Source organism: Entelurus aequoreus, linkage group LG06, assembly GCF_033978785.1.
Source record: "Entelurus aequoreus isolate RoL-2023_Sb linkage group LG06, RoL_Eaeq_v1.1, whole genome shotgun sequence".
NCBI classification, from domain to species: domain Eukaryota; kingdom Metazoa; phylum Chordata; class Actinopteri; order Syngnathiformes; family Syngnathidae; genus Entelurus; species Entelurus aequoreus.
Window position 1 is genome coordinate 60900364 of NC_084736.1, and position 288358 is coordinate 61188721.

Consider the following 288358-nt stretch of genomic DNA (forward strand, 5'->3'; position numbering starts at 1 on the left):
CTGCAATAAACAGAGCAATTGAGAGGAGACACAAAGACGACACAGAACAAACCAAAAGTAGTGAAACAAAAATGAATATTATCAACAACAGTATCAATATTAGTTACAATTTCAACATAGCAGTGATTAAAAATCCCTCATTGACATTATCATTAGACATTTATAAAAATAAAAAATAAAAAAAAAAGAACAATAGTGTCACAGTGGCTTACACTTGCATCGCATCTCATAAGCTTGACAACACACTGTGTCCAATATTTTCACAAAGATAAAAGAAGTCATATTTTTGGTTCATTTAATAGTTAAAACACATTTACATTATTGCAATCAGTTGATAAAACATTGTCCTTTACAATTATAAAAGCTTTTTACAAAAATCTACTACTCTGCTTGCATGTCAGCAGACTGGGGTAGATCCTGCTGAAATCCTATGTATTGAATGAATAGAGAATCGTTTTGAATCGGGAAACAATCGTTTTTGAATCGAGAATCGTGTTGAATTGAATTTTTTTTTATTTTGAATCGAATCGTGACCCCAAGAATTGATATTGAATCGAATCGTGGGACACCTAAAGATTCACAGCCCTAATATATATATATATATATATATATATATATGCATTGCATGCTACTTTCCACAATGCAATGCACTCCACCCATGTTTAAAATCAGTATGAAGGGGTTTTCAATCTGCGGCTGTGAACAAATACTGTATGTCCTCCCTATAACTGATCTGTATTGGTTCTGCTGTGAATCATAGGTGGCCCAAAGCTGTCTTGATAAATAGCTTCTCCAAGCAAGTACGGTGTATGCTCTCTGACACTATAGGTCACATAACCTTGTTGTCGGGACTAAGACTAATGCAATGTGAAGTGTCAAGTTATTATACTGAAACTCGACTGCGGAGTTCAACCTGAGCCGCCGTGGTGATAGTAAGCAGGCGAACAAGCCAAGGTGAATGTAAAAAGGTCATAAAAGGGGGAGATACGGAGCAAATGAGAGGGTATGGACGGAAACTCCTCAGTACTAAGTGGTGCTTGTTGGAGGGGACAAGAAGCGCTGGGGGTCTTGGTGGGCAGCCGCCGTAAGTCATAATTGGCTGCCGGTGCATGCACAGCACAATGCCGACTTCATAGTCACACATCATGCCAGGCAGGCAATGTGTGTGTTTATTTCAGGAAAAACTAAATAATGCAGTAATAATCCTCCTCGCCCCGTCTCCCGGGCAAATGTCTGCGCACCTGTCAGGAATCTGCAGTGTGCTGTCTATTGAGAGAGTCGCAAGAAGAAAACATGGTATTATTACAAATCCCACTAAATTGTCTGCAGATGGCAAAAAGCAGACACAGCTGTTAATACGGTGTGAAACATCAAAATATAAAATATAAATGTTGCAGCCAGGGACAGAGAACAAACTGCATAAGGCCAACGTCTAATGACTCCCCATTACATTAATCTAGCACTGGATGGAGTCTTGCTGAAATGTGTTGTTTTAAAGTATTACAGGTATTATTTCTGTTTTATAGCATATTTTTATATCTGATCAAAAAAAAAAAAATCTTCATTATAGCAATGCCATGATGGAAGTTAGCTTCCTTGCCCCGAAGGATTGAGGTAAGTTTGGCTTGTTTTGAATGTATCAAGGCAGGAGGCAGTTTTGTTTTCATGTTTTCATGTATTGGTATAACTATTTAATGACCTTACATTAGTACACTGCAAAAACTGAAATCTAAGTAAGATTAAATATCTCAAATAAGGGTTGTATTTGGTTAGTTTCTGTCTGATAAGATAATTCTTCTCACTAAGCAGATTTTATGTTAGAGTGTTTTACTTGTTTTAAGGGTTTTGGTCCTAAATTATATCAGTAAGATAGTACAGCTTGTTGCTGAGATTTGATGACCTATATTGAGTAAAACATGCTTGAAACTAGAATATCAACTGTTGCAAAGCTGTGTCATCAACACTCACAAGTATAAAACTACTTTTTTAAAGTAATCATTTCTTATTTCAAGCATGAACAAAAAAAAATCATGATATTGACACAATTGTGTCTCATAATTAAAACAGATGACAGCCAAATGGACTTTGCTGTTTTATTTTCAATGAAACAATAGAACACACGTACTCATATAGTAGTAGTACAGTTGGCACAGTACAGTAAACTGACAGTTAATATTTAAACATTTAACATGTGACATTTCTAACAATTTTGAACAGAAATAGTTCATGCACATTCAGATAAATTCCTCAAAATTACAATTAAAAATGTTTTGTCCGGGGACCGGGCTGTATATATGCGCACTAATTGACTGAAAGAGCATGCACTTGGCGCGATGATGTCATGTTATCGATGGAAAAATGCATTTTTAGACCATATGATTTGCCTGAGCGGCTAGGAGACCCAGAGAGTAACAAGCGATTGCCTTGTTGCCTTTCCATTAAGAACAATAAATTAGTTTTAGTATAAGTTTGCTGGTTTCAAGAAATGTAATGCCAAGCACATATCATTATGTTAAGATAATGGTGCTAGCATTTACTTAATTTAAGAATATTTTTCAACATATTGAGCAAAAAGGTCTCTTTCTTTTCTACCAAGAAAAGTGCACTTGTTATTAGTGAGAATATACTTATTTTAAGGTATTTTTGGGTTCATTGAGGTTAGCTAATTCTACTTGTTTTGGAAAGTCTTGACAAGCCAAATTTTCTTGTTCTATTGGCAGATAATTTTGCTTAGCTCAAATAAAATACCCCTAATTTTTGTAATTTTTGTTCTTGTTTTTGAAAACTGACTTTTTGCAGTGTACTAGTGAACACTAGTATTGGTGAAGTAAGCCACTGTGACTGTTGTTTTTATCAATGGCTGTGATGGTGAAATACATTATAAGTGATAATATTAATAATATTTATAAATATTGTGTTTGTTATTGTGATTTATTTTTGTTTGTTGTTTAATATTTTTAATTAATGTTGTTGTTATTGATACTGTTTTTGCTATTAATCATTTTAAGTCTTGTATTTATGTGTCTTCTCAATTGCTTTGTAAATGTATATATTAAGTTTTTATTAGACATTGGTTGATTTTCGTGAATAAAATGAATGGGGGGGAAAAAGTAGCCAGTTTGGACAAGACTTATGCAAATATATTGTGTGACCCTAACATAAGTAAATGCTGGTTTATTTTCATAACCCAATTAATGAGTTTCGAGTTACATTTTTGAGTTATTTTTTTAAGAAGAACAATCATTTTTTTGAGTTATACGCATATTATTTTAACTCAATTTCTGGGTTTTCAAAACTATGAACCATTTTTTTTTTTTTTTTTCAATGAGTAACGCATTTTTGGGTAAAACGCTATTTTTTTTTTTATTAAAAAGGTACTTTTTTGTTGAAGGGAATTGTATTAAGGATTAATTTCATTAACATTATTTACAACCACGCATCTTATGTACATGAAAATATTCGCGCATGCTGTATAGAACTACTAATGTCATGATCCGTCATGTTTGTTTAGTTTTTGACTCCCTCAGTTCCTGTTTTGAGCACCCCTGGGGTTGTGTTTTAGTTGCCATGACTGCAGATTGTTTTCACCTGCCTCTGATTAGTGTTCGGGACGCTCACCTGCTCCTGGGCACTAATTAGAGAGCTGCTTATTCCCTGCTTTTTGCCACACTCAGTCTGGCTTTCTTATTTGCTTCCATGTTACACTTACGATGGCTACTAATGTGATTCCTGAGCTAAGGCATAACAGTGAAAAAAGTAATAATATACCATATTAAGTAAACAAATATTAAATACAAAAATAAACATGTCTCAATAAAAAAACAAATAATAATAATAATAAAAAAGGGTTTAAGATGTTCATTATAAATCTTGTTACGTGTACTTTGTGAACACTTGTAGTTTGAACAGTCTCTTAAACTGAATCATATTGGTGCTTTGTTTGATTTCTTTGATTAATCCATTCCATAATTAAATTCCACATACTGATATGCTAAGTGTTGTACGAGTATACACATGTTTTAAATTAGATTTTCCATCTAAGGTTATATTTCTCCTTTTTTGTTGAGGATAATTGTTGTAAATTCTTGGGTAGCAGGTTATAGTTTAGACATGTTCTTGCTTGAAAAAGCTCGTTTTAGGCCAACCATGTAGAACATGCTTGAAAAAAAGGAAAAATCTGCAATAAAGTGAAGCCGCAAACTTTGCAGCACAATGTGGTGAAGAATTTAGCTCCAACACTCAAAGACGATGAGCTTTTGCTTAGCCACAATACTTGTTTTAAAGGCTGCAACTAGTAATTGATTAACTCAATTTATTCAAATAGAAAAAAAAAATGATTTACACTCGGTTGCTTCCATTAGTCTAACTAATAAAACATTCTAAAAGCTGTACTGCATGGGGTGCCTGGCATTTTTTTTCCCCATTTGTTATTAATGCATCCATGTTAAAAGTGCAATAGTAATGTTGATGATGTGCTTTTAGCAGAAAAAAAGTTTGAAGGTTATGGCAAGCTAAACAATTGTTTTTAATTATTTAAACTATTCTCACTAAAAAACGCATCAAAACTACACTGCAAAAACTAAAATCTAAGTAAATCTCATATAAGGATCATATTTGCTTATTTTCTGTCTGATAAGATTTTATGTTTGTCATGATCTGTGGTTTGGATCATGGTTTCTGTTTTTTTCTGTTTAAAGACTCCATATTTCCTGGTTGCACTTCCTTGTTTGTTTGTTACCTTGACAACCATTAATGTCACCTGTTTCACGTCTTGGACTCACGCACCTGTTGCTAATTATGTTCACCTGTTTCTGATTAGTGTCCGGCCGCTCACCTGCTACCCGAGCACTAATCAGAGGCATTATTTAAGTTTGCCTATGACAGTTAGTCGGCCTGGCGTCATTATTTGCTTCATGCAACCTGTTACGGAAGTTTTGTTTCATGCCAAAGTTTCGTGAGTATTACTTGTCTCAAGTCCATGCTAAGAGTTAGCTTCTTTGTTTCCTGCGCTAAGTTTTGTGCTTTAGCTCCAAGTGCGATCAGCGCGTTGTGCCTTCGCTTTGTGTTCCTTTTTTGTTTGTACCTCTTTGAGTTTTGGGTAATTAAATCATGTTTTTACCTGCACGCCTTGTCCGATGTAGTCCACTCTGCATCCCCGGAGAACAACCCGTAGTGAGCTGCGACCCCTTGACAATGTTAGTGTTTTACTTGTTTTAAGTGTTTTGGTCCTAAATTATCTCAGTAAGATATTGCAGCTTGTTGCTGAGATTTTATGACCTATATTGAGTAAAACATGCTTGAAACTAGAATATCAACTGTTGCAAAGCTGTCTCATTAACACTCACAAGTATAAAACTGCTTTTTCAAAGTGAGAATTTCTTATTTCAAGCATTAATTTAAAAATCATGGCTTTGACACAGTCATGTCTCATAATTAAAACGGATGACAGCCAAATGGACTTTACTGTTTTATTTTCAATCAAACAATAGAACATACGTACTCCTGTAGTAGTACAGTTGGCACAGTACAGTAAACTGACAGTTAATATTTAAACATTTAACATGTGACATTTCAAACAATTTTGAACAGAGATAGTTCATGCACATTCAGATAAATTCTTCAAAATTACAATTAAAAAAATATAAAAGTATATACTGTATATATATATATATATATATATATATATATATATATATATATATATATATATATATATATATATATATATATATATATTCCTTGCGCACTAATTGACTGAAAGAGCACGCATTTGGCGCGATGATGTCATGTTATCGATGGGAAAATGCAAGAAATGTAATGCCGAGCGCATATTATGTCAAGATAATGGCACTCGCATTTACTTAATTTAAGAATATTGAGAAAAAAGGTCTCATATTTGTTTTTTCTATCAAGAAAAGTGCACTTGTTATTAGTGAGAAAATACTTAATTTAAAGTATTTTGGGGTTCATTGAGGTTAGCTAATTTTACTTGTTTTGGAAAGTCTTGACAAGCCGAATTTTCTTGTTCTATTGGCAGATAATTTTGCTTAGTTCAAATAAAATACCCCTCATTTTTGTATTTTTTTTTCTTGTTTTTGAACACTGACTTTTTGCAGTGAAGTGTGTATTATCTGATTAATTGATTAATCGAACAAACTAATAGATAAATCACTCGATTACCAAAATAATCGATAGCTGCAGCCCTATCTCCGTCAGGTGAAGAGGTGGGGTACATGTACACCATTTCATCACAAGAAACAACCATTCACACCCATGGGTGATTTAGAGACTCCATTAGCCTAAAATGCATGTTTTTGGACTGTGGGTGAAAACGGGCTCCCTGAAGAACATAACACAAGCACAGGCAGAAAATGCAAACTCCTCACACAGCTCAGCCAGAGTCACTGCCAAGTTGCCTTTAACATATATTGAATGTACTGTATGTAAATACAGTAGGCATATAACCTGTATACTTAAAACTGTTACTGTTTGAACCCCTCTTGCAAAGAAAACAATGATATATTTTACATTTTAATATACACAAGCACTCTAATGTAATACATTACAACACGGCTCTGTGAACATTGCACAATGGGCAATAAATCAAATTATGAAAAACTCATGTTATACTGTAATTTAATAAGAACTATTCTTCAACAGTACAAATTATATCTTTCTCTAATTCAATCGGCACTTGTTTGGTGCATATTGCTAATGTAATTCTAAATCTCCATATTTAATGATGCATGCTTTTCATAGTGCATTTTACTTAGAAAATGTCATCTTTAATGAACCTGCAAGAAAATCTCTAATAGGCATAATCTCAGAAAATGTAACTTCTTTATTTAAAAGGTTCTGGGGCCAATTTTGTTGAGTGCAGTACTTAAAATCCAATACTTGGGAGTCTTGAGGAAGTACATAAATATATCTATTTTGCAAAAGCAAATGGTGCTAATAGATTGTAATACAAATGGCAGAGAAGCGCAGTAATGGTGCTTAAACTCATAATACTTTCATAGTGTTTAGTATGTATGTATGCTTTATTAGAAAACAGCATTTGGATTTTACAAGCTTGTTGCTAAATATTACACTACAGTTATATTACATACAAGACGCAAAATATGGAGCTAGGTCAGTCGATGCAGGCAAAGTCCATAAAGGCATTTACGTATATTTTCTCCGGCAATAAGGTCCTAACACTTAAATCTGATTAAAAGACAGCATATTTATGTTTCCTGTGTTTTAAAAGTAATTAACCATATAGCTACGAGTTACTTTTTAAAAATTTGAATAATATTAGGCTACTAACAGAATTACTCCTCAACAGAAATGTTCACGGTTCTTTTCAGATCTTTATCACAGCGGTAGGGAACCCATGGCTCTCGAGCCAGATGTGGCTCTTTTGATGACTGCATCTGGCTCTCAGATCAATCAATCAATCAATCAATGTTTATTTATATAGCCCTAAATCACAAGTGTCTCAAAGGGCTGTACAAGCCACAACGACATCCTCGGTACAGAGCCCACATAAATCTTAGCTGACATTGCTTAACACGATAAGTAATGAATAATTCCGCTGGTAATCACAGTGTTAAAAATAACGTTCAAGAAGTCGCATTAATGGTAAAAAGTATTTTATTTATTATTGGTTAGCTTCAGAATAACAATGTTATTAAAACGAATATGAGACTTATTATACTCAAAAAATGTTGGTCTAACTTAGGAATGCACGCATTTAGTTGTATTCAGTGTTAAAAAATATTATATGGCTCTCACGGAAATACATTTAAAAATATTTAGCTTTCACGGCTCTATCAGCCAAAAAGGTTCTTAGATAAACACGTTTTGTATAAAACGTGTATTTTTGAGTATGCCTGTTGTAAAATAGGAGCTTTAAATGGGTCAAATTATGTGTTTTTTATTGTTTACAGTTAATATATAACATGAAATGGTGGTTCTTTGGTCAACATTTTTCATAGCTAATGTTTTACAGACCATTTTCAAGCCGCTTTCTGACGGTCTCTTCAGGGAGCCTTGTTTTCTGGGCTGTATTAATGATGTGCCCCCACTTTGACTATGTCATCATCATCATCAATTATTGTTATTCCTTTCATGAAAATGCATATATACAAGCAATGTACAGTTGACACTTTCATTGTTTTTTTTTTATTCTTATACATTTCCATGTCTTCTCCCCGCCAACTATTTTGCTATTTTTAGCGCTTCCATATCAATTCTACTGACAGATATAAGAACGATATGCTACTTTTTATTAGAAATGGCAACAACGGAGGATGCATGTGCATGTACGAGCCAGTCTGCCCCACAGCTAGGGGATAGAGAAACGGCAGAAAGCTCTGGGTAAATCTCTACCGTATATAGAGATGATTTCACAATTAGGAAAAACGTCACAAATTAGGCAAATTTAAAAGGCAAGATTGTTGTATAAATATCGACGCCACCCTTCCATAGTTTGATTTCAAATTTTCCGGATTATGTAGATATCAAATGCACAAAAAGAGGTGCTAATAGTTAAGATAAGTTCGTTCAGCATAATAGGTCCCCTTTAAGTAAAAAACAAAAAAACTCCAAGGTCACCGCGACGCACTTGCATGGAGGTTAATAATCCCTGAATACTTTTAATATGGTAATAAACAAATAAATTCCGCGGAAAAGGTGTTCAATGAAGTTCTGCACTGGTTGAGTGGACAAATATGCTCCTTTGGGAAACTATGTACTGTGCCACGCTTGAATTACATTCAAGCTGTTACATCTTACTTGTCTCCTTCCCATCAATCTACACTTGGGCTAAGACCAAAGGAAAAAAAATATGTGTTGCATGAGTGGGACGTGTGTTGATAGCACTGTGCCACAGAATAAGGATCCAGGACGGTCCATGACTGAGGTAGACGAGATTGGATTTGGAATTGTCGATAGAAAATGACAATACTTGGATGTCAGTTTCCATGCGGAATTTGTAACCAGTGATCCATTAACTTGACAGCTGGCATTTCTGTGAATAGCACTGTCAGCTCCATACTGGCTGCAATTCAATCAGGGTACATCATCACCTTCTATATTGAACCATTTATTGTTTAAATGTGCATTATGAATATAATTTATGGAACCATTACAATAAGTACATCAATGTTCAGTTTTTTTTTTTAATATCCAATTATTAGTGGGTATGTGCAGCACTACCCATCCATCCATCCATCCTGCGCGACGTGAAGTTTAATGCGTTGTTTAAAGTTATTCCATATGCCCTTATCAGTGTTGAAGGCCTACTGAAACCCACTACTACCGACCACACAGTCTGATAGTTTATATATCAATGATGAAATCTTAACATTGCAACACATGCCAATACGGCCGGGTTAACTTATAAAGTGCAATTTTAAATTTCCCGGGAATTGTCCGGCTGAAAACGTCTATGTATGATGACGTTTGCGCGTGACGTCACGGGTTGAAGCGGAAGTATTGGCACCATTGTATCCCAATACAAACAGCTCTGTTTTCATCGCAAAATTCCACAGTATTCTGGACATCTGTGTTGGTGAATCTTTTGCAATTTGTTCAATTAACAATGGAGACTGCAAAGAAGAAAGCTGTAGGTGGGATCGGTGTATTAGCGGCTGGCTACAGCAACACAACCAGGAGGACTTTGAGTTGGATAGCAGACGCGCTACCGTGAGTACGCAGCTGCTTCCAAACATTTGATCGCTTGCCCGTACGTGCGTGTCGCTATGCGCATGTCACGTACGTAACTTTGGGGAAATATATGTTTCTTGCCGACTGATGGCGGCCGGGGTGTCGTCGAAAGCTACAACGCCGCCGCGCCACTGTCCTCACCTGTCTGTGTTGACTTCCTCCGTCTCCGGGCTGCCGACCACACCGATCATCATGGTGAAGTCCTTCGTCGCGCCGTCGATCGCTGGAACGCAGGTGAGCATGGGTGTTGATGAGGGCTGGCGTAGGTGGAGAGCTAATGTTTTTAGCATAGCTCTGTCGAGGTCCCGTAGCTAAGTTAGCTTCAATGGCGTCGTTAGCAACAGCATTGTTAGGCTTCGCCAGGCGGTACAGCATTAACCGTGTGGTTACAGGTCCAGTGTTTGGTAGTATTGTTGATCTTCTGTCTATCCTTCCAGTCAGGGGCTTATTTCTTTTGTTTCTATCTGCATTTAAGCACGACGCAATCACGTTAGCTCTGTAGCTAAAGTGCTTCGCCGATGTATTGTCGTGGAGATAAAAGTCACTGTGAATGTCCATTTCGCGTTCACGACTCTCATTTTCAAGAGGATATAGTATCCGAGGTGGTTTAAAATACAAATCCGTGATCCACAATAGAAAAAGGAGAGAGTGCGGAATCCAATGAGCCCTTGTACCTAAGTTACGGTCAGAGCGAAAAAAGATACGTCCTGCACTGCACTCTCAGGTTCCTCATCCACAAATCTTTCATCCTGGCTCAAATTAATGGGGTAATCGTCGCTTTCTCGGTCCAAATCGCTCTCGCTGCTGGTGTAAACAATGTGCAAATGTGAGGAGCCCTTCAACCTGTGACGTCACGCTACTTCCGGTACAGGCAAGGCTTTTTTATCAGCGACCAAAACTTTATCGTCGATGTTCTCTACTTAATCTTTTCAGCAAAAATATGGCAATATCGCGAAATGATCAAGTATGACACATAGAATGGATCTGCTATCCCCGTTTAAATAAGAAAAATTCATTTCAGTAGGCCTTTAATACAGGGTGCTTATTAAGAGAATAACAAGAAACACAAGAGAATAATTTTCTTTCATAAAAATAAAATAAAAAAATCGCCAATCCTTTGATCGCGATTGACTAGTTGATCTTTGAAACCCTAATGGTCGATTGTGAAATTATTATAATTTGTATTTATTTATTAATATGACATCAGTGACACCTCCACCCTAAGGGTGACCAACAGGCTTGCATTTTAACGCCTGACCACGCCCGCACGCCTCTTCAGCCTCACATCCCACTGCTCTCAACACCGCGGCCACACCCCGAGTACACCCTGAGCTGCAACAGTGCATTAAGGCTGATTGTTGCAAGGCATCAGACATTTTCTAACATCCAACATCAAACAACAATTTCCTTAACCACAACCATCATAGCTCACCTGCGACGGAAAAAACTGACAAGCCAGATAATAGTCTGTGAACATTGCTCCAAAGTACGGATTTTGTGTTGGGTGAGGTGGCCAGGTAGCGGTTGCCAGGGCAGGTCGTCAATTTTTTTTTGTGCACCCCTACTGCCTACCATGACCGCATGTCCCTGCTGTAATAGCACTTTAAGTTAAACATTTGTTCACACATAAAAAAAACCCCAGCATACTGTCATGAAAGCAAAAGTTTTATTCATGTTTGTAATCACACAACTACCACAAGGAAGACTGTTTTCAGTCCAGGGTGTAGTTCGGTTAGAAAGCAACACTAAACATGTTTATTACATTAGAATCACTGCCACAAATCATTTGTCATGACTTTTCAGTTTCAGAATCACATACAATAGAAAAAAGAGAAAAGAAGTTTGAACCCTGTTGAACAGAGCTGGAAATATACAGTTCTGAATACTGAAACTTCTATGCATTACAGTTTTAATAGTGATTTTTTTCTTTGTTTTTTGGGTATGATTTAGTAATAAGATGAGCAACATTCAAAATGTTTTTATTCCAGTATTTACAACAGTTTCACTGTTAATTTATCGCAATTTTAATCGCACCTCCTTCATAAAAGCAACAGACCAACAATGCACTCGCTCCGCTACTTTTCACGGTATCAATGTTACCATGTTCAATTAGTTTTTTAAGCTGCGATATAGCAACAGCGTTTTATTAAAAGATTAAAATATACAATACATTACATTGAGGATGAGGAGGTTTACAGTGTTAGAAGATGGCATTAAAAGATGTAAATTAATTAAAAAGAAGTGGGACACAAATTATAAAATACATGTTTAGAGGTAGTATGTGAGCACTCTAAGCTACAGAAATGAAAAAAAAAAATGTTTGGATGAAATGGAATGAGGTAATAAAGCTGTGTATTGATTTATGGGATGTTAATTTTTTTAAGCAATGTTTCGTACAAGTTCATGTGGGCCTTTGCAGGTTATGAGCTATTGTTGGGCATTTGATGATGTCCACAAGCAGTACAAAAATGTAAATATGTACATAGTAAACATCACATTATGAAATGTGGGATGGTGTGAGGTTATGGTAAAGCAATCCTTTTCATTTCTTTATGCTCCATACTTTGGGTGGTCATTGGCTTGCACTAATTTGTACAGCCATAATGCAAAATACTCCTTGGAAGTAACCCCAACAGTCCTGTGTGGCGATGTCGCGTTCTTATAGTCCGGCAAACAGCTGCTTTGATCGCCGTCAAACGGAGACGCGAAGCAATTTTCAAAAAGGAGAGAAAAAAAAACAGAGTAAGTGCACACTTTTGACATTTAAAATGCCACGTAAAATAGATGTCATCCTGCAATTATTAATACAGAGAATACAATGGAAGTCTGACTGACTATCATTGGAGGGCTGTTGAATATTTACTTGACTCCTACAACATACAAGCTGATTTACCAAAAGAAAACACAGAGACAACCAAGAAACGTGGGCTCCTCGTGGCGGAAAATGGCATCCTTATGTGCGGCGTGGTCGTCGGACATTATGTACAGGAAAAGCAACTGTGGCGTGAAAAGGTTTTGTGTGTCCTCTTGTCGTTGGGCAGCTCGTTCGAGTCTATGCCCAGCTTGAGGCTCAAATGCATGAAGAGTTGATCAATTGGAGGTATCGGAGTGCACACTGCCAGGTCCCTCTGTCGGCGATATTACAGAAGACGGCGTTGTTGCATCTTGCCACCCCCCATTAGTCTGAGACACAAACAGGAGAAGGGTTAGATGACCTCTGCGATACGATCGCATGACAATAAGACATGAAAGCAAACTCCTAGCATCTCTGTGAGCCCTTTCATGCCATCTGAATGTTAGAATAATTATGTATATATTATCATCATAACTTTATGCTTAAGGGCCGTTGTTATAAAGTATTGTCAATTGTGTATCTGTGTAAGCTGGTAATCCAAAAGATTGACAGTCTGTTTATCAGTGTTGTGTCCAGACTCGGCCTGCTGACTGCCAAGGCCGAACATCGGGTACCGGGACGCAGACAAAGCAGAGACTGGGCGATAGCACCAGTGTATTATTTGTATTTTTGTATATATATCATATATTGTGTCTAACTGGAGTTGTCGAGATTACCCCCTTCCCTTAGCGACAGTGATGTAATAGGGACCTTCCTAATAAATAGAGGAGACACGCAGGCAGGACTTTTAGAACGTAGTTTGGATCTGTAACTAGAATACAGCCCAAAACACGTGTCTCCTCGAGCTAAATTGAACTCTGTCTCTGCATGATTCCTTGCTTCTTGTCTGATTATTAGATGTCATCAGTGTTTGAACCTGCCACTGACCAGTGATTTTTTTTGCGTAAAAACATAAGGCATTGTCGGACTATTCACTTTGATATTATGATTGCAATACAATAAACTATGAAAAATTGTAAAAAATAATAATGTTTAGTTTATTATAATGGTTGTAGACATAGTTAAAATATGTTATCTAACTTTTTGTAAACTTCAAATGACATAAACAATAGTAAACTTAGTTTGGTGTTGGTTTGGTTGGTGACCCCAAGATGCAGAAACATGCAGGTAATATAATATTTTTTTTAAACAAAACTACAATTAGTACCTTTATCCAAAAATGCATTACTCATTGAAAAACAGCCAAAAAATGGTTCATAGTTTTGAAAACCCAGAAATTGAGTTAAAATAATACCCTTATAACCCAAAAAATGGATTGCTCTTCATAAAAATAACTCCAAAATTCAACCCAACACTCGCAACTCATAAATTGGGTTATCCAAATAACCCAGCATTTTTTAGTGTGTATGCTCAGGTGGCCGGTTCTGAGACAGGATCAATTGCTTCAGTGTTGATTTAATGGAAGTGGGTTTTGTGTTTTAAAGCAGTGAATATCTCTGCACTGAATTCTTTAGCAGAACATTTTCATACACCACATTTTTAAACACATATTTTTTTTTACACTGAATTTTAAAAAAGTGATTTTTTTAAAGGCGCATTTTGCAAAAAACAACAACATTCTATTAAATTGTCAGCATAATTTGATATAAAAAAATTACGTTCACAAAATTCAAAACACAAAAAATTCAGTTACGTGAATTCAGTGTCAACATTTTTTTGTAATAAAGACACAAATTCCCCCCCAAAAAAATTGAAAAAAAGGAAAGCAGAACTATAATGATTTTAAGTACACCTATTCACCATTAATTAGTTGCTTATTAACATGCAAATTAGTAACATATTGGCTCTTAACTAGTCATTATTAAATACTTATTAATGTCTTATTATACAAGCAGTAAGCCATTAACTAAGAGTATTCCCTACACTGCAAAAACTGAAATGTAAGTAATATTGAATATCTCAAATAAGGGTGATGTTTACTTATTTTCTGTCAAATAAGATACTTCTTCTCACTAAGCAGATTTTATGTTCGAGTGTTTTACTTGTTTTAAGGGTTTTGGTCCTAAATTATCTCAGTAAGATATTATAGCTTGTTGCTGAGATTTTATGACCTATATTGAGTAAAACATGCTTGAAACTAGAATATCAACTGTTGCAAAGCTGTGTCATCAACACTCACAAGTATAAAACTGCTTTTTCAAAGTACAAATTTCTTATTTCAAGCATGAAATAAAAAATCATGACTTTGACACAATTGTGTCTCATAATTAAAACCGATGACAGCCAAATGGACTTTGCTGTTTTATTTTCAATGACACAATAGAAAATACATACTCATATAGTAGTACAGTTGGCACAGTACAGCAAACTGACAGTAAATATTTAAACATTTAACATGTGACATTTCAAACAATTTTGAACATAAATAGTTCATGCACATTCAGGTAAATTCTTCAATATTACAATAAAAAAAAAATTTGGTTGGGGGCCGGGCTGTAAATATATATATATATTCCTTGCGCACTAATTGACTGAAGGAGCACGCACTTGGCGCGATTATCTCATGTTATCGATGGGAGATATTTGTAGATATGTCAAGATAATGGCACTAGCATTTACTTAATTTAAGAATATTTTTCAACATATTGAGAAAAAAGGTAGAAAAGTGCACTTGTTATTATTAATAATTACTTATTTTAAGGTATTTTTGGGTTCGTTGAGGTTAGCTAATTTTACTTGTTTTGGAAAGTCTTGACAAGCCAAATGTTCTTGTTCTACTGGCAGATAATTTTGCTTAGTTCAAGTAAAATGCCCCTAACTTTTGTATTTTTTTCCCTTGTTTTTGAACACCAACTTTTTGCAGTGCAACCCTAACCCCAACCCTAACCCTGACCCTAAACCTAACCCTATGAGCAACTAATTAATGGTGAATATGTTCCCCATACTAAAGTGTTACCAAAAAAAAACAAAACAATTGCTCTGTTTTGAATATGAAATGCTTACTATTTTTATTTTACACTGTTAAAATAATAGGTGTATTTATGGTTTATTTATACATTATCATTGCACTTGATTCACTGTTTACCTCAGCAGCCATCCATTCTGAACACAAAAGTCATTCCCCCCCGAAATGCTTCCTCACACGCCGAAAAAAAGGGTTGACATGTTTTTTTGTTCCAGCCTTTGAGCCCCTGGAATCAGCAAAGAGACAAATTTGTCTAGTGTCCCAACCAATGGGAGCGATGCCTCAAATCAGTGTCTAAGCAGATTTCTGCAACGTCCGGCAGCTTGTCGCTACATATTCTCCTGCCAGTCAGGAGGAGGGAGGGCTCGGCCCGGGCTGAGGTGGGGAGAGCTGAGTGGAAGTGACAAGGCAGGGCTTCGCCAAGAGAGCCAGTCTTAGCCAGCCTGACTTTGCCTCGCTCTAGGCGTGACCTAGCCTTTACTGGATCCCGGTCTACGTCACCACCAACAATACTAAAGGTTAGTCTATGCTAATACGTCTATAAAGCACTTTATGAATTGCTGTTATAAACTAGACACGGTGCAACGACGCCTTACTGAAGAATAATATTTCTGTGTGTCTCCATGTCCCCCCCCCGCCCCCAGAGAAGGTGAGGTTGACTCAGTAGTGCCAGTTGCTATTTTAGTCAGGATTGTGCAAAGCTCCACTGAGCCACTAGGCACAGGTCTACAGTGCACGTGGAAGTGAGAAACCTTGTGAGAAAGTGAAAAACACTTGATCTAGCTCGGGGGCTGACATGTCTGAAAAGCTTATAGTAATAAGGCTTCAGCAGAGACGGAATGACACCGAAAGCTGCCGGTGCGGGGCCACATCATTTTCTTGCGTGTATAAACTAGTTTTGTATTGCTGAATACTTTGGTTATACACTAATTTAGTGATTCTCAAACTGTGGTACGTGTACCACTAGAACCTGGATGCATATGCAAAAGTACAAAATATTTACTGTATCTGTACAGTAATCTATTTATTTATATCTACACCTTATTGCTGTTTTTTATCTTGCACTACCATGAGCTAATGCAACAAAATGTCGTTCTTATCTGTACTGTAAAGTTCAAATTTGAATGACAATAAAATAAAAAGGAAGTCTAAGTCTAAGTCTAAGTAGTATGCGGGCTACATCTAGTGGCACTCCAAATTAGGGTTGTACGGTATAAGTTAAAGTTAAAGTTAAAATACCAATGATTGTCACACACACACCGGTATTAGTATAGTACCGCGATACTAATGAATCATTTTCGGTACTATACCGTCTCTGAAACGTACCGGTCCCCCCCCTCCCCTACGTCCGCGTCGAAGTCCGGTAGTGACATTGCTGGTTTACGAGCAGACGAGCATGTTCGGCAGCGCACAATCACAGAGTACTTAAGAGCAAACACAGTGTGTAGACAGAAAAGGGAGAACGGACACATTTTGGCTTAAAAACTAACGATAAAGGTGAAGTTATAACACTGAAACGCCCTCATGAAGAGGTACTTAAGACATGGCTAGCTTGCTAGCGGCTAATGTCCATCCACCGTCGGCAATGTTTTAGCTACCGTATTTTTCGGACTATAAGTCGCAGTTTTTTTGTGCGACTTATACTCTGGAGCGACTTATGTGTGAAATTATTAACACATTACCATAAAATATCAAATAATATTATTTAGCTCATTCACGTAAGAGACTAGACGTATAATATTTCATGGGATTTAGCGATTAGGAGTGACAGATTGTTTGGTAAACGTATAGCATGTTCTATATGTTATAGTTATTTGAATGACTCTTACCATAATATGCTACGTTAACATACCAGGCACGTTCTCAGTTGGTTATTTATGCGTCATATAACGTACACTTATTCAGCCTGTTGTTCACTATTCTTTATTTATTTTAAATTGCCTTTCAAATGTCTATTCTTGGTGTTAGGTTTTATCAAATACATTTCCCCAAAAAATGTGACTTATATATGTTTTTTTTCTTCTTTATTATGCATTTCCGGCCGGTGCGACTTATACTCCGGAGCGACTTGTACTCCGAAAAATACGGTACATCTACATCACTAATCCTCGCCTCCATGGCGACAAATAAAGTAAGTTTCTTACAAGTATCATCCCTGCAGGACGAGGAATAGCTAAACATGTTTCACTACACACCGTAGCTCACCGGCATCAAAATGTAAACAAACGCCTTTAGTGGATCGACACCTGACATCCACTGTAATGATATCAAGTACAGGCACGTATCTAGTCGATACTATTATGATTACGTCAATATTTTTTGGCATCACAACATCTTCTTTCGTTTAAAAAAAATGTATATTATGTTTATAAACTCAGGAAATATGTCCCTGGACACATGAGGACTTTGAATCTTTGTTCAGTTCAGTTTCAGTTTATTTGGGACATGCATACGATACAATGTAATGCATCACACACATCCAGTTGTTTCATTACAGCACGTCCGAAAAGGAGTAGGAAGAAGCAGAGCTTATTTAATCCTACCCTTTTTCATACCATAGCAATTGTATCCGATTTCCTTGTTCTCTGTAACAGAACAGTGAACAAATAAATAATAAATACATAATATACCATAGTAAACAAACAAATATTAAATACATAAATAATCTTTGTCTCAATAAAAAAAAAGGGAAAAAAAAGGTTTTCAAGATGTTCATCATAATTCTTGTTGTGTGTACTTTGTGAACACTTGTAGTTTGAACAGTCTCTTAAACTGAATCATATTGGTGCTTTGTTTGATTTATTTGGTTAATCCATTCAATAATTTAATTCCACATACAGATATGCTAAAGGTTGTAAGTGTTGTACGAGCATACAAATGTTGTAAATTAGATTTTCCTCTAAGGTTATATTTCTCCTCTTTTGTTGAGAAGAATTGTTGTACATTCTTGGGTAGCAGGTTATAGTTTGCTTTATACATCATTTTAGCTGTTTGCAAATGCACCAAATGGTTGAATTTCAATAATTGTGATTTAATAAATAAAGGGTTTGTATGTTCTCTATATTCAACATTATGTATTATTATAATTGATCTTTTTTAGCGAGTGAAGCGCACATTTGTAGTTGTTTCCCCATATTTCTGCACAATAACTCAGATATGGTAACACTAGTGAGCAGTAAATAATATGAAGTGATTTTTGGTCTAGATTAGAAAATGCTTTGCTTAATTCATTATTGACATGTTTCTTGCTACTTTATGTTGTACATTTTTTTACATGAGATTTCCAATTCATTTTTTCATCTACTATTACACCCAATAATGTGTTTTCTTATACCCTTTCAATATTTACTCTGTCTATCTGTATTTTGGTGTTTTTAGTGACTAATTCACTTCATTTCTGCAAACTACTCATTCCTTTTGATTTCAATAACATCAAGAATGAGTATTTGCACGCACACAGCAGGCATAACCATACAAGGTAAGCAAATACAAAATGCTGAAATGACACTGCCTTTATCAATTATATTCATCTTTTACTCTGGAAGCTGCAGAATGAGTGCTGCTTTACTTTAAGGCACAGTATTAAACTTCAGCAGACGGCAGAAGTTCCTGTGTTCGCATGGCTGCGAGCAATAACATGTAAATATTTCATCATAAAGAATATGGAAGTAAGAATATTTTGAAAACAGCCAAAACAGAAACCATGCACTGGAGTTCTATGATTGAACAAAGTATATACTGTATTTGTATGGAAGTGTAATACAATTTTAACCTGAGCCCTCGGCGTAGCAAATAACCGTATATGCAGAAATATTTTTATTCATTGAGGCACAGGGGTGTCAAACTCTTTTTTTTTTTTTTATTGAGGGCCACATCGCAATTATGGCTGCCCGCAGAGGGCCGTCTGTAATATTGAATATATACATGAATATGAACATGTAATAGCCCCGTTATATAATTTGCAGAGGCAACTCTTTTGACTATTGTATTTATTGATAGTAACAGATTGATAGATAACTTGCTTTGAAATTGTAAGTCAAGGTGACAAGCAAATATTTAAAAAAAATAAAACAAAACAATAATAATTGTTTGGAAATTGTTCCACACAGTAGCTCAGTTTCAAAGGATGGAAAGGATAATGCAGGTATTAAGTTACTTAAGTCTACTTAATTTAAGTAGACTAAAACTATACCATAGTAGCAATAAAAAATATATGTAATATTTACATATAATATATACAGTATAAAATATATATTCATATATTATATTCCATCCCCCCATTTTCTACCGCTTGTCCGTATCGGGGTAGCGGGGGGTGCTGGAGCCTATCTCAGCTGCATTCGGGCGGAAGGCGGGGTACACATATTATTATATTATATTATATTGTTATATAATACATACAATATATAACAAATTCAAATGATCATGTACAATATTACAGTATATGTCACAGCTGCAGCAAAACAAAAACAAAAAAAAACTAAAATTAAAAATAAATCTTCTTGCATGATCATATAATATTACTGTTCAGAACAAATGCAATAGGATGCAGTAATTTTTTGTCATTATTAAAAATTGGAAATACATTCACGCAGAAAGCGCTTCATAATTTCCAGCCTTTTTCAGGCCACATAAATGATGTGGCGGGAAAACATAATATAATTAAGTTAAGTACCAATGATTGTCACACAGACGAGGTGTGGCGAAATTATTTTCTGCATTTGACCCGTCACCCTTGATCACCCCCTGGGAGGTGAGGGGAGCAGTGAGCAGAATCATTTTTGGTGCACTGCAAAAAGTCAGTGTGCAAAAACAAGAAAAAAACAAAACAACAATTAAGGGTATTTTATTTGAACTAAGCAAAATGATCTGCCAATAGAACAAGAAAATTCAACTTGTCAAGACTTTCCAAAACAAGTAAAATTAGCTAACCTCAATGAACCCCAAAATACCTTAAAATAAGTATATTCTCACTAATAACAAGTGTACTTTTCTTGGTAGGAAAAAAAAGAGACCTTTTTGCTCAATATGTTGAAAAATATTCTTAAATTAAGTAAATGCTAGTGCCATTATCTTGACATAATGATATGCGCTCGGCATGATTTTTTTTTTTCATGCTTGAAGTAAGAAATTATTACTTTAAACAAGTAGTTTTATACTTGTGAGTGTTAATAACACAGCTTTGCATCAGTTGATATTCTAGTTTCAAGCATGTTTTACTCAATATACTGTAGGTCAAAAAACCTCAGCTACAAGCTGTAATATCATACGTTGATCATTTAGGACCAAAACCCTTAAAACAAGTAAAAGACTCGAACATAAAATCCGCTTAGTGAGAAGAATTATCTTATCAGACAGAAAATAAGCAAATATCACCCTTATTTGAGATATTTAATCTTACTTAGATTTCAGTTTTTGCAGTGTGATTTAACCCCCAATTCCTAATGCTGGGTAACACATAAAATAACGAAGCTGGCCACCTGACTTGACGAGTCGGGCCACACAAAATAATGAAACCGTGTTAAATAATTTAGCAGAACACATAACACTTTTCTGGCTAAATTAAAAGAACAAATACATTTAGCCAGAAAGCGCTTTATTATTTGCAGCCTTTTGCAGACAACTTTAATGACGTGGTGGGCCACATAAAATAAGGCGGCATATTGGTAAACCACATTGTGGGGGGTGGGGCGGGGGGGGGGGGGGGGGGGCTGCGGACCTGCAGCGAAGCGGGGTGTTCCAGGACTGGCTTCGAGATCAGCGACAGGTGCGTAGATGGCCCACCTGGGCCTGTTTATCTAAACACCTGTCGCTCTCTTAAAAGGCAGAAGCCGGGGAGGAGAGGGGAGTTGGGGTTGGAGCACGAGCGAGAGCGAGAAGGACAAGCCCAAAGACAATTGCTGAAAAGCACATGAAAGACAATTTATTGAAAAATAAACCATATTGTAAACCTGGACGCGACTGTCATGTCGGTGCTTGGTGGTCCGAAGAACCCGGAGGAGACATACCTCCACACACATAAAATAATCATGTAAAATGATGTGGCGGGCCACATTAAAAATTGCAGGAGACTACTTGAAATGAGATGGCGGGCCACTTAAAATATTAAGTCTCGGACGCGGTACTCACATTTAAGCTGTGTGGACTGTACATGGTGTTTCGGCCAAGAGCATCACTGTATCCTGCCGTCTGACTGATAACATGGCGCAGGGTATCCACCTGAAGGGACAGACAAGGTAGACAGGCTATTCAGCTTGGTGTGTGGCAGCAGGCCAACACTAACTGAACACATGCTCATGGACAGGCACTAACTACTGTGGCGCAACAACACAACTCCATACACAGAAAATGTGCTAATCGCATTTGCTAATTGGTTGGCGTCTAATGTTATTAGCATGCTATACAATAATTATATTTGCAACAATGCATAGCTAGATATGTGTTTAATGATAAAAAAGAACAACGCATAAACAGTGGTTGTCTTTACTTTTAAATATCCATAATAAAAATAGATTGTTGTAAGTGCACAGTTTGTTTGTTTTTTGCATTAAATGTACATAATGGAAGACAGCAACAACAAACAATACAACACTATGACAAAGGGAGACAAAAGAGGGTACAGGACAATAACAAAGGGGAAACACGGTACCAAAAACCCAATACCAACCCAAGAGGTCAAGTCAAAGCCAAATGCATTTACCAAATCTTAGTAGAAAATGTGAATATATTAATTGCTGTGTGTTATAATCCTGTTTTGCCTAACAGAATAGCAAAACACAGCAAAACAGTCAGAAGACACTCTGAGCGTGCTTTTTTTTTTTTTTGCTTTTTTTTTTTTTTGCTGCTTTTGCTTGCATGTGCTTCAGACGGCACTGTGGATGGCTCAGCACACAGGCAAGACAAGGACAGCTCTCTGCACCCGCAGTGAGGAACTGTCCCTGATTGTTGATCCTACCTGTGACTGTACATTGGCTCCGACTTGTGCCCCTTGGTAAGAATCCCCATTCAGACTCTGCATGCTCAAGAACATGTCCCCAGAGTTTGGGAGGTTAAAAGAACCTGAAGAACCTAGAGAGGGAAGATGTAAGTAGCTGAATAACATGAGCTGGCTTACAAGTAAGGCAGACACACAACTCACATCCACACACACACACACACACATACCATATTTTGCGAACTATAAGGCGCACTTAAATTCCTTCCATTTTTTAAAAAAAATCGACAGTGCGCCTTATAACCCCGTGCGCCTAATGAACGTGTCAATTCTGGTTGTGCTTACAGACCTCGAAGAAATGTGACGCCTGTTCAATAAATGACGTTAGCAAGTACCCGTGAGCAACCAACACCAAAACGTTGATGTTTTATTGAGACTGTAGAACATTACACACGGCGCCCAAAAATATGTCAAAAAGTTTTAGGATAACTTTGGTAAGCTACAAAGCCGCACCGCTTGATGGAACGTGGGGCAGTAGTCAGACGTACTGTGCTTCAACATACGTAATTACGGTGTGTGTGTATAAGGACACCAAAATGGCACCTATTAGGAGACATTATCTGCCGTTTTGTTTTGCGATATTATGCAAAACTTTTCTTACCTATTCCTACCTTTGGCACATCAACTTAATGTGTATTATATTTATCCATGAGAGCATTTTTGTTGTAAATTGTGAGGTGTGTCTGTTAAAATCATGGTTGTCTTTACAAATGATGACAGATGTGAACAAATGCATATTGTCTTTGTGTGATGGTGTAAATGGGGTGTGGTTGTATCGTATATTAAGTATGTGTCCATGAAAGGGCATTTTATGACTTTTCTTAATTTGATTACATGCTATAGTATGATTTTATTGTCATAATTTTATTGCATGATTTTTGTATCCCTTTAATTTAGGTAGCCAGGGACTGCAGATGGAAATTAGCTATTTAGGTATAATCTGTTACAGAACATATCTGTCTTTGAGCTTCATTTTTCTGTGCATTGTCCCTTCAAATAAAGACTACACTAAACTAAACTAAACCTGCTGATGTGTATTTGGGATCTGCATAAGTCCCGAAAATGTGTGTGCGTCCGCCATTGTAGTCAATAAGCTCCTTCTTTTTTTCTATACTCTTGTTGTGGAGCATTCATCCTCCGTTGTTGTCATTTCCAATACAAAGTAGCGTAAAGCTCCATAGTTCATAGTTAGCAATAGTTCTAACGTATTATGTCAGTAGATTCGCTATGGAAGCGCTAAAAACTGCCCGTACGGGGGAGAATATGCTGTCGAATTGGAATTGGAGACACGGAAATAATACAGAAAGAGGCTTGAATGATGGTCTGTAAAACGTAATCTGTGCAACATTTTGACCAAATAATCACCATTACATGTCATGCAGACCAGTGGTCCCCAACCTTTTTGTAGCTGGGGACCGGTCAACGCTTGAAAATGTGTCCCACGGACCGGGTTTTTTTTTTTTTTTTTTTTTTTTTTTTTTTTTCATAAAGAAATACAATCATGTGTGCTTACGGACTGTATCCCTGCAGACTGTATTGATCTATATTGATATACAATGTATGTATTGTGTTTTTTATGTTGATTTAATTTAAAAAATAATAATAATAATAATATATATATATATATATTTTTTTTTTAAATTAAATTTCTTGCGCGGCCCGGTGGTTGGGGACCACTGATGTAGACCACAAGGAAGTGTTTTAAATGTAGAACAAAAAAAACCTCATAATATGGCCCCTCTGATGTGTTTAATAATCCGGTGCGCCTTTTGTATGAAAATTGACCTGAATAGACCTGCTCATCTGCAGTACGCCTTATAATTCGGTGCGCCTTATGGTCCAAAAAAATATGGCATATCTGAATAAATGCAACGCTACTCAGACACATACAAATATAGTGAGGGAAAAAAACGCCCATAAAGCAAGCAACTACCAGAGCGAGGGAGGAATGCACAAGGAGCAAATCAACAAACACATGAGGACGAGATGCAGGAGGACTAAAAATAAAGGATTTGGATATTTTTTTACCGACAAGATGGGCACAGATGAAGTGAGGATCACAAAACACAAGGGGCCAGTCCTACACGTGGTACAGTCTACATGGTCTAATCCCAATCTAACACTGGCAGGAAGGTATCACATGATAAATGACAAGAACAATAAGAAGCTTATGAAAAGACCAGTACCAGTAAACATGTTGGTTAAAAGACTGTTTTTGCTCTCTGCAGAATCCAGCTGAAACTCTTCATCTTTCATCTGGAATCCTGGGTGCAAGAAAAAGGGACCACTTCATGAGCTTACCACATCCTGATGAAGCTCAACCCAGTCCAAATTCAGCACATTCAGGCTACAACAGGCTTTTTTAAAAAAAAATATGTATAACAATGTGACATGACTCTAAAAATGCAAATAATAATGCTATAAGCGTAGTCGGAATGCTCCCAGCTATTATGTTTACACATAATAATACGCAGCCATTCCATGTGACTAGATACCATTACATTTAAAATGACAGCAGGTTGACGGAAAAGTCAAGGGAAAACAAATCCCGTGGCGATATTCTTATTTATTTTTTGTTCTCCTCCAAAAAAAAAAAAATGTGTTCTCAGTTCACAAGTCAGGAACGCTTCCTTTATGCATGAGTTTTCTCCGCACCGAGTGTCTTATAGACAGGAGACACTGTGATCCCCAAGCTGGGAGCCGGGCTTGTCACTCTCGGCTGTGTGAACGGTGCATGAGAGAGTGAGATAGGGAGGGAGGTAGGCAGCAGGTTTAGGCCCGAGGTGCAGGGCAGGTCTTTTTTTTTTTTTTTTGCATCTCGTTTCTTTATTATGCAGGAGTGCCTACCGGAGTTAGGTGTAGTAGGGGAGTTGGCCTGGCTGTTCTGCACGGCGGCGGCTGCGGCGTGCGCCGCGTTTACAGCCGTCTTGGCCGCGTAGAGGTTGGCCTCCTCCTGAAACTTGCCGATGTTTTTCTTGTAGCGGATGCGTTTGTTGCCGAACCAGTTGGATACCTGCGTGGAAGAGCACAGAGGGGAGGAGCAGAGGAGTCAGACGTCGAGCAGCCACAGCAAGAGTGCACTGAGCAGTGAGACTGTTTCAAGATGTCATGTTTGGGTCCATCAAGTATCCAATTCCCAGCCCCTGCAGCAATGTCCACTGGGTACACAAGCTAATTAAGAGATAATAAGGAGCCACTTGTGTCTTCCCATGGATGGGAGCCTGACACGCTCTCAGCTGCGTCTCCTGACAGAACCCAAACACGAGGGGCCCCTGCTGCTTTGACACGTCGTCACGCTATTGTGTGCGGCTGGTTGTTAAGGCGACTCACCTCCCCTCAGTGAAACGCCGAGGTGATCAAGTAACAAAATATATACCGGATGAAAATGCAGATGATCGCAAATGCAATTTATTACGAGCAATCAAATATTTGAAAGCAACACTAATATCCTTGAGAAAACCAGCGTCATCTGCAGTTTTTGATTTTTTTTTTTGGTAGAGTTAAACATTTTGGAGGAAAAAAATAACACAAATGTCCACTCCAGAGGATACTGGTTACACTGCAAAAAGTCAGTGTTCAAAAACAAGAAAAAATAAAAAACTAAGCAAAATTATCTGCCAATAGAACAAAAAAATTTGGCTTGTCAAGACTTTCCAAAACAAGTAAAATTAGCTAACCTCAATGAACCCCAAAATACCTTTAAAATAAGTATATTCTCACTAATAACAACTGTACTACTATATGAGTATGTATTTTCTATTGTTTCAAAGTCCATTTGGCTGTCGTCTGTTTTAATTATGAGACACAATTGTGTCAAAGTCATGATTTTTTTTTTTTACATGCTTTAAATAAGAAATCATTACTTTAAAAAAATGGTTTTATACTTGTGAGTGTTGATGACACAGCTTTGCAACAGTTGATATTCTAGTTCCAAGCATGTTTTACTCAATATAGGTCAAAAAATCTCAGCAACAAGCTGTAATATCTTACTGAGATCATTTAGGACCAAAACCCTTAAAACAAGTAAAACACTCTAACATAAAATGTGCTTAGTGAGAAGAATTATCTTATCAGACAGAAAATAAGCAAATATCACCCTTATTTGAGATATTTAATCTTACTTAGATTTCAGTTTTTGCAGTGTATTAATAATACACACTGCAAAAAGTCAGTGTTCAAAAACAAGAAAAAAAAATACAAAAATGAGGGGTATTTTATTTGAACTAAGCAACATTATCTGCCAATAGAACAAGAAAATTCGGCTTGTCAAGACTTTCCAAAACAAGACAAATTAGCTAACCTCAATGAACCCAAAAATACCTTAAAATAATTCTAATCTCACTAATAACAAGTGCGGCTTTTCTTGGTAGAAAAAAAAAGAGACCTATTTGCTCAATATGTTGAAAAATATTCTTAAATGAAGTAAATGCTAGTGCCATTATCTTGACATAATGATATGCGCTCGGCATCATGATTTTTTTTTAAAGAAATGATTACTTAAAAAAAGTAGTTTTATACTTGTGAGTGTTAATGACGCAGCTTTGCATCAGTTGATATTCTAGTTTCAAGCATGTTTTACTCATTATAGGTCATAAAATCTCAGTTACAAGCTGTAATATCTTACTGAGGTCATTTAGGACCAAAACCCTTAAAACAAGTAAAACACTCTAACATCAAATCTGCTTAGTGAGAAGAATTATCTTATCGGACAGAACATAAGCAAATATCACCCTTATTTGAGATATTTAATCTTAGATTTCAGTTTTTGCAGTGCAGACGGGAACCCAAATGTTGTCAACATGCACTAATTACTTGATAATATTGTATTTTCTTTATACAGTATCCACATACAGTATTCAAATCAAGGCTAAATACACTTATTTAATTTTGCATATGACAACTGAAAGTATTTTATCTACAATATTGGATTTTAATTGAATTAAGTATTGATTGTATTTTTATTGATGATTTTATTTGCTTTTAATTGTATGCATCTTCAAAGCACTTAGAATTAAACTTTCCTTAATTTCTTATTGTTTCCCCCCCCCCCCCCCCATTTAGGAAGCTTTACCACAATTCACTTTTATGAATGGCAAAACTATTGTGATGCAATATTGAAATACTTTTAAAATATATTTTTCGTTTGAATGTCTAGATATGTATTTGATAAATAGTGGACAAATTTAGGGTGAATAGAAAAGGATGCATTCAATATGCCACTTTTTTAGACTCCGCATTTACTTAATTTTCTATGATACAAATAGTTTGTTGTGCACACACTAAAACATATTGGGTTATTTTGATAACCCAATTTATGAGTTGCTAGTGTTGGGTTAAATTTTGTAGTTATTTTTAGGAATAGCAATCCATTTTTTGGGTTGTAAGGGTATTTATTATTTTAACTCCATTTCTGGGTTTTCAAAATTATGAACCATTTTTGGGTTGTTTTTCAACGAGTAACGCATTTTTGGGTATTAAAAAGTTACTTTTTTCTTGAAGGGAATTTAATTATGGATTATTCTCATTAACATTATTTACAACCACCCAACATTGAGTTAACATAACTCAAGTTTTGGGTTAAATTATTCAACCCAATAGTTCGGTGGGGAATAAAACAACATAGCAATCAATTTTTTGGAGTTATGAGGGTATTATTTGAACTAAATTTCCAGGTTTACAAAATTATGAATATTTTTTTGGGTTGTTGTTCAACGAGTAACGTATTTTTGGGTAAAAGGTTTGTTTTATTAAAAAGTCACTTTTTTCTTGAAGGGAATTGTATTATGGATTATTCTCATTAACATTATTTACAATCACCCAACATTGAGTTATCGTAACGCATCTTTTTGGTTAAATAATTCAACACAAAAGTTGGGTTGAAAAAATTAACCCAAAATGTTCAGTTAAAATAACTCAAAAAAGGGCTTTGCAGTTGGGTTAAAATTGGGTTATTTTTTTAACCCAGCATTTTTTTAGTATGCAGAAATAAAGTCAACAGGAAGAGATACATGTTCAGGTGAAAGATGGCTCACTGAAGATTTAGAGCAGTTTGAAATGCTAATTTCATTGAAATGAATGTCTAACATTAGTCAGACACTAAAAAGTTGTATGCATCTTCTGTGTGAATGCTGGCGCTGCGATAAGAGCAGAATAATGATGAGATGATGCCTGCTTTTAATGGTTCTATAAATTAGAGTGTCTCATTGCTGTGCTGCTGCCCCCCTCAAACACCTCGCGTCCCCCCTCCCCGAACCCCATCCTCTCTATCTCTCTGGCCTTGCAGCCCATTGCTGGACCAGCCAAAGAGCAGCTGCCCCTAATGACGCTTTATTTAATTTCCACCCATGCGCTTAAATTTTAATATCCCCAGCAGCCAGCCAATGTTGTGGCATAAAAAGCAACTGGATTTGCAGGACAACAGATCATTTCTATCCCGCACGTCTCAGTGCTCTAAATCTTTAATATCTAAGCAATTAAAATTAATGACCATTCAGGCGAGACCCACTGTCGGCGGCAGGGTTTCCTTGACATCAATTGTTTGATGGCTTTACCTAGAGGTTAAACTAACAAGCAATGTTTAATTGGAAGCAATGAAAGCCCTGGCCATCATCCCTTTTACTTAACCTGCTTATAGTGCATCGTAACGACGTAATCGCCACACGTTTTTAGAAAGGTCAGGAAGTGAACATCACATCATTTGTACACGTCATTATCTTTACCTCATCCAAACATGCACGCCAACAATGTGATGACAACTATACATTTTTAAATAGTGAACCATCAAACGTAAACTTGCACTATTTCTAATTGCAATGAAAGGAATGATGAAGTGTGTACATATAAAGCATGATACAGGTGTGTAACATACAATATGAGCAGATACATAATAACATCACATCTATTTTACTCCTGTCTACCGAGCTCTAGCATTTGTGGTTCTCCGGGTCGTCCTATAGAATCGAGCAATATAAGGTGCGGATCACGACCTAATCTATAGAACTAATTCGCTTCCATCTCGGAGAAGGCCATGCGTCCAGTCGACCGCAAAGTAAGGGCAGAGCTGGGGTGTTAACACCGGAATACCTGACATCAGCAGCCCTAAAGCCAGCGATTGTGTAATGAGCATGTGGACTGTTTGCAAGAACACAACGGAGTTGCTAGACGTCGTGAAAGGTGCGAGCTGTGTTATACTCCCTTTCGATCGATAAAAAACAGTCAATGAAAATGAATGCTTGATTCGCCTATGAGCACAGTTTGGACGGCCTTGAGCTTTCAAAACATTTTAATTTTACTCTGAAAGACAAGCCATCAGTTATGAAGGATCCATAAATAATGAGTGGGCATAAGCCCCCCTCACTGCACTGGGATCTAAGTAGGGAGTTCAGATGAAGGAAGGGATTTATGGGTAATAACTGTTGTAATTAATTTCTTAAAATGTGGTTTTCTGGGGCAGTCATGAACCCTAAAACAACCATGCAAATAAAAATATCAAACATTTCAACCTCGCGAACAATAACGTAGGGGTGTTTCGTCAGCAATAATGTATTGAGCAAAGCTGCCGACTGATATTGGCATACCACTCACGATGGATGGTTTTTACTTGATGAACTGTTTGAGTAATTAACAACAGTTTGAGCTTCTGACAAAATTATTTAGCCGCGGACGGACTGTGACTGTGTAAAGCTGTGGCGGTGTGGGGACCAAATCACAATTGGGTAAACATCAGACTACTTGCTTATTAAAAAGAGTTAAAGCATTAGAAAGAAGTCAATAACAATGTCTGCTTTGGCCTCTGTTTGTCAAGGACTGTGCCACTAATGGGGCCTGCGATGAGTTCAAGTGCATTTTTAAAGGCACTCTAACTCTTGAGAGGAGAACTGCTTGGCGAGGCAGTAGGAAAACTGGGCAACGTTCCATTTGTGCCTGCATCTAAGGGACCTATTATGAATTTTGTCTGTTCTGACTTATAAATGTTGTCACAAAGTTAGATACTCTTGTTAAACAATGCCAAAGCGTCAAATCGTGAGGTCCATGCATTTTTCATGCAGTTTTGGATGCCTCTGTTTGCGGGGTTTAGCATTCTAGCTACGTTGTGACGTCTTTGCAATGTGGAAGTTCTTATTTGGACTTTAAGTCAAACTCTTAGTATGAGGGGGAGGAGCTATAAGTAAACACAAACAAAAGGTAGGATAAAGTAACATGTTTACCTAATCTTGGCATGCCCATACTGTAGTAACACCGACATGCAACATGCAGTGACATAAATGCTGCTAAAAGCATTTTTTCTTTTAAAGTAGAGTCTGAATCGATCGGACAGTGTGCAAGTGTACGTAATGTTGTGACCGGGTGAATCTTTTTTTAGGTTTATGAAGTTCATTTTTGACTGTGCCTGAACAAAAATAGCAGTGATGACCTCTTATATACCTATAAGTCGCAGTTTTTTTCATAGTTTGGCCGGGGGTGCGACTTATACTCAGGAGCGACTTACGTGTGAAATTATTAACACATTACCGTAAAATATCAAATAATATTATTTAGCTCATTCACGTAAGAGACTAGACGTATAAGATTTCATGGGATTTAGCGATTAGGAGTGACAGATTGTTTGGTAAACGTATAGCATGTTCTACATGTTATAGTTATTTGAATGACTCTTACCATAATATGTTACGTTAACATACCAGGCACGTTCTCAGTTGGTTATTTATGCGTCATATAACGTACACTTATTCAGCCTCTTTTTCACTATTCTTTATTTATTTTAAATTGCCTTTCAAATGTCTATTCTTGGTGTTGGGTTGTATCAAATAAATTTCCCCCAAAAATGCGACTTATACTCCAGTGCGACTTATATATGTTATTTTTTTCCTTCTTTATTATGCATTTTCGGCCGGTGCGGCTTATACTCTGGAGCGACTTATTGTCCGAAAAATACAGTATATTTAAACATTGTACATTTTCAAAGGATAGTTGTTATACTTTTGTAGATGGTGACAGAGCTTTCACCGCTGCTGCTCCCAAGCTCTGGAACGACCTACCTCTTAGTGTTAGACAAGCCTCCTCTCTTCCTGTTTTTAAATCTCTCTTAAAAACATACTTTTATTCCATGGCTTTTAACACTCAGTGATATCCATCCTGCAATGGCGCCCCATAATACACCTGCTGTGAACCTGTTTTTATGTTTTTATGTTTTTATGGTTTTATGTTTTATTTATTTTATTTATTTATTTGTTATTGTGTTCTGTTTGTGTTGTGTTGTGTTTGCTCGGTTCTCGTATTATCTTTTAACCTGCTCATTGTACAGCACTTTGGCTACCCCTGTGGTAAATTTTAAATGTGCTTTATAAATAAAGTTGATTTGATTTGGTTTGATGGTGGGGCGTAGTTACGTTTGCTATCTGAGGATGCTTAAAGAAACAGACATATTTCAGACGGACTCAAAAAACGGGTTATAAAACCGATTGTGGAGCAACATTTTTTTGCAAAGTTTATAACAAAGCATATCCAATACATATTATCCAGACCACAAATAGTTTTAAATGTAAATTAAACTCATCACTCTTTAAGCGTAACATGACTGGGCCTTGCCTCGGGGAGTAACTAGAACAAAACTTGACGATTCAAAAAACAACACATAACCTGCTGATGCCAAACAACAAACAAAAAACAATGTGGCAAACAATAGTAAATGTACACACACATATGATGAAAACATTGGTGTGCTTGTATGAGCTGACCAAAATAGTCAATGGAACTGCTGTTTAAAGGTGGGATGTGAATTGGACTCTCTTAAAAATGTCAAGTATAATCAAGCTTATTAATGTTTTTCCTTATAGTAACATTAGCAGTCGATGTAGTTGTGTGGAGGAGGAGGAATAGGAGGAGGAGGGGGAATCTGTGCAGTGAAGTGGCTATTACATACATAAACAAAGGAGGTAACAAAGAAATGAAAACAGTGGATCAGGAGAAGTTATGACATACCTGAGATACTGTGATGGTGCTTCCCACCCCCTGAAGGCAAAAAAGAATGGGCTTTTACAGTATCTGACTCTTCATGACTACACTCAATATATCCCTCAACACTCCCCTCCCCACACAGAACAAAACACTGCAGATGAATCGTTATGGTATAGATTAATGCGTCTGTGATACTGTGCTTCATGAGGACGAGCCTGGAACGATATTACGTTTTAGTGTTGAGTAGTCAGTCGGAAATAGCATGGGAGATAGCTTGGTAGAACTTAAGAGGTTGGGGGCGGGGGAGGGGGGGGCTCAGGTGTGCCTTCAGGTCTATACCCAACAAGTACAGTAGGCTATGTATTAGCAGATTCAAGCAAGGTCATCTTGTTTTGAAGCAATTTTCTTTCCCGAAAATTGATGATTTCTTCACATTTTATGACCTGAGTGAGTGACAGGCTGGAGAGAGAGTGCAGGTGGTGGATGGGAATGAGCGGATGGCAGGGGAGCAGGCGTTGGGGGGGCAGTTAAGGAAGGACAGCGTAGGGCTTTGATTGAGGCCAAGATGATGGTCCTCCCCTCCCTGTGGCCCTGCTCTGACTGACTGGGACCGGCCTTGACTGAAGCATCATTAGGCAGTCACAATGTCAAGGTTAGCTGAGGACGTGGCGTCTTGGTGTTGCAACCCACGGTAACGGTCCCCCTAGGCTTCCCCCTTCTCGACCCTTATTAGCCAGCGGCTACATTTCGATGAGTGCTACCCACCTGGGAAACTGTGATGCTGCACTTCTTGGCCAGCTCCTCTTTCGCCTCCTCGCTTGGGTAGGGGTTGCTGAGGTGCGAGTAGAAATACTCGTTCAAAATTTCCGTCGCCTGTTTGCTGAAGTTTCTCCTTTTCCGCCTGAGTGGGGAGCAAAACGAGAGAAAGGCCGAGAGAGCCTATTAGCGGGACCGGCATTAACTCATCCATTTGGATCACACAAATTGCACAATCAATCTTGCACATAAATGGTGAAAATGATGAGGAATGGGCTCTGAGGCTCTGAGGAGCAGAATACTGTGTCCTGCTTCGAGTCTCGTCAAGACAAAGACGACCGGGCTCAAACTGACACACACAAACAAACACACACAACCTCAAAAACACATAGAATGTTAAATTTGGTCTGCTGGCCTCCAATTTCCAGTCCAAGCGTGTAATGTGCAGAGTTTAGTGCAGCGGATGGGTGGGCTTCGTGATGGAGCGCAAAAGCCCAGTCGGAGTGCATCTCGGTACATTATAGAAATCACGGCATGCACAGTTGAGCATTGTTCCTTAAGTGCCACAGCCCCAGGGATCTCCAGCAGAAACAAGCAAATCCTAACTGGATCAGGGTCCGCGTCCCTCCCAAGGGCACTACTTATCACGTTCTTGAGCATTTGCTTATTTTTTGGCCGTGTTTACTGCGCCCGGCACAGGCAGTGGGCAGAAAATGTGCTTCCGCTCACATAGCCTTACTGTTGGTGGTTAGGGTAACCCTTAACATGTTTTACACATGACATGGTCAGTTTGTTGTTTAGGTGTCATTTTTGACTCTGACCTTAGTTTTATACCGTATACAAAAATATAAGAACAACTAGTTTTTATCATCTTAAGAATGTAGCCAGAGTTCGCCCAATTCTCTCTCAGGGCAACACGTAAACACAATTACGAGTCGTATAGATCAGTGGTTCTCAAATGGGGGTATGCGTACCCCTGGGGGTACTTGAAGGTATGCCAAGGGGTATTTTTTAAAATATTCTAAAAATAGCAACAATTCAAAAATGCTTTATAAATATATTTATTGAATAATACTTCAACCAAATATGAATGTAAGTTCATAAACTCAGTGAAGCACAAGCTCAGGTTTCTCACTAAAATGTCTGTCAAAAATAACTGTGAAAAGAAATGCAACAATGCAATATTCAGTGTTGACAGCTAGATTTTTTGTGGACATGTTCCATAAATATTGATGTTAAAGATTTATTTTTTTGTAAAGAAATGTTTAGAATTAAGTTCATGAATCCAGATGGATCTCTATTACAATCCTCAAAGAGGGCACTTTAAGTTGATGATTACTTCTATGTGTAGAAATCTTTATTTATAATTGAATCACTTGTTTATTTTATTTATTTTTTATTAAGTTTTTAGTTATTTTTATATCTTTTTTTTTCCAAATAGTTCAAGAAAGACCACTACAAAGGAGCAATATTTTGCACTGTTATACAATTTAATAAATAAGAAACTGATGAAATAGTGCTGTATTTTACTTCTTTATCTCTTTTTTTCAACCAAAAATGCTTTGCTCTGATTAGGGGGTACTTGAATTAAAAAAATGTTTACAGGGGGTACACCACTGAAAAAAGGTTGAGAACCACTGGTATAGATTATTGTAACGCCCTGCTTCCTAAAAAGGTTATTTCACCTTTACAACTACTCCAAAATTCATCTGCCCACATTCTGACGAAGACCAGAAAGCGGGCCCTCATTTTAAAATCTCTGCATCTCTGTGTTTAAGGATACATTTTAAGGTTCTTCTTATGGTTTATAAATGTGTTTATGGTATTGGGCCTTCCTATCTTTTAGATTTGCTTTTACAATATGAACCCCCGTGAACCCTGAGATCCTCGGCTCTCATCTCCTAATTATTCAAAAAGTCAGTTCACAAAGTCACGGGAATGGCATCTTTCCACTATTATGGCCCCTGTCTATGGAACAGCTTGTTGGAGGACCACAGGGCTGCAGAGAACGTTCATGTTTTTAGGACCAGGCTTACGCACCCTTTTCAATTCAGTTCAGTTTCAGTTTATTTCGAACATGCATAATGCAATTTAATGCATCACATATTTCCAGTTGTTTCATTACAGCACGTCCGAAAAGGAGTAGGAAGAAGCAGAGCTTTTTTAATCCTACCCCTTTTCATACCATAGCAATTTTATCCAATTGTATCTTTTGATTTGACTTTTACCTAAAACATATTAATTTTATTGAAGTTATACATTCTTTACTTTTAATCTTATTAGATGTGCAATATTGTATTTAGTTCTATTTATTACATATTTACCGTGTATTATTTTTTTTTTTTATCCTCAGATGTTTTATTGTATTTTACCTTTTATTCTCACTCATGTTTTTTTTAAACTATTTTTCATATTTTATTATTTTTACTTTGCAGCGTTCCTCAGAGGGAGCCATCTGCATCAGGGGTTATCGGCCATGACTGTGGGGGGCGCTTTGTGTCAGCGCCCTGGTGGCCGTGGTCTGGTGACCTCCTGGTGCAGATGGCTCCTGAGATAGTGTTAACTCACTTGGTTCCTCCGTACTCAGCCATGCATTCATTTGTTTGTGTGTGTGTGTGTGTGTGTGTGTGTGTGTGTGTGTGTGTGTGTGTGTGTGTGTGTGTGTGTGTGTGTGTGTGTGTGTGTGTGTGTGTGTGTGTGTGTGTGTGTGTGTGTGTGAGATGATGGGGGATGTGGGTCACCGGGGTATTGTTTTCAAGTATATCAAGCACTTTGTTTTGCATTTCTTATATGTATGAAAAGTGCTTTATACATATAGTTTGATTGATTGATTGAGGTGTGAAAAATGCATCATGGTTATCTTAAAGTCAGTCATTGCAGCATTGCTCAGACTGCCAGAAAAAAAAACATTTTGACAAGAATTTAGTTGGAGTTTGGTTAAATGATGCAGCTAAGCCGGACTAAGATCTTTACACTGGACATGTTGAATAACCACTGGATAAAAGTTCAGCAATGACAAAGTGTAATTGTATCCGTGAGGTAATTCAGTCCATCAAAGTAGGACAAACAAACACTTGCAGGACATAGTGATGCTCCGCTATTGAAGTGACCGGTCGCCCTAATCATGTGTTCCCCGCTTAAACAACCACACAGTGTTTATGCCACAGAGTGTTTATATGCTACGGTAAAGTTTGGTAAACTGTGGAAATGATCTACAACAGGCCTGGGCAATTATTTTGACTCGGGGGCCACATTTAGAGAAAAAAATGTGTCTGGGGGCCGGTATATCTATTTTTAGGAACACTAATACAAAACCTCACAATAATGTTTGATTGATTGATTGATTGAAACTTTTATTAGTAGATTGCACAGTACAGTACATATTCTGTACAATTGACCACTAAATGGTAACACCCGAATAAGTTTTTCAACTTGTTTAAGTCGGGGTCCACGTAAATCAATTCATGGTAATGTCTGATTGAATGCTAAAAACGTTATGACAGACCGCCTTAAAAAACGAAATGGAATTTTACATTTTTCTATGAACGATAAAACACTGAATATTGACAAAATATGAATGTCACACCCCCTTTCGATCGACATGAGTGAAAACGCAACAAAAATGCAACAAAGGATGAAATTATGAACGCGAAGGGTACAAAATAAACCCACCTACAATCTGATATATCTGATATTTGCTGAATTTCCCCCAGGGATCAAAGTACTTTATAGTCTATTCTATACTATGTATCAGTGGTTCTCAACCTTTTTTCAGTGATGTACCCACTGTGAAAATTGTTTTAATTCAAGTACCCCCTAATCAGAGCAAAGCATTTTTGGTTGAAAAAAAGAGATAAAGAAGTAAAATACAGCACTATGTCATCAGTTGCTGATTTATTAAATTGTATAGCAGTGCAAAATATTGCTCATTTGTAGTGGTCTTTCTTCAACTATTTGGAAAAAAAGATAGGTTTTTATTTATATTTATAAAGGATTTTTGAATTGTTGCTATTTTTAGAATATTTAAAAAAAATCCCACGTACCCCTTGGCATACCTTCAAATACCCCCAGGGGTATGCGTACCCCTATTTGAGAACCACTGCTATATATCACTAAGCTTTAGAACTTTGTAGTGAAAATGTCCTTCCGCATCTGTGGAAACGCTTCCCACCCACACTGCTTGGTGCCTGGTCTGAGCTGCTGTGACGTAGATCAGTGGTCCCCAACCTTTTTGTAGCTGGGGACCGGTCAACGCTTGAAAATTTGTCCCACGGACCGGGGGGGGGGTGGGATTTTTTTTTTTTTTTTTTTTTTTTTTTCATAAAGAAATATAATCATGTGTGCTTACGGACTGTATCCCTGCAGACTGTATTGATCTATAGTGACATGCACATACACCATATGTATATATTGTGTTTTTTATGTTGATTTAATTTTAAAAAATAATAATAATAATAATAATTTTTTTTTATTTTTTTATTTTTTGCGCGGCCCGGTACCAATCGGTCCGCGGACCGGTACCGGGCCGTGGCCCGGTGGTTGGGGACCACTGACGTAGATTACCATGGTAACTAATCAGATGACCATAGTAACTAATTAGATTACCATAGTAACTGGTATATCATCCATAAAAGCAGATTCCAACCATTGAAAGACTTAGTATAGTTGAAGACTTACGGTCATTAGAAAACCTCACTGCACATCATAATGGGAGCTACACTTTCCATCTTAAACATCTAAAAAAGTTATTTGGGAATGTCCGGCGGGCCAAACTGAAAAGCTCAACGGGCTGCATTGTGGCCCCCGGGCCTTAATTTGCCCAGGTCTGATCTACAATGTAAGAAATGGAGGATATACAGTATATCCCAACCCTAAAACACAGCATTCTCAGTGCAACAAGTCCCCTATTGTTTAAGTTTTTAAAAAAAAACTTAAAGTTTGTGCAGTGATGCAGTGACAACAGAAAACAGTTTACTTTGAAAGTAATGTGAATAACTTTTAGTTGGAGTTTCTAATAAAGTCTCAGGAAAACACATCGGCAAAGATAGAAAACAAAACAAAACCTGCAACATAGTGTAAAAAGGACTTAACCCACTCAGTTTGGCTATATGGGGCACAGAGAATGCCTAAACTTGAAAAACTGACCTGGCATCAAGGAATCTGGAGCGCAGGATCATGACAGCCTCACAGGTGCTCTGTTTCAGTTGCATTTGGATGGAGCTGAACTTACGGTGGATGATTCCCACCATGCGCTCAATCTCTTTGGGAGAGATGGGCCGCGTGCGAGACTGTTCCCGCAGCAGGTTCATCACATGGGTAGTGAATTCGTTACATGCCTGTCGAGTAGAAACAGAGACAAAAGCAGCCAGAGTCAGTTTTGTAAAATGTCACAAGAGCGAGCTCTTCAGAACAGCAGAAAGCCTTTTGACTGTTTCTCCACAATTGCACACATTTTCCATGAAGAAACAAGTTCATTATACGCAAGCTCTTCTTGTTAAAAGCCTCAACTGAGTGCTGTGTTTATATATTACTTTGACATAATAGGTGAAGTCATCTGTGAATATAAATGCCAATTTGCAATTTGGCCTGGCCCTAATGCAGAGGGAATTTAAACAGCTTTCCGTTAAATCAGTAGTTCATACATGATTAATTAGAATAACTCATTTATGTAGTGCACACTTTAGCTCATTACCCTGAGTAAAATTCGTTAGGTATTTACATTTAGATAATTAAAACCTGGAAATACCCCTAAGAAAGATGCATTCACTCTAGGTAAAGTGGTGCATGCCCCTGCAAACCCACCTGCACTCACAGAGAGTAAATTAGTCTAATTTACTTCTCTGGCTCGATGAGGAATTACTGTTACTTTTTTTTTTTTTTTTTTTACCATAATGCCTCTGTGGTTAATGGCAGGTGAGAGCATCATACTTTTACTGGACACCAATCACTTACAGTTACAGAGACATTAATATTATTTTTCTAAAGTGAGCTCCCCTTGCAAAATCTGCTCTTGTGTTGCTTGCTAATACATAGAGCTAAGCATTAATGCAATAGTGAAGCACGGCGCACAAGTGGATAATTGGAAACAAATGTAAATATGGCATACTGTACGTCATGTAAATATATCGTGGGGTGCAATAATATTAGGATATGATACCAACTAGAAGTTACAATGGAACAATTAATATGTAGGTGCTTTAGACAGTTCTGTAAGATGATAAACTGTGTCCAGTCAGCCAGCCATGTATTATTTTTTATCATTTTATTTTAAACCTTTAAATGCATTTAAAAAAATAATGTCACTGTTTTCAATTAGTATAAATTAGCATACCATTAGTTATTTTACTAATCTAAACCTGTAACATTAACTGAATGAAAGGCCTTCAAAATAGTAAAACTTAGGGTAAATCCCCCAAAAATTACATGTTTAACATTTTTCTTTAGAACTAAAGCAAAAAAATTTACAAAATGTTTTTGCACACTTCAAAAACTTAAGCACGTTTTAGTCCTGTTTGGTTTTGAAGATAATTAAAGATTAATTACCCCAAAAGGATTGAACAGTTAATAAATAAACATCGGTGGTTCAGAGGAAATTAAAGATAAATAACAGACTGAAAAACGTGTTCTTAGTAGTGTCGTCCCGATACCAAAATTATTTTGATACTTTTCGGTACTTTTCTAATTAAAGGGGACCACAAAAAATTGCATTGTTGGCTTTATTTTAACAAAAAATCTTAGGGTACATTAAACCTATGTTTCTTATTGCAAGTTTGTCCTTAAATAAAATAGTGAACATACAAGACAACTTGTCTTTTAGTATTAAGTAAGCAAACAAAGGCTCCTAATTTAGCTGCTGACGTACGCAGTAACATATGGTGTCATTTTTATTCTATTATTTTATCAAAATTATTAAGGACAAGTGGTAGAAAATTAATTATTAATCAACTTGTTCATTTATTGTTAATATATGCTAACTTTCTCTCTTAACATGTTCTATCTACACTTCTGTTAAAATGTAACCATCACTTATTCTTCTGCGGTTTGATACTTTACATTAGTTTTGGATGATACCGCGAATTTGGGTATCAGTCCGATACCAAGTAGTTACAGGATCATACATTGGTCATATTCAAAGTCCTCGTGCGTCCAGGGACATATTTACTGAGTTTATAAACATAATATACATTAGAAAAAAACGAAAGAAGATGTTGTGATGCCAAAAAAATATTGACGTAATCATAGTATTATCGACTACATACGCTACTGTACTTGGTATTATTACAGTGGATGTTAGGCGTAGATCCACCAATGGCGTTTGTTTACAATTTGTGGCGGACTGGTACTTTTAGAGGCGGTATAGTACCGAAAATTATTGATTATTATCGCGGCACTACACTACTACCGGTATACCGTACAACCCTAGTCCTTTTCAACGTATAGCAGGATTTGCACTAAACACCATTTTTTGTCTTTAGTATATTCATGAGAACCTGTGTCCTATGCAGTGGACATTTATGTTTTGCAAAACGGAATCATGACAAAAGAGTCACACAGCAAATAAATGTCCCCTGCAGAGGACGCTGGAGTCGAAAGTACAAATCATGTTGGAATGTTCTCGGAATATTATTTTTTTTTTACCCCACACCAACAGATAACATCATCTTGATGCTTAGGGTGATCTGGAACTGGCTACAGCAGAAACCTCTTCTTACCTGTTCGTATTTCTCCAGCTCTGTGTGGTAGATCTGTCTGATCTGCGTGAGCTTAGCTCTGTAGTCGGAATGTTCAATAGAATTGTCAGCCGCCCCGCCTGAGGCGGCGGCTGCAGCTGCGGCGGCCGCGGATCCGCCACCTTTTTCCGGTCCTGCCACGCCCTCTGCCAGCAGCATGTTGTCTAAACGCATGAGCTGGGGGTCTGGTGGGTCCTCCTCCTGGGCACCTCGGATGCTGAGACCTGCAGCAGAAAGGACACAGGAAGGGACTGTCAGACGACTAACACACTTTTCACAGACATTTCTGAGAGGTAACCCACCTAAATGACTAAAACCGAGCATTATTATCTGAACAACATTTTTACAAAATGCAACCTGATTAGACCTGACTGATGTGTTGAGAACAATTAGAAGCAATGAGTCTGCATTGTCTACGATAGTAGGATGTTTTCCCTGCAGGTATGTAGTCAGCGCCTTCTGAGACTGTGCTGTGTTCCTGTCGCCCATGTCTAAGCCTGTTCTTTTATTTACTCACTGCAGTGCACACTGTGTACGGGGAGCTTGACATGACAGCAACATCCATAAACTGACAAATGCTCAATGGTGAAGTGGCACTCCTACTTTGTGAAAAGATCCTAAACAGAGAACTACACCTCCAGTGTCTTTGTTTTTGACATTGAACGCCAGGAACTCTGCAGTGCACCGTCTATTTAACCTCTTGTTCGCGATGAAGATCTGAATGTGCACCTCTGATTTTGCAGCATTTGTTGTCACAATATGCGCCCAATTAATTATTTGTGAAACATTTACCATACTAATTTTTCTCATGACTTCACACCCTGTTTTTTTCTGTCTCACAAGCCAGTCTTTGAGGACAAAGCCGCTCCCAGTCTGTGGAATGCTCTCCCTGACCACCTGAGGGCACCACAGACTGTGGATGCTTTTAAAAAAGGCTTAAAAACCCTTCTTTTTAAAAAAGCCTTTTTTTTAGATATATGCATACTAGTTCCAGCTATTTGGCTGTTGTAGTTTTTTTTTTTATTATTATCTTTTTATTTGTATTTTTTTTAATACACCGTAGCACTTTGAGGTTGTTTACTCAATGTGAAGTGCTTTTTTTTTTTTTTTTTTTACAAATAAAATCTATTATTATTATTATTATTATTATTATTATTATTATTATTATTATTATTATTGTCAGTGAGTTGTAATCACCAAGTAGACACAATTCAGGCACACCAGTGGCAATGCAGCTATGATGTCTGGTTTTATCGTAAACACAAAATCTGGGTCAGTATTAAATCAAACATAAATACACCATCATTTTCGGGCTATAGAGTGCACCTAAATATATATATTTTTTTATACCTACTGGGCACACAGGTGTACACTTTGAAACACGAAATATTTACAGACTGCCGATATTATCGGCCGATAAATGCTTTAAAATGTAGTATCGGAAATTATCGGTATCGATTTCAAAAAGTACAATTTATGGCTTTTTAAAACGCCGCTGTACGGAGTGGTACACGGACGTAGGGTGAGGTACAGAGCAGTTGCGTCTCCCAGTCATACTTGCCAACCCTCCCGATTTTCCCGGGAGACTCCCGAATTTCAGTGCCCCTCCCAAAAATCTCCCGGGGCAACCATTGTCCCGAATTTCCACCGATTTCCACCCAGACAACAATAATGGGGGCGTGCCGGCCCAATCACATAATATCTACGGCTTTTCACACACACAAGTGAGTGCAAGGCATACTTGGTCAACAGCCATACAGGTCACACTGAGGGTGGACGTATAAACAACTCTAACACTGTCACAAATATGCGCCACACTGTGAACCCAAACCAATCAAGAATGACAAACACATTTCGGGAGAACATCCGCACCGTAACACAACATAAACACAACAGAACAAACACCCAGAACCCCTTGCAGCACTAACTCTTCCGGGACGCTACAATATACACCCCCCGCTACCCCCCACACCCCCACACCCCCACCTCGCCCCCTCAACCCCGCCCACCTCAACCTCCTCATGCTCTCTCAGGGAGAGCATGTCCTAAATTCCAAGCTGGTGTTTTGAGGCATGTTAAAAAAAATAATGCACTTTGTGACTTCAATAATAAATATGGCAGTGCCATGTTGGCATTTTTTTTTCGATAACTTGAGTTGATTTATTTTGGAAAACCTTGCCACATTGTTTAATGCATCCAGCGTGGCATCACAACAAAATTAGTCATAATAATGTGTTAATTCCACGACTGTATATATCGGTATTGGTTGATATCGGAATCGGTAATTAAGAGTTGGACCATATCGGAATATCGGATATCGGCAAAAAAGCCATTATCGGACATCTCTATTAATAATAAGTTACATCCCTGGGCGAGGCTGTCAAGACTTGGACTGTGGGGGGTTTGTTTTCCCGAGATGCAAGAGAAATTGGACCGGACATGGCGTGAAGGTAAAGACATGATTTAATTCTAACAAAAAGAGTGAACAAAAAGCGCGCACAAGGCGGAGCTACAAACTTGGCTAATGAAAACAAAAACTATGGACATGAAACAAAAGGACTTACTGTGGCATGGCATGAAGCATGAGGTATGGTAACAGCAGATAGCATGGGTGTCAAGGGTAATGTCGCCAGGCTGACTTCCTGGCAACTATCGGCTTAAATAATAGTGACAGGTGCGTGAGTCCAAGACGTGAAACAGGTGACACTAATGGTTGTCATGATAACAAAACAATGGAGTGAAAACAGGAACCAAAAAGAGTCCAAAAACCAAACAGGACATAACTAAACAAAACATGATCACAGACATGACAGAGGCTAATTTTATGGGCAGCATGACAAACTCATGAACCCGTAAAAATCTATAAATTAACCGCTGTATTCTATAAAGAGCAGGATTCAAAATGTGGGTAAAACGTAACAAATTATAGATCGGAAATTAGGGTATATACCGAATCAAATGTGACTCTATGGGCAGTAAATACTCTGAGTGTCCACTCAAATGTTCTTCCAAACCAGAGTTTTTTTTTTCAATTCAATAATCCCTCTCGCAATTCAGAGATGTTTAACAGCTCATTACAGCGACATTAAGACATGGCTAGCCTCTGGAATCTAAATAAGAAGATTAGTTGCTCTATTGTGTCAGCCAGTAGGCGTGCAACTAGAGACTAAGTTGACCGACTGACTGACCGACCTTGCCCACCACTCAGAGAAGTCAGCACGAGACGGAAACATTTTACATTTTTCTAAGGTAATCAAAAACAGGAGACGTCGTATGTATCCACTCCTCTGATGTATTGCTGAGCTGCAGTGTCAGTGAGAAATTTGCCTCTATTTATGGATTGGCTGGCTTTGAGTCTTTGAGGTGTAATGGTGTGAAAGGAGTGGATGAATGTGGCTATTTGTGTTGGAGACATTGAGATGCTGGACAAGGCTCCATCAGGCTTGCACGGCCAAACCAACCATGTGGACAACATGCCGGCTGCTCCAGTAATCATTGTCCACATCACGCTGCATCTGCACAACTCTCACACCCAAATATCTCATAGTGTGTGGCAGGTATACTGGTATTAGTATAGTCCCGCGATACTAATGAATCAAATTCGGTATGTTATCCCCCAACCCCGTCGTCGTCACGTCGTGCCATTGCTGGTTTAGAGGCAGACAAGCATGTTCGGTAGCGCACAATCACTGAGTACTCACTAGCAGACACAGTGTGTAGACAGGAAAGGGAGAACAGACGCATTTGGCTTAAAAACTAAAGATAAAGGTGAAGTTATAACATTGAAACGCCCTCAGGAAGAGGTACTTTAAGACATGGCTAGCTAGCTAGCGGCTAACGTCTAGCCCCAGTCGGCAGTGTTTTAGCTACTTCTAAATCACTAATCCTCACCTCTATGGCGACAAATAAAGTAAGTTTCTTACAAGTATCATCCCTGCAGGATGAGGAATGGCTAAACATGCTTCACTACACACTGTAGCTCACCGGCGTCAAAATGTAAACAAACGCCATTGGTGGATCTACACCTGACATCCACTGTAATTATATCAAGTACAAGAGCGTATCTAGTCGATACTACTATGATTATGTCTATTTTTTGGCATCACAACATTTCTTTCGTTTTTTTTAATTGGTATTATGTTTATAAACTCAGGAAATATGTTCCATGAAGACTTTGAATGTGACCAATGTATGGTCCTGTAACGTCTTGGTATCGGATTGATACACAAATTTGTGGTATCATCCAAAACTAATGTAAAGTATCAAACAACAGTAGAATAAATGATTATTACATTTTAACAGAAGCGTAGATAGAACATGTTGAAAGAGAAAATAAGCAGATATTAACAGTAGATGAACAAGTAGATTAAAAAATTAATTTTATACCACTTGTCCTTTATAATGTTGACAAAATAATAGAATGGAAAATGACACAATATGTTACGGCATACGTCAGCAGACTAAATTAGGAGCCTTTGTTTGTTTACTTACTAATAAAAGACAAGTTTTCCTATACGTTCACTATTTTATTTAAGGACAAACTTGCAATAAGAAACATATGTACCCTGAGATATTTTGTTAAAATAAAGCCAATAATGCAATTGTTTTGTGGTCCCCTTTATTTAGAAAGGTACCAAAAAAATTGTGGTAACGGTACCAAAATATTGGTATCGGGACAACATTAGTGTGTGGGGGTGTTCCAGGTTGTTCACACACAAAAATGGCGCATACCGTATTTTTCGGACTATAAGTCGCAGTTTTTTTCATAGTTTGTCCGGGGGTGCAACTTATACTCAGGAGCGACGTATGTGTGAAATTATTAACACATTACCGTAAAATATCAAATAATATTATTTAGCTCATTCACGTAAGAGACTAGACGTATACTATTTCATGAGATTTAGCGATTAGGAGTGACAGATTGTTTGGTAAACGTATAGCATGTTCTATATGTTATAGTTATTTGAATGACTCTTACCATAATATGTTACGTTTACATACCAGGCACGTTCTCAGTTGGTTATTTATGCGTCATATAAAGTACACTTATTCAGCCTGTTGTTCACTATTCTTTATTTATTTTAAATTGCCTTTCAAATGTCTATTCTTGGTGTTGGGTTTTAGGAAATAAATTTCCCCAAAAAAGGCGACTTATACTCCAGTGCGACTTATATATGTTTTTTTCCTTCTTTATTATGCATTTTAGGCCGGTGCGTCTTATACTCCGGAGCGACTTATACTCTGAAAAATACGGTACTTCAAATGTTGATGTATTTCGGAATTGCTCTAGTGGCTGGTTATGTGTCTGCCACTAAGGCTCTTAGTTTCCTACATCAGTATTTACTCACTCTTCGATTCAGGTTGTACTTTTCCTCTATACTGCTAAAGGCACGTTTTTCATCTCAGGTACATTAAGTATAACTCTGGTGCGCAGCGTACGTTTCCACACCAAACCCAGTTGTCACTTTTACTCCACTCACTCTGTATCCGAGGAAACTGCATCCGAGGGATCGTACAGGGCTTTTCAACTAAATGGGCATAAATCACTGCTTTTATTCCAACTAAATAATCACCAGGCATAAAGACCTACTTGTCTCTCACCGTATATTGCCGCAAAGTTACCTTGTGTAATAACGCGGCCGTTCACAGCGAGGGGAAACAGAGTGCGCCGTGGATAAGTGACACGTAATCCTTTTAGTCCGCTGACATGCGGAGTGGTCGTGACATTTTTATCATACATGTCCATTTCTATTTGGGAAATCAGCGGGATAAAAAATGATTACTTGGCTACAACGGTTCAGCCGACGGCCCCCGCAAGAGTCCACCGGGGTGTGTTTGAGCCACAAGCAGCTACGGCAGGTCATTCATAACACGCACGTTTGGAGTGGTGAATTGTCTGTCTCCTGCTTGAAAGGTATTGGTGGGGGGAAAAAAACAGCCAAAAAAAAAATACAATAATAACTATCTTAAAATAACAGTGCAATGTGTCTGTGTTGGGGAAGCTTAAGATTGCGGAGTCTCGGCTCAGCATCATCACCCAGCTCTCGCCAAATAGGCTTGAGCCAGATAATATCTTTAATTTACTGTGTGGTTGACAAATCTGTATAGTAACTTGCAAAGCCACAGTCAAATTCTACCTCTGAAATGCTGCTTGCCTGCTCAAATCTTTATCCCCTTTTTTTTTTTTTTTTTTTTGTGTCTGATGATATGGGTATTAAAACAAGTTTGGGCACCCGAGTTAGTATTAATCCACCTCCGCAGTCAAGACGGGATTTATTTCGTGCACCAGCCCGTGTCACCTTGGTGCACCGCGTTCGCCACAGCGACTTGAGAATGAGAAAATCCATATCTGCGCAGGTTACTTCACAGAACTCCAGCGGCGCCCGGCTCACTGAATTACCAGAACTTATTGAATGATGTAAAGGGAAGAAAATCTGAAATCCTCATAACATGTCCCTAATAAGCCTCATTTGTCATTCAAACAATCCAGGTGGCGGTTTTCTCCTCTCTGGATGAAACAAAAAAAAAGAAGAAACTATGAATAATCCATCTCTATCAGTCTGGGGGGGAGGTTGCTCTTGTTTTCATTTTTTTTACAGGTCTGACTGTCTGATATGAACACATTTGCTAGATAAAGACAATGCAGCTTTTAATCCCATACAATAATTTCCGGTTTGTGTCTGTTGTCTCGTCCATCACTCCCTGCTTGAATCCCTGACAGTGATCTGAGCACCGCCTGGGGCCGCTCTCCTTTTTTCTACCGCCTCCTCTTCTTCCCTTGTGCCCTCCTTTTATTCTTTGGGCTTGGATGACCTTTGGCCCACCGCTTGTTTACTCTCATCACTGAAGTGTGAGCAGGAGAGCCATAAAGGCAGAGCCCTGCTGGGTTAATGTGGCCTGCTGAGGAGAGAAGGGCCAGCGTCGGGGTCCTCCACCTCATTCTGCTGCAATGACTGCACCGTCAAACACAACACAATACATGAGGAAATTTACTGCTGCTTGCAAATATAGTTTAGATTTGTTCCTTTATTTTTTATTTTTTTAAATACAGCAGATATTGCTGCAATAAACTAGTCCGACCAGTGTTTGATGGAAGATTCTGCCCACCACAGGACATCCCACTCATTACCAGTAACCCTGACCTCCTGATACTCCTGTGCCTTCTACGGTTCCAGCCACGAAACAGTATCGACACCCTGTTCATCTAATTGCATTGATCCAGAAAGGTCTCCCAAAGCTAACTAATCGAACAGAATTTATTTTCTGTCAATATTTGCAAAGGTCATCTCTCTTAAAGGCGTGCAGTAGACAAGTGTTTTTCAACCACTGGGCTGCAGTGGTTGAAACAGTCTGGTGTGCCGTGGGAGATTATCACAATCCACCTATTTGGGTTAAAAATATTTTTTGCAAACCAGTAATTATAGTATGCAAATTATGTGTTGTTGCTGAGTGTCGGTGCTGTCTAGAGCTTGGCAGAGTAACCGTGTAATACTCTTCCATATCAGTAGGTGGCTACCGCATTTTTCGGACTATAAGTCACAGTTTTTTTCATAATTTGACTCAGGAGTGACTTATGTGTGAAATTATTAACACATTACCGTAAAATATCAAATAATATTATTTAGCTCATTCACGTAAGAGACTAGACGTATAAGATTTCATGGGATTTAGCGATTAGGAGTGACAGATTGTTTGGTAAACGTATAGCATGTTCTATATGTTACAGTTATTTGAATGACTCTTACCATAATATGTTACGTTAACATACCAGGGAAGTTCTCTGTTGGTTATTCATGCTTCATATAACATACACTTATTCAGCCTGTTGTTCACTATTCTTTATTTATTTTAAATTGCCTTTTAAATGTATATTCTTGGTGTTGGGTTTTATCAAATAAATGTCCCCAAAAAAGGCGACTTATACTCCAGTGCGACTTATATATGTTTTTTTCCTCCTTTATTATGCATTTTCGGCCGGTGCGACTTATACTCCGGAACGACTTATACTCCCAAAAATACGGTAATTGCTTTGTAGATGTCGGAAACAGCGGGAGGCAGCGTGCAGGTAAAAAGGTGTCTAATGCTTAAACCAAAAATAAACAAAAGGTGAGTGCCCCTAAGAAAAGGCATTGAAGCTTAAGGAAGGCTATGCAGAACGAAACTAAAACTGAACTGGCTACAAAGTAAACAAAAACAGAATGCTGGACGACAGCAAAGACTTACTGTGGAGCAAAGACGGCGTCCACAAAGTACATCCGTACATGACATGACAATCAACAACAAAATAGGAAACACTACACACAGGAAAACAAATTAATCACGGCGTGATGTGACAGGTCGTGACAGTACACCTACTTCGAGACAAGAGCTATAGTGATGCATGGTTGGTTATGGTTTGAATTTATATCCAACAATTGCGAGAACGAATTTTTACCGTCAATATCGTAAAGTAAACAAAAACAGAATGCTGGACGACAGCAAAGACTTACTGTGGAGCAAAGTCCACAATGTACATCCGAACGTGACATGACAATCAACAATGTCCCCACAAAGAAGGATAAAAATAACTGAAATATTTTCGATTGCTAAAACAAAGTAGATGCGGAAATTATCGCTCAAAGGAAGACATGAAACTGCTACAGGAAAATACCAAAAAAAGAGAAAAAGCCACCAAAATAGGAGCGCAAGACAAGAACTAAAACACTAAACACAAGAAAGCAGCAAAAAACTCAAAATTAGTCACAGCGTGATGTGACAGGTCGTGACAGTACACGTACTTTGAGACAAGAGCTATAGTGATGCATGGTTGGTTATGGTTTGAATTTATATCCAACAATTGCGAGAACGACTTTTTACCGTCAATATCGTAAAGTAAACAAAAACAGAATGCTGGACGACAGCAAAGACTTACTGTGGAGCAAAGTCCACAATGTACATCCGAACGTGACATGACAATCAACAATGTCCCCACAAAGAAGGATAAAAATAACTGAAATATTCTGGATTGCTAAAAAAAGTAGACGCGGAAAATATCGCTCAAAGGAAGACATGAAACTGCTACAGGAAAATACCGAAAAAAGAGAAAAAGCCACCAAAATAGGAGCGCAAGACAAGAACTAAAACACTAAACACAAGAAAACAGCAAAAAACTCAAAATTAGTCACGGTGTGATGTGACAGGTCGTGACAGTACACGTACTTTGAGACAAGAGCTATAGTGATGCATGGTTGGTTATGGTTTGAATTTATATCCAACAATTGCGAGAACGACTTTTTACCGTCAATATCGTAAAGTAAACAAAAACAGAATGCTGGACGACAGCAAAGACTTACTGTGGAGCAAAGACGGCGTCCACAATGTACATCGGAACGTTACATGACAATCAACAATGTCCACACAAAGAAGGATAAAAATAACTGAAATATTCTCGATTGCTAAAACAAAGTAGATGCGGGAAATATCGCTCAAAGGAAGACATGAATCTGCTACAGGATAATACAAAAAAAAGAGAAAAAGCCACCAAAACAGGAGCGCAAGATAAGAACTAAAACACTACACACAGGAAAACACCAAAAAACTCAAAATTAATCACGGCGTGATGTGACAGGTCGTGACAGTACACCTACTTCGAGACAAGAGCCACAGTGATGCATGGTTGGTTATGGTTTGAATTTATATCCAACAATTGCGAGAACGACTTTTTACCGTCAATATCGTAAAGTAAACAAAAACAGAATGCTGGACGACAGCAAAGACTTACTGTGGAGCAGAGTCCACAATGTACATCGGAACGTGACATGACAATCAACAATGTCCCCACAAAGAAGGATAAAAATAACTGAAATATTCTCGATTGCTAAAACAAAGTAGATGCGGGAAATATCGCTCAAAGGAAGACATGAAACTGCTACAGGAAAATACCGAAAAAAGAGAAAAAACCACCAAAATAGGAGCGCAAGACAAGAACTAAAACACTAAACACAAGAAAACAGCAAAAAACTCAAAATTAGTCACGGCGTGATGTGACAGCTTGTGACAGTACACCTACTTTGAGACAAGAGCTATATTGATGCATGGTTGGTTATGGTATTTAAAGTCATATCCAACAATTGCGACCATTTTTAAACAACTCAAACGACTTTTTACTGTCAACTGAGTTTCGTTTTTGTATTATTTCTGCTGGTGGTGTGCCCCCGGATTTTTTCAACGCAAAAAATGTGCCTTGGCTCAAAAAAAGTTGAAACACACTGCAATAGACAGCGTGTGCAGGGAGGTGTCTGGGTAAAAAGGAAGAGTAAGGGGACCGTGGCCCGTAAATGGGGCTCATCCACGGTGAGCTTTAACTTCAGGTTGGCAGTCAGGATCGCAGGCTTCTAATCCACCGTGTTATTAAAACCCGCTGCCAATGCAACACACTAGAGACTACAGAGAGCTTACAGTATTCATTTCACAAAGGAGCCAGTGTCACCACAGCCGTGTTCCACGTCTCCTTTGACTTCACATCATCTCTTTTGTCGTGGCGCCTGGATCAGTGACTTCCAGCTCCAGAAGCTGGGAGCTGGATCAAATTACCACTGAAACATTTTTTGTTCTGACAAATGAAACATAAGGTTCCTCTCTCACTGATGTCCTTAAAGGTTTTTTTTTGGTTTTTTTTTTCTTAAACCCTGGCCTACATGTACATGGCACAAAGAAACTGAGAGACTGCCTGCGGGCTTTCTTTTGCATGTACAGTAATTAACATGCCATTAACACATAATACACATTAACTATTCCCACTGTTAATGGCAGAGTAATTACCATACCTGATACCACACTGTGGGGAGGCAAAGTACATTTGCCACTTTGTATTTCACTATCTCAGTTGAGTGAGCAAAAATGAACACAATTAAATGGCTCATTTTGCATAGAAATGCATGCACCCTTTTGTCGGAGTAATTTCACACCTGTCCACTAGAAGGGAAAGACAGGAATTGAAAGGATTTTAAAGTGTGTTTGTGTCCATTCATCCAGAGGAACATTTGTGAGGTCAGATCGGATCCTGGGCCTGGCACACAATTTTGCTCTTAATGATCCCAAAGCTGTTTTGATGGGGATAAAGTCAGGGCATCCTCATATGACAGGGGTGTCCAAACTTTTTCCACTGAGGGCCGTACACGGAAAAATGTAAGCATGCGGGGGCCATATGGATTTTTTTTTTTGTTTAACCTTTAGGGCTCCCGGGGACTATAAAGGGTCTCAGTCATTAAACTGTTAAAAATAAGTCAAATTATTATTATTTTTTTTTAATTTAACGCTCACAGTAAATCTCTATATCAACTTAAGGTTGATATAAAGTAAAAAAATAAAAGTTTTTCTGTCAAAGACAACTTTGTTTTTTATAGTAAAACTGAAATATGCAGTATTTAGTAATTAGAGCCTTAAAAGATCCATAATGCAGGACACCATTGATTTTAATTATTTAATATTTTTGAGTAATCACAGTGAAAAGTTAAATAAAATCCTACTAAATATATTTGGGATCCAAAAGGTCCCCCACTCATAAAGTGATACATTTTTATTATTATTTTTTTTTACTTTTAACACTTAAATTACGAGATCAACTTCAGATATATCTGTCAATTTTACGTTTGAACTATTATTTTGTTTGTTTTATGCTCTTTTGTTGAATAAAAGTTTGATGTTTGTATATGGCAACCACACAATATATGCAATATTTTTCCCACATAAAACATTTTAAAGTGATATATTTTTTTAACTAATAATTCATTATAACATAGATTTGTAGTCTTTTTTTTTTTTTAGCAATGGCAAAAAAAAGAAAAAGAAAAAAGAAAACAAACAGCCTGCATGGCAGCTTTGTGTCAACATTGCAACTTTTTCTTGTTAGATTTCACCTCATTCCACTTTTTTAAAATGTTTTTTTAAATTTTTGCAATATTATCAATTTTGCAATTTTTGCAGAATGTGTGGCGGGCCGGTAAACAATTAGCTGCGGGCCGCAAATGGCCCCCGGGCCGCACTTTTTACACCCCTGTCATGTGACCTTATGGCCCTTGGTCACTGGTGTACTTTCACTAGAAACAGGAATTCTGTAAATTATTTCTGAAGAACAAAAGTGTCTTGGATGATGGATAATTAAGTGGAAGCAAGTGTTCTTGCTAATCTCTCATTAAGTATTATTAGATGTATCCATCCCATCCATTGTCTACCGCTTGTCCTTTTAGGGAATGCAGGCGGTGCTGGAGCCTATCTCAGCTGCATTTGGGCGGAAGGCGGGGTACACCCTGGACAAGTCGCCACCTCATCACAGGGCCAACACAGATATACAGACAACATTCACACTCACATTCACACACTAGGGCCAATTTAGTGTTACCAATCAACCTATCCCCGGGTGCATGTCTTTGGAGGTGGGAGGAAGCCGGAGTACCAGGAGGGAACCCGTGCAGTCACGGGAAGAACATGCAAACTCCACACAGAAAGATCCCGAGCCCAGGACCTTCGTATTGTGAGGCACACGCACTAACCCCTGTTCCACCATGCTGCCCCATTATTAGATTTAGTATGTCAAAACCTTTGTCGTATTGTCTATAAATTAAGGCTGTCGGATTCTTTAGATTTTGCCCATAGTTTATGATCACTCAAATCCATAGAGTTCTTTTTTTAAGACAAATAAACCGATGATTATATGTAGTAGTGTATACTGACTGCAGCATCACTTGAATGTGCTCGAGCATGTATATGTGAATATTACAAGTTAATTAAATATATTATAAAAGGAATGCAGTCTTTAATTAAAGTGAACCAAACAAAGAGAACCCGAGTTTGTGAAGTTTTCTGCTCTGGCACAGCACCAAGAGGACATCACACTTGACTAAATAGAGGAAGTAAAAGTTGGAACAAAGTTTCCGTATGTATACCAGCAGACACATCTTTACCTTTGCGCTACACCTAAGGGACAAGGCGGCAGGATTCGGCCGTCAAGAGGCGCGCGATGGCACAGTCAGGTCATCACGACCTCCCAACACTATTAGTAAAATATGATCATCTGCAGACCACAAATGATTGGAGGATGCGGGCAGAACTGTGGACACTTTGTGATTTGGATAACATCGGACTCTCTGCCCTGCAGGATGAATTTGAGGACCAGTCATAGACAGTTTAGAGTGAAAAGCACATTTTATTTTCACTCGCATACAAAACATTCTAACTTGGATTGTTTCCCTGGCTTCGAGACTCTCCCGAAGAACAGTGCGGCGAAGACACAACAAACTCCCTTCTTGTCTCTCATGGACACACACCTGTTGTAGTTGACTTTGGACTGACTGACAAGAACACCAAGGCCACGGAACAGAGACACGCGGCAGGCTTACACACACACATGCATCCACAAAAAATATACGCCACACACACATACCCCAACACCCATCCAACACCCTTGACGCAAATCCCTTAGGGGTGATGGACGGCTGGGCAGCGCCTGAAGAGCTGCAGCCTGACACCGTAGACCCCACTCCATCCCCTATGTTGCAAGTCTCGAGTTTTATGTTGTAATATGCATATGTGCTTTGCTATGGAGTTTTTTTCCCACTCCAGACTAGGCCCCCTTAGGAGCCCAGTCTGGATTGAATTTTTTTTACTCATCCTCCCCCAGCGTTGAACTTTTTCCTATCTTTTACGGGGCGCCTTGTGGCTACCCATCAGCGTTCCTGTTCTGTAACCGTTTACCTTCTTTGTTTGTCTAATCTTGAACGGGTTTGTGCTGAAAACAAAGTGTTGTCATACTTGTGCAATGACAATAAACACCTACCTACCTATCTAAATAGATTTTGTATAATTAGAGAGATGAGTGGCCAGAACACAGCCAGCTGTTAACGTGACTTCACACAAGGAAGCAGCAACCGGAAGCAGCAACCTGATTCCGCGACCTTAAGGAACGACCTGGAAGCAGCTATCGGTAACACTTTATTTTAAGGTATTCCTATTCACCATTAATTAGTTGCTTATTAACATGCAAATTAGTAACATATCAGCTCTTAATTTGTCATTATTAAGTACTTAGTAATGCCTTATTCTGCATGGCCTTATCATATAAGCAGTAAGCTATTAACTAAGTATTCCCTAACCCTAACACTAACCTCAACCCCAACCCCAACTCCAACCCTAAACCTAAGTTAATAAGAAACTAATTAATGGTGAATATGTTCCCCATACTAAAGTGTTACCCAGCTTTCAATTGTAGTGGATTGTCTGAAGCTTAAACAGCAACAAAAGTGAATTTAGTACAAAAAGTTGATTTACCCACAGTCAAAAGTGCAAGTCGGATTGAGCTGTCCATGCAGACAGACAAACGTCCTCCGGAGGACACAAGAATCAAGCAAATCTCTCTCATCCCTTGTCACTTGGCCATTGTATCTGTTTCCCCATGCCCCAAGGTCCCGTTGTTTTCGACATGTTTGTTTTGCAACATCCTTGAATCCCTTAGTCATGCTTAGACAATCAAAACATTTTGTAGAATGGTCAGAGCGACTCCATATTCAACTTTGTCCTACATCTGGTCCTTCAATGGTATAGATTAGAAGATAAATTAAATGAGCAGACATTCTTAATAGACACAAAATATAGTTCAAAGGTCAGAAATTCTACTACATAACCTCTTGTGACAGCCGAAATTGAAAGCAGATGTTAATTATCTCTTAGCCTCTAAAAACGTTTTAATTTTACTAATATTTCAACAATATTTAATGTTTTAAGAACACATGATAGACACACTTGATCTATCTTCCAAACACACTTGCTGTACGCTGGGAGCCTCCACAGGTATTACCTCACCTTTTTCGCACGAAGGTGCAGCCTCATCGTGCACAAGGTAAAATGTTGAAAAATAAGAGTCTTCCTCACGAAGGTTGGGCACTTGCATAGTAAAATGATCCGAGGGAAAATTGGACCTAAACTGGGGAATCCCTGTCTAGAACGATGATGCATTTCCTCCCAGCACAGTGAGTGATAAGCTAATCAGCTCTACTGACAGTGAAGTGTTACAGCCCTTCAGTGCCAGAGCTGGGTCAAGCCTTCCCACATCACACACCGACAATACACAGCAAATGCAAGGGTAGTGGTTGGGTGCCACTCGTGACTCACGGGTAAGGATGAAGAGGGACGACAACAAAACCACTTTCTTGAAGACATTTTACCAAGCACACCAAAAAAAATTAATCACTGTCCCGTGGTGGCGCTGACATTTGTGCGAAGTGACACCATACATGACAAACTAGCATGAAGGGTTGGAGGGCTGACAAAACAAGAGCCACTGTCACTCAATACGTGCGCGTATGTGTGTGTGTTTGCGTTTGCTTCCGACTCTCTAAGACTCACTGTGGGCAAATAGCCAAGTGGTGCAATGATGGCTGACCAAGCCTGGTGGTGGCGGCCGCACGCAGCGGTCGGGGAGTCTGGCAAAGTGAGTGGACAGGACCTCTGCCACAGATCAGTAAACTTACTGACCCTACAGGACACATGCGGCATGGGGCTCCAACATGGGGTTTGCATGGTTCACAAGGTCTTCTTTGTCTCGAATAAGCTTCAACCACGGCGACCATTCCACTGCATGAAGTCCCACGCCAGAGACAAAAGTGGAATATATTTAACTTGAAAGTAAAAAATCACTCAAGCCCAGGGGTGTCAATCGTGCGGCCCGAGGGCCGGATCAGGCCCGCGAACCGGTTTTATCCGGCCCGCGGGATGAGTTTGCTTAGTATAAAAATTAACCTGACATTTTTTAATGAAAGAAACAGCTGGATCAGAATCAGAATCAGAATACCTTTATTGTCATTGCATGGAAACAACGAAATTGAACAGCAATCCAACTCAGTGCTTTTAAAACAACCTACGTAAAATACTCTAAGACAGTGGTTCTTAACCTTGTTGGAGGTACCGAACCCCACCAGTTTCATATGCGCATTCAGCGAACCCTTCTTTAGTGAAAAATAAAATGTAGTTTTTTTTCAAATTCAAGACGAAGTTATATGTTTTTGGTAACACTTTAGTATGGGGAACATATTCTAAGTAACAAAGACTTGATTTAGAGTGTTTTGGACACTAGGAGAACATATTCTAAGTAACAAAGACTTAATTTAGAGTTATTTGGTTAGGGTTAGGGATAGAGGGTTAGGCTTATGATAAAAACATGCCAAATAAGGCATTAATAAGTACTTAACAATGACTAGTTAAGAGCCAATATGTTACTAATTTGCATGTTAATAAGCAACTAATTAATGGTGAATATGTTCCCCATACTAAAGTGTTGCCATGTTTTTTTTACTGGTGCACAAAATGAACCGTGCATGAACATCACCTTGTTCAAACAACAAAACCAACACAGTGCATAAACTCACAACAAATTACACACCTGCAAATCAGTGTGACTTATGCTGTTGCTGTATTACCGATACGGCAATAGGGAGAAGTTTTTTTAAAACGATGAGTCGGGTGTGTCTTGACCTCCGCCGAACCCCTGAGGCCGACTCACCAAACCCTTAGGGTTCGATCGAACCCAGGTTAAGAACCACTGCTCTAAGACAACAAACAATAATAACAATTTTAAAAACATAATAAACATTGTAAAAACATATTGCACAGCAGATCTCTATCAGAGTTAAGCAAGTTAATAAAGTGGTGAGTGTTCAGGTAAGTGCAGAGTTTAGGGGTGTGTGTGCAGAAAACATCGCACAGGGCGATGTGATGCGTCTAGTGCAGTAGCCTTGGAGTAGTAGTACCTGTAGTTAGTGCATGCTGCATGCCGCTTTTGCTTGCTATGCTGCATGCTGCTTCTGCCTGATACTCATTGCTTTCAGCTAGTGCCGCCGGCTAGCCCTCTGTCTCAGAGGGCGAAAAGAGGAGCCGAGTGCATAAGCCTCCTCAGCCGGTACATAGCCTCTCCATTGTCAAGACTCGTACATGCCTCCTCGTGGCCACACACGGTAACTGGAACCTCGCGGTTCCAGGCTAAGTTGTACGGGATCTCGGAGCAGCAGGGGGCCCCAGAGACGGGGCATGCAGGCCCACCGGTGTGTGGACATGCCCTGGTGCCCAGTCAACCCCTGTCCCAGCTATGGGTAAATAACCCCAGCTATGGGCGAATAGTGAAAACCGCCTCAACGGTGGACCAGGCGGAAGATGGCGGCAGCGGAATGCACCACAACGGCTGGGAAGGCGGATGAAGGCTGCAGCAAAGACGGGTCCCCAGTCGTCTTGGTCTCCATGCCACTGGACCCTGGCCCGCTCAATGCCAAGGACTGTGTGGTGGCTGACCGTGCACCAGTCTCCCCACATTAAAAGATTCCACGCACAGGCGTCCTCCATATAGGGAATCCAAAATATGTGGATCACGGATTGGCCTACACAGCCATCTACGGATCCACAGATAGACGACCCTACGGAGGACAGTCATACTCGTTTCGAGTGACCGCCGACGACGACGGCAGAGTTTAGGGCAATAACAGCTCTAGGATAGAAACTGTTTTTCAGTCTATTTGTCCTTGTTTTGATGGTATTATAGCGGCTCCCTGAGGCTGTCGCAATTGTTATACAATACAAAATATAATTACCGTATTTTTCGGACTATAAGTCGCAGTTTTTTTCATAGTTTGGCTGGGGGTGCGACTTATACTCAGGAGCGACTTATGTGTGAAATTATTAACACATTACCGTAAAATATCAAATAATATTATTTAGCTCATTTACGTAAGAGACTAGACGTATAAGATTTCATGGGATTTAGCGATTAGGAGTGACAGATTGTTTGGTAAACGTATAGCATGTTCTATATGTTATAGTTATTTGAATGACTCTTACCATAATATGTTACGTTAACATACCAGGCACGTTCTCAGTTGTTTATTTATGCGTCATATAACGTACACTTATTCAGCCTGTTGTTCACTATTCTTTATTTATTTTAAATTGCCTTTCAAATGTCTATTCTTGGTGTTGGGTTTTATCAAATAAATTTCCCCAAAAAAATGCGACTTATACTCCAGTGCGACTTATATATGTTTTCTTCCTTCTTTATTATGCATTTCCGGCCGGTGCGACTTATACTCCGGAGCGACTTATACTCCGAAAAATACGGTACATATATACTATAAATTACAAAATAAACCACATGATCCAACTACATATATAACATACAGTAATTTGATTTTGATATATTTTTTTTTATCTTGATAGATTGAAAATTAACACCAATTGACTGATGGACATTATCACAATGCATTCAGAAAATACAAAATAACGACAAATAAAGATAGAATACTATTAACCGCAATATGTAAGTGTAAAAAACCCCAACAACATTATGATTTGTACATTTTCAGAATGTGCTTGTTCTATTTTTAAACAAAAAAATGTGCAGTGATTTACCAGTTCAGCCCACTTGGGAGTATATTTTTCTCCATGTGGCCCCCGATCTAAAATGATTTTGACACCGCTGATCTAAACAGTTATTGGATCTTGTATGACGACACTGCATTTCATTCTAAAAATGGGATTTATCATATTATATATTTAATATGTTGATGTTTTTCAGCTGCTCACTACAATTCGCCGCTAAGGTGGGCTGCTTTGCTATTCAGACCCCAAGCAAATAATGCAAATGTGGCACTGAAAGCCACTTATGAAATACCCCAAGGCAACTAATCAGTCCTCTTCTCGTTTCAGCCTTTCTGCAGCCTCCCTAATTAGAAGATGGAGATTGCATGAAACCAGGTCACACAGCAGGTCTTGCACACACAGATAACCATGTAAAATATACAAGGCACAACTTTCTCCAGACACCAAGCCAATCATCCATTTTTTTAGACTAAGGTGCATTATATTAATTTTTTTTTTTTCAGTTTTCAATTTTGTTATTATCATGATAAATTATTGAGGCTCCAAGCATTTTGTTACTGTGCTCTATTTTTTGGAAGTGTGTCTGCATGCATATGCTCATGTTAAGGCGTTGTGCGTGCGAATGCGACATGGACGTATAAACAAAGAAACGGCATTGGTAACATACAGCCAAGCATGATTCACTGCCAGAGAGATTATTCTTTGCAGTGGCATTTCTGCAAGAGAGTTGACAGTCCATCATTTAGATTTTGCAGTGTATCCACGAAAAGACTGCATTGCCTGAAGCAGAAGGAGCTGCTCTTTCCCCCAGTGTCTTTTGTAGGAACGAATTCAGCTCTAAATTGTAAAGCCTTTGCTCGGCGTGCGAGCGTGTTAGGGACTCTGCTGTGAGGCAAGTGAGGTTACAACTGAGCTTGATGGGCTGATTCTCAGGGAGAACTGATAAAGCTTACACAAACAAATGTGTGTTGTCTTGGGGCTGCACGCACACCTTCACAACAGCCTTGTTTCTGGAATTATCCAGAGCCTGATGTTGCAGGTTACATCTAGGTCTGCAGAGTGCAGTGCGAGGAGTGGGTGGGCGGATCAGGTCCGGGCCAACAACAGCTTGTGACAGAAGCAGGCCAAAGAGGATGCTGAGACACGCACAGACTTAACAGGCAGCCGGCCTGCCATCCACTCTTTTTCAGCTCGCTTTATACTCAACACATCACTTCATATTCATTGCAAATGTCTCTCGGAGATTGTTGAAATGGAGTTTTGCATTACCATAAAAAAAAGTTGAAACACGATTCAAAGCAAATGATTATTTTGCACTACACAGATGACACAACCTCAAGAGGTCTTTCAACTGCATAATCTAGCGCAGCGTTTTTCCACCTTTTCTGAGCCAAGGCACATTTTTTTCATTGAAAAAATCCACAGGCACACCACCAGCAGAAAACATAAAACAATTAATCTCAGCAGCCGTTATTGATAGTAAAAAGTCGTTCTCGCAATTGTTGGATATGAATTTACACCATAACGAACCATGCATCACTATAGCTCTTGTCTCAAAGTAGGTGTACTGTCACTTAGACTTAGACTTAGACAAACTTTAATGATCCACAAGGGAAATTGTTCCACACAGTAGCTCAGTTACACATGATGGAAAAGCTGGAAATGACAATGCAGGTATAAAATAGACTAAAAGTAATATAAAATATAATATGTATACGTAATATTTACATAATATATGTACAGTATAGGATATATACTGATATATTATATTATATGATTATATCACGACCTGTCACATCACGCCGTGACTTATTTTGAGTTGTTTTGGTCTTTTCCTGTGTGTATTGTTTTAGTTCTTGTCTTGCGCTCCTATTTTGTTGTTAATTGTCATATCATGTATGGATGTACTTTGTGGACGCCGTCTGCTCCACACGCTGTAAGTCTTTGCTGTCGTCCAGCATTCTGTTTTTGTTTACTTTGCAGCCAGTGCAGTTTTAGTTTCGTTCTGCATAGCCATCCCTAAGCTTCAATGCCTTTTCTTAGCGTCACTCCTCTTTTGTTTATTTTTGGTTTAAGCATCAGATACCTTTTTACCTGCACCCTGCCTTCCGCTGTCGTCTGCATATTGTGATCGCGACAAACCGTGTTCCCGACATCTACAAAGCAATTAGCTACCTGCTGCCACCTACTGATATGGAAGAGTATTACACTGTGATTCTGCCGATCTCTTGACAGTACAGACACTCAACAACGCCACATTTGCGGATTAGAACTACTGGTTTGCCAAAATTTTTTTTAACCCAATTAGGTGAGATTACATAATCTCCCACGGCACACCAGACAATATCTCACAGTACACTAGTGGTTGAAAAACACTGATCTAGTGATACACAAAGTTCTGTACCCTGTGTGCTTCTTTAAGACTGTCAAATATTACTGAGTGCACTATAAAAAACAATTTAATGTCTGTCTGTATACCGGGGGTGTGTCCATTAGCTGTGACTTGTTCAAGATAACCCTTGAACTCCCCCCTCACGCCACCCACTCCCCGCCCTGCATCCAATTCCCTGCGCTGAAGCAACACAACAGTTCCCGTAGCGTCACCGCATGCGCTGAAAGATGGGCTGGAGGGGGGTGTTGAGCTGGGAACTCATGCTCATAATTACAATAATTAACAGTTGCAGATTTAATTGGAAGGGAAGGCATTAACAGGAGGAACACTGTGGCCCTGCATGCTGGGGGAACCTCTGCTGCAAGACGCCTTTGTCTTCGCGGGCACCTAATGGCGCTTTGGCTGCGGATGGTGGACTGCTGACACAACACAACACAACCTAGTGAGGGTTCAGACGGCAGGGCTTGTCAGGACTCAGATTGGAGGCAGATAATTAGGTGCCAGGTTAATGAGAATGCAAGCTCTTGATGGCATTTGGTTACTGTATGTCGGCAATTAATGCCTTTGTTTTCGTGTTTTATTGTTTGCTTGAGTGGAAAACAATGCATTATTCTAGTCAAGCTTGAGTACTGTTTGACGGTGAAGAAGTCAGAAACTGAAACGTTTTTTTTGGTTTAGATATGTTGGATGTCTAGCTATCTTTATTGTTCAGAGACAGTACACATGGACCGGGAATGTGTTGCAATGAGACAGGTCCATGATTTATTTTCTCAAGAACTAAAGAAAAACTCTTGACTCCAAACTAACTCAGTTTCTTCTAGAGCAGGGGTCACCAACCTTTTTGAAACCAAGAGCTACTTCTTGGGTACTGATTAATGCGAAGGGCTACCAGTTTGATACACACTTAAATAGATTGCCAGAAATAGCCAATATGCTCAATTTACCTTTAACTCTGTTATTATTAATAATTAATGATATTTACACTTAATTGAACGGTTTAAAAGAGTAGAAAACACAAAAAAAATGACAATTACATTTTGAAACATAGTTTATCTCCAATTTCGACTCTTTAAAATTCAAAATTCAACCGAAAAAAAGAAGAGAAAAACTAGCTAATTCGAATCTTTTTCAAAAAATTAAAAAAAATAATTTATGGAACATCATTAGTCATTTTTCCTGATTAAGATTAATTTTAGAATTTTGATGACATGTTTTAAATAGGTTAAAATCCAATCTGCACTTTGTTTGAATATATAACAAATTGGACTAAGCTATATTTCTAACAAAGAAAAATCATTATTTCTTTTATATTTTCCAGAACAAAAATTTTAAAAGAAATTCAAAAGACTTTGAAATAAGATTTAAATTTGATTCTACAGATTTTCTAGATTTCCCAGAATAATTGTTTTGAATTTTATCATAATAAGTTTGAAGAAATATTTCACAAATATTTTTCGTCGAAAAAACAGAAGCTAAAATGAAGAATTAAATTAAAATGTATTTATTATTCTTTACAATAAAAAAAATAAATTTACTTGAACATTGATTTAAATTGTCAGGAAAGAAGAGGAAGGAATTTAAAAGGTAAAAAGGTATATGTGTTTAAAAATCCTAAAATCATTTTTAAGGTTGTATTTTTTCTCTAAAATTGTCTTTCTGAAAGTTATAAGAAGCAAAGTAAAAAAATTAATGAATTTATTTAAACAAGTGAAGACCAAGTCTTTAAAATATTTTCTTGGATTTTCAAATTCTATTTGAGTTTTGTCTCTCTTAGAATTAAAAATGTCGAGCAAAGCGAGACCAGCTTGCTGGTAAATAAATACAATTTAAAAAATAGAGGCAGCTCACTGGTAAGTGCTGCTATTTGAGCTATTTTTAGAACAGGCCAGCGGGCTACTCATCTGGTCCTTACGGGCTACCTGGTGCCCGCGGGCACCACGTTGGTGACCCCTGTTCTAGAGTATACATTGTGTTTGATCTCACCACCTAACAATCCAAATGTTGTCTTTGCCACAAGCCAATAATTTTCAAAAGTGCACTCTACACATATTACATAATATTAATACAAACTAGTGTTGTCCCGTTACCAATATTTTGGTACCAGTACCAAAATAATTGTGGTACTTTTCAGTATGTTTCGATATTTTTCTAAATAAAGGGGACCACAAAAAAATTGCATTATTGGCTTTATTTTAACAACAAATCTTGGGTACATAAAAACATATGTTTCTTTTTGCAAGTTTGTCCTTAAATAAAATAGTGAACATACAAGACAACTTGTATTTTATTAGTAAGTAAGCAAACAAAGGCTCCTAATTTAGCTGCTGACATATGCAGTAACATATTGTGTCATTTATCATTCTATTATTTTGTCAACATTTTTAAGGATAAGTGGTGGAATATGAATTATTAATCTACTTGTTCATTTACAGGTAATATCTGCTTACGTTCTCTTTTAACATGTTCCATCTACACTTTTGTTAAAATGTAATAATCATTTAAATTTGGGTATCAATACGATACCAAGTCATTACAGGATCATTCATTGGCCATATTCAAAGTCCTCATGTGTCCAGGGACATATTTCCTGAGCTTATGAACATAATATAAATTAAAATAAAACGAAAGAAGATGTTGTGATGCCAAAAAATATCGACCGTATCATAGTAGTATCGACTAGCCTGTACTTTGGTAATATTACAGTGGATGTTGGTGCAGATCCAGTACTTTTCAGAGGCGGTATAGTACCGAATATGACTCATTAGTATTGCGGTACTACACTGCAAAAACTGAAATCTAAGTAAGATTAAATATCTCAAATAAGGGTGATATTTGGTTATTTTCTGTCTGATAAGATAATTCTTCTCACTAAGCAGATTTTATGTTAGTGTTTTACTTGTTTTAAGAGTTTGGGTCCTAAATTGTCTCAGTAAGATTTTACAGCTTGTTGCTAAGATTTTATGACCTATATTGAGTAAAACATGCTTGAAACTAGAATATTAACTGTTGCAAAGCTGTATCATTAACACTCACAAGTATAAAACTACTTTTTTAAAGTAATTATTTCTTACTTCAAGCATACTTAATTTAAGAATATTTTTCAACATATTGAGCAAAAAGGTCTATTTTATTTTTTCTACCAAGAAAAGTGCACTTGTTATTAGTGAGAATATACTTATTTTAAGGTATTTTTGGGTTAATTGAGGTTAGCTAATTTTACTTGTTTTGGAAAGTCTTGACAAGCCGAATTTTCTTGTTCTATTGGCAGATAATTTTGCTTAGTTCAAATAAAATACCCCTAATTTTTGTATTTTTTTTCTTGTTTTTGAACACTGACTTTTTGCCGTGTAAACTAATATCGCTATACCGTACAACCTTAATACATACATACAATAATACATAATAATACATTTCATATTTTAGCCTTAGACTTCTGAATGGGTATTGCCAAGGAACCCCTTAAAAGAAGGGTTAACACAGTATGGAGTTTGCAAAATGTAATCTCAGTTGGCTCACGGTGATCACACTGCATGACCTTTTCAGAGTGTATTGCCTCATGATGTCAGGCTCCAAAGATGTCAAGCTAAAGTGAAGTTGGAGGTCAGGAACAGGACATTGCGGCCATAAGAAAAAAGAAACCAAACCCTATAGCCATAAGTGTTGAAGTAATTCAGTATATTAGGTTTCATAATGTTTTTGCGAAATTCCATACCCCCCAGAAGAATAAAAAGCCATGCTTTCAGTGCGGGAGGATTTATTGGCAACGAACCCGCTGAGGGTTCTTTATATGATCCTGTTTAAATGCAGGTTCTTCTCCTATATGGCCCAACCGTAGAACGGCTCCGGTTTTTGGACTAAGTTGTTCTTTGTCTGTGGTGGCCAATTAAAGTGCGACAAGATAAATGGGCGGCCACAACTTTGATGTCCATCTTTTTAATAAGCTTTGGTTAAGAAGACATCTCAGTGAAAGGGTTCAATATCTTCACAGTGGGAAAGAAAAGAGGTTTACTCAAAAACGAAATAGCATGTAAATGCTGCTGGAGGTTTAGGCCTGGGTGGGGGGATCACAGTGTTGGCTGTGACTTTGGTGTTGCATTCATTATCTCCCACTGCAGTTGTGCAGATTAGTCAGCGAAAGATGATTATTTTTTTTTAGAGCCTCGTGAAATCACAGCTTTAAACTACTGAATCTGCTTGGGCGCAAACAGAGAGAAAAGTGTTCTTTTTTTTTTTTTTGTCATCGTGCTGTAGTCAAATATTATCGGTAACACTTTAGTATGGGGAACATATTCTAAGTCAGTGTTTTTCAACCTTTTTCGAGCCAATGCACATGTTTTTCATTGGAAAAACCCCGAGGCACACCACTAGCGGTAAACATTAAAAAAATTAAACTCAGCAGCCGATATTGACAGTAAAAAGTCGTTCTCGCAATTGTTGGATATAAATTTGAACCATAACCAACCATGCATCACTATAGCTCGTCTCAAAGTAGGTATACATCACGCCGTGACTTATTTTGAGTTTTTTGGTGTTTTCCTGTGTGTAGTGTTTCCTATTTTGTTGTTGATTGTCATGTCATGTACGGATGTACTTTGTGGACGCCGTCTGCTGCTCCACACTCTGTAAGTCTTTGCGGTGGTCCAGCAATCTGTTTTTGTTTACTTTGCAGCCAGTTCAGTTTTAGTTTTGTTTTGCATTGCCATCCCTAAGCTTCAATGCCTTGTTTATTTTTGGTTTAAGCATTAGATACTTTTTTACCTTCACCCTGCCTCCCGCTGTCGTCTGCATATTGTGATCACGACGAACCATGTTCCCGACATCCACAAAGCAATTAGCTACCTGCTGCCACCTACTGATATGGAAGAGTATTACACTGTTACTCTGCAGTGCTCCAGACAGCACAGACACTCAACAACGGCACATTATTTGTGAATCACCGCATTTTTCGGACTATAAGTCGCTCCGGAGTATAAGTCGCACCGGCCGAAAATGCATAATAAAGAAGGAAAACAACATATATAAGTCGCACTAGAGTATAAGTCACATTTTTTGGGGAAATGTATTTGATAAAACCCAACACCAAGAATAGACATTTGAAAGGCAATTTAAAATAAATAAAGAATAGTGAACAACAGGCTGAATAAGTGTACGTTATATGACGCATAAATAACCAACTGAGAACGTGCCTGGTATGTTATCGTAACATATTACGGTAAGAGTCATTCAAATAACTATAACATATAGAACATGCTATACATTTACCAAACAATCTGTCACTCCTAATCGCTAAATCCCATGAAATCTTATACGTCTAGTCTCTTACGTGAATTATCTAAATAATATTATTTGATATTTTACGGTAATGTGTTAATAATGTCACACATAAGTCGCTCCTGAGTATAAGTCGCACCCCCGGCCAAACTATGAAAAAAACTGTGACTTATAGTCCGAAAAATACGGTACTCAAAGTTATGTACAACGCAGGGGTTCAAGCTAGGTTTTCTATTGTTTTTCAATGTGTTTATTTTCATATATTAGCCGCACTGGACTATAAATAAATGAGATATTTACAAAAAATATTTTCTAAATGTTTATTTATATACCTTAATTGTTTCCAAACGGTGCCTGTAACACGGCAGTAAAACGGCTGATCAAACAAAACAGAAAAGTAGTTGATGTCTTTATTTATCCTCTATGAGAGTAATAAGATGTTCTCCTTTTTTGATAAGGCTCAATATATTTATAAATCAATTAATCAATCAAAGTGTATTTATATAACCCTTAATATTATTTGATATTTTACGGTAATGTGTTAATAATTTCACACATAAGTCGCTCCTAAGTATAAGTCGTATAAGAGTATAAGTATATGAAAAAAACTGCGACTTATAGTCCGAAAAATACGGTATAATCACTGGTGTGCAAAAATATTTTTTAAACCCAATTAGGTGAAATGACATAATCTCCCACGGCACACCAGACAATATATCACGGTACCCTAGTGGTTGAAAAACACTGTTCTAAGTAACAAAGACTTAATTTAGAGTTATTTGGACTCTAGGGGAACATGTTAGGGTTGGGGTTAGGGTTACTAATAAGCAATAATTCTGAGGTTATTGAGGGAAGACTCTTAGTTAAGTGGCTTCCTGGTTGTATAATAAGGCCATGCAGAAGAAGGCATTAATAAGTACTTAATAATGACTAATTAAGAGCCAATATGTTACTAATTTGCATGTTGATAAGCAACTAATTAACGGTGTATATGTTCCCCATACTAAAGTGTTACCCTATTCTCAATTCATAAAGCAGCGGAAACAAGCCGCTGTTGTTTATGTTGGAACTTAAATTTGGCAAGCCGTTTAATTAAAACCAAAAATGCTTGAAGGTTGGCCATACGCAGCGGTAACAAGGGTGAAACGTGGTGTAACAATATCTCGACTGGTGCACGGGGCAATAAACTGCATGAGTGTGTATGAACGTAGGAGAGGTAGAAGGAGAGCATATATCTAAGCGGGCCTACGGAAGTGCTCCTTTAAAAGTGTGTGTAACTCAGTCAGGAATAATGTAAATGTCTAGAGAGTCTTAAGAGCAAGCAGACCCGTTTAAAAGCACCCCGTTTCAGCCTAGTAAAACAAGTCAATAAATACAGCGGGGAAGCCGCTGCTGTCTGTTGCTCTTTCCTGAATGAAAACAGAGGTGAACCGCTTATTTTCAGTCTGGCACCAGAGCTCGACAGCGGCGTTAATGTGTGCTCATATGTTGTGACTATCACTCGTCACAAGCTATATATGTCAGCATTACACTCAAGTGCATTTTAGATGCAAAACAAGTGTTCCTCTGGAAGGTGGATTTACGACGTCTTGTGGTCAGCGGGCGACCGCGCTTATGATGTTTATACAAGACTGCTTCCCTTCTCCTTCACTTCATTGGTTTGTCTTTTTGTTGACTCTCACAGGCAGAACAAACACGGATGGATTACACACCAAGCCTCAGTGGGCTGGCAGTTAGCAGCTTCTGTCTGCTCCAAATGGGAAGCCGATGACACAGACTGAGGCTAAATGGAAACACCATTAGGAAGGTAAACACCTCACCGCGATAACTTGTACCTGATTACCATGGGAAAGCAAAGGTTCCCTTTTTTTTCCTTCTTCTTGTACTCAGGGTTCGTACGGGTGCTTAAAAACCTTGAAAATGATTGGATTTTCATGTTGTGTTTTCACACTGCAAAAAGTCAGTGTTCAAAAACAAGAAGAAAAATAAATACATTATTTATTTTTTATTATTATTAGGGCAGGTCTGGGCAATTATTTTGACTCGGGGGCCACATTTAGAGAAAAAAATGTGTCTGGGGGCCGGTATATCTATTTTTAGGAACACTAATATAAAACCTCACAATAATGTCCGATTGAATGCTAAAAACGTTACGACAGACTGCCTTAAAAAAACGTAATGGAGTTTTACGTTTTTCTATGAACGATAAAACCCTGAATATAGACAAATTATGAATGTCACACCCCCTTCCGATCGACATATTTTACAATCAAGTGAAACGCAACAAAAATGCAACAAAGTGAAATATGAACGCAAAGGGTACAAAATAAACCCACCTACAATCTGATACATCTGATACATCTGATATCTTTAGCTGATTTTCCCCCAGGGATCAATAAAGTACTTTCTATTCTATTCTATTCTATATATCTCTAAGCTTTAGGACTTTGTTGTGAAAATCTCCTTCCGCGTCTGTAACGCTTCCCGCCCACACTGCTTGGTGCCTCGTCTGAGCTGCTGTGACGTAGTTGACCATAGTAACTAATTAGATGACCATAGTAACTAATTAGATGACCATAGTAACTAATTAGATGACCATAGTAACCAGTATATCATCCATAAGCGCGGATTCCAACCATTGAAATACTTAGTATAGTTGAAGACTTACGGTCATTGGAAAACCTCACTGCACATCATAATGGCAGCTACACTTTATATCTTAAACATCTAAAAAAAATATTTGGGAATGTCCGGCGGGCCAGATTGAAAAGCTCAACGGGCCACATGTGGCCCCCGGGCCTTAATTTGCCCAGGCCTGCATTAGGGGTATGTTACTTGAACTAAGCAAAATTATCTGCCAATAGAACAAAAAAATTCGGCTTGTCAAGACTTTTCAAAACAAGTAAAATTAGCTAACCTCAATGAACCCAAAAATACCTTAAAATAAGTATATTCTCACTAATAACAAGTGCACTTTTCTTGGTAGAAAAAAAAGAGACCTTTTTGCTCAATATGTTGAAAACTATTCTTAAATTAAATAAATGCCATTATCTTGACATAATGATATGCGCTCGGCATCATGATTGAAATTATTACTTTAAAAAAGTAGTTTTATACTTGTGAGTGTTGATGACACAGCTTTGCAACAGTTGATATTCTAGTTCCAAGCATGTTTTACTCAATATAGGTCATACAATCTCAGCAACAAGCTGTAATATCTTACTGAGATCATTTAGGACCAAAACACTTAAAACAAGTAAAACACTCTAACATAAAATCTGCTTAGTGAGAAGAATTATCTTATCAGACAGAAAATAAGCAAATATCACCCTTATTTGAGATATTGAATCTTACTTAGATTTCAGTTTTTGCAGTGCAAGGTATGAAAAATGCTTGAATTTTGGGTAAAGTGCTTGGAAATGCTTGGAAATGTTCATCATATTTCTCGGCAGTCTGACTCAATAGGCTAATTATAAAATGGAAACAAATAAAATACATTTCCTTAAAAATGAAAGCTACACACTTGATCTTACATTAGCCCTTACATTAGGTTGTTGTCATGCCAAAGTTGTATATAGGGCTCTGTGTCGCCCCCAAGAGGACAGTAGTGCATCGGTTCATCATGCCGAGAGGTTGTCGTTTTAATGAACATTGGATGGAAATTATTAGTCCATTATTGGACTTGTTTGTACTGTGAAGGTCATGTAATGTATAATTTGTAACCTTTTTCACAACTTAGAGCTGAGTTAATATGAATGATTTTGTAGTTTTTACACAACATGGGTTGCATGCATTACTTGCTCTATTATTTTCTTGTTCTACTTAACTTGTCTGGCTACCGCAGTGAAAGTTAATTTGTTCATTTGTTATCATAGCCACAGTTATAAGGCTAGATATGCTTCATGACAGGTGACCGAGGTGTTGTGAAACAAATAAAATATTTTCCTTTAATGTATTATCCTTATATTAATGTGGAACAGTTTTGTTAATAAATGAGAGAAGTTTACAAGCACAAATACGGTGTGAATCAATCTGTGCTGTTTGATGTCTTTGAGTGCTGTAAGTAAGAAAAAGAACAAGAAATTTGAAAAACAACAACAAATGGAGACGCGTTTGCAAACACCAATGACATTGAATAGTCTACAGAAACACTGCTTCATGTTCTATACCAGGCCTGGGCAATTATTTTGACTCTGGGGCCAAATTTAGAGAAAAAAATGTGTATGGGGGCCGGTATATCTATTTTTAGGAACACTAATACAAAAACTCACAATAATGTCTGATCGAATGCTAAAAACGTTATGACAGACCGCCTTAAAAAACGGAATGGAATTTTACTTTTTTTTTTTACTGAATGAGACTCCCAGAATATACATGAAAATAAAGAATGTGGGACTTACAATGTTAACTATGAAGGATAAAACACTGAATATTGACAACATATGAACGTCACTCCCCCTCTTAATGGACATATTTTACAATCAAGCGAAATGCAACAAACATTCAACAAACACAACGAAATATGAACGCGAAGGGTAAAAAATAAACAAACCTACAATCTGATACATCTGATATATCACTAAGCTTTAGAACTTTGTTGTAAAAATGTCCTTCCGCGTCTGTCCCTGACACCCAGGCTGGCCGCTCTGGAAACACTCTGTGGAAACGCTCTGTGGAAACGCTCCCCACCCACACTGCTTGGTGCCTCGTCTGAGCTGTGTGACTTAGATGACCATAGTAACTAGTATATCATGCAAAAGGCCAGATTCCAACCATGAAAATACTTTGTATAGTTCAAGACTTACGGTACTTTGAAAACATCACTGCACATCATAATGGCAGCTACAGTTTCCATCTTAAAGATCTAAAAAAATGATTTGGGAATGTCCGGCGGGCCAGATTGAAAAACGTATTTGCCCAGGTCTGTTCTATAGCCCATTCAGTTAATGATAACTGCTGGTTCAATGTTAGGCTTAGGTTTTAGCAGATTTTCCGTATTTTTTCCTACGGACAGCATTTGGTGACCTGAAACAACAAGGCCATGGATTGATTCACGCTTGTTTTCGCCTTTTGAAGGGTACTGAAAAAAATGGAAAATTGATCTTGAAAGTCCTTAAAAAGTGCTTGAGTTTGACCATGGAAAAGGTGTACGAACCCTGTGTACTGTGCCAACACTTTAGAAAAGCAAATATTTCAGTGACCGGTCTCCCTGCTCTTTAATCTATATGCCGTATTTTGTTTGACACCGCAGACCCTCCGCACGGGCTTTGCGGACTAGGAAGAGCTCCTCGTCTCCAATGAATACACCGAGGTCACACACCCTATCACATCGGGGCCTGCACCAATCCTTTATTAAATTACCTAGCTATCTTATATTCTGTCACCGCATTGATACAAGGGTTATCTTTTTCATTTATGCAGAAGGATTTTCGGGGGATTATGCATTAAAGATTAAGAAGTGTGTACGTCCGACACCTCAGTGCATGAAAATGCAATATGTGAGCAAATACACTGCTGATGTGTGCGAGGAAGGGAGGGCTGGTGGGGGACCAGAAAACAAATTTTCAGCAGCCAGAGCCGGACAGGGTTTATTCTCCTCAGACAATACAAGCTGTGACTACACAGAATGTTTCTCGGCTAAAATACTGTGGTAAGCAATACAAATCCCTCGGACAAAATGAAATGTATTAAACATGTGGATTTCATAAATCTCCCCTTTCCTCGGTCTGGGTCAGAGGTATATTCACTGTAGAGCTCAGCTGGCACTTTTCCCTCAGAATTGTTACTTGGAGTCGCAAATGCTCCGAGTGGCTCCTAAATGAATGTCAGCAAAAGCTGCATGTGTTTGGGTCTTCGCTGCAACGCCATTCGAATCACTTACCCCCGCTACTTTAAAAGAGCATTACAGGAGCGGAGGGATTTAAAGGTCTGCCGTTGAAATATTGCAGCTGGGATACTGAACTAGATATGCGGCAGGATCTAGTAAATTGATATTCTGTACACTTCCAAAGGTTAGCAATTCTTTATACATTACTTTGCTGGGCTCACTGTGTCAAAAATGGGTGGTGAAAAAAAGATGATTTACATGAGGGGACAATGTTTAAAAACACAACTGGGATCCCGTTAACCTTGACTGGTACACAAAAGGTAAAGGCAGCCCGGGGCTATTGGGAGGACCACGACTCACAGTGCCATGATGTCCTACAGGGGAGCATTACGTAGTACTTCACATTAAACAGTTTAGAAATAATTTAAATTAAACAGTTAAATAGCTGGTAGTAAGTGAATGGATTTTCCTTGACCACAAACCTGATCAGCTTATTTAATCGACTATTATACCGTTTTTTTCGGACTACAAGTCACAGTTTTTTTCATAGTTTGGGTGCGACTTATACTCAGGAGCGACTTACGTGTGAAATTATTAACACATTACCGTAAAATATCAAGTAATATTATTTAGCTCATTCACGTAAGAGACTAGACGTATAAGATTTCATGGGATTTAGCGATTAGGAGTGATAGATTGTTTGGTAAACGTATAGCATGTTCTATATCAGGGGTCGGGAACCTTTTTGGCTGAGAGAGCCATGAAAGCCAAATATTTTGAAATGTATATCCGTGAGAGCCATATAATATTTTTTAACACTGAATACAACTAGATGCGTGCATTTTTAAGTAAGACCAACATTTTTTGAGTATAATAAGTCTCTTATTCTTTTTAATAACATTGTTATTCTGAAACTAACCAATAATAAATCAAATACTTCTTACCATTAATGCGACTTCTTGAACAGGTGCGGTAGAAAACGGATGGATGGATTAAAATGCATGAGAATGTTTTATATTTTGAACGTTATTTTTAACACTGTGATTACCAGCTGAATTATTCATTATCGTGTCAAGCAATGTCAGCTAAGATTTATCTGAGAGCCAGATGCAGTCATCAAAAGAGCCACATCTGGCTCTAGAGCCATAGGTTCCCTACCCCCGGACTAGACGTATAAGATTTCATGGGATTTAGCGATTAGGAGTGACATATTGTTTGGTAAACGTATAGCATGTTCTATATGTTATAGTTATTTGAATGAATTAATCTTACCATAATATGTTACGTTAACATACCAGGCACGTTCTCAGTTGGTTATTTATGCGTCATATAACGTACACTTATTCAGCCTGTTGTTCACTATTCTTTATTTATTTTAAATTGCCTTTCAAATGTCTATTCTTGGTGTTGGGTTTTATCAAATACATTTTCCCAAAAAATGCGACTTATACTCCAGTGCGACTTATATAGGTTTTTTTTTCCTTCTTTATTATGCATTTTCGGCCGGTGCGACTTATACTCCGGAGTGACTTATACTCCGAAAAATACGGTACTGGTGGACCAGCCAGGACGATTCTCATGTTGTAGCACTACAAATTCTGTGGCATTAGGGATGTAAATCGAACAACTTACGATTTCATTCAATTTCGATTCTTGGGTTGATTATTCGATTCAGAATCGTTTTTTGAGGTGACTATTCGTTCAGAATCTAATTTTAATTCAACACGATTCCGATTCTTGCAATATATTATTTGGTTTAAAAATGATAGTTAATCCTTTTTAAAACAAACTACAGGTTACAAAAGCTCCTCTTGGCTGCCGACGTGTAACATGTAGTACACTCAGCGAGTTGGCGCGGAGATGGCCCTAAAAAATTTCTTTTTAAATGTCGATTTTTAAAACATTTTTTTTTTCATCAGTTTCCGAAAAAAATAATGATTTAAAATCTAAATACACAAGAAGCACAATTCAGATGAGTATAATTATTTTCCCACCCCTCTATGTGGATTGTGTGCAAACATGGACTTACAATGCAAACGAGTCAGCTTTAAAGCTGATAAAAATGTATTTGCATCACTTTGGTCAACAAATATTGTTTTGCCAGGGTTGTTTTGAAAGTCCATTAGACTCTACAGATTTGGGGCAGCCAAAAAATAATAATAAAACAAAAATATTGTTATGATAATTCATGTTTTTTGTCTTATGTCTAAGTCTAGTATCACTGACATTACAGGACTTACATATGTTCATATCCTTGTGAGAACCAGCGTCCTTTGCAGTGGATTTTTTTTTTTTTTAAAGGTAAGACCTCAAAGGTTTTTTGATTTTATAAAAGTTAATACATGTGACTGAGAATTATTTGATTTTATGAGAGTGAACTATTCTTCTATTTTTCTTGTTGTCCTGGGGTATGCTGTTTTTTAATGGGGAATGACGCTAATGTCTCCTGTATTCATATCAGCATTTAAATGTTACCGCTGTTTATCAATGATACAGTTTATCGTTACATCCCTAAGATAGACCAAAGAAAAATGTCCACTGCAGTGGACACTGGTTGTCAGGAGCATAAAAAACAGTAAAGCGCACAAGAAATAATTGAGATGGACACACAAATACATTCGCTGTGTAGTTTAGATACAACGCAAAACTATTCTAGTATGACTTTTATCAAAGATACATATTTGACTTAGTTTTCGCTTTGTGTGTGTCCTGGGAGAGGAGATGAATAAAGGAGGCAGATAAATTAACATGTGAAAGGAATATTCTTTCTGTGGAGCTCACAGCGGAGCTGAAGCTAAACAAATAATACAGCCTACAACCTCTGAGCCACTTTAGTGGCATTGTATAATTCAATCATTATGGCGACAGCTAACAATTACTTCATCATCACATAAAGACAGATTTAAAAGTTGTCAAATTAAATATTAAAAAAGGGCTGCAGGCTGTGTGGATTTTTTTTTTTTTCCTTTGGAGAAATAACACAGATTGGTGATAAAATGAGGCACCTATATGCATATTTTATGCCATAGGGAACACATGCATATATTATTCCTCTAGGCCACCTACTTTGTAATAAAGAATAGTGAGTATAAAGATGTGGTAATGCAGCCCAATGGAAATGATATGAAAGAGAAATTGGTTTTACATAATGATGTCAAAAGGAATATGGCTCTGCATGGTCATGTGGAACAAAGATAAGATTCTCTTTCTCAGCGACTGAATATTGTGCTAATGGTTTCTTCATTTCCTTAAAGCATGAAGACGCCGGCTTTATGTGAGCCTCGGATGAGCTTCTATTGAATGAAGGTAGCGTTTATCTTTCAATGGCTGACAAGATCTGTTGAAAATGCCCTGTGTGTGGTGCAGCATGCTGGATGTAAAAGCTTTGTCATGTGTTGAAATAAAGGGAAAGTGACAAGTGACAGTAATGTTATCACATTTTCGGCACAATGCAGGTTTGAAGTGGGGAACAAAGGGAACGCAAGAGGGTTAAATCTCTATAAGGAACGGAGTCAGGAAGCTGCATTTCACAACGTCAGCATGCCTTGCAGTAAACAATCGCTGATCAATACCCACATAAAAGGCTCATTCTAGCAAATACTCGCAAGTACATTTCATATATTGAGTCTAACAAACACCAACTGCACTACACGGGATTTTCTTTAGCTCGAGAGCACATTTTTGAGTATTCTAGTACAGTGTTTATCAATGTCTGGTGTGCCATGGGAGATTATCTAATTTCACCTATTTGGGTTAAAAATATTTTTTGCAAACCAGTAATTATAGTCTGCAAATTATGTGTTGTTGTTGAGTGTCGGTGCTGTCTAGAGCTCGGCAGAGTAACCGTGTAATACTCTTCCATATCAGTAGGTGGCAGCCGGTAGCTAATTGCTTTGTAGATGTCGGAAACAGCGGGAGGCAGCGTGGAGGTAAAAAGGTGTCTAATGCTTAAACCAAAAATAAACAAAACGTGAGTGCCCCTAAGCTTAGGGAAGGCTATGCAGAACGAAACTAAAACTGAACTGGCTACAAAGTAAACAAAAACAGAATGCTGGACGGCAGCAAAGACTTACTGTGGAGCAAAGACGGCGTCCACAAAGTACATCTGAACATGACATGACAATCAACAATGTCCACACAAAGAAGGATAAAAACAACTGAAATTATTCTTGATTGCTAAAGCAAAGTAGATGCGGGAAATATCGGTCAAAGGACGATATGAAACCGCTACAGGAAAATACCAAAAAAAGAGAAAAAACCACCAAAATAGGAGCGCAAGACAAGAACTAAAACACTACACAACGGAAAAGAGCAAAATAGTCAAAATAAGTCACGGCGTGATGTGACAGGTCGTGACAGTACACCTACTTTGAGACAAGAGCTATATTGATGCATGCTTGGGTATGGTTTAAAGCAGGGGTCCCCCAAACTTTTTGGGTTAAAACAATGTGGCCGGGGGCCGGGCTGTATATATATATATATATATATATATATATATATATATATATATATATATATATATATATATATATATATATATATATATATATATATATATATATATATATATATATATATATATATATATATATACATATACATACATACATGCATACATATACACTACCGTTCAAAAGTTTGGGGTCACATTGAAATGTCCTTATTTTTGAAAGAAAAGCACTGTACTTTTCAATGAAGATAACTTTAAACTAGTCTTAACTTTAAAGAAATACACTCTATACATTGCTAATGTGGTTAATGACTATTCTAGCTGCAAATGTCTGTTTTTTGCTATCTACATTGGTGTATAGAGGCCCATTTCCAGCAACTATCACTCCAGTGTTCTAATGGTACAATGTGTTTGCTCATTGGCTCAGAAGGCTAATTGATGATTAGAAAACCCTTGTGCAATCATGTTCACACATCTGAAAACAGTTTAGCTCGTTACAGAAGCTACAAAACTGACCTTCCTTTGAGCAGATTGAGTTTCTGGAGCATCACATTTGTGGGGTCAATTAAACGCTCAAAACGGCCAGAAAAAGAGAACTTTCATCTGAAACTCGACAGTCTATTCTTGTTCTTAGAAATGAAGCCTATTCCACAAAATTGTTTGGGTGACCCCAAACTTTTGAACGGTAGTGTATATATATATATATATATATATATATTAGATATATACATATGTATATATATATATATATATATATATATATATATATATATATATATATATATATATATATATATATATATATATATATATATATTAGATATATACGTATGTATATATATATATATATATATATATATATATATATATATATATATATATATATATATATATATATATATATATATATACATATATATATATAGAGCACTTTCCGCGCGCGATGATGTCACGTTATCGATGAGAAAATGCATTTTTAGACAATATGATTTGCCTGAGCGGCTAGGAGACACCGTGAGTAGTAAGTGGTACAAAGTGGATAAGAAAAGACAGAAAACATTTTTTTGTTTTTTTGTTTTTATACTTGGGACTTCCCGCGGGCCTGATTTTGGACGCTGGCGGGCTGTAGTTTGGGGACCCCTGGTTTAAAGTCATATCCAACAATTGCGACAACGACTTTTTACTGTCAACTGAGTTTCGTTTTTTAATTATTTCTGCTGGACTTTTTTCAACGCAAAAAATGTGCCTTGGCTCAAAAAAGGTTGAAAAACACTGTTCTAGTACACGCACACATTCATGTGTCCTTACACACGTCCTCATGCAATAAGCATCATTGTCTCAGAACCGCCCTCTTTAAATGGTTCGGCCTCCACCATCTGCAGGCGTTCTCAGGCACACTTCTTTGAGCCTGCCATAATGATGCATGACTAAGTACAGTTAAAGTGTTGCAGTCTGTTGGCAAAAAGCAGTCAAGCACCTTGCTATAGTGTCACTACAGATAAACCATACTGCTGAAGGTTGACAATGGATAAAAGGCAGTGACAGGCCCGCTGAGGTGTGTTTTTGCGCATTAGTGTGTGTGTGCAAGTGCGAAGTCGCATGTCTAGGTGAGGCTCGAAACCATGGCACAGCAGATTTGGAAGTGCGCTTAACGAGGAAGTGAAATAGGGTTGGGCACGGTGAAATAAAATGCTTTGCTGGAGTCTGCTGAAAGTGGGACACTGTTTCAAAGTTATTTTCTCTGCCAAAGAGCGGCCATTGTGCTGCACTGCCGTGGTTTTAAAAGGCAATCACAAATTGTGTTTGTCGCACACATTTCAGCAAACTGTTGTTAAACAGAGAAGAGGACGTCTTAAGCTGCCGTCCGAGTGCATCCTTGAACAAACACGTCCACCTAGCTGCACATATTCCACTAGAAAGGAAAAAGGTGGACCTCCACCAAGGTTGTACTTGGATTATAGGTATAGGCTGTCTGACTAAAGATGTTCATAGTCGAATCTGATTCGTAAAGACTTTGCCCGTCGTCGACAATCAGTCGAATCTTTGGCGTTTTTTTAAAGATAAATTGTCAGCTGGTTACATGTAGTACTGTATCAATGACATCACATGGACAAAGATAAGACCTTCTGGAGGAAAGTTCTGTGGTCAGATTAAACAAAAATGTAGTTGTTTGGCCACAACACCCATCAATATGTTTGGAGGCGAAAATGTGAGGCCTTTTAACCCAGGAACACCATCCCGACCGTCAAGCATGGTGGTGGTAGTATTATGCTGTGGGCCTGTTTTGCTGCCAATGGGACTGGTGCTTTACAGAGAGTAAATGGGACTGTGGGGGGGCGTGGCCTGCGGACCTGTAGCGAAGCGGGGTGTGTCAGGAGGTTTATCTAATCACCGGTTGCTCTGTTAAAGAGCAGTAGCCGGGAAGGAGAGGGGTTGTTGATGATGGAGAACGAGTACGAGCACGAGCATGAAAGAGAGCGAGGACTGACACGTAACGCAATGACTGAAAAGGAACACAAAGAACATTTATTGAAAAATAAATCATTGTTCAGAACAATGAATAAAGCTGTCATGTCCGTGATTGGTGGTCTGAAGAATCCGGAAGAGCAAGTCTTCCACAGGGACAATGAAAAAGGAGGATTACATCCAAATTCTTCAGGACAACCTAAAATCATCAGCCCGGAGGTTGGGTCTTGGGCGCAGTTGGGTGTTCCAACAGGACAATGACCCCAAACACACGTCAAAAGTGGTAAAGGAATGGCTAAATCAGGCTAGAATTAAGGTTTTAGAATGGCCTTCCCAAAGTCCTGACTTAAACGTGTGGACAATGCTGAAGAAACAAGTCCAAGTCAGAAAACCAACACATTTAGCTGAACTGCACCAATTTTGTCAAGAGGAGTGGTCAACAATTCCAACCAGAAGCTTGCCAGAAGCTTGGGGATGGCTACCAAAAGCGCCTTATTGCAATGAAACTTGCCAAGGGACATGTAAACAAATATTAACATTGCTGTATGTATACTTTTGACCCAGCAGATTTGGTCACATTTTCAGTAGACCCATAATAAATTCATAAAAGAACCAAACTTCATGAATTTTTTTTGTGAAAAACAAGTATGTGCGCCAATCACTCTATCACAAAAAAAAATACATTTGTAGAAATGATTGGAAACTCAAGACAGCCCTGACATTTTGTTCTTTACAAATGTATGTAAACTTTTGACCACGACTGTATATACTTTTTTCAACAGTTTTTATGAGTCGCTACTTTTGATTAGCATTAATTTTGTTTAATCAGCCTGACCTAAGCCTTGATGATAATCTTTGTGATTAACACATGCTTTCATTCTTTGGCAAGGTGTATCCTGTTAAACTCTAAGTACTGTATGTTAGATATAGTTATTGAATATGATTAAAATCTACAGTAAGATTACTAAGTCAGTGTTAAAATTTCAGTCGCATACGGGCTCCGCAGTGGTCAACATATACCTGGATATTCAAAGGCCAATTAAAGGTACTTATAAAAGGAATACGGTCTTTCATTAAAATGTGAATACTGCTTAATACCAGATCCTATGTAGTTATGTTTTGATGAAAAAAATATTTTGTATACAGAAAATATACAGGAAACTAAACAGCAGAGTGACGGGAAAGAAGGGCAAAATGCAGTATTTTCTTTGGGAAATCAGAAGGCTTGGCAGGTATGTCCCAATACAACTTTTTCACTGCCGATATTGGAGACTTGAATATTGGCCAATATCAGCACACATCTTAATATAAAATTGTATAATTTTGTGCAGCGGAATGTTTATGATCAAGTGAAATTACTAAGAGAACAATATTAGAAATACAACACACTAAACTTATGACAGATACTTTTGAAGTGGAGTGATAATTTGTTTTTGGTCACATAGTCACAATAATTCCTTAAATTAAGCGCATGATGCAGTCAGTTGAATGATCCATACACATTAATGAGTAGACACTTTCTAATAAGATTTTGCCCTGGATACTTTGTATATGCAAGTAATGTGCAAATACGGTTATTTGATAATTGTTTATGTTGACAAATGTGTTTTACACTGCCGCATTGTTCAATTAGCGTGTGTGCTATTGTGTGTTTAGCTGCTAGCACTTCCTACAGCCTACCATGTGTAAATACAAAATACTAATAAATTAATACTAAATACTACAAACTTGTGTGTTTTTTGGAGGACATTTAGAGTGTCCTCCTTGATATCGGTAGGTCGTGAGTTCAAACCCCGGCCGAGTAATACCAAAGACTATGAAAATGGGACCCATTATCTCCCTGCTTGGCACTCAGCATCAAGGGTTGGAATTGGGGGTTAAATCACTAAAATGATTGGTGCTCACTGCTCCCCTCACCTCCCAGGGCGTGGTACAAGGGGATGGGTCGAATGCAGAAGGTAATCTCACCACACCTAGTGTGTATGTGACTATCAGTGGTACTTTAACTTTAACTTTATCTTCGCACTGGCTGTCCAGGACTGCTTGTATCAGAGATTTTAGATGCAAGTCGAAATCATTCAATATTGCTTTTTTTTTTGTTGTATATTGGCTCGGGACTCCTGTATTTTACAGGTGTGATATTGCTGAATTATACACCTCCACAGGTACCAACCTTATTCCATAATGTAAACCACTGTAAACAAAAAGCTCCAGACTAAATTTGATATGGAGAAACTTCCCTCGGGACTACTCTCCAGAATGTTTGGAGAACAACTTTTATTTATTTTTTTTACTTTATTACTGCAAAACAACCTCAGAACGAAGTTCATATATATTCCAAAGTTGAGCCTTTTCAGGGCCTGCTTATTTTGCTATTTGCCTCATTTTCTTTGGTGACATTCACAAACCCCCCCCGTTCTCATGTCAAGTGTGGCCCCCAGCACTTTCCCTGGTAGATAATCAGCATACAGTTGAATACAGAGCAGACAAAGGAGTGTTTGCCATACTGTACTCTGTTTTGCAAAGTCTTTAGTGTCAAAACACTCCATAGACTTTGTCGCCGCCTCTGTCGGTTCCACAGCCGCAGCCGCTTTCATATAAATGGTCTTGAATGTTATTTTCTAAAGACTGCATTTTTAAGGGAATCTCTCAAATTCTGCCACTGCATCTTGTCACAAACACTTTTCCTTACCACCGACGCCCCCTCCTATCACCCACTTGGTGCCGTTGCAGCCACAGACTGCATAATTGATGCAAATACTGTCACGTGTGTCAAGAGTGGAGACTCTTCTAGTCTACTTGTGTGTAACACTTTATCGGAGGACATTAAGTGGAGAAAGCAGCCTCATGCCGGGGGTGGAAAATCCTCTTGTCAGTGGTCTCATTCACGCAGCCATCGCTTCAGGATTGTTTCATCAAGGTGATTGACAACAAATAACATAAGAGGAAATTCCAGTTTTTATGTTCCAAATGCGCTCCTAACATTTTTTTTTAATGTTCTTTCATTTATGACTGTATGCATGCATCAACAAAGCCAAAACATAACAAGGGAAAGAATAGTTTTCTAATGTACTTATTAATTCTGGTTGTGTTTAATAACCTCAGAGAAATTTTATTTGGTGCATGGTGTAATGATACGTTTGACCAGTAGGTAGCAGTCACGCATAAGAGATATGTGTGGACTGCAGGTTGACACCCCCTGTTCATTAAATGACTCTAACAAGTACTTGTAAGCAAGCAACACCAACACTTTGATATGACATTGAGAGTATACAACATTACACACAGTGCACAAAAAACTGTCAAAAGGTTTTAGCAAGTCTTTGGTAAGTTACGAAGCCGCATTACGGCTACCTCAGTAAGATTCAACATACAGGTTTTATTATGGTGTGTATATAAGACTTAGACTTAGACAAACTTTATTGATCCACAAGGGAAATTGTTCCACGCAGTAGCTTAGTTACAAAGGATGGAAAGTGTAAGGACGGAAAGGATAATGCAGGTATAAAGTACACTAAAAATATACCATAGTAGCAATATAAAATATAACATATGTGTAATATTTTCATATTATACACTACCGTTCAAAAGTTTAGGGTCACATTGAAATGTCCTTATTTTTGAAGGAAAAGCACTGTACTTTTCAATGAAGATAACTTTAAACTAGTATTAACTTTAAAGAAATACACTCTATACATTGCTAATGTGGTAAATGACTATTCTAGCTGCAAATGTCTGGTTTTTGGTGCAATATCTACATAGGTGTATAGAGGCCCATTTCCAGCAACTATCACTCCAGTGTTCTAATGGTACAATGTGTTTGCTCATTGGCTCAGAAGGCTAATTGATGATTAGAAAACCCTTGTGCAAACATGTTCACACATCTGAAAACAGTTTAGCTTGTTACAGAAGCTACAAAACTGCCCTTCCTTTGAGCAGATTGAGTTTCTGGAGCATCACATTTGTGGGGTCAACTAAACGCTCAAAATGGCCAGAAAAAGAGAACTTTCATCAGAAACTCGACAGTCTATTCTTGTTCTTAGAAATGAAGGCTATTCCACAAAATTGTTTGGGTGACCCCAAACTTTTGAACGGTAGTGTATATACAATATTTAATATATACTGTGTCCTGGGCATGACGTTAAAGTGCATCCGGCAGTGGAGGCTCCTCTATGGGGTCATGGGGCACTAGGAGGTTAACCCCTTTACAACTGTTACCCCAGGTGGCCCTTGGCAAAGGCCTAGTACCTGACTGCCCCCTAGCCAGGGATACGGTGAAGACCTCAACGGCGGAGCAGGCGGAAGACGGTAGATTTAAGAACTACCACAACGGCTGCGATGGCGGAAGAAGGCTGCAGCAGAAAAGGGTCCTTAGTCGTCTTGGACTCCATGCCACTGGACCCTGACCCGATTCTGTCAAAGATCGTGTGGTGACTGTCTGTGCACCAGTCTCCCCACGTAAAACAAAGTCACGCACAGGCATCCTCCATAAAGGGATATACCTCTACCAGGAGGATCGTCATACTCGTTCGAGTGACCGCCGATAATATATACTAATATGTTGTATTATTATAATATATTATAACAAATCCCAATTACCATGTACAATATTACAGTATATATAAAAGCTGCAGCAAAAAAAAAGGGCAGTATAAAATACAGAGTAGATCCAGCAGAATATAGTATAAGGACCCCAAAATGGCACCTATTAGGAGACATATAAGGTGGCGTTTTGTTTCGCAATGTTATGCAAAACCAACTCTGCTTATTTCTTGGAAACTGCCGATGCGTATTTGGGATCTGCATAAGTCCCGAAAATGTGCGCGCGTCTGTCATTGCAGTCTGTGCCGTAGTCAATAAGCTCCTTATTTTTCTCTAACTTCTTGTTGTTGGGCATTCATCCTCCGCTTTTGCCATTTCTAATACAAAGTAGTGTGCAGTTCTAAAATGTTATCTTTCAATAGACTCGCTATGGAAGCGCTAAAAACTAAGATGATGGGGAGAAGGCACTGTCGTAAAAATAAGGCCGCCCCCAAAACGGCGCATCCTGAAGAGACGGTCAGAAAGCGGCCTGAAGATGGTCTGTAAAACATAATGTATGAAATATTTTGACCAAAGAACCACCATTACATGTTATGTAGACCAGTGTTTTTCAACCTTTTTTGAGCCAAGGCACATTTTTTTCATTGAAAAAATCCAGCGGCACACCACTAGCAGAAATCATTAAAAAACGAAACTCAGTTGAAAGTAAAAAGTCGTTGTCGCAATTGTTGGATGTGACTTTAAACCATAACCAACCATGCATCCACCATGCATCACTATAGCTCTTGTCTCAAAGTAGGTGAAGTGTGAAGTGAATTATATTTATATAGCGCTTTTCTCTAGTGACTCAAAGCGCTTTACATAGTGAAACCCAATATCTAAGTTACATTTAAACCAGTGTGGGTGGCACTGGGAACAGGTGGCTAAAGTGTCTTGACCAAGGACACCACGGCAGTGACTAGGATGACGGAAGCGGGAATCGAACCTGGAACCCTCAAGTTGCTGGCACGGCCACTCTACCAACCAAGCTATGGTGTACTGTCACATCACGCTGTGACTTATTTAGAGTTTTTTGCTGTTTTTCGGTGTGTAGTGTTTTAGTTCTTGTCTTGCGCTCCTATTTTGGTGGCATGTTCTCTTTTTTTGGTGTTTTACTTTAGCAGTTTCATGTCTTCCTTTCAGCGATATTTCCCGCATCTACTTGGTTTTAGCAATCAAGACTATTTCAGTTGTTTTTATCCTTCTTTGTGGAGACATTGTTGATTGTCATGTCATGTCCGGATGTACATTGTGGACGTACACTACCGTTCAAAAGTTTGGGGTCACATTAAAATGTCCTTATTTTTCAATGAAGATAACTTTAAACTAGTCTTAACTTTAAAGAAGTACACTCTATACATTGCTAATGTGGTAAATGAATATTCTAGCTGCAAATGTCTGGTTTTTGGTGCAATATCTACATAGGTGTATAGAGGCCCATTTCCAGCAACTATCACTCCAGTGTTCTAATGGTACAATGTGTTTGCTCATTGGCTCAGAAGGCTAATTGATGATTAGAAAACCCTTGTGCAATCATGTTCACACATCTGAAAACAGTTTAGCTCGTTACAGAAGCTACAAAACTGACCTTCCTTTGAGCAGATTGAGTTTCTGGAGCATCACATTTGTGGGGTCAATTAAACGCTCAAAATGGCCAGAAAAAGAGAACTTTCATCTGAAACACAACAGTCTATTCTTGTTCTTAGAAATGAAGGCTATTCCACAAAATTGTTTGGGTGAGCCCAAACTTTTGAACGGTAGTGTAAGTCTTTGCTGTCGTCCAGCATTCTGTTTTTTGTTTACTTTGTAGCCAGTTCAGTTTTAGTTTCGTTCTGCATAGCCTTCCCTAAGCTTCAATGCCTTTTCTTAGGGCACTCATCTTTTGTTTATTTTTGGTTTAAGCATTAGACACCTTTTTTACCCGCTGTTTTCGACATCTACAAAGCAATTAGCTACCGGCTGCCACCTACTGATATGGAAGAGTATTACACGGTTACTCTGCCGAGCTCTAGACAGCACAGACCACTCAACAACAACACATCATTTGCAGACTATAATTACTGTTTTGCAAAAAATTGTTTTAACCCAAATAGGTGAAATTAGATCATCTCCCACGGCACACCAGACTGTGCACAGTGGTTGAAAAACACTGATGTAGACCACAAGGAAGTGTTTTAAATGTAGAACATAAAATCACAATATGACCCATTTAATGCACCTTATAATCCGGTGGACTTTTTGCATGGAAATAGACCTGAATAGACCCGCTCAACGGCAGTGCTCCTTATAATCTGGTGCGCCCTATGGTCTGTAAAAACAAGGTATATGAGTATCATGAGTATTAATGGGACAGCTACTGTATGTAATGAAGACTAGGGGTGCATAAACAGCATTCACCTGAAACAACAATACATGAAAAAGGATGTAGAATTGTAACATTCCATGCCATTTAATGAGCCATTTTCACTAATGTTCAATTTGACGGTGTATGGTGGTAATAAAACACCTGCACTGTTTCTGTCTATTTTGAGCTTTGTGTGAAACAACAGCAGGCATGTCTTAGCCCGGGCATGCAGAGGAGGGACAGCAGTTGTCTGCTTTCCTTCGTCCCCCCCCTCCCTCTTCCTCCATGCGCTCCCTGCCCTCCTCTTTTTTTTTTTTTTAGCTCCGATCTACGCCGCAGATTAAGTGACTTGATCCCGAAAACATCTGAAGAATTCAGCCCCACAAAAGGGTCAAACAAAGGCCAGGGGATAGCCTTGCAGGTCCTCCTCCATTAGCGGATCCAAAGAGGTGTCACCAAGGAGGACTGAGGATAAACAAAGACGCCTGAATTCATGATCGGCATCAAGCCCCGCTGAATTATGTGACGTCTACACTGAATTTCCTTTCCTTTGTCCTGTTTAAATGCATTTATTTGACTATTTTTGGAAGTTTTCGTGAGTGCTGCTACACTTTAAGCCAAGTGCTGACTGTCTTTTTGTTTACATGTCTCTTGATATAGAAGTTGAAAAAAAAAAAAATACTCTGAACTTTGCAGGCGATAGCATTCACAAAGAATCTGGGGGCCGCGAGAACAACATTTCAACTGTAATAAGCCTCCTCCATGAGAGCCTGAAACATTTCAGAGGGTTCCTTTGAAGCTCTCACCATGTTGACTGTTCATTTATGGTCTGTGCTTGGAAAGCTTAAGCGCCACATCGCTGTAACCTCGCAGTGCATGAGCATTAATAATGAATTGCCAGCGCAAGTAAACACCGGGGTAAATATAAAGAATGTTTTCCGATCAACACAAACTACTACCCAATTAAAGCTGCATAAGGTTTTCTATTACAGTGTTATTCAACCACTAGTGTGCCGTGAGATACAGTCTGGTGTGCCGTAGGAGATTATTTAATTTCCCCTATCTGGGTTAAAAATATTTTTTGCAAACCAGTAATTATAGTCTGCAAATGATGTGTTGTTGTAGAGCTCGGCAGAGTAACCGTGTAATACTCTTCCATGTCAGTAGGTGGCAGCCGGTAGCCAATTGCTTTGTAGATGTCGGAAACAGCGTGCAGGTAAAAAAGGTGACTAATGCTTAAACCAAAAATAAACAAAAGGTGAGTGCCCCTAAGAAAAGGCATTGAAGCTTAGGGAAGGCTATGCAGAACAAAACTAAAACTGAACTGGTTACCAAGTAAACAAAAACAGAATGCTGGACGACAGCAAAGACTTACTGTGGAGCAAACATGACATGACAATCAACAATGTCCTCACAAACAAGGATTAAAAATGGAGTTGTCCGATAATGGCTTTTTTGCCGATATCCGATATTCTGATACTGTCCAACTCTTAATTACTGATTCCGATATCAACCGATACCGATATATACAGTCGTGGAATTAACACATTATTATGGCTAATTTTGTTGTGATGCCCCGCTGGATGCATTAAACAATGTAACAAGGTTTTCCAAAATAAATCAAGTTATGGAAAAAAAATGCTAACATGGCACTGCCATATTTGTTATTGAAGTCACAAAGTGCATTTTTTTTTTTAAAACAGCAGCTTGAAATTTGGGACATGCTCTCCCTGAGAGAGCATGAGGAGGTTGAGGTGGGCGTGGTTGGAGGGGGTGGGTTTGATGTGTGGGGTGTGGGGGGTAGCGGGGGGTGTATATTGTAGCATCCCGGAAGAGTTAGTGCTGCAAGGGGTTCTGGGTATTTGTTCTGTTGTGTTTATGTTGTGTTACGGTGCGGATGTTCTCCCGAAATGTGTTTGTCATTCTTGTTTGTTGTGGGTTCACATTATGGCGCATATTTGTAACAGTGTTAAAGTTATTAATACGGCCACGCTCAGTGTGACCTGTATGGCTGTTGACCAAGTATGCCTGGCATTCACTTGTGTGTGTGAAAAGCCGTAGATAATAAGTGATTGGGCCGGCACGCAAAGGCAGTGCCTTTAAGGTTTATTGGCGCTCTGTACTTCTCCCTACGTCCGTGTACCACTCCGTACAGCGGGGTTACAAAAAGTCATACATTTTACTTTTTTAAAACCGATACCGATAATTTCCGATATTACATTTTAAAGCATTTATCGGCCGATAACATCGGCAGTCCGATATTATCGGACATCTCTAATAAAAACAACTGAAATATTCTTGATTGCTAAAACAAAGTAGATACGGGAAATATCGCTGAAAGGAAGAAATTAAACTGCTACAGGAAAATACCAAAAAAAGAGAAAAAGCCACCAAAATAGGAGCACAAGACAAGAACTAAAACACTACACAGGAAAACAGCAAAAAACTCAAAATAAGTCACGGCGTGATGTGACAGGTCGTGACAGTACACCTACTTTGAGACAAGAGCTATATTGATGCATGCTTGGTTATGGTTTAAAGTCATATCCAACAATTGCGACGACAACTTTTTACTGTCAACTGAGTTTCTTTTTTTAATGATTTCTGCTGGTGGTGTGCCTCTGGATTTTTCCAATGAAAAAAATGTGCCTTGGCTCAAAAAAGGTTGAAAAACACTGCTCTATTAAGTTTGTCTTATACCATGTTAATTTAAAGGATGCACAAATATTGTGCATTCAGTTATACTGCTGTTCGAAATGGCATATATGTTTCATGTACAGATGGGGGGCGCCATCCTTCATCCTGCGGACGGCCATGTTTAGTCGAACCTGCTCAAGAAGAGATTTGGAGGTGTTGCTCTTGTGTAGTTACCCTTTAGCTCGCAGGCAACACGCTGTGAGTTTACGACTAACACAAGCTCATTTATATTACTTATGGTGAGGAATGTATTTGCCGGGCCTGTAGAACATGCTGACCTTGTCATTGTAACAGCATCCAGCTCTACTAGTGAGGGGCCTGCTGGTATTCAGCAGCTCCATCCTCATGTTATACATAAAGGGAAGCTAAGGGCCTCTGGATACGACAGCGGAAACATTGCTGAGTTGTATAACATGCCCATTGAGCGCTGATGAAAACAAACACGAGTCCATTAAAAAAGTAAAAACCATTTTTTTCCAGCTTATTTTCAATGAAAAGAACAATGAAAGGCGGTGAATGTGTAATATATACAAACACACTTAAACGCGTAGTTGGGTATGCATCAGCAACATTTTATTTTTTTGGGGTGGAATATGGACTGCTGTTGAGGAGGATAGCATCCCCTTTTCCTACTATAAATCCTCATTATTTCTAATGGCACTTGTGAAGGCTAAAGAGTAGAGCAGAGCATGTTCTCTTTATACTGCAGCCACTAGCAGACATGGCCGAGCACTATGGGTTAATGTAATATCACAGCTGGATGCCTCCTCAACTCACTTACATTCCCTGTTAACCGCGGAGCCATTGCGTGGGGAGGAAGTATGCATTGCATGGGAACGACGATAATATGAAAAAACATTATAAAATACACACACCAACACATTATACATATCCACTAGGGGTGTGGGAAAAAATCGATTCGAATTCGAATCGCGATTCTCACGTTGTGCGATTCAGAATCGATTCTCATTTTTAAAAAAAAAATAAATTATTTATTATTTATTTATTTTTATTTATTTATTTTTTTTTTTTAAATGTTTTTCTATTTTTTTTATTTTTTTTATTTTTATTTTTATTTATTCATTTATTTTTTTAAATTAATCAATCCAACAAAACAATACACAGTAATACCATAACAATGCAATCCAATTCCAAAACCAAACCCGACCCAGCAACACTCAGAACTGCAATAAACAGAGCAATTGATAGGAGACACAAACACGACACAGAACAAACCAAAAGTAGTGAAACAAATATGAATATTATCAACAACAGTATCAATATTAGTTACAATTTCAACATAGCAGTGATTAAAAAGCCCTCATTGACATCATCATTAGACATTTATAAAAAATTTAAAAAAAGAACAATAGTGTCACAGTGGCTTACACTTGCATCGCATCTCATAAGCTTGACAACACACTGTGTCCAATATTTTCACAAAGATAAAATAAGTCATATTTTTAGTTCATTTAAAAGTCAAAACAAATTTACATTATTGCAATCAGTTGATAAAACATTGTCCTTTACAATTATAAAAGCTTTTTACAAAAATCTACTACTCTGCTTGCATGTCAGCAGACTGGGTTAGATCCTGCTGAAATCCTATGTATTGAATGAATAGAGAATTGTTTTGAATCGGGAAAAAAATCGTTTTTGAATCGAGAATCGTGTTGAATTGAAAAAAAATAGATTTTGAATCGAATTGTGACCCCAAGAATCGATATTGAATCGAATCGTGGGACACCCAAAGATTCACAGCCCTAATATCCACCATATTCACGATTCAGCATAGGGGAACCATCTAATTTACATATTTTTGGTCCAATAATTAGTATACATTACTAAATGAATCAGGTATAAATAATTATTTATATATAATTAATTATTTATATTATTTGTATTTTAGATTAGATTAGCTACATTGTTTATTCAGCAACATTCTTTAATAATTGCATCGCTGCCGGATAAATCAAAGCGCTGATCAAAACTAATTAAATTCATGCAATTTTGTGTCATATAATGCATTTTTCTAATGACGTTAATTTTTTCAGATAGAATACAAATTACTAACATATGTCCTATATGATAAAAACTTCTTAAAGTATGCATTTGTTGGGTCTTGAGCACATAAACGGAAGCTATGGCTTTCTTTTTGCATTGTTTCAGTTTCACAAAATCCTCAGTAAATTCACCAAAATGTCACTGTGGCGTTGTCAGATCTGTTTAGCTGATTAGAGAGCTAAAGTTTGATCATATTACACCTATACTGACTCACCTGCACTGCTTCCTGTGCAATTAAGATGTGACTTTAAGGTTTTACGACTTACGTATAAAATACTAAACGGTCTAACTCCATCCTATCTAGCTGATCTGCGTTCTAAGAACTCCGGCTTATTAGTGATTCCCAGTTTTCTATTTGGGCTCCAGTACTCTGGAATGCCCTCGCGGTAACAGTTAGAGATGCTACCTCAGTAGAAGCATTTAAGTCCCATCTTAAAACTCATTTGTATACTCTAGCCTTTAAATAGACCCCCCTTTTTGACCAGTTGATCTGCCGTCTCTTTTTTGCTCTGCCCTCTCTCACCACAAAATGATGCGGTAGCTGTTCAAAGTCGGGGCCCGGGGTGGACCACTCATCTGACATCTCTGTGCTGCTGACTTGTCTCCACTCAAGAAGATCCTCTCCTGGCTCGACTATGGACTGGACTCTCACACTATTAACTAGATCCACTGGACGTCCATTGCACTGGCCGCCCACATATGCGGTCTCCTCCAAGGTTTTTCATTGTTTCTCAAGGTTTCTTGCCCTGATGTGGGATCTGAACCGAGGATGTCGTTGTGGCTTGTGCAGCCCTTTGAGACACTTGTGATTAAGGGCTATATAAATACACTTTGATTGATTGATTGAGAGCTAGCTTCCGCAGATAGTGGTCCATGACAATTACTTTTCTGTTCTGTTTGATCAGCCATTTTACTGACGTGTTACAAGCACAATTTGGAAACATCTAAAGTATGTAAATCAACATTTACAATCTCTTTCTGTGTATGTATCTGTCACGGTGTGGTTGCGGCTTACTGCGCGGTTCGTTTTCCCGGGATGCAAACGGACGACTCCGGACAGGACTTGCAGGTAGGAACATGATTTAATTCTCAAAAGAACACTCAAAGAGGTACAAAAACAGAAAATCGTGCCAATCGCACTTGAAACTAAACTTAGCATAGGTTAGGGGACAAGCAAAACTTATGTGACGCGAACATGAAGCAAACAAAGAAGCCAGACCGACTGACTGGCAAAGGCAGGCTTAAATAATATCTCTTGATGAGCAACAGGTGAGCGTCCCGAACACAAGAGGCAGGTGGAAATAATAAGTAGCCATGGTAACAAACTCAGGAGGTGCACAAACAGGAACTAAAGGATTCCAAAACAAACAGAAAACACAAAACATGATCCGGACCACGGATCATGACAGGTATCTATGTTCTCAACGTATATATCTGCGGTTTATAATCCGGTGCGGTTATTATATGGAAACTTGTTTATTGTTTCTTTTAAAATGTTGTCGGTGAGGCTTATGCATCGTGTGCTCTATATGTTGGAAAATTTTGCGCGGCCTGTCGGTATTTTATATAAGGTCGTTTACGTTCTAAAAAGTTCACATCTGCGTTATCCATAGTTCCATTTTGTCAAGGGGGAAACGTGGGTCTAAGAATAGAAAAATGGACTGTAAAAAGTCCATGGTTCATCTACAGAGACTGGCATATCAATTAGGATTGTGAATAAGAGTGTAATTGAAAGCAACAGGAGCAGAAAGAAGCGGAAATTCATCAAGGCAAGCATGGAGAAGCACAAATGAGTTCAGAGCGAGACACAGCGAGCCTCTTCCCTATTCCTCTTCTTGGTCTTTGCCATGCAGACACACCTAATCACTGCGGCCATTACCAAACAATGAAATAAGCTTCGCAAACAACTCTGCTGACTACAGTTTCCTTTAATAATTCTAAAGAGGCTAATTGTTTTATTAAAGGTACACATAAATATCTCATGGACTGTCCCTCTCAGGCACAGCAGATTCATAAAGTTACGTTAAAAGCACACTGGGTGTTAAAGTGTGCAGCCACGGGGACTCAATAAACAGAGAAACGAGATTTATAAAAGAGAGAATAGGGGAACTGGTTGTGTAACATTAACCAATTACTGTTCGCTCATCAGTCACGAGCTCTTGAATTGGATCGCCGCTTTTTAACATTTGTAGACACGGGAGAACTTTAAGTGGTGATAAGGTCGGAGGTCAGATTAATGTGACTTTTATCAGTGGGCTTTATTGGGTGTTGTTGTTCTTTCTGCAGGCAAGAGCACACAATAGTGCAGGCACGCCGTGAAAAATACCACAAGTCCACTGTCACTAAATCCAGCCCCAATCCTCCCCTTCCTAGACATGGGCTTCTCCAGCTGCAGCCTAATTTCCTGTGACTTGCCTAATTACTGTAATTAAGGATTAATTGCCATTAATTATTCACACATAAGCTCATCGCAAATCATGGGGTAAATGTCTTATGAAAGCTGCCATACAAGCCATGTATAAACACACTATGGATGCTCCAGGCTGCTGGATCGATCACACAGCTTTCCACAGCCGACGCGGAGGAAAACCAGCACTAGGTTTGTCTCTCAATTACGTCAGGGTTGAAACGATTACTGGCATTAATGGTAAACCGTGGACAGTATAACCGTTTGTCAAATTAAAATGATTGTAGAACCGTGGTTGATAACTCCGATAAACTCAAATAAAGGTGATGTTAGTTACTGTGTGGAAATATGGGGAAACAACAACAATTGTGCGCTTTTTCACTAACTATGTTACAAAAAAGATGAATTAGAATAATACATAATGTTGGATTTAGAGAACATATAAAACCCTTTATTTTTTAAATCACAATTATTGAAATGCAACGATTTGGTGCATTTGCAAACAGCTAAAATGATGTATAAAGCAAACTATAACCTGCTACTCAAGAATGTACAACAATTATTCTCAACAAAAGAAGAGATATATAACCTTAGAGGAAAATCTAATTTAAAACATGTGTATGCTCGTACAACACTTAAAACCTTTAGCATATCAGTATGTGGAGTTAAATTAGTTTATTAGTTTAGTTTTAGTTTATTATTATTTATTCGGTCAATGGTCAACAAAATAAACACACGGTTTTACATAAACAAACAGTTGTACATTCATAAATTAAAAATGTTGCAGACCGAAAGGGTTTAGGCTGAAGTTGAACACTTATTGCGCCTAACCCTATAAACAAAGTCAAATACAGGATGAGCTTCCAAAAATTATGACATTTTCTTTTCACAACATATTATAAATACACATTGTACACAACATAAATACCGTTCAATTATATACACAGTAAAGGCATGTGATACATCATTGTACTCATGTTAAACCTTTTCACCAATGATACTGTATAGTATATACAAATAATTATACTTCCATTATTATTTATATCCCACATTTAGTTTTAATTAACATTGATCATGGTATTAACTACTGTTTTGATTCAAGAGTGATATATTTTTCCAAGACATTGGTTTTAAAGTTTTTTTCAAATGTGTGAATGGAACTGGAACATTTTAAGGAATCATCCAAGCTGTTCCACAGTTGAACCCCCCTGACAGAAACGCATCTACTTTTTAAGCTTGTTCTTATGTTTGCTTTCTGAAAGACAGCTGAAATGATGGAATGGATTAACTAAAGAAATCAAACAGAGCACCAATATGATTTAGTTTAAGAGACTGTTCAAACTACAAGTGTTCACAAAGTACACAGAACAAGAATTATGATGAACATCTTAATTATTTTTTTTTCCTTTTCTATTTTTTTTATTGAGACAAATATTATGTATGAAGTTAATATTAATTTGCTTACTATGGTATATTATTTATTTATTATGTATTTGTTCACCGTTCTGTTACAGAGACATTGGATAAAATTGCTATGGTATGAAAAGGGGTAGGATTAAATAAGCTCTGCTTCTTCCTACTCCTTTTCGGACGTGCTGTAATGAAACAACTGGAATTGTGTGATGCATTACATTGTATGGCATGCATGTTCAAAATAAACTGAAACTGAAACTGAAACTCATTTCCTGGATATGCAAGCTAGCGCTATAATGGCAAGCTCATCCTTTTGTTGGGATGAATACTTTAAAGGGGAAATTCAATGTTTTATGTGAGACAAGAACACATGTTATTCTATTTTTTTAATTGCATTCTAACTTGTAAAAAAACACTAGCAATAGTCAGCTAACAATGGAAATGATGGGATTTGCTCTATTTTGCCTATAAAGCGCACTAAAAAAAACATCCAAAAACCTTCATCAATGCTTCATATACATGTTGTTGTGTAACATGCAGACGCATCACAAAGTTTGCTTTTTCCTTCAACAATCACAATCACTAATCATGGCGGACTCCATGAAACCCAACAACGACTACTTTGGGACAAATGATGATCCAGAACCTTACGTTTTTTAGCCTGAATATAAGGAGGATAACCTACAAGTTTTAGAAACTGAGTGACAAGCCAATCCAGCAAGTGGCAGTATTGCTAATTGATTAACAAGAAATACAAACTATGGATTAGCTGCACATAGATTTTAGAAGAAAAAAATATGGTTTCCATATATTAGCCATAGATATTACGTTGTGAAATGAGTTATTTCCATAGAACGATTGTTTAAATGTTTATTTACATACCTTAATTGTTTCCAAACGGTTTCTGTAACACGGCAGTAAAACGTATGATGAAACAAAACATAAATCATGTTCATGGACCCACCAGCTGTGAAATCTAGCTCTCCTATCAGCTCAACAGATTTGGTGAATTTAATGAGGAATTTCTGACAGACATACATAATGTAATTGTAAATTAACAATACCAACACAGACATTTGTAAACCTGTTAACATATTAGCTAATGCTAACGATGCTTGCTTAATTACATCACGGTAGCACCTACAAATATGAATGCAAACACTTCTAGAGACATCACACATGGGACAGTTCAGTAAAGAAGACTTGTTTTAGTTGAACTGTAAAACGTTGCTTGGAGTAATGAATGAAGAATCCTTTCGAGTAGAAACGCTATAGACGACTTAGAAGACGGAACAGAAATTGTACTTCTGGTTCAAAGCTCTGAACAGAAGAGCACTGCAGCACCCGCAGTAAGCAAACTTGTCCAAAAGGCGGCGCCATAGCACCAACAATAGCACACCTTCTCAGTGAATCCATGAATTAGCCGCACCTTATTTTAAGCTGCAGAGTTCAAATTGTAGGAAAAAAGTGTTGGCTTATAGTGCGGAATTGATTGTACTTTATGAGTACCGTATTTTTCGGAGTATAAGTCGCACCGGAGTATAAGTCGCACCGGAGTATAAGTCGCACCGGCCGAAAATGCATAATAAAGAAGGAAAAAACATATATAAGTCACACTGGAGTATAAGTCGCATTTTTTGGGGAAATTTATTTGATAAAACCCAACACCAAGAATAGACATTTGAAAGGCAATTTAAAATAAATAAAGAATAGTGAACAACAGGCTGAATAAGTGTACGTTATATGACGCATAAATAACCAACAGAGAACGTGCCTGTTATGTTAACGTAACATATTATGGTAAGAGTCATTCAAATAACTATAACATATAGAACATGCTATACGTTTACCAAACAATCTGTCACTCTTAATCGCTAAATCCCATGCAATCTTATACGTCTAGTCTCTTACGTGAATGAGCTAAATAATATTATTTGATATTTTACGGTAATGTGTTAATAATTTCCCACATAAGTCGCTTCTGAGTATAAGTCGCACCCCCGGCCAAACTATGAAAAAAACTGTGACTTATAGTCCGAAAAATACGGTACATGCAACAATACCTTAAGTATTCTCTGCATTTGACCCACCCTTGATCACCCCCTTGGTGATTTAACCCCCAATTCCAACCCTTGATGCTGAGTGTCAAGCAGGGAGGTAATGGGTTCCATTTTTATAGTCTTTGGTATGACTCGTACTAGTCTTTGGTATGACTCGATACCTTGAAAATAATGATAATTTTGGACACAATAACTGTGATAGGAAATGTTTATATTCTTACATCTCTATTCAGGTCAAAGTTGTTTTTAGGTGATGAATATATCTAAAGTTAGTTAGCAAGTTCATCATTGGGTCGCCTTGCTGATTCCATGCTGTACCAGGTGGGGGGGAACATACACAGTGTGATAACAAGAATACAGGCTTTTAGTTGGCAGAATTTCCCCTGGTCAGCGTTATCGCTGCCAGCATTTAATTTACTGAGCTGAGCAAGTCCTGTTTTATATGTCTGATAGATTAATGGGCAGGGCAATATTTTATTTTATTGCTGTGGTCTTAGATCATTTTTGGTTTATTGAGATTACCTGAAATGTGAGTCCAAGTATGTGCAAAGGGTCTTTACTTCCTGCTTTGGAAGATTAAGCTATCTTTCAGCTTTTTTACATTTGAATGCATTTCTAAAGCAAGACTATTTAAACGGCGGCCCGGGGGCCAAATTTGGCCCGGGAATGACACGATACTGGCTCCAGAGTTAAGTTCAAAACTTGGGAGACTAACATTTTTGCAGCAAATTTTCTAAAAACACTAAAGTGCTCCTATTGTAAAGACAAACTTGGACCCCGTAAACACATTGGCCGATCCTTGCATTGACGTTTTTTTTACTTAGCAAGCAAACATATAACACTGGGGTCCAAACTTGTGTTTTGAAACTTAGGCGTTCCTCAAGACACCCTTTTAAATCGTCTCCTTTTCGTGCAGTAATATGTTTTATTTGTTTCCGTAATGTACTGCAATTTATGTAACTGAGTGTTCCTGTAGCTTGTTTACTTCAGACGCAATTAGCAGTCATTTAGTTAACTTTTTTAGTTATACTAGTAGTGTTCCTCAAGGTTCCATTTTAGATCTATTTTTCATCATTTGGGCTATTAAACTGGTACACCATGAGTTCAATTTAAATAATTTGTGAGGGACTTTTGCAGCAGATTATTAAAAACACTATAGTAGGGTTTTACAGTATACCGGTATTAGTATACTACCGCGATACTAATGAATCATATTCGGTACTATATCGCCTCTGAAAAGTACCGGTCCACCAAACTCACCCCCCCCCCGCGCCCCCGTCGTCATTGCTGGTTTACGAGCAGAGGAGCATGTTCGGCAGCGCACGATCAAGTACTTACAAACAGACACAGTGTGTAGACAGAAAAGGGAGAATGGACGCATTTTGGCTTAAAAACTAACGATAAAGGTGAAGTTATAACACTGAAACACCCTCAGAAAGAGCGGCTAAAGTCCAGCCCCAGTCGGCAGTGTTTTAGCTACTTCTAAATCACTAATCCTCGCATCCATGGCGACAAATAAAGTAGGTTTCTTACAAGTATCATCCCTGCAGGACGAGGAATAACTAAACATGTTTTACTACACACCGTAGCTCACCGGCATCAAAATGTAAACACACGCTACTGGTGGATCTACACCTGACGTCCACTGTAATGATACCAAGTACAGGACCGTATCTAGTCGATACTACTATGATTACGTCAATATGTTTTGGCATCACAACATCTTTCGTTCTTTTTAAATGTATGTTTAATAACTCAGGAAATATGTCCCTGGACACATGAGGACTTTTAATATGACCAATGTATGATCCTGTAACGACTTGGTATTGGATTGATACCCACATTTGTGGTATCATCTAAAACTAATGTAAAGTATCAAACAACAGAAGAATAAATGATTATTACATTTTAACAGAATTGTAGATAGAACATGTTAAAAGAGAAAGTAAGCAGATATTAACAGTAACAGAACAAGTAGACTAATAATTAATTTTCTACCACTTGTCCATAATAATGTTGACAAAATAACAGAATGGAAAATGACACAATATGTTACTGCATATGTCAGCAGACTACATTTGGAGCCTTTGTTTGTTTACTTACTAATAAAAGACAAGTTGTCATGTATGTTCACTATTTTATTTAAGGACAAACTTGCAATAAAAAAACATATGTTCAATGTACCCTAAGATTTTTTGTTCAAATAAAGTCAATAATGCAATTTTTTGTGGTCCCCTTTATTTAGAAAGGAATCGAAAAGTACCGAAAATTATCGAAATAATTTTGATAGTAGTACCAAAATATTGGTATCGGGACAACACTGCACTATATTCATGTCATATATCTGTAACTTGCTTTTTTGCAGACGGTCCCTAAAACAGCAGAACGCTCCTGTAACTCTGTGTTAGAATAATTATGTATATATTATCACACAACTCTTATGCTTAAGCCTTGTGATAAAAATGACTTTTGACTAAAAACGAGAGACTGGCCTAACTGTGCTGTGGTGTTAAAAAGGAACTGGATTGTACGGGGGGGGGGGGGGGGGGGGGGTTCGCATGACAGTGTGAAGAGTGTCAGCATGCCCCCACACATTTTACACTCCCACCACCCTCGCCGTGACACATCCCAGCATGCAATGCATCACGGCGTCGCCAACCCCTAATTGATACTTCTATATTTATTGTCACTTCCACTCTACATTATGTCGCTTTGCATTTATAGACACCAGTATGCCATCATCCTGGTGATTAAGAGTTTACGTCTTAATTGGTGCAAATAAAGTACAAAGATGGGAGTTGTAGACATTCAGTTCAATTTTGTCACTGTGGGTTGTTGTGTTGCGAGGGAAACCAATATCCCATCCTTCCTTGCACATTCAGAGTGCATTTACCGATCAAAGTCATTAGTTCATGACTGGTTATTTATAAATAAATGATAAATGATAAATGGGTTATACTTGTATAGCGCTTTTCTACCTTCAAGGTACTCAAAGCACTTTGACAGTATTTCCACATCTACCCATTCACACACTGATGGCGGGAGCTGCCATGCAAGGCGCTAACCAGCAGCCATCAGAGGCAAAGGGTGAAGTGTCTTGCCCAAGGACACAACGGACGTGACTAGGAAGGTAGAAGGGGGGGATTGAACCCCAGTAACCAGCAACACTCCGATTGCTGGCACAGCCACTCTACCAACTTCGCCACGCCGTCCCAGTGTCAAATCAGTGTCAGAGTCAAATGTTTTTACAAAAAAGTACTTTTTTTGGTGTTTTTTTATAGTATACATGTAATATACAGTCCAGGCCAAAGGTTTGGACACACCTTCTCATTTCAATGTATTTACAATGTAGATTGTCACTGAAGGCATCAAAACTATGACACCTGTGAAGTAAAAAACATTTCAGGTGACTACCTCTTGAAGCTCATCGAGAGAATGCCAAGAGTGTGCAACGCAGTAATCAGAGCAAAGGGTGGCTATTTTGAAGAAACTAGAATATAAAACATGTTTTCAGTTATTTAACTTTTTACATTATTATTTTGACATAACTCCATATGAGTTCATTCATAGTTTTGAAGCCTTCAGTGACAATCTACAATGTAAATAGTCATGAAAATAAAGAAAACACATTGAATGAGAAAGTGTGTCCAAATGTTCGGCCTGTACTGTATATCAGTGCTGCAAAAATATTTTGATCAGATTAATCACATTTTAAAATGTTGATTAATCGTTATTTGAGTAACCTTTCAAAATTGCAATTTCATTGTCAGCTTTTTAAACACCAACCTTTTTTTAAGTCTGTTGCTTGAATGTACGTCCTTCATTTCTTCAAAACAGTTTTATCTTTCTATCTATCTATATTATGCACTGGCATACGCATTGATATGATCCCTGACCATATACAGTAGTCACTAGTATTGTCCCGATACCAATATTTTGGTACCGGTACCAAAATTATTTTGATACTTTTCGGTACTTTTCTAAATAAAGGGGACAACAAAAAATTGCATTATTGGCTTTATTTTAACAATAAATCTTAGGGTACATTAAACATATGTTTCTTATTGCAAGTTTGTCCTTAAATAAAATAGTGAACATACAAGACAACTTGCATTTTAGTAGGAAGTAAACAAACACAGACTCCTAATTTAGCTGCTGACATATGCAGTAACATATTGTGTCATTTATCATTCTATCATTTTGTCAAAATTATTAAGGACAAGTGGTAGAAAATTAATTATTAATATACTTGTTCATTTACTGTTATCTGCTTACATTCTCTTTTAACTTCTACACTTCTGTTAAAATGTAATAATCACTTATTCTTCTGCTTTATACCACAAATTTGGGTATCAATCCGATACAGAGTCGTTACAGGATCATACATTGGTCATATTCAAAGTCCTCGTGTGTCCAGGGACATACAGTATTTCCAGAGTTTATAACATAATACAAATGTTAAAAAAACTAAAGAAGATTTTGTGATGCTAAAAAATATCACTAAAATCCAAAGTGAAGCATGTTTAGCTATTCCTCGTCCTGCAGGGATGATACCTGTAAGAAACGTACTTTATTTGTCGCCATGGAGGCGAGGATTAGTGATTTAGAAGTAGCTAAAACACTGCAGACTGCAAATGTGGTCTTAAGGCACCTCTTCCTGAGGGTGTTTTAGTGTTATAACTTCACCTTTATTGTTAGTTTTTGAGCCAAGATGCGTCCGTTCTCCCTTTTTTGTCTACACACTGTGTCTGTTTGTAAGTACTCTGTGATTGTGCGCTGCCGAACATGCTCCTCTGCTCGTAAACCAGCAATGTCATGACGTGACGACGGGGGGTGCAGGACCGGTATGCTTCAGAGGCGGTATAGTACCGAATTTGATTCAATAGTATCGCGGTACTATACCAATACAACCCTACACCCTAACTTAGATCATGGATTTCACTATGTAAAGCGCTTTGAGTAACTAAAGAAAAGCGCTATATAAATATAACTATATATGATAGAATAATGTACGAGACCAGTGGTTCTCAAACCTTTTTTCACCAGGTACCACCTCAGAAAACACTTGGCTCTCCAAGTATAATAATAATGACCAACAATAAAATGCAGTAGCATAGTAGGCCTAACCATTCACTAAAATCACATGCAGAGCTTTTATTTGACAAGTAAATTTAACATTTTGGGCCACTGTAACACTAACACTGTAAAGGAACGTATAATCAAGTGATTCTTTGGCGCACCACTAGAAGGAGCCCTATCACAGTTTGAGAATCACTGTACAAGACTACTGTATTTTTCGGAGTATAAGTCGCACCGGAGTATAAGTCGCACCTGCCGGAAATGCATAACAAAGAAGGAAAAAAACATGTATAAGTCGCACTGGAGTATAAGTCGCATTTTTTGGGGAAATTTATTTGATAAAACCCAACACCAAGAATAGACATTTGAAAGGCAATTTAAAATAAATAAAGAATAGTGAACAACAGGCTGAATAAGTGTACGTTATATGACGCATAAATAACCAACTGAGAACGTGCCTGGTATGTTAACGTAACATATTATAGTAAGAGTCATTCAAATAACTATAACATATAGAACATGCTATACATTTACCAAACAATCTGTCACTCCTAATCGCTAAATCCCATGAAATCTTATACGTCTAGTCTCTTACGTGAATGAGCCAAATAATATTATTTGATATTTTACGGTAATGTGTTAATAATTTCACACATAAGTCGCTCCTGAGTATAAGTCGCACCCCCGGCCAAACTATGAAAAAAAACTGCGACTTATAGTCCGAAAAATACGGTATATTAAAAAAAAAAATAATAAATTAAAAACAGCAAAGTATGCATTTCCAATGTGTCTAAATAAAAGCTGCTGCATTGATTGAGTAGTCATTCGACATCCAGAATAACATCGCTACACGTGCCGCGTGACTCCTATTTCCCCGTAATGGTTCTTATCTACTCCAAATGGATCCATTCCTCTGAAAAGTGAGACCACAATTATGCAGATACGAAATAGCAAACTTTTTGGTGCTGATAAAATCGCGGTTCACTCACGCCCTGGTGCGACGCGAACACGGATATGTATGTTTGGCTCTTCCCTTCTCATTTTCAACTTGCTTCTTCTTTTTTTTTTTCTACAACCGTGTGTGCTGTCAGCAGATGTCCTTCTAACGGAGACAAAGAAAATAAGAGGGGGGCTGGATAATCATCAGCATAGAAATGAGCCTCCTCTCGATGCTCCTTCTAAGGCGCAGCAGCGCTCCAGCCACTGCACTACCCTTTTCAACTTGCAAATGACCGTGTCACCAAATGCTATCCTTCCATCAATCAAGTCGGGGGGGTCATGAATATACAAAAGGCAAAGCGGAGACCGGCTGCCTCCCGCCAGCTCTACTTGGCCCAATTATACAGGCTGCGCTTTCTCCTCTAAGCGCCACTTTTTTTTTTGTTTCAGTCAAAGGGTACGGCCCTCGGCAGCCCCGGGCTTAATCAAGGTAGGTCACGCATACTGGACCTCTCAAGTGGGCTGCAAATGCAAGTTAAATGTGGACACCAAATGTCATCTTTCTTTTATATCATTTCTGCCAGGGAAGGGGGAGGACGAAGACAGCATGGGGTCACTTGTGCGCAACCCCCCCTTTTTTTGTTTTGCTGTGCACCCTCCACCATGAAATCTCCCTCATACCAAAAACACAAGCACTTTGTCGCTGTGGTACCCTCTTCTGCTCTCAGCCTGCATGGCCCTTTCTTTACCCCAGCTGTCAGATCATAGTAGAGAATTAGTATTCCTGCAGATACGCCTCCACCCAGGGATGTATTTAGCGAGTACTGACCGCCCAGCTGAACGTGAACCTATTGTCCATGGCACGGATGATCAATATTGGAAGTTTGCAGCTCAGCACACACTAGTGTTTGAATTTTCTGTTGTGGAAAAATGACCAGGACCCTCTTCTTACAAAGCGGGTTTAGGATCAACTGAGAGTGGAGTGTTGGGGGAATGAATAAGAGATTATTGTAACTATTGTACCAGTAACCTACTCAGTGGCCTAGTGGTTAGAGCAGTGGTTCTTAACCTTGTTGGAGGTACCGAACCCCACCAGTTTCATATGCGCATTCACCGAACCCTTCTTTAGTAAAAAATAAAATGTTGTTTTTTTTTTCAAATTCAAGGCAAAGTTATAGGTTTTTGGTAACACTTTAGTATGGGGAACATATTCTAAGTAACAAAGACTTAATTTAGAGTTATTTGATTAGGGTTAGGGTTAGAGGGTTAGAGGGTTAGGGTTATAACAAGGCCATGCCAAATAAGGCATTAATAAGTACTTAATAATGACTAGTTAAGAGCCAATATGTTACTAATTTGCATGTTAATAAGCAACTAATTAATGGTGAATATGTTCCCCATACTAAAGTGTTACCATGTTTTTTTTACTGGTGCACAAAATGAACCGTGCATGAACATCACCTTGTTCAAAGAACAAAACCAACACAGTGCATAAACTCACAACAAATTACACACCTGCAAATCAGTGTGACTTCTGCTGTTGCCGTATCCGTAATACGCCGATAGGGAGAATTTTTTATTTACACGATGAGTCGGGTGTGTCTTGACCTCCGCCGAACCCCTGAGCCCGACTCACCGAACCCCTACGGTTCGATCGAACCCAGGTTAAGAACCACTGCACTAGTGTTTGAATTTTCTGTTGTGGAAAAATGACCAGGACCTCTTCTTACAAAGCGGGTTTAGTGTTGGGGGAATGAATAAGAGATTATTGTAACTATTGCACCAGTAACCTACTCAGTGGCCTAGTGGTTAGAGCAGGCCTGGGCAATTTTTTTTTACTCGGGGGTCCAAATTTAGAGAAAGAAATGTGTCTGGGGGCCGGTATATTTATTTTTATTAACAGTAATACAAAACCTCACAATAATGTCTTATTGAATGCTAAAAACGTTCAAAAAAAGAATGGAATTTTACATTTTCTACTGAATGAGACACCCAGAATGTACATTAAAATAAAGAATTTGGGATTTACAATATTAACTATGACGGATAAAACACTGAATATTGACAACATATGAACGTCACACCCCCTCTCCATCCACATATTTTACAATCAAGCGAAACGCAACAAAAATGCAACAAACACACCAAAATATGAACGTGAAGGGTAAAAAAAACTTACCTACAATCTGATATATGTGATATATCACTAAGCTTTAGAACTTTGTTGTAAAAATCTCCTTCCGCGTGTGTCCCTGACACCCACATTTCAGACTCTGGAAACACTCTGTGGAAACGCTCCCCACCCACACTGCTTTGTACCTCGTCTGAGCTGCTGTGACTTACATTACCATAGTCATTAATTAGATGACCATAGTAACTAATTAGATGACCATGGTAACGAGTATATGATGCAGATTACAAGCATTGAAAGACTTAGTATAGTTGAAGACTTCCGATCATTACAAAACATCACTGCATGTCATAATGGCAGCTACACTTTACATCTTAAACATTAAAAAAAATGATTTGGGAATGTCCGGCGGGCCAGATTGAAAAGCTTAACGGGCCGCATGTGGCCCCCGGGCCTTAATTTGCCCAGGTCTGGGTTAGAGTGTCCGCCCCCTGACTATAAAGACTATAAAAATGGGACCCATTACCTCCCTGTTTGGCACTCAGCATCAAGGGTTGGAATTGGGGGTCAAATCACCAAAAATGATTCCCGGGCGCGTCCACCGCTGCCGACCACTGCTCCCCTCACCTCCCAGGGGGTGAACAAGGGTGATGGGTCAAATGCAGAGGACACATTTCACCACACCTAGTGTGTGTGTGACAATCATTGGTACTTTACTTTAACTTTAATATTACTAATAGTGTACCACCAGTATGGAACAGATGTGACGTTTGCAAAACGAATCAAGTCTTTTGAACAGCTGTTTTAAGTGAAGGATGAGAACCGATTCGCAGGAGTGAGCTGTTCGTTTGTGAGCCGGTTTCCATGCACGTGCAGATACAGCATCAGCGTGAGCGTCCCGCCCGACTGGCGACTGAACAACAAAATTGGTCGCAGAAAACAAAGCAGCATTTTTCATTTCAATGTATATATTTTATTTTTTAATAAAATATGGGTAACACTTTAGTATGGGGAACACATATTCACCATTAATTAGTTGCTTATTAACATGCAAATTGGTAACATATTGGCTCTTAATTAGTCATTATTAAGTACTTATTAATGCCTTATTCTGCACGGCCTTATTATACAACCAGTAAGCCATTAACTAAGAGTCTTCCCTCAATAACCTCAGAATTATTGCTTATTAGTAACTCTTAAGAAAATGGCTTGAAGATGGTCTGTAAAACATAATCTTTGCAACATTTTGACCATGACATGTTATGTAGACCGCAAGTAATTGTTTTAAATGTAGAAAAAAAAATAATAATAATACTGTCTATCGAGATGCACTTATCTGCTGTACAGATTTACTGTACAGACGAGAAGCTAGAGGTATACTTCCTTTGTTGCATTATTTGTGTTTAACTTTATTAAATGTTTGTATATATTTAGTGTTTGGTAGGACCAGACCGAATTAAAAATGGCATAGAAAGAAGACAAAATAAGACAGAGGTAATTTCCATTTGTGTTAAAATGTTCTAGTGCTACTAGATTGTCTAGTGGAGGGGACATTTTAAATAGGGATGTCACTGTCAACGAATGGCACTGTAATGTTTACAATAAAAACACAAAACAAATATAAAATTATAGAATATATTTTTCGGCGTGGCGAAGTTGGTAGAGTGGCTGTGCCAGCAATCGGAGTGTTGCTGGTTACTGGGGTTCAATCCCCCCCTTCTACCTTCCTAGTCACGTCCGTTGTGTCCTTGGGCAAGACACTTCACCCTTGCTCCTGATGGCTGCTGGTTAGCGCCTTGCATGGCAGCTCCCGCCATCAGTGTGTGAATGGGTGAATGTGGAAATACTGTCAAAGCGCTTTGAGTACCTTGAAGGTAGAAAAGCGCTATACAAGTATAACCCATTTATCATTTATTTATTTATAATAATTTCCACCAATAGTGTACTCTGTGTACATTTAAATGAGTCTGATCCACATATTATCTTATAACTGCTACCAGTGATTGTTTATTTGATAAAAAAAGGGAAAAAAATGTTTAAAAAAAAAAAAATTATATATATATATATATATATATATATATATATATATATATATATATATATATATATATATATATATATATATATATATATATATATATATATATATATACGTGTGTGTGTGTGTTTTTTTTTCAATGGTTCCTAAATGATCCAGCTACCTTCAAAGATCCATAAATCCCATCTATAGAATATCATACCGGCATTTGGCCAGCTCTGTTTGTCAAGTGATTGTCACTGTCTGATTGTTATAAAATAATAACAGGGAGTACGTACAGTAGGAAATAAATCTGTATGGCCCCATTAGTCGCAGTTTACCTGACATATGAAACGTGACAAATTGGGGAGGTGCACTGTCCACTTTAGCCATCAGATGGTAGTAGAGTGTTTAATAACTTAAAATGTGTTTTGTGGCAATTCCAACTTTGACCACAGCGTCAGTTGCTATGTAGAGTGGCACTTTCCATCATTTTCAGCAAACTGGATTTCAAAATGATTAACCCTAACGCACTTTCTCTCGCATGAGATCCACTGAGAAATGGGGCCATACACAGGTGTGGTGAAATTACTCTCTGCATTTGACCCATCCCCTTGTTCCACCCCCTGGGAGGTGAGGGGAGCAGTGAGCAGCAGCGGTGGCCACGCTCGGGAATTATTTTGGTGATTTAAACCCCCAATTCCAACCCTTGATGCTGAGCACCAAGCAGGGAGGTAATAGGTCCCATTTTTATAGTTTTTGGTATGACTCGGCCGGGGTTTGAACTCACGACCTACCGATCTCAGGGCGGACACTCTAACCACAAGGCCACTGTATGAATCCCTTCCCTACTGTAAGAGCAAAATGCATTACTAAAGTCCTGTTACCAAATAGTAATAGTCTCACAATGATTGTGAGCAAGATATCCTACTACAAACCCCGTTTCCATATGAGTTGGGAAATTGTGTTAGATGAGCTCAGGCCCAGCGAAGCCGACGTGTGTGGGTGTTGTTGATAAACGGTTTTCGCCTTGCGTAGGAGAGTTTTAACTTGCACTTACAGATATAGCGACCAACTGTAGTTACTGACAGTGGGTTTCTGAAGTGTTCCTGAGCCCATGTGGTGATATCCTTTACACACTGATGTCGCTTGTTGATGCAGTACAGCCTGAGGGATCGAAGGTCACGGGCTTAGCTGCTTACGTGCAGTGATTTCTCCAGATTTTCTGAACCCTTTGATGATATTACGGACCGTAGATGGTGAAATCCCTAAATTCCTTGCAATAGCTGGTTGAGAAAGGTTTTTCTTAAACTGTTCAACAATTTTCTCACGCATTTGTTGACAAAGTGGTGACCCTCGCCCCATCCTTGTTTGTGAATGACTGAGCATTTCATGGAATCTACTTTTATACCCAATCATGGCACCCACCTGTTCCCAATTTGCCTGTTCACCTGTGGGATGTTCCAAATAAGTGTTTGATGAGCGTTCCTCAACTTTATCAGTATTTATTGCCACCTTTCCCAACTTCTTTGTCACGTGTTGCTGGCATCAAGTTCTAAAGTTAATGATTATTTGCACAAAAAAAAAATGTTTATCAGTTTGAACATCAAATATGTTGTCTTTGTGGCATATTCAACTGAATATGGGTTGAAAATGATTTGCAAATCATTGTATTCCGTTTATATTTACATCTAACACAATTTCCCAACTCATATGGAAACGGGGTTTGTACATTTATATATTCTGCCTCAATTAGATCAATTGATAAGTCTATGAAAACATAACAAATTGATGTCTACTGCATCTAGCTGAGCTAAGTCATAAGACCGGAGTCTGAAATATTAGGTGCTGAAACACAGACTTTTGAAAACGGCTTTTGTTTCAGACTGAGCAGTCAAGACCCAAGAAGTCTCCAGAGAGAGTGGGAAAGCAGAGGGTTAATGTTGGCCTACGGCTGAGAAAATAAATTACTCTAAATATGTACACGGACATCGGAATGGGCTCGGTAAAAGCAGAGCGGGTTTGGGTAAACCAGCAGTGTGTCTGCAGTAATTTATAGACCACTATGATAAATACTATTTGTCCATGACAGTCACATGAAATAATAAACCATCGCTGGCTATAAACATTGCTAAATCCTGACACTATTGATTTATAATGTGTAACAGTGACATCAACCCAAAACAAGTGACAGAAACAATGCCGGGGCTTTAAGAGCGGTTTGTCAACTATTAATTCTGTCAAAGGGGGTTTGGCTCTAAGCTGAGAGAGCCTGTCTTGCACTTGTCAATTACTACATCGGGAAACGACTGTAGCACGTCCGCGGGTACGGGCCCTAGGCGCTGCTCCGTTAGCCCTAATTACCTCCATCCTCGCTTTGGCACTGACAAAAACCAGCCCCTGTTTAAAATGCATGTTAATTATGCTAATTATTAATTGGGCTGATGCTCGAGGATTTGTGTTTATGCCTGGATTAGGGTTATTAACTGTATCAAGCTACGTTTTAAGCCTGACCTACGACTAGTAATGCTGAGGTGCTGAAAGGGATATTTTCCAATACATTACCCTCTCCTTTTTTTTCTCCCCCCCAAGTCCATTTCCCACTACGGAGCGCTAAATAAATGACATCCAGATTGTCCGGCCTTCGCAACAAGAGCCCATATAGTGCGTAACATAGTGTTATGCCGTTGCACCCACTGTGCGCTTTGTGAAACAATTGCGACGGCCGCACGTTTACACATGTGTGTAGACTATTAGGCACACATGCATTCACACTTGCACGGGCAAAGGCAGATGCTTGAACACGTACACATAAACACTGGAGGCTTGTGTTTCATGGCTATCCAGAACTAGCTGTCAGGCTAATTGCATACACCTGTGATGGGGACCACACGCACGCTGTGTCACCACCTGCCATGAAGAAGAGTCGACAACTCTTTGCATTTTACTCCATCAGCATGCGCAAGCGTTGGGGAAGATCTACTGAGGGGATGTGTTTTGCTGTGTTTCGGAAAAGTTCGAGAAGTACACAACGTGTCAAAACAATCACCGTTAATAAATACAAACATGCAGAAACTACTAGAACAGGACAGTAGTTGGTATTGGTACTACACTACAAAAACTGAAATCTAAGTAAGATTAAATATCTCAAATAAGGGTGATATTTGTTTATTTTCTGTCTAATAAGATAATTCTTCTCACTAAGCAGATTTTATGTTCGTGTTTTACTTGTTTTAAGGGTTTTGGTCCTAAATGATCTCAGTAAGATATTACAGCTTGAGATGCTATGACCTATATTGAGTAAAACATGCTTGAAACTAGAATATCAACTGTTGCAAAGCTGTGTCATCAACATTCACAAGTAAAAAACTACATTTTTAAAGTAATAATTTCTTATTTCAAGCATTAAATATAAAAAAAAATCATGATTTTGACACAATTGTGTCTCATAATTAAAACAGATGACAGCAAAATGGACTTTGCTGTTTTATTTTCAATGAAACAATAGAACATACACTACCGTTCAAAAGTTTGGGGTCACCCAAACAATTTTGTGGAATAGCCTTCATTTCTAAGAACAAGAATAGACTGTCGAGTTTCAGATGAAAGTTCTCTTTTTCTGGCCATTTTGAGCGTTTAATTGACTTCACAAATGTGATGCTCCAGAAACTCAATCTGCTCAAAGGAAGGTCAGTTTTGTAGCTTCTGTAACGAGCTAAACAGTTTTCAGATGTGTGAACATGATTGCACAAGGGTTTTCTAATCATCAATTAGCCTTCTGAGCCAATGAGCAAACACATTGTACCATTAGAACACTGGAGTGATAGTTGCTGGAAATGGGCCTCTATACACCTATGTAGATATTGCACCAAATACCAGACATTTGCAGCTAGAATAGTCATTTACCACATTAGCAATGTATAGAGTGTATTTCTTTAAAGTTAAGACTAGTTTAAAGTTATCTTCATTGAAAAGTACAGTGCTTTTCCTTAAAAAATAAGGACATTTCAATGTGACCCCAAACTTTTGAACGGTAGTGTACGTACTCTTATAGTAGTACAGTTGGCACAGTACAGTAAACTGACAGTTAATATTTAAACATTTAACATGTGACATTTCAAACAATTTCGAATAGAAATAGTTCGTGCACATTCAGATAAATTCCTCAAAATTAAAATAAAAAAATGTTTGGCCGTGGGCCGGGCTGTATATATGCGCACTAATTGACTGAAAGAGCACGCGCTTGGCGCAATGATGTCATGTTATCGATGGAAAAATACATTTTTAGACAATATGATTTGCCTGAGCGGCGAGGAAACCCCGAGAGTAACAAGCGGTTGTCTTGTTGCCTTTCCATTAAGAACAATAAACTAGTTTTTAGTATAAGTTTGCTGGTTTCAAGAAATGTAATGCCGAGCGCATATCATTATGTCAAGATAATGGCACTAGCATTTACTTCATTTAAGAATATTTTTCAACATATTGAGCAAAAAGGTAATTTTTTCTACCAAGAAAAGTGCACTTGTTATTAATGAGGATATACTTATTTTAAGGTATTTTTGGTTTCCTTGAGGTTAGCTAATTTTACTTGTTTTGGAAAGTCTTGACAAGCCAAATTTTCTTGTTCTATTGGCAGATAATTTTGCTTAGTTCAAATAAAATACCCCTAATTTTTGCATTATTTTTTCTTGTTTTTGAACACTGACTTTTTGCAGTGTAAGTAAAGAAGGTTTTACTGTGGGGTTGCAAAAATTAATCGATTAATAAATTAACTCCATTATGAAAAGGCTTCCGTTTATATTCCGTTACTTCATTTAAATGTTGAACGAGTTATCAAATTCGGACTGCATTGGCGGGTGGGGCGGGAACTTTAAATATGCCGACATACTTTCCGTAGGCCGCTGCAATAGAGCGCACATGAGAGCGGTGGTGTGCGTGGCTGCGAACATCAGTTTTGTATTAAAAAACTTAATTGATGCACACATGTTAAATGTGCAATTTCAATGTTGGTGATTATTATTATTTATTATCAAAAATAATGGAGATTATTGTAAACAAAAGCAAAAAAATTGTTTATTTCAAGTATTTTCTCAAAAATACGCATTGAATAGAATAGAAGAATAGAATGTCTTTTATTGTCACTATACACAGGTACAATGAGATTAAAATCAACTCCAGTATCAGTGCAAAAATAAAATAAAATAAAAATAGTGCAAAAGGGGGTAAGGTGCACAGTCCAGTACTGAGAACGAATGTTCTGAATGTGTTGTTTAAATATTATACATACATACAAAGCATTCAAACTGTGGGTGGACTAACCGAACAAACTAATCAATTACTAAAATAATCAATAGCCATAGCCTTAGTTGTGTGTACTGTGCATTCTAAAATCCTCTTGTGCTACCTTTTGTTCATGGGCCGAGAGTTAGTGGGTGGCCGAAGGTGGAGTCTCTTGGTTGCTTTGTTGGGTCTGCTCCAGTCTCTGGCCATGCTCCCCAACCACCCAAGCAGGCAATGGCGAGGAACACCGCAGAGGCCACCACAGTGTATGTTTTTTTTTTTCCTTTTGTTGTTTTCACTTGTGTAGCTGTATGTAGAAAGGGCTGGTTGCATCAGCTCTGCTCTTTTAATGTATTTAATTCCCTTTGTGTGCTTTGATGTTTCCCTCTTACACACATGTTTTTGTGTGCTATGGCTATTAGTTTTGTTTCCCCTGGCCTCAGTCTGGACCCCCTCTCCACAAAAAAAAAGCATTGCCTTATTGGCTTTATTTTAACAAAAAATCTTACGGTACATTGAACACATGTTTTTTTTATTGCAAGTTTGTCCTTAAATAAAATAGTGAACATACAAGACAACTTGTCTTTTATTAGTAAGTAAGCAAACAAAGGCTCCTAATTTAGCTGCTGATGTATGCAGTAACATATTGTGTCATTTTCCATCCTATTACTTTGTCAAAATTATTAAAGACAAGTGATAGAAAATTATTTATTAATGTACTTGTTCATTTACTGTTAATATCTGCTTACTTTCTATCTACACTTCTGTTTGTCAAGACGTGGATTATTACGCATCTTATTAAGGACACGTTCTTGACACGTTTGTCAAGACGTGGATTATTACGCAGTTTATTAAGGACAAGTGATAGAAAATGAATTATTAATCTACTTGTTCATTTACTGTTAATATCTGCTTACTTTCTATCTACACTTCTGTTTGACGACGTGGATTATTACCTATCTTATTAAGGACACGTTCTTGACACGTTTGTCAAGACGTGGATTATTACGCAGTTTATTAAGGACAAGTGATAGAAAATGAATTATTAATCTACTTGTTCATTTACTGTTAATATCTGCTTACTTTCTCTTTTAACATGTTCTATCTACCCTTCTGTTTGTCAAGACGTGGATTATTACGCAGTTTACTGCGAGGATTGTTTTCCCGGGATGCAAATGGACTAGACCAGACATCGGTAGAAGGTAGGAACATGATTTAATCTTGACTATAAAAAATACAAACAAAAGGCGCTCACAAGGCGGAGACACAAACTTGGCGCAGGGAACAAAACTAATACTTTAACGTAAACTATAAACATAAAACAAACAACACTTACTGTGACAAGAGCAGAGCAGCATGAACTATGAACAAGAACTATGGCGTGGACAGAGCAAACACAGAGTAATGTCGCCAGGATGACTCACTGGCAAAACAGGCTTAAATACTAGTCTCTGATTAAAACAGGTGCGTGACTCAAACACATGAGACAGGTGAAACTAATCAGTCGTCATGGAAACTAAAACAAGGAAGCGCAAAAACAGGAACTATGGGAGTCTTAAACAAACAGAACATAACTAAACAAAACATGATCTAGACCACAGATCATGACACTGTTAAAAAGTAATAATCACTTATTCTTCTGTTGTTTGAGACTTTATATTAGTTTTACCACACATTTGGGTATCAACCCGATACCAAGTTGTTACAGGATCATACATTGGTGGTGGACCGGTACTTTTCAGAGGCCGTAAAGTACCGAAAATGATTCATTAGTATCGCAGTACTATACTAATACCGGTATACCGTACAACCCTAATGGGAAGGAAGGGCAACGTTGACTCCTACTACCACTACTACACACAGGAAGATAATGGCTCGTCAATGAAAGCTGTGGTAGCTCAATCAGGAAAACACCGCCTCGAGCGTTTTGGAAGAGAATTGCATGTCACACGTCAACCCCCATGGAAAAGCTATAAACGAATCAAGACAGAGGAGATGCATGCTTCGTAACGCAAGAGTATATTTCAGCCTTAATGGTTTCAAACATGAATGTCAAACAAGGCAAACATATACACTAATTATATAGACTAAATTCTACAAAAACAAACTAATAAACCCCAAAGAGTTTGATCCCTGGTGTCAGCAGTCTTTACTTCCTGCCACGACCGAGATGGTTGAGGGTGCATTAAGATGCTTTGTTCAATGGTCCCTGACCAATATTAAAAAGAAGTGGGATAGCATGCTGAGATTTATGCGCTGTGAAGACATTATGAATGCACATGCATATGACAACACTCAGCTAAAACGGATGGATGGAAAGACACACAGACAAAGACGGATAGAAGGATAGTTCTGTTCAGTTGGATCTAAATTATAGCTTGATTAAAGTCCAACAGAGGGCTACGGTAAATCCAATGTGAACGTTTGCAGCAGGTCCTCCAAAATGGGAAATATTGATCAGCATGATTTCCCTGGGTAGTAGGGAGCTACAGAGGAAGAGTGGGAGACATTATTCAGTGGACTTGGAGCCTAGGTTTTAAAAGAGGAGAGAAAAAAAATGCGTCATTATGGATCATTTCTTGAAGCATGGCTTCTTCTGAGTGGTCTTTGATGGTAAGCCAAAAAGGTAGTTTATCATTGGCTGCGTGGAAACCAGAGCCTTGGTTGTCCTGTGTTGATTTTGCGTTATTAATTTGAGCCACAAAAGGTCACTGGGGTTGCTATAGTCATGAGAACCAGTCGTTATCGCAACACAGCTGTCGAGCTGAATCTGGAGTGACTGATTATGCCATTGATTGTTAACACTGTGAGAGGGGAGCCTTTGCAATCGTTCTCGATGCACAGCTTTTTCCAATGCTATGTGTGCACTCTGTCAGTGAAACAAACAAATCTGTGTACCATTTGTTCTTTTTTTTTTTCATTTGAAACCAACACAAGAAAATCAGACAGAGACCTTTTTTCTTTTAAAGATGACCAAAGAATGAATAACGTTTTGTTTTTCTTATACATATATTAATAAAAAAAAATAGTAAAAAGATAGACAACAAGCGTATACTGTACATGTTGGGCTTGTAGGTAAACAAACGTAAAATAAGACGGATGACTGAAGTATGATTTAAGTTATCAGGAACTTATTCTTTGTTTTCAAACTTAACATTGAAGATGTGGAATATGCATTACTACAAAGCTGTATGGATACATTTTTAACACGACACGTTTGCGCTGGAGCTGATCTGGAGCAGGCTCGGTTTGAGGATACAGAAATATAGGCAATAAGAGTACTGCCCACTGACCAATAGGAGGAGGTCAGAGTCGATATAATCACCGCCCACTGACTGAAATTGTATCTGAAAATGTTGTCATCATTCATTAAAAACCCTGTGGAATAACGGGGAATTAAAAAGTTATATCGAATAAAGTTGTTATACAGCTTTCTAGTAATGCATACTCCACATCCCCAATGCTTGGCTTGGTTAAGCCAGAAAACAGAGGACAGATCCTGGATAACTTCAATTTACCGGTAAATAATACTATAATACTATAAATAAGTAAATAATACTCCTCTGTCTTCTTCTACATTTGTTTACCTACAAGCGCAAATCCACCTAAAACTACTTCTGAGTTAACTCAAAGTATTAAATGGATTTGCAAAAATGTGGTTTAGACGCTTGTTATTCATCGTCTTCATATTTGATTTAATTGATATATTCTATTTTCCGGGCTATAGAATGCACCGGTATTTAAGCCGCACCCACCAAATTTTACAAGAAATAAATATGTTTACATATATTAGTGGCACTGGACTATAAGTTGTACATATATAGCGATACGAAAGAAATGTGTAAATGTTTATTTACATACCTTAATTGTTTCCAAACGGTGCATGTCACACAGCAGTAAAACAGCGCATTAAACAAAATATAAGTCATTGTCACTAGCTATGGAAGCTAGCTCTCCAATCAGCTAAACAGACTAATTTACTCCACGGTGACATGTTGGTGAATTTACGAAACTGAAACAATAAAAAAAAGAATGCCCTTGTAAGTTAATAATACAAACACAGACACTGGTAAATGTGTTACCATATTTGCTAATCCTAACGACACTGACTTGATCTAGTACGAACAAATGCGCATGAAAACACTCCAACAGACTTCACACATGGGACGGTTCAGTAAGTATGAATTGTTTTGGTTACATTGTAAAACTTACAAATGTTGCTTGGAGTGACGAATGAAGAATCATTTTGAGCAGAAACTCTATGGTCTAATACTTCCAGTTAAAGGAACAAAACAGGAAGTACATTTTCAACCAGAAGCAACTGCAGTGAGCAAAGTCATCTAAAAGATGGCGCCATTGCACAAACAATAACACACCGTTTCAGTGTCTTTTTCGGTGTTCAATGTTGAATACAAAACAATATGACAGGTAGAAAAAAAAAATACATAAATTAGCCGCAGGGTTCAAAGTGTGGGGAAAAAAGTAACGGCTTGTATTCCAAAAAATATGCTACATACAATACTAATATTCAATGTACTTTAAAAAAAAAAAATACAAATACAGTATTTTTCAGAGTATAAGTCGCTCCGGAGTATAAATTGCACCGGCCGAAAATGCATAATAAAGAAGGAAAAAAACATATATAAGTCACACTGGAGTATAAGTCGCCTTTTTTTTCGGAGAAATTTATTTGATAAAACCCAACACCAAGAATAGACATTTGAAAGGCAATTTAAAATAAATAAAGAATAGTGAACAACAGGCTGAATAAGTGTACGTTATATGAGGCATAAATAACCAACTGAGAACGTGCCTGGTATGTTAGCGTAACATATTATGGTAAGAGTCATTCAAATAACTATAACATATAGAACATGCTATACGTTTACCAAACAATCTGTCACTCCTAATCGCTAAATCCCATAAAATCTTATACGTCTAGTCTCTTATGTGAATGAGCTAAACAATATTATTTTTATATTTTACGGTAATGTGTTAATAATTTCACACATAAGTCGCTCCTGAGTATAAGTCGCACCCCTGGCCAAACTATGAAAAAAAACTGTGACTTATAGTCCGAAAAATACGATACATCATTTTTATTTATGTTGTGTTAGTTTCAAAATGAAAAAGCAAATGAACGAATGATAGACAGATTCAAACAGGGCTTATTGCTTCCTGACTACATTTTCTTTGGCTATAGCAGGAGACGTAGTCCTAATATCTTACCACCAATTATGTCTGAGGCACCTTCAATCTGCTAAAAGCAAACCAAATGTCAAATTGTTCCAAACGCATGGTACTGCAGGAAAAAACCTGTAAGGGTAGAGGCGGTGGGGGGCTAAATAGAAAATAAACAATACAAATACTGTGAAATTTGGAACAAAGGGGTTGAATCCTGAGCAGCTGGCAAGGAATGAACTCTTCTGGAGAGGGAATGCCAGTTTCAGAGCGCCCAGAGCATCGATTTGGAGCCAAGGCAGTAAACAGCTTTTATCAGCAATAATGATGGCATAATCCCAGCTAAAGAGGAAAGTAGCATATGGTGCAAAGCTTACAACTGCAATCCCAACAAAGTAGGGGGGATTTTCATCACTTTGGCCATTTGTAAGACACTCTGCCAATTATAGCCCCCTTCCATTCAAAGGAAAATATACACCCGGTAGAATGCACATATTTTGTGTTAGATACACAGCAGATACAGATATCAATAAATTCAACAACGTTGTTACGTATCGTGAAACTGTAAAGGTGCATCACCAACATAGATTCAGCCATGCATGTTCTTATTGTGAGAAGCTTTACAAAGTGACAACCTATAAGCAAATGGGAGTCACTATGATGCAATGCAGACATACAGTACATATGACATATGTACTGTACATATTTGAGAAGAAAATTCAGATGAAGTTCAGATATTGTCAATAGCAGACACCAACATTCTTAGCTGCAGTGTCTATATTTCACCTGTCAGTTTCATTGCATCGCCCTTAATTAAAGCCATCAAGTAAGTTTTCCTTCTGATCAGTGAATCCATGCTACAAGAGGGCTCTCCATTGTAGCGATGGCAAGTAGCACTCCAGACCGACTTCCACCTCCTTGCAATTGATTTTCCTATGAGCCGTGACCATTCATTGTTTGTGACATTCTCCTGTCGGCTGCTAAACACCTTTTATCCAAATCAATCTCATAGTTTTGTCAATTGCTAGTGACTAAAGGAGCCGGATGAAAATGGGCGTCATATAATTTAGGATGTTAATTATCTGGCAACAGTTTTATATGCCATTTTTTTTTTATAGTCAAAATGGATTCATTGAAAGCAACATATAATGTGACGTAATATGATAATATGTGCACATTTGTTTTGTTCAATTATTGTATATATATATTCAGAGCGCGATGATCATCATGTTATTGATGGGAAAATGCACTTTTAGACGATATGATTTGCATGAGCGGCTAGGAGACACCGAGAGTAACAAGCAATACAAAATGAATTAGAAAGGACAGATTTTGAAAAATAATTTAAAAAAAAACAAATTTGGGACTTCCCGTGGGCCGGATTTTGGACATAGTTTGGGGACTCCTGCGCTATCCTTTTGATATGTGTGTGTGAATTAGTGTCCAAAATAGGCTGCAAACAGCAATTCAATTGAAAACTATCTTCAGACTGTTAAAATGACACTTTAAGGGGAACTGCACTTTTTTAAAAATGAAGTCCATCATCCACAATCCTTATGTGGGACAAGAACACACATCTTCACCTTTTCTGTGCAATGTGGAAAAACTGCTAGCTCGAGGCAGGTAAGAATGCAAGTAATGGGGATATGATCTATTCTGCCTACAAAGCCCTCGAAAAACTATCTAAAAAAAAAAATCCAACACCGTTTTATATATGTGCAGTAAGCACACTGCAAAAAGTCAGTGTTCAAAAACAAGAAAAAATAATACAAAAATTAGGGGTATTTTATTTGAACTAAGCAAAATTATCTGCCAATAGAGCAAGAAAATTTGGCTTGTCAAGACTTTCCAAAACAAGTAAAATTAGCTAACCTCAATGAACCCCAAAATACCTTAAAAATAAGTATATTCTCACTAATAAAAAGTGCACGTTTATTGGTAGAAAAAAAAATAGACCTTTTTGCTCAATATGTTGAAAAATATTCTTAAATTAAGTAAATGCTAGTGCCATTATCTTGACATAATGATATACGCTCGGCATTACATTTCTTGAAACCAGCAAAAACTAGGCAACAAGGACACCGCTTGTTACTCTCGGGGTCTCCTAGCCGCTCAGGCAAATCACATGGTCTAAAAATGCATTTTTCCATCGATATCATGACATCATCGCGCCAAGTGCCTGCTCTTTCAGTCAATTAGTGCGCATATATACAGCCGGTTCCCAGCCACATTTTTTAAATTGTAATTTTGAAGAATTTATCTGAATGTGCATGAACTATTTCTGTTCAAAATTGTTTGAAATGTCACATGTAAATTTTTTTTTTTTCATGCTTGAAATAAGATATTACTTTAAAAAAGTAGTTTCATACTTGTGAGTGTCGATGACACAGCTTTGCATCAGTTGATATTGTAGTTTCAAGCATGTTTTACTCAATATAGGTCATAACATCTCAGCAACAAGCTGTAATATCTTACTGAGATCATTTAGGACCAAAACCCTTAAAACAAGTAAAACACTCTAACATAAAATCTGCTTAGTGAGAAGACTGATCTTATCAGACAGAAAATAAGCAAATATCACCCTTATTTGAGATATTTAATCTTACTTAGATTTCAGTTTTTGCAGTGCATATACAGCATGCAATGTAGTAACAGGCACATAAATGATTTTGTAATATTTACAGCATTTTTTGAAGATTAAGATTAAAGATTAAAGTACCAATGATTGTCACACACACACTATATGTGGCGAAATTTGTCCTCTGCATTTGTCCCATCCCCTTGGGGAGCAGTGGGCAGCAGCGGCGCCGCGCCCGGGAATCATTTTGGTGATTTAACCCCCAACTCCAACCCTTTGTAGCTGAGTGCCAAGCAGGAAGGTTATGGGTCCCATTCAAGTATTACTGTAACTTCTTTACTGGGTGCATTGATTTCACAGAATGTAGACACAACACAACATAGAGAGCACTTTCTGTGTTTGCTGCAACTAATGGTTACGTTTCACGAGAGCCATGGAGTGTTACCATGTAGCACTAGGGGTGTAACGGTATGTGTATTTGTATTGAACCGTTTCGGTACGGGGGTTCCGGTTCCGTTCGGAGGTGTACCGAACGAGTTTCCACACGGACATATTAAGTAGCGCAACGCACGTTGTGTAAACAATGCACACCGAGGCACAACACACGGCCTGCTAGCAGCTAACGGGGCTACGATAGACTGACCATACGTCCTCTTTTCACCGGGCATGTCCTCTTTTGCAGAGCTGTCAGGGCGGAGTTTCTTAAATGCCTCAAATGTCCGGCATTTTGAGTTAGGGTTGTGTGTATTTTCAATGTACGTTCAGGGTTAAGAAGGGGTTAAAAACAAAACAAATTGTGCGCACAGCAGCATTGGTGAGGGAGGGGCAGAGACAGAGAGAGCGAGAGAGTTATGATAAACGCGCATGCGTCGCCAGGCTCTACTTTAATTCCAAAGATTTATCAGATTCAATTTTTTATTATCTATAGCAGGGGTGTCAAAAGTGTGCTCCGGAGGCTATTTGCGGCCCACAGCAAATGTTTTAAAGGCCCACGGCACATTCTAAAAATACTATTAAAATAAACAAAAACATAACAAAAGTGAAAAAAAAAAGCTTAAAGGTTATATGTAATTTAGAAAAAGTTGCAATGTTGACTAATAAAACAAAGCTGTTTTTTTTTCTTTCAAACTGTCATTGCTCAAAACATAATATTGAATCAAAATCAATGTCATTATGAATTGTTGACCTATCCAAGGTTCCGATTACTTCACATTAAATATTCCACTAAGAAAAATATTTTTGGTGGAAGATTTTGCAAATTTGGTAAATAAATAACCCAAAAATGTATATTTTGTTGTTTTCTTACTGTACCGAAAATGAACCGATCCGTGACCTCTAAACCGAGGTACGTACCGAACCAAAATTTTTGTGTACCGTTACACCCCTATGTAGCACTATTGCTAATAGTTTCAAATAAGAACATACAACAGTGGGATGGTTGTATCTTTCAGCACATGTCCACTCCTTGAGCTGGTAAATAGAATAATCATCACTCCTCAAATAAAACGGCCATAACAAGGGGAGTTCCCTTTAAAATAGCTTGAATAGTTATTGAAGACGGATGGTGACAGTTTGACTCCGTAATAGATTTTTTCTTATGGGGAAAAATCCAAATAAACTGAAGGCGAACCAGGATCCCCGAATGGATTGTGTTCGACCTTTTAAGTTCCACTGCTCTTCATGAGCAGCTCTCCCAAATGTATTTCTCCCTCTATATAATCAGAACACATTGTTTGCCCTCTGTTACAGCCTCAATATCACGTACCAAGAACGACAACAATTATAGCACGAGCAACCTTGACTTGAATGATATCTGATATCAATAATATTAAGTGCAGCAATAATGAGATGAATATTCCCTATTTAGCGTGGCAGCTTCCGGACATGTTCTGAAGGGAGAGGTGTGTGCTGCAGCTACAGGCTGGTCACTCTTAGTTGTCAGGCCTGATTTATTGCCTCCTAGCTGTTCAATTTCACATTTTGTCCTCGTCATATCCCCGACTCATGATCATTCTGCACTGACCCTTGTAGGGCAGCCAGGGAATATTGATAAAACAATTATCTGCTTGCCGTTCATTTGATTTTCCATTTCAATTACGGATTGGAGGAGGCAAAAAGAAAAGATTGCGGCATTGATTTTTTTTTTTTACCTTCTTCAGGATGGAGACAGGCTTTGATGGGATGCTTTGGTGACACGGATCGGGTGAGCGGGTCGAAATACTCACCAGCTTAAGGCGCAATAAAAGTTTTCGGATTTATATACGGTACTATTTACTGCGACTAGGGATGGGTTCTGAATTTGGTACTTTTATACGTACCGAGCAAATTCTACTGATACTACCGAGTACAGATTCACGTAACATCAAACTCTACTATATTCCGATCGACCGGTTGCAATGGCATGTGGTAGGCAAACAGACATATTAAGAATATTATGTCTGTTTATAATAATAAATAACTTTGGCTTATTAGTGATTCCCAGAGCCCCAAAAAAGTATGCGGGCTATAAAGCGTTCTCTATATGGGCTCCAGTACTCTGCAATGCCCTCCCGGTAAAAGTTAGAGTTGCTACCTCAGTAGAAGCATTTAAGTCCCATCTTAAAACTCATTTGTATACTCCATCCTTTAAATTCACCCCCGTTTTAGACCAGTTGATCTGCCGTCTCTTTTCTGCTATGCACAGATGAAGCGCTAGCTGTTCAAAGTCGGGACCCGGGGTGCACCACTCATCTGTGCATCAGTTGGGGACGTCTCTGCGCTGCCACTCAAGATGATCCCCTGCTGGCCCCACTATGGACAGGACTCTCTCACTATTAACTAGATCCACTCGACGTCCATAGCCCCAGTCGCCCGGGGGGGAGAGTCCCCACATCTGTGGTCCCCTCCAAGGTTTCTCATTGTATCTCATTGGGTTGAGTTTTTTCTTGCCCTGATGATGTGGGATCTGAGCCGAGGATGTCGTTGTGGCTTGTGCAGCCCTTTGAGACACTTGTGATTTAGGGCTATATAAATAAACTTTGATTGATTGACGACTGATGTTCATAGCAGACTGCCTCTAAGCAATGTTGCAGTTTCCCATGCCAGCAAAGCAACCATGCCCGATAGAAAGCACTCAAAAGTGAGACTCCACATTTCAAAATGTGCTAGCTCGATATGAATTGGCTATTCCACACACATGCTACTGATTTAATGAATAGCTTTAGTGATTGTACATGGCGATTTCAATGTGTTTATCAAAACTACAGCTAAGATACAGGTTACAGCTAGTGCAATACTTACAAGTACTCAACAAAAAGACTGGCACATTCAACCTAATGGCAAAGACTGCTCCCCAACTATGGCAACATACCGTGGACAAACAGAAATGAATGCATACTTGCAAATGAGTCTAAGATGTGAAAGAAAACAAGATACAACAACTGGACAGCACAGTTCTGATATTCAGCTCATTGTCAAATGTTTAAAAATACATTTTATTATTAAACAAATTCATATTTAATGCCAAATGAACACACAAAAGTACAGAAAATTGGCACGAGTATCGATTTCCAGGTACCGTACAGTATGGGTGTATTTCACCAAACGGCATTTTCTATTCAAGCTGCTACTGCAGGGAACCTCACCCCCCAAAACATCAGAAATGTAAACACGTATAATACATATTTAAGATCCAATTAAATAAATGGCTTATCAATAATCAGTGCTGTCAACATGAACTTACAATTCGACCTGCTCTTGTGCTCATGTCTTTGTATAGTGTGTGTCGGAAGTATGTCCAATTATTGGCTTGTTTTATCTGTACTATACATGTTAATCTTAATTTTACTTGTAGTATTGTGTTGCAATTGCTATGCTTTTATAAAAATATGTAATTTACATTTTTTAAGGTGAGTTGAATTTGTCAATTGTCTAGGGTCCAGGTATCAAACTCAAAGCCCGGGGGCCACATCTGGCCCTGCAAAAAAAAAAAAAAGTGGATATACTGCACGCATTTGCATGTATTTTAAACTTTATTATTATGTTTCCATGCAACAAGTATTAGTTTGTCATATATTTCAAACATGTCTATCAAAGAAAGCGAGTTTGACACCCCAAGTTTAGGAAATACGGTTGAAAAATAGACGTGAGGCTAACTCTGGCATATTGACATACCGTAAATGTTTATTAATTCTCCCCATCCCTGTCACAAATAGATTCAATTCTCAATTATCGATTTTAATGTGAAAGGCATAACCAAGTATCACTGTCATTGCCCACGTGCATTGCCCACTGTCATTGCCCACGTGCATTGCCCAAATACATCAGACACACCCTCCCTGATAGGAGCAGGGCCTGAGGATGATGGGGGATCGACGTCGATCTCTCGGAGTGAAGTCACTGAGGTAGTTAGACAACTCCACAGGGGCAAAGCTCCGGGGGTTGACGAGATCCGTCCAGAAATGCTGAAGGCTCTGGGTGTTGATGGGCTGTCTTGGTTGATACGCCTTTTCAACATTGCGTGGAAGTCTGGGACAGTGCCGAGGGAGTGGCAGACTGGGGTGGTGGTTCCCCTTTTCAAAAAGGGGGACCAGAGGGTGTGTGCTAATTACAGGGGTATCACACTACTCAGCCTCCCTGGGAAAGTTTACGCCAAGGTACTGGAAAGGAGGGTCCGGCCGATAGTCGAACCTCAGATTCAAGAGGAGCAATGTGGATTCCGTCCTGGTCGTGGAACAACTGACCAACTCTTTACGCTTGCGGGAATCCTGGAGAGGGCCTGGGAGTATGCCTATCCAGTCTACATGTGTTTTGTGGATTTGGAGAAGGCGTATGACCGCGTCCCTCGGGAGATCTTGTGGGAGGTGCTGAGGGAGTACGGAGTGAGGGGAACCCTGTTGAGGGCCATCCAATCTCTGTACAACCAAAGCGAGAGTTGTGTCCGGGTGCTTGGATGTAAGTCGGATCCGTTTCCAGTGGGGGTTGGTCTCCGCCAGGGCTGCGCTCTGTCACCTATCCTGTTTGTGATTTTCATGGACAGGATTTCTAGGCGGAGTCGTGGCCATGGCGGAGAGGGTATACGTCTCGGGGGGCTAAAGGTTGCGTCACTGCTGTTTGCAGATGATGTGGTCCTGATGGCACCTTCGGTTCGTGACCTTCAGCTCTCACTGGATCGGTTCGCAGCCGAGTGTTCAGCGGCTGGAATGAGGATCAGCATCTCCAAATCTGAGGCCATGGTTCTCAGCAGGAAACCGATGGTTTGTACAGTCCGGGTAGGGGACAGGACTCTGTCCCAGGTGGAGGAGTTTAAGTATCTCGGGGTCTTGTTCACGAGTGAGGGAAAGATGGAGAAGGAAATCAGCCGGAGAATCGGAGCAGCTGGGGCAGTATTGCAGTCTCTCTGCCGCACTGTTGTGACGAAACGGGAGCTGAGCCAGAAGGCAAAGCTCTCGGTCTACCGAGCTATCTACATTCCTACTCTCACCTATGGTCATGAAGTGTGGGTAATGACCGAAAGAATAAGATCGCGGATACAAGCGGCCGAAATGAGTTTCCTCAGAAGGGTGGCTGGCATCTCCCTTAGAGATAGGGTGAGAAGTGCAGTCACCCGAGAGAGACTCGGAGTAGAGCCGCTGCTCCTTCGCTTGGAAAGGAGCCAGCTTAGGTGGTTCGGGCATCTCGTGCGGATGCCTCACGAGCGTCTCCCTAGGGAGGTCCTCGTAGCACGTCCCACTGGGAGGAGGCCCCGCGGCAGGCCAAGGACCAGATGGGGGGATTACATCTCCTCTCTGGCCTGGGAACGCTTCGGGATTCCCCAGGAGGAAGTCGCAAATGTTGCTCTGGAGAGGGAAGTCTGGGGATCTTTGCTGGAGCTGCTGTCCCCGCGACCCGATTCCGGATAAGCGGTTGAAGATGGATGGATGGAGGCATAACCACCCCTAATTATGACCTCCAAAAAAACTGACCATGTAAAAAGAGCTCCACATCCCCCTTGTATTATTCTATTAGTAGGGCTGCAACGATTAATTTATTAATGTGATTGGGGAAAAAAAACTAATTTCGATTTGTATTACGTTGCTTCGATTAATTGTTTAATGAGTGAAAAAAATACAAATCCAGACCTCATAGACTTTAAATATGCGGACGTAATTTTGGCACATTGGATGAGAAAAATGCTGTGTATTTTATTTTATTTTATGTATTTATTTTACTGCACACTAGGGCTGCAACTAACGATTAATTTGATCATCGATTAATCTGTCGATTATTGCTTTGATTAATCGATTAATAATCGGATAAAAGAGACAAACTACATTTCTATCCTTTTCAGTATTTTATTGGAAAAAAACAGCATACTGGCACCATACTTTTTGTGATTATTGTTTCTCAGCTGTTTGTACATGTTGCAGTTTATAAATAAAGGTTTATAAAAAATAATAATAATAATAATACAATTAAATGAAATTAAAATTAAAAAATTGCCTCTGCGCATGCGCATAGCATAGATCCAACGAATCGATGACTAAATTAATCGCCAACTATTTTTATAATCGATTTAATCGATTAGGTGTTGCAGCCCTACTGCGCACATGTTAAAAGTGCAAACATAATTCTAACCATCTGCATTTATATAAAGAAAGAAAGAAAGAAGGTTATGGTAAGCGGAAACATTGTCTATATAAAACGTTTTTCCTGAAATGGGGACGGCGTGACGAGGTTGGGGGAGTGGCAGTGCCAGAAACCTGAGCGTTCCTGGTTCGATCCCCAGCTTCTACCAACCTAGTCAAGTCCGTTGTTTCCTTGAGCAAGACACTTCACCCTTGCTCCGGATGGGTCGTGGTTAGCGCCTTGCATGGCAGCTCCCGCCATCAGTGTGTGAATGTGGAAACAGTGTCAAGGCGCTTTGAGTACCTTGAAGGTAGAAAAGCGCTTTACAAGTATAACCCATTTACCATTTAAAATACACATTGAAAAAAACTAATCGATAGATAACTTGATTACTAAAATAATCAATAGCTCCAGCCCTATCTACCAGACACAGTATATAATTTTAGTGATTAGTGAGCAAATGTGCAATAGGAAAGGTTTTTTTTCTACAAAGGGAGGGAAAGACCACCACCCAGCAATTTTACACGGTAGCTGTCTGGGGGTAAAAACTGTATGCCGTGCACTCCGGAGGCCAAAGGACCTAAAGGTCATAACAGTTTGTCAGTGACACCATTTCACTCTTCCCCCTTTCTGATGGTCTGCCACTGTCTATTTGTCACTCTAAAATGACAACATAGCTGCATCATCCTTTTTTTTTTTTTTTTTTTTTTTGTCCTGCAGCAGTGCCACGATGCTTCCCCACCTTCACAGCAGCAAAGAGGGAATAGATGCTGTCACATTGAAAACAAACAAAACCAGAAAAGAAAAAAAAACTAAACCCGCCAAAAGTACAGTCAAAACTGTTCGGTTCCAGTAAAGCAAGTCATAAATCCATTACCACATGAAACAAATAGAGTCTTCTGTAAATGATTTGGAACATTGCTAATGGGTAAAGACCAAATGGGAATCCTGGTAAAATGGCCTTTGGGGAGCCTGGGAAAATCTGCCTCAGTGAAGTGGCCGGCTCATGGCCAAAAAAAACCCTGTGCAAAGAGCTGGGAGGGGAGACTACACAACCGCACACACACACACACACAAATGCACACAGTAGTACAGCAAGTGGACTTTTAAAGAAACTCCACGCAAGTTTAAATTCATATCTTGTAAAAATGTGTATAACATGATAAGTCCACTGTAACGTAGTGTAGTCTGAACTACTGCTTCCTATGCTTCACCACACACGGAAGCTCCCAGGGGATTTCACATGGCTCAACTTAAGTAAGTTTGGCTTTGATCAAAGTTTGGCTTTAGCTTGATTGGTCTGCTTGCTACAAATCAGGGGATCAGGGAGATGAGACCAGGGCCAGGGGGTCCTGGCAAAGACTCCTTCCCAAAGCTCCAGTGCAGCCTTCCAGCACCAGATTATTTTGGGCAATTAAGGTAATGAACTGAATAGCGCAACAGTGTATAATGAACCTTTTAAAAGCCATTCTCTGAGGTGTTTCATAGAGTTTAGCCGGCACAACTTCTTCTGTCACTCTCCTATGTGTAAGTGTATAATATTTGCAGCAAAAGTAATAACAACCATTATATTTTGTAAAATGTAAAGAACACAATAGTCAATTATTACAGGGAACCTGTGATGAGTTTAATCCACAATCTAAAACAATTCCTTGTGGTCTAGATAATATATATTGGATATGTTGTGGTGTAAATGTTGCGCCACAGTCACATTTATAACCCGGTCTTTGACTCTGTCTGCAAGATGTTCGTTTGTGGAGGCGTTTCCAGATTGCAAATGAACCCACACCCCACTATCTCCAAAAGTATAATAATTTGTAAATAAATGCGTAATAATACGTCTGAAACATTATATAGATTCACCCGGTCACAACATTGGGTGCACCTGCACACTCCCAGATCAAATTCAGAACTGCATAAAAACTGCTGTTTTGTAGCAGTCTTTATGTCACATGCCAAGATTTTAAGTTTCCTCATAGCTTGAAACTAAACGTTATTTATTTATTTAATTTTTTTGGTCCTGTCCAGCTTCTCAGGCAAATCATATTGTTGATATAGATGCCCATATCGGCTGTACAAATTTACTTTACAAAAGAGAAGTGTGGGATACTTCTCGAGTTGCCTTATTTGTATTTGACTTTATTAAATGGATTTATATTATTATTTGGTGCAGCCGGGCCGGAGCAGGAGGGGATAGAAAGGGAAAAAAAAGGGAAGACAGAGGGGGAAATTGTGGGGACAACAGGGGATAAAACAGAGGGACGAAAACAACAGCAAACACAACAATAACAATAACAACAACAACAACAATAGAACAACATCAGCAAATATGATATTTACAAATATGATAGTAAAAGTGATAACAAAGAAGCAGTTAGTGAAATAAATAATAATACATAAATGACAATGAACATTATTACACTACAAATTGAGCAATACAAATACCAATAGAAATAGCACTATTGATAATGAACAACAATAATTACCTCTATTATCAACAATACAATTGTTCAAATGCAACAATGCATATATGTAATGATAACATGAAATACAAAATAAAGCAGATAAATGGAGGGGAATAAATAAATGCGGATTATATTAACCTTGTAGATTGTTATAGTAACAATAGGTTAAGCTTTGTCAGTGTGCCATGTGTTACCCAGTTTACCCTAGGGCGACAACATTAATATATGTTTGATGAAACGTGATTATATGCATGAGTGTATGTATATGTACTTGTATATGTACATGTATGTGTATATGTATGTTTGTACAGTGAATGTATATGTACAGTATGTTTGTACAGTGAATGTATATGTACATGTATGTGTATATGTATGTTTGTACAATGAATGTGAGTGTGGATGTACGAACTTTGACTGTGTAGGTATGTACTGTATTTGTGTATGTATGTTGGAGTGTAGGTACCTATATGTGTATGTATGAATAACCGTGTGTATGTGAGTATATATGTGCATTTGTATGTACAATATATTTGATTCCCAGTGTGTGCAGGGGCCAGAGTACGGCTAAGCGTTACTCTAAATGTCCAAATAAGTTTGTCCACCTCACTGTGACGTCACGATGTAGCCAAACTACAAACCCCGCGAAAAGGGGCATCTCAAACTGCGTGCAAGCTCACGCCAAAATGCATGACATGTTCATTGTAACATTTATAAGTCAGATAAGACACAAATTATCATAGTTACGCTTTAAGGTTTGTATTGCCTTGGTTGAGCACCTGTGTACACGCACTCATTTCATCACAGGTTTTGTTTTAGCTTCACTGATACGTACAAGATCAGACCTCTGCATTCAAGTTCCCCCATTACACCATCATGCCACTGGTCCGCCTGCTCCCTTTTCATTTTGAACACATTTTCTAACCCAAAATTTCACTTCAATTTCACCTCATCTCTCCATACTACATTAACCCCTGGCAATTGCCTTCCAAATGACCCCATTAAGCTGTAATTGCCTCAGCAGGCCTGCTCCCTCGCTTGTAATTCTGTGCAGCGAACCCACCAGACGTTCCCCCGGCATTGTTTCATGTTCTGGCTCCCATCATCCAGTTCAGTTCAGATGCTGACCCTCCCCCCAATCTTACCTCCATCTCTGTCACGGCCAGAACTGGGGGCCGCTCACCACTACTAGCAGCACTCACGGACCTTCAGCACCGTGCTCATCCCAGTGGGAAAGATACAACCTTTTCAGATTTACGAACGTAATTGTTTTTTGAACACGGTTCCTAAACAGAAAAGTTTGTATAGTAAAATTGAGTTCCCCATAGGAATCAATGTATACGTGAATACTTGGTTCTAGCCTCGACAAAAGTCCCTATTTTAGTAAAAAAAACGCAAACTTTGAAGTCACTATATAGTATATAAAGTTAAGAAGGGATTTATATGGGCCCATTCCTGGTTGGAGTTTAATCATTTTGCAATGCATTTTGCTGAAAATGATGGAAAGTGCCACTCTACATAGCAACAGATACTATGGTCAAAGTTGGAATTGCCACAAAACAAAGTTTAAGTTATTCAACACTCTACTGCTGATATATATATATATATATATATATATATATATATATATATATATATATATATATATATATATATATATATATATATATATATATATATATATATATATATATATATATATTTATTAGGGGTGCAACAACTAATCGATTAAATTGAATAAAATCGATTATAAATATAGCTGGCGATTAATTTAGTCATCAATTCGTTGGATCTATGCTAACGCATGCGCAGAGGCAATTTTTATTGTTTTTATTTAAAAAATATATATATATTATTTCAATTTTTTTTTTAATAAACCTTTATTTATAAACTGCAACATGTACAAACAGCTGAGAAACAATAATCAAAATAAGTATGGTGCCAGTATGCTGTTTTTATCAATAAAATACTTGAAAGGATAGAAATGTAGTTTGTCTCTTTTATCCGATTATTAATCGATCAATCGAAGTAATAATCAACAGATTAATCGATTATCAAATTAATCGTTAGTTGCATATATATATATATATATATATATATATATATATATATATATATATATATATATATATATATATATATACACTAGCGTTCAAAAGTTTGGGGTCACATTGAAATGTCCTTATTTTTGAAGGAAAAGCACTGTATTTTTCAATGAAGAAAACTTTAAACTAGTCTTAACTTGAAAGAAATACACTCTATACATTGCTAATGTGCTAAATGACTATTCTAGCTGCAAATGTCTGCTTTTTGGTGCAATATCTACATAGGTGTATAGAGGCCCATTTCCAGCAACTATCACTCCAGTGTTCTAATGGTACAATGTGTTTGCTCATTGGTTCAGAAGGCTAATTGATGATTATAAAACCCTTGTGCAATCATGTTCACACATCTGAAAACACTTTAGCTCGTTACAGAAGCTACAAAACTGACCTTCCTTTGAGCAGATTGAGTTTCTGGAGCATCACATTTGTGGGGTCAATTAAACTCTCAAAATGGCCAGAAAAAGAGAACTTTCATCTGAAACTCGACAGTCTATTCTTGTTCTTAGAAATGAAGCCTATTCCACAAAATTGTTTGGGTGACCCCAAACTTTTGAACGGTAGTGTATATATATATATATATATATATATATATATATATATATATATATATATATATATATATATATATATATATATATATATATATATATATATATATATATATATATATATATATATATATATATATACAGTACAGACCAAAAGTTTGGGCATCAAAACTATGAATGAACTCATTTGGAGTTATGTAAAAATATTTTGTAAAAAATTAAATAACTGAAAACTTGTTTTATATTCTAGTTTCTTCAAAATAGCCACCCTTTGCTCTGATTACTGTTTTGCACACTCTTGGCATTCTCTCGATGGTTTCAAGAGGTAGTCACCTGAAATGGTGTTCACTTCACAGGTGTCATAGTTTTGACAATCTACAAGGTAAATAGTCTTGAAAATAAAGAAAACCCATTGAAATGAGAAGGTGTGTCCAAACTTTTGGCCTGTACTGTATATATATATATATATATATATATATATATATATATATATATATATATATATATATATATATATATATATATATATATATATATATATATATATATATATATATATACAGTATGTGTGTGTGTGTGTGTGTGTGTGTGTGTGTGTGTGTGTGTGTGTGTGTGTGTGTGTGTGTGTGTCTGTGTATGTATATCTCAAACCAAAATAACTAAGAGGTAGCCTCAACAATCTCTTTTTCATCCAAACAGCACAACAACATTACAGCATGCATAAATGTCAACACGCACACACACACATAAGTTTTGTTAGTGCGCCACAGAACGTTAACCACCATTTTGCTACAATAAAAATAAAAAAATATCATCATTTTACCTTGTGTCTGCAAATATGTGTGGCATTGTTGAAAACTCTGAGTTTCGGAGTGATAAAATAGCAATGGCTTCATGTAGTCACCGCTAGCGTTAAGCACAAAATAGCAGTGTGAGGTGATCCTTCATCTGCTTGTGTCCCGGTAGTGTCTTCTCCTTCGCTGTAATAAAGGTATACTGTGGCATTTTTTTCGCGGTCTCATCACAATTAAAGACTTGCAGCGGAACAAAGCCCTACTCGCTGATAAAATCGACGAACTGAAGGTGGCCTGAGGCTAACTAGCTAAAACGCTAGTTCAAAGCTGTTGTGCAGCAACCCAAAGCTATACAGCAAGACTGTGAGAGTTTGGACACATTTTAAAGTGTTTCTGATCTCACAAAGTGATCTCTATGACATGCTGTCACAGCTTTGACTGGCACAAGGTGCGACGATTGTGGACAGAGACACGTCGGAAATGCCGCTCACCGTCAAAGTGTGTGTGTGCAGGAGGTAAACAGGATGTGACATATGGGGTCCCGCCTCTTCAAAATGGCCATACTTGTACTCCGAAAAATACGGTACATAATGTGTACCGTATCGCGTGTACAGGAAATTATGTACCGTATTTTTCGGAGTATAAGTCGCACCGGAGTATAAGTCGCACCTGCCGAAAATGCATAATAAAGAAGGAAAAAAACATATATAAGTCGCACTGGAGTATAAGTCGCATTTTTGGGGGAAATGTATTTGATAAAACCCAACACCAAGAATAGACATTTGAAAGGCAATTTAAAATAAACAAAGAATAGTGAACAACAGGCTGAATAAGTGTACGTTATACAACACATAAATAACCAACTGAGAACGTGCCTGGTATGTTAACGTAACATATTATGGTAAGAGTCATTCAAATAACTATAACATATAGAACATGCTATACGTTTACCAAACAATCTGTCACTCCTAATCGCTAAATCCCATGAAATCTTATACGTCTAGTCTCTTACGTGAATGAGCTAAATAATATTATTTGATATTTTACGGTAATGTGTTAATAATTTCACACATAAGTCGCTCCAGAGTATAAGTCGCACCCCTGGCCAAACTATGAAAAAAACAGCGATTTATAGTCCGAAAAATACGGTAATCAAAATGGGAGCCCCCGATTGCTTCAAACAGCACGCAAAAGAATGCACCTCGGTTTTCGTATGGCCCACTTTTCATATGATTCTGTTTTCAATGAAAACGTTCAACAAAAAGTAGCCCTGTCCTTTATTTACTATCTTTGTTATGGTAACACCAAACATTGCATGTAAGAAACAGAGAAAAAAAACAGATACATGCCTCTAGGTCACCGTTGGGTGAGTACGACCTGATGACTGTCGCCGCCTAGCAACTCCCAGCAGAACTTTGCTGTCCTCACTAGGGAGCTAATGTCAACACTACTCAACTTTTCGACAAAGGCCTCCATGGATAACTCGTGGACAAATGTGGGTAGGTGGAGAAATCAATTCTGACAGTGATGTATTGCAACTAGTTGCAGGTGTCAAAAACAAGATGCTCTCCACGAACATTATTCCGCATGCACAGTAGTACTGTATATACATGTACGAATTTGCTTGGCCCCCCCGTATATCATGGCTGTGTGTACATGTGGATGCTCATGTTGCCTCAGAGCCATTACATGTGACACGGTATGGGGGGGGGGACACTAGGACTAACAATCCATTCAGTACTCCCCCCATTTCAAACAGCACATCCTCCAACAGATTGGTTAGCTCATAAAATCCCTCAGCTGACACATACACACACGTGCACACACACTCACACAATCACACACACACACACATGCATTCTTGTATTTGTTACCTTCTTGAGACTTCCGAAAAATGCCTACCTCTTTAGGACCACCCTTTCTAGATATATAAAGATTTGTATTTACAACATTAATAATACATACATACTATGTATATATAAAAAAAATTAAGCTTTTAGTTTGGTTTTTTTTGTCACATTTTTTTTTGCGGGTTTTCTTACGTAATCACCGGAAGTCGTAAAATCAGCCGATAACCTGGCAGTTTTTTGGGGGGGATGAGTAGGGAAGTTCTTTTTTAGCTGCCGTCTTGTTTTATCAGATATTGCTGCCTTTGCACCTGTCAATGTTTACTTTTGCATATGCACATTAAATCAACAAAAAAATCCTGACTTTGGAGCAATGTTCATAGACTCTAGTATTTGGCTCTGTATTAGATGCAATGGTTTTCCATATTGGGACCCTGATTTCGCTCCTAACTTGTTCACCAGTCCTCATACAGAAGGTACTTTTCCTTGTTGATGTCTCAAGAAGGGTAGAAATACAAGAACACACACACACACACACACCCATGCACACAACCTCCTTGAGACTTCCGAAACATGCTTACCTCTTTAGGTCCACCCTTTCTAGATATATAAAGATTTGTATCTACAACATTAATATAATATATACATACTATGCAAATATAAAAAAGGTAAGATTTTAGTTAGTTTTTTTTGTTGAATTTTTTGTTTGTAATTGTTTTTTAATCGTCATTATTTACTTCAAGTTATTACAGTATCACACTCTATACATACTGTATGTATATTTTTTTAAATTAATTTTGGCTAAAGGGGGCACATTTTAATTTTTTACACACACTTGTTATTTCATATGTTGATCAGAGGGGGAGCACTTTTAAAACCAAAAACACAGTCAATTTGAAAAATCCCTCCTTTTTGGGACCACCCTTATTTTGATAGATTTCACCACCAGGGGTGCAAATGAGATCTCTATTTTTTGTTTTATGTAATGTGCTTAAGGCCGATGACAAACAAGTCACGGACCACAGATGGCCCCTGTGCCGCTCTTTGGGCAACCCAGCTGGAGAAGCTAACTGTTAATGGCCACTATAGTCTTAGTATCGTAGTGCATTTGTTCATCCTACGGTCACATATGGGACGCGGGTTTGTCTTACGTCAGCACCGGAAGTTGTAAAATCTGCCGTTCCCCTGGCAAGTTTTTTGGGGGGATGAATAGGGAAGTCCTTCTTTAGATAGATGGATAGATAGATAGATAGATAGATAGATAGATAGATAGATAGATAGATAGATAGATAGATAGATAGATAGATAGATAGATAGATAGATAGATAGATAGATAGATAGATAGATAGATAGATAGATAGATAGATAGATAGTATTTTATAGTATTGTTTTCTCATATATTGCTGCCTTTGCACCTGTCAATGTTTACTTTTGTGTATGCACATTAAATCAACAAAACGTCCTGACTTTGGAGCAATGTTCACGGACTCTAGTATTTGGCTCTCTATTAGATGCAATAGTTTTTCCGTATTGGGACCATGATTTCGGTCTTAACTAGCTAACCGGTCCTCATACGGAAGGTACTTTTCCTTGTTGATGTCTCAAGAAGGGTGGAAATACAAGAACACACACACACACAAACATACACACACACATGCATTCTTGTATTTAATAATAATAATAATGGATTACATTTTATATCGCGCTTTTCTATTATTAGATACTCAAAGCGCTCACAGATAAGTGGGAACCCATCATTCATTCACACCTGGTGGTGGTAAGCTACATTTGCAGCCACAGCTGCCCTGTGGTAGACTGACGAAAGCGAGGCTGCCAGTTTGCGCCTACGGCCCCTCCGACCACCACCTATCATTCATTCATCATTCATTCACCAGTGTGAGCGGCACCGGGGGCAAGGGTGAAGTGTCCTGCCCAAGGACACAACTGCAGCGATTTGGATGTCAAGAGGCGGGGAACGAACCTGCAACCCTCAGGTTTCTGGCACGGCCGCTCTACCCACTACCTCATGCCGCCCTTGTTACCTACTTGAGACTTCCGAAAAATGCCTACCTCTTTAGGACCACCCTTTCTAGATATATAAAGATTTGTATTTACAACATTAATAATATATACATACTATGCAAATATAAAAAAAGGTAAGATTTTATTTTATTTTTGTTTAATTTTTTGTTTGTAATTGGTTTTAATCATCATTATTTACATTAAGTTATTACAGTATGTCGCTCTATACATATATTATTTTAATGTTTTATTATTTTGGCCAAAGGGGGCACATTTCAATTTCTTACAGACACATGTTATTACATACGTTGGCCAGAGGGGGAGGACTTCACATTTTTACACACACTTGTTATGTCATATGTTGACCAGAGGGGAGCACTTTTAAAACCGACACAAAGTCAATTTGAAAAATCTCTCCTTTTTGGGACCACCTTAATTTTGATAGATTTCACCACCAGGGGTGCAAATGAGATCTCTATTTTTAGTTTTTTGTAATGTGCTATGCACATTAAATCAACAAAAAAATCCTGACTTTGGAGCAATGTTCACGGACTCTAGTATTTGGCTCTCTATTAGATGCAATTGTTTTTCCGTATTGGGACCATGATTTCGGTCTTAACTTGTTAACCGGTCCTCATACAGAAGGTACTTTTCCTTGTTGATGTCTCAAGAAGTGTAGAAACACACTCACACACTCACACACACAAAAACACACACGCACACACATGCATTCTTGTATTTGTTACCTTCTCGAAACTTCTGAAAAATGCCTACCTCTTTAGGACCACCCTTTCTAGATATATAAAGATTTGTATTTAGAACATTAATAATATACATATACTATGCAAATATAAAAAAAGGTACAATTTTAGGTTTTTTTTGTTTGTAATTGGTTTTTAATCATCATTATTTACCTCAAGTTATTACAGTATGTCGCTCTATACATATATTTGTTTAATGTTTTATTATTTTAGCCAAAGGGGGCGCATTTCAATTTCTTACACACACTTGTTATTACATATGTTGACCAGAGGGGAGCACTTTTAAAACCGACACACAGTCAATTTGAAAAATCTCTCCTTTTTGGGACCACCTTAATTTTGATAGATTTCACCACTAGGGAGTGCAAATGAGATCTCTATTTTTTGTTTTTTGTAATGTGCTACGCACATTAAATCAACAAAAACATCCTGACTTTGGAGCAATGTTCACAGACTCTAGTATTTGGCTCTCTATTAGATGCAATTGTTTTTCCGTATTGGGACCATGATTTCGGTCTTAACTTGTTAACCGGTCCTCATACAGAAGGTACTTTTCCTTGTTGATGTCTCAAGAAGTGTAGAAACACAAGAACACACTCACACACACAAAAACACACACACACACACATGCATTCTTGTATTTGTTACCTTCTTGAAACTTCCGATAAATGCCTACCTCTTTAGGACCACCCTTTCTAGATATATAAAGATTTGTATTTACAACATTAATAATATATATATACTATGCAAATATAAAAAAAGGTACAATTTTAGGTTTTTTTTGTTTGTAATTGGTTTTTAATCATCATTATTTACCTCAAGTTATTACAGTATGTCGCTCTATACATATATTTTTTTAATGTTTTATTATTTTAGCCAAAGGGGGCGCATTTCAATTTCTTACACACACTTGTTATTACATATGTTGACCAGAGGGGAGCACTTTTAAAACCGACACACAGTCAATTTGAAAAATCTCTCCTTTTTGGGACCACCTTAATTTTGATAGATTTCACCACTAGGGAGTGCAAATGAGATCTCTATTTTTTGTTTTTTTGTAATGTGCTATGCACATTAAATCAACAAAAACATCCTGACTTTGGAGCAATGTTCACAGACTCTAGTATTTGGCTCTCTATTAGATGCAATTGTGTTTCCGTATTTGGACCATGATTTCGGTCTTAACTTGTTAACCGGTTCTCATACGGAAGGTACTTTTCCTTGTTGATGTCTCAAGAAGGGTAGAAACACAAGAACACACTCACACACACACACACACACACACACACACACACACACACACACACACACACACACACACAACACACACACACATGCATTATTGTATTTGTTATCTTCTTGAGACTTCCGAAAAATGCCTAACTCTTTAGGACCACCCTTTCTAGATATATAAAGATTTGTATTTACAACATTAATAATATATTCATACTATGCAAATATAAAAAAGGTAAGATTTTATTTTATTTTTGTTTAATTTTTTGTTTGTAATTGGTTTTAATCATCATTATTTACTTCAAGTTATTACAGTATGTCGCTCTATACATATATTTTTTTTATGTTTTATTATTTTGGCCAAAGGGGGCGCATTTCAATTTCTTACACACACTTGTTATTACATATGTTGGCCAGAGGGGGAGGACTTCACATTTTTACACACACTTGTTATTTCATATGTTGACCAGAGGGGAGCACTTTTAAAACCGACACACAGTCAATTTGAAAAATCTCTCCTTTTTGGGACCACCTTAATTTTGATAGATTTCACCACCAGGGGTGCAAATGATATCTCTATTTTTTGTTTTTTGTAATGTGCTATGCACATTAAATCACCAAAAAAATCCTGACTTTGGAGCAATGTTCACGGACTCTAGTATTTGACTCTGTATCAGATGCAATTGTTTTTCCATATTGGGACCATGATTTCGGTCTTAACTTGTTAACCGGTCCTCATACGGAAGGTACTTTTCCTTGTTGATGTCTCAAGAAGGGTAGAAACACAAGAACACACTCACACACACACACACACACACACACACACACACACACACACAAAAACACACGCACACATGCATTCTTGTATTTGTTACCTTCTTGAGACTTCCGAAAAATGCCTACCTCTTTAGGACCACCCTTTCTAGATATATAAAGATTTGTATTAACAACATTAATAATATATTCATACTATGCAAATATAAAAAAGGTAAGATTTTATTTTATTTTTGTTTAATTTTTTGTTTGTAATTGGTTTTAATCATCATTATTTACTTCAAGTTATTACAGTATGTCGCTCCATACATATATTTTTTTAATGTTTTATTATTTTGGCCAAAGGGGGCGCATTTCAATTTCTTACACACACTTGTTATTACATACGTTGGCCAGAGGGGGAGCACTTCAAATTTTTACACACACTTGTTATTCCATATGTTGACCAGAGGGGAGCACTTTTAAAACCGACACACAGTCAATTTGAAAAATCTCTCCTTTTTGGGACCACCTTAATTTTGATAGATTTCACCACCAGGGGTGCAAATGAGATCTCTATTTTTTGTTTTTTGTAATGTGCTATGCACATTAAATCAACAAAAAAATCCTGACTTTGGAGCAATGTTCACGGACTCTAGTATTTGTTTCTGTATCAGATGCAATTGTTTTTCCGTATTGGGACCATGATTTCGGTCTTAACTTGTTAACCGGTCCTCATACGTACTTTTAGGTAGGTACTTTTCCTTGTTGATGTCTCAAGAAGGGTAGAAACACAAGAACACACTCACACACACACACACACACACACACGCACACAAAAACACACACACACATGCATTATTGTATTTGTTACCTTCTTGAGACTTCCGAAAAATGCCTACCTCTTTAGGACCACCCTTTCTAGATATATAAAGATTTGTATTTACAACATTAATAATATATACATACTATGCAAATATAAAAAAAGGTAAGCTTTTAGTTTTTTTGTTTTTTTTGTTTAATTGTTTGTTTGTAATTGGTTTTTAACCTTCATTATTTACTTCAAGTTATTACAGTATGTCACTCTATACATATTTTTTATTTTATTTGTATTTTTTTTAATTAATTTTGGCCAAAGGGGGCGCATTTTAATTCCTGACACACACTTGTTATTTCATAAGTTGATCACTTTGATATATGCACATTAAATCAACCAAAAAATCCTGACTTTGGAGCAATGTTCACGGACTCTAGTATTTGGCTCTGTATCAGATGCAATTGTTTTTCCGTATTGGGACCATGACTTCGGTCTTAACTTTTTAACCGGTCCTCATACGGAAGGTACTTTTCCTTGTTGATGTCTCAAGAAGGGTTGAAATACAAGAACACACCCACACACACACACACACTAAGTTGAACCTACAGCATCAGTTATCTTCTGTTCCATTTGTTTTTTAGGTGCACTTCTTAGCAAACTATACAGAATTCGATCTCCCCTTTCACACCGCAGCTATTTACCGTGCGGTGAAAAATGAATTGCAAATGAATTCTAAAGCGCAAGCTGCACTATTTCTCCGTGAGCATAAAAAAAAGCTTCAGAAATGCTTTAGATCATCGCGTTCTCCGGCTGCTTGTTTATTTAAATTCACCCTTTTCCAAAGCAAATGTTCCCAGGAATCAAGGTGTTTTTGTTGCAAAGCTCTAACTGATCCAGGGGGATTTGCTTCCAACAGCCTGTCTCTCCCTCGCCTTTCAACACCAAACTGTGCGCTCCAATCAAAATGAACCACCAGGGACCCCCTCTTCCCTCCCCCCTGAGCTACGCCTGCTCCGAGTGCTGTGATAGCAGCCTCCCCGCCATTGATCGTCGAGTTTAGCACGGCGCATGCATGCCACCGTTAGCAGAAAACAAAGACCTCGCTCCCTTTAATAGTGGCTCACGCCATTAATGCGGCTAATGTCTTGTGTTTGCTTCTGCCCTGCAGAATGAATGAAAAGAAAGGCAGACGGCAATTAAAAAGGTTAATGAGGATCCAAGTCTAGTTACAACTCATCTTCTTCACACAAATCTTTTTAACCTCATAAACAGGCGGATGCCGTTTGAGGCTAACTATTCGCACGCCACAAGTGATAAGAAGGCGCCGTCGTGTCCTAGTCGTCATAATTTAACGCTGCCAATCTAATTGTGGCGGCTAAATTCAAAAGGGGGGCAACCATTGATCCACCCCACGCAGACTAGGAGGATCTCATGAATTAGGAATGAGATAAATCACCATTAACCCCACACAACCCAGCTTGTGGTCGACCACAACAAACCGCAAAAATCCATTTAAAAAAAAATAAAAAATTAAACATAACCCATCTTGGGATTGTATGAATATAACTCCTCAATGAATACACCGCCTCTGATTTAATTGTGACATGGAAGAAATTCTCCTATTTTTCCGTAAGCCTCTATAAAATTTGCCATCATTTTTAATTAATTCTTAATTAAAATATATTACACCACAGCTAATACCCATCTCTCTTGATATTGTAAACGTAATCAATTCAGAACCATTTACATATCATTAATTAAAAGCTTTCCTCTCTCATCCTTAAAATCATAATGAGGGGCCGATTCCTCATTAGGAAGCTATAAGGGAGAAAATAACAATGCATTGGAGAATAGATGCTGCATCCTGCAGTGGCTCCTTTGTATCAAATATTTCCGGGGGAAAAAAAATTAAAATATTTTGAATGAATTTCATTCCATGAAAACATTTTATATGTCTATTATGCTTCGCGGAGACTCATCTGGGATTAGTTAAAGCATGTGTAATAAAATGTAGAACCCATGTTTGAACCCAAAAATAATATTTAAAAAAAACATCTACATCAACTATATGATTTGCCTGAGAAGCTGGACAGGACAAAAAATAAATAAAAAAATTAAAATTAAAAATAAATACAAAATAAAATCAAAAAATAAAAATAAAAAATAAAAAATAAAAATAAAAAAAATAACAGAAAGCTTTGTAAATGATAAACTTGGCATCAAATTATAGTTAACATGCAAAAAAAATACAATTTGACAGAAACAATTTTGTATGAATATAAACAAACGCATGTTCCGCATAGGGCTACACAATTTACTTGACCTGTACATTTGTATTGAAGCTACGCCAGTGGTCCCCAACCTTTTTGTAGCTGTGGACCGGTCAACGCTTGAAAATTTGTCCCACGGACCGTGGTTTTTTTGGTTTTTTTTTTTTTTCATAAAGAAATACAATCCTGTGTGCTTACGGACTGTATCCCTGCAGGTTGTATTGATCTATATTGATATATAATCTATATATTGTGTTTTTTATGATGATAAAATAAAAAATAAAATATATATGTATATATATATTTTTTTATTATTATTATTATTTTTTTTTTAATTTCTTGTGCGGCCCGGTGGTTGGGGACCACTGAGCTACGCTAACAAGAACCCAGGATCATTTATTATCCGGAAAACCCACACATATCTCTCTATATTGGACTCACTTTTAAAGAAGAGTAATAATATCAAATTATGATGGCCATTGTTATGCAGAGGAAGGGGGGCACATCCTGATTTTTATCGCCCCGTCTCTCACAGGTGTTTCGACATTACGTGTCAGTGCTGCATGTCTGGGGCTTCCACATGTCAGATAAAAATCACTGCGCTTGCTGTTACGGCAGCCTGACAGCAATTTATTTGAATGTTTTGTCACACCGCTGTTGGTGCAGTTTGTGTGGGCTGCTCGGCGGAAAGGCAACAGCTCGCAGTTCATGACAATCGTGTGTACACACACACACACACACACACACACTTGCACTCACGATTAGCAACACATCACAGATGCACACTGCATTTTCTGCATGTGTGCGTGAAAAACCTGTTTGCAGATGGAGTGTGTTGCTTCTTTTTTGACACCTGAAGAAACAGGGTGACACTACTTCATTAACTTGAAAATAGACTTTGTCATTTACACTTGGAAGATTGAATGCATTCTATAAAAAAACACATTTACATTTTGATTAATTGCAATTACTTTGAGTAAATTGCTTGCTTATATCATTTAAATCAACCAACAAATGTTGAGAAAAATGTGATTGTCAAAATGTCATACATTCATTTTTTTATTTTTTTTTTAATTTAATGTACGTCATTTTACTTTTTTTTAGGTTGGATTTAAAGCAAATATAATTAATTATTATTATTTCATTTGATTACACATGTTGATTGGTTCCCATTAATGCTGTCAAAGTTAACAAAAAAATAAATAATAATAATAATTTGGAATTTTTACAATTAATTACAGGCTTACATTATTTAAATTAATTTTAAAAATATGTCAATATGTGGACAAAAATTCTATAATTTGGACAATTTTAATGTCAGAATCTCATAGAGAAACTTTTTTGGTACATGTTACGGCAGTGTTAAGATGAGTGAGGACACCCTGCATAGCGTTTTTTTTCAACTTTTACCAGGTTTTGAGCAAAAAAATGACATACATTCACGTAAAACATTTAAAAAATGTTCCTGTATGACATTATGACAATGCAACGTTGTCCTAATATCGGGGTATTTTTTTTCAACTTAATTTAAATTACCGTATTTTTCAGACTAGAAGCCATTACTTTTTCCCCACACTTTGAACCCAGTGGCTTATAAAACGGTGCAGCTAATTTATGGCTTTTTCTTCGCTAACGGCCATAATGTTTTGAATTGTTTTCAATACCGACAGATACACTGAAAATGTGTGTTATTGTTTGTGCTATGGTGCCATCTTTTGGGACAAGTTTACTCACTGCAGGTGCTTCGGGTTGAAAATGTACTACCTGTTCGGTTCCTTGAACTGCAAGTATTCCTCTATAGCGTTTTTGCTCGCAAGGATTCTTCAATCTATACTCCGAGCATCATTTGTAAGTTTTACAATATAACTCAAACAATTCATACTTATTAAACCGTCCCATGTGTGATGTCTGTAGAAGTGTTTTCATGCATATCTGTAAGTGCCAACATAATGTAATCAAGCTAGCGTCGTTAGCAATAGCGAATATGCTAACACGTTTACCAGTGTCTGCGTTAGTATTATTAACTTATATTGGCATTCTTTTTGTATTGTTCCAGTGTCGTAAATTGACGAAAATGTCACAGTGGAGTTATTGGGTCTGTATAGCTGATTGGAGAGCTAGCCTCCCCAGCCAGTGGGTCCATGACGATGACTTCTGTTTTGTCTGATCAGCCGTTTAACTTCTGTGTGACGGGCACCTTTTGGAAACAATTACCGTATTTTTCGGACTATAAGTCGCAGTTTTTGTCATAGTTTGGCCGGGGGTGCGACTTATACTCAGGAGCGACTTATGTGTGACATTTTTAACACATTACCGTAAAATATCAAATAATATTATTTAGCTCATTCACGTGAGAGACTAGACGTATAAGATTTCATCGGATTTAGCAATTAGGAGTGACAGATTGTTTGGTAAATGTATAGCATGTTCTATATGTTATAGTTATTTGAATGACTCTTACCATAACATGTTACGTTAACATACCAGGCACGTTCTCAGTTGGTTATTTATGCGTCATATAACGTACACTTATTCAGCCTGTTGTTCACTATTCTGTTTTTATTTTAAATTGCCTTTCAAATGTCTATTCTTGGTGTTGGGTTTTATCAAATAAATTTCCCCCAAAAATGCGACTTATACTCCAGTGCGACTTATATATGTTTTTTTCCTTCTTTATTATGCATTTTCGGACGGTGCGACCTATACTCCGGAGCGACTTATACTCCGAAAAATACGGTAAGGTAAAGTTAAAGTTAAAGTACCAATGATAGTAACACACACACTAGGTATGGCAAAATGATTCCCTGCATTTGACCCATCATCCTTGATCACCCCCTGGGAGGTGAGGGGAGCAGTGAGCAGCGGCAGTGGCCGCGACCGGGAATCATTTTTGGTGATTTAACCCCCAATTCCAACCCTCGATGCTGAGTGCCAAGCAGGGAGGTCATGGGTCCCATTTTTATAGTCTTTGGTATGACTCGGCCGGGGTTTGAACTCTCGACCTACCGATTAAGGTATGTAAATAAACATTTACATATTTCTTTCTTGTAGTCTGGTGTGGCTAATATGTGAATATATCGTATATATTTTTTCTAAAGTTTAGTGGATTCTGCTTAAATTGGAAAATATGCTAATAACCTGTTATTAATCATGATTCATTCAAAATCAAAAGTGTGATTAATCTGATTTTAAAAATTAATCCTTAAACAACACTAATTGTCGCGATTAAGGTGATGTTTTTTTTTTTTTTTTTTTTGGGGGGGGGGGGGGGGAATTTAATCGCACGTGTCAGCATATGCACTTTGACAGGAACCAATCAACAAATGTAATCAAAAGAAACAAAGACCTTTTCCGCGGTATGCAAATAACATTTTAATAACCCACTGTCTTAAAAGGAAAGCTCCATACTTTTCCCCCCTTGACATAGAATACTGAGTGAGTTAATGAAACCCCATCAAAGACAGGAACTCTATTTTTACACCGTGATAATTAAAGTACGACACAGTTATAATTTACCGCTATAGCTTAATCGCATAGGAAAAGTTAAGCGGGAGAGATCTATGAAAATAAATTAAATGTGAGTGAGTGAGTGAGTGAGTGAGTGAGTGAGTGAGTGAGTGAGTGAGTGAGTGAGTACTGTTGTACAAACAACAGGACTGTATCTTTTCACATCACGGAACGTATCAAAGATTAGGTAATGAAATATGCATCGTCCTATTTTTTTTCTTTTTTATTTTTTTTCCAGCAAGCAGGGCCCTTTGACAAATGGAGTACAATCCAAAATCTCCATAAATCACTATTAAGGACAAGTATATCATCACCAGCACATATATCTTCGCCAGCCTGACCTGTAGACTAATGAGAAAAGGCCCCGACTATCTTGTCTGATTAATTAATTCAAAAATGTCGCCTGTTATTCAAATGTGAGGTTGGTGTTATTTGAATAACACTTGACAGCGACGCCGGAAGATATCATTTCTGCTTTGTGCAACATTACTGATGATAGCCGGTGGAAAAAGAAGAAGAAGTCCCCCCTCCTCTTGCACTTCCATTTGCTTTTTTTTTCTGCCTCACCTTCGCTTTCACAATCGCGCCAAGAAGTATTCCATTACTTCACCATCCCCACCCCCTCACAATTATGGTCCTTACCATTTTTTTTTTTGTGTGTCTCCTGTTTGTATACCCTCCCACCGCCAGCCCAGATCTACAGGGCAGAGCTTTGGCTCCGTGAGAGACATGCTGGCAAGAGGAAGGTCATGATTTTTACAACAGGAGCTCCCATTGCTGACAGCCTTTGCTGCCAAAGTGACACACTCTGTTTGGCTTTCCCACGTTCATGGAGCGCACACCAGTACTTGGTCTTTTATCACAGACCCCCGGACACACACGCAAAATGCACACATGCACAAATACACATTAAGACTATGTCCACACAAACTCTGTGCACCAAAAAAAAAAAATAGCCTTTTTTTGGTTTAAACATATTTGCAGGCTGTCAAGTGCATGCCAGTACAACAGGTGGCGCTATAAAACCCTGACAGTCAAGACCACAAACTAGCCAAGAAGAAAGTCGTTTCTGGAAAAGACAGGAAACTGCATCAAATCAAGGAAAAAAAAGTTACACTTTCCTATAAAGTTGATCGTAACAATTGAAAAATATGTAAAATATACAATAACGCTAATTTTATTCATTATAACACCAACTTTTAAGTGAACATTGATTTTGCATCTGTTTGGAAATATAACACAAAATATATAGTAAGACATTTAATTTTGAATATTATTAGTAACAGTCCTTTTCACCACTCTAAAAGATCCTAGTGTAACATATACTATAATCTAGTGTAACATGTAGTGTAATGTAATGTAACATGTAATATAATCTAATGTAAAATATATTACAATATAATGCAACATGTAGTATAATTTAGTGTCACGTGTAGTATAATGTAATGTAACATGTAGTATAATCTAATGTAAACTATATTACAATATAATGCGACATGTAGTATAATTTAGTGTCACATGAAGTATAATGTGATGTTACTTGAGAGATTATCTTAATGTAAAACATATTACAATATAATGCAACATGTAGTACACGGGTCACCAAACTCCGGCCCGCCACAATCCAAAATTGTGCCCGCAGGAAGTCTCAAGTTAAAAAAATAAAATACAATAAAAATAAATAAAATATAAATATATATATATATATATATATATATATATATATATATATATATATATATATATATATATATATATAAAATATTTTAATTTTTTACTTTTTTAATCTGTCCTTTCGAATCCATTTTCTACCGCCTGTTACTCTCGGTGTCTCCTCGCTGCTCAGGCAAATCATATCGATAACGTGACGTCATCGCGCTCAGAATATATATATATATATATATATATATATATATATATATATATATATATATATATATATATATATATATATATATATATATATATATATATATATTTATATGTATGTATATATATAATTATAATTATTTATATATATATATATATATATATATATATATATATATATATATATATATATATATATATATATATATATATATATATATATATATATATATATATATATATATATATACAGCCCGGCCCCCGGCTACATTTTTTAACCCAATGCAGCGCCCGAGTCAAAAAGTTTGGGGACCCCTGGTATAATGTATTGTAACATAGTATAATCAAATGTAACAGTAGTATAACATGTAATATTACCTAGTATAACGTGGTCCAGTGTAAAGTAACATTTACTACAATGTAATCTAACTTGTATTATAATCTAATATAATACGTAGTATAATTCCACCACGTAGTTCTCACAGTGACAACTTGATCTAATGTATTCGAAATAACTGTAATTTACAACAATTAATATGACTGCGCTGCAAAAGGATATTAATAGGTTTGCCTGTTTATGTCAAAACATACAAAAATTAAAATAGTGATACATATATTGATACATACACTAGATATAAAACAAATACTACAAAAACGTCAGAAAACTTCAATCATTCCACAAAGCTTTCCAATAAATAACCCATTGTGCAACACATAATGCTAGTTTATTCATTTTACTACTTGCACAACATGATCACATCGTTCTTTGTACAGCATATAATTTAAATGTATATTGAATTTATTTAAAATTCTTATTCATTCCTTGTCTATTTGTAAGTAAAATCTAGTGTTGTCCCGATTACCGGTACCAAAATTATTTCGATACTTTTCAGGTACTTTTCTAAATAAAGGGGACCACAAAAAATTGCATTATTGGCTTTAGTTTAACCAAAAAATCTTACGGTACATAAAACATATGTTTCTTATTGCAAGTTTGTCCTTAAATAAAATAGTGAACATACAAGACAACTTGTCTTTTATTAGTAAGTAAGCAAACAAAAGGTGCTGATGTATGCAGTTCTATAATTTTGTCAAAATTATTAAGGACAAATGGTGGAAAATTAATTATTAATTAATTACTTTTCAGAGGCAGTATAGTACCGAAAATGATTCATTAGTATCGCGGTACTATACTAATACAGGTATACCGTACAACCCTAGCAAAATAATTAGTTTATTTGTTACAATGTGAACCCTTTTATTTGTAATTTTTTTCCTATAGTCTACCCATTCTATTGTTTTCTTGTTATTATACTCTATGAATTTTATATAGTTTATTTTGGGGTTTTTTCCCCCTATTTTCTAGTGCTTTGGGGAGTCCTTATCTTCTTGTCACTGAAGTATTGTGATAGAACAATTTGAAAAGTCCATAATTACACATTTACTAAAAAAAGGTATGAATGAAATTTGGGTTTAACTGTATAGAACGTTTCGATTCAGGGGAATGTGGTGCATACAAACTTAAGGGGGAAAAAAAACAAAAACACACAATAATAGGTTTTGCAAATTCTTCTAGACCAGGGGTGTCAAACGTGCGGCCCGAGGGAGGAGTTTGCTAAGTATAAAAAATAACCTGACATTTTTGAATGAAAGAAACTGCTATACTAAATGTGTCCACTGGATGTCGCAATAGCAATTATTTGTATCTTTGTAGATTATGCTATATATGTACAAAATAAACCACATGATGTTAGTACATCAGTCGAGGAAAATGATCCAACTACACAAATAACATAGGGTAATTAGATTTTGATATTATTTTTTTATCTTGATAGATTGAAAATTGACACCAATGAGTTGACTGACATAATTTATTCAGAAACTATAAATAACGACAAATAAAGTATGTATACTATTAACCGCAACAGGTAATTGTAAAAAAAAACAACAGCAACATTATGATTTGTACAATTTTAGAATGTGCTTGTTCTATTTTTTAAACAAAGAAAACAATCTGAAGTTGTCTTTATTTTTAAGTTATCGTGCCGTGATTTTACCTGTCCGGCCCACTGGGAGTAGATTTTTCTCCTTGTGGCCCCCGATCTAAAATGAGTTTGACACCCCTGTTCTAGACGTTTTACAAACTGAATTGTCAAAAAAAAAAAAAAACTGTTTCAAACATGGCCTAAATAATAGCTTCAAAGTTGTAAAGAAGTTGGAAAACGTATTCTTATCTGGATAAAAAAAAAAAGTGCATGAAGGGGGTGGGACTAAGAATGTGCGTGCGAGGGCCTGAGGGCAGTGCGAACCCTTCTATCGCTTCCCTCATCAAGCATGGATTCTAATCAGGGCTTGGGAGATATAAGACGCTCAGTCATTAAATAAATTAACTCTGCCACTCCATGCTCTCCTTCAGCACCCGGGAGAGGCTTGTCGTGCTCTGCATACTCACATAGGCATCTCCAGGCATCACACACTTCACCTTCACACTACAGACTATCAGGCCTGCCAACACACACACACACACACACACACATAATTTAGCATCTAATGTTGAATATTTAGAGAGGAACCACACCTCCTGCCCTCGACAACTGATTCCCTTTGCATGCAAAGCTTTTACTTAATTGCATTAAGAGAGCAAAAAAAAAACAAGCCTCGGGATGGAGGCATCGGTCCTTTTCCTGCAAGTGTAAGACTCCACGAGTGAACGCGACCATCAAGAAGGTTCTTTCATCAAGCAAATGCAGCCGTGACGAGGACGAGAGCTCGCCGTCGGCGTGCTATAGGCGGTCAAAGCTGACAACCGCCTCCGCGCAACACCTGCACTACAATGGATCAATAAAGGAGGTGACTCATTCACTGTTTAACTCATATCCTCGCACCCACATCATCTTCCGGGGGGGCTGTGATGTAAAAGTGCACGCTTAATGCACATCAATCACGCTGAGAGAGAGAGAGAGAGAGCGAGAGAGAGAACGCGAGTGCTTATTTCAAGACGCCAGCCAGCGTGAGGTGCACGCACCAAGTCGGTGGCTGTCCAAACTTAGCATTTGACTTTTCAACTGCATTTTGCAGAGACGGACGCCCTTAGAAATCCCTTGCATTGCAATTTGTATCATTTTTAATCCACCATTACTTAGTGAGGAAAGACCCGAGAGGAGTGGTGGTGGGGGGGGCGGGGGGGGTTTACGCATTAGAGAAAGTAAGAAATGAACAGAAGGGTCTAGGGATCTCTCTTGCAGACACAATTAAATATTCATGTGTCTCCTCCTAGGACACAACAGATACAGATCATTATCATGGCAACAGCACACCACCATTTTGTTCACACGCTTTGGCTCTTCCTCAATGTGTGTCTGTCATTGCAGTCCACGACGGGGGGGGGGGGGGGGGGGGGGGGGGGGGTTCCAATTTTGAAATTAAGAAGCGATTCCTCGCGAAAATCCTGCCAAATAGGATTCCTAATCGCGGTTTGTTTTGTTGGATTCTCGCAAAACTTCAGGGATGGGGCCCCAAAAGAAAAAAATCCACCGCGTGGTGCAGATTTGAAACTTTTAACAGCGCAAGAGGGACATTGTTCGACATTTCTGTGAATAATGCATGAATACTAATGACTGAATGCAGACGTACTGTATGCATGATTCGGGTATCTATCTGTGTGTGGGGGCTACGATTTGGTGGAGATCCAAATTAGGATTGTTTGGTCTTGGCATGCTCTGCACTCTCCCGCGTGCCAGCATACCATATTATCACTTTAAATCATCTTGCATAATGTTATGAAAAATGCTGTCAGTGTGATATGGAGGACTTTTAATTGTCTCAGTCCTAATTACGAGCGCGTACGGGTGTACGCGTGGACGCGCTCTGTGCCAGGTTAGGTACGTCGATGTACTCTGGGTGACCTCCACAAGAGAAAGCCTTCCCCTTTTTTTTTTGTTTTTCCAAGCCTATCCAAGAGGAGGAAGAAGAGGAACAGCATTCCGCCGTTTGCCGTCATTAATCACAGCTTCCTGGGAGCAAGCGCATATTAATTTCTGTCATCCCAAACATCATTTGGTATTGTTAAGCCACGGCTTAGTGCTCGTTCACCAGCAGACGCCGGGTCCTTGCTGCCGGGTTGAGGGAAGACAGGGCCTGTGTGGCTGTGTTTTCAGAGCAAGAGGCCTTTATCCCCGGGGCTCTGACACCAATTAAGCCATTTCACCGAGAGACGAAAACAGGGCCCGCTGTTTCAGTGTAACATGAGCCAGCACCTAGCCTGCTGGCCCCTCGCCATCTTTCCATTACTTCAGACACAAAAATGCACTTCAAGGACTTAGAATAACAAAAAAAGATGGTATGCTCAGCCAATGGTCATACCTTACTGACAGCTGGCTAAATTACAAAGGCAGGAGAGCCAGTGTTTACGCAGTGATCAGCGGCTTGGGGTCATTGCCGTCTCCCAGTGCAATAGTTAATTAAAGGCACTGTGCATGCATATTTTATTTCATAGACAACATCAAAACAATTTAATAGTGGTGTGCCTCAACTCATATAGAAAAACGCTCAGTGTGCACTTCATTTTTCCCCACAGTTGCCTACTGGCAGGCAGCAGTGTGGAGCTTAACTCCAGGCTAACACAGAATAATGCAAGGTTTGTTATGAATTAAATATTAGCGATCTTAACACAGCAGCCAATAAGAATTATTTGCCTTATTAAAGCGGCAGAAGACGCTGATTAAAATTTCATCGCATAGCCGTCTTTTTTTTTCCTATTCCTGCCTTCAATACATCATTCTAATGTGGGAAACGTTGAACGTTAGAGCGATGGGGAGAGGGTCTTCATTTGCTTGCTTGCAAATGAGAGAAATAACAACATGGATTTTTCTTCTTTTTTTTGCCTACTTTGGAGAAAACAACATTAGACAAGGGTGGTGATGTATTTTCACCGGAGTCTCGAACCCAAAAAAAGTAATTCTGCCACTGATAGCTCAGTTACAGCTCATTTTATTACCTATTCTGTGTTATATGTGTTTTATGTTGCACGATTGCACCAAGAAAATTTCCTAGTTTGTGAACCCGTTCTCAAACAATGGCAATAAATTAGAGATAAATGCGTTAAAATGTAATATCGGAAATTATCGGTATCGTTTTTTTTATTATCAGTATAGTTTTTTTTTTGTTTGTTTGTTTTTTTTGTTTTTTTTAAAATTTTTTATTAAATCAACATAAAAAACACAAGATACACTTACAATTAGTGCACCAACCCAAAAAAAACCTCCCTCCCCCATTTACACTCATTCACACTCATTCACACAAAAGGGTTGTTTCTTTCTGTTATTAATATTGTGGTTCCTACATTATATATCAATATATATCAATACAGTCTGCAAGGGATACAGTCCGTAAGCACACATGATTGTGCGTGCTGCTGGTCCACTAATAGTACTAACCTTTAACAGTTAATTTTACTCATTTTCATTAATTACTAGTTTCTATGTAACTGTTTTTATATTGTTTTACTTTCTTTTTTATTCAAGATTTTTTTTTTTAAATTTATTTATCTTATTTTATTTTATAAATTTTTGTTAAAAGTACCCTATCTTCACCATACCTGGTTGTCCAAATTAGGCATAATAATGTGTTAATTCCACAACTGTATATATCGGTTGATATCGGTATCGGTAATTAAACAGTTGGACAATATCGGAACATCGGATATCGGCAAAAAGCCATTATCGGACATCCCTACAATACATTTTTTTTAAAAAACTATTCTGATCTAATTCTGATTCTGATTCCGATTGCTTTCTATACATAGATGTATCATTTTAAGGGGTGCGGTGTGTATGAGCACACACAGCAGCAATAAGGGCTCTTTAATCACTTAGAAAATAAAACACCTAGCAACACATGCTATTGTCGAGCGACAGCAATGGACAGTCAGACTCTTTTCAGCGTCCATGCACTCACAAATGATCGGTCATTTAGTTGTCCACATGTAATGTGTACAGAGTAAATGAACATCGTGGTGTCTATTGTCCCAGGAGGAAACACTAGAGCTAATGAAATAGGGACCTATAAATAGCAGAGTCATTACCGAGAGAGGACTTGCTTTGCCCCAGTCTTTCACTCGAGACCTCCTTGTACTAAAAATATGCATAGTAGCTCGCCCGTCCAAAGACTTGGGTGAGCACATTGATACTGGAAAATGTTTAAAAACAAATTCAAAAACAGCAAGCTAATGGAACATTACGCGCTCTGCGGAAACATAAGTAATTTTTTCCTTTTGTGTTGAATAAACTTTTTTTCCTCCTTGTCTGGGAAGTTTTTTTTACAAACCCATTTTTTATGTGTAATGGTATGAAGTCGTAATGGCGGAAAAATGCAACCGAAACTTTTAATTTATTTTCAAGAAGCAGCTGCAGTTTCAAAACCCTAATAGGGTCCAAATATATCAATTCTTTGAAGTCATCTATTTATACTGGACTCTAATTTTGAGCTTGGACACTTTAGTATGGGGAACATATTCACCATTAATTAGTTGCTTATTAAAGTAACAGAGACTTAATTTTGAGTTATTTGGACACTAGGGGACCATATAAGGGTTAGGGTTAGGGTTAGGGTTAGGGTTAGGGTTAGGGTTAGGGTTAGGGTTGGAGTTAGGGTTAGAGTTAAGGTTAGGGTTAAGGTTAGGTTTGAGGTTAGGGTTAGGCATAAAGAAAATAGTTGGTTAGGGTTAGGGCTAAGGGTTGGGGTGGGGCGATAGAAAAGAGTGAAAAAAGAAGGGTTAGGGTTAGGGTTAGGGTTGGGGTTGGGGTTGGGGTTAGGATTAGGGTTAAGGTTAGGGTTAAGGTTAGGCATAAAGAAAAATAGTTGGTTAGGGTTAGGGCTAAGGGTTGGGGTGGGGTGGGGCGATAGAAAAGAGTGTAAAAAGAAGGGTTACGGTTAGGGTTAGGGTTAGGGTTGGGGTTGTGGTTAGGGTTAGGGTTAAGGTTAGGGTTAGGGTTAGGGTTAGGCATAAAGAAAATAGTTGGTTAGGGTTATGGCTAAGGGTTGGTGTGGGGCGATAGAAAAGAGTGAAAAAAGAAGGGTTAGGGTTGGGGTTGGGGTTACGGTTAGGGTTAGGGTTACTAATAAGCAATAATTCTGAGGTTATTGAGGGAACACTCTTAGTTAATGCCTTACTGGTTGTATAATAAGGCCGTGCAGAATAAGGCATAATACGTACTTAATAATGACTAATTAAAAGCCAATATGTTACTAAGTTGCATGTTAATAAGCAACTAACTAACGGTGAATATGTGTTCCCCATACTAAAGTGTTACCTGAGCTTGAACTTGAAGTTTGTAGTATTTACTAGTTCTAGCGACAGAGAGCAAGTGGAGACTACGTGGCAGCCCCACGCCGACTCGTTTCAATCAATCCTGCCTTTTTGCATCCCAAGCAGCCTCTGCTGGCTGCCAACGCCTGCAGATAACTATTTCACCACCTCTGTCATGCCTAATTAACAACTCAGACAGTACAATACAGAAATTTCACAATTAACCTACTAAAATATTGTTGGAGGATGCTAATTGTTATGCCGGTTGCCATAAAGACTCATTTGCATAACGTATGTGGGGGTAAAAAAACCAAAAAAAAAACAATTATGAGCTGTTGCTCGCGCAGGAGCCCCGCGGAAAACGCTTCCAGCGACAAGAGAAGGAGGGCGAGAGAGAGAGGAAGGAAGAAAGAGGGAAATATGCAAGATGGCTGCAGATGGTGAGACACCACTGGATCATCGTGCAAAAGGCAGATAGCAGCAGTGCAAAGGCATCTATATATACACAACACAAAAGCATTGAGCCTCCCAAATGAAGCTGATGTATTCTTTGTTTTGTTATATTCCTGGTGCCCTCTCTCTTTGCCTGGCTTGCCTTCATTTCCTTTTTTTTTTTTTTGATGGGGAATCAGAAGGTGTTTGGGAGCTCGCGTAGATAATAGCCATATCTCCCCGTGTCCACATAGAAGGGGGAAGCACAAGCGGCCCCGGCTATTGAAGACAGTCCGGAACCCAGCTGTGTGTGAGCCATTGGGCACAACACTATCTAGTCACTGCAGCCGCATCACCGGGGCTCCCAGACAAAAAAAGCAGCCAAAGTCAATTGTCTTTGCCGCTGAATAGCTTGCTGTTCTCTCCTGTGAGGGCACTGGAGCTTTTTTTTTCAACAGCAGCCAAAAAAAACACAAAAGCAGAAGGAACGTCATATCGCCTTGATATGTGGCTTTAAACACAGAAACGGATGCAAATAATGAAAAAAAATTATAATAGCCCATCCGATTGAAATAAGCAGCTTCATTAAGTGTCAGGTAACATTGAGATGAGTGTTCCCGGCAGATTTCAAAAAATGCTTATCTCCTTGCGCCTAACTCTATTTGCTGCAGGTAATGCTTTTAGTCCGCCTTGCTCGTGGTTAATTACCGCCTCATCCTGGCCTGTATTTAGTTAACGCCGTCTCCCCTGCTCAACATCACATACAGCATAGAGTCAATAAGCGTCCCTGAAAGCATCTTTTTGCAGAAGGCCATCCAAACGTGCGAATGCTGGTCGTCACTTAACTTGCCGTCTCTCCGCCTTTTTGCGGATTGTTTTTGAAAGCAGACGGATCAAAGGTCAGCATAACAACAAGTCAATACGCCAAGGCAAAAGCAGCGCGACCATGCAGCTGAGAGAGCTGTGGGGAGGACTAAGCCCCTCAGTGGCGCTCCGTGATTTAGCCCTGTAATAGTTCTGTGTAATCTCTTTCTATTGATTAAACCTCACCTCAAAGAGGAGTCCTGCAACACAACCTCTCTTTTCCTGGTCCGAAATACCATATGGAGGTAATCTTTCACCTTTGTTATTCTTGCCTCTCCCGCTGCTGCTGCTGCTGTGAGCCACTCGTCCAAGCATGGCAGCAAGACAGCAGGTTAAAATAAACCCAGCGCACAGAAATGACTGCAAAACTCATCGGAATGCTTAGGCAATTTTCCGTGAAAATATATATACATGTCTGTGTGTGTGTGTATATACATATATATATATATATATATATATATATATATATATATATATATATATATATATATATATATATATATATATATATATATATATATATATATATATATAAGTATGTGTATGTGTGTGAGTATATATATATATATATATATATATATATATATATATATATATATATATATATATATATATATATATATATGTATGTGTGTGTATGTATATATATATATGTATATTAGTGTGTGTATGTATATATATATATATATATATATATATATATATATATATGTATATATATATATATATATGTATATATATACGTGTGTGTATATATATATATATATATATATATATATATATATATATATATATATATATATATATATATATATATATATATGTATATATATATATACATATATATATATATATATATATATATATATATATATATATATATATATACATATATATATATATATATATATATATATATATATATATATATATATATATATATATATATATATATATACATATATATATATATATATATATATATATATATATATATATATATATATATATATATATATATATATATATATATATATGTATGACATGAATGTGCCTTTTGTCCTAAAATTCAGAAACGCATAAAAACTGACAATTTTGTCGATACGGCACAAACCGTTGGACTGAAAGACAAAGAATGTCTCTGACGTGACTTTTATCTGAAAGTAAATCCAAAGAAAGTGTACATGCGGGTGGTCCTTAAAAACACTCAATTTGGTGACAGGCAAATGACTTCATGCTGCTACCAAATCTCTCTTTTTTTTTCTCCTTTTTTTTTTGCATAATGCTTGATTACCATATTAAAGTGAATGAATACTTATAAGGCATTAGCAATGCAGAATAATGCTGAAGCTCAACAAAAACAGTTAGGCAAGAGCCTGGAAGTTCTAAAAGTTGTTTTTAGTGCAGTGAAATTATTATATATTTTTTTTTATTAGATTAATCACACTTTGGAATTTTGATTAACTATAATTAATCACAGGTTATTACTTACTTGCTTGATTTAAATTAACTTAAAAAAAATATCCCAATATTTAGGCATAGTTGCAAATTGTATCGTCACAATGTCATTCAGTAACATTGTTTTTGAAAAAGGTTTAGGCTACGTGCATGCACTACATTTATTTGCTCAAAACCTGGTAACAGTTTAATGTAAAGTCCAGTCAGGCCACATTTTTAAATTAAATTTGCCACCAAACACACCAGTTGGAGTCGCTTTACTAACGTATGCATTGACCTGATCACTGACCGTAAAACAACCCATACCACCTTTCAGGTTAAGATAAGGGAGCATGCACGGTCAAAATCAATTGTATGGTTAATCTACGTATATACATGATTAATGCGATATTTTTTTTGTGACTAATCACATGAGTTAACAGCCCTTCTTTATTAGGTCTCACTGTTGCTTCAATGCAGCTTTTAGAAAAGTTGGCATTCAGTGCAAAATATTATATTTGCACTGAATGAGTTCCTAAATTATAGCAATTGCTCTTATCCATTACATCCTGGGATCGCTGTCAGTTCCAACATTTAAGACCATATCCATAGCTGACATACAGACCCCCGTGTGTCATGTGAGGGGACATGAAAAGGGCCACGGATTCCCTCTGAGCGATGCTACACGGGCCAGTGAAAGGTGCACTGTGTGCTGCAAAAACAAGGCGGTCAACAAGGCCACCACACCAGCTGAGCTCTGTCACTGACTCCCAACCACAGGTTACCCATGCACAAACACACTCATAACACCTGCACTTGTTTACATGCAAAAAAACCCATGAATACAACACAAGCATCTATAATTTTTCATCTGCAGCCTATTTTTGAGTTCCAGTTTAAAACTGCTGCGCTTCCTTCATGTAAGTGTTCATTAAAAAATGCCCAGTGCAGGGCATTACATGAGTAGTAAATGTAAAAATATGTTTGAAGTTAATATAAAAGTCATTTACAAGTATTTATTGCACAATTAAAGCTGCATCGCTTCTGCCTTTTTCCTTTTGCTTTGTCTTAACAGCTAGGCGACACAAAGCATGAGCACCTCGGCTCGACTATACTGTATTATACCGACCCTCTGTCTGCCTCTGTGGCCGCCACCTGAGTAGGGGGGAGTTCATAAACTTTTATGATCTCCCCCGAGCCAATTTCCTCATAAACCGCACAAAGGTCACAAATCTGACAAGTTATCAGGTTGGCTAAAATGACTCCAAACTCACACCATTGTTTTCTTCCTATGCTTCTGAGAAAATGCAGTTCTGTAAGACGCAATAGTTGATCATGTCTTTTGGCAAAAGAAGTGCAATTACATTAACCATTCAAAATGTAAGAATTTTTTTTTTTCAATTAAAAAAAAACTTGTTGTATGGTGGCAAGTGTGTCTGTTATGAATTTTGAACTTTGTGAAAATGTCCAGTGTAGCAGCTTTTAACGTTTGCTTGGAAGCAAAACAGTGTGAAAACTTGTGACAATATCTACCTCAGACATAATACATTAAAAAAAAAGTTTATATTGAGATATGCATGCATGACAATGTGTGCACGTTTTGCTATAATCTTGAAACTATAACAGAAAGCTGTCATGTGAATAGTAAAAAAAGTAACTTTGTCAATGTGCAGTGTGGCAGCTTTTAACGCTCGCTTGGAAAGAAAACGCTGTGAAAAATCTTGTGACGATATCAATCTCAGATATTATAATACATTATGTTTCCTTTGAAATATGCATGGATGACAATGTGTGCATTAGTTGCTATCATTTTGGAAACTATAGATATCAGTTGTACCAGAATTAAAAAAAAAATCATAATTAAAGCACAATACGGTAGTTATTTCATGTAGAAACATTAAAAAAATATATAAAATTGCTGTTTTTAAACATATTTTTCCACTGCTTTGATTATATGCTGTATGATTTAAAACTTGAAGCAAAATTATTTGCTAATGATTATTTGTTTTTATCAAAGCAATTTGGGCTTAAACGATGGAGAAACATCTACCCATTTTAATTGAATAAAAAATACACATTATGCATAGAAAACGACTTCTGTGACACACGGTCATATTTAACAGCGTGACTAATTAAACCGGTCATAGGTTGCCCGTGACCTGGACTGCAGTCATTCCTCTCAATGGGAGGCAAGACATGTGTGTGTGTGTGTGTGTGTGTGTGTGTTACTATTCAATACAATATGATCATTAGACTAATTTTGAAACACAACAACAAACAAACTCTTACCTGTCTTTTCCTTGATTTCGCAGAGGACGCTGAAGAGTGCTGGTTTCATTCTGTGACAGTTGAGTCCATGTTTCCTGTTTCAGTATAAGACAAGATAACATATTGATATAAGTTCACTGATATGTCACGTTATGCATTAATAACTATGAATGCCTTGCAGAAGCATCTGCCTAAGGTAACAACAACAACAACACTTTATTTACACTGTTGGGCCAGACTATCATAGCTATGTCAATAGGACTAAATGCCTATAATATGATGCGTTCAATAAACTTCTGGAAATCACATGCACACAAACTTTTTTTTTGGAACACATGGCTTAAAATATTGTCACATGTGCTTGAGGTTTTATGAGGCACTAAATACACCTGATTGCCTTTAAACGCACCACCCAGCTCTGCTTTTTTTACGCATGAACTGACAATGACAATCTTTGAGGGAGTTACTAAATCATATAAAACAACCAACTTTGCTTGCGCCTCGTCCAGGCTTTGGTCGGTTATGGTCATAATTTGATGAAGAATGTCGCCAATGTCTTGCTTGCGTCCGTCTCCGTCCGTGCCGTCGTGTCCGTGTGGAGGCGGCAGGGCCATGCCCCCTTGTACCGAGTGACCGGCCAGGCTGACGCCGCCGATCGACTGCATGATGCGGGCTTGATCGTCCATCGGTGCCGCTAAAGAGTCCGCGCACTGGGCCACGCAAATTGAAAAACTCATATATACGAAACGGGCTAGAACATGTGCCGGAGACAAGGGAGATGCAACGGCAGTGTGGTCCGAAACACACACGCTTTAAAAAAAAAAAAAGAAGGAAAATAGCAGCGATGTTGACGCGTAAATGTGTCCAAATTACGCGCGGTCCAAAGTGTCAACACGGGAGACGGCGTTTGGAGAATATTGCATAAATATGCTTATTTAATGCAGAACTTCTCTGTCAAAACTGCCGATAGTTGTCCATCTTATCCAGCACGAATTTGTCTTTTTTTTTGTGGGATTTTGCTCCTTTTTGGTGATCTCTCATTTATTGGCGCTCCGGTGCATCGCTTACAAAAAAATGTCCACAAAAATCCTCCCGGGCAGGCAAAAATATCCAACGCTGCAAATATTTAAAAAAATATATGTGTGTTTAAAAAAAAAAAAAAAAAAAAAAAGGTAGTGTCCAATGTGTTTTGATAGTAAAAAAAAAATGTGCAAAAAGTTGTGAGATTTCTGCTTAAAAAAAAAAAAAGAAGATGAAGAAGAAGCTCAGGGTTAGAAATGAGTAAAGACGCGCTGGGTTACAAAAAAAAGCGATGCGCCAAAAATAGAAATACAAAAAAAAAATAAAATATCTCACCTAGCTATAGAATTTATGAGGTGCAGCCTGTGCGCCTGTGTGTGTTTTATGTTGTTTGATAGTGAGCGATTGACAGCGTGCCAATGCCACTCACTCAGTGCAGACGTGTCAGAGCGAGGCAACACGAGGGGGAGAGCAGCAGCAAAAAAAAAAAAAAAAAAAAAAAAAAAAAATACACACGCAAAAAAAAAAAAAAAAAAAAAAAAAAAATAGAAAAATGAAAATGCACGCCCCGCCCTGCAGAGGAGGGGTCTACGTTCCTGTCACGCAGCGGGGAAAGAAGAAGAAAAAAAAAGCCCCAAAATGTTAGGCGCGCGTACTTAGGCTGCTGATAGTGATGAAAGCGCGAGCGATCTGCGGGAAAAAGCCGTCCACGTCCGTGCGTGTGCACATCCCCGCGCGGTAATCAAGATTTACTCCTGCGGAGCAGAGGCAGGCAAATGCATAATGAGACTTTTTTTTTTTTTTTATTTTTTTTTTTTTTTTACGCAGTTTGATGTAGAGCAGCGGCGCGCTCTCCTGCTAAAGGCTTTTTTTGGGGCTCACACACTATATGGGCGAGCGGCAGACATGTTTATATGATTGCAAAGTCAGGGGCCGCCTCCACCAATCCACGTCTAGGAAGGACCGAGAGTGACGACGCGCGCGTCCTATTGCTCGGCGTGATGCGTGATGCCCAAAAGCCCACCCACTCAATCCCTCCGTCTTCACGCCGCTGCCCCCTCCTTCCTGCACAAGAGAAAGGGGGGGGAGGGGGGGGGATGGCAACTTTTGATTGGTCGTTGCTAGGAGCGACATCCATTGCACAAAAGCAGGCGGCGCTGCTCGATGCTCCTCCGCAGTTGCCATGGCAGCAGACACGTTGTTGGGGCTGCAGGATGCAAAGGCAGCGATTATACTGTAAGACTTCAACCAGGGAGGGACTTTTTTTTTTGGGAGCGGGGATTTACATAAAGTTTTGAAAAAAGGATAATGCACAAGAAATAAATAAGATTGATGATGAACTTTGACCTCCCCAGCCCACTCCCAACCACAGGCGCCGATCCCGTGGGATCATACTTGCCAACCTTGAGACCTGCGATTTCGGGAGGTGGGGGGCGTGGTTGGGGGCGTGGTTAAGAGGGGAGGAGTATATTTACAGCTACAATTCACCAAGTCAAGTATTTCATATATATATATATATATATATATATATATATATATATATATATATATGTGAAGTGAAGTGAATTATTTTTATATAGCGCTTTTCTCTAGTGACTCAAAGCACTTTACATAGTGACACCCGATATCTAAGTTACATTTAAACCAGTGTGGGTGACACTGGGAGCAGGTGGGTAAAGTGTCTTGCCCAAGGACACAACGGCAGTGACTAGGATGGCGGAAGCGGGAATCGAACCTGGAACCCTCAAGTTGCTGGCACGGCCACTCTACCAACCGAGCTATGCCGCCCCTATATATATATATATACATATATATATATGAAATACTTGACTTGGTGAACCAACCACGCCCCCCGAGGTGGGGGGCGTGGTTGGGGGCGTGGTTAAGAGGGGAGGAGTATATTTACAGCTAGAATTCACCAAGTCAAGTATTTCATATATATATATATATATATATATATATATATATATATATATATATATATATATATATATATATATATATATATATATATATATACAGGGGCGCCGCTAGGGATTTTGGGCCCCCTGAAAAGAATCTTTACAGGGCCCCCTGTATTATAATTTCATCATCATTAGGGGCCTCTCTGGGCCCCCCTCCATCATGGGCCCCTAGAATCCGTCTCCTTTACCCCCCCCCTTTTCGGCGCCCCTGTATATATATATATATATATATATATATATATATATATATATATATATATATATATATATATATATATATATATATATATATATATATATATATATCTACATCCTGAAAATATGCAAACAAAACTGTGTTTGGATAATTGATACTTCAAACTTGCATAAATAAATCTTAGGGAATATAACATAACTTGGCTTCTGAGAGCCTCAAAATGTAATGAATAAAATGCTAAAGTTGTTGATAAACAAGCAATTATTTTAATAATTAAATATGGTCATTTTAAATGAATTATTATGATCATTTAAAATTAATTATTTCAAATTTGTTTATTTTAATGTATAATTCTATGGCTGGATGTAATAAGGAGTCAGAAAAAATGCAAATAAAAATACAATTAATTTTGGTGTTTTTAGCAAAATACAGTAAAAATATATTTATTTATTTATTTTTTTAAATTAATAAATATATTTATTTTTAGGTAAGATGAACATAATAATACAATGTATCTCTAGTCTGGATGATTTAGTTCTTGTCACCCTGTTGTCCTCCCGTCTCTTCCCCGAGGATGGCTCCATGAGCTGGGCAAACGCCTGGAGATGCCCTACGTTTTTTGTTTTTTGTTGTTTTATTTATTTTTTATCGTGTTCTGTTTGTGTTGTGTTGTGTTTGCTCGGTTCTCGTATTATCTTTTAACCTGCCCATTGTACAGCACTTTGGCTACCCCTGTGGTAAATTTTAAATGTGCTTTATAAATAAAGTTGATTTGATTTGATTTGATACGTCAACAACACGGTCGGCGGCCCGTCGGTCCGCAGCTCGTACATCGCCGCCCTCTACTTCACCCTCAGCAGCCTGACCAGCGTCGGCTTTGGCAACGTGTGCGCCAACACGGACGCCGAGAAGATCTTCTCCATCTGCACCATGCTCGTCGGTGGTATGCCGGGCGCCTCGTATGGAATAACGTGATTGGGCAGGCACGCTGTTTATATCGTGGGAAAGCGGAAGTGAAAAAAGGCTGTCCGCTCTCAGGTCCGCATGGAGCTGGAGGGGGCGTGGCCTCCAGCTCCGTTTGAAAATCGGGAGATTTTCGGGAGAATATTTGTCCCGGGAGGTTTTCGGGAGAGGCGCTGAATTTCGTGAGTCTCCCGGAAAATTTGTGAGGGTTGGCAAGTATGATCGAGATTGATGGCAACTTTCAATCTTTGAAATTATTTTTGATAAATCAATCTTGTTGTTAATTTGTGGCGAATTTGGTCCGTTTTTACATACTAAAAATGTCCGTATACTTGCCAACCCTCCCGATTTTCCCGGGAGACTCCCGAATTTCAGTGCCCCTCCCGAAAATCTCCAGGGGCAACCATTCTCCCGAATTTCTCCCGATTTCCACACGGGGGCGTGCCTTAAAGGCACTGCCTTTAGCGTCCTCTCTCACCTGAAAAGGAGACTATTATATACTGTATGTCTCCGTTATCCATAAGTTTATCTATAACCCATAAAGTATGCAGGCACGGAGCTATTTCTCAGCGTGTGTTTATTCCAGGCACGTTAATACACTGACACACAACATCCGGATTCCCATCATGCATTGCTTCAAAACTACGGCAAGTAGTAATGTCCAAAAGCATAACAGAGACGAAGCAGAAGAACGAAGAAGAGACATGGCGACGACGAGTAAGAAGAAGAAGTACGCTTGCAAGTTCCAAAATGATTGGAAAAAATAATTTCAGTTCATCCAGGGCAGCTCGAAGGGGAAGGGCTATGCTGCCTGCAAATTTTGTAGATCAGACTTCTCCATTGAACACGGTGGCTGAACGGATATACTCATTCATGAACGGATTATTGATATATATATATATATATATATATATATATATATATATATATATATAAGAAATACTTGAAAATATATACACCCCCCGCTACCCCCCATCTCCCGAATTCGGAGGTCTCAAGGCTGGCAAGTATGCCAACCACAGGCGCCGATCCCGTGGGTGCATCGGGGCCCGAGCACCCAGGTGGGATTGATAGCAACTTTCAATCTTTTGAAACTATTTTTGATAAATCAATCTTGTTGTTGTTAAGTTAGTGGCGAATTTGGTCCGTTTTACATACTAAAAATGCCACATATCATATAGTCTAACATTAACAAAGCCTAGCCAAGAATTCAGAGTGCCTGACTATTATCTAATGACACAATCATTTTGACTTTAAACCATACTTGCCAACCTTGACACCTCCAAATTCGGGAGATTGGGGGGGGGGGGGGGTGGGGGGTGTTTGAGGTCGGCGGGGCCGAGGGGGTCGGGGTTAAGGGGGGAGGAGTATATTTATAGCTAGAATGAACTGAAATTCAAATATTTCTTATAAATAAAATAAATACTTGACTTTCAGTGAATTCTAGCTATATATATATATATATATATATATATATATATATATATATATATATATATATATATATATATATATATATATATATATATTTATGTATTTTATTATATATATAAATAAAATAAATACTTAAATTTCAGTGTTCATTTATTTACACATATACACACACATGACACTCCTCTACTCATTGTTGTATTTGAAAGTGCAATGCTTTGCAGCCAGTAGCACAGCCTCTAAAGGAGCATAGGTATGGGCAGCATCTGTGAAATTTAATTTGCAGGAAAGGAGTGAGTTTAGGGTTGAATTGTCCATCCTCGTTCTATTCTCTGTCGCTCGTCGTGGCCATGACTGTCTCTTCTTCGTTCTTCTGCTTCGTCTCCTTCTTGTTGCGTGCGCAGTTGTGCACTCTCCAAAAGCCGTAGATGTTATAACGTGACTGGGCTGGCACGCTGTTTATATGAAGGAAAAGCGGACGTGACGACAGGCTGTCCTCACTCAGGTCTGCACGGACCTGGAGGGGGCGTGCCTTAAGTCCGGCTGGAAATCAGGAGAAATTCGGGAGAGGCACTGAAATTCGTGAGTCTCCCGGAAAATTCGGGAGGGTTGGCAAGTATGCTTTAAACACACTGCACACGAGCGAATGAAGGACATACTTACTCAACAGCCATACATGTCACACTAAGGGGGGCAGTATGAACAATGCAACACTATCATAAACATGTGCCATATGGTGAAACCACACTAAACGACAACGACAAACACATTTTGGAAGAATATTTGCACCGCAACACAACATAAACACGAAGAACAAATTCCCAAAATTCCCTGCAGCACCAACTTTTCCGGGACGCTACAACATAAACAAACGCCATTGGAGGATCCACACCTAACATCCACTGAAATGATAAAACGTACAATAGCGTATTTAGTCGATACTACTATGATTACATTTGTATTTTTTAACATCACAAAATTTTCTTAATTTCTTTTTAAATTTATATTATGTTTATAAACTCAGGAAATACATCCCTGGACACATGTGGACTTTGAATATGACCAACGTATGATCCTGGTACGACTTGGTATCGGATTGATACCCAAATTTGTGGTATCATACAAAACTAATGTAAAGAATAAGTGATTATTACATTTTAAAAGAAGTGTAGCTAGAACATGTTGAAACAGAAAATAACCATATATTAACAGTAAATGAACAAGTAGATAAATAATTCATTCTGTACTACTTGTCCTTAATAATGTTGACAAAATATTAGAATGATAAAAGACACAATACGTTACTGCATACGTCAGCAGCTAAATTAGGAGCCTTTGTTTGTTTACTTACTACTAAAAGACAAGTTGTGTTGTATGTTCACTATTTTATTTAAGGACAAAATTGCAATAAGAAACATATATTTAGTGTACCGTAAGATTTTTTTGTTAAAATAAAGCCAATAATAGGACTGGTACTTCTCAGAGGCGGTATAGTACCGAATATGATCCATTAGTATTGCGCTACTATAATAATACCGGTATACCGTTCAACCCTACTTCCAACCATGTCGAATTCCCCAATCGTTTGTGCTACGTTTGTGCTGGTTTGTGCTGCAAAAATGTTTGGTCTAACTTTGATCGTTTTGAAGTTATTAACGTTTTGTGATTCATAACCAGCCCCCCCACCTTCTCAAAATCTCCCCAAACCAGTCCCAATCGTTTGTGTTATGTTTGTGCAGCAAACATTTTTTTGGTCTAACTATAACAGTTTTTAAGGTATTAGAGAAACTATGATTAACAACCAGCTCCATCAAACTTCAATAACATAAAAACTATATTAGTTAGACCAAAATAATAATTAATAACTTGTATACTGATATACTGTTTTTGTTGTTGTCATGTCATTATTTTTATTTATTTGTATTTTGTATTATTACCTGTAAAGCGCTCTTATTTTTTTTGCTGCACATCCCAAGCGCTGGCTGCACCCGTCCCTGATTGGCAGTCAGGACACACCTGTCCCTGGTTGCCAATCAGTATGCTTCTTATCTGTTGTTTTGTTTGCTTTGCAAATCACACGTGTTTGTTCTTTGTGCACTTCCCAGCTGCACATCTTAGTTTGTTTTGGTGTTACCTGCGTTTTGCATAGTAAAACGTTTTTTTTTTCATGCACTCGCCTGCCATCTCTGCATCCTGGGGTCCAGACATACACCAGAAGGTAACAGTTGTCATGGTAATAGTAATTGTTGCCACATGGTTACGTTTGCACAATACAGCACATCTGAAAGGGACTAGGAGGAAAAAAAAGTGTATTTAAGCCTACACCACTTCCTGGTAGGCAATTCACTTCCTGTGTATGATGTGTTCTCCTATTACCATTTTTTTAATAAGGGAAGGAAATAATATCAAGCTGTGATAGTAGAGATAATAGTGTTTGTGAATAGCTTACTAAGTAATGCATGAAAAAAATGATAAATAAAGGAGTATATACTGACATATATACTGTATAATTCAATTAAAAAAATAAATACATATACATAATCATTTAATTGTTGGAGTGTGAAAAGCTGACATGAGAAAATATATAGAGCATATACTAAAAATGAAACTGAAAAGAAACATTATAAATAAGTATAAATAATATTATATTAAATTATAATAAATACATGAATTCAAGATCATAGGTGGGTGAAGTAGCCACAATTGTACCTAAGTAATAGTACTGTTACTTTAGAGTAATATGACACAAATAAACAAAAAAAGTAGTCATCCAAAAAATTATAGAGAAAAAGTAGATATGCAGTGGAAAAAAAATCCCAAGTACTGAGTAACTAGCGAGTATTTTTCAATGATACTGCACTATTATTATAGTTAGTGTGCGTGCGTGTGTGTGTGTACACTACCGTTCAAAAGTTTGGGGTCACATTGAAATGTCCTTATTTTTGAAGGAAAAGCACTGTACTTTTCAATGAAGATAACTTTAAACTAGTCTTAACTTTAAAGAAATACACTCTATACATTGCTAATGTGGTAAATGACTATTCTAGCTGCAAATGTCTGGTTTTTGGTGCAATATCTACATGGGTGTATAGAGGCCCATTTCCAGCAACTATCACTCCAGTGTTCTAATGGTACAATGTGTTTGCTCATTGGCTCAGAAGGCTAATTGATGATTAAAAAACCCTTGTGCAATCATGTTCACACATCTGAAAACAGTTTAGCTCGTTACAGAAGCTACAAAACTGACCTTCCTTTGAGCAGATTGAGTTTCTGGAGCATCACATTTGTGGGGTCAATTAAACGCTCAAAATGGCCAGAAAAAGAGAACTTTCATCTGAAACTCGACAGTCTATTCTTGTTCTTAGAAATGAAGGCTATTCCACAAAATTGTTTGGGTGACCCCAAACTTTTGAACGGTAGTGTATGTGTGTGCGTGTTTGCATGTGACAAACTGAGTGACTGTGCTACAGCATGTACTGTACCTCAAAACATGCACATTTTACAGTCACTTTATGATGTTTAAACAGGGCTAATGTTAGCATACGCACAGCTAAGATTAAAAAAATAAAATAATAAAACATCTACAAATCACCACAATGTATTTTCTCTATTTAAAAGTGGGCTTTGCATGATGAAAAATAATAGCTTTTATAGTTTGTAAGGTAAACATTGGGAGTCCCTCAGCATATCAGTTTTTGCAGTGTGTGCCAGGCTCTGTTTGATTGGTGAAACAGAGTCATGTGACAGTGCCTGCTGGCGGAAGTCTCTTTGACAAGTTAACAATTTGTCTTTGCGAGCAGTAACAAATAGATTATAAATAAATATAATGATGATATCAGTGTAACAAAGTAAAATAATGGTTTCTTCTTGCTAAAAATACTCAAATAAAAGTAAAAAGTATGTTCCATTAAAACTACCCTGACAAGCATTTTCTGCAAATAGTTACTTAAACAAATGTAATCAAGTAAATGTAGTGTGTTACTACCCCTCTCTGTTCATGATAAGTGATATCGCACACTGTGGTATTCATAAATAATGATAAATGAATGTATTCAGGATAAATAATATCAGACACGTGCTTCAGTGTGGTCATTGTGGTGGTCAAACTTGGTCACATTAAAAATCCTCAGTACATTTATATACTTATTTTCTACAAAACTGTATTTTTACTCAACCACCCAAAATATTATGTCAGCATTGCTAAAATAACACTGTCAATTGTAGTGATAATAGTGTTTTATAATTAATTTATAGTTTTCATATAGAGATCCATTGTCACGGCCCGAGCGCACCCCAGGGCGCATTCATCTGTGCGCTGCGCTGGGCGCACCTGCAAGAGCGCGCCAGCGCGCGCCACTCCGGCTGCAGCAAGCAGCTGCATTATATCACCAATCAATCAGACTCTACACACCTGTCGTTGATGAGCTCTCCTGTCTTCTTAAGCCAGTGCAACCTGCTATCCTGTGCCAGAACGTAGCGACCTGTCCTGTACAGTAAGCCAAACCTATCAAGCTCTATGCACTCTTTTTCTCTCTGTTTCTCCCCCTCCATGTTCATTTGTCTCGTGTTCCTCCTTGTCGACTCCCTGCATCCTACCTTTGCTCCCACGTCACGAGGTGTGTGTCTCGTCTCCCCGTGTTCCCTCTGGTTCCCTGGCTGCATCTTGGATCTCGACTTCCCGCCTGGACACAGACTTTGACGCCTCGCTATTGCCCCCCACCCCCGGACTTCTGCACCTCGCTCTTCAGTTAATTTCCACACATAGTCGCACACATACACATTTGGATTAGTTTCACACTCCATACCTTTGTAAAATATATATAAATAATAAATAGAGCTAAAACGACGCCCCTCCTGTCTGTACCGTCTTCTTCCCCTGTACACACGTAACATCCATTTTGTGTTGTGTTGTGTTTAAAATGATGCATCCTTTTTAACATGTTAATACCCGCTGTTATTTTTTTGAAAAGGCAGTTTTGGTCCCCTGCAGTTTTTACCATTCAAAAACAATGATACATTATATTGAATGGAGACAAGTAAATCATTTAAAGAGCAAGAGGCGCCAGTTCTTCCACACCTCTGTTTGCTAGTAGGCTAGAGGTCCGTGTTCATCTGTCACTGTGAGTTGTTAGTTAACATGTTGGCCGTTTGTTCTGCTGGGGTCACATCAGCTGGACGGGTTTTTAATATCAGAGGTTTCATTTGCATTATCATTTGAATCTGTGCCTAGGTGCTTGCATCTGGGCTGTGTGTGAGTTGGATAATTAGGTGCTGTAGTTAGTTGTGTCTCTTACCTATGAAATCAAAATGTTGTCCACGAATCCAAGCAGAGGACATGTACCCTTGATACTAAAGTTTCAGATCACACTCCTATAATTGATGTCATATACAGTAGCTCTTCCACTTCTCTTCTGGCAGTACCCATATTGTAGATCAGTGGTACGCGGGCTCTTGATTACAATACAGTGTTTTATTTTTCTATATTCCTGTGTGCATTTTTTTTTTGATTGATTGAGACTTTTATTAGTAGGTTGCACAGTGAAGTACATATTTCGTACAATTGACCACTAAATGGTAACACCCGAATACGTTTGTCAACTTGTTTAAGTCGGGGTCCACTTAAATTGATTCGTGATACAGATATATACTATCAATATATACTATCATCATAATACAGTCATCTCACAAGATAATCACATTGAATTATTTACATTATTTACAATCCGGGGTGTGGAGGGGTGGGGGGGCCGGGGGTGGGTTAGGTTTGGTTGTTATCATCAGTCATCAACAATTGAGAACAGAGAAATGGATATTGAAACAGTGTAGGTCTGACTTGGTAGGATATGTACAGCCAGTAGTGGGCATAAAGAGAGAGAGAGAGAGAGAGAGAGAGAGAGAGAGAGAGAGAGAGAGAGAGAGAGAGAGAGAGAGAGAGAGAGAGAGAGAGAGAGAGAGAGAGAGAGAGAGATATCAGAAGGCATTAGCAAAAGTATCTGCATTTGATTGTTTACATTTGATTATTAACAATCCGGGGAGGGTGTTAGTTTAGGGTTGTAGCTGCCTGGAGGTGAACTTTTATTGCGGTTTTGAAGGAGGATAGAGATGCCCTTTCTTTTATACCTGTGGGAGTGCATTCCATATTGATGTGGTATGGAAAGAGAATGAGTTAAGACCTTTGTTAGATCGGAATCTGGGTTAAACGTGGTTAGTGGAGCTCCCCCTGTTGTTGTGGTTATGGCGGTCATTTACGTTAAGGAAGTAGTTTGACATGTACTTCGGTATCAGGGAGGTGTAGCGGTGTTACAGTGTTACTGTTCAACTGTGTGTGATGTTACAGTGGCCACAAATATTAAATATAGTTGTTAGACAAAAACTGCCTGGTTTTTAAAGAATACTTAGGCCTAATATGCTACTGTATTTCAATGTTGGTCGTTATGGTGGTACTTGCACACTAAAAAATGCTGGTTTATTTTTATAACCGAATTTATGAGTTGCAAGTGTTGGGTTAAATGTTGGAGTTATTTCAATGAAAAGCAATCACTTTTTGGGGTTATAAGGGTATTATTTTAACTAAATTTATGAGTTTTCAAAACTATGAACCATTTTTGGGTTGTTTTTCAATGAGTAACGCATTTTTGTGTGAAAGGCTTTTTTAATTAAAAAGGTACTTTTTTCTTGAAGATAATTTTATTAAGGATTAATCTCATTAACATTATTTACAATCAAACACCTTATGTACATGGGGCGGTATAGCTCGGTTGGTAGAGTGGCCGTGCCAGCAACGTGAGGGTTCCAGGTTCGATCCCCGCTTCCGCCATCCTAGTCACTGCTGTTGTGTCCTTGGGCAAGACACTTTACCCACCTGCTCCCAGTGCCACCCACACTGGTTTAAATGTAACTTAGATATTGGGTTTCACTATGTAAAGCGCTTTGAGTCACTAGAGAAAAAGCGCTATATAAATATAATTCACTTCACTAATTCACTACATGAAAATATTTTAGCACGCTGTATAGAACTACTATTGTCATGATCCGCTGCCCGGATCATGATTGTTTAGTTTTTGACTCCCTCAGTTCCTGTTTTGAGCACCCCTGGGTTTGTGTTTTAGTTGCCAAAGCTGCAGATTGTTTTCACCTGCCTCTGATTAGTGTCCGGGACTCTCACCTGCTGCAGGGCACTAATCAGAGAGCTACTTATTCCCTGCTTTTCGCTACACTCAGTCTGGCTTCCTTATTTGCTTCCACGCAACAGTTACGAAGGCTACTAATTTGATTCCTGAGCTAAGCTTTGCCTTTTTGTTTGCCTTTTTACATGCTGAGCTTCTGTTAGCTTCCCGTGCTATTGGCACGCTGGTGCTCTTTTGTTTGTATCCCGCATGATTTATGGACAATAAATACCTGCACCTTGCCTCCGGAGTCCCGTCTGCATCCTGGGAGAACGATCCATGCCGTGACAACTATGACCACACACGGCAATTCTTGTAAAAAAAAAAAAAAGGCACTCATATCTTGCTTTTGAGTATATTTTAATGAAATAAAATATTTTTGATCAGTAGTTGGGAAGGAGTAGGACAAACCAGCAGTAAAATTAATAATTTTCAACCAACTATTGGGTAAAAGTTGGGTTTGGAATAACCCAACATTGTAGTGAGCATAGCTTAGCTTTTGTGTTGAATACATTCAACCCAATAGTTGGGTTATGAATCAACCAACATTGAGTTAGCATAACTCAACTTTTGGGTTAAATAATTCAACCCAATAGTTTGGTTGGGAATAACCCAATATTAAGTTATCATAACTCAACTTTTTGGTTAAATAATTCAATGCAAACGTGTGGTTGAAAAAATTAACCCAAAATGTTGAGTTAAAATAACTCAAATAAGGGGTTTGTCCTTTTTTGAACCAGCAGTTGGGTTAAAATGGGGTTATTTTTTAACCCAATATTTTTTAGTGTGTGGAGCGCAACATTTTTTCTGAGGTAGTACTTGGTGAAAAAAAGTTTGAGAACCACTGCTCGAGATCATTTAAATTTATTTTAAACGTAATATTTAAGGAACAGTATATTAAACAGTATATTAAATAGTTTTGGCCACTGTAACATTACACTGATGTTTGAACAGTAACACTGTGTTTAATATATGAAAATAAAACACTGTACTTTAATCAAGTGATCATTTGGTGTACCACTAACTACATGGACCCAGCATACCACAAGTGTACCACAGTTAGAGTATCACTGATCTAGATGAACCCAGTGATATTTTTTCATCAGTGATTATTGATTAATAAATATACCAATTGCAAGACAAAGTATGCTTAAAAGAGCCACATCGGAGTAGGATTGACGAAGTGTGGGGGCTTAGCCCAAATGCGTGATTAATTCTTTAAAAACATATGTTTTTTTTTGAATGATTTTGCCTCTCAACGTCTGACCACGTAGCTTGTTTGTAACTATTGCGAAAAATCTGGGTCTTTTATGCAATAAAACTAAAATTATTTGCAACATTATCTTGCTACTATTTACTTTCATTGCACCATATCTGTACTGATAGTAGGCCAACATTTATTCAACCAGCAGTGTCCAACACTTTTCAAATAATATTAAAAAATCTGAATCACCACCTGTTCCATCATAGCTGATGTTGTTGGTACTTTTTGTTTAAAAAAAAAACCATCCCAATACCCATGTTTATAGTCTTCCCATGCTATAGCAGGCTGATGCGGGACTGTTCAGAAAACACCCGGGGCTTAAGCCCTAGTAGCTACCACCTAACGCCGCCCTAAGTAAGCAATGGTGGGACACATCTTGCATGGTTTAACCCAGGAAGAGGGCGATTCACAATAATCACAGCTCTAAGACGTGGAATGGCAGTAGTTTATAGACTATGGTGTGTTGCCTTAGCCAATGTACATCTTAGTAGTAGTTTTGATTACCAAATTGGTGGTGGTGAAATCGCTATGTAAAATTGCTAATGCTCATCGATAGCATGTTCATGGCAAATCCAGTGTTAAAACCTTTTCGCGGGTCTTATGTACAGGGGGGGGAGTAGACGGCACAGATCACAAGGGGGCGTAGTAAAGCTTTATGATTCATTTTATATATATACACTACCGTTCAAAAGTTTGAGGTCACCCAAACAATTTTGTGGAATAGCCTTTATTTCTAAGAACAAGAATAGACTGTCGAGTTTCAGATGAAAGTTCTCTTTCTCTGGCCATTTTGAGCGTTTAATTGACCCCACAAATGGGATGCTCCAGAAACTCAATCTGCTCAAAGGAAGGTCAGTTTTGTAGTTTCTGTAACAAGCTAAACTGTTTTCAGATGTGTGAACATGATTGCACAAGGGTTTTCTAATCATCGATTAGCCCTCTGAGTCAATGATCAAACACATTGTACCATTAGAACACTGGAGTGATAGTTGCTGGAAATGGGCCTCTATACACCTATGTAGATATTGCACCAAAAACCAGACATTTGCAGCTAGAATAGTCATTTACCACATTAGCAATGTATAGAGTGTATTTCTTTAAAGTTAAGACTAGTTTAAAGTTATCTTCATTGAAAAGTAGTGCTTTTCCTTCAAAAATAAGGACATTTCAATGTGACCCCAAACTTTTGAACGGTAGTGTGTATATATATATATATATAATAACAATTGGCATCAAGCTAGCACATTTTGAAAAGTGGAGACTTACTGTACTTTTGAGTGTGTTCTTCTTTCTTTGTTGGCATGGGAAATTGTAACATTACCTAGAAGTAGCCCGACTGAGTCTGCTCTGAGTGATTGACTGCTTGTTTCCTGGCCAATTGCTCAGGCCGGTATCAGTCTGCAACCGGAATTAGCGTCATGTGTAACAGAGGTATCAAAATATGGCGCCTTTTGAATTTACGTGGATCGGTACCAGGTAAACCCGTCTATTCCCAAGTGGGCCAGACTGGTAAAATCATGTCATGATAACTTAAAAATAAAGACAACTTCAGATTGTTTTCTTTGTTTAAAAGCACAATATGAAAACATACAAATCATAATGTTTTTTGTTTTTGTACACTGACATGTTGCTGTACATAGTAGTCTTCATTTGTCGTGATTTATAATTTTTAAATAAATGATGTGATAATGTTCATCAGTCAAATAGGTGCGAGTCTGGCAGAGTTTTAAAATGCTGTCATTGGTGTAAAATTGTAATCTATAAGAAGATGTAAAAAAATAGTAATATCCAGTGGACATATTTAGAAGAGCAGTTTATTTCATTCAAAAATGTCAGCTAATTTTTATACCTACCAAAATCATCTTGCGGGCCGGATAAAACCTGTTTGCGGGCCGGACCTTTGACACCCCTGGTGTTATGTACAGGGGGGAGTAGACGGCACGGACCACAAGGGGGCGTAGTTAAGCTCTATGATTTATGATATATATAAACTATATATTTATAATAACAACCAATAATAATAAAACTAAAGAATGTAGTGTGAATAAATCCAAAAGGGGTGTATGGTGTGTGACTATGTGTTGGAATTAACTGTTGAGTGTTACCGTAAATGTTGAGCGAGAGGTGGATGTCCTGGAGCGTAAAGGCAGGGTCGAATGTCCGTGAGACAGGCAGGTTGTCGGGGGATATAGCGAGGCGTCAACAGGTTCGTGTCCAAGCGGGGGTCGAGGATCAAGGGAGGCAGTCTGGAATCCAGTGGGAAGTCGAGGCACACTGCTCGATCACGGAAGACAGAGGAAGCACTGCAGGAAAACACAAAGGACATTAAACACGGGAACCTGGAAGGCACAGAGAGAGATCAAGTACGCGGGAGGGAAGCCAGATGTTTACTACAGGAACAGATGATTACGTTCTGGCCCGGAATGCAGGTCTGCACTGGCTTAATAAGGCAGGACCTCTGATCAACCATAGGTGTGCTGATTGTTGGTGATTGATTGCAGCTGCCGGCTGCAGCAGGACTGACACGCGCCTGGCGCGCTCCTGGAAGTGCGTTTTTGGAGGTGCATGAGCGCACAAATGAGTGTGCATTGGCACAATAAATCGTAATCGCAGTGAGAACAGACATTGCACAATAAGTGTTTGTTTTATAATGTTTCTTGTCTCTCATGAAGTATGCATTAGTAGGAGTCAGTGTTGTTGTTGAAGGCAAAAACGAACGTTGTGATGCATCTACGAAATTAATGCGCCGCCTGTATGCTTAAAATGAGCAATATACGTAAATATTACATGTTATTATGAATCTGCTTTTACATTACATACATAACGACAATGTGTATATAAAACGTTGATGGACGTGTTTGGATGTTTTTTTTAGGGCGCTGTATGGGCGGAACTCCCACGGGCTCCATTGTTAGCTGAATTTTTATTTGTTGTTTTACATACTTTATTTACGAGCTACAATGCATAAACAAAGAGAAAAAAAAAACATATGTGTTCTTGCCTTACATAAGGATTGTGAATAATAGGCAAAGTTCCCCAAAAAGTGCAGTTTCCCTTTAAGTACATGGGAGAATAGGGCCCTAAGGAGACGGGAATGTCTGTAGCGGCAGCTTCATTTCAGAATCCTGTACTCTATATGGTCAGATAATGTGCACATTTTGAAATATTCACCTAAGAAAATGTGGAATTTTAAAAAAAAATAATTTTCTTTTTTTTTTTTTCATCAAAACAAGTGAGGCTGTCTACCCTGACCACACGTCCCTGCTGCATTGTATATGTTTGTCATGTGTTCTGTGTACACTGTACTTAGATGTCATTTCAGCAATAATTAGGTATACTGTAACTTTTGGTTTAAAACTCAGTTTTGCATCATCACACTTGGAGCGGAACTTGTTTGTTAACCAAGACCACTAGTAAAGGCAATGTTTTAACTAAAATTTAAACACTATTCTCAGTCATACACATGTAAAATCGTCAGAATCCACCTAAAGTCGTAAATAAGCAATATATAACCATTGTTCAGTTCAGTTCAGTTTCAGTTTATTTCGAACATGCATTCGATACAATGTAATGCATCACACAATTCCAGTTGTTTCATTACAGCACGTCCGAAAAGGAGTAGGAAGAAGCAGAGCTTATTTAATCCTACCCCTTTTCATACCATAGCGATGTTATCCCATTTCCTTGTTCTCTGTAACAGAACAGTGAACAAATAAATCATAAATAAATAATATACCATAGTAAGTAAACACATATTAAATACATAAATACATTTTGTCTCAGTAAAAAAAAGGGAAAAAAAGGTTCAAGATGTTCATCATAATTATTGTTCAGTGTACTTTGTGAACACTTGTAGTTTGAACAGTCTCTTAAACTGAATCATATTGGTGCTTTGTTTGATTTCTTTGGTTAATCCATTCCATAATTTAATTCCACATACAGATATGTTAAAGCAGGGGTGTCAAACTCAAATACAGAGTGGGCCAAAATGTAAAACTGAACATAGCCACGGGCCAAGGTTAAACAAATTAACCTTTTAATAGGGACCCAAACAAGTTCTGTATTGAATATTGAACAAGCAAGGCTTATATAACTTTATAGTGACATGCAAAATCCAGTTTCAAATAATAATAATAATAATTCAAAAATATATCAAATAAAATGTAAATAAAAATCGAATGCCCCTTTTCTATTTGCAGCCTTCTGATGTAAATATCAACATTAACTTTTTCCACAGGCTAATAATAAATTTGAAAATAAAATAATAATGAATGAATCAAACATTCAAGCCTTGAAGTAGCAAGAGAAAGTGCATGAATAAAACGTTAATTATTGCTCAGTTTGCTACACTGATTTGCTTTAACACTGAATATGGAACAAGCAACGCTTATATAACTTAATAGTGCAAAATCAACTTTCAAAAAACAAACGAAAAACATCAATGGTATATTAAATAAAATTTAAATAAAAAATTGTATGCCTCTTTTCTATTTGCAGCCTTCTGAGGTATATAGCAACATTAACTTTTTCTACAGGCTAATAAATTTGAAAATAAAATAACAATTACTAAATCAACCATTCAGGCCTTTTTACTGCTCAGTTTGCAACACACTGATCTAATCTGATGTGCCCAGGCCAGATAACTGGCATATTTTCTTGGATGCTAGTTCATTAATGTCGGGGCTCAGGTGGGCGGGGTTGGTGGTAGCGGGGGGTGTATATTGTAGCGTCCCGGAAGAGTTAGTGCTGCAAGGGGTTCTGGGTATTTGTTCTGTTGTGTTTATGTTGTGTTACGGTGCGGATGTTCTCCCAAAATGTGTTTGTCATTCTTGTTTGGTGTGGGTTCACAGTGTGGCGCATATTTGTAACAGTGTTAAAGTTGTTTATGCGGCTACCCTCAGTGTGACCTGTATGGCTGTTGACCAAGTATGCATTGCATTCACCTATGTGTGTGTAGAAGCCGCATATATCATGTGAAAAGGGGCCGGCACGCTGTTTGTATGGAGGAAAAGCAGACGTGACGACAGGTTGTAGAGGACGCTAATTTTTTATTTAAGTCTGATTGTTTTTCTAGCTGACTGTTTAGTTTACATGTAAAATTGTATCTTTATCATGAGTCTCCAGTGCACAGTCCTCAATGTGGCCCCAATGTGGCCTCGACGTCACTTGCATGCACAGTTTGATGAAGTGAAGACAAAGGAACAAAGGACAAAAAAACATGCGTGTTATCAGCGTGTTAGTGGATATGTGCGGTGGCTGGTGTGTAGGGGAAGTTGGCAAATGATGGCAAACAACCGCAGAGTTACAAAAAAGGAATGTGATCGTGCTGCGCACACAAATGCCGTAGCCTGACCAAAGATGACGTACAAGTTGCAAACAGGCCGCAATTGAAAAGATCAGATTCCAAACAGATTCGGACTACCTGATGTGGCCTAAATCAGTTGCGAAAATCTTACTTTGGAGGGTTTTGACTGGCAAAAAATATCCGATCTGTGTCACTTGAGGGCCAAAAAAAAAATTTAGATTTTTAAACGGAGCCCAAGATGTTCGTTCAGTGAGGTGAAGTCTCACAAGATACAGGCTCATCTCCCCTCTCCCTGTCAACATTTGCATGTCAAAAAGTGTGAAAGTATCTGTGAAAATTAGTGATTAAAAAAACGGTAAAAAGAAGGGCAAGATACTGGAGATTCCCAGGGAAAACTGTTTAAAGGGTATAATGTCATTTGATATACACTATATTGCCAAAAGTATTTGGCCACCTGCCTTAACTCACATATGAACTTGAAGTGTCATCCCATTCCTAACCCATAGGGTTCAGTATGATGTCGGTCCACCTTTTGCAGCTATTACAGCTTCAACTCTTCCGGGAAGGCTGTCCACAAGGTTGCGGAGTGTGTTTATAGGAATTTTACACCATTCTTCCAAAAGCGCATTGGTGAGGTCACACTGATGTTGGTCGAGAAGGCCTGGCTCTCAGTCTCCGTTCTAATTCATCCCAAAGGTGTTCTATTGGGTTCAGGTCAGGACTCTGTGCAAGCCAGTCAAGTTCATCCACACCAGACTCTGTCATCCATGTCTTTATGGACCTTGCTTTGTGCACTGGTACACAGTCATTTTGGAAGAGGAAGGGGCCCGCTCCAAACTGTTCCCACAAGGTTGGGAGCATGGAATTGTCCAAGATGTTTTGGTATCCGGGAGCATTCAAAGTTCTTTCACTGGAACTAAGGGGCCAAGCCCAACTCCTGAAAAACAACCCCACACCATAATTCGTCCTCCACCAAACTTCACAATGCAGTCCGAAATGTTCTGTTCTCCTGGCAACCTCCAAACCCAAAATATTTAGGAGCAAGGGAATTTCACGACTGGATTTGGTGCACAGGTGGCATCCTATGAATCACTGAGCTTTTGAGAGCAGCCCTTTCTTTCACATATGTTTGTAGAAATCAGTCTCCATACCCAAGTGCTTAATTTTATACATCTGTGGCCGGTGAACCCCAGATCACACCTCACTCCAACCCACTTCTCCAAATTGGGCTGGCTCAGGGTGGAGGACAGAGTAAAACAACTTGCACCGAGCTTAGTCTATACAATCCGCTACACCTCCCTGATACCGAAGTACATGTCAAACTACTTCCATAACGTAAATGACCGCCATAACCGCAACACCACGGGGAGCTCCACAAACCACGTTAAACCCAGATTCCGATCTAATAAAGGTCTTAACTCATTCTCCTTATATGCCACATCAATATGGATTGCACTCCCAACAGGTGTAAAAGAAAGTGCATCTCTATCCTCCTTCAAAACCGCACTAAAACAACACCTCCAGGCAACCTCAACCCTTGACCAACACCCTCCCCCCACCACATCCCACCTCCCCGGATTGTAAATAACCAAATGTAAATAATCAAATGTATTTCTAATGTATATACTTGTTCTTATGCTATCTGAACTCACTATGTTCTCTTGCTCGCTGTACATTTCCTAAGTCAGACCTACACTGTTTCAATGCCCATTTCTCTGATGATGCAATTGTTGATGACTGAAGTGCTGATATCAACCAAACCCTCCTCATCCCACCCCCCGGATTGTAAATAATGTAAATAATTCAATGTATATACTCTGATGATTAACTTGTGTGATGACTGTATTATGCTGATAGTATATATTTGTACCATGAATTGATCTACCTGGACCCCGACTTAAACAAGTTGAAAAACGTATTCGGGTGTTACCATTTAGTGGTCAATTGTACGGAATATGTACTGAACTGTGCAATCTAGTAATACAAGTTTCAATCAATCAAAAAAACCAAGTGATTAGGACACCTGATTCTGATCATTTGGATGGGTGGCCAAATACTTTTGGCAATATAGTGTATGTCACCAGTTATAATTTTACTTTAAAGACTAATTTAGGGGCATATTTCCCCAGAAATATATGGTTGAATCTTGATTTGTTGAACTTTTGAGACATTATAATGGACCATTTATAGTCTTAGACAGCAGTAAATACATCTCAACCTGTCTAGCTTTCAAGTTGAAGTTGAGCTAAACTGGAAATACATGAGCAATTGCAACACGGCATATAGTCAAAAAGAAAAAAACCATCATAAGTACTTTTTGGCAAATTATGGGCCTGATTCACTAAAGTTGTGGATGTATTAAAACATGCATGTGCAAACTTGACGGCAAGCACAAAGCTGATCAACTAAGCTTGTACACAGATGATTGCATCTCCTAAATTACCAAAATAAAAATCAATTTAGTATGTTTGTCTTCATGCACTGTATATGATGAATATATGCTGACTATCAGCACGCCCACAATACTGGGAGGAGGAGATGCAGATATAATAATTTAGCGCTCGTTATGAGATTTGTCAAAACTTTAACTGTTCTACGGCCGCTGTTTTGATCTATATTTGAAATGTGAGTGCAAACTGGCACGGTTAAGCACACATAGCTGTGAGAAAGAGACTCTTCCATCCTAGGTATATGTGTCAACATACACTATATTGCCAAAAGTATTTGGCCACCCATCCAAATGATCAGAATCAGGTGTCCTAATCACTTGGCCCGGCCACAGGTGTATAAAATCAAGCACTTAGGCATGGAGACTGTTTCCACAAACATGTGTGAAAGAATGGGCCGCTCTCAGGAGCTCAGTGACTTCCAGCGTGGAACTGTCATAGGATGCCACCTGTGCAACAAATCCAGTCGTGAAATTTCTGATGGACAAGTCTGGGTTTGGAGGTTGCCAGAAGAACGGTACATTTTGGACCGCTTTGTGCCGAGTGTGAAATTTGGTGGATGATTGATTGATTGATATATTGTTATTTCAAATATGCATAAAAACAAGAGCAAGCCTGATCCAATACCGTGCTATAGCCTTAACAGCCATTATAACCAAATGAAAACAATGGAGAATAAAAAACGAAAACAAATGAGCATTGGACTTTTTTTTTTTTTTTTTTTTTTTTTTTTTTTTTACATATTTGAAAAGGATTGAGAAGAAGTTTACACTTATTTAATCCCACCCCTTTTCTTTAAATCTTAAAATACTCTGACCTAGAACTACCTGTTCACTCTATGTAAAAACTTATTGAACTTGTATATACATAAATTATAGATATGTACATACATATGCACACTACACACATACATAGCCACACCATTACCATTAGTGATCATGGAAATGGTATCATGCCACCACAGCAGCAAGGAATTAAGAGGAGGAATTATGGTGTGGGGTTGTTTTTCAGGAGTTGGGCTTGGCCCCTTAGTTCCAGTGAAAGGAACTTTGAATGCTCCAGGATACCAAAACATTTTGGACAATTCCATGCTGCCAACCTTGTGGGAACAGTTTGGAGCGGGCCCCTTCCTCTTCCAACATGACTGTGCCCCAGTGCACACAAAGCAAGGTCCATAAAGACATGGATGACAGAGTTTGGTGTGGATGAACTTGACTGGCCTGCACAGAGTCCTGACCTGAACCCGATGGAACACCTTTGGGATGAATTAGAATGGAGACTGAGAGCCAGGCCTTCTTGAACAACATCAGTGTGTGACCTCACCAATGCGCTTTTGGAAGAATGGTGTAAAATTGCTATAAACACACTCCGCACCCTTGTGGACAGCCTTCCCAGAAGAGTTGAAGCTGTAATAGCTGCAAATGGTGGACCCACATCATATTGAACCCTATGGGTTAGGAATGGGATGGCACTTCAAGTTCATATGTGAGTCAAGACAGGTGGCCAAATACTTTTGGCAATATATAGTATATGGAGTTTCATAGACTAAAAAAAATAGACACATTGTCTATTCAGCAACATCATTTTATAAGTTTACAGCTGTTGGATGACTTAAGGGGTTGAATAAAACAAATTCAAGGGACTATCACAGTATATCGGTCAGAAAAAGTGGGATGAGTTCTTGCACTTGTTATCTTATGTATGTGGGCTCTGTACCGAGGATGTCGTTGTGGCTTGTACAGCCCTTTGAGACACTTGTGATTTAGGGCTATATAAATAAACATTGATTGATTGATTGATTGATGTTATTACATGCAGTCTTAGTAAATCACCTGTCACGGCGCAGACTCAAACCTATTCTGGCAGCGCGCTCGGACACGCCCCTGCTCGCGCTGAGTGCAGCACGCCCACGCAGCATGCCCACGCAGCGACAAGCCTGCAGACGATCAGCAATCCCCACACCTGGGACTGATGAGAGCGAGCGGTATAAAGACCAGTGGACCCTCAGATCCTTGCGGGAACTTAGTTCTCAATGGTGTACCTTCCTTCCCGAGTCTTCCGTTGTCTTCCCCTGTGGACTTTGGACTGCCTTCCTCTATCCTTGACCCTCGGCCGTACACGGACCTAGTCACTCCTCTCCTGCCCTGGACCACCTGCCTGCCCCACGGACTGCCTCGTTCCTTCGCTCTCAACACTTGGTAACACACACCTCAGCAAACTACACACATAGCCTCACACACACACACACATAGCTTGGGTTTTGACACTCTCCATTTCCTTAGTGTAGTTTATTAGTTAGTATTGTTTATTATTATTATATATATTGACTATATATATAATACATTATTGAACATACTGCCCCCTGGTGTCTGAGCCGTCATCTCCCCTCTGTAACCATAACATCACCCGCAACACGCCCACTAATATTGCACACAATGTTATAGTTTAGACAAGCTGTTTAGCCTGTTATGTGGAACAAAGTACAGTAGATCAGGCCCTATGATTGATTTTAAGGATTGCAAACAGTTTGATTTGTCACTTTATTGCCGATCACTATTCCTCAATAAATGTCAGTACATGCGAGTGTGTGAATGTAAGTGACAAATCAAAAATTGCGAATCTCGATACAGCCAAGCAAATTAAGAGAGTGTACACAAAGCTCTTTAGCACTTTGTGTGGCTGGACTTCTTGGTTGGACCTTGGAGTACAAAAAGCAAGACACTCCAGAGTTTAGTCAACAGGAGTCTCAAAGACTGCTCCATTTATCATTGAAATACTGAGCTGTCAAGTCACACCACATACCTGTCATGGAGGGCTCAAAGGTACCGATCCTGCTTCTCTCCTCCGTTGCAGTGCATGATCCTTCATTGCATTGCATCGCAGGCCTATTCACTATTGTTTTCAGCCATGTGTCAACATAATTCATTTCTGCATGTGACAGCTCCTAAAGCACTACCGGTTTAAATGTTCGCCGTGGGTTGTGCAGCTATTCTTTCCTATAACCAATTTTTGAATTCATATAACGATTTGCAAATGTCATTTACAGTAAATGCTGCTGGTCAGCGTCACATACCGAATAATCAAACTGTTAAAGATAACTTGACAAGCGGTTTCCACATAGACTTCACGTCTGGGCTACTCAACTGGAATGACACCATAATTCAGTTGTAAATTTGGGTGACAAACATTTTTTGCAGAAAATTGTTCAAAAAACACAAGAGTGCTCCTGTTAAATAGAGGAACTGAGACCATTGTAAACACATTATCAGATTCTTGCATAGAGATTTTACCTTTCTAGCAAACATACAACACTTTTAGACCGGTTGATCTGCCGTCTCGTTTCTGCTCTGCCCCGCTCTCCTACGTGGAGAGGTTATCAGGTGACCACAGTAGTTCAAAGTCGGGACCCGGGGTGGACCACTCATCTGTGCATCAGTTGGGGACGTCTCTGCGCTGCTGACCTGTCTCCACTCAAGATGATCCCCTGCTGGCCCCACTATGGACTGGACTCCCACACTATTAACTAGATCCACTCGACGTCCATTGCACCGGGGGGGTCCCTTCCAAGGTTTCTCATTGTATCCCATTGGGTTGAGTTTTTTCTTGCCCTGACGTGAGATCTGAGCCGAGGATGTCTTTGTGGCTTATGCAGCTCTTTGAGACACTTGTGATTCAGGGCTATATCAAAAAGTTTGATTGATCGATTGATTGATTTTTCCACACTTTACATTACTGAGGTGTTCCTCAAAGCACCATCTCCTCTCCTTTATGGCAGTTTGAATGTTGTTTCATCATGTGATTTATGTAACTAAAGTGTTGCTGTTGCTATGTTCTGTCGGTCTAGAACCCCAAGATGCAGAGACTGCAAGCATAGAGCAGGTAAACATATATGAAATGTCGAAAACACAAAGGAATAGTGCAGCAAGGAATTGCACAGGAAGCATAAGCATAGGGAAAAGCAATGATCCAACCTCACCTCAGAAGTGAGGCTGGCATATAAGCCCCTCTGTTAATGATCAGAGGCAGGTGAGTCTCCTGATCACTACTCAGAGGCCGGTGAGTACAATCAGCGCTCAGTAACAGAACATAAAGTGGAAACTAAAAATAAGAGAGCTGGAAAGGAATTAAACACCAATGTAGGAAAAACAGACCTGACATGACATGTCTGAAAGCAACCGTGGAAGTCCACCTCCAAGTTCGGGGCATTGATGCTGTTGATCTGTCTGGTGCAGGTGTGGAAAGTAGGGGGGTGCGGGGGGACGTGTTTTGCCACGGGCACGGAGGGTGAGCAGCCCGCGCTCACCCGGTCACCGATGTGGAGGTTGAGCGCAGAGAAAACGCTTCTGAGATTTTCACGAAAGGATCCACCAAAGACAAAAAGGAATATGGTGTCTGAAAAGGACCGACCGGGGGCGATGACTTCACGGGAGGAAGAGCCAGCAACGCGTCCACCGGGACAGAGACCGATGGTGGCCTCACCGTCACAGGGACAGGAAGAAACGTTGGCAGCTTAACCTCGAGCAACCTCGCCGTGACGGAAAGAGGCAGCAACTGTGTCAACGCAGGTGATCCCACCGGGGCAGGAAGGCATGTTTCCAGCCGCGTCTGATGTGGCCTCATTGGACGCAGTAAGAGGTGGCCATAGCCCCCGTCCCACCCTTGGGGGACCTTGCATCCCACTGATTCTGGCTGCCCTACCGGAAGGGATGAAAGGGATGGGTGGGCGGGAGCTTGGGGAAATGCTGAGGAACCAGACCACGTAGCCATTAAGCCACAGACTGTGTCCAGCATGGAGACTATGTGGGCACACCTCTTATCAGAGGCCTTCTCCTGAGAATCACTATGGGGTCTGTACCTGGCTGGATCATGTTTACACTTTGGAATAGTTTAGCAGGGAAGTGCACAGGAAGCATAAGCACTGAAGAAAAGCAATGATTCCAGGCGAGTCCCTTGATTACTAATCAGAGGCTGGTGAGTACAATCAACATTCAGTGGCAGAACAGGAAATGGAAACTAAAAATAAAAGCACTGGACAGGAACTATACACCAACATAGGATAAACAAGCTGGCCATGACAGCTGTAGCTTGTTTACTTTAAATGCAGTCAGTAGTCCTTTGTTCAACTTCTTAAGTTAGACTATTAGTGTTCATCAAGGCTCCACTTTAGGTCCTTTCTTTTTCATCATTTGGGATATTTAACTGGTGGCCCGCAAGTTCAGTTCAAAACCTGTTCAGCGGCCTTGTGGTTAGAGTGTCCGCCCTGAGATCGGTAGGTCGTGAGTTCAAACCCCGGCCGAGTCATACCAAAGACTATAAAAATGGGACCCATTACCTCCCTGCTTGGCACTCAGCATCAAGGGTTTGTATTGGGGGTTAAATCACCAAAATAATTCCCGAGCGTGACCACCGCTGCTGCTCACTGCTCCCCTCACCCCCGAGGGGGTGGAACAAGGGGATGGGTCAAATGAAGGGAGTCATTTCACCACACCTAGTGTGTGTGTGACTATCAGTGGTACTTTAACTTTAACATTTGTAAGCGAGTCACATTTTCCTAATCCCAATAATCCGATGGTTTTCATAGAGATGATCTTTGACTCGTTTTTTGCAAAAGGTCCTTCAAAACAGCAAAGTGCCCCTGTAACTCTAAATAAATAGACCAACAATAAAATGTCTACTGTAGAGGACGCTGGTTCTCGGGAATGTACAAAATGAGACTAATAGGGAAGGGAGAAGTCCGGACCAATTTAGTTGAATATCCTTGTTTTACGTTAAATGGAAGAAAAGGCCGTTATTTCTCACAAGAGCTGAGCAGGCACAGGAATGAGCATGCAGCGGTGTAGAGACAACACTTTGTCACTGTGCCTCTCATCGTGACATCTGAAAAGACCCACAGGTGCTGTACAAAGTGACTGTGTTGTCATATTTCATTTAGGCATCCTTCAGCAAAGCTGTAATTGCCTAATTAGCTTGTTAATTAGAAGATTAGCATTTACTGATAGAGTGGCTTGCTCTGTTGTGATGAGAGTAATGCAGATTAAGTGAGAAGTTAAGGGTGCATCATTTCACACTGTTTTACTGTCCACAAAGGGGTCACAAATGATCCTGTATGCAAAAATTGGTTCTGTGTTTGAAGATGATGTTTGTCTTTTCTTTATTCCATCCATCCATTTTCTACCGCTTGTCCCTTTTGGGGTCGCGGGGGGTGCTGGAGCCTATCTCAGCTGCATTCGGGCGGAAGACTGGTAAAGATGAAAGCAAGCAACCTTACAGTCTGATCTTAGTTGACTATGAGTGCAGAAAATAGCTAAATAATATATATTTATTTGTTTATTCACTAAATATTTTAATACAACTGTCTTTTTCTAAAATTATAATATATTATATGATATATATTTCTGAATAAAAACTAACCGTCAATCAAATTATTTGCGTAAAGCACCAAATATGTTAATACATGGTGTCAAACAAATGCAGTGGCATGCAAATATACTTTTTATCGTGCAGCTTTTGAAAAAGTTATGTCTAATTTGGACCTAAAGGAAACCTACTGTAAGATGATTTATATCTTCATTTAAAACACTTCCTTGAGGCCCATATCAGGGGTTCCTAATCTTTTTGACCTTTTGTAAAATGGCATAAAACCATGTGTTATTTACAAAAATGATTATCAAGGCTTATGCCAGGCTGATTACAAAAAAAATAAATACTCCTCAAATATACTAAAAAATAAGGGACTCACTAATAATAAATAATAATGTATTTAATTCTTAAATTAACTGTCAATAACAAATTTACAAAGGGAAATACAGCTGTGGAGGGAGATGTGGCTAGCGCTTCCTGCAGGAGCAAAGGTCACCGCCTCTGTCCATGGTGCTGAGGACAGAGCACCATCAGACGGGGGCGTGGCAGCACTGACGGCGAGACACAGCTGGTAGGTGATTAGATTTCACAGGTGGTACGTGTTAATCTAATCATCTGTTGTCTTTAACAGTAAGCGGCCAGGAGCAGGAGAGTAGAGAGAATACGGACGCGGCTGAAAAGTCGCGTCCTTCAGGAGAGAAAACTTTTGTTAAAAACCCATGTTTATTAAAACCTTGTTAAAACCTGCATGCTTGGCTCCTGTGCCGTGTCTGACAGTGGAGCTGCTAGGAGGCAACCTCCACAACAGCTTTAACACTTTAGAAGTCTAAGGAATACCGTCGTCGGCTGATGATTTTAGGTTGTCCTGAAGAATTTGGAGGTAATCCTCCTTTTTCATTGTCCCATTTACTCTATGTAAAGCACCGGTTCCATTGGCAGCAAAACAGGCCCAGAGCATAACACTACCACCACCATGCCTGACGGTATTCCTGGGATTAAAGGCCTCACCTTTTCTCCTCCAAACATATTGCTGGGTATTGTGACCAAACAGATACATTTTTGTTTCATCTGACCACACAACTTTCTTCCATAAGGTCTTATCTTTGTCCATGTGATGTCAGATGAAACAAAAATGTAGCTGTTTGGCCAAAATAAGAGTTGTAGAAATTATTGGAAACTCAAGACAGCCATGACATTATGTTCTTTACATGTGTATGTCAAATTTTGACCACAACTGTGTATTTGATATTTGTGGCCACTGTAACATTACACACAATTGAACAGTAACACTGTGTTTGCACATAGGAATATAGAAACATAAAACACTGAATTGTACCACTAGTGGTACACGTACCACCGTTTGAGAATCACTGATCTGCAATATGGGTACAGCCAGAAGAGGAGCGGAAGAGCTACTGTATATGACATCAGTTATAGGAGTGTGATCTGAAACTTTAGTATGGGTACGTGTCCTGTGCTTAGATTCGTGGACAACATTTTGATTTCATAGGTAAGAGACACAACTAATTAAAGCACCTAATTATCAAACACACATACAGCCCAGATGCAATTTTTGTTTCATCTCACATCTCTTTGACAAAGATAAGACCTTCTGGAGGAAAGTTCTGTGATTGGGTGTTCCAACAGGACAAAGACCCCAAACACACGTCAAAAGTGGTAAAATAATGGCTAAATCAGGCTAGAATTAAGGTTTTTGAATGGCCTTCCCAAAGTCCTGACTTAAACGTGTGGACAATGATGAAGAAACAAGTCCATGTCAGAAAGCCAACACATTTAGCAGAACTGCACCAATTTTGTCAAGAGGAGTGGTCAAAAATTCAAGCAGAAGCTTGTGGATGGCTACCAAAAGTGCCTTATTGCAGTGAAACTTGCCAAGGGACATGTAACCAAATATTAACATTGCTGTATGTATACTTTTGACCCAGCAGATTTGCTCACATTTTCAGTAGACCAGACCTGGGCATTCTGTGGCCCGCGGGCCACATCCGGCACTTTGTGCGTCCCTGTCCGGCCCGCGTGAGGCCAATCATAAATTACAAAATAAATTTAAGAAAGTATCTATGTCGAGTGTGCAATACAACGGTGCTGCTTTTGTTTTGAAAAGCGTTATTTGTATTACTTCCGTGTGGACGTATGCGCGTGCGTGATTGTGAGTGAATGTGAACAGCTGCAATCACAAATTACAAAATAAAGTTGAAAAAACATCTATGTCGTGCGTGCAATACAACTGTGCTGCTTTTATTTTGAAAAGTGTTATTTATTGTCGTATGTCCGTGTGTAACCTGAGAGTGAAGGTGCACAGCGAAAAGTGATGCACGATTTACACCCGAGACGCTAAAAAGAGAAAAGTTGATGACAAATGGCGTGTTTTCAACAAGACATGGACTGCCAAGCAACGTTTCCTCTAAGGTTTGCGCCTGCGCAATTGCCAGAGGTGGGACCAAGTCATTGCTTTGCAAGTCACAAGTAAGTCTCAAGTCTTTGCCCTCAAGTCTCGAGTCAAGTCCCGAGTCAAGACAGGCAAGTCCCGAGTCAAGTCCAAAGTCAAGACTGGAAAGTCTCAAGTCAAGTCACAAGTCCTGCATTTTGAGTTTCGAGTCCTTTCAAGTCCTTTTAACCACAGACTAATATTTTTACACAGATTGTGTATGCTTTTAAACCGCTGTATTTATTTATTAAAACAAGTGCATTTGAAACAGCAGGAAAAAAAATAGTACTGACATTGCAATTCATAATAGCACTATTAACCAGTCATTTTAATAGTTTAAACAATTTTAAACATTTAACTCATTCCTTTACAGAATAAACACATTTGCAAAAACAAGTGCAACTGTACTTATTTGTACAAAAGTGTTAACATTGTATTTCCATGGCATATTGCATTGTAACTAGTTCCACAGCAGTTTCTATTCTGTTCTTACCTTATCTCATTGATCTCATCTCATACTGTATGTGTGTTTATGTGTGCGTACACATGAAAAACATAACAAATACATGAACATAACAATGAACAGAGTTGTACTTTTTAGATGTCAGGGCCCTATGCAATATGTACACATATTCTTAATATAGTATACATTTTAACTGACCTTTATTTGACTATGTTTGTCTTTTTGTAGGTGGCTAAAATATGCGGTGCTGCTGACCGCCGTCTAACGTTATGTTACTGTGTGTGATACAATGACTAACGTAACGTTATGTGTAGGTACCTCATGCAACCCTGCTTAAAAAAATCACTTGACAAAAAGTATGAATAAGGAAGCAAACTGCAGTGGACGCAACATATTGCTGTGTTTGAAATGATGTTATAACCATAGACATCTTATAAGTAGACGCAGTATTGGTTGCTGTGACGCGAGCAAATTGCATCTTGAAGTGGTGATGAGGAGCCGGCGAGCAGCCTAAACTGACAGTTGACAGGTAGAAAACAAAGATGCCGGGCAGGTGTTCAGCGTTTTCCTGCTCAAATGAGCGGACTGTTGAAAATAGGAATCGGGGGATTACTTTTCACAAGTAAGATTTAACATTAATGTACTTTTGGTTGTATTTTATGAAAATAACATTACCAGAGTTAAGAAGGAGCAAAGATCTTCAATATTTGTATGTGAAAATCACAAACAAATCTTCTGGGGGAGGATGACGCCCCTACAGGGGTTTGGTTTACAAACTTTCAGCCCCACCTAAAACAAAATTCACCAGCCGCCACTGATTATGATGCATTCTCATTTTAGGCAAAATATAAGACAATACTTTCTTAACAGTATAATTGTAACCAGGAATAAGTCTTCAAGTAACAATATTCAAATACTAACATTGTTGGGTAAGACAGCATTTGGTTTTATTCTGAATCCAGTGAAACAGATTGGTGGTTTTAGCTGATATAAAGACTTTCAGGTGTTTATATATGTTTAAGTATTTGGCAGACGCTTTTATCCAAAGCGACATACATAAAAAATACGTATATAACAATCACTGTAAACATTATCATTTAAGGGAAGAATGTAATACAAAATATCAATACAAAGTGTCAAGACAGAATAAACTCTCTGCTGCTGCAGCAACAGAGATACAGTCTATAAGATATATAGATATCTAATGTATTCATATATTGTTTATGTAGGATATACGCATGTATATATAACGTAATTATATTGTTTCTTTAACTTAAAAATAGCTGACCGTTTTTTCCCCCTTCTCTGGGTTTATATTCCCAGTTTTGATCTCGGACGTCTGGTCACTTATAGCATATAAGAATATTCTATTACTGTTAAGCAAACTATGAATAATAAAACATGTGTCCTTTATCATAGCTACACGTATGACAAAAAAGCGCGTGAAAATGAGTGGTATTCAGTGAGGTAAAATGAATTAAATGCGCTGACAGTTCATTGCTCCTGCCAAATGAATTGCACTGAGTGGAGCGGATCACCACTCCAAGATGGCGGCCCCGCGTCTCGTCTGCGCCAGTAAGCAGTAGCGCTCGATGCTGCGTCTACTTATAAGATGTCTATGCTTATGACGTTAGCAGTGAGTTTACAGCCTCACTGATTTAACTACACAGCAAATAAAAGTCATGTTACTCAGCCAATAAACGTTAGCTTACATTCAAAACTTACCCTTCTTTGTGCAACTTCAAATGTCGAACGAAGTTGGAAGTTGTTGCGTCTCCGTCTGTAATATTCGAACTGCGTGATTTGCATACGGCAATTCGTTTTTTGTTGACCAAGTCGTAGTTTTTATACCCGAACGAAACCAACTTTGGTATAAATCTTTCTCACTGGCGCGTTGTTTGACAACTCTTGTTCATTGGTTGTCCTGCAATTTGATTGGCTGAATGCTGTGGGATGAAAACAATGTAGATCTAATTTGATTGGCTGTTGTACTGAGAGCACACACGCTGACAGGCAGCACACACGCTGATAGACATACACGTACAAAATGAAAGCTACGGAGCGCTCCCAAATAACTTTTTAAACTTTAGGTTTTGGGGAAAGTAGCAAGTCATGTCAAGTCAAAAGGCTCAAGTCCAAGTGAAGTCACAAGTCATTGATGTTAAAGTCTAAGTCGAGTTGCAAGTCTCTTTACATTTTGTCAAGTCGAGTCTAAAGTCATCAAATTCATGACTCGAGTCTGACTCGAGTCCAAGTCATGTGACTCGAGTCCACACCTCTGGCAATTGCGCACTGCTCAAGCGTCCTCTGCGCACAGCAAATATATGCCGCGCACAAAATCAAATCCCATCTGAATTCTAAACAAAATAAACACATTTATTCTGTGTAATTTTGCAATGCAACTTTGAGTGACAGTGACAACAAACGGCCCTAACGGTGTTCGTCAACACCGTTCAATTGAACACCGTTCAATTATTGTAACGTCTATCGAGATGCTTCGAGGCCAGGAATTATATCGATCACTTTATTGAGCAAAACTGTTTATATTCGGCCATAACCACACCAAAAACGTTTATGGCCACACAAAAAGTCGGACAACTCAAACACCACACAAAGTTACACTATGACTCCTCAGTCATACGTGTGCTTATTTTACTGTCATTTATTATTAATGTTAATTTATTTATATTAATCATGGAATGCTGTTACTAGAGAAAGTTACAGGAATGCACACTTCATCCTATGCTTACATTTCATTGTGCAACATGAGGATGTTTAAGGGGAACTAAATGTGATCTCTGAAAGGGCTACAAATGATTTCCAAAGCAGTGCTTTTGGTATAGAGTTAAGTTAGGTTAAATGAAAGTATTATTATTATTATTAATTATTATTATTATTATTATTATTATTATTTATCTTACGGTATATATCAAAAATAATATTGAGCAAAATTGAATTGAAATATTGTCGATGTGGCCCTCCAGCAGTGCTCGGGTTGCTCATGCGGCCCCCTGTAAAAATTAATTGCCCACCCCTGCAGTAAACCCATAATAAATTCATAAAAGAACCAAACTTCATGAATGTTTTTTGTGACCAACAAGTATGTGCTCCAATCACTCTATAAAAAAAAAATAAGAGTTGTAGAAATTATTGGAAACTCAAGACAGCCATGACATTATGTTCTTTACAAATGTACGTAAACTTTTGACCATGACTGTATTTTTAAGTCAAAGAAGACACAATTCTTCAAAGGTGCTCTTTAAGCTATTCCATGTTTAAGACGAGTAGACAGGTAATACACTTAATTCATAATTAATTGCCAAGCCTAATAAGTAATTGTCAGAATGTTTAAAACACTGAACATGTTGTCATATTTCATCACATTCTCTGGCGGATGTTATTGAGCAAAGTGCATATAGTGTTTCAAATTGTTTCCATTAAAGATTGAACGTGGAAAGCATAGAAAGTAATATATTTGGGGAGTCTTTTTTTAGGAGCTGTCAAGACAGATGTGAGCGATCACGAACTGGAATTGGGTGGGTTGGTGGGTGGGGGGGTTGGGAGCTTCACTGCTGCACTGCTCACTACAATCAATCATACTCTACTTGTCCTCCTTCCACTTTTTTTTGTTGCTGTCTTCACTGAATGATCCGCTCTTTGTTTAAAATTATCACACAGGCCATAAACCCGCCGAGGTGAATGTTCTGTTAATGCGGGTCCATGTAGTGGTTACCGTAACCTTTAAGATTGGCCAGCGGTGGTGGTTTTGACACGCACTATATATTCTGGTCAATACAAGACCTAGACTGACTTACATTCTTACTGTCAAAGGACATTGATTCCTACGTGCTGATGAATCAATGGAATTATTGATTGCATGGCTGTCATTGAGAAATGTGTAAAAATGCAACAGTGTTGGCTATAACCAGAAAAGTGAGTCAACGATTACTGATTAGAAGTAGGGTTGGGTATCATTTCCATATGAGCTGATACCAAAATATGGACTTTTAAAATGGTGCCGCTGCTCATGCAAACTGGTACTCTAAACATTTTTTAAAATGCCTTTTACTTTTACGAAATGTTGTAACATGTCATGATCCATGGCCCGGATCATGTTTTGTTATGTCCTGTTAGTTCCTGTTTTGTGCACCCTTGAGTTTGTTTTAGTTACCATGGTTGTTAATTATTTTCACCTGCCTCTGATTGGTGTTCGGGACGCTCACCTGTTCCCCGAGCACTAATCAGAGGCATTATTTAAGCCTGCACTTGCCGGTCAGTCGGCCTGGCTTCAATGTTTGCTTCATGCACCTGTTACGTGAGTATTGCTTGTCTTTAGTCTATGCTAAGTGGTAGCCTTAGCTTAGAGCGCGATCGGCACGTTGTCCCTTCGGCTTGTTTTCTGTTTTTGTACTTCTTTGATTTTCAAAAATAAAAAAATCATGTTCCTAATTACATTAGCTTTTAGTTAATGCACCTTTTAATTGACTGCACTTAAATGTAGAGTATATGTAGAATATATGTATATTATTTATATATTATATATTATATATATATTATATATATTATATTATATTATTTATTTATTATATTATTTATAATTATTTTTGTCTATTGTGAGCAAACTGTGGTGCTGAATTTCCCCCAGGGATCAATAAAGTACTTTCTATTCTATTCTATTCTATTCTATTTAACTATCATTTTTTCAACTTTGTATCCTTTTTATGATGTTGCCCCTGTTGTTTTGAATGTAATTGTTGTTTTACTTCACCTATGTTTTGTAAAGCGCTTTGTGATTTTATCTGTGAAAAGCGCGTTATAAATAAAATGTACTTACTTACTAAAGACATATTAAATCACCTACAATGCATGATGAGAAGGCCTCATGCTTGATGATGATGATGAATTGATTTATTCCGGCAGACAGACATATATGGCAACACTTCATCGCTCTTTGTAATTTGACAGACATGCAACGGCAAAGGGATACGGGAAAAAAGCAAGAATGCTTATCCATGTCCCGCCCCTAATTTACAATCAACTTACACTACCGTTCAAAAGTTTGGGGTCACCCAAACAATTTTGTGGAATACCCTTCATTTCTAAGAACAAGAATAGACTGTCGAGTTTCAGATGAAAGTTCTCTTTTTCTGGCCATTTTGAGCGTTTAATTGACCCCACAAATGTGATGCTCCAGAAACTCCATTTGCTCAAAGGAAGGTCAGTTTTGTAGCTTCTGTAACGAGCTAAACTGTTTTCAGATGTGTGAACATGATTGCACAAGGGTTTTCTAATCATCAATTAGCCTTCTGAGCCAATGAGCAAACACATTGTACCATTAGAACACTGGAGTGATAGTTGCTAGAAATTGGCCTCTATACACCTATGTAGATATTGCACCAAAAACCAGACATTTGCAGCTAGAATAGTCATTTACCACATTAGCAATATATAGAGTGTATTTCTTTAAAGTTAAGACTAGTTTAAAGTTATCTTCATTGAAAATAAGGACATTTCAATGTGACCCCAAACTTTTGAATGGTAGTGTATATGTTGGATATATATGTTGGTTATATAGTCCAAGTTTCAACAGCAGATTTGATGGATACATGACAATTTCAGAACAAGTATAACATATGATAATGACAAGTTTATTTGTATTTTTATTTAAAAAAAAAAAAAAAAGGTTTCTTAGTGCACGTGATGTCCAATTCATGTTTCTTCTTGTTCCAGCCTTCAAAAGTTACCATCAGGACAGGTCGGCTCACCCGGGCCCACACGCCTGCTGGAAAACACTTTGTCAATAGCATTGAGCGACCATGAGATTAGCTCCATCTTGCCTGGGTATCTTTCGTCTTCTGAAGCCTTGTCTGGTGTGTTACGTCCCTTATTCCACAGTGAGTTCTTTTGCACCTGTGTCCCACAGTTGAGATAGTCCAAACGACTAGTCATGTTTTTGATATGTTCCCAACAACACATTGTTTACACTCTTAGGCTAGAAGACAGTTTAATTTCTCTGCTCACATTGTCCCACATTTTCACCCCCGCTATAGATAATGTTTGAGCCTTGAATGTGGAATTTATCATGTTATGTTTGAATTTCAGGACACCACTGAGTTCATGTGGACCATCTCTGAGTGAAAACAGACTCTGTATATTTGCAGGTAGAGCCTTTTGTGAGGCCATGAACGTAACTTGACGGCTACTGTATTGAATCATATTTCATTTCATTGATGTGCATCTTTGATCGATAGACAATTAAACCTCAGAAACTAAACACACATTTACACACCAATGCCGGACACGTTTCCAGTGAGAGTTGGACTCCGCCAAGGCTGCCCTTTGTCACCGATTCTGTTCATAACTTTTATGGACAGAATTTCTAGGCGCAGTCAAGGCGTTGAGGGGATCTGGTTTGGTGGCTGCAGGATTAGGTCTCTGCTTTTTGCAGATGATGTGGTCCTGATGGCTTCATCTGGCCAGGATCTTCAGCTCTCGCTGGATCGGTTCGCAGCTGAGTGTGAAGCGACTGGGATGAGAATCAGCACCTCCAAGTCCGAATCCATGGTTCTCGCCCGGAAAAGGGTGGAGTGCCATCTCCGGGTTGCGGAGGAGACCCTGCCCCAAGTGGAGGAGTTCAAGTACCTCGGAGTCTTGTTCACGAGTGAGGGAAGAGTGGATCGTGAGATCGACAGGCGGATCGGTGCGGCGTCTTCAGTAATGCGGACGCTGTATCGATCCGTTGTGGTGAAGAAGGAGCTGAGCCGGAAGGCAAAGCTCTCAATTTACCGGTCGATCTACGTTCCCATCCTCACCTATGGTCATGAGCTTTGGGTTATGACCGAAAGGACAAGATCACGGGTACAAGCGGCCGAAATGAGTTTCCTCCGCTGGGTGGCGGGGCTCTCCCTTAGAGATAGGGTGAGAAGCTCTGCCATCCGGGGGGAGCTCAAAGAAAAGCCACTGCTCCTCCACATCGAGAGGAGCCAGATGAGGTGGTTCGGGCATCTGGTCAGGATGCCACCCGAACGCTTCCCTAGGGAGGTGTTTAGGGCACGTCCGACCGGTAGGAGGCCACGGGGAAGACCCAGGACACGTTGGGAAGACTATGTCTCCCGGCTGGCCTGGGAACGCCTCGGGATCCCCCGGGAGGAGCTGGACGAAGTGGCTGGGGAGAGGGAAGTCTGGGCTTCCCTGCTTAAGCTGCTGCCCCCGCGACCCGACCTCGGATAAGCGGAAGAAGATGGATGGATGGATGGATGCCTGAGAAGGAGCAGGATGAAGAAAAATCTTATATTTTCCTGCCCCCTTCAACATAATACATATTCTTATTCAATGGATATCATACAAACCAAACAACTATATCCAAATATAATGAAAACAAACAAAAAAAACACAACAAGTGCAAAACTTCATGAAGTACAAACCGAACAAAAAAAGTAATACACACCTCACGGGATGATACAAAACAAATACAAAACCAGACAAAAATACAAGTAAATTAATAAATATTAAGCAAAATGTAAACACTTATGGCTGTCCAAATGATCTTATTGTTCTGTCTTTATATATTTTTTTCAATTGGAGTATATTTTTACAGTCTTTTATATCATTGTAAAGAGAATTCCATAGTTTAACCCCCACCACTGATATACACATTTGTTTTAAAGTTGTCCTTGAATACTGATGTTTGAAATGACCTTTTCTTCTACGCTCTTCATTCTCAGAAGTGACGACAAACATTTTTTGTAAATTTGCTGGTAATGTTTTACTTTTAGCCTTCAACATAACACGTAATGTCTGTAAATTTACTAGCTCCTGTAGTTTCAATAAACCAGAATTAATAAATAATATGTTAGTGGGCTACTTTATGAATAATCCTTATAGCTCCATCATGTAGTTTAAGAAAATTACTCATTATAAACAGATCACATAAGGAAGGTAGTCAAACTTGAAATTCTAAAAAAGATCCCAGCAGAGCAATGACTACAAAACAGCTAACAAGAAATGTGTTGTAGAGTTGTGTGCCATCTTGGGCAAGCGCTGTATATTTATTGAATCCATGAGATTGTTCTTTGGCCATGAAACATAAATACAATTTGCAATTGGTAAAGTAAAGATTTAGACATAAAATTGTACAACTCTTTTTACAATCATATGACTTTCCAGCACTCTAATGAAGAAAAAAAACCTGCAAAGAGGTCACAGTGTACAGTGTCTAAATCACTGCGGCCAGACTGCCCTCAGCTCAGCTCGAGTATTGACATTATGCCAGCTATGACACCATAACTCAGCCCACTGCGATGGTCATTTGATAAATGGTATCATAAATTGTTGACAAAACAATTTGTGATGTATTATGTTTCCGATGGGTTGTACTGCTTATCAAATCAAGTAATCTGGCAGGGCTTTCCATTCATCAGCATAAGGCCAGCATGCGCTGTGGATAGTGATGACTCTGTTGCTTTGGCGACACACACCTCCTCTGCAGTGCGGCTGCAGGTAGCAAAACTTATGACAGTTTTATTAATCCTGTGAGATGCACTTATAAAATTTGCCCACAGTATACTAAACATAACACAAATTAAAAATATACATGTATACTAGGGCTGTGAATCTTTGGGTGTCCCACGATTCGATTCAATATCGATTCTTGGGGTCACGATTCGATTCAAAATCGATTTTTTTTTTTCAATTCAACACGATTCTCGATTCAAACATTTTTTTTTCCCGATTCTTAACGATTCTCTATTCATTCAATATATAGGATTTCAGCAGGATATACCCCAGTCTGCTGACATGCAAGCAGAGTAGTAGATTTTTGTAAAAAGCTTTTATAATTGTAAAGGACAATGTTTTATCAACTGATTGCAATAATGTCAATTTGTTTTAACTATTAAATGAACCAAAAATATGACTTATTTTATCTTTGTGAAAATATTGGACACAGTGTGTTGTCAAGCTTATGAGATGTGATGCAAGTGTAAGCCACTGTGACACTATTGTTATTTTTTTTTTTAATTTTTATAAATGTCTAATGATAATGTCAATGAGGGATTTTTAATCACTGCTATGTTAAAATTGTAACTAATATTGATACTGTTGTTGATAATATTCATTTTTGTTTCACTACTTTTGGTTTGTTCTGTGTCGTGTTTGTGTCTCCTCTCAATTGCTCTGTTTATTGCTGTTCTCAGTGTTGCTGGGTCGGGTTTGGTTTTGGAATTGGGTTGCATTGTTATGGTATTGCTGTGTATTGTTTTGTTGGATTGATTAATTTTAAAAAAATAAATAAATAAATAAAAAAATTAAAAATAAATAAAAAAAGCGATTTTTTAAAAATGAGAATTGATTCTGAATCGCACAACGTGAGAATCGCGATTCAAATTTGAATCGTTTTTTTCCCACACCCCTAATATACAGTACAGGCCAAACGTTAGAACACACCTTCTCATTCAATGCGTTTTCTTTATTTTCACTGAAGGCATCACAACTATGAATGAACACATGTGGAGTTACGTACTTAACAAAAAAAGGTAAAATAACTGAAAACTGTTTTATATTCTAGTTTCTTAAAAATAGCCACCCTTTGCTCTGATTCCTGCTTTGCACACCCTTGGCATTCTCTCAATGAGCTTCAAGCGGTAGTCACCTGAAATGGTTTTCACTTCACAGGTGTCATATTTTTGATGCCTTCAGAGACAATCTACAATGTAAATAGTCATGAAAATAAAGAAAACGCATTGAAATGAGAAGGTGTGTCCAAACTTTTGGCCTGTACTGTACGTATTGACAAGAAAGGAAAAAAAGAATTATATTTTGAATGGCAAATATGCAACTGCCTAATTAAGCTTAGCACACCAGTCCAGAGTGGGGCAAATATTAATTTTCTATACTGTACCTCATTTTATCATACTTTCATAGACACATGATCAGGTTTTTATATTTCAAAAAGGCTACAAACAAATAGAAAATAATAGTACAATTTGGGATTGCGGTCTAAAAAATTAAAAGTACCTATAAAGTACTTAAGTCTTAAATGATAAGTGTCTAAAGTCAAAGTTCAAGTAAATATAACAGTAGTATCGGTCTTTACGTTTTCAATAAGGGTCAGATAATATTCCACTGTCCTTTTACACATTATGGCACAGGTGTTAAAAGGCTTGTGGAAGCCTGGAAATAATGTGCATCAAAAACGTACCTGAATCTTTATTGATACATGCAGCAGTACATTTGCAAAAATGTACTGCTGCAATTGTACATCCTCAAAACTTAAATAGTATCTGATCCAGCAGCAATATATTCCAAACCTTTTCTAGTTATCAAAAATAAAAAAATAAAAAATATATGATTTCAAAGCGAGTTATCAAATAAAATAATCAAATGCATAGGCAAATGTGTAATTATGTCATGAGGCGATTATACGTTTATATTCTTATATATTCACTTTGGCCATAACTGAGTTTTACACCCCTATTTATGGAATTATTTCAATATGTTACACCTACTGTATGCAGAAAATATCTCTAATAAAAGGATGTGTAGCTGTGGTAAACCATAAAGCTGGTTGAATATTTGTAATCAAATTATATAATACTAATCAATTATCGTTACCTTACTTTTGGCATTTATTTTTTTTTCAATCTAATTATTGAATTTGTATTTGTTTGTGTATTTTGTGAGGGCCACATCGCAGTTATGGCTGCCCTCAGAGGGCTGCTTGTAAGAGTGAATAATATATGATGATAAATGTATTAGGATTTGCCTTAAGATATCATTACACAATTGCATATGCATTTGATCATCATCATTTTCGATGTACACTGTAAAAAAATAAAATAAATAACAATCTTTAGATTCGTAGAAATCTGGCAACTGAGCTGACAATTTCTTACCATACAATTGACAATGATTTTTACAGCATGTTACTCTAAATTTGAAAAAACAAAAACAAAAAAAAACGGTAGCATTTTTTTTTAACTGAAAAATTCTGCCCACTGACCTGCTAGTTTGTTTTTGTTTTTAACCGTAAAATCTACACTTGTTGTTTTAAAAGTGTATTATTGAAAATGTAAAAAGGCAACACGTTTTTTTTTAGCTAAAATCTGGCGACTGAATTGCAAGTTTTTAACGGTAAAACCTATTTAAAAATTTTTCAGGGTGCAATGCACAATGTACAATGTCAAGCAAATATTTCACTAATTGTTTGTTTTTTAACAATACAAGTACCGTATTTTTTGGACTATAAGTCACAGTTTTTTTCATAGTTTGGCCGGTGGTGCGACTTATACTCAGGAGCGACTTATGTGTGAAATTATTAACACATTACCGTAAAATATCAAATAATATAATTTAGCTAATTCACGTAAGAGACTAGACGTATAAGATTTCATCGGATTTAGCGATTAGGAGTGACAGATTGTTTGGTAAACGTATAGCATTTTCAATATGTTATAGTTATTTGAATGACTCTTACCATAATATGTTACGTTAACATACCAGGCACGTTCTCTGTTGGTTATTTATGCGTCATATAACGTACACTTATTCAGCCTGTTGTTCACTATTCTTTATTTATTTTAAATTGCCTTTCAAATATCTATTCTTGGTGTTGGGTTTTATCAAATACATTTCCCCCAAAAATGCGACTTATACTCCGGTACGACTTATATATGTTTTTTTCCTTCTTTATAATGCATTTTCGGCCGGTGCGACTTATACTCCGGAGCGACTTATAGTCCGAAAAATACGGTATCTAATAATGGCACAAATATTACATTATCATACATTCTGAATACTGTATTTTTCGGACTATAAGTCGATCCGGAGTATAAGTCGCACCGGCCGAAAATGCATAATAAAGAAGGAAAAAAACATATATAAGTCGCACTGGAGTATAAGTCACATTTTTGGGGGAAATTTATTTGATAAAACCCAACACCAAGAATAGACATTTGAAAGGCAATTTAAAATAAATAAAGAATAGTGAACAACAGGCTGAATAAGTGTACGTTATATGACGCATAAATAACCAACAGAGAACGTGCCTGGTATGTTAACGTAACATATTATGGTAAGAGTCATTCAAATAACTATAACATATTGAAAATGCTATACGTTTACCAAACAATCTGTCACTCCTAATCGCTAAATCCGATGAAATCTTATACGTCTAGTCTCTTACGTGAATTAGCTAAATTATATTATTTGATATTTTACGGTAATGTGTTAATAATTTCACACATAAGTCGCTCCTGAGTATAAGTCGCACCACCGGCCAAACTATGAAAAAAACTGTGACTTATAGTCCAAAAAATACGGTACTTGTATTGTTAAAAAACAAACAATTAGTGAAATATTTGCTTGACATTGTACATTGTGCTTCGCACCCTGAAAAAAAAGAAAATAGGTTTTACCGTTAAAAACTTGCAATTCAGTTGCCAGATTTTAGCTAAAAAAAAACTGTGTTGCCTTTTTATATTTTCAATAATACACTTTTAAAACAACAAGTGTAGATTTTACAGTAAAAAAAAAACAAACTAGCAGGTCAGTGGGCAGAATTTTTCAGTAAAAAAAAAATGCTACCGTTTTTTTTTGGTTTTTTTTTTTCAAATTTAAAGTAACATGCTGTAAAAAATCATTGTCAATTTTATGGTAAGAAATTGTCAGCCCAGTTGCCAGATTTCTACAAATCTAAAGATTGTTATTGTTTTGTTTTGTTTTACAGTGTACATTGAAAAATTAACTATGAAAAAAACTGCGACATATAGTCCGAAAAATATGATACATTTAAAGTTTAAAAAATATGCAATTGCATGCAGTAAATGTAATTTTTGTCAAAATGGAAACAACAAATACATTTAGAAAGCAAAAATTAAACACTTCATTCACGGATATTATTTCCAGCTTTTTGTGGGCCTTATAAAATGACGTGATCGGCCACTGTGTTTGATACCTCTCTATTTTCAAGATGTGTGTATAATTTTTTTTTTTTTTTTTTTGCATGAAATCATTTCATATCATTACAAATAATAACAATATTAAATCTAAAACTCTTTGGGGTAGTGACAAGTGTTGGTATGATTGTGACTGCACTCAACAGCACCTGTCTTTTGCGTGCACTGTATGTTTTATATGAACATGAAACTGGAAATAAAAGTAACGCCAGAGAAAGATCAGGTGTGTCTCAGCAGTCAGACTTGTGCGTGTAATCAGGAGCTTTTTATTTTTTATTTTAATAGATGCAAAGAGCAATCGCCTTATTTTTAGCTTCAGTGAAGTCATAACATAGCACTTTTATTGTCAGCTCCCTCAAACAGCTTCAGGTGAGAACGTCCCGTATAAAACATACCGTCCAATATTTATGAAGCGCACCGCTGAACACGTCTGCGCTGCAGCCAATTTTCAGCCAAAGATATTTGATCTTAAAAGCCATTGCACAACAGCGGCTCCACGCTCTTGATCAAGAAACAATTGTTGTATCTTTTCATCATTGACGCGCCTTGCTGGGAGTCGCCTGTCCATCCTCTCTCTGACAGTGGACGACCTCTGGGCTTCAAAGATACATTGAAGTTCTGCAAATAAACTGTCAAGCTGAGCGCCCAATGAATGTTCCTGCGTCTGTCCACCGCCTCTCAACAGTCCTATTCATGCATTTATTGTTCAGACAATGGAATACATTTGTACAGTATAGCCTTCAAAGTACTTTAGCATGGCAAATCCAAACCTGTGTAGTTTCTTGCTCCTATTTTGTGCACATTTTCCCTGCTTTTTGTCAAGACAAAATGACCGAGATGACCCACTGGTTTTGTGACATTTAGAGCCCACTTTTCCCTGATGAGGATACGAGATTTATGAAATGGGTCATTTACTTGCACATGAGTCTTACTTAAGGCTCCTGTTAAAGACACATGACCTTAAGAGATAAGGAGAATCACAGGGAAATGCTAATGCGGTGTGCATTAATTTGGTGCATGCATGGGACACATATTTCACAGCTGGGAAAATAGAAATGAAAAATGTTGATGATGTTGTCATTTTTCGCCGGCCTCAGGGGCGCAGCACCGAATTCTGGGCCCCCATACACAAGACTCCTGAATGGACCCCAAAGTTGCTGCCCCATACACACATGTTTGTTTATGTTTACGTACACTAAAAACAAACAGTTAAATGATTTTGATTAAAACTAGCCTATTAAAACCATAATAACATTTTTTGATTTTAATAGACAGGATTAACATAGACTTGAACCACTATTGTTAGAATAATTATGTATATATTATCACAGTGATGTAATAGGGCCCTTCCAAATAAATAGAGGATGCGCACGGGCTTGACTTTTAATAATAATAATAATAATAATAATACCTGGGATTTATATAGCGCTTTTCTAATCCAATCCAATCCAATCCACTTTATTTATATAGCACATTTACACAACAAGAATGTTTCCAAAGTGCTGCACAGCCATGTTAAAAACAATTTTAAAACAAAATTAAAAACAATATTAAAAACGATATTAAAAACAATATTAAAAACAATATTATGCTACACCAATGACTGAATAAAAACAAAGAATAAATGAATAGAAAACCAATACAGAAACAATATAAAAAATAAATATGATTAAAAACGATTTTAAAGGGTAAAACCAATTAAAACAGTAAAATAGACATCAAAATGTATTTAAAAAAAATACAGAGGACAACAGAGGACAGAAGACCACACAACTCACGTAGTGTCAAAAGCCAAAGAATAAAAGTGGGTCTTAAGACGAGACTTAAAACACTCCACTGTGGAAGCAGTACCCAAAGTGTTCTTCTGAACCCATCAATCATTCACACCTGGTGGTGGTAAGCTACTTTCGTAGCCACAGCTGCCCTGGGGTAGACTGACGGAAGCGTGGCTGCAGTTTGCGCCTACGGCCCCTCCGACCACCACCTATCATTCATCATTCATTTCACCGGTGCGAGCGGCACCGGGGGCAAAGGGTGAAGTGTCCTGCCCAAGGACACAACGGCAGTGATTTTTTTTTAGATGGTAAGAGGTAGGGAGCGAACCTGCAACCCTTAGGTTTCTGGCACGGTTGCTCTACCCACTACGCCACGCCGACTTTTAGAACGTAGTTTGGATCTGTAACTAGAATACAGCCCAAAACATGTGTCTCCTCGAGCTAAATTGAACTCTGTCTCTGCATGATTCCTTGCTTCTTGTCTGATTATTAGATGCCATCAGTGTTTGAACCTGACAACTATATTGCCAAAAGTATTTGGCCACCCATCCAAATTATCAGAATCAGGTGTCCTAATCACTTGGCCCGGGTGTATAAAATCAAGCACTTAGGCATGGAGACTGTTTCTACAAACATATGTGAAAGAATGGGTCGCTCTCAGGAGCTCAGTGACTTCCAGCGTGGAACTGTCATAGGATGCCACCTGTGCAACAAATCCAGTCATGAAATTTCCTCGCTCCTAAATATTCCAAAGACAACTGTCGGCTTTATTATAAGAACATGGAAGAGTTTGGGAACAACAGCAACTCAGCCACCAAGTGGTAGGCCACGTAAACTGACAGAGGGCTCAGCGGAGGAATTGTGGTGTGGGGTTGTTTTTCAGGAGTTGGGCTTGGCCCCTTAGTTCCAGTGAAAGGAACTTTTGAATGCTCCAGGGTACCAAAACATTTTGGACAATTCCATGCTCCCAACCTTGTGGGAACAGTTTGGAACGAGATCCTTCCTCTTCCAACATGACTGTGCACCAGTGCACAAAGCAAGGTCCATAAAGACATGGATGACAGAGTCTGGTGTAGATGAACTTGACTGGCCTGCACAGAGTCCTGACCTGAACCTGATAGAACACCTTTGGAATGAATTAGAACGGAGACTGAGAGCCAGGCCTTCTCGACCATTATCAGTGTGTGACCTCACCAATGCGCTTTTGGAAGAATGGTGGAAAATTCCTATATACACACACTCTGCAACCTTGTGGACAGCCTTCCCAGAAGAGTTGAAGCTGTAATAGCTGCAAAAGGTGGACCCACATCATATTGAACCCTTTGGGTTAGGAATGGGATGGCACTTCAAGTTCATATGTGAGTCAAGGCAGGTGGCCAAATACTTTTGCAATACAGTGTATCTAGCTAAGCCCCCAAAATAATTAGTTTTTTGGGTTTTTTTTAGTAAAAAGTTTTTGTTTTTTACAAAAAAACTGTCAACAAATGTAATATAAAGTGACCAAATAAGTTGTCATAATTTAAAATGTTTAACGTCAATTGAGGGTCTAATTCGGTGCATTTATGAGACACATATTTCACAGCTGGGAAAATACAAATGAAAAATGTTGATGATGTTGTCATTTTTCGCTGGCCTCAGGAGCATAGCACCAAATTCTGGGCCACCATAGACAAAAGTCCTGAATGGACCTCCATCCCACCCTAACTTCAAAGTTGCTGCCCCATACATACATTATGGGTATGTTTACGTGCACTAAAAACAAACAGTTAAATCATTTTGGTTAAAACCAACTTATTAAAACCATAATAACGTTTGTGACTTTATTAAACAAGATTAACATAGACTAGTACATATCGAGATAGGACCCCAAAATAATTAGTTTAGTTTTTTTTTTTTAAATAAAAAGTTTGTTCGTTTATTACAAAAAACTGTCAACAAATGTAATGTAAAGTGACCAAATAAGTAATCATTATTTAAAATGTTTAACTTCAATTTAGGGTCTTTGAACGCATCACAATTGGGGGCCATGGTACAACATGATTCCGCTCTTTAGTAATTAGTAATGCATTTAATGTATACATAGCGATTATCATCAAATGTACTGTATGTAGTAAAAGGAGTAGGAGTAAAAATATACGCCATGTTTGACGACAGCATTTTATCTCAAGTGTCCTTTTAAATTCTACTGAACATATTTCTTGGGAATGTGTAGTTAAGTAAGATCTCAAGGTTAATGCTCCTCAAGAGCCTTTACCTCTGGCCTCCAGTGCAGATCACGGCAATTATGCTTTCCACATGTGGATTAAATCGCTCTGAAACAAAAAGGTCAGCTTTCATCAACTGACCCCATGCCCTCAAGCGCGGGGGGAAAAAGGTAAACCAGAGCTAAAAAAAAAGTGTCATATTACAACAGGCGTAAGATTACAAAAAATACACAGAATGTTGGTGTTCATACTATAGGTCTTCTTGTCTAAGAGTGTTTGCATGTCGCCTGGAAATTACGCAAAATGTACTTGGTCAAAAAGATAATTTGGAGGATTTTACTGCTACAGTAGTACTTCAACTTGAGAGTGCACCACCTTAAGAGGGTTTTCAGATAAGCGCTGTTTCTGGGCTAACTGTTATGCTTTAAGTTGCAAGAAAAATATTGTGTTTCAAGCATCCCTGCATTAGTTGACGTAGCAAATGTCACAGTGAGTCCCGTAAGATCCGAGTGCCTGTTTTCTCAGTACCTGTATAATGATTTCCCTTATCAAATAAATATATAAATATTACAAAAAAAAAGAAAAGCTATTTCTGGTTGCAAGGAGATGTAGCCAGAAAGAAAAAAAGAAAAACATAACATTTTTTTTAAATAAATTGTTAAAAATAAATTATATATATACATATATATATATATATATATATATATATATATATATTTGACAACACTTTAGTATGGGGAACATATTCTAAGTAACATAGACTTAATTAAGAGTTGTTTGGACACTAGGGGAACATATTATAAGTAACAACAACTTAATTTAGAGTTATTTGGACACTATTAACATTTGTAGTTTTGTGTTTTGTTAGGGTTAGGGTTAAACCCTAACATGAACCCTAACCCTAACTCTAACCCTAACCCTAACCCTAACCCTAACCCTAACCCTTAATAAGTACTTAATAATCACTAATTAAGAGCCAATATGTTAGTAATTTGCATGTTAATAAGCAACTAATTCAGTGGTTCTTAACCTTGTTAGAGGTACCGAACCCCACCAGTTTCATTTGCGCATTCACCAAACCCTTCTATAGTGAAAAATAAAATGTTGTTTTTTTTCAAATTCAAGACAAACTTATATGTTTTTGGTAACACTTTAGTATGGGGAACATATTCTAAGTAACAAAGACTTAATTTAGAGTTATTTGGACACTAGGAGAACATATTCTAAGTAACAAAGACTTAATTTAGAGTTATTTGGACACTAGGAGAACATATTCTAAGTAACAAAGACTTAATTTTGAGTTGTTTGGACACTAGGGGAACATATTCTAAGTAACAAAGACTTAATTTAGAGTTTTTTGGACACTAGGGGAACATATTCTATGTAACAAAGACTTAATTTAGAGTTTTTTGGACACTAGGGAACATATTCTAAGTAACAAAGACTTAATTTAGAGTTTTTTTGGACACTAGGGGAACATATTCTAATTAACAAATAGTTAATTTAGAGTTTTTTGGACACTTGGGGTCCGGGAACATATTCTAAGTGACAAAGACTTAATTTAGAGTTTTTTGGACACTAGGGGAACATATTTTAAGTAACAAAGACTTAATTTAGAGTTATTTGGTTAGGGTTAGGGTTAGGGCCAGTCTTAGAGGGTTAGGGTTATAATAAGGCCATGCTGAATAAGGCATTAATAAGTACTTAATAATGACTAGTTAAGAGCCAATATGTTACTAATTTGCATGTTAATAAGCAACTAATTAATGGTGACTATGTTCCCCATACTAAAGTGTTACCATGTTTTTTTTTACTGGTGCACAAAATGAACCGTGCACGAACATCACCTTGTTCAAACAACAAAACCAACACAGTGCATAAACTCACAACAAATTACACACCTGCAAATCAGTCTGGCTTCTGCTGTTGCCATATCCGTAATACGCCGATAGGGAGAAGTTTTTATTTACACGATGAGTCGGGTGTGTTTTGACCTCCGCCAAACCCCTGAGCCCGACTCACCGAACCCCTAGGGTTCGATCGAACCCAGGTTAAGAACCACTGAACTAATTAATGGCGAATATGTTCCCCATACTAAAGTGTTACCATATTTTTTTTTAAATCGATTTAAAAAAATTATACATTTAGAATCAGGATGAATAACAATATGATTTTTTTTTTTTTGTGCAGCCCTAATATTTAATACAATATATAATTCAATATATTTGTCAACAGCATTAACACAATTTTTTTGACTCCTAATTAATAATCCAGAAAATGTCCAAACATTATAGCCTGTATGATCAAATACATTACTGAACTGCCAATATGCCCTATTGTTATATTATATTATTGGTTCCGTTTTTTCACGAGTGTAAACGAATCAACACTTTCGAGTCCTCAAGATGACCAATGAATTATTTACAAAAACAAACAGACATACTTTATTAGTATGAGAAACCTATAATACATTTATTGTCATGGCGTGGACTATGCGGGGTTTGTTTTCCCAAGATGCAAGAGAAGTTGGAGTGGACATGGCGTGAAGGTAAATACATATTTATTCTGACTATAAAAAGATTGAACAAAAAGCGCGCACAAGGCGGAGATAAAACTTGGCTATGAACAAAAACTTACACTTAACGAAGACAAAGGACCTGAAACAAAAGAACTGCTAAATGTGACATGAATAAACAAAACTTACTTGGAATAAGCATGGAACAATGGCATGGAAACGTGATCATAGGAATAACAGGGATAACAAGGGTAGCATGAGTAGTAGCGGTAGCAAGAAAGTGACAGGCTTAAATAATAGTGACATCATTGGCAACAGGTGCGTGAATCCAAATGTGCAAAAGGTGAAACTAATGGGTTGCTAAGGTGACCAAACAAGAGAGCGTAAACAAGAACTAAAAAGAACAAACAGAACAACGCCAAACAAAAACATGAACACAAGACATGACATTTATATGATAAACTATTAGATTTTACAACATAACCTATAATGAAAAGCTCTTGCCTGAGAATTCCACGCATGGTTGCCGTGTGAAAAAGTGACTTCAGTTACCACTTAAACATGCTAACCATGTGCCCAATGCGATTAAAAGAATTGGAATGTGCTTTGGCAACTGTGATGTCTGACAAGAGATAACAAAAAGTGGATCCGGAACATTTTTTTTTTTTTTTTTTACCTCTCATTGTACTGCAACATATCTTTCATTAAGGTTTAGGCATTGGATTAAACCAGAACCAGTATCCAATAGTAATTAACTTGAGTATATCGCGAGGCAATTTTTCACATTAAAGTAACCTTTTAATAGCTGAGCCTTTAACTCCACTGCAGGTAATGACTTTAAAGAGTGCTTATTAAAAGGGAAATGGTAATGAGCTTTAATAAAGCAGAACAACTTTCAAATAAAGAGCATTTTTCAATGGGAAAGGATGGAGGGATCGTCCGTGATTCCATTAACGAGACTAATGATTCTTTATCAGCCCTCTTATGTGTACATGGAGCTAACATTAACAGTGATTGAGGACGGGTCTCAATGAAAAGATGGGCCTTTTCATTGCCCTTTAAAAAGATCAGATAAGAGGAAAAAGAACTTTAGCCATTTATATCATTGAGAATTGATAACACGAGTCATACGACCTCAGACTCAGACAAAGCGGAGCAGGGATCTCCTTCATCTCATGTGAACTGTAACAATGCTGTACATCTGTAATTATAAAATAAATTGCTCTCATTATGCTGGGAAATGGAAGAGAGAAAAAAGTGGATTAAACGATACGAGTGTCCAATTTCGACTCCTGAAAGGTGAATTGTGAAATATTTCACCGTGGATTTTATGTGGCGTTGCTTTAAATGAGGGTTTCAGTGTAGCATTATGTTATATGAAATATTAGAAAAGTATTTTTTGCAAAATGGGGATTTACTTTAGAACTCGATCAAACAATTATAATAAGGTGTCAGTCATGCTCAGTCACACTCAAAACTATTACCTTTTTTAAATCAAATGCATGATAAAAACTTTTAATAGTCGCCATTTTTAGTAAATAGTGACCAGTCATTTTAGGTGCATGCATTAATCTATTTCTGTTTCATTGCTTATGTAAATACTGTGAAATTATAAATGTTAATTTAGGTGTGTTAGGGATACAAAATTACGACATTATTATCTACTTACGTTAATTAGAGTTATTTTATTTATTTATTATTATTTCAAATGTTACAACGATTACTGAAAATGCATGAGGCATGTTATTTTTGTAGCGTCCCAACAGAGGCACACAGATTAAACAATCTTTTTGGAAGAAGTCTGACCTTAACACACACACACACACACACACACACACACACACACACACACACACACACACACACACACACACACACACACACACACACACACACGCACACGCGCACACTCTTGTATTGGTTACCTTCTTGAGACCCCTGGAAAATGCCTACCTCTTTAGGACTGCCCTTTCTTCAACATTAAGAATATATTTATATATACTATGCAAATATAAAAAAGCTTGTTGTGAAAAACAATTTGGAATTTCACAAGAAAAAGGTCACAATTTCACAAGAAAAACTTAGAATGTTGGCAGTATTGTAATAAAAGTCATAATTTTACTCAACGCAAGTTACAAGAAAGACTGAACATTTGTGCAATGGTATGATACAAGTTGGAATTTTACTCAAGAACAATCACAATTTTACCAGAAAAGCTTAAAATGTTGGCAATTTCATGAAAAGAGTCATAATTTTACTCTGCAAAAAGTCAAATTTTTTCTAAGAAAACTAACATTTTGGCAATATTATAATATTAATCTGAATTTTACTTGGCAAAATTATAAGAAAAGTCATAATTGTACTCAGAAATGTCACTATTTTACAAGAACAACAAAAAAATTGGCAATATTGTGATAAAAGTCAGAATTTTATATGACATATGTCACCATTGTACATTAAAAATTAATGAGTTTAAATTAAAAAAGTAATAATTTCAGAAACAGAAAAAATATGAGAAAATGTTCCCAATGTTATAACAAAAAAGTCGACACAAAGACTGCTTTTAGTTAATTTATTTTTTTTTGGTATTATTTTTTTGTTGTATTTACTTCATTTATTTATTGTATTTTTAAAATAAATGTTGGCCAAAGGGGGCACATTTCAATTTCTTACACACACTTGTGAAGTGAAGTGAAGTGAATTATATTTATATAGCGCTTTTCTCTAGTGACTCAAAGCGCTTTACATAGTGAAACCCAATATCTAAGTTACATTTAAACCAGTGTGGGTAGCACTGGGAGCAGGTGGGTAAAGTATCTTGCCCAAGGACACAACGGCAGTGACTAGGATGGCGGAAGCGGGGATCGAACCTGCAACCCTTTAGTTGCTGGCACGGCCGCTCTACCAACCGAGCTACCGCCCCATTGTCATTACAAATGTTGGCCAGAGGGGGACCACTTCAAATTTTTACACACACTTGTTATTTCATATGTTGACCAGAGGGGAAGCAGTTTTAAACTGACAGACAGTCAATTTGGAAAATCAATCCTTTTTGGGACCACCCTCATTTTGATAGACATTCTCTATTAGATGTGATGGTTGTCTGTATTGGGACCATGGTTTCAGTCCTAACCTGTTCACCGGTCCTCATATGGAAGGTACCTTTCTTTGTTGATGTCTCAAGAAGGGTAGAAATACTAGAACACATACACACACACACACACACATACACACACACACACACACACACTAATCACACTCACTCGAGTTGCATTCATGGATGTCGGAACTCTGAATACACACATGTAACACAAGTACGGTATTGTCCGGACTATAAGCCGCTTCGAACCCTTTGGCTTATAAAACGGTGCGGCTGATCTATGGATTTTTCTTCGCTAACGGCCTTGATGGTTTGTATTCAAAAAAATAGTTTTCCACACTGTCACAGACACTGAAAAGATGTGTTATTGTCTGTGCCATAGCGCCATCTTTTGCACGAGTTTGGTCACTGCAGGTGCTGCGGTTTGAAAACGTACTTCCTGTTTTGTGCCTTGAACTGGAAGCGTAACTGTCAAAAGCATTTCTGCTTGAAAGGATTCTCCATTCATCCCTTAAAGAAATGTTTGTTAGTTTTACAATGTAACTAAAACCATTCATACTTACTAAACTGTCCGATGTGTGATGTCTGTGGGAGTGTTTTCATGCATATTTGTACGTGCTATTTTCATGTAATTAACAAATAAACTAACACGTTTACAAGTGTCTGTGTTAAGATTATTTACTTACAACGGCATTCTTTTTGTATTGTTTCAGTTTCGTAAAATCATTGAAACGTCACCGTGGAGTTATTGTGTCTGATTCACTGATATCTACTAACAAAAGCATGCACGTTAACCAGTGACAATTTTACTCAAAGTCATACGTTCTAATTATTGTTAATACAGGTTGCTAATTAAGATGATAAAAAGAAAAAGAAGGAAGTACGTTTGTACTTCACTTTTCATAAAAATGTCATCAAAAACTTCTCGGTCTTCTATTGTATTGTATATGAAGTACACAAACTATGCACCATGAGTATGTGCTTTGTATGATCTGTTGTGTCTTAAAGTACAGTTTGGAGAAGTATTTGATTTTGGATGTATTATCCTCCATATTGACAGCCACATTCATTAATTCATAACAATGTCCCACTTGCCTGTACATCAAAAACATTAAACAGGCTGTAGATTCAACAATGTACAAACTAGAAATGCATTGTGTAAAAATATGTCTTTGCAAACATCATTTTGGCAACACGTCATCATCCTCTTCAGATTTCCTCACAGACACGCAAGAATAAGGTGCGGCACAACACCCAGAAGCCCAGTGTTAGGTTCAATCAATCAATCAATCAATGTTTATTTATATAGCCCTAAATCACAAGTGTCTCAAAGGGCTGCACAAGCCACAACGACATCCTCGGTACAGAGCCCACAGGTTCCTGTGCAAATGTAATGATTTTTACTCAAGAGAATGTTAAAAATAATAAATAAAGATTATAATCATACATCTGTAACACAGTTTAACGGACAATTAATAATATTATTTTATTATTTTTATATATTTGAATTTTTTTCATCTTACCTACTCTAGCCGCATATCCCAGATGTGAAGTATTTGTCCCCGTCCTCTGACTAACTGAGCTAATGAAACGTCTCTCAACAACACCCGCCATACATTTAAACAATAAAAGAAGTAATTGATTTTAATAATATTTACTATCCCTGGTGACTAAAAACTTTCTTTAAATGAACACATGGGTAACACATGGCACACTGACAAAGCTTAACCTATTGTTACTATAACAATCTACAAGGTTAATGTAGTTGGCTTCTCTTTCTTCCCCTCCATTCATCTACTTTATTTTGTATTTCAAGTTATCATTACATATATGTATTGTTGCATTTGAACAATTGAATTGTTGATAATAGAGGTAACTATTGTTATTATTCATTATTCATCAATAGTGCTATTTATGTTGGTATTTGTATTGCTCCATTTGTAGTGTAATAATGTTCATTGTCATATCTGTATTATTTATTTCTTTCACTAACTGCTTTTTTGCTATCACTTTTACCATCATATTTGTACACATCCTATTTGCTGCTGTTGTTCTGTTGTTGTTGTTTTTATTGTTATTGTTGTGTTTGCTGTTGTTGTTGTCTCTCTGTCTTATCCCCCTCTTGTCCCCGCAATTTCCCCCTCTGTCTTCCTTTTTTTTCTCTTTCTATCCCCTCCTGCACCAAATAATAATATAAATCCATTTAATAAAGTCAAATACAAATAAGGCAACAAGAGAAGTATCCCACACTTCTCGTTTGTAAAGTAAATTTGTACAGCCGATATGGGCATCTACATCAACTCTATGATTTGCCTGAGCCGCTGGACAGAACAAAAAAATAAAAAATAAAAAAAATGCCCAATAATGGGGGTATTTTAATTTTGAGTGCAGTTGTATATGTGCATTTAACACACAATTATTACACAAGCACAGAAGAAGAAAAAAACTGCTGTACATTGCCTGCTTTTGCTGACTGTTGTGCTTTTTCAATTTATTTTTTATTTTGTCAATGGCAATAGACGGATAGATATATAGTACTTTATTGATTCCTTCAGGAGAGTTCCCTCAGGAAAATTAAAATTCCAGCAGCAGTGTACAGAATTAAGATCAAATTTAAAGGAGTAAAAAGTAAATAATGGGAGTATAAATGGAAATAAAATAGAAAATATTACAATAAGAATATAAATAAAATGCAACAATAAGATGCAAAACAATAACAGTGCAATACTTTTTCATAACATGGTCACTACTGCCTAGTTTCTCTTGTTGTATTCTTATTGTACTGTTATATTTTTATTCTCATTGTTGCTTTTTATTTGTATTCTATTGTAATATTTTTCTATTTTTTTTCCATTTATACCCCCATTATTTACATTTTACTTTTTAAATTTGATCTCAATTTTGTACACTGCTGCTGGAATTTTAATTTTCCTCAGGGAACTCTCCTGAAGGAATCAATAAAGTACTATCTATCTTTCTATCTATCTATCTATCTATCTATCTATCTATCTATCTATCTATCTATCTATCTATCTATCTATCTATCTATCTATCTATCTATCTATCTATCTATCTATCTATCTATCTATAAGAATACAAATATAACAGAAAATATAAGAATATAACAAGAGAAACGAGGCAGTAATGACCATGTAATTAAAAAAGTATTACACTGTTAATTGCAGTGTTTTTTGTTGCAGTTTATTTCAGTAATCTTATAACATGCGTGCACAAAATAATAATATTGCATATTACTTGAAAAATGTAAATTGATACATTTTCGTTAGCACATGCAGCAACTTGGATTATCTAAATATACATTTGCCTTAATGTGATGTTTGTCCAGCTATTTGTCGTATGCCCACTATTTTAAAGGGCAACCTAACGAGTAGAGCAGGACTTGTACCTGCACAGACAGCCGACACAAATTAATTTAAGTATGAAAAAACAATTAAAATACAGAAAAAGCACCATATACTGATTCTGCACTGCAAAAAGTCAGTGTTCAAAAACAAGGAAAAAAAATAAAAAATTAGGGGTATTTTATTTGAACTAAGCAAAATTATCTGCCAATAGAACAAGAAAATTTGGCTTGTCAAGACTTTCCAAAACAAGTAAAATTAGCTAACTTCAATGAACCCAAAAATACCTTAAAATAAGAATATTCTCACTAATAACAAGTGCACTTTTCTTGATAGAAAAAAAAAGAGCTTTTTGCTCAATATGTTGAAAAATATTCTTAAATTAAGTAAATGCTAGTGCCATTATCTTGACATAATGATATCTTGATTTTTTTTTTCATGAAGTAAGAAATTATTACTTTAAAAAAGTAGTTTTATACTTGTGAGTGTTGATGACACAGCTTTGCATCAGTTGATATTCTAGTTTCAAGCATGTTTTACTCAATATAGGTCATCAAATCTCAGCAACAAGCTGTAATATCTTACTGAGATCATTTAGGACCAAAACCCTTGAAACAAGTAAAATACTAACACAAATCTGCTGAGTGAGAAGAATTATCTTATCAGACAGAAATTAAGCAAATATCACCCTTATTTGAGGTATTCAATCTTACTTAGATTTCAGTGTTTGCAGTGTGGTGGATGACAGCAGTCCACAATAAAAGGCACATTAGCACAACAACAAAAACGCATGTTATCATCATTGAGTTGACAAAAGACATCCCAAAATGGAACAACAGAAGAGAAGATGAAGAATTGGAGCTATAGAGGATGAATCTAATTAAATCAATCTGTGGCAAGCAGCTGGAGAAGGACTCCAGCTGACAGCAGCACCTGGGTGTGCGATGCCGGCTGCCTGGGGCACCGCTGGCTGCCACGGCCCCCTCGTGCCAGCATGCTCCCCAGGCTTCCCAAACACTGTGATGGCCCCTGGGCCCCTTTTGGAGCTGGGGCTGGTCCGCCCCACCACCCCCACCCCCGTCTCATTGTTTGCAGGCGGCGACTCTCCAACTAATTAAAGGGATGATTTGTGAAACGCTACCCTGTTATTAATTAGTTTGACACGCGTGCTTAAAACCATTACGCACAAATATTGTTTGTGTATATAGATGACGCCCGCATCCAACGAGCACTGTGATTCGAAAACAAATCACCTGAAAATGTTGCCACCTTGCCAAATAATTGTCCGTCTGCACGTGTCACAACAATACAAACGATCCCATCTGAGTGTAGCCAACGACATGTGCCGTGTTGGTACATCGCTTGGCTTTCAGAAGCCCAACATCCAACATGGCGGAATGAATGACTGCGCACGTCCCCAACAATTGCTCTCCTTCGTCCATGTCCCCCCCACCCCTTCATCGCGACGTCTTTTAATTACTTGTGAAAAATGAGTTCATTTGGAAGACGAACAACCGGAGCGGTGCATGTCTGTTTTGGCTTGGCAAGGCTAAAGATGGGTATTTGTTTCACTGCATTAACATGTAAGGAAAACAAACTATTTACACTACTTGCAGAGAAAATTGCAGCTACTTCCTGACGCACAGATAAATTATATTATTTAATATAATTCAAATAATATGCGTCAATATTTTAGCTTTTCTTACTAAATATATTCATTAATTCCTTTTTGACAGAAATACATACATTTATTGTGTGAATGCTCCAAAACATTTACACATATGGTTTTCTACACCAACATTCATCTATTTATTATTATTCTTCTCCAGATTTTGGCATGCTCTACCTTCCACATTTTTCACCCGATTCAAACCGGGATTTTCCTTGGCAAATTCCAAAATTTCCCAGATTTCCCAGAATTACAGGTTTTCCGAGACATTTTTTCCCATTCAAAATGAATTGGTAATGTTTCCAAACTTCCACCATTTCCACATTTTCCAACCGTTTCAAATCATTCCACCTTCAACATATTTCACTCATCCTGTAAATTCAAACTATCACTTTTCCAAGATAAAAAAAGTTCCAGGAATTCCCAGAATTCCGGGTTTTTCGGGACATTTTTTCCATTTAAAATTATTTGGCAATTTTTCCAAACTTCCACCATTTCCACATTTTCCAACCGATTCCAATCATTCCACCTTCAACATATTTCACTCATCCTGGAAATTCCAACTATCCTTTTTCCAAGTTCAAAACAATTAAGGGAATTCCCAGAATTCCAGGTTTTCCGGGACATTTTTTCCATTCAAAATTAATTGGCAATTTTTCCAAACTTCCACCATTTCCACATTTTCCAACCGATTCAAATCATTCCACCTTCAACATATTTCACTCATCCTGGAAATTCAAACTATCACTCTTCCGAGTTCAAAAAAAGTCCAGGAATTCCCAGAATTCCAGGTTTTCCGAGACATTTTTCCCATTCAAAATGAATGGGAAATGTTTCCAAACTTCCCCCATTTCCACATTTTCCAACCGATTCAAATCATTCCACCTTCAACATATTTCACTCATCCTGGACATTCAAACTATCATTTTTCCATGTTCAAAAAAATTCCAGGAATTCACAGAATTCCCAGAATTCCAGGTTTTCCGGGACGTTTTTACCATTCAAAATGAATTGGAAATGTTTCCAAACTTCCACCATTTCCACATTTTCCAACCGATTCAAATCATTCCACCTTCAACATATTTCACTCATCCTGGAAATTCAAACTATCATTTTTCCAAGTTCCAAAAAATTCCAGGAATTCCCAGAATCCCCTGTTTTTCAAACCCTTTTTTCTGTCGACTACTCCGTCCACATTTTTCAACCCACTTCAACCGTTCCACCGTCAAATCATTCCTCTTAATCAGGACGAAAAACAAAGTTGTTTTTTGAACTGGAAAATTTCCCGGTTTTCCCGAAACTCCTGGAATTCCTTAATACCATTTTTCAATCAAAAATGTTACGATTAACAAGTTAACATTTCTTGACCGATTTGAAAAATTCCAACACCAACCATTTCAACTCATTAAGAACATTCAAGTCTTTTAACATTTTCTAAAAGATTCCCGCTTCGCAAAATTCCCTAAATTCCCAAATTTCCATGAAATTCCCATTGAAAAGAATGGGACATTTTTCAAAATTCCACAATGCCCACATTTTTCCTCCGATTCAAACTGTTCCAACTTCAAAATACTCAGCCTGTTCAAAATGGTGTGCTCTCCTTCAACAATAAAAAAAAAAAAAATCCCGGATTTCCAAGAATTTCCAGTTTTCAGGGATGTTTTCCCCATTCAAAATGAATTGTCCATTTTTTAAACTTCCACAATTCCCACATTTTTCAACCTACTCAAACCATTCCAACATCAACACATTCCACTCATCAAACTAACACTTTCCCAAGTTCCAAACCAAGTTCTGGTTTTCCTGAAAATTCAAACTATTCAACATTCAAACCATTCCAACATTGAAACTATTCTTACATTCATACTACATTATGTCAGCAAATGATGGGTTCTACATGTAAAGCGACTTTGGGTACTTAGAAAAGCGCTATATAAATCCCAGGTATTATTATTATTATTATTATTATTTCAGTTCAATTTCAGCATTGGAGCATTCACACCAAATTCCTTCAGAAATCGCCTCATCTAGTTATCTAATATTATGTAATTTTGCAACAAATAATTATCATACATTTCTAACCTTTTTTTTACTTAAAATAAAAATAATAATGCTTGACTTATTATTTCAAAACAAGTTATACATCAAATTGAGCACTGTAAAAAGACAATATATTTTATGGTATATAAAATGGCAGCTCAGTCTCAAGATTTTTACTTTAAAAGAAAATGTGTATTACCCGTTTTCCATTTGCAGTACAGTAAAATGCTGTAAAAAAACTAAACAAAAAAAAACAGTCAATGTTCAGGTAAAATTGTGATGACTGAGCTGCCAGTTTTTTACTGCAAAAAACAAAATGTTATTAGTGTAGGTAAAAAATAAATAAGCAAGGCATATATTATAAGTATTATCTACCACAGGTGTCAAACTCAAAGCCCCACCGCCTTGAAATAATATGCGTCAAAAAAGTACTTTATCTTTTCTTACTATTGTAAATTCCAAACTTTAAGCCGCTACTTGTTTCCTACGCTTCGAACCTTGCGACTTATAGAACGGTGCGACTAATTTATGAAGTTTCTTTCGCTGACGGCCATAAAGCACATAGTTTTCATTACACACAAGCAAAGACACTTAAATGGTGTTTTATTGTTTGTGCTATGGCGCCAATTTTTTGGACGACTTTGCTCAGTGCAGGTGTTGCTGGGTGAATGTAGATTCTTGCTGTTTAAAGCTTTGAGCCGGAAGTAGAAGGGCCGTTTCGTTTTCTAATTGTCCTTAGCGTTCCTACTTGTATAGATTCTTCATTCATTACTCCAAGCAACATTTGTAAGTTTTTCAATTTAACTAAAACAAATCTTAATTACTAAACCGTCCCTTGGGTGATGTCTGTCGGAGTGTTTTCATGTGTTTTTGTCTGTAATATAATGAAGCTAGCTTTGTTAGCATTAGCTAATATGCTAACACGTTTACGAGTTTCTGTGTTGTAATTATTACTTTACAATGGCAAATTCCTCTGTAAATTCACCATGGTGGAGTTATTGTGTCTGTTTAGCTGATTGTAAAGCTAGCTTCTGCAGCGAGCGGGTCCATAAGGATGATGTATATTTTGCTTGATCAGTCATTTTACTGCAATGTAAAGACACCGTTTGGAAACAATTAAGGTATGTACACCTAAATGATTCCAGAGCGTGGCCACCGCTGCTGCTCACTGCTCCCCTCACCTCCTAGGGGGTGGAACAAGGGGACGTGTCAAATGCAGATGGTAATTTAACCACACCTAGTGTGACTATCAGTGGTACTTTAACTTAACTTAACATAAACATTTACAAAAAAAGTATGTGTAACTAACTAATTTCACAACGTATATATATGCAGCTATAGTCCAGTTTTGTTTAAAAACATTTAGTGGGTGGGGCTTATGTACGCTATAGTCTGCAAAATACATCAAATGTATTCGTTCTTTTCATTTTGACGGAAAACAATATATGTATTGCATGCAATTGCATATATTTTAAATGTTAATGTTATCTATTAATGCAACAAATGTTATTGTATTATACATGTTAAACTTTTTAAAGTTCAAATAAAGATAATAATAATAATAATAAATATCTGCTTGATTTACGGTTTCAAAGCAGCAAGTTATCCATCAAATTGTACATTTAAAAATGACAATGGATTTTACAGTAAAAACTGGCAGCTGATATAATTTTACTGTGTAAAAATACAATACTGTTTGTTCCATTTACAGTAATTCTTATGGTACAAATGGAACGAATGAGCTGCCAGTTTTTTACTGCAAAATATAACATTTTTTTTAATTAATTAATGTTTTTACAGTGTATGGAAACAAATATAATAATCAAATGCATAGGCAATTGTATAAGAATATAATGAGGTGTATCCTTATACAATTCTATTCATAAATTATTCACAGTAACTATAGTGGCCCTCCGAGGGCGGCCATAACTGCGATGTGGCCCTCAGTGAAAATAAGCTCAACACCCCTAATATAGACCACAAGAAAGTGTTTAAATGTGTTATACAATCACCATAGATCCCCTTTCAAAGGTAATTTGTAGTTTATTATTATAAGAATCAATTTTTTTTTGTATCTATTTTTTTATGGTGAAATCCCACACACACACACAAATGATCCGTCGTATTAATAAATAGATCAGATGTTATGGTGTGAACTTGCAGGTGTAATTTGGTTTGAGTCTATCAAGATTAATTTTGTCAGCCACGTGATGTATGCAATCCTGGGGGACGCTCCGATGCATCAGTGTCACCCCGGATGAGATTTTTCATGGGAGTTGAGGGTTTCCAAGATTAAGTGCGGTATTAGTCAATGTTTTGGGGATAAGACTTCACACTAATTTAGTGAAGAGCAACAACCTGCAGAGGAAGCTCCATTAGCAATGACAATGAACTACAGCTCCGGTGGGGAAATCTGATTAACGCCGCACGCTGGAATTCTGAAGTCATTTCACCGCTCGGGCAATAATTCTACATTTGCAGAAATACCGGCTCCGAGAGTGCTTTTTGCCGTTGCCAGAATATCTCTTTAGCGGAGTATTGTCATATTTCATGCATCCCCAGGAGGTGACGCGGTTGTTAGTTTTGACAACAGATTTATGGGTGTCAAGAGATGCAAACACAAGAGGGGTATTTATTTGGGGATTTAGAAATACGGCCGAGCGTTTGTTCGACGGTATTATCCGGCAAATTGCAAACAAAAGCAGACCCTGCTTCAGGCGATGTGTGATGTGTGTTCTGTGTCTAAACTTTATTCCCAACACACGGACTGACCTTTTACTTTGATATATATCCCTTCTTTTTTTTCTTTTTTTTCCAAGGAACACTCTCTATTGAGATCCGATGTTTTGAATATACAACACTGACACGCTGCTGTCAGCATTGATTTCCATTTCTTCCAGAAATATGGTGCTGAAATCGTCTCCAGGCAGATAAGTAACTTTACACACCACTGCCAGATTTGATTGCCTCTCTGCAAAGCGGCCTGTATTGAAGTCATTCTAAAGGCACGCCACAGTACATTGTATTTTTCTCCTGTTATGCTCCTCTGAGGACCCTCACCGAGCGCTCATCTAAATAAGAATATTTATTCCATGCTTGTCTGTTTTCGCTGCCATTGTTGCGCTGCGGGCTTGAGGTGTTAGATGTAAGTGGGGATCCAGTCTTTTTATAACAGAGCGAGTGACCTCACCAAGTAGAAACATGTCAGAATGCATTGCCAAGAGAGGTGGGATTTTTATGTAGTGTGCACTTAAGATGTCACTTTCATCTCGAATATGAGTAGGAAGCAGTTTATGTCAAATGTTTTCAGTTTCTCTATAATTTTTTTCCACTTTTTGTGTGTGTTAAAACTGGGGCTGAATGAAAACAACGTGATAACTGGTGTGATAAATCACAAAGAATTATCGCATTAATCATGTTTAAACGCAGATTAAATTTGTAATTTTTTTTGGACTGAAACCGCAGAAAAAAATTACAATTGTGTCCAAATATTGGTGTCTTTTTTAAGTAAATTTATATTATAATCATGGTTAATCTAAAAATTAATAGTGTGATTTTGAAAAATGTATAATTATTTTTTTTAAGTTACCATATTTTCCAGACAAAAAAGCGCACCTGTATATGAGATGCATTCACTATTTTTGAAGAAAAAAAATGTTTTCATATATTATCGGCACTGGACTACAAACTACAGATATACAGTCATGGTCAAAAGTTTACATACAATTGTAAAGAACATGGCTGTCTTGAGTTTCCGATAATTTCTACAGCTCAGTTTTGGTTTCATCCAACCACAGAACTTTCCTCCAGAAGGTCTTATCTTTGTCCATGTGGTGTCAGATGAAACAACAATTGAGCTGTTTGGCCACAATACCCAGCAATAAAGGTGAGGCCTTTAATCCCAGGAACAGCATCCCTACTGTCAAGCATGGTGGTGGTAGTATTATGCTCTGGGCCTGTTTTGCTGCCAATGGAACTGGTGCTTTACAGAGAGTAAATGGGACAATGAAAAAGGAGGATTACCTCCAAATTCTTCAGGACAACCTAAAATCATCAGCCCGGAGGTTGGGTCTTGGGCGCAGTTGGGTGTTCCAACAGGACAATGACCCCAAACACACGTCAAAAGTGGTAAAGGAATGGCTAAATCAGGCTAGAATAAAGGTTTTACAATGGCTTTCCCAAAGTCCTGACTTAAACGTGTGGACAATGCTAAAGAAACAAGTCCATGTCAGAAAACCAACACATTTAGCTGAGCTGCACCAATTTTGTCAAGAGGAGTGGTCAAAAATTCAACCAGAAGCTTGTGGATGGCTACCAAAAGCGCCTTATTGCAGTGAAACTTGCCAAGGGACATGTAACCAAATATTAACATTGCTGTATGTATACTTTTGACCCAGCAGATTTGGTCACTAAACTTCATGAATGTATTTGGTGACCAACAAGTATGTGCTACAATCACTTTATCACAAAAAAATAAGAGTTGTAGAAATTATTGGAAACTCAAGACAGCCATGACATTATGTTCTTTACAAGTGTATGTAAACGTTTGACAATGACTGTGTACGTTGTGTAATAAATTATTTACACAGAAAGATTTTTGTAAATGTTTATTTACATACCTCAATTGTTTCCAATCAGTGAAAAGGCTTATTAAACAAAACAAAAGTCATGGTCATGGACCCACTGGCGGTGGAAACTAGCTTACCAATCAGCTAAGTAGACTCAATAACTCCACGGTGATGTTTTGGTGAATGTACTGAGGAATTTGTACTATTTAAATAATACCAAAATAATGCCATTTTAAGTTAATGATGATAACAAAGACACTTGTAAACGTGTTAGCAAATTAGAAATGCTCACAATGCTGGATGAATTGATTGATTACAATGCGATAGCACGTACAAATAAGAATGAAAACACTCCTATAGACATCACCGATGGGACGGGTTAGTTTGAATAGTTGTAGTTATATTGTAAAACTTACCAATGTTGCTTGGAGTGATGAATGAATAATACATACAAGTAGAAACACTATGGATGGCGAGAAGAACGGCACTTGTACTTACAGCTGAAAGCACTAAGCGGAAGGAAATAGTGTACTATGTAAGTTATTTGAAATTATGCAAGCGAGTAACCTGCAAATGATTTCTTGAAAAAAAAATCATATATTATTCATACTATATTATTTTTTATATTATTATTTATAGTACGAATTATTAATTGTCATGATCCGTGGTCCGGATCATGTTTTTGTTATGTTCTGTTAGTTTTGGACTCCCTTAGTTCCTGTTTTTGTGCACCCTTGTTTGTTACCATGGTTACCTATTATTTCCCCATGGCTCTGATTAGTGTTCGCCTGCTCACCTGCTTCGCGAGCACTAATCAGAGGCATTATTTAAGCCTGCCTTTGCCAGTCAGTCGTCCTGGCGTCATTGTTTGCTTCATGCTCCTTTTACTTTTCTGTTTGTGGTGCTGTTTTGACTTTTCAAGATGAAATCATGTTCTTACCTGCAAGTCCTGTCCGGAGTCGTCCATTTGCTTTCCTGGGAGAACGACCCCGCAGTATGCTGCGAAAACCTCGTCGTGACAATTAATATTATTATTACATTCACATTTTATTATTAACATTTTGGATTCATCATGAATAATCACAGGTTATTAGTCTCTTGTGTAATTTAAATTAACTTAAAAAAGAGCCCAGAATTTGGACACAAATAAAATGTTATTGTCAAAATGTCACTCCAGTTTTAATAAATGTTTTACTTGAACCCATGTCGTTTATTTGCTCACAACGGTTTTATCCAAAGTACCATCTGGGTGTATTTTAAAGTTAAGTTTGCCAGCGAGCACACCAGTCAGAGTTGTCTCACTCATCTTTGCACTGATGTATGCATTGACGTGATCACTGACCGTACAACAGACCATATACATGATTAATGTGATAACTTTTTTGTGATTAATCAGGTGAGTTAACGTGCTATTTTTGATAGCCCTCGTTTATAAAACACCACACGGCACACTGCAAAAATTGAAATATAAGTCCGATTAAATATCTCAAATAAGGGTGATATTTGCTTATTTTCTGTCTGATAAGATAATTATTCTCACTAAGCAGATTTTATGTTAGAGTGTTTTACTTGTTTTAAGTGTTTTGGTCCCAAATGATCTCAGTAAGATATTACAGCTTGTTGCTGAGATTTGATGACCTATATTGAGTAATTCATGCTTGAAACTAGAATATCAACTGTTGCAAAGCTGTGTCATCAACACTCACAAGTATAAAACTACTTTTTTAAAGAAATAATTTCTTACTTCAGCATGAAAAAAAAATCATGACTTTGACACAATTTTGTCTCATAGTTAAAACGGATGACAGCCAAATGGACTTTGCGGTTTTATTTTCAATGAAACAATAGAAAATACGTACTCATATAGTAGTACAGTTGGCACAGTACAGTAAACTGACAGTTAATATTTAAACATTTAACATGTGACATTTCTAACAATTTTGATTAGAAATTGTTCATGCACATTCAGATGAATTCTTCAAAATTACAATTTAAAAATGTTTGGCCGGGGGCCGGGCTGTATATATGCGCACTAATTGACTGAAAGAGCACGCACTTGGCGCGATGATGTCATGTTATCGATGGAAAAATGCATTTTTTGACCATATGATTTGCCTGAGCGGCTAGGAGATCCCGAGAGTAACAAGCGGTTGCCTTGTTGCCTTTCCATTAAGAACAATACATTAGTTTTTAGTGTAAGTTTGCTGGTTTCAAGAAATGTAATGCCGAGCGCATATCATTATGTCAAGATAATGGCACTAGCATTTACTTAATTTAAGAATGTAATGCAAAAAGGTCTCATATTTGTTTTTCTATCAAGAAAAGTGCACTTGTTATTAGTGAGAATATACTTATTTTAAGGTATTTTGGGGTTCATTGAAGTTAGCTAATTTTACTTGATTTGGAAAGTCTTGACAAGCCACATTTTCTTGTTCTTTGGCAGATAATTTTGCTTAGTTCAAATAAAATGTTGTTTTTGAACACTGACTTTTTGCAGTGTAGCGGTGTGTCTATCCAAACAAATGAATATAATAAGACAATTTAATGTCATCAAATTTAATGAAGGCTCATCATAATCCTTCTCAGTTGTTGTTAATTGTTTTTATAAAAACAATTTCTTACAAATGAGGCAGTTATGCCATAATCCTGTCATCAAAGTTATTACTGCAGCCACATTTAAAATGACTGCTGCTTTTAAAGCACATGATTACTGTATTTCATATATCATGCATTATTTTTTTATTATATTACCATTACCAAATAGTTGTTTATTATGATTAAATTTTTCTGAGAAAACACCGTGTTTTAAGACTGGCATGTCTGCTATTGTCTATATACAGTTTGTCGATAAATATTAAAATATGCCTGTGAAAAACTGTAGCAAGGGCGTTGTTTGTCTTGTAACTGGGCTCCCAACGCGTTCCATAAAGTCTGAGGACTTAATGAAGAACACTCACGTTAGTGTAATGCATATCAAGTAGATGTGTACGATTATTATGTATTATCTATTTTATTGTGCAATATAACAAAGATGAGGCTGTGATGTTGTGTTGGGGTGGGGAACAGGGTTTGATGGCTGCAGCTTCACACCGTGCACTAATACATTCAGAGCTATGGGTGTCTGGCATTTTTCGCATTTGCTATAATTAAGCGGTGCATTAGAAAAAAAAAGGGCTGGAATAAAACATGAGTATTCAAATGCGGCCTGGAGCTGATGTTGTAGTGATTATTACAATGCAGATAAAGCATTCCTCACAACTGTCTGTGTCTACTGGAGCCTCCAAAAACATCTGGGCATTTTTAATTGAAAAATGGCCTGGTGTTTCACCGTGCTGCTTTTGCGCTAAGTGAAGTCAACAATTAAGACAAAAAAAAAGTAATTGATAGAAATTGCGTTTGCTTCATTATTTGGTGCTCTAGTCAAGAAAATGGATTTATCAATTATTTACAGGTCACAGAGCAGAGGCCAAGCGTTGCTGTTCTCGCTGCAGCGTCATTCCAAAAAACAGCTCAGAGCACGGCGCTTCCCTCGCATGAAATCAATCATAACTATCATAATGTTATGTTCAAACTAATTACTTCTTATGCTGCTTGTGGTATGGCAGGGGTACCCAAGTATGCATGGGTTATTGGTTCCTGACTCATGTACCATTTAATTATAATCAATGTTAAATGTGAAACTGTGAATTAAAGATGCAGAAAATGAAATAAACATTCCCGCTCACAATGTTTGCCGGCATTTACGGCGCCTCCTCTTTTTTTGTGGAGTGCAGTTGTAAGTCACCACGACGCAATTTAATAGTAGGCAAATAATATTGCATAACAATCTGATATCATGAATTTCTGTGTAAGTCTAAAGCTGCTACACTTACCGTGGAGAACACAATGCAGGGTCAAGATACACCTCTTCAAATAACGCAAATATGTTGCAATAAATGTTCAAAACCTAAAGGTACATAAAAAAAGTTTAATTTCTAACTTTTATTTATTTATTTATTTTTTATTTTTATTTTTTATTTTTTTGTCCTGTCCAGCTTTTTAGGCAAATCATATAGTTGATGTAGATGTCCATATCGGCTGTTCAGATTTGCTTTACAAAAGAGAAGTGTAGGATACTTCTCTTGTTGCCTGATTTGTATTTCACTTTATTAAATGTATTTATATTATCATTTGGTGCAGCCGGGCCGGAGCAGGAGGGGATAGAAAGAGAAAAAAAGGAAAACAGAGGGGGAAATTGTGGGGACAAGAGGGGGATTAGACAGAGGGACAAAAACAACAAGAGCAAACACAACAACAACAACAACAACAATAGAACAACTTCAGCAAATAGGATATGTACAAATATGATGGTAAAAGTGATAGCAAATAAGCAGTTAGCGAAAAATAAAAAATAATACAGAAATGACAATGAGCATTATTACACTACAAATGGAGCTATACAGATACCATTAGAAATAGCGCAATTGATAATGAACAATACCAATAATTACCTCTGTTATCAACAATACAGTTGTTCAAATGCAACAATACATATACGTAATGATAACTAGAGATACGAAAGAATGCAGAAAAATGGAGGGGAAGAAAGAGAAGCAACCTATATTAACCTTGTAGATTGTTATAGTAAAAATAGGTTACGCTTTGTCAGTGTGCCATGTGTTATACCCAGTTTATTAGTTTCTAACTTATGTTCCATTAATAGTTGGCCATCAGTCAAATGTTCATGTTTCCTGTATATATTTAAATATGGGGTGCCGTATGTAAAAGATCAGTCACAGTTTTCTATGAGATATATTTCTCACATTTGGCTCACTTTCCTCACATTAAGCTCATTTTCATCACATTTAAGTTTCAATTAAATGTTGACTCTAAATGTTATAAGTAATTGCTTAATCTACATCTAAATCCTGAATCTAAATCTTAAATCTAGACCTATATCTTAAATCTACATATAAACGTTGAATTTAAATGTTGAATCTAAATCTAAATGTTAAATCAAAATGTAAATATAAACCTAAATGTTAAATTTATATGTAAATATTATTCGATATATACAGTAAATCTTAAATCTAAATGTGAGCACTAAATGTGAAATCTAAATCTAAATGTTGACTCTGAATGTCGGGCAGCACGGTGGAAATCAGTTTAGTACATGTGCCTCACAATAAAAAGGTCCTGGGTTCGATCCCCGGGCTCGGGGTCTTTCTGTGTGGAGTTTGCATGTTCTCCCCGTGACTGCGTGGGTTCCTTCCGCGTACTCCGGCTTTTTCCCACCTCCAAAGACATGCACCTGGGGATAGGTTGATTGGCAACACTAAATTGGCCCTACTGTGTGAATGTGAGTGTGAATGTTGTCTGTCTATCTGTATTGGCCCTGCGATGAGGTGGCGACTTGTCCAGGGTGTACCCCTCCTTCCGCCAAAATGCAGCTGTCATAGGCTCTAGCACCCCCCGTGACTCCAAAAGGGACAAACAGTCGAAAATGGATGGACTCTAAATGTAAATCTTAAATATAAATCTTAAATATAAATCTTGAATCTAAATCTTTAATCTATATTTTAACTCTAAATGTGAGTGCAAAATGTTCAATCTAAATCTAAATTTTAGATATACATCTTCACATTAAATGTGGCTATGTTGTGACATTAAGTCAAGCTCTATGCTCCTCCCCCTCTGCTTCAGGCTACAAGAAAACACAAAAAAGGTAGAATAAAGTAGTATTTAATTTTTGTTGTTGCATATGCATAATAAAACGAACATGTGGAATGCAGTGACATTAATGCTGATAAAAGCAGCTATTTTGCAGGTGTACCTGATGTTGTGACCTAGTGAATCTAAATAATGTACATGCAGTTAATTGTCGACCGTGTCCAGAAAAACAAATTGCGGTGACAACTTCAAGATATATATTTAAATAGTATACATTTTCAAAAGATATATTATAATTATATACGTTCGAGAGGGTGAGGCATGGTTTTAATTGCAATTTGGGAACATCTCCACAATCGAACTTCTTGCAGACAGACACAAAAATCAGGTTATAAATGTGACCGTGGTGCAAAATGTACTTATAAATATTATCTGGACCGCAAGGAAGTGTTTTAAATGTACAAACTCCGTTTCCATATGAGTTGGGAAATTGTGTTAGATGTAAATATAAACGGAATACAATGATTTGCAAAACATTTCCAACCCATATTCAGTTGAATATGCTACAAAGACAACATATTTGATGTTCAAACTGATAAACTTTTTTTTTTTTTGCAAATAATCATTAACTTTAGAATTTGATGCCAGCAACACGTGACAAAGAAGTTGGGAAAAGTGGCAATAAATACTGATAAAGTTGAGGAATGCTCATCAAACACTTATTTGGAACATCCCACATGTGAACAGGCAAATTGGGAACAGGTGGGTGCCATGATTGGGTATAAAAGTAGATTCCATGAAATGCTGAGTCATTCACAAACAAGGATGGGGCGAGGGTCACCACTTTGTCAACAAATGCGTGGGCAAATTATTGAACAGTTTAAGAAAACCCTTTCTCAGCCAGCTATTGCAAGGAATTTAGGGATTTCACCATCTACGGTCCGTAATATCATCAAAGGGTTCAGAGAATCTGGATAAATCACTCCACGTAAACAGCTATGCCCGTGACCTTCGATCCCTCAGGCTGTACTGCATCAACAAGCGACATCAGTGTGTAAAGGATATCACCACATGGGCTCAGGAACACTTCAGAAACCCACTGTCAGTAACTACAGTTGGTCGCTACATCTGTAAGTGCAAGTTAAAACTCTCCTATGCAAGGTGAAAACCGTTTATCAACAACACCCAGACACGCAGTAGGGTTCGCTGGGCCTGAGCTCATCTAAGATGGACTGATACAAAGTGGAAAAGTGTTCTGTGGTCTGACGAGTCCACATTTCAAATTGTTTTTGGAAACTGTGGACGTCGTGTCCTCCGGACCAAAGAGGAAAAGAACCATCCGGATTGTTATAGGCGCAAAGTTGAAAAGCCAGCATCTGTGATGGTATGGGGGTGTATTAGTGCCCAAGACATGGGTAACTTACACATCTGTGAAGGCGCCATTAATGCTGAAAGGTACATACAGGTTTTGGAGCAACATATGTTGCCATCCAAGCAACGTTACCATAGACGCCCCTGCTTATTTCAGCAAGACAATGCCAAGCCACGTGTTACATCAACGTGGCTTCATAGTAAAAGAGTGCTGGTACTAGACTGGCCTGCCTGTAGTCCAGACCTGTCTCCCATTGAAAATGTGTGGCGCATTATGAAGCCTAAAATACCACAATGGAGACCCCCGGACTGTTGAACAACTTAAGCTGTACATCAAGCAAGAATGGGAAAGAATTCCACCTGAGAAGCTTAAAAAATGTGTCTCCTCAGTTCCCAAACGTTTACTGAGTGTTGTTAAAAGGAAAGGCCATGTAACACAGTGGTGAACATGCCCTTTCCCAACTACTTTGGCACGTGTTGCAGCCATGAAATTCTAAGTTAATTATTATTTGCAAAAAAAAAAAACGTTTATGGGTTTGAACATCAAATATCTTGTCTTTGTAGTGCATTCAATTGAATATGGGTTGAAAGGGATTTGCAAATCATTGTATTCCGTTTATATTTACATCTAACACAATTTCCCAACTCATATGGAAAAGGGGTTTGTAGATCAAAATCATCATAGGTCCCCTTTAAAAAGTATTTTTGAGAAAATAATAAAACTGAAAATGATGCCATATTGTAAATTAGGAGTCTTTGTAACCCATTTTGAAATGGTTTTATTATCATGTATGTTTCAAATAATATATCCTGATATACACTATATTGCCAAAAGTATTTGGCCACCCATCCAAATGATCAGAATCAGGTGTCCTAATCACTTGGCCCGGCCACAGGTGTATACAATCAAGCACTTAGGCATGGAGACTGTTTCTACAAACATCTGTGAAAGAATAGGCCTCTCTCAGAACTTGTAGAACTGTCATAGGATGCCACCTGTGCAACAAATCCAGTCGTGAAACTTCCTCGCTGCTAAATATTCCAAAGTCAACTGTTGGCTTTATTATAAGAAAATGGAAGAATTTGGGAACAACAGCAACTCAGCCATGAAGTGGTAGGCCACGTAAACTGAAAGAGAGGGGTCATCGGATGCTGAAGCGCATAGTGCAAAGACATTCTGCACAGTCAGTTGCTACAGAGCTCCGAACTTCATGTGACCTTCCAATTAGCCCACGTAGAGTATGCAAAAAGCTAATGGAATGGGTTTCCATGGCCGAGCAGCTGCTTCTAAGCCATACATCACCAAGTCCAATGCAAAGCGTCGGATGCAGTGGTGTAAAGCACGTTACCACTGGACTCTAGAACAGTGAAGACGCGTTCTCTGGAGTGATGAATCACGTTTTTCCATCTGGCAATCTGATGGACAAGTCTGGGTTTGGAAGTTGGCAGGAGAACAGAACATTTCGGACTGCATTGTGTCGAGTGTGAAATTTGGTGGAGGAGAAATTATGGTGCGGTGTTGTTTTTCAGGAGTCGGGCTTGGTCCCTTAGTTCCAGTGAAAGTAACTTTGAATGCTCCAGGATACCAAAACATTTTAGACAATTCCATGCTCCCAACCTTGTGGGAACAGTTTGGAGCGGGCCCCTTCCTCTTCCAACATGACTGTGCACCAGTGCACGAAGCAAGGTCCATAAAGACATGGATGACAGAGTCTGGTGTGGATGAACGTGACTGGCCTGCACAGAGTCCTGACCTGAACCCGATAGAACACCTTTGGGATGAATTAGAACGGAGACAGAGAGCCAGGCCTTCTCGACCAACGTCAGTGTGTGACCTCACCAATGCGCTTTTGGAAGAATGGTCGAAAATTCCTTTAAACACACTCCGCAACCTTGTGGACAGCCTTCCTAGAAGAGTTGAAGCTGTAATAGCTGCAAAAGGTGGACCAACATTTTATTGAAGCCCAGGGCCGGCCCGTGGCATAGGCCGTATAGGCAAATGCTAAGGGCGCCGTCCATCAGGGGGCGCCACACCAGTGCCACAAATGTTGGAGAAAAAAAAAAGAAAAAAAGTTGGTACTATTATTTCTAAATATAAAAAATAATCCCACGTTAATTAAAATGCAAAGTAAAGCCCCCTCCCTTCCCGTATCATGACTCTTTTTGGACGTCACCACATAAAAAAATCAGCACAAGATGTAAAACCAGCCAAAACTGTCAGGTGCCCAGGGAAGAAAAAATAGAAAAGAAGAGGAGGAGAAACGAGAAAAAGACAGAGGTAGCAGGTAGGTAACGTTAGCCTACATGAAATTATTTGTCTGTTACAGAATGTGATAGTAACCTGGCTTTTTAGCATTAAGCTAATGTTACATGATTCGGCAATTGCTAATCAATAAATAGCTAGTTCTGTTTTAACGTCGGGTTAATATTGTGGAGGGGGCTAAATTGTTATGGAAAATAATAATGTAACGTTAGGTAATTACAGTACTCCCTGGTGTACAGTAATTTGTAAGTCATTCTAGTTAATGCAATATTAAAAAGCACAAATAGAGAACTCTGTAGGATCCCCTTTTTTTGTAATATAGTTTTTAAAGTCATACTGGTTTGATATTTTGTTTTGTGCAGTGCCTTATTTATATTGTATTTTTAATTTATTTTATGCAACTTGTTGACACGTTTTATTTTGTGTTTATGTATGTAAAAAATATTTGATTTCATATATTCATTTTTTTTTTTTGTATTCATTTATTTATTCATATTTTTTTTTTATCTTGTTAACTATTCTGATTGTTAATTTGCTTTCTTTAAGTAAAAAAAAAGGTCAAAGACAAAGCTATTCGGTTTCTTGTGAGTATATACACTTCACTGCCGATGTGGGGGGGCGCCACCTAAAATCTTGCCTAGGGCGCCAGATTGGTTAGGGCCGGGCCTGTTGAACCCTATGGGTTAGGAATGGGATGGCACTTCAAGTTCATATGTGAGTCAAGGCAGGTGGCCAAATACATTTGGCAATATAGAGTATATCGTTATCGCAGAAGGCTGCTATAAATATCGCAATATACTGTAGATTTTAGGCCATGTCGCCCAGCCCTAGTATACACCATATACACTACCGTTCAAAAGTTTGGGGTCACCCAAACAATTTTGTGGAATAGCCTTCATTTCTAAGAACAAGAATAGACTGTCGAGTTTCAGATGAAAGTTCTCTTTTTCTGGCCATTTTGAGCGTTTAATTGACCCCACAAATGTGATGCTCCAGAAACTCAATCTGCTCAAAGGAAGGTCAGTTTTGTAGCTTCTGTAACGAGCTAAACTGTTTCCAGATGTGTGAACATGTTTTCTAATCATCAATTAGCCTTCTGAGCCAATGAGCAAACACATTGTACCATTAGAACACTGGAGTGATAGTTGCTGGAAATGGGCCTCTATACACCTATGTAGATATTGCACCAAAAACCAGACATTTGCAGCTAGAATAGTCATTTACCACATCAGCAATGTATAGAGTGTATTTCTTTAAAGTTAAGACTAGTTTAAAGTTATCTTCATTGAAAAGTACAGTGCTTTTCCTTCAAAAATAAGGACATTTCAATGTGACCCCAAACTTTTGAACGGTAGTATATATATTTATTATTGTGGTTGTAATTAGCCATGGCATTGTGCTGCACGGTTTGTAATATGTTTCTCCATCATGCAGCTGTATAAGGTAACCAAAACAATGGAAACAGTACTAAAGCGATCATATACTGAGGATACTGAAGAGCTGACATACCATAGCATGCATTAATAATATTTCTTTTATTAACATATTTGTTCTGATATGCCTGCGAGACTACTTCCACAACCCACACACTATTTTTAAAGATGAAAGAAACGGAATAATTTAAGATTTTAGCACTTTCTTTCATCTGAAGTATTCCACAATAGTATATCTCCCTAATGAATGTAGACCTCGACTGTAACGAGCGAGTGTTTTTTGATGCTCGGCGAACATTCCTTCATCCTCCCTTGTCTGAAGAGTGGAGATGAGTCGGTCTGGGCCAGAGGCCGTTCATCTGCCAATATGGCAGCGGCCTGAGTGATGGGCATGTGGCGATGTCACTAATGATCAGACCATAATGATTCGCTGACAGGGGAGGAGAGCAATAGATTGTCACCAGGAGTTGAGTTAAAGAGGGGGTCCTAATGATCTGCCAGCAAACACTGGCAAAGCACCTCCTTTATCACTCCATCGTCTTCCTCTACTCCTCATCAAGTTCCTCTCCAATGCTGGTAGCCTCTGTGTATTGTCTCAATGCCATCTTACCAGACATGTAAACATCTGTCACCTCCGTATCTATATTTCATGCTATTACCTCTTAGGCCTTGAGCTGTGTGCTGTAAGCCTCGGGGTACTTGATTTCCACCAGCAGGAGCTTTCAGTGGAGGAAGGATCAAGTCATAATTACGGTGCCGCATTCTGGTGTTTTAGCCGCGTGTCCTATATAGCGACATCCCAAGTGGCTGCACTTCTGTAGCACTCAGCGAAATGAAGAATACCTTATAACCTCTATTTTTAACAGATGCTCTATTACCCCTGTTTCAACTGCCATGAGAATCACTCTGACAGGTAGAAATTAATCCAAAGCGAAAAAGCATCAGAGCTTGTTGTTTGGAAAGGAAAAACTACTTAGTAAAATAAAAGTTAACTTCCACTCGATCACTTCTCATCTCAACAAACCATCAGGTTGACACTTTCACTACATGGGTATTATTTCTACACTTTTTTCACCAAGTACCACATCAGAAAAAACTTGGATCTCCAAGTACCACCTTAAAGACCAACATTACAATACCGTAGCGCAGTAGGCCTAAGTATGCATTAAAAGACCAGGCAAATGTAAAGGTTCAGTGGAGAAGGAGACGACACTGAGGCAGGTGTTATATTTGCGGAGGGAGTGTAGACGGCACAGACCACAAGAGGGCATAGATGCTCTATGAATTATTATAAACTAACAAACAATATAATAATATCAACTAGACAATGGAGTGTGACTAAATTCAAAAGTGTGTGTGTGTGTGTGACTATTTGTATGAATTAGCTATTGAGTGTTACCGGTAGTGTTGAGTGAGAGGCAAGTCCAAAGGGGGCTGGGTAGGCTCGTACGTCCGTGAGGCAAGCAGGAAGTCGAGGCCAAGCGGGGCGTAGGAGGTCTGTGTCCAGGCGAGAGGTCGAGATACAAGAGGGCAGCCAGAGAACCAGAGAATGACGAGACGCACAGCTCGCCAAGCGGGAACGGGGATTTGCTGCAGGAACGACAGGACACAGGACAACGCAACAATGAAACACGGAGGGGAAAACACGGAGAGAGCAGGATTGCATTAAGCAAGAATACGGCTTAATGTACGCCAACAGAAGATTACGTTTCAGAGTGGACTTTTATCATGGGCATGTTTAATCAGCATCTTGATATGCCACACCTGTGAGGTGGGATGGATTATCTTTTTTTTTTTTTTTGAGAATCCTAAAAATATGTAAACACGCTTGCAAAATATGGCTAATGGAAGTTGAAGTTGTAGCCTTCAAAGCCCTCTAAAACAACTTCAAAAACCAAAACCCATATAGCCTATTATTTGTGCACTATTGACAAGTGATGCACCAACAAATTTGGTAATCTTAACCCTTGTGTGGTGTTCGGGTCTGTGGGACCCGTTTTCGATTTTTATTAAAATAAAAATGATACAATTAATTAATTTTTCAAACTGAGACTCACTGGCTTTGGCTCATTTTCTGTGAAAAACATATATCAGAATACATATTTAATGAACACACACCATACACCCCCCCTACACATTTCTATTACATATAAGATGTTCGGGGTCCACTGTACCCGGGGCTAATAGAAGTGTGGAAGTTGATGTTCTGTGTACCACACGCACGCACGCACACACACACACACACACACACACGCACACACACACACACACACACACACACACACACACACACACACACACACACACACACACACACACAGCAGGCCTAGACGGGGAGGACAGAGTGTAGGTACACAGAACATCAGAGGGTCAAACGTGCGACAAAATGAGCGCAGACAGTGTTGACAAACAATCTTGCAACCTTGTGTGGGAACCGCAGGTGCAGAAACACAAAAGAAGAATCCCTGTGGGATGCAGAAACTGGCAGATAAATGTCCATGAAGCGTTCATATTGTTGTTACTCAGCCAGTGTTTGTGGGTCTTAGACTTAGACTTACTTTTTATTGTCGTTCAAATTTGAACTTTACAGTACAGATGAGAACGACATTTCGTTGCATCAGCTCATGGCAGTGCAGGATAAAAAAGCAATAAGGTGCAGATATAAATAAATAGATTAAAGATAAATATTTTGCACTTTTGCATATGCATCTACGTTTATGGATGTATGTTATATTGTCTTTATATTCCAGCAAGTTAATCCATTTTTGGGGGGAATTGAGGGGATTATTATGATGCGTTCAAGAGTCTTACGGCCTGAGGGAAGAAGCTGTTACAGAACCTGGAGGTTCTGCTCCGGAGGCTGCGGACCTCTTTCTAGAGTCCAGCAGTGAAAACAGTCCTTGGTGGGGTTGGGAGGAGTCTCTGCAGATTTTCTGAGCCCTGGTCAGGCAGCGGCTTTTTGCGATCTCCTGGATAGGAGGAAGAGGAGTCCCGATGATCTTTTCCGCCGTCCTCACCACTCTCTGGAGAGACTTCCAGTCTGAGGCACTGCAGGCTCCAGTCCAGACAGAGATGCTGTTGGTCAGTAGGCTCTCTATAGGGCCTCTGTAGAATGTGCTGAGAATGGGGGGAGGGAGCTGTGCTCTTTTCATCCCACGCAAAAAGTGCATGCGTTGCTGAGCTCTTTTTACAGGACCAGGTCATATTGTTAGTTATCTGCACCCCCAGGAACTTGGTGCTGCTTACCATCTCCACTGCTGTGCCGTTGATGAAGAGTGGAGCGTGGCTGGACTGGTGCTTCCTGAAGTCAACAATGATCTCCTTGGTCTTGTCGACGTTCAGGACCAGGTTGTTGGTTCTGCACCAGTCAACCAGATGTTTCACCTCCTCCCTGTAGTCCATGTCGTTGTTGTCACGGATGAGGCCCACTACTGTTGTGTACTTCACAATGTGGTTAGTATTGGACCTGGCGCAGCAGTCATGAGTCATCAACGTGAACAGCAGCGGACTCAGGACGCAGCCCTGGGGGGAGCCGGTGCTCAGGGAGATGGCACTGGAGGTGTTGTTGCCCACTCACACAGATTGGGGTCTGTCTGTGAGGAAGTCAAGCCGCCAGTTGCATAGGGGGGTACTGAATCCAAGGGGGGCCAGTTTGCTCACCAAGTGCTGCGGGATGATGGTGTTGAATGCTGAGTTGAAGTCCAGAAACAACATCCGCACGTGTGTGTCCTTTCCTTCCAGATGTTCTAAGCTCAGGTGGAGTGCAGAGGAGATGGCGTCCTCTGTGGAGCGGTTAGGGCGATAAGCAAACTGGTATGGGTCGAATGTGGGGGGAAGTCTGGAGACAATGTATTCCTTTACCAGCCTCTCGAAGCACTTCATTACATATGTTTTTTGGGATAAGTCAGTATTTTAACATAAAAGTGTTTGATTGTGAGGCATTAAAAGCCACAAAATGCAACGGGTCCATCGGACCCACAAACACTGGCTGAGTAACAACAATATGAACACCACACAAGGGTTAAATGAAAACCAAAATCGGATGTTGTGATGAAATATCCATTTCCGCAGGCGACTGCGTCTTTCCTGGCGCACACGACTGACGTAGCTTGCCCAAAGTTGACGAAAAAAATCACATTCAGGTCACATTGCCCACAGATTCGGTGACCACAAAGTCGGGGCCCAGGGTGGACCACTCATCCGTGCATCAGTTGGGGACGTCTCTGCGCTGCTGACCTGTCTCCGCTCAAGATGATCTCCTGCTGGCCCCACTATGGACTGGACTCTCACTATTATGTTAGATCCACTATGGACTGGACTCTCACAATATTATGTTAGATCCACTATGGACTGGACTCTCACAATATTATGTTAGATCCACTATGGACTGGACTCTCACAATATTATGTTAGATCCACTCGACGTCCATTGCACCGGTTGCCCAGGGGGAGGAGGGTCCCCACATCTGCGATCCCCTCCAAGGTTTCTCATTGTCATCCCATTGGGTTGAGTTTTTTCTTGCTCTGATGTGGGATCTGAGCCGAGGATGTTGTTGTGGCTTGTGCAGCCCTTTGAGACACTGGTGATTTAGGGCTATATAAGTAAACATTGATTGATTGATTGATTGCGTTTAGACTGAAGTCACATTTGAAAAAATCAGATTGGGACTAAACCTCCTGATGTGGCCTTAATCTGATGCCAAAAATCTGATTTTAAGCACTTTGGAGCGTTTAGACTGGCAAAAAACATCAGATCTGTGTCACTTGAGGGCAACAAAATCCAATTTGGTGTGCAGTGTAAACCATACTTGCCAAACCTCCCGAATTTTAGTGCCCCTCCCGAAAATCTCCCGGGGCAACCATTCTCCCGAATTTCTCCCGATTTCCACCCGGACAACAATATTGGGGGTGTGCCTTAAAGACACTGTTTTCAGCGTCCTCTACAACCTGTCGTCACGTTCGCTTTTTCTCCATTCAAACAGCGTGCCGACCCAGTCACATAATATATGCGGCTTTTACACACACATGAGTGACTGCAAGACATACTTGATCAACAGCCATACAGGTCACACTGAGGGTGGACGTATAAACAACTTTAACACTGTTACAAATATGCGTCACACTGTGAACCCACACCAAACAAGAATGACAAACACATTTTGGGAGAACATCCGCACCGTAACACAACATAAACACAACAGAACAAATACCCAGAATCCCTTGCAGCACTAACTCTCCCCCCCGCCCCCCCATCTCTTGAATTCGGAGGTCTCAAGGTTGGCAAGTATGGTGTAAACGGGGCCAAGAAGATATGACAGCCATTGAAGCACATTCAATCTATTTATTGAAAATATTTTAAAAAGCTGGCGTCACAGCCGACATACTGCCATTGCTAACGGCTAAATCTAACAAATACAGCTCCATTGAAACAGGCCCCGCCTTTTAAAAGCACAAACACACGCACACTGTGCTTTATATAAAAAACGTCTATCAACGGCAAATGCCCGATATTAGAATTGTCTTTTTTTAAGTAAATTATTAATTACTTTCCCTCGTAATTATTGACATTTATTTAAGAGTATTTCAGTTAGTAAATCAATTACTTTTTTGGTAATGTAATGAGTAACTATAATTAATTACTTTTAAAAGTAATTTTCAGAACACTGTGCTTACCCAAAGTCAACTTAAAAAAAACTTCCAATTGGACCAAACAGACAACTGTCCATCGAGTAAATCGCTATAATCTTGACCACGATACATGCAGAATATCATGCTTGTTATTACAACTACACACACTGTCGAGCTAGCAGTGTACAAACAAAATATGTACTATGATTGTTCATGTTTTTCAGTCAGCACAGATCGGTGTCTTCTCGAATTGTGTTGAAAATTATAAACTCAAAAGCGATTCAGCTGCTGACTCAAAAGCCGTCTTATTTCTTGCCTTAGCTATATTAGGGCTAGTGCCGTAGTATGCCATTCCAATACGATGTGTAACTACGCTAGAAAAATAGTTCCTCAGTGTTCACTCTTACAATAATAATACAGCTTTGTTTTACAGGTAACGGAACATAAATGAAGTATTGCATTTGCATTTTTAAAGTGATTTAGAGGCAGAATGGATTGCTCCCATTAGTTGCTTTGCTAGCCACCAAGAACGAGATGATTTTTACAATTTGGAATGCAAAAAAAAAAAAAAACTTGTGTCTTCTTGTCTCTCATTAGAAATGTGAACAATATGCATGATTTAAAAACAAAAGTTCAGTTCCCCTTCAATTTTGTGGCACAGAAATAAGGCAAAACATAGGTATAGTTATTGCAGAGTAGTGTTGTCCCGATACCAATATTTTGGTACCGGTACCGGTAACAAAATTATTTTGATACTTGTCGGTACTTTTTCTAAATAAAGGGGACCTCAAAAAATTGCATTATTGGCTTTATTTTAACAAAAAATCTTACAGTACATTAAACATATGTTTGTTATTGCAAGTTTGTCCTTAAATAAAATAGTGAACATACAAGACAACTTGTCTTTTAGTAGTAAGTAAACAAACAAAGACTTTTAATTTAGTCTGATGACATATGCAGTAACATATGGTGTCATTTTCCATTCTATTATTTTATCAAAATTATCAAGGACAAGTGGTAGAAAATGAATTATTAATCTACTTGTTCATTTACTGTTAATCTCTGCTTACTTTCTCTTTTAACATGTTCTATCTACACTTCTGTTAAAATGTAATAATCACTTATTCTTCTGTTGTTTGATACTTTACGTTAGTTTTGGATGATACCACAAATTTGGGTATCAATCCGATACCAAGTCGTTACAGGATCATACATTGGTCATATTCAAAGTCTTCATGTGTCCAGGGACATATTTCCTGAGTTTATAAACATAATATACATTTAAAGAAAACGAAAGAAGATGTGATGACAAAAAATATCAACGTAGTCATAGAAGTATCGACTAGATATGGTCCTGTACTTCAGTGGTCCCCAACCTTTTTGTAGCTGCGGACCGGTTTACACTTGAAAATGTGTCCCACGGAGGTGGGGGGGAATATATATATTTTTTTATTTATTTATTTTTTTTCATGAAGAAATACAATCATGTGTGCTTACGGACTGTATCCCTGCAGACTGTATTGATATGTATATTGATATATAATGTATATATTGTGTTTTTAATGTTGATTTAACAAAAAAAAAAATTAAAAACTTTTTTTTTTTTTTTTTTTTTAATTTCTTGTGCGGCCCGGTGGTTGGGGACCACTGCTGTACTTGGTATGGGTATAGTACCGAATGTGATTAATTTGTATCGCGGTACTATACTAATACTGGTATACCATACAACCCTACTGCAGAGTTGATGGATTTACACTTGATGTTAGTTTTTCACCTGCATAGACGACAGTGAGCATCTAGCTAAAATGTTCAGGACAAAACACTTAGAAGTTTGGTTGTACTTCACCTCATAAGATGCAGATTCAGCCAATTCAAAACTCTGCCACCATTTCAGAAGTACCGATTTATCAGGTAATATCGAAATGGCACCCAACCCTTGCACTGGGACATAAAAGGGCTTTCCCCAAACTGTTCCCAAAAAAGCGGGAAGCACAACAATTGCTAAGTTTGGATAATTTAATACTATTCCGATTTAGGAGTAATAATTAGGTTGAAATAAAGTTCATATACTGCCAGAGGACTTTCTTCCCATAATTGTATTCAATTATAGTTGCACTTGATGTAGCGCTCTTTGTCCCACTATCATTGTATTCCTTTTAAGGTAAAACTAAAAGCTTTGAAGGGGAAAAAAAAGACAAGACTTTATTAATGCGAGAAATGGTTAATGAGTGTTTGGTAACCTTTTTGCATGATCCATCATCAGGTAATGGAGGCAAGGGTCCCTCTTCCAATCTGCTTCATTAAAAAAGGTTCCCTTACATCCTAATATGATGCTGCATACTGTTCAAACTAATGTAGTATCGATTTTGCACCGTTTAGAGTTTCTTTAAAGCATGTCAGAGCAAGAAAATGTACAGAGAAATCTAATTGGGTGTCAATATTACGAAGATGTAAGCAGTCATCATATCAGCAATGGAGTGTGTATTAGAAACACCTTGCAGTGTCACACAGTGTACTCTACTAGTTCAGCTTATTTATTTATATAGCACATTTAAAAAAACAATGTGTAAATTGTAGACCGTCAGAAGATTTTTTCCTAGAGTTAATCTGCTGTATGTCACAGTTGGGTGGTTAATGAGTGTAACGAATATAAATTTGGTATCGGTACCAAAATTATTTTGATACTTTTCAATACTTTTCGATACTTTCGGTACTTTTCGATACTTTTCGGTACTTTTCGATACTTTTTTAAATAAAGGGGACCACAAAAATTGCATTATTGTCTTTATTTGAACAAAACATATACATTAAACATATGTTTCTTATTGCAAGTTTGTCCTTAAATAAAATAGTGAACATACAAGACAATGTGTCTTTTATTAGTAATTAAGCAAACAAAGGCTCCTAATTTAGTCTGCTGACGTATGCAGTAACATATTGTGTCATTTTACATTCTATTAGTTTGTCAAAATTATTAAGGACAAGTGGTAGAAAATGAATTATTAATCTACTCTCTTCTTTTACTGTTAATATATGCGTACTTTCTCTTTTAACATGTTCTGTCTACAGTTCTGTTAAAATGTAATAATCACTTATTCTTCTGTTGTTTGGATGCTTTACATTATATTGGATGATACCACAAATTTGGGTATCAATCCGATACCAAGTAGTTACAGGATCATACATTGGTCATATTCAAGGTCCTCATGTGTCCAGGGACATATTTCCTGAGTTTATAAACATAATATACATTAAAAAAAGAAAAAAGAAGATGTTGTGATGCCAAAAAATATTGACGTAATCATAGTAGTATCTACTAGATACGCTCTTGTACTTTGCATAATTACAGTGGCTGTCAGGTGTAGATCCACCAATGACGTTTGTTTACATTGTGACGCCGGTGAGCTACGGTGTGTAGTGAAGCACTTTTAGCTATTCCTCGTCCTGCAGAGATGATACTTGTAAGAAACGTTCTTTATTTGTTGCCATGGAGGTGAGGATTAGTGATTTAGAAGTAGCTAACCATGTCTTAAAGCACCTCTTCCTGAGGGCGTTTCAGTGTTATTAGTTCACCTTTATCGTTAGTTTTTAAGCCAAAATGCGTCCATTCTCCTTTTTCTGTCTCCACACTGTGTCTGCTTGTAAGTACTCCGTGATTGTGCGCTACCGAACATGCTCCTCTGCTCGTAAACCAGCAATGACACGACGTGACGACGACGGGAGGGTGCAGGGGGTGGTGGACCGGTACTTTTCAGAGGTGGTATAGTACCGAATATGATTCATTAGTATAGCGGTACTATACTAATACCGTACAACCCTACTTTACATAGTTTCCGCACGTCTGCTGCAATTGAGCGATCATGAGAGCGGTGTTGTATGGGTGCTGTGATCTGTGTAGCGGGGAACACTGGATATTTTTTGTTTGTTTTATATTGATGCACACATGTCAGGAGTGCAATTTCAAATCATTATTTTAAAACATGAATGAAGGTTATGGCAAGCCAAATACATATATAGTATATTTGAACAATTTTCATTAAAATACGCATTGAGGCTGTGAAGTGTGTCTTAGCCAATTATTTGATTAATCGAGCAAATCAATCGATACACGAAAGAAAAAAAAAACTATCGATAGCTGCAGCCGTACAGCTGATAAACGACAACAGACCAAGTCTGCTTGCCTTTACTGTGGTTTGACAGCAGGGTTATACTCTTTTTGGTCTGCATGTTGTTTTACTCGAAAATTAATTGACATTATGCACTGCAAAAACTGAAATCTAAGTAAGATTACATATCTCAAATTGCCATGTCTGTGATTATGTTTTGTTTTAGTCATGTTCGGTTTTGTTTTTAGACTTTTTGTGCACTTTTATTTGTCACCATAGCAACCATTAATTTCACCTGGTTCACATCGTCATGTCACGCACCTGTTTCACGTTTAGAGTCACGCACCTGTTTTCACTGATCATGTCACTATTTAAACTTTTCATTTTCTGTTGGTCTTTCTGGCGACATCACATTCACACTTTTTCATCACTCTGATTCATGTCATGTTCACAGTTCTTTGCCAAGTAAGTTTTTGTTTATTAATGCCACAGTTAGTGTTTTTGTTTTATTGTTCATAGTTTCTGCCTTTTGTGCAAGTTTTATTTTCATAGCCAAGTTTTTGTACTTCCGCCATTGTGCGCACCTTTTGTTTATTCTTTTTTTGAGTGTTAATATTAAGTCATGTTTCTTAATTCACGTCTTGCCCGTGCCAATTTTCCGTTGCCTTCCGGAGAAACAAAACCCAAGGACCAAGTCGTGACACAAATAAGGGTGATATTTGCTTATTTTCTGTCTGATAAGATAATTCTTCTCACCAAGCAGTTTTCTTAACTGAAGTCATAGGCCACCATCTGAAGGGCCCAAATAATGAAAAAAGAGAGGACCTAAAATTGAACCTTGAGGAACACCACTAGTACACGGCAAAAACTGAAATCTAAGTAAGATTAAATATCTCAAATAAGGGTGATATTTGCTTATTTTCTGTCTGATAAGATAATTCTTCTCACTAAGCAGATTTTATGTTAGAGTGTTTTACTTGTTTTAAGTCTTTTGGTCCTAAATGATCTCAGTAAGATATTACAGTTTGTTGCTGAGATTTCATGACCTATATTGAGTAAAACATGCTTGATCAACTGATGCAAAGCTGTGTCATCAACACTCACAAGTATAAAACTACTATTTTAAAGTAATAATTTCTTACTTTAAGCATAAAAAAAAATCATCATGATGCCGAGCGCATATCATTATGTCAAGATAATGGCACTAGCATTTACTTAATTTAGGAATATTTTTCAACATATTGAGCAAAAAGGTCTATTTTTTTTTTCTACCAAGAAAAGTGTACTTGTTATTAGTGAGAGTATACTTATTTTAAGGTATTTTTTGGGTTAATTGAGGTTAGCTAATTTTACTTGTTTTGGAAAGTCTTGACAAGCCAAATTTTCTTGTTCTATTGGCAGATCATTTTGCTTAGTTAAAAAAAAATACCCCTAATTTTTGTATTTTTTTTCCTTGTTTTTGAACACTGACTTTTTGCAGTGTGGGAAATGACTTTCTGATTAGGGCAGCACGGTGGGACAGGGGTTAGTGCATGTGCCTCACAATACGAAGGTCCTGAGTAGTCCTGCGTTTAATCCTGGGCTCAGGATCTTTCTGTGTGGAGTTTGCATGTTCTCTTCCGTGCGTGGGTTCCCTCCGGGTACTCCGGTTTCCTCCCACCTCCAAAAACATGCACCTGGGGATAAGTTGATTGGCAACACTAAAAATCGGCCCTAGTGTGTGAATGTGAGTGTGAATGTTGTCTGTCTATCTGTGTTGGCCCTGTGATGAGGTGGCGCCTTCCGCCCAAATGCGGCTGAGATAGGCTCCAGCACCCCCGCTATCCCGAAAGGGACAAGCGGTAGAAAATGGATGAATGGATTTTCTGATGAATTTTTCAGGAGGAAAAAATATATATAAAGATAACTTCTTTGAAACATTTTAGTCATCTGGATGCTTTGGTTCCTTTAAATGTGTCATGCTGCAGACAGGATGCACACAGAGATGATTCATAGGAATGAGTTCCACCGTACACCCATCTTTAAATAAATGTTGTCTTTTCCTAATTTCTGGAAGACATGCAAACACGTGCCTGAAAGTCAACCACATAGCACACTTCAAAAATAATATTTTTCATGAATACTCGTCCATCTTTCCGCACATCATATTTTCCCATTTCCACCTATTTTCGTCAAATGGTTTGCTTTGCTAGGAGACTTGCCTTGGCTATATCTACATACCAGATGTGTGCAATTGCTGCGTCAAACCAATGGCCTCAAAGTCCTCTTCGACGATATGGAAAAGTGCAAGAGGGCAAATGGAGTCAGAAATCCCCCTCCCTTACTCGTAATAAATCATGCTTGGCAGCACAGAATAAGCCACTTCTGGAGACATTGCTAGTGGCACTCTACCCATTGCAATTCATCACCGGAAGTACAAAAACCTTAAAGAAAATTTCTCCACAAATTTCTCCATGAGATAAGCTCTGTACCGACGCTGCTAACATTAGCAAAGGTGCATTATCCTCTCCAGACCAGGCAATATTCGTCACCTGTACAATCATTCCAGTTTATTGCCACTGTGGCCTTTTGCAGATTGTAACTGAGCTAATTGCTCCTCATTTACTCACAAGGATAATGGGGCTTTTAAGAAAGAGACAAATGATTTGCTCTCACACGAAAAGATTATACGGAGCACGGTGGTGATGGAAATTAGCATGTCTGCATAGTCAGGTGTTACTGGCTCTAAATTTGGGATCAGGCCTCTCTTTTTGGAGTTTTCTTGCTGTCGCTCTGCTGTGATGGCTTTATTCCGGGTACTCTGGTTTCCGAGTACATGCATGTTCGGTTCACTGGCGACTCTAAGGGGAAACCCACACTTGGCCATTCCGAATGTGCTGGACTTGGTGCGATTTGTCATCCTCCTCCTGGTTCCTGCTGGTCTGCACTCACACTGATCCTTTGAGACCCTGTCCGTTTGCTTGTCCCACCACTTCTACTGTGTCGTTTTACAGCAGTTTCTCCAATGTTGTGGATTGTTAATTATTATTACTGTGGAAGGTGCTGGCTGTCATTAATTGCATGCAAGAAGAACGATCGCATTAGTTAAATTACGCATATGAATGTAGTCACAGGTGAGCGCGCATGTGGGTAACTTTTGATTAGGTTTTACTCTGTGCAGGTGGCCCTCCGGTTACGAACAAGGTGTGTTCCTACACCCATAATGTGCAGTAAGTTGAAGTTTAGGTGTTAGTTGGAACTTATACCTAAATTATACCTACAGTTGTGCTCATAAGTTTACGACTCGACCATGCAGCCCATTTTTCTTCAAGTGCCTCCTTATTGTGCATCTTGAAAATGCCACACCACAATTTTTCAGAGAGTCCTGTATTTCAGCTGAAGTTATTTGTGGATTTTTCTTTGCATCTCGAACAATTTTCCTGGCAGTTGTGGCCGAAATCTTTGCTGGTCTACCTGAATCCCTCATTTTCTACTTCTTAATCAGCGTTTGAACACTGCAGATTGGCATTCTCAATTCATTGGATATCTTTTTATACCCCTTTCCTGTTTTATGCAGTTCAATTACCTTTTCTCACAGATCCTTTGACAAATCTTTTGCCTTCCCCATGACTCAGAATCCAGAAACATCTGTGCAGCACTGGATGAAAGATGCAATGGTCTGTCAGAAGCCCAGAAACTCACTGATCTTTTATACACACACATTACTTACAAACAAACATGTCACAGGTGAGGATTGGAACCTTGATTAGCCATTCACACCGTTTATGTCAACTTTTGTGCATGTTATCAGATCAAAGTCACTGGGGTATGTAAACTTTTGATCGGGGTCATTTGGGTACTTTCTTTTGTCATTTTGATTTAAAAAGAGTAAACACAGGTGTTTGCCAATAAATAGCTTCACACAACAAAGAAAGGTTTTTGTGTTATCATTCATATTCTCTGAAGAATGGCCAAGAAATCATAAATTCTCCCAGGGTATGTAAACTTATGAGCACAACTGTATAGGCTTGTGGTTGTCCTTTAAGTCTGAGTATGACGCCCACTTCTAATGGTGAGTCCTCTCATGGCTGAATAATCCTATCCTGGAGTTTCTACCACAGGAAGGAAAGGACACACACGTGCGGATGTTGTTTCTGGACTTCAGCTCGGCATTCAACACCATCATCTCGCAGCACTTGGTGAGCAAAATAGCCCCCCTTGGATTCAGTACCCACCTATGCAACTGGCTGCTTGACTTCGTCACAGACAGACCCCAGTCTGTGTGAGTGGCTGACAACACCTCCAGTGCCATCTCCCTGAGCACCGGCTCCCCGCAGGGCTGCGTTCTGAGTCCGCTGCTGTTCACACTGATGACCCATGACTGCTGCGCCAGGTCCACTACTAACCACATTGTGAAGTATGCGGACGACGCAACAGTAGTGGGCCTCATCCGTGACAACAACGACATGGACTACAGGGAGGAGGTGAAACATCTGGTTGACTGGTGCAGAATCAACAACCTGATCCTGAACGTCGACAAGTCCAAGGAGATCATCGTCGACTTCAGGAGGCACCAGTCCGGCCACACTCCACTCTTCATCAACGGCACAGCGGTGGAGATAGTAAGCAGCATCAAGTTCCTGGAGGTGCAGATAACTGACAATATGACCTGGTCCCTACACACCGGAGCTCTTGTAAAAAGAGCTCAGCAGCGCATGCACTTTTTGTGTTGGATGCAAAGAGCACAGCTCCCTCACTCCATTATCACCACATTCTACAGAGGCACTATAGAGAGCCTACTGACCAACAGCATCTCTGTCTGGACTGGAGCCTGTAGTGCCTCAGACTGGAAGTCTCTGCAGAGAGCGGTGAGGACGGCGGAAAAGATCATCAGGACTCCTCTTCCTCCTATCCGGGAAATTGCAAAAAGCCGCTGTCTGACCAGGGCTCAGAAAATCTGTAGAGACTCCTACCACCCGCACTAAAGACTGTTTATACTGCTAGACTCTGGAAAGAGGTTCTGCAGCCTCCGTAGCAGAACCTCCAGGTTCTGTAACAGCTTCTTCCCTCAGGCCATAAGACTCTTGAACGTCTCATAATAATCCCCTCAATTCCCCCCAAAAACGGATTATCTCGCTGGAATATAAAGACAATATAACATACATCCATAAACGTGGATGCATATGCAAAAATGCAATATATTTATCTGTACAGTAAATCTATTTATATCTGCACCTTAATGCTCTTTTATCCTGCACTACAACAAGCTAATGCAACAACATTTTGCTCGTGTCTGTACTGTAAAGTTCAAATTTCAATGATAATAAAGGAAGTCTAAGTCTAAGGTAGGTTGAATTAGTAGAACGAGTGGAAATAACAGATGCATTCCTCCTGAGCCTCCTCTCCTGTCGCCTGGCTGCCCTCTGTACCCATAAAGTTGGTTCCATCCAGGCACAGCTGTGGCCAGATGCTACGGCTACGGCAACATTCTCCATGGCCTCGGGTTTGGTCTTGCATTTTGTTAATGCTGTTTCAGCTGGTCTTTGCTCAGGCAAAGTGTTGAGCAAAGTATAGTTGGCCATATAGTACTCTGCGAGGTAACCTGTTTAAAGACACCCTTACCACAGGATCAAACCATCGTAGCTACTACTGAGTGATTGTGCCTTACTCCTACAGTTGATCCTTGCAAGTATTTTGGAATGAGGCACACAATCCTGCCAGGTGATTCCCAGGATCTGTTTCCCATGTGGCGACTGCAAGTTCCACACGTTTCACAGCTATAGATCATTGTTTTGATTCGGAATCTGAGGCTATGTCTACACTAAGCCGGATAACCCCTTAAACAAATAATTATTTAGCCTAAACCTCGTTTCAGCCACACTAAATCAGCGTCCAAGGCAGTGGTTCTTAACCTTGTTGGAGGTACCGAACCCCACCTGTTTCATATGCGCATTCACCGAACCCTTCTTTAGTGAAAAATCTAATGTTTTTGGTTTTTTTTCAAATTCAAGAGAAAGTTATATGTTTTTGGTAACACTTTAGTATGGGGAACATATTCTAAGTAACAAAGACTTAATTTAGAGTTATTTGATTAGGGTTAGGGTTAGGGTTAGGGTTAGAGGGTTAGGCTTATAATAAGGTCATGCCGAATAAGGCATTAATAAGTACTTAATAATAACTAGTTAAGAGCCAATATGTTACTAATTTGCATGTTAATAAGCAACTAATTAATGGTGAATATGTTCCCCATACTAAAGTGTTACCATGTTTTTTTACTGGTGCACAAAATGAACCGTGCATGAACATCAACTTGTTCAAACAACAAAACCAACACAGTGCATAAACTCACAAAAAATTACACACCTGCAAATCAGTCTGACTTCTGCTGTTGCCGTATCCGTAATACGCCAATAGGGAGAAGTTTGTATTTACACGATGAGACGGGTGTGTCTTGACCTTCCGCCGAACCCTTGAGCCCGACTCACCGAACCCCTAGGGTTCGATCGAACCCAGGTTAAGAACCACTGGTCTAAGGTCCCCCTCCTCGGACAATTTTTTTACACGGGTAAATGCGACGTCTATTTCTTCACCTTAGAAACATTTTAAATATATCAATTTAAATTATTTGAAATGTTTATGAAAACACTGCATTCTGTGAATGCTGTCTTTAAATTAATATATATTAATAATAACAAAGTTACTATTTATATTGATGCATTATTATCAGTTGATTCTATAAATACGTACCACAGAGCTGATTCTGGCGTGAACCACTTAAAATGTGGCCCACTTTGCAAAACCTGCACTTTACAGAGCTTTGTGAATTTAATTGGCAAAATTGCAAATCAGGTAGTCAGGCGTATAACTCATTGTCACATTTGATCAATACACTTTGTAAATCAACTCATTTCATTTATAAATGATCTTATATAGATCAGGCCACCAATTAAACAATTAGCATACATTTAGCCATTCATTAATTTCACCATTAATCACGCCACTACTGTTCAAATTTTGAGCCTGCAAATTTGGGAGCGCCACACAGGCTGCAGCGGTACATCATGCTTGAGGAGTGCAGACTGTGACACGACGAGATTTACTGTTATAAAAATCAATGCAATTAGGGAAGAGGCTGGAAGCTGGCCTGGGATGCGGTGTGGTCTCAAGGAAATTGTTACACTTGCACAGACACCGCATGACGAGGGGGGGATTGACTGTTATAATCGATGAGCGGCTAAAAAGCGGTCATCACTTTAAACCTAGCGGCCGCGGTATTAGCTACACCAACTACTGAGATCTAACAGCACTGTTAAACCGTTAACAGTTTTTATGTGAGACAAGTGCATACAAGTCTTTCCCTTTTATGTGCCTTCTAAATGATGAAAAACTGCTTGTACGTAGCGGTTAACAAAGCTGGTAAGTCATCTATTCCGCCTATAAAACGCTCTAAAAAAACGCCAACAAAACTCCATGACCATATTAACCAAGCTATACAGACATTAGTAATGTAAGATCTAACAGAGAGGCTAGTTAGAGATGCTGATAACTTTGGTTGGGGACCGCCATAACAAAAAGAAGGCGCTTGAGATGCTTCTGCTGCTGCTGTGTTGTTAAGAAAAGTTAATTCTATATAAGTCATGACTCTCACCTGTATAGTAGATTGTTGTGGCACCAAGTCGGGAAGTTGGTCAATTTGAAAATCCACACGTGACCAACTAGACACTATTCGGCTCTAAACTTGGCACACAGCCATCGCAATATTGCTTAGAGGCATTTTTTTTAAATCTAAGGGGTAAGGATTAATCTGAATTTAGCAGCTCAAAGTGTCACGGCGCATGCGCAATCCCGCATGTCATCTGCTCTTCCCGCATCGCGGCCACACGCCTGCAAGGCTGCAGGCAATCACCAATCCACGCACCTGGGTCTGATGAGGGCGGACAGCCTAAAGACCAGCAGAAGATTGAGTGCCGGAACGTAGTTCACTCTTTGTAGTAAGCATACCATCTCTGGCTTCCCTCTGCATACTTGCGCTCTCTGTGCCTTCCCTGTGCCCGTGTCTTATGTCCTCCGTGTTCTCCGTAGTGTTCCCTCTGTCTCCCGTGATCGAGCAGTGTGCCTCGACTTCCCACCGGATTTTGGACTGCCTCCCTCGATCCTCGACCCCTGCTTGGACACGGACCCCGTTGCGTTTCTTCAGCCCCCGACCTCTCGCTTGCCCACGGACTACCTTCAACAATGTGGGGGTACACATACGGTTGATAGACAATTGGGATAGCCAATCAGATCACGAGTTGTTGTCAGTAAGGCCTTCTAGCTGGCCTTACGTTGAACGTGACATTTACACATCCTGTGATTGGATAATCTTAAGTGAGTATCCAATCACATGTTGCGCTAAAAGGAAGTGGCACCGGAGCCTGGGATTACAGGCCTCACCTTTTCTCTTCCAAACATATTGCTGGGTAGTGTGGCCAAACAGCTCAATTTTTGTTTCATCTGACATCACTTGGACAAAGATAAGACCTTTTGGAGGAAAGTTCTGTGGTCAGATGAAACGAAAATTGAGCTGTTTGGCCACAATAACCAGCAATATGTTTGGAGGAGAAAATGTGAGGCCTTTAGTCCCAGGAACACCATTCCTACCTTCTCAAGCATGGTGGTGGTAGTATTGTGCTCTGGGCCTGTTTTGCTGCCAATGGAACTGGTGCTTTACAGAGAGTAAATGGGACAATGAAAAAGGAGGATTACCTCCAAATTCTTCAGGACAACCTAAAATCATCAGCCCGGAGGTTGGGTCTTGGGCACAGTTGGGTGTTCCAACAGGACAATGACCCCAAACACACGTCAAAAGTGGTAAAGGAATGGCTAAATCAGGCTAGAATGAAGGTTTTAGAATGGCCTTCCCAAAGTCTTGATTTAAATGTGTGGACAATGCTGAAGAAACAAGTCCATGTCAGAAAACCAACACATTTAGCTGAACTGCACCAATTTTGTCAAGAGGAGTGCTCAAACATTCAACCAGAAGCTTGTGGATGGCTACCAAAAGCGCCTTATTGCAGTGAAACTTGCCAAGGGACATGTAACCAAATATTAACATTGCTGTATGTATACTTTTGACCCAGCAGATTTGGTCACATTTTCAGTAGACCCATAATAAATTCATAAAAGAACCAAACTTCATGAATGTTTTTTTGTGACCAACAAGTATGTGCTCCAATCACTGTATCACAAAAAAATAAGAGTTGTAGAAATTATTGGAAACTCAAGACAGCCATGACATTATGTTCTTTACAAGTGTATGTAAACTTTTGACCACGACTGTATATAAAACGGCTTTAGAGGTTGATGGTTTTAGGGTTTTTTATAGATTAAAAAGATCCCCATTACATGCATTGTTAGCCGTCTCTCTCTGTTTTTCCTTATTTAGAACAAATAGAAAAGGGAAATACACGTTTGTGTGGCATAAAGGGATTGTGGATGATGTGCAAAAAAATCCCCATAAAATGCAGTTTTCCTTTATCTAGACTTACATTTTATTTGTATTTTTTTGTGTCGGTGTGTGTTATGTTCCACACTCAGTATACTGTATATTTTGACATCGTATCCAAAACACAAGAGTTACATGTTTCAAATTGTTGTTAGTCGAGCAATGAATATGTTGAACAAAACGTTAGTGGTCTCCTGAAAACTATAAAAGCAAAGGAGTTCTGTCCAAGTTTTTGTATAAAAACTGTGAATAAAACAGTTACACTACCGTTCAAAAGTTTGGGGTCACATTGAAATGTCCTTAATTTTGAAGGAAAAGCACTGTACTTTTCAATGAAGATAACTTTAAACTAGTCTTAACTTTAAAGAAATACACTCTATACATTGCTAATGTGGTAAATGACTATTCTAGCTGCAAATGTCTGGTTTTTGGTGCAATATCTACATAGGTGTATAGAGGCCCATTTCCAGCAAGTATCACTCCAGTGTTCTAATGGTACAATGTGTTTGCTCATTGGCTCAGAAGGCTAATTGATGATTAGAAAACCCTTGTGCAATCATGTTCACACATCTGAAAACAGTTTAGCTCGTTACAGAAGCTACAAAACTGACCTTCCTTTGAGCAGATTGAGTTTCTGGAGCATCACATATGTGGGGTCAATTAAACGCTCAACATGGCCAGAAAAAGAGAAATTTCATCTGAAACTCGACAGTCTATTCTTGTTCTTAGAAATGAAGGCTATTCCACAAAATTGTTTGGGTGACCCCAAACTTTTGAACGGTAGTGTACATTAAGGCAGTAATTACTAGAGATGTCCGATAATGGCTTTTTTGCCGATATCCGATATTCCGATTTTGTCCAACTCTTAATTACCGATTCTGATATCAACCGATACCGATATATACAGTCGTGGAATTAACACATTATTATGCCTAATTTTGTTGTGATGCCCTGCTGGATGCATTAAACAATGTAACAAGGTTTTCCAAAATAAATAAACTCAAGTTCTGCAAAAAATGCCGACATGGCACTGCCATATTTATTATTGAAGTCACAAAGTGCATTATTTTTTTTAACATGCCTCAAAACAGCAGCATGGAATTTGGGAGATGAGGAGGTTGAGGTGGGCGTGATTGGGGGGGCTGGGTTGAGTTGGGGGTGGGGGGGGGGGTTAGGATGTAGCAGGTGGGTATATTGTAGCGTCCCGGAAGAGTTAGTGCTGCAAGGGGTTCTGGGTATTTTTTCTGTTGTGTTTATGTTGTGTTACGGTGCAGATGTACTCCTGAAATGTGTTTGTCATTCTTGTTTGGTGTGGGTGCATAGTGTGGCGCATATTTGTAACAGTGTTAAAGTTGTTTATACGTCCACCCTCAGTGTGACCTGTATGGCTGTTGACCAAAAATGCCTTGCATTCACTTGTGTGTGTGAAAAGCCATAGATATTATGTGACTGGGCCTGCACGCAAAGGCAGTGCCTTTAAGGTTTATTGGCGTTCTTTACTTCTTCCTACATCTGTGTACACAGCTGCGTTTTAAAAAGTCATAAATTATATTTACCGATACCGATAATTTTGAAACCGATACCGATAATTTCCGATATTACATTTTAAAACATTTATCGGCCGATAATATCGGCAGCCCAATATTATCGGACATCTCTAGTAATTACTTATTTTCTATAAATACTGATCATGTATAAAAATGTTTAGCCTCACATGTGCGAGGCTCAGACTGAGTCACAGACTGACCAACACTTCCTTCCTTGGCTTACAAACATGAACACCTGTTTAGTCCTGCAACTGAGCTTGTTTTACAAGCCACCAAACATTAATGGGGAAAAGTGCACCGCTAACATCGGTGTGCCGGTTAGATAGCTCATTAGCTGCTTAGTTGCAGCACATTAAACAGCATGTCATCATACCTGCAAATGTCACTTTGGACCTGTTAGATGGACCCGTAAGATACTCATGTGGTCATTTGCTCCTAAAAATCTCTGCCGCTGACATAAACAGCCTGCCCGGGCTGTCAAGCTACTGCTTGTTTATTTTGTCCCAGGTACTCAAGGTGTGACATCAGTACTCCAGCAGTCTGTCTGCTATCAATCAAACTAAACATTCACATGTCCCTGCAGACACCTGACAGAATATACAGTATATAATTGTAAAATGTGATGGGTTTTTTTCAAGCAGTATGCGACTAGTAATGTATGTTTATGTTAGTAATATGTACTGACTCTTCATGTTCCTATAGTCTGAGTTTACATCATACTGTATATACTTAATTCGATAATAGGGTAGACTCATGGTGTTGTCTCTTAAATTGCTACAGGAAAATAATCATATCGGATAAGTTGAAGGCCTGTAGAAAATATTGATGGATGGATCTTGTCACCTTCTTAAACCTATTGCCTAAGACTTTTTTTTAAGACATATGTTGTTGTTTTTTCCTGAATCACTTCCTACAGTATTTAACATATGGTTCAGTTGTTGTGTTATCTGAAAAACTTACATATTCGATTATTTTCGGAAGACGACAATATATGTGCAGATTTTTGTCATGTCTGTGGGATCATGTTTTGTTTTAGTCATGTCCTGTTTGGTTTTGGTCACTTAGTTCCTGATTTTTCACTCCCTTGTTTTGTCACCATAGCAACCATTAGTTTCACCTGTTTCACATTTTGAGTCACGCACCTGTTTTCACTAATCATGTCACCAGTATTTAGGCTTGCAGTTGCCAGGCTGTCTGTCTGGCGACATTACTTCTGACACCCATGCTATCCTTTGCTTCCTGTTGATACCATAGTTCATGCTCCATGCTTTCTAAGTAAGTTTTTGTTTTTATGACCATAGTTCAGTTTATGTGTTGACGTTCTTTTGTTTCATAGCCAAGTTTGTTCTCCGCCTTGTGCACGCCTTTTGTTTGTACCCCTTTTGTAGTTTGTTAGTGTTAAAATAAAATAATGCATTTACCTTCACGCCATGTCCACTCCAACTTTACTTGCATCTCGGGAAAACGAACACACCCACGTCGTTATGACACTTTTACTTTTTCAATTTACCTTTTTGACATTTAAGATAATCGTTAAAGGAGCTATATGTAATAATTTCATGTCAAGTCATCTTTAAATGACCGTGATATGTCAAAAGACATTATTAAATCATGTTGTTTTCGAAGACCTCTATAACTGATAACAGTACTTCAGTCGGGATATGCTCATTTCAAAATAAATTTTACAGCCCCGAAATCTTGTTATTGTTTTTTATTTTGATGTCCTGCCCTCTACCGTTTGACCAATTAGAAAGTCTGTGAATGTGTCACATTTAGGTTGCCAGTTACGCACCGCCATCTTCGTCCAGCTCCTGCCACTGGTAAAGTTACTAAACATGTCAGACCTTAGTAAATCTAAAAAGCCTCGTTACGATTCTCAACTTATTCATGACAAAGCCAGGAACAATACAATGATTTGTATCGGGTATGCCTTTGAAAGATGGAGACGATTGAAGGCGGAGAATATTTTTTTATCTGATGCCAAACGTGCTAATTTCCTCCTTGATAGGTAAGTGAGGCATTTACGTTTTCTTGTTACTTGTAATAAATGGAAATGGACGTAAAAACGCTTAGATTCCATATAACATGATATCCACAGGTGAAACCCAGCACATACTGTATGTCCGGGAGGTAAGAAGCAGCAATGGAGGCCAAACTGACAAGATGGACAACAGCTCAAAGGAACAACAGGTGGCTACTTTCCTTGAGTTGAAGGGAACCTACCTGGACTGTGACGGCATAAAAAGTGTCACCCTCTGCCCAGGGAACGCACCGCTGACAAACTACCCTTATAATCAGCTTTGTCAGCAGAAAAGACAAAGTTGCCACTGAAGCAAGGGAGAAAAATAAAAAGACGACTGATTTAGCGATATCATAACTGATTTAGCAATATCATATATATATATATATATATATATATATATATATATATATATATATATATATATATATATATATATATATATATATATATATATATATATATATATATATATATATATATATATATACATATATATATATATATATATATATATATATATATATATATATATATATATATATATATATATATATATCTAGGAAAGCACATTATCTAAAGAAGCAGGGGAAAACATACATGGACAACTAACTGTAAAATATTCATTAAACAATCCACAAGAGAAAATCTTAGGTATAAGGAGGATGGAGGTGCAGGAAACATTTCAGTGAATAACATAAAGTAGACTAAAATTGAATATTGGTGAATAGTATGGAATAAACTGGACACAAAATAAATAATCAGTCACAACAACATAACACAATGATTGCTCAATGATCAAAAAATCGAAACGTTTTGCTACACGGACCCCAAACAATTGGACTTTGAGAAGAATATAGACCAGGACACACATTTATTTTTCTCACATATTAACAATAAACGTTTTCACTCCACAAAGGAATAATATAAGTATAACATTAAACCTGAAACGATTCCAATAACCTTTCAAAGTAATTGCGACCTCTGTAACCTGGATTAAGAAGGGCCAAGGAATGGATTTTGTAATGAGAGGATTTGAACTGAACTTCAACATCAGGAACAAGATGAGTGGAGGGGGACTACAAAGTGGTAAAGAAAATATGTCATTTCCAATTGACACTATTTTAGAATTGAAAAACAATAGAAATCTGTAGAGAAAAAAGTGAACGCATATTAGTAAGTAGCAGAGATGTGACTCAGACTAGTGTCGCAATTCATATCACTAGCCTGCTCAGTGGCCTTGTGGTTAGAGTGTCCGCCCTGAGGTCGGTAGGTCGTGAGTTCAAAACCCGGCCGAGTCATACCAAAGACTATAAAAATGGGACCCATTACCTCCCTGCTTGGCACTCAGCATCGAGGGTTGGAATTGGGGGTTAAATCACCAAAATGATTCCCGAGCGCGGCCACCGCTGCTGCTCACTGCTCCCCTCACCTCCCAGGGGGGTGGAACAAGGGGATGGGTCAAATGCAGAGGGTAATTTCACCACACCTTGTGTGTGTGTGTGTGACTATGAGTGGTACTTTACCTTTAACTTTAACAAGACTGGAGATTTTCAGAGTGCATCTTTGGTGTGCTAAAAATAGGTTCTATTGTCTAGATTGTGCTCATATAACCCAGAAAAGATGGTTAATTATGTGTGCATTCGATTTTCAACAACATCACAAAACAATACAGGTTGGAGCATATGATGCAATAGGTCAGGGGTGTCCAAAATTTTTCCACTGAGGGCCACACACTGAAAAATCAAAGCAAGCGGGGGCCATTTTGATATGTTTTATTTTAAAAACCAATACAATGTATGTATAAAAAATATACATTTAGGCCTCCACTCAGGCTTGATACCGGGGACTCCAAAGGGTTTAGGTTCCAAAAAATTAAAAAAATGTCATTATTTAGTATTATTATTATTATTAATATTCAAAGTTTAAATATCTAGATCAACATTAGGTATATCTGTCAATATAACATTTTTTTTTTTTTTAGATTTAAGTTTTTGTCAAAGAAAACCCAGTTTTTTATGGAAAAAACACAAAATATGTAATATTTTCCCCCAATAAAATTTTTAAATGGAACATTTCAGATTATATAATAATTGGAGCTCATAACATAACTCATAACAACATTGATTTTAATGTATTATTATTTTTTGAGCAATGACACTTAAAAAAAAAAAAAAGTCCCACTAAAATTATTGGGGATCCAAAAGGGTCCTGCTCAGTAAAGTGTTAAAAAATAAATCTTCATTTTTTTTTAAACTGTTAACACAATAGTCTCGAGATCAACTTCAGATCTATCCGTCAATTATAACTTGTATTGTTGTTTATTATGTTCCTTGTTTGTTCATTTTAGGCCCTTCTTTAGAAAAAAAACAAAACATAGTTTTTTATATGGCAAACACAAAATATGCAACATTTTCCCCAAAAAATAACTCTAAGTGGAATATTTAATGTGACGTAATTGCAGCCTTGAATGGGTCAATAATTCATAATAACATTTTTTTTTATTCATTATTATGTTTTAAAGAAAGAAACAGCCTCCATGACAGCTTAGTGTTATTAGAGTCAACATAGCAACATTTTCTTGTTACATTTCACCTGTTTGCTCTTTTATACCACAGTTTATGTTTTTTGTTTTTTTTTAATCGTATTTTTAAAATGTGCCGTGGGGCCGTTGAAAAATTACCCCCAGGCCGCACTTTGGACACCCCTGCAATAGGTGAAATTACTGTCTCCATGGTGACAGCTGGTAGTGCACGCAAAATCAATAGATCAATTTCATAGTTTGCACACGCTATTTAGTGCATGTTATTTGGGTTCTTAGTAGATCAGGGGCCGTACTTATCAAGCTTCTTAGAATTACTCCTAAGAAGTCTGCTAAGAGTTGACTTAAGAGTAAATAAATTCTTCGCTGAAAGCTGCACTTAAAAGTTAGTTATCAAGCGTCTTACTCACACTTTCAGCGAAGTGTAGGACTGAATCTTAAGTGTCACACTCAGAGCTGAATTACGACATTACTATGTGCCGTAAACGGAATTTTAGGTGACGTCATTTCTGTGTCCATAGAAATGACCAATCACGGAAGGGAATCCGTTGTCTAAGAATAAAGAAATATCTTGGAAATATTTAAGTGGACAATGGGAGTGTATATTTTGACAATAAACTACAAAATAATACAAAACAAACTAGTCCCCGCCGGCACTCACGCTACCGCTCCCTCTCTTCTATCGCCCACACACTCACTGACGTCAGTCACCTCACGGCCACACACATACGCTACTGTCATAACATTTTCTTTCCAATTCATTAATTAGGCAACTAATTTGAAACTGGTGTGGGTGGCTCTATATATACTAGCCCACTGCAGACACATGCAGAAATCAACAAGGAATCGAAAAGTATTAAATCTGTGACAAAAATAATATCCGCTCTGTCTAAACGATACCATTTGATCAGCTGCTCGTCATCAAAAAAAAAAAAAAAACATTGTTCCGTTCCTTGAACGTTCGCGCACGTCTCTCTCGCCTCAGTGCCATCCCCTGCTGGCAACTCCTAACCACTTAAGACACCTCTGAAGGTCTCTTAAATATCGTGGAGAGTAGGAGTGATTCTTAGACTTAAGAACGTTGATAAAAAGCTTTTATTCTTAAGTTTGAGAGTAGGACTAAATTTCGCAAATTCTCAGGACTTAAGTGTAAAATGGCACTCTAAGAAGCTTGATAAGTACGGCCCCTGGTCCATAGTGCTAACACCATATATCAAACTTTATTTTGATGTTCGAAATCAAAACATACTACTACTACCACTCCTAGTAAAACTTCAGATGTCGACTGTTCCTGAATATATTCTTGGAGAAAACTCGACCGAAAATGTAGGCGAATGCTCCCATAGCTTACATGTCCTCATGGTGGCTGAAGCTCAGGGTTGAGATGTTATGGGAAGCTGCCTTGAAGGGCTTGAGGAGCTGTCCAGGTCTCAGGGTGCTGATCTGTCTTAGCTCAGTCAGCAGGATGTGATGTGTCTGTGACAGACCTTTCTCTTCTACCCACTTGCCACGGGGCTTGGAATCACCTCCACTCATCTGTCCTATCACAGCCTCCACCGTATCGCCATCCTTTGCCTCAGTCTCACCTCAAAGGAAGATCAACGCCTTGGTGTTAGAGCGGAGTCATTTTGGACTGTGGAATTGGAAGCATCGATTTCAGATGTTGGCTCCTTTTTTCTTTATAAGAAAAGTGATGGCTTCCGTATTGCATAACTCACAACTACACTATAGCAGGTTGGCTTTTTAATGTTGCCTTTTGCATGCCTTCTTTAGCCAGAGTTGAGTTAATTTGGTGGACATCGTGTGTCTTTTCAACACCACAGAATACCATAGAGGTATATCAATTAGTGATGGTTCCTTAAAAAAATATCTTATAGAATAAAACTTAAAACATTTTCCTAAAGCTCTGACAATTATATTAGTGTAAACAAAAAAAAAGTCTTTTCTTTGTTCAAATCAAAACTTCAAATATTTATTCGCGATGAATCACCTTTTGTCTGTAGTTCAATCAATCAATGTTTATTTATATAGCCCTAAATCACAAGTGTCTCAAAGGGCTGCACAAGCCACAACGACATCCTCGGTTCAGATCCCACATCAGGGCAATGGAAAAATTCAACCCCCCCCCCCCCCCCACCCGTGGTGATGAAATCTGTCAAAATGAGGGTGGTCCCAAAAAGGAGGGATTTTTTTTAAATTGACTGTGTGTCGCTTTTAAAAGTGCCCCCAATCTGGTCAACGTATGAAATAACAAGTGTGTGTAAAAAAATTGAAATGCGCCCCTTTTGGCCAAAACTTTTTTTTTGTTTTAAATAAATAAATATGTACACATACTGTAATAACTTAAAGTAAATAATGAAAATTAAAAACCAATTACAAACAAAAAATTAAAAAAAAATGTGTTAACTAAAAGCGGTCTTTTTCTCGACTTCTTTCCCATAAAACTGGGAACAATTTCTCATATTCTTTCTGTTTCTGTAATATTGCAATATTTTCTTGTAAAATTATAACTTTTTTATGTTTTAATTACTTTTTAATGCAAAATGGTGACATTTGTCATATAACATTTAAAAAAATGTATTAACTAAAAGCAGTCTTTCTCGACTTCTTTCTCATAAAACTGGGAACAATTTCTCATATTCTTTCTGTTTCTGTAATATTGCAATATTTTCTCGTAAAATTACTACTTTTTTATGTAAAATAATTACTTTTTAATGCAAAATGGTGACATTTGTCATAAAATTCTGACTTGTGTCACAATATAGCCATTTTTCTGTTGTTCTTGTAAAACAGTGACATTTATGGAGTAAAGTTATGACTTTTGTCATAATTTTGCCAAAATGTCAAGGTTTTTTCTTATAAAATGGTGATTTTTGTCGAGTAAAATTACGACTCTTTTCATAAAATTGCCAAAATGTTAAGCTTTTCTTGTAAAATTGTGACTGTTAAAGTAAAAGTCCAACTTTTATTGCACAAATGTTCAGTTTTTCTCGTAAAATTTTGACTTGCGTTGAGTAAAATTACCACTTTTATTATAATACTGCCAAAATTCTAAGTTTTTCTTGTGAAATTGTGACCTTTTTCTTGTGAAATTCCAACTCATTTTTCACAACAAGCTTTTTTATATTTGCATAGTATGTATATATTATTAATGTTGTAAATACACATCTTTATATGTCTAGAACGGGTGGTCCTAAAGAGGTAGGCATTTTTCGGGGGTCTCAAGAAGGTAACAAATACAAGAATAAGTGTGTGTGCGTGTGTGTGTGTGTGTGCGTGTGTGTGTTCTTGTTTTTTCATCCTTCATTTCCCCCCCCCCCCCAGAGACCAGATGCGATGGACGTCGAGTGTGTCTAGCATAATATTGTGAAAGTCCAGTCCATAGTGGATCTAACATAATAGTGAGAGTCCAGTCCATAGTGGGGCCAGCAGAAGACCATCCCGAGCGGAGACGGGTCAGCAGCGCAGAGATGTCCCCATCCGATGCACAGGCGAGCGGTCCACCCTGGGTCCCGACTCTGGGACCCGGGGTGTTGTACGCTTTATAATCCGACTAGTCGACTAATTGTTAGGATAGTTGTTGACTAGTCGACTATCAAAATAGTCGTTGGCTGCAGACCTAGTGTTTACAACTCGAAGCAGCCGATCAGCGGAGTTATTTACAAAATATAGAATAATAAAGCCTTTACTTTCAATACATATGTATACGTCCAGGGTCTAGCATTTGAAAGTTACCGACTCGGTAGAAGTTTAAAATTAGTCAGCGTTAAGTTCCGGACCTTTACTGTAACCAGGCTGCGTTCCTCGCTTTCATCCACCCGCATCGCCTCCTTCCTTGTTGCCAACCACAAAACACGGTGAGCGGCCTGTCTCGCTATACCATCTGGGATGTTGTGTTGTGGGGAAAGTTATTCAAAGCAGGCGGCTTGTTGCGGTCACCGATATCCTTGGTGCACAATAAAAGCAAGAAAGCTAAAAAAAACTACAAACCATTTCTGCCGGGCGGAGGCGAATGCTTACTGAGCGTAAGAGGGCGTGATGAGGCGAGGTTCATTTGCATCGAACAACTTTGCCTCTCAAAACGAACTGCTTTAAAGGGGAGACCAATAAAGGCTTGTAAATAGGTCTGTAAAACAAAATATATGCAAATTGTTTAGGGTTGTACGGTATACCGGTATTAGTATAGTACCGCGATACTAATGAATCATATTCAGTACTATACCGCCTCTGAAAAGCACCTGTCCCCCCCGCGCTTCTGTCGTCGTCATGTCGTAGTCACGTCATGTTATTGCTGGTTTACGAGAAGAGGAGCATAGCTAAACATGCTTCACTACACACCGTAGTTCACCGGCGTCAAAATGTAAACAAACGCCATTGGTGGATCTACACCTGACAGCCACTGTAATGATACTAAGTACAGGAGTGTTTTTAGTCGATACTACTATGATTACGTCAATATTTTTTGGCATCACAACATCTTCTTTTGTTTTTTTCAAATGTATATTATGTTTATAAACTCAGGAAATACGTCCCTGGACACATGAGGACTTTAAATATGACCAATGTATGATCCTGTAATGACTTGGTATCGGATTGATACCTAAATGTGTGGTATCATCCAAAACTAATGTAAAGTATCCAAACAACAGAAGAATAAGTGATTATTACATTTTAACAGAAGTGTAGATAGAACATGTTAAACGAGAAAGTAAGCAGACATTAACAGTAAATGAAGGAGTAGATTAATAATTCATTTTCTACCACTTGTCCTTAATAATTTTGAAAAAATAATAGAATGGAAAATGACACAATATGTTACTGCATATGTCTAACTAGGAGTCTTTGTTTGTTTACTTACTACTAAAAAGCAAGTTGTCTAGTATGTTCACTATCTTATTTAAGGACAAACTTGCAATAAGAGACATATGTTTAATGTAAGATTTTTTGTTAAATTAAAGCCAGTAATGCAATTTTTTGTGGTCCCATTTATTTAGAAAAGTACCAAAAAATACAGAAAAGTATCAAAATAATTTTAGTACCTGTACCGGTACCAAAATATTGGTATCGGGACAATACCGATGGAACACCTTTGAAGGAATCCTGACGAGGAAGATATTTAAATAATAAGATGAATGCTATTTAGACAATAACGACTGTGTGTTGACTTATTTTTAATGTATATTAAATGTACATTTTCTAAGCTGTACACTGACTACTTTAAATTATATCCAAGTGTTACTTCTTTACAGTAGTGTTACCCATTCAGAAAATATAATACATGGTTTGCTAAAATCCTGAGGGCATTTAAATGAGTGTGTTAATTCCGAGGCTTATGCTGAATATGTACGCAGGAGGCGGAGTCTCAGGCTGACAGGGCCGCACATCTTCGTCACGATGACTGTCTTTCAGGTTGCTTGGTTCACTGTGTCATTGTGTCTCTATGCCTGTCACTGTGTGAGCCGCTGTACATCATACACATGCTCTTTTTTTTTTTTTTTCTCTGCGGGGTGTCGGAATAATATTATGGTGTGTCTTATGTCATTACTGTAAGACATGAGATATTTTGGGGACAGTTTACCTTGTCAAACAAACATAAGTGTCAGATTTTATTACAACATGTGTTTTAGGTTCTATCTGTTTCTGTCAAATGGGACCAAAGTACTGTTTAATATGGACAGAGCCATTTGCTGTTGTGTATTCTAACATGAGGATGCATACAAACATTTGGCATTATACAGTGCCAAAAATTCTAAGGACCACATAATTATTATAATTATATTATATATTATTATTATTGTGCATAATATTAACTATCACTGCTTATAATATAACAAAAATGAAATAATAAAATGATTGTATATTTATTAATAAATGTATATTGATTGATATCTGATCTTGGAACAGTTTGTTTGCAATTATGTATGAGCTAATTTTACATTTGATTAACCCTTTCTTATCATATTGTTATATCAACGTAATTTATTGTATGTATACAATAATAAATTAATCTTAGGTACTTTTAACTTTGAATTACACCAATGGGTGAATAATAAAGGATTTGTAGACATTAGTGTACCAAAATGATTTCGATACTTTTCGGTACTTTTCTACATAAAGGGGACCACAAAAAATTGCATTATTGGCTTTATTTCAACACAAAATCTTAGGGTACGTTAAACATATGTTTCTTATTGCAAGTTTATTCTTAAATAAAATAATGAACATACAAGACAACTTGTCTTTTAGTAGTAAGTAAGCAAACAAAGGCTCTAAATTTAGTCTGTTGACATATGCAGTAACATATTGTGTCATTTTCCATTCTATTATTTTGTCAAAATTATTAAGGACAAGCGGTAGAAAATTAATTATTAATCTACTTGTTCATTTACTGTTAATATCTGCTTACTTTCTCTTTTAACATGTTCTATCTACACTTCTGTTAAAATGTAATAATCACTTATTCTTCTGTTGTTTGATACTTTACATTAGTTTTGGATGATACCACAAATTTGGGTATCAATCCGATACCAAGTCGTTACAGGATCATGCATTGGTCATATTCAAAGTCCTCATGTGTCCAGGGACATATTTCCTGAGTTTATAAACATAATATACATAGTAAAAAAACGAAAGAAGATGTGAAATGCCAAAAAATGTTGACGTAATCATAGTAATATCGACTAAATACACTACTGTACTTGGTATCATTACAGTGGATGTTAGGTGTAGATCCACCAATGGCGTTTGTTTACATTTTGACGCCGGTGAGCTACGGTGTGTAGTGAAGCATGTTTAGCTATTTCTCTTGTAAGAAACGTACCATGGAGACGAGAATTAGTGATTTACAAGTAGCTAAAACACTGCCGACTGGGGATGGACTTTAGCCGATAGCTAGCTAGCCATGTCTTAAGGCACCTCTTCCTAAAGGTGTTTCAGTGTTATAACTTTACCTGTATCGTTAGTTTTTTAGCCAAAATGCGTATTTTCTCCCTTTTCTGTCTACACACTGTGTCTGCTTGTAAGTACTCTGTGATTGTGCGCTGCCGAACATGCTCATCTGCTTGTAAACCAGCAATGACACGACGTGACGATGACGGGGGGAGGGTATAGTACCGAATATGATTCATTAGCATCGCGGTACTATACTAATACCGGTTTACCGTACAACCCTAGTAGAGATATTTTCTTATTTAAAAGATATACAGAGTTTATATTAACAATTTTTTTTACTAGCCGTTGTCCGGATCCAGTGCTCAAAGCAGCAAAGAAGAGCGGCCTCGTCACGGGTAACAAATGAGCGCAGATGAACGGTGTCAGGTAAAGTGCTGTGAAAGACGTTTAATGTGTTTTATATCAGGGTGTCTGAATTGTCCAGGAACACTTGAATCACTCAATGTCAACCAAATACGCTGTAATGAGACTCGCCTCCTCTCATCTGAAGACACATGTCTCTCTGCTGTCACTCAGGCTAACGGAGGGGGGGAAAAAAAGAAGCTTTGCTGCCTTTTGAAGCTCACGGCTGCGTGATAGCACCGCGTTGGGCGTCAAGTATTTCTCGTGCGTCTCCCACGGAGAGGACAATAGGTCAATTTTCTGGAAGTCTTCTACATTTGGAATTAAGGGACTTTTCCGGTCCGTCTTCAAATGTCCATTGTTGCCATGCAAACTACTGACAGGCAATGTCTAGAGTAGGGTTGTACGTTATTAGTATAGTACCGCGATACTATTGAATCATATTCGGTGCTATACCGCCTCTGAAGCGTACCGGTCCCCCACCCCCTTGTCCACCCGAGCAGAGGAGCATGTTCGGCAGCGCACAAACACTGAGTACTTAGAAACAGACAATGTGTGTAGACAGAAAAGGGAGAATGAACGCATGTTGGCTTAAAAACCAAAGATAAAGGTGAAGTTATAACACCTTTTTGCGGACAAGGCACCTCTTGTCCGCAGTATGCAGTGTTTTAGCTACTTCTAAATTACTGATCCTCGCCTCCATGGCGACAATTAAAGTACGTTTCTTACAAGTATCATCCCTGCAGGACGAGGAATAGCTAAACATGCTTCACTACACACTGTAGCTCACCGGCGTCACCGCTAATAACGCCATTCCCGAATGTAAACAAACGGTGGATCTACACCTGACATCCACTGTAATGATACCAAATTCAGAAGCGTATCTAGTCGGTACTACTATGATTTTATTGATATGTTTTAGCATCAGAAAATCTTCTTTCGTTTTTTTAACGTTTATATTATGTTTATAAACTCAGAAAATAAGTCCCTGGACACATGAGGACTTTGAATATGACCAATGTATGATCCTGTAACGACTTGATATCTGATCGATACCCAAATTTGGGGTATCATCCAAAACTAATTTAAAGTATTCAAACAACAGAAGAATAAGTGATTATTACATTTTAACAGAAGTGTAGATAGACCATGTTAAAAGACAAAATAAGCAGATAATAACAGTAAATGAACAAGTAGATTAATAATTCATTTTATACCGCTTGTCCTTAATAGTTTTGACAAAATAATAGAATGGAAAATGACACAATATGTTACTGCATATGTCAGCAGACTAACTAGGAGTCTTTGTCTGTTTACTTACGACTAAAATACAAGTTGTCTTGTATGTTCACTATTTCATTTAAGGACAAACTTGCAATAAGAAACATATGTTTAATGTACCGTAAGATTTGTTGTTAAATAAAGCCAATAATGCAATTTTTTGTGGTCCCCTTTATTTAAAAAAGTACCGAAAAGAACCGAAAAGTATCAAAATACATTTTGGTATCGGGACAACACTAGTCCATTTGAGCAGATGTATGGTTGCAATCAGGAAGGGGATGATGATGATGATGATGATGATGATGATGATGATGATAGGAGGGCCACAGTTCATCTCAAAGCATCCTTCCGTTGATCAAGAGTGAAAAAGAACAGACCAAACGGCGAGGGGGCGCTAATTATCCCCGCCTGTGCCTCGCAATGAGTGCAGGGTCGAGATGAAGCCATTAGCTGTCTCTCCACTGGCACCACCAAGTTTGCATACATCTGTGTCTTATTTTCCTTTCTAGGAATTTCAGTCCAGAAAGCTAAGCAGCCATAACAGAACTTGGCAAGTTCCAAGGACTTTGGCAAAGTTGGACCCGTAGGAGGCGGTGAGACGTGAGAGAGGGCTGAGGATAAGGTGGCATCAACACATGCTCCCCTGCCTCTTATGGGCCTGTTGCTTGGAGAGGATGCCGTTGGTCCAGACGGTTGCAATGATGGGGTTTAAACGTGATCAAACGGGGCCCTAATTTTAGGGTGTTTATCTGTAACTTTAAAAAGGAAGCAGAATGATTCCAGCTCGCTGGTTCAACAGTGCAAGGATGTTGAAGCTCATCTTCAATTTGACTAAATAGAAAAAGGGTCATTGTGATCTCACTATTGTCAGTTCTGATTAGCTGAGTCGGGGCTTTGTGCGCTCCAGCAAGCGAGCGTGTTGTCAAAGGTGTTTACGAGCAATGAGCAGATATGAAGGCCAGACCATTGAAGTCATGTAAACGGCCACATCTGTTCAAAACCACCTGCTACCCGGTGTTTGCCATGCAGCCCAAATAATTAAATAAATACAGTGTGTCACTGCTGCTGCATGGGGGGAAACAACACAGCAGCTTTGGCTATTTGCATATTGCCAATAATGATCATTATGTAGCAAAGTAACAAATTGTACTTTTATACTTATTAAAGGCCTACTGAAATGATTTTTTTTTTATTCAAACGGGGATAGCAGATCCATTCTATGTGTCATACTTGATCATTTCGCGATATTGCCATATTTTTGCTGAAAGGATTTAGTATAGAACAACGACGATAAAGTTCGCAACTTTTGGTCGCTGATAAAAAAAAGCCTTGCCTATACCGGAAGTAGCGTGACGTCACAGGAGGAAGGACTCCTCACATTTCCCCCATTGTTTACACCTGCAGCAAGAGAGATTCGGACCGAGAAAGCGACAATTACCCCATTAATTTGAGCGAGGATGAAAGATTTGTGGATGAGGAAAGTGAGAGTGCAGGACGTATCTTTTTTCGCTCTGACCGTAACTTAGGTACAAGGGTTCATTGGATTCCACACTTTCTCCTTTTTCTATTGAGGATCACAGATTTGTATTTTAAACCACCTCGGATGGCCACCTGAACAGTTTTTTCCCCTCGGCCATCAGGCAAATGAACAATAACTCCTAACAGCAGCTCCTTGAATTCCTTGAATCCCTTCTAAGTCTATCTGATAGCTCAGTCACAGCTCTTTTTAAACCAAATATGTGTTATATGTGTTTTATGTCGCACGTTTGCACCAAGAAAAATTCCTAGTTTGTGAACCCGTTCTCAAACAATGGCAATAAAACGATTCTGATTCTGATTCTGATTCTGATACTATATCCCCTTGAAAATGAGAGTCGAGAACGCGAAATGGACATTCACAGTGACTTTTATCTCCACGACAATACATCGGCGAAGCTCTTTAGCTACTGAGCTAACGTGATAGCATCGGGCTCAAATGCAGATAGAAACAAAATAAATAAACCCCTGACTGGAAGGATAGACAGAAGATCAACAATACTATTAAACCATGGACATGTAAATACACGGTTAATAATTTCCAGCTTGGCGAAGCTTAACAATGCTGTTGCTAACGACGCCATTGAAGCTAACTTAGCTACGGGACGGCGGCGGCGGCGGCGGGCATCGAGCTTTCGACGACACAACGGCCGCCATCGGAGTCGGCAAGAAACATATATTTCCTCAAAGTTACGTACGTGACATGCACATAGCGACAAGCACGTACGGGCAAGCGATCAAATGTTTGGAAACCAAAGCTGTACTCACGGTAGTGCGTCTGCTATCCATCTCAAAGTCCTCCTGGTTGTGTTGCTGTAGTCCGCCGCTAATACACCGATCCCACCTACAGCTTTCTTCTTTGCAGTCTCCATTGTTCATTAAACAAATTGCAAAAGATTCACCAACACAGATGTCCAGAATACTGTGGAATTTTGGGATGAAAACAGAGCTTTTTTGTATTGGATTCAATGGGTCCGAATATTTCCGTATCAACCATTGACGTCACGCGCATACGTCATCATATCTAGACGTTTTCAACCGGAAGTGTGGCGGGAAATTTAAAATTGCACTTTATAAGTTAACCCGGCCGTATTGGCATTTGTTGCAATGTTAAGATTTCATCATTGATGTATAAACTATCAGACTGCGTGGTCGGTAGTAGTGGCTTTCAGTAGGCCTTTAAGTCCATGTAATTTGGAATGTGTATGAAATTGTCATGTCTGTGTTGATCATGTTTTTGTTTTGCTTGGTTTTTGGACACTTTTTAGTTCTTGTCTTCACTCCCTTGCTTTGTCACCATAGTAACCATTAGTTTCACCTGGTTCACATCCTCATGTCACGCACCTGTCTCACGTTTTCACTAATCATGTCACTAGTATTTAAGGCCATTGTTGCCAGGCAGTCGGCCTGGCGACATCACTCTTGACACACTCTCTACACACCATTACGATCCATGCCCTTTTCTTGTCAAAGTAAGTTTTTTGTTTATTAATGCTACAGTCAGTGTTTTTGTTTCATTGATCATAGTTTCTGCCATTGTGCAAGTTTTGTGTTTATTGCCAAGTTTGTTATCTCCGCTGTGAGCGCCTTTTGTTTGTATTTTTTTTGAGTTAGAATTAAAAATGTATTTAAATTCACGTCTTGCACGCGCCAATTTTCCATTGCCTTCTGGGAGAACAAACCACGCCATAGACCCAGTCATGACAGTATGTCGCCAGCATAAAAGTTCTCCCGCAAGAAAATTGGACGTTTTGGACGAGGCAGCGTGGGAGGTCCTCCGCGCCATGGAGGAGGAAACGCTGCGCTACTCCTCCGTGGAGTACAGAGACTCCATTTGGTCCGAGGATGGCGCTGTGTCACCGCAGTCCCGGAAGCGCCGCTCCCGACGAGGGACGTCAGGGAGGGCTTCCACAAGCAGTGGAAAGGACGCATCGTTCCCGCAAGCTCCTCCCCCTCCGGGCGGAAACGAGCTTCAGCCAGCCCGGCTTCCCCAGGACGACGTCACGCCGCTGCCAGTGGGTGAAGTCATGGATTTTTTTCCCCTGAACTCTTTTTCTTGTCAGCCACATCCAACCAAAGACTCTAAATCCATGATTAAATATTACCAAGACATGTTTTTAGAAATCAGATCCTGTCAATCACAGTCACCCAGTTTTCATGCCCCGCCCCCCAGGACTCAAGCCACGCCCAAGTCACAAAACATTTGTTTTTCACCCACTCAATCCCAGGTACAAAAAGAAAGACATTTTGGACAATTTATAGGGGAGGATTTTACCCCCCTCCTGACCTCCCTCCACCCACCCCAAAAAACGGTTCCAGACAGCGGGGAGCGCGTCTGGTATCCGCTCCTTGAGGGGGGGGCTAGGGCTGGGAACTTTTCAGGTGGGGTGGCTCAGCATCACCATGCCAAGCCACAGCCTCCAGCACGGCCGCCACCACCAGTCTTTTGGCCCGCCAAGCCACAGCCTCCAACACGGCCGCCGCCACCGGTTTTTCGGCCGGCTAAGCCGCAACCCCCAGCTAGGCCACCTCCACCGAAGCCACAGCTAGCACCTGTATCAGCACCAAGTCCAAGGCTAGCTCCAGTGCTGCCGGTAGCAGCACCACGCCAAGCTCCGGTACCAGCTCCACGACGCCAAGAGCCACCCGTCGCAGCGCCACGGCGGGCACCCGTCGCAGCACCACGGCTGACACCCGTCGCAGCACCACGGCTGGCACCCGTCGCAGCACCACGGCTGGCACCCGTCGCAGCACCAGCTCCACCACGCCAAGACCCACCACGCCGAGCTCCGGTACCAGCTCCACGACGGCAAGCTCCGGTACCAGCTCCACGACGGCAAGCTCCGGTACCAGCTCCACGACAGCAAGCTCCGGTACCAGCTCCACACCAAGACCAAGACCCACCACGCCAAGACCAAGACCCCAGTCAAGACCAAGACCCCCCACGCCAAGACCCCAGCCAAGACCAAGACCAAGACCCAAGCCAAGACCAAGACCAAGACCCCCGCCAAGACCAAGACCAAGACCCCCGCCAAGACCAAGACCAAGACCCCCCACGCCAAGACCAAGACCCCCAACGCCAAGACCAAGACCAAGACCCCCGCCAAGACCCCCGCCAAGACCAAGACCCCCACCAAGACCAAGACCCACACCAAGACCAAGACCCCCCACGCCAAGACCAATACCAAGATCCTCGCCAAGACCCGCCACGCCGAGACTCTCCACCTGACGCACCACGCCGAGCTTCGCTGCCTGCTTCGTCTGCTGCACCTGCGTCATCGGCTGCTTCCACGCCTGCAACGACGACGACGCGCCTGCCTCCTCGTCGGCCACGAATGTGGCCACTACCTGGTCGTCCGCCACGCCAAGTGCGCCGATCTCGTCGGCCATGGATATGGCCATTCCCAGGTCGCCCACCTCGCCTGGTACAGCGGCGCTCTACGCGTCGCCGCCACCTGACTCTGCCCCGGTGGATTCGGGGCCACTTGGCCTGGCGACCCACCGCCATGTCCCCCTCCCGCCCTCCCATGACTCTTGATCCTGTTTTTTTTTTGGACATCTGGGATCTGTCCGTAAGGGGGGGGCTCTGTCATGTCTGTGTTGATCATGTTTTTGTTTTGCTTGGTTTTTGGACACTTTTTAGTTCTTGTCTTCACTCCCTTGCTTTGTCACCATAGTAACCATTAGTTTCACCTGGTTCACATCCTCATGTCACGCACCTGTCTCACGTTTTCACTAATCATGTCACTAGTATTTAAGGCCATTGTTGCCAGGCAGTCGGCCTGGCGACATCACTCTTGACACACTCTCTACACACCATTACGATCCATGCCCTTTTCTTGTCAAAGTAAGTTTTTTGTTTATTAATGCTACAGTCAGTGTTTTTGTTTCATTGATCATAGTTTCTGCCATTGTGCAAGTTTTGTGTTTATTGCCAAGTTTGTTATCTCCGCTGTGAGCGCCTTTTGTTTGTATTTTTTTTGAGTTAGAATTAAAAATGTATTTAAATTCACGTCTTGCACGCGCCAATTTTCCATTGCCTTCTGGGAGAACAAACCACGCCATAGACCCAGTCATGACAGAAATATAAAGCCTCTTTGTTTTCATCTATATGTAACACCAATGATAGTAAAGAGGAAAATGCTATGACCATTCATAAACCATATAATTAAAAGATCAACTGAACACATACCTGGATGCAAAATGTATGAAGTCCTTTTTGTAAAGAGCTTTTTCGATATACACTATATTGCCAAAAGTATTTGGCCACCCATCCAAATGATCAGAATCAGGTGTCCTAATCACTTGGCCCGGCCACAGGTGTATAAAATCAAGCACTTAGGCATGGAGACTGTTTCTACAAACATTTGTGAAAGAATGGGTCGCTCTAAGGAGCTCAGTGATTTCCAGCGTGGAACTGTCATAGGATGCCACCTGTGCAACAAATCAAGTTGTGAAATGTCCTCTCTCCTAAATATTCCAAAGTCAACTGTCGGATTTATTATAAGATAATGGAAGAGTTTGGGAGCAACAGCAAATCAGCCACCAAGTGGTAGGCCACGTAAACTGACAGAGAGGGGTCAGCGGATGCTGAAGCGCATAGTGCAAAGAGGTCGCCGACTTTCTGCACAGTCAGTTGCCACAGAGCACCAAACTGCATGTGACCTTCCAATCAGCCCACGTAGAGTATGCAGAGAGCTTCATGGAATGGGTTTCCATGGCTGTGCAGCTGCATCTAAGCCATACATCACCAAGTCCAATGCAAAGCGTCGGATGCAGTGGTGTAAAGCACGTCGCCACTGGACTCTAGAGCAGTGGAGACGCCTTCTCTGGAGTGATGAATCACGCTTTTCCATCTGGAAATCTGATGGACGAGTCTGGGTTTGGAGGTTGCCAGGAGAACGCTCCATTTCGGACTGTGTTGTGCCGAATGTGTTAAATTTGGTGGAGGAGGAATTATGGTGTGGGGGTTTTTTTTCAGGAGTTGGGCTTGGCCCCTTAGTTCCAGTGAAAGGAACTTTGAATGCTCCAGGATACCAAAACATGTTGGACAATTCCATGCTCCCAACCTTTTGGGAACAGTTTGGAGCGGGCCCCTTCCTCTTCCAACATGACTGTGCACCAGTGCACAAAGCAAGGTCCATAAAGACATGGATGACAGAGTCTGGTGTGGATGAACTTGACTGGCCTGCACAGAGTCCTGACTTGAACCCAATAGAACCCCTTTGGGATTAAATAAAATGGAGACTGAGAGCCAGGCCTTCTCGACCAACATCAGAGTGTGACCTCACCGGTGCGCTTTTGGAAGAATGGTCGAAAATTCCTATAAACACACTCCGCAACCTTGTGGACAGCCTTCCCGGAAGAGTTGAAGCTGTAATAGCTGCAAAAGGTGCACCGATATATTGAACCCTATGGGTTAGGAATGGGATGGCACTTCAAGTTCAAATGTGAGTCAAGGCAGGTGGCCAAATACTTTAGGCAATTTAATGTACATGGTGTATTTGTCGAAAACTAAGATACCGTTTAGTCTTATTGCAGAACAGCGTTGCCCATTTCAATTAATTGAAATCAATTCAATCCCTGATTGGCCCTCCAAAACAGCAGGATTTTAACATGTTACATGACTTTTAAGAAGAAAAACAAACCTTTAGATAAAATACATTGTATTATATGTACTAAAGTACTTTCATTTAGTAATGCAATAGGATAGGATAGAATAGGATAACACTTAAAAAGTGCTTAGAAATTACATTTTCAGCACGGGCCCGTTCAAGAGCAGACATACACTGTATATGGCAGGCCTGGGCAATTATTTTGACTCGGGGGGGGCAAATTTAGAGAAGAAAATGTGTCTGGGGGCCGGTATATCTATCTATCTATCTATCTATCTATATACATATATATATATATATATATATATGTATATATATATATATATATATATATATATATATATATATATATATATATGTATATATATATATATATATATATATATATATATATATATATATATATATATATATATATATATATATATATATATATATATATATAATATGTCAGACTGCCTTAAAGAACGGATTGGAATTTTACATTATTCTACTGAATGAGACACCCAGAATGTACATGAAAATAAAGAATGTGGGATTTACAATATTACCTACGGACAATAAAACACTGAATATTGACAACATATGAACGTCACACGTCGATCGACATATTTTACAATCAAGCGAAACGCAACAAAAATGCAACAAACACAGCGAAATATGAACGTGAAGGGTAAAAAAAAAACACACCTACGATCTGATATGTCTGATATATCACTAAGCTTTAGAACTTTGTTGTAAAAATCTCCATCCGCGTGTGTCCCTGACACCCAGACTGGCCGCTCTGGAAACACTCTGTGGAAACGCTCCCCACCCACACTGCATGGTGCCTCGTCTGAGCTGTGTGACTTAGATAACCATAGTAACTAATTAGATTACCATAGTAACTAGTATATCATGCAAAAGCACAGATTCCAACCATTGACATACTTTGTATAGTTGAAGACTTACAGTCATTTGAAAACATCACTGCACATCATAATGGCAGCGACAGTTTCCATCTTAAAGATCTTTAAAAATGTGTTGGGAATGTTCGGTGGGCCAGATTGAAAAGCTTAACGGACCGCATGCGGCCCCCGGGCATTAATTTGCCCAGGTCTGGTATAGGGTGACAGAACAGGAACGATGGTGGTGAGGTATGTGTGGTTAATAAAAATTTTATGATGACAGTTTGAAACTTGAGCCCTTGAAGAGTTAAATTTGCGAAAACAAATGTCCTTTTTTTCTATTCTTTCTTTATTGTGCATTTACTGTCATATTTATTAGACAAGATGGTAAAAAAAACAAAATACAAATATTTTTTTGCAAATGAATAGTTAAATTTTTTCCTAAATTGATTGAAAACCTGAACAAATTCAGAATCGACGTTGTTACAACGGATCATGTTCACAGATCCCTACAAGCCTGTTTCGCAGGTTTCTCTGCTCTTCAGGGGATTTCCCCTGTGAAACAGGCTTGTAGGGATGGTTTTTCCTGTCCTATCGTATATTCTATTCTTTCTTTATTGTGCATTTATTGTCATATTTATTGCACAAGATGGTAAAAAAAACACAAATTAAAAATGTTTTTTTGCAACTGAATAGTTAAATTTTTTCCTAAATTGATTGACAACCTGAATCGTTGTTCCAACGGATCGTGTTCCATGTTCTACTTTAATCGAAACTATAAAGCGAACTTTCCAAAATGTTGAACTTATTGGTAAAAGTGTAATTGTAATTGCAGCCATATACTACAGTGTGTATATATATATATATATATATATATATATATATATATATATATATATATATATATATATATATATATATATATATATATATATATATATATATATATATATATACATTAAGTCAGGAAAAACACAGAGGCTATTTCATCCCTACAAGCCTGTTTCACAGGTTTCTCTGCTCTTCAGGTTATTTCCCCTGCGAAACAGGCTTGTAGGGACGTTTTTTCCTGACCTATCGTATATTCAATTTTTTCTTTATTGTGCATTTATTGTCATATTTATTAGACAAGATGGTGAAAAAAAAAACTATTTTTTTGCAAATGAATAGTACAATTTTTTCCTAAATTGATTGAAAACCAGAAACACATTCAGAATCGACGTTGTTCCAACGGATCATGTTCCATATTCTACTTTAATCGAAACTATAAAGCGAACTTTCCAAAATATTGAACTTCAATCGCAGCCATATACTACAGTGTATATATATATATATATATATATATATATATATATATATATATATATATATATATATATATATATATATATATATATATATATGTATATATGTATATATATATATGTATATATATATATATATATATATATATATATATATATATATATATATATATATATATATATATATATATATATATATATATATCAGCTCTTCAGGGGATTTCCCCTGCGAAACAGGCTTGTAGGGATGGTTTTTCCTGTCCTATCGTATAATTTATTCTTTCTTTATTGTGCATTTATTGTCATATTTATTGCACAAGATGTAAAAAAAACACAAATTAAAAATATTTTTTTGCAACTGAATAGTTAAATTTTTTCCTAAATTGATTGAAAACCTGAATCGTTGTTCCAACGGATCGTGTTCCATGTTCTACTTTAATCGAAACTATAAAGCGAACTTTCCAAAATGTTGAACTTATTGGTAAAAGTGTAATTGTAATTGCAGCCATATACTACAGTGTATATATATATATATATATATATATATATATATATATATATATATATATATATATATATATATATATATATATATATACATTAAGTCAGGAAAAACACAGAGGCTATTTCATCCCTACAAGCCTGTTTCACAGGTTTCTCTGCTCTTCAGGTTATTTCCCCTGCGAAACAGGCTTGTAGGGACGTTTTTTTCTGACCTATCGTATATTCAATTCTTTCTTTATTGTGCATTTATTGTCATATTTATTAGACAAGATGGTGAAAAAAAAACCTATTTTTTTGCAAATGAATAGTACAATTTTTTCCTAAATTGATTGAAAACCAGAAACACATTCAGAATCGACGTTGTTCCAACGGATCATGTTCCATATTCTACTTTAATCGAAACTATAATTCAATCGCAGCCATATACTACAGTGTATATATATATATATATATATATATATATATATATATATATATATATATATATATATATATATATATATATATATATATATATATATATATATATATATATATATATATATATATATATATATATATATATATATATATGCGAAACAGGCTTGTAGGGATGTTTTTCCTGACCTATCTTATATTCCGCACTGTATAACGGATAAACCGCTGAAACCTAGACTTTATATATATATATATATATATATATATATATATATATATATATATATATATATATATATATATATATATATGTATTTGCTCCTATACCCAGATGCTGGCATTCCCTTTCCCCCATACATAAATATATGTTCCTCTGCGTGTTTGTTTTCATTTTAGACCCTTGAACTTTGCCGCCCTGCCTGTGACACCCGGGCTGTGAGCTAAGACAGAGAGGCGGGCTGCTTCAGAATGATCACTATCATTAACATTCATGGGAGGTTCACTTATCATCCCTGACCGCAGGGACATGGCGGCCATTATAAGACGTCCGCAGGTGGAGCGCCATGATACATATTGCATCTTGCCACAATGGATTTATGTATTCAGTAACAAAAGGACAGTCTAATGAAAAAATACAGACACGATTTTTTATTCCCCCGCTAGACTTCACGTGAGGCCACCGTGTCCTGCGATGAAAAGGAGTTTAGAGAATCCCATACCGATATGCAGACCTGTCATTTAGACACTACTTACCATTTTTATCCGTCCAAAATAAAACATAATATTGCTACCAATGATGTGCTGTTATCATGAAAAAATAAAACAAAATATATATATTTTTTAAATGCTAACATTTGTGATAAACCTACTTTCTGCATGAATCCTATCATCCTTGATATTTTATTCAGTAAAAATGTGCTGTATTTGCACATTTCCTGATCAATGTGTGAACCTAGCCCACCCTCATAACTATGTTAGATGGCGCCTGCCCATTTCTGTTTGTCAGCATGTCCCCAATATGTTTGCAGAAACATCTATTAAATACCGGGATTTTCTGCAGCCTGTGTAATGTATTTGATGCAAGTGTGACATCACAGCAGTATTCTTGCTAATCAGATAATAAACTGCAGAGAAATGTCATACTGAGAGGCGCACCGCACAGGCTGGTGCTGCAGAGGAAAAGCAGCTGAGAGACTTTTAAAACTAAAACAAAAATAAACGACTTTTACAACAAAGTTAAAGAGCTTTTATAAAATAAGGGACAAGCGGTAAACAATGGATGGATTGATGCATGCACTGCAAAAAGTCAGCGTTCAAAAACAAGAAAAAAAATACAAAAATTAGAGGTATTTTATTTGAACTAAGCAAAATGATCTGCCAATAGAAAAAGAACATTTGGCTTGTCAAGACTTTCCAAAACAGGTAAAATTAGCTAACCTCAATGAACCCAAAAATACCTTAAAATAAGTATATTCTCACTAATAACAAGTGCACTTTTCTTGGTAGAAAAAAAAAAGACAGACCTTTTTGCTCAATATGTTGAAAAATATTCTTAAATTAAGTAAATGCTAGTGCCATTATCTTGACATAATGATATGCGCTCGGCATCATGATTGAAATTATTACTTTAAAAAAGTAGTTTTATTCTTGTGAGTGTTAATGACACTGCTTTGCAACAGTTGATATTCTAGTTTCAAGCATGTTTTGCTCAATATAGGTCATAGAATCTCAACAACAAGCTGTAATATCTTACTGAGATCATTTAGGACCAAAACACTTAAAACAAGTAAAACACTCTAACATAAAATCTGCTTAGTGAGAAGAATTATCTTATCAGACAGAAAATAAGCAAATATCACCCTTATTTGAGATATTTAATCTTACTTAGATTTCAGTTTTTGCAGTGTGGACTTTGCATATGAATACATAAACAAATGGTTAAATTAACAAATGATTAAGAAGGATAGTATTTGACAACAATATTTTAATAATACAAAATGTAAGTTAATTATATATTATTTTTCTTGTTTGCCTGTATTAACATTAACATTAGAGCACAGAAATTGAAAATAAAAAAAATTACCTCACCAGTTATGAACCTCACAGCATGACAATGCTTTCGACAATACTCTCTTTTTTTAGTTTTGCACTAATCCCTTTTATTATTGGGGAAAAAATCAATTGTATTAATAATTGATATTACACTTTGTTAGGGATAGGTACCAAATTATACTTTTATATGCGCCGATCAACTTCCGTCATGTTTTGTGTTTTCTGTTTGTTTTGGACTCCTTTAGTTCCTATTTGTACACCTCCTGAGTTTGTTACCATGGTTACTTGCCTCTTGTGTTCGGGACGTTCACCTGTTGCTCATCAAGAGACATTATTTAAGCCTGCCTTTGCCAGTCAGTCGGTCTGGCTTCTTTGTTTGCTTCATGCTTGCGTCACGTAAGTTTTGCTTGTCTCCTAGCCTATGCTAAGTTTAGTTTTGAGTGCGATTGGTACCGTCGGTTGGTTTTCTGTTTTTGTACCTCTTTGAGTGTTTTTTGAAAATTAAATGATGTTCCTACCTGCACGTCCTGTCCGGAGTCGTCCGTTTGCATCCCGGGAAAACGAACCGCGCAGTAAGCCGCAACCAAACTGTGACAGTATCGATTCTCGTAAAATCGAACGGTGCCATACTTCAATACCTGTTGTTGAGATTGCTCACCGGCTCAAACACTTGGCGAGGTAACAAGCACTCAGGCAGCACTCTGAAGCGGACTCAGCCAAATTACCTCTGGGTAATGTTGCAGTTTTCAACGCCAGCAAAGAATGTATGACTGATAGAAAACACTTGAATGTAAAGTAAGGCTCCACTTTTTCAAAGGGTCCTAGCTTGATGCTACATTGGCTATAGCCATAAACATACTACTTATTATAATAAATGAATGAATAATGCTGCAAGTTTCAATCACTGCAGATTTTTTTTTAAATATCATCATGACTATAATAATTACAGCAATAATTATAAATATTTCCTAAATGTTTATGTATTAAACAATCTTCCATGGCAGCGGGCATTATCATAATTACAAAGTATTTATTGATGTAGTTTACAGTGGTGAAGAAAAATATAGGTACCGTATTTTTCGGACTATAAGTCGCAGTTTTTTTCATAGTTTGGCCGGAGGTGCGACTTATACTCAGGAGCGACTTATGTGTGAAATTATTAACACATTACAGTAAAATATCAAATAATATTATTTAGCTCATTCACGTAAGAGACAAGACGTATAAGATTTCATGGGATTTAGCGATTAGGAGTGACAGATTGATTGGTAAACGTATAGCCTGTTCTATATGTTATAGTTATTTGAATGACTCTTACCATATTGTGTTACATTAACATACCAGGCACGTTCTCAGTTGGTTATTTATGCCTCATATAACGTACACTTATTCAGCCTGTTGTTCACTATTCTTTATTTATTTTAAATTTCCTTTAAAATGTCTATTCTTGGTGTTGGGTTTTATCAAATACATTTCCCCAAAAAATGCGACTTATACTCCAGTGCGACTTATATATGTTTTTTCCCTTCTTTATTATGCCTTTTCGTTAGGTGCGACTTATACTCCGAAAAATACGGTACATCAGAGAGGAAAATATTTGACATAATTTCAAGTATTATATTCCGTTACAAACTGCATAAAATAATTGATGACTTCAAAATGTATTAATGAAAAAATACGTTTATTTTGTTTTACATCATCAAGCAAAATTAACATTTCAAGTGCCAGCTAAACGTTTTATCTTATTACACAATTCATATGGATGACTTTGACATTTCATGTGAGTCTGTCTTTGAATTTTGTAAAAAATCAAAAGTGCAAAGCTGAAGCAAATAAAAAGAAGTGTATCATGATGGACTCTGTTACGTTTGACTTAAGACACACAGGCTCCCTTCCGAAATTTCCTAAAGAAGCAAGCAAGTGTTCCCAGTGCAGTAATAACCTAATTGGAGCGTAGGCTCTAACTACTGTTGCTCCTCGGTGTGCCTGTGTATAAATAGAGCTTATAATGGACTGAGGTGTGATGCCATCATTCATCTCTGCTCAGAAACGCACCCGCTTCAGGTCTTTGCTCATTTTCCTAATGATGCTCTTGTTTTAAGTATGTTTTCACTTTAAGGTTTGTAAGATTCCAGCGTAATGGACACTATTCATCACAGACTCCTGGTCCCAAGTCCAGTTTACATACTAAACTTATTTGACATAACAAATAGCCAAAATGAGAGGCTTTCCAAGCAGGGAATTGGTATATTTTTCAACCTAGAGTTGTATCTCTGGGTTTAGTCTACTTTTTTTTTTTTTTACTGGTGGGTTTTAGCCTTCTGTGTTGTAGTTATTGAATAAACTTGTGATGGTAAAATTTGATGTCCTTAAAGGGAACCTATGATGGTTTTAACCTACATTTAAAGCACTTTCTTGGGGTCTAGATAATAAGTAGGGATGTCCGATAATGGCTTTTTTGCCGATATCCAATATTCCGATATTGTCCGACTTTTAATTACCGATACCGATATCAACCGATACTAATATATACAGTCATGGAATTAACACATTATTATGCCTATTTTTGTTGTGATGCGCCGCTGGATGCATTAAACAATGTAACAAGGTTTTCCAAAATAAATCAACTCAAGTTATGGAAAAAAATGCCAACATGGCACTGACATATTATTGAAGTCACAAAGTGCATACTTTTTTTTAACAGGCCTCAAAACAGCAGCTTGGAGGGGGGTGGTGGTATATTGTAGCATCCCAGAAGAGTTAGTGCTGCAAGGGGTTCTGGGTATTTGTTCTGTTGTGTTTATGTTGTGTTACGGTGCGGATGATCTCCCGAAATGTGTTTGTCATTCTTGTTTGGTGTGGGTTCACAGTGTGGCGCATATTTGTAACAGTGTTAAAGTTGTTTATACGGTCACCCTCAGTGTGACCTGTATGGCTGTTGAACAAGTATGTATTGCATTCACTTGTGTGTGTGAAAAGCCGTAGATATTATGTGATTGGGCCGGCATGCAAAGGCAGTGCCTTTAAGGTTTATTGGTGCTCTGTACTTCTCCCTACGTCCGTGTACACAGCGGCATTTTAAAGAGTCATTAATTTTACTTTTTGAAACCGATACCGATAATTTTGAAACCAATACCGATAATTTCCGATATTAAATTTTAAAGCATTTATCTCTATAAATAAGTATTGGATATGATGAATTGTGCGTACATTTAACTCCACAGTTACTTTTATAAACTACTGTCTGTGTATATCTGCAAGACTTAAGGAGGCGTTTCCAGATTGCAATTTGCCAATTTGTATTTTTTTATTTTTTATATTTATTTGAATAGGGACAGTACGTATTAATCAATATGTCGGCAAAAACAGCTTCAACATAAATAGGCTGGAGTTAGCACAAAGGTCAAATTGCATCCATTGACCTAAAGCAGGTAGAAAAACACAAACACACAATTAGTCACATGGACAATATGGACACAATAGAGAATGATAACACCACAGGTACAAACATTTAGAATTTTCAAAAGAGCACACTGAGATATTCCAACTAGAGCAGGGTTTTCCAAACTTTTTGACTCTTGGGTGACATTGGGTTAAAACATATATTTATTTATTTTTATATATATATATATATATATATATATATATATATATATATATATATATATATATATATATATATATATATATATATATATATATATATATATATATATATATATATACATATATATATATATATATATATGTATATATATATATATATATACATATATATATATATATATATATATATATATTTATATATATATATATATATATATATATATATATATATATATATATATATATATATATATATATATATATATATATATATATATATGTTTTTGATGATTTTGTTTTCATTGATGTTGTCTTGTACCCCTCTTGTCCACACAATTTCCACTTAGTTCTGTCTTCTTTTTTTTCTTCATGTTTCTATCCCCTCCTGTTTCAGTCAGCTAAACACTAAATGTATCCAAACATGTAATAAAGTCAACTAGAAATAAGGCAACAAGAGAAGAATCTCACACCTCTTGTAATCTGTACAGCAAATATGGGCTTCGACATCAATAATAATATAATTTGCCTGAGCGGCTGGACAGGACAGATTAAAAAATAAATAAATAAATAAAACATGTTTTAAAAATAATACATTATATATATATATATATATATATATACTATATATATATATATATATATATATATATATATATACATATATATATATATATATATATATATATATCCATCCATCCATTTTCTACCGCTTATCCCTTTCAGGGTCGCGGGGGGTGCTGGAGCCTATCTCAGCTTCAATCGGGCGGAAGGCGGGGTACACCCTGGACAAGTCGCCACCTCATCGCAGGGCCAACATAGATATCCCCCAGATTCGATTTTTTCTTTAGAGATGAAGATGACGTCCAGGAAACCCACAATAATGCGTGTCCTTGGCCATATTTAGACAAATGTATGTGTTTAGAGAAAACAATGCCCAAAACCTTAGTTCTTAGTTATTTATTCTGTAAACCAAAATCATAACACCTGCGGCTTATAGACTTGTGTGGCCAATATATGTAGAAATTAGGTGGATGCTGATTTTAAAAAGTTGCGCATTATATCCCAGACATTACAGTAACATCATTGTTTACGAACAAACTGATGGAAACCTTGCTTTGAAAGTTGATATTTTAGTTTGGCGAGTGTAGAATTTCACTTGAAAAGGGTTTCAATGACAAAAATGAGCTTGGAAAAGCTTGTTGTAGCAAATATTATCGATGACTGCATTTGCATGCATTGTATTTATTATCATATTAAAGACCTACTGAAATTAATTGTTTTTATTTAAACGGGGATAGCAGATCCATTCTATGTGTCATACTTGATCATTTCGCGATATTGCCATATTTTTGCTGAAAGGATTTAGTAAAGAACAACGACGATAAAGTTCGCAACTTTTGGTCTCTGATAAAAAAAAAACCTTGCCCCTACCGGATGTAGCGTGACGTCACCGGAGGAAGATCTGCTCACATTTCCCCATTGTTTACACCAGCAGCGAGAGCGATTCGGACTGAGAAAGCGACGATTACCCCATTAATTTGAGCGAGGATGAAAGATTTGTGGATGAGGAACGTGAAAGTGAAGGACTAGCGTGCAGTGCATGACGTATCTTTTTTCGCTCTGACCGTAACTTAGGTACAAGGATTCCACACTCTCTCCTTTTTCTATTGTGGATCACGGATTTGTATTTCAAACCACCTCGGATACTATATCCTCTTGAAAATGAGAGTCGAGAACGCGAAATGGACATTCACAGTGACTTTTATCTCCACAACAATACATCGGTGAGGCACTTTAGCTTCAAGCTAACGTGATAGCATCAGGCTTAACTGCATATAGAAACAAAACAAATACGCCCCTGACTGGAAGGATAGACAGAAGATCAAAAATACTACCAAACTCTGGACATGTAACTACACGGTTAATGCTTTCCAGCTTGGCGAAGCTTAGCAATGCTGTTGCTAACGACGCCATTGAAGCTAACTTAGCTACGGAACCTCGACAGAGCTATGCTAAAAACATTAGCTCTGCACCTACGCCAGCTCTCATCTGCTCATCACGACCAGTGCTCACCTGCGTTCCAGCGATCGACGGTACGACGAAGGACTTCACCCGATCACCGATGCGGTCGGCGGCCCGGAGACGGAGGAAGTCAAGGTGAGGTCGTTCGGCTAGCGCGTCTGCTATCCTCAAAGTCCTCCTGTTGTGTTG

At 38.1% G+C, this 288358-nt stretch overlaps 1 protein-coding gene across 6 annotated transcripts; it reads right to left on the bottom strand.

Annotated features, from left to right (window-relative positions):
* Positions 1-11363: 11363 nt before the first annotated feature.
* pbx3b (pre-B-cell leukemia homeobox 3b) lies at positions 11364-161847 on the bottom strand. Of its 6 annotated transcripts, XM_062051116.1 has the most exons (11): positions 160907-161846; positions 160439-160512; positions 40950-41191; positions 38383-38573; positions 33247-33382; positions 32506-32535; positions 25372-25537; positions 24711-24788; positions 22486-22598; positions 21660-21749; positions 11364-12894 (listed from the first exon to the last, which is right to left on the bottom strand). In XM_062051116.1, the coding sequence occupies exons 1-11, from the start codon at positions 161152-161154 to the stop codon at positions 12802-12804; spliced, it is 1461 nt and encodes a 486-aa protein (XP_061907100.1). In that variant the 5' UTR covers positions 161155-161846; the 3' UTR covers positions 11364-12801. The 6 variants fall into 6 exon arrangements, with proteins under 6 accessions (XP_061907100.1, XP_061907101.1, XP_061907102.1 ...); XM_062051117.1 differs by lacking the exon at positions 32506-32535; XM_062051118.1 differs by lacking the exon at positions 22486-22598 and having other exon boundaries at positions 160907-161843.
* Between the last annotated feature and the right edge of the window lie 126511 nt (positions 161848-288358).

Excerpts from the sequence above, each read along its gene's own strand:
- pbx3b (XM_062051116.1), bottom strand. The coding sequence starts at position 161,154 with ATGAGTTTTTCAATTTGCGTGGCCCAGTGCGCGGACTCTTTAGCGGCA. Across the intron at positions 25,538-32,505 it reads GCACCATCACAGTATCTCAG|GTATCCAACTGGTTCGGCAA; the intron begins GTATGTCATAAC and ends TCTTCCACGCAG. Across the intron at positions 12,895-21,659 it reads ACAGTCCACACAGCTTAAAT|ACTAATGGGGGGTGGCAAGA; the intron begins GTGAGTACCGCG and ends TTTGTGTCTCAG.